Here is a 270,571-nt window from a genome sequence, read left to right as displayed (position 1 = left end):
TATGCCCAAAAACATCAGAGCGTAAAGGAGCTGCTTAACTTAAAACATCCTGCCTCAAAGCCCCAAATAAATGAAAAAAAGGCTCTGGGTTTCCACCTCCAGCTCCTCCTGACATGCTCACAATGACAATGAGGAAAGCTTTCAAAATGGAACTTAATTATTTTGAGTTAATCCAAAAATTTCTTCTCGGTTGTTGAGTCATTAGCTGGCTAATTGGAGTTCAGTGATACCCCAGGCATCACAGACGTGGCAAAACTGGAACTGAGATAACTGCCTATATCTGATTCAGCAGACTCTTGCCCAAAATTCAGGGATTATCAACTTATTTCCATTAGGGGGAAAAACAAATGGCAGAGTTGTTTATTTCTTTGATGATGTGCTTATTACAAGAGATTACAAAAGCCTACCTTTTTAGGACAAGACTATTCAAACAACAGGACAATGTATTGGTTTGTAGAACTAGATCTCCTTTAGCCAGTGCTTAGCTCAAAAGTATCTCTTAAGCTTTTGGCCAGGATTACATTATTCACAAGGAGAGCCATGAAAATCATCATAAGGCTGGAACACCTCTCTAATGAAGAAAGGCTGAGAGAGTTGAGGATTTTCAACGTGGAGAAGAGGTCTGTGAGACCTTATTTCAACCTTTCTAGGGGGCTTGTAGAAGGATGGAGAGTGACATTTTATCAAGGCTTGTAGTGTCAGGACAAGAAACAACAGTTTTAAACTGAAAGAGGGTTGATTTAGATTAGATATAAGGAAGAAAATTTTTTACTTTGAGAGTGGTGAGACAGAGGGACAGGTTGTCCAGAGAAGTTGTGGATACCCCATCATTGGAAGTGTTGAAGGTCAAGCTTTGTGCAACCTGATCTAGTGGAAGATGTCCCTACCTATGGCAGGGGAGTTGAACTAGATGATCTTTAAAGGTCCCTTCGAACTCGAATCATTCTTTAGTTCTCTGGTTCTGCAATGCTGTGACTGTCCAGAAGATCCCTACTGTTGCTTTTCTTTCATTCTGTCCTATTTCTTCAGCACATCTCACTCTGACAGGCACATCCCTCCCTGGAACACTACCTACTGTGTATCTGGTTTATATTTCTCAGTGTTTTCATGCATTTGTTTTTTTTTTATTGTGATATGTATCTGTGTTTTGGTTGGACATGCCATGGTTTCAGCCACTTGGTTTCTTAATGGAGCTTTATAGTTACTTACCGTCATCACAAACGAAAGATAACAGTTGTATGTTGCTAGTTCATGAGGTTTAATCAAATCCACAGTAAGAATGTGTTGTGGAAGAGCCAGGGAACACAATTTTTCATCTTTCTCCTTTTTCTACTAGGTTTCTGTTAAAGAAAGAGATGGAAGATGTCCCTACACAATAGGAACTATAGATTTTTAGCATTTTAGCCACTGGATGTCAGTAATGGTTCACAGAAACATAGAAATATGTGCACTTTTTCCAAAGGGTAAAAAATTACTTGAAGAGCACAAGGTTTGAATGTAAAGCATTTCTATCTGAAATGGGAGAAAATTTTATTAGTGTGAAGTAAGCATGGATCTGGTTGGGCTTGCCAAGTTGTGTTGAACTTGATGACTTTTCAGGTAGCAAACAGATCCTCTGTTATAAGATTCTGGCGAACAAAGACAGCAAAGTTTTCTTGCACAGGTCAGTTAAGAGGTATGAGCATGACTAAGCTGGAAGAGAAACTCTCCATGGGAAAACCTGAGTATGAGTTGCAGTGTATATATAATGGGTATTGTACATCAGTGTGCATTCACGCACATGGAGTCCACATAATAAGAGCACAAGAGATGAAATAATGAAAAAGGTTCAGATGTGCCATCATTGTATAAAGCAATTAAGAGGCAAATACACATCTGAGGATTTTAATAAATGTATTTAAAATGGCAAAGCATCTTCTGGACAAGATCTCCATATAGGTGCCACCACTGCAGTGCCTTTTGCACTGGAAGTCTCAAGATGAGAACATACCAAATTGACTTAATGTTGTCATGATTTTTGCATTAAATTAGCAACCACTAGAATACCTGCTGCAGATGTGTGTAGGACTTCTAGACTTCTGTTCACGAAATCCTAGAGAGCGATTTCTATTTATGAAGCACATATGCCAGATATCAGACATACCCCAGCTGCTTCAGATTTGCTGTGAATGTACAGATCAACTGTGCAGCCGTCGTGCGAGGGATTCTGTCTGCTGCAGTCCAGGCAGGTGTTTGGTCAGGTCCACTGGCCTCAGACACATTCCTGTTGCCTGGAATGCCATGAATTTCCTGACATACCCAGTAAATCTTCTCACACACCACCAGCCATATGCCAGGGGATGCCTGATTTTTAGAAACTGCAGAAAAATAACCAGACTCTGCTTTTTCTTCTAGGACTTAAACTGAAGGAAGGAAAAGAGGGCATGCCAACCAAAAAATGGATCTATAAGCAAGAATATAGAGAGAGCAGAAGTAAAGCACCACTGTAAATACAGCATAACCATTGCAGTCTGGGGACTGACCCACATATTGAGGCAAGTTTTCCTTATTTGTAAACACATATTTGATCAAATTGTCATTTTATTCTTTGATTTTTTTGTTATCTGTGCTTTGAAAACTATTATTTTTTGCTTTGTCCACTGTCAGTTCCTTCCATTTCCGTTTTTAAGTTTCATCCTGGTTTCTAAGTTGTAGTCATATCAGTGTTTGAGTGCTTACTAAAGCCCAGGCACAACTGCAAATAATAGTGGCAGTTGTATATGTCAATTTTATGGGTATGTGTTACAAAAAAACCTCAGGCAGACTTTACTGAGGTTCGGTGTACTAACCACCATGGTATAACTCTTATGATTTTGGATGGATTATATGAATAGAATAAAAATGTAGTTTTTTAACGTGTACAAAAAGACATACTGAGCCACGAGGCACCATGGGTCAATGGGAGCTGAATACAAGAGAGACGTCTGCTCTCTTTTATCTGTGCTAAGGCCAAGGATAGATGCTTACAAGATGTGCTATCAGTTCCTTTGCGAGTCTCCATCCTGGTCTAAGGCCTTGGAGAGCTGAAACTTTAATCTCAGCTCTGACATGAGGTTTCTTTTTGATTAGAGGCAATGTGCTTAACCTTCACTTTGCTTGATTCCATTCCTGCACATTTTTTAAAATGACTCTGCAAGGCTAGAAACTTTGAGTGATACTATTTTTTAAAAAATCCTAAACTTTGTTTAAGTTAAGCTTACCCAAAAGTTCAGAAAAACCTGTCTTTTAGGAGCAAAGCTGTATTTGATTGGAATTAAGTTTGCCTGTTCTTACCAGGATGCTGTCAAGATGCATCATTTTCTTCTGAGAAGAATTCTTAATCCTCATGCAGATGGGAAGTAACAATAAACACCATCTGCTGTAAATTGGGTTACTCTCTTAGCAACGAGTGAGTTCAGGCTTCATCTGAGCCTGCCATTTTCTGTGCTGAAGTACACACTGGCACTTCAGCCTGTAACAGAGCAAGTGATCAGAAACAAAGTGGAAATAAGAAATGAAAAATCTTTCTTACTCCCATCCTGGCGAGATCCATCCTGTTCCTGCCAACCCCACAGGTTTATCGCTGTATGCCAAAGAGGCCAAGATCTGCTCCTCACACCATCTTCCTCTGGCTCCTAGCTTCTCCTGGGGGAGTGGGAGTAGCATCATGAAACAGTGGCAATCTCTCATGACTGCTAGGTGCTGGGAGCCATCCCAAAAAGTAAATAGGATCAGCAGGGAAAAGCTATGTATCAGTTGAGAGGGGATTTAAAGCTGTTTGCTGCTGGCAGAACTCACAGGGAAGAGGACCAGTGAGGCACTGCATTGCTACCTGGCTTCCCTTGGCAGAACACATTCCCTGATGCACGGCTACCCTGTGGATGCCATTTGCTTCCCCAGCCAGCCATCAGCCTTCTTCTCCCCAGCTCCACCCCAGACTGCTCAGTGATTAAAGCATGTCAACTTGTTTAGGACAGCAGGTGTCTGAGCAGACGCTTGTCATTAACTTGGCATGGCATCTCTCCACAGAAAGCTCTCCTGTGCTGCAACAAGGTGATTTTAAAAGAGAATGTTCTGGGGTTTTTCCATTCTTTTATACCATGCCTGGTTGGCTTTCTCTGTTGGTAAAGTCCGCAATGTCTTGACCAGTTTCAGGCAGCTGATTATTCAAGTGCTGTGCAGATTGCAGATTCGTGTGCACTCTCAGAATATAGAAATCCATGGTCTTCAGAAGTTATTTAAAGCATATTTCTGATGCAACTGTATAAGGAAATGCTATATTTGCCCTCAAATCACCAAAAATACACTTGTAGGTAAAGGACTTGAATTTGACTCATTGCCGGGGGAAGTGCTCTGTCTTTCTATTCAAATATTTGTGAAAAAATCTGCACATCTTGACAGTTTCAAGAAATCATAGAAATAATGTATTTGTCATTCCTTTTTCATATTTTTTCATGCTATGGTTTCCAGTTAACATGCAGGTAGATGAGTGCTAGCATAATTACTCATTGGGAACTAAACTTTTTTATCTGCTCAGAAAATTTTACTATCTTTGCATTGGATTTGTTAAATTAACATTTCCGATGCTCCATAAGTTGTAAGATTTGGCTAATTACTACAAGCCATGTAGAGTATTCAATGCTTCTGTGATATGTTACACTCTCCTAAGCGTACACATGTGCTAATCAGCTGGTGCTTCTGAGAAGGGTAGGGACCATGAGCACATGTGCTAAACCATCCTCATGTTCATGTGTTTGTCCTTCAGGTCAAGCACCATAAATCTGGTCTACTGATGCTCTGAGGAAATACCCCAGCATTCCACGTATACAATAGCTTGGTTGGACCTAGTGAGAAATAACAACAGCTGCCTAGAAATCATAGGCAAATGTGAGAGATCCTCTCATTTTTCCCAAGCAAAATTTTGTCTAGTACTTGCTGCACAGTTAGAGCTGGGGAAAAAAACCAAATCCACAAGGCTATAATCTTCAATCCTCATTCCATCCATAGGCCAGCTTTGTCAGAGTCTCACTTAGGCTACCAAATAATTTACACATGGCAATAAATGATTGGACATGAGCTCATATTTTATGTTGATTCCACCATTTTCTGCTTGTCCTCTACCGTCTAAACTTAAGGAATGGCTGTTGTCAGGACACTTGTGCAGCCATGTGCCTCTGTTAAAAAAAAAGTTTCCACTGGCCTCAGCTACAGAAAGATATTGTAATTGCAGGTGAAATTTTTGATCTACTAGTTTTATGGTGCTTTTTGTTTAGACAGTTCATAACATTTCGAAGGGACCCTATATTCAAAAGCCACGCTTGAGGCTTCTTATGAATCAGATCCCTACAAGATGGATCACATTCAGCATCTGAAAAGCAAGGCAGGCGGGATGATGAGTCATTTATTAAAAAAGTAGAATCTATCTGTGCTTTACCAGTGGTTTAATTATATGCACTAGGTTAAGAAAGCTCTTTTTATTAAAAACAATTTTTAGCATGTGTCCTCTTGAGTTATAAGCAAAGAAATTAGCAATAGAAATTACCTGATTGGTCATTAAATCTATCCCTTCCCAGCAGGATAATTGCTGTGCAATAAAGAACACAAACAGCTCAAATAAGCATAAATTTGTGGTGAAGAAGACTGAAAGCAAGATATGACTTCTTTATACAGATTAAAAAGATTTGCCTTGAGGAAGTGGTCAGCATTTTTTATTAAAAAAAAAATAAATCATTGTGCCCAGCCTGATCCACTTCTTCAAAAGCAGAAACTGTGTTTTCATCTTTTCTGATGCCTTTCACTATATGGTTCTTGTAAGATATGGAAAAGATGTGCAATGGAAATTGATTAGAAGCAGGAGTGCTAAATATCTTTTGCTGTGAAGAACTATTCCTCCCTTACTGATCAAGGTTACTGGCCATTCTCCACTTCCTGAGCAAATGTGTGTGGTCCTATTATGTAAATCTCATGTGAGGGGCACTGGATATATGGAGCTTTCTGCTGAAGTGCACCAGAGTCACCCCAGATGGAGGGCAGGGTGCTGGGGTGCACACAATATTACATGTGGCCTTTCTGTAAACTGATAGAGACAACTACCCCTGAGTCACCCCATTGTGGGGCAACTGCCAGTGTGAAAGAAACATTTTTGTCAGCTGCTCTCAGTGCTCTCACACATGCTGCTTGCTGGTAATTTTTATTGTAAGTCTCATGATACAGCACTTGTTTCCTTGAGTTCCTATTTCACTTCTCTTTGCCATAGCCAAATGGCAGAATGGACAACAACCGATTTTCAGCAGTTGGATGAATCCTTGGGGGCATGTACGGGGGACCGGGTGTAGGTGTTTGATTGACAGTTAGAGAAATTAGGAGAACTTCTCAGGCTGAGATGAGAGTTTCACACTTCCTAGATACAGAGTGCAATCCAGAGGTGGGCTGACAGGTGTTTTTGAGAGTGTTTCCCGGATTACTTTCTTTAAAAGGTTGAGGCATTGAGGAAGCCCTAGACCATACTGAGCACTGTTTTGCATTTTAGTATATTTGCATCTCAGGGAAGGAGAGCAAGAGAGCAAAGAGAGAAAGAAAGGTAATGAAGGAGCCTGAGTAGTCTGATCTTATTCGGTAAACCTATAATACTGGTGCTTCTAAGATGCCCAAGAGTGCTGCGTGAAGCATTTGAAGTAATGGAACCGCAGGAAATGAACCTGAAAGAGTTACAGGGCATCTGGGAATGCCAAAGGAAGTGCATTGAACTCAAGGGAAGGAATAGTTCCTGTCTCAATTATGGGAGAGACTCATGAGGAAAACAATGAGGCTATAATATTTTTAAGCCTTTCTGAAACTCACCTCTAAAGTGTTACCTTTGAAATTCTTGGCAGTGCTGAGTCATCTGGTGTTCTGTTATGACTATTTCCCTTACTGTTCACAGCTTGATTCTGCTTGACCAGGTACCTCTAAATGTGTCTCCATTGCCTGATGGGTTTTGTATCCATCTGAAGTCTCATAAGCTGTATTTCACATGGCCATATTAAGTGATTCCCAACTGGGTATTTAACCATCCACAGCAATGACATTATTTGATAAAGAGGAAAAAGAGCCTGAGAGAATTTTCAAGGTTGAGGTACACTTTGAGTAGGTATAAATAGACTAAAGCTATCATCACACCTGCCTCTCTTCTCTAAGAGTCCCAAAATCACAGGCTCTAAGTGTCACACTCGGCAAGGACAGGAGAAGAAAGAAAGGAGTACCGCTGGCAGTATAAAAAATACAGGGTTTAGATTTATTTCTGACTCACAGGCCCTAAACCATGACTATTTTGTGCAAGTTGTGAGTTCAACCATGAAAGCACTGTGGGTCACCTTGCTACAAATAAAACTCACTGTTATTTTCTCCCACTGTCTCATAAAATATGGCAGGTGAAATTTCGGTTCTGTTCTGCTGTTCCAGCTCTCTCCCATTCTGCAACATCCCTATCCTAAATAGTTTTCTCTAGTCCCCTCTGTAAATCAAAAATGTTTCTAATTCAAGTTTTAAGATGATAGCAGTTGCTACAGAAAGTCTGATTGCCAGCTCAGCTGGACCTACATTCTGTCTTTCACAGTGTCTAAAAAAATTAGGAATATTTATTAAATCCCTGGGAGATACTCTACAGAAATCTCTCCCTAGACAATGCTCAAAAGGACTCAGATGCCTCAAAGCAAATTAACAACCTGATATGTCAAAAAAATCTCTTCTTATGCCAAACAGTGATTCCAATGTCTCCATTAATGAAACAAAAGACCAAGACTTCAACTTACAGTTAGATCCAGCTTCAGGCATAAATAGTACAATGACTGTCATAACCATGTGCTTAGAAGGACCTTGCCCAAACCCTGCCCAGTTCTGCATCCTATCAAGCCAACTGTCTGCAGCAACTACTGCTGTGGAGGATAATTCAAGATAATTGAAGGCCTCTTTCCCTTTTGAAGGAAAGACAGCTTGATGTGGACCTTAACACAAGTTAGCAGTGATGCTGGAGCAACAGACGTGTTCTTGCAGGAGGTGATGGGTTTGCAGCTCCCAGATCTCTTCTACAGCACCCTGTGCAAACACTGAGCCAGTGTTAGGATCAGCACTGCCCTGTAAAAGCCCTAGTGAGGCTTGGGAAGAAGGTTATACTGTGGGGTGAATCACTGGAGGTGAGTAAAGAGAACACAGAAGAGGTAGAAAGAATGAAAACAGCCACGGGATGGGCTCTCACCATGTGGGGGAAGGTAAATGTGTTTATTTTAGGACAACTTGGAGCCCTGAATCCAAGTTTGGCAGGTGGCCCAGTTTTATTTCAAGCTAGGCTTTATAGCATGCATTCACTTCTCACCAGAGAAGGAAGAGAATTTTCCTTACAACATCTGAGCTGACAGGGCCAGCTGGAAGCAGATAGAGTGGAAAAGGGAAAGCAGACTTTGAACTGGTCTTCAACTGGCCTGGTTGATGGCAATAATGTAATTTGTTCCTTCAGCTCAGAGGCTTTGCAGAGAGCAGTGTCTCATCAGCATCCCAATTTGTCTTTGTGATCCTAGGGCAGAAATATGTGCTTGTGTTTTTTGCATTGATCTCTTAGATTTTATTTTTTTTTATTTTATTTTTGTTTTATTTTGTTTTCTTTTTAAAACAGGACACAGGAAAATCCACGTGCTCTAATGACATTTGCTGTTTATTATCCTCCATGTCATTCAGATTATGGCTTGCAGCTTCTGCACACTGGGGAAGTTTGCATAATAGTTTCAGTTCACTTGTTAACAGTAATTATTTTTTCCAATCTCTCATTTGATGTAAGCCGAATAGCTTGGCCTCTAAGAGATATAATTAGTGATTCCTGCAGTTTGCTATGGAATGGGGCAATTGCATCATTAAATTCAAGATAAGTCTTAACTTGGTGTTTCAGACACTCACATAACGTGTTATGCAACAAGGGAATAAAAGCTGCACAATCCTGCCCTTTAGAACTTTGCCCCAGTTATCTCTGCCTCTCCACTGCTTCAATGCAAAGAAAGAAAACACAGACTTACCATTGCAGATAAAAGGACATCCACTGCTCAGATAGCCTCACCTGGCATGTAGTTGGCTTGTGTGACATGGGATGAGGTAGCTCAGCTCCCCCCACTCCCGTCCCCCTTTTGGCCATGCAGCTAATGAACTCTGGATATAATATGTGCAGCAGCAAAGACGAGAAGTGATACTAACTCAAGAGAAACCAAAAAACCAGTGCAACCTTATTTGGATGGAATTGTATTTAGAGAATTCAGGTCATTCATTCAAGAGGCTTACCATTTACTGTTTTCTCTCAGCTTGATTTTGTCTTCTGTGGAAAACCATTTACAGTAACAACAACGCTTGAAATTTTTTTTAGCATTTCCTCTCAGTAGATCTGAAAGTTCTTAGTGTTATTTAAGTCTCATTTCACTCCTTTAAAGAAATCATGGTGTTATTAATAGGAATACCTATTCCTTATCTCATAGGGAAACCAAGGCACAGAAATTATGTGTGAAGAACTGATTTCTAGTATCATGTTACTTTATCAATTCCCTACCTCCATTTTATTTCAGTAACAAAATAATTCAGTAAAAGATCCAATCACAAGGGAAAAAAATAGAATTTTTATTTAGTAATATTGAAATCTACTATTTAAAATATTATTTACTATCTTATTTTTATTCACATCCCTTCTTTGCAGATAACTAGGGTTGATTTTAAAGTAACTATTTCTGAAGTGTATATATAATCTCCTTAAAAATATCCCTGTTTTGGCACTGTCCTTTCCTCAAAGTCATTATGGCAAACCTGTGACATGGCAGCATTGTACCTGTGTGCAGAAATCCTAACACTGCTGTGTTGATTGATAGGACACTGTGACATAGAAGACAGGAGCACATTTTTAACAAATTGCAGTCCTCTCTAGGATCAGAACTGCATAACACTCAAAAGAAGTGGCAACTGCACCAAAACTCATCACTTTTTTTTTGCTGTCTCTCCTACCCTGAAGGCTAGTACATGGCTGGATGGCTATCTCCAGTATTTCTTATCAAACAATTAGTTGTTCAAACTGTGCAAAGCCCATACAGTCAGTCATTTTTTGACTATTCCCTGAAGTGGGAACACACATGCAACATACTTCCATTCTACAACCATAAGACAGTTTTAACAGGAGTAATGCCTTGTCCCTCTGACATTATCAGAAATTATAATCAGAGGGAGAGATGAATAGAAATGTTCTCTTCTTTCATTTTGTAGCCTTTTTTCACTTATTTTTCTGTGGTGTATCTCTTGCTTACATACCTATTCTGAGATGCGTTAATTGTCTCTTTCCCCTCCTCTCTTATGCATTTTCCAACAGTTTTTTCTCCCTTTTCTCTCCACTCTTCCATTCCAGTTCTCCACTTTAACATTCTTAGGGGAATATCCTAGATATTCAAATGGATCCTGTGAATCCTGAATCAGATTTAAAATCCATTTTAACCAAGGGAAATCTCTCCATTTCAGCTATAGGCAAAAATAGCATAACAAGAACTAGAGGTTGGCATATCTGGTACCTTCTTCCACAGCACAGATCACACATTGGAATTTGGCGACTCTGTCCCATATGCTGGTTTTTAACTTTGCAGAAATATAATCCATTGGTAGACCTTGTGCATGTTTCTTAATTTCTGAATTAGCTGGAGCTCTTTTATTGTAACACCCAAACTGTCTCATAAACATGTCTTATTACAGCAGTATCAGTATTCCCTTGAAGAAAATACCCATCACAATTTTTGCTTTCTTGTACAAGCTATGTCGTGCCTAAAATCTGAAATCAATTTTTGAAGATGTCCTTTTCCACTCAATTGATTCATCCATTGTATCTAATGTATTAGGCATTTAGTCCCTTTTTCTTACTGTGGCCAACAGATAAGAGAAATTCTTCTAAAAGTTGCTACCATGGGGATCAAGCCCAGTTTCTTAGGATGACTTGTGGAATATACATGGCTGTACTCAAGTGGATGATCCTCTGTTTCTCTTCGCTGCCACTGCCTGTCCCACTGCTGGGTGCACGTTCTTGGGCTCTGTGATGTGAGAAAGACTGTGTAGTATATACATTCCCAGCTTTGTTTTTGCAAAAAAACCCCAAATCAACAAGTGAAAATCTCTGATTAAGTGGGGAGCAAGACTCTCTTAGTGATGTAAGTGAAGAGAAGCTTCCCTTGCATTCCCAGGAAGATCAGCTACCAATAAATGATAATTAGTTAATTAGCATCCCCATTAGTGTCTGACAGAATGTGATTAAGCTGCAGAAAGCACAATGTAGAAGCCTGTCAACAAGCTAGGAAGAACTCAAGTCATTCTGACAAACTCAGCCAACAACAGAGCCATTGGAGAATGCCACTCTGAGGTGTCAACACAAGTCACAATGACATCTACAGGCATAAAAGGAAATGGAGCTCCCACCATATCTGAGGAAAAAAGAAAGGTTGATTGGGTTGTTCTCGTCTTTCTCAGTCTGTTCTTTCACCACATCCCTCAATATCTTAAACCTCTCATTGATTCCCGGCATGAGGCAGTTTCATGGAGAGCATTGCTCATCTCTGGATGATAAAGTTCATGGCTAACCTCTGTCCTTTCACTCTCTCCTCTCCTTAAACTAAGGCTTAATGACTTGCAGCTCTGAGCAGAATAGCAAAGCACAAATGCAGATAGATGTTCAGCAAAGTTGGCCCACAATCTGGCCCAAGGAGAGTATCAAGGACAACGTGAGTGTGACTGACCTGTCATTTTGATGGGTTTTTTGGTCCTGTGGCTATTGTAAGCTGTCACACTACCGTAGGATGAGTGCATCACCCAGGGTAGGTTTCTATATTCTTAGAGGCTTCTGAAAAGTAAAGGGATAGGGTGTTTTTGAAAGCATAGCTGTGGGGATTATTCATCCATTCATTGCTAATACAGCACTTTCTTAGACCTGTATCTTTTATTGCATTAGCATAATTTTGTTACTACAAGACATGACTACCCAGTACTATTTCTTCTATTTTTTGTTCTCTTTTATGTGATGGACTGTGTTGCTAATGGAAAATCCATGACTCCTTATCTGTCATGCAAATTCTGTGCATTAGCTATCAGTCCTTATATTTGATATTTTTGACTATCAGACTAGAAAATAGTCTGGACTTCATTCCATTTTACAGAGAGGGAGGGGTGTATGATTGTTTGCCCTACAGTTCCTCTATTTCCTAGGACCTGCAAAGCTCCTCTCCTTGCATTGGAGGTGGGTAGGAGCATCACTTTTGCATGTGGAGGTGTTTCTGCCTTGAATGGATACTCTGTACCCAAGACTAGACAGGTGAAGGTGTGCAGAGATTGCAGATGACACCAGCAACTGGCTAGGTAGAGCCTGCTTGCACAGGCACTTACAGTAACTATGCTCTGCCCTGTCTGGTCAATTAATCCCTCACAAAACCACCAGAAAAAAGAGCTTAAGAAATACCTGAGCCCTTGTTCTGGTTGTTACCATTTCCCACTCTTCTCAAAGGCAGGGGGCATCACCTTCCAAGTCAATGCACATATAGGCCCAAATCAAAGTGCAGCATGCCAAAAACCAGAGCTGCTGCTCTTTGGTGTCCCTGTAGGACAACACAGCTCAGTTGCTAAAAAAACCTCCTCCACAATTGCTACAGATTGTTTTGTAGAAGTTATTTTATAGTCATCTAGAGAAATAGCTTCTCCACTCATTGACTATTGCAATGACTTTGCAGTTTGTGAGAAGCCCAGGCTTTACTGATTTGAGATTTGTTACAGTATCCTCACCTCTTTATTTTTAAAGAAGCAGCTTAAGAAAGTTCTGGTAGATGTGTTACAGCCATTTTTTTTCCAAGTGTGGTTTAGGCACTTTCACTGTTTTTCCTGTAGTTTCATCACTTTGATAAGAAGCATAAATCGTCAGTTGCATACTACTGTACTGGGGATACAACCTTCAAAAATGTGAGAAAGAAGCCAATTACTGTAGAAATGTTTTTGGATAGCCAAAGAAAACTGCCTTCATATGCCAAGCTCAGCTGTCTTGACAAGTCATTAATATTCTGTTGGAAAAAATCTTTCTTTTCCCTTTCAATCTATATTTTTTTAATTCAGAGGCTCCATTGATTTTACAGAAGACTAATACTGAACCAGTACAATCCAGGTAAAATCAGGGCAAAAAGTTACACACAGGAAACAATAAAAAGGAGAATAAACATGAAAGATCATATTGTGGCAGGGACTGAGTTCCTGTCACTGCCTGTAAGTAAGCCTGCTTGACACTTTCCAGATAAGACTGCTTTCTGTTGACTGTAATTATATAACTCTTTAGCTGCTTAGGATGAAACATGCCTTACTGGGTGACTGCCACAAATAGATTCTTTTTTTTTCTTTTTTTAAAACCAGCCAAATACTCAATAACAGAAAAGAAACTCCAGGAAAGCTTTCTCTAATGTTTACCATCTGGAACAGTAAATTCCAGAATGGCATCTTACAAACCAGGTCTGTCCAGAAAAGCCTTTTTAATGGATTATGATACATGTTGCTACTGCCGTAAGCAAATAAAAAAACCCGTGCCTGCTTCTTTAACCTAAGTAGCAATGCTCTGTCCTTGGAAATCTCAACCTCGCTCAGTGATCTATCCATTTTAGGAGATCACTCTTTCTGTGATGGAATGTCACAACTTCTCAGTTTCGCAAGGCAGTGCAGTACATCAGATCTATTTTTCTGAAATTGAGAAAAGCAAAGTTGAACAGCTTTGCCAGTAATGAAGAAGAGAGACTAAACCTCTACAGGTATTCTGATCCTTGCAAGAGCCAGCCGTAGGTGATGTTAGGAGCTGCAAATGCAGTGGCATGTCTTTGGGTGAGGAGGTAGCCAGGCTTTGCATGCTAACTTTACAGGGTGAATTTTCCTTTGTGCTTTGAGACCAGTGCTCCAAAAGTGCTTTCTGACTTCACCTGTCAGTGGCTCAGATCCCATGTCTCCTGTATAGAAGGATGAATTGTGTAAAAACTGTCACTCTACCCTGAGCCTCTCCGTCCCTTTCCTCAGCCATCACCCCCTTGTATGCCTAAGTTCATTGAGGCTCATTCTCATCCTTCAGTTCAGTCATGTCCACTCATGGTTAGTTGTGAAGGATGGATCATTCCTGCTTCTGTAAATGCTGCTGACATCCCTTAGCTTCAGCACATTCTGCAGAAACCGAACAACATATGACAGACTCAGACCTCATTTCCAGCGAACAGAGAGTGCCCGATGGACCAGCCAAGGCACACAATTCAGAGATAAGCCACAAAGGTTTTAGGGGCTGGTCTTCATTTCTCTGAAGTGTTTATGGATGTCATGGTTTAATCCTAGCCCGCCACCAAGCCCTATGCAGCTGCTCAGTCCCTCCCCTACCAGCAGGATCAGGGACAGAAATGAAAGGGTAAAAACCAGAAAACTCCTGGGTTGAGATAACAATAGTTTGATAGGGAAAGCCAATGCTGTGCATGCAAGTAAAGCAAAACAAGGAATTAATTCACTGCTTCCCAAGGGCAGGCAGGTGTTCAGCCATTCCCAGGAAAGCAGGGCCCCATGATGTGTAACTGTTACTTGAGAATTCAAATACCATCATTCCAAACATCCCCACTTCTTCCTCCTTCCCTCCACTTTATATTCTGAGCATAATTTCTTATGGTATGGAACATCCCTTTGGTCAGTTTGGGTCACCTATCCTGGCTGTGTCTCCTCCCAGCCTCCCATGCACCCCCAACATTCTTGCCAGCATGGCAGTTCAAGGAGCAGAAAAGGCCTTGTCTCTGTGTGAGCACTGCTCAGCAATAATAAAAACATCACTATATTATCATCACTGTGTTCGGCACAAACCCAAACACAGTCCCACACTAGCCACTGTGAAGAAAATTAACTCTACCCCAGCCAAACCCAACACTATGTTTTATGTAAGTGTATAAAGGACACACTGCCTTTGGAAGAGATGGTCACATCTCTATTTTATTAAAAGCAGAGGAAATCAGTGGTGACACAAACAAACTCACTAAAGCTGTACTTTTTCTAAGCATGACTTCTGACGCTGCAGAGGTGCTGAGCTTTTCTCTCTTTCTTTTTGCATTCTCAAAGAATCCTTCTGCAACAATTTGAAGTAAAAAGCCATCATGTTTGTCCTTGTATAATGTAGAAAATATTTTCTTCTTGAGTTCTGATATCCTGGTCAGAGTCATATTTTTAATATGACTTGCAGTGGTAAAACACTGGTTGTTTATATACCATTGCCAGTTCTACCAAATCAGCTAAACAAAGCTGAAGAATCAATCAGTCATATCTGGATTCAGAACGCTGGTCTATAAATACACCCGGAGCTGAAATTTCTGTTAGTGATAGGAATGGTAAGAGTTGTCAGATTATGAATAATTTCTGTAGCTCTTGCCTTCAAATCTTGATTTGATACTGAACTTTGAGAAGTAAAATATTTGAAATAGATAGCTTAAAATTATGAATCTGTTACTTTGATTGTCTGCATTTACATGTCACCTGTTTTGGTTTTTTATTATTGTGTGCTTAGAAATCTCATTCATTTCCAAGCTTCTGGTAACATTGCTTTCAGGAAAAGTTGTGGCTTCTTAACACTTTGGGTGAATGGAATAGAATTGAATGCTGTTTTCATAGAGGGTAGAAATTTACAGGCTGCAGAACTTCAGAGAGATTGCTCATTGTGATTCAGTACCAAAGGCGAAGATTAACATTTCCATCTGACACGACATGCCCCACCACTCAAAGTCTCATTTCGTGAACTTTCACTGCATCCTTTTGAAACACACTGTACCAGACAGTTTTGGAAAGTAGAGCCAATGCCTTCACACAAACAGTTCCTCTTGTTGGATTAAAGACATGCATGCATAATGCTGTGACTAACACTTCCCACCTTATGTCCTGAAATGCAACATCCTGTTTGGATCATATTTTACTTCCTTTTTCTTCTCCATGTAGTTATGTAAACAGCTTTTGGCCTATCTCTTATGGCAGTTTTGGCTTGTTGCATTCAGAGTGTGCCTGTGGCAACAGCTACATGTAGCTCAGATTTCCTTCTGTTGCCATCTGCTCTCTACACCTGATACAAAGCCTGGTCTGTTGGCAAAATCATCATTGTGTGGGCTCTACTTTTCCTCCACAAGAACTTGTTATTGTTCCTCAGAATTGCTAATTTCAATCACATCCATGAAGGACTTGGAAGTGCTGGTGGGTGAGAGGCTGGACATCACACAGCAATTGTGGTTGCACTCCAGAAAGCATCCTGGGTTGCATCAAAAGGAGTGTGGCCAGGAGGTTGAAGGAGGTGATTCTGCTCCTCTGCTCCATTCTCATGAAGCCCCACCTGGAGTACTGCATCCAGATCTGGGATCCTCTGCGCAACAAGGACATGGACCTGTTGGAACAGGTCCAGGAGAGGGCCACAAAAACAGTTAGAGAGATGGAACACCTCTGCCACAGATAAGGGCTGAGAGAGTTGGGGTTGTTCAGCCTCGAGAAGAGAAGGCTCAGGGGAGACTTTATAGCAGCCTTCCAGTCCCTAAAGATGGCCTACAAGAAAGATGGAGAAGGACTTTTTAGCAGGGTCTGTTGTGAATAGGACAAGAGGTAATAGTTTTAAATTAAAAGAGGGTAGATTTAGGTTAGATATAAGGAAGACTTCTTACAGTAAGGATGGTGAAACACTGGAACAAGTTGCCCAGAGAGGTGGTAGATGCCCCATCCCTGGAAACATTCAAGGTCAGATTGTAAGTGGCTGTGGGCAACCTGATCTAGTTGAAGAGATGCCCCTGGTCATTGCAGGATGGTTGGACTAGATGACCTTTAAAGGTCCCTTCCAACTAAAACTATTCTGTGATTCTGTGTGACTTCCTGTTTAATGCCCTTCAGTTTATATATAGTTCATTTGAAATCATCATCAGCTCCTCCCTCATGCGCAGAGTATTTGACCATGGAGGCTGGTTTCACCAAAATTGCCCTGAGCAGGATGGCTCACACAAGGGCTTCTGTTAACCCTGCATCCAAATATCTGCACAATGCAAGATCTAAACAAGACTCTTCCTTTGCCCTAGATTTTTCCTTGGCTGGTTCTGCACTTGAAATTCACTTTCTGCACTTACAAATATCATTGCTATCTTTGTAATCTGTTTGGGGGCTGTTTTAATTGCATATTGGAAGTACCTGAGCTGGAGATTGTGTTTACTTCTCTCCATTCTCATATTAAAGATTATTTTGGTCAACAGTTTCTGTATAACCTTTTCTCCTTAATTACAGATGGATGCCTGTAGTGGGTCAGAACAAAGACAACTCTAACTCAGCGTTGTGTCTCTGATACTGGCCAATACCAGCTACTTAGAAGAAGAAAGTAAGAAAAAGGGCAAATATAAAACAATTTTTCTTCTATTTCCAATCTTTCTTCTATTTCTTGATGCCTTAGGGTCAAGAGCTGGAGGTTTTTGGACCAGGAGATTTTCTTCATCTCAAAGACTTAACTGGTGCTTATGTTAAGCAGTTCTTGGTCAACTTCTACATTAATGAATATATCTAACTGGTTTTTTTAACCCATTCTTGCTTTTGTCTCCTCAACACCTACAACGAAGGGTTACATGGTTTAACTGCCTGCTGTGCAAAAAAGCACTTCTTTTTATTTTATTTATATTTGCTGCTGGCTATTTTGTTTTGGTGCACTTTAATTCTTTCATTATGAGAAGTGGTGATCTGTTGTTCTTTTCCAAACCATTATGATTTCACAAGCCTTGATCATATTTTCCCTCATTCATATCTTTTCCAAGTTAAAAGGCACTAAGCTATTTCCATAGCTTCGAATAGACTTTCCTTTGTCCACATTTTACAGAAAAAAATCTCTGAAAAAGCATGGGCACACAGTGTACTTATCAAATTAATTACAGTTTCTATTTGTGATTCCCATTCTTTCCTTCCCCCTGTGTCAATAGCTAAATTAGAGCCCATTCACTTAGAAGTGTTTTTCCTGTATGTGATACAATGGTCTTAACCTTATGTTTCACCTACCATTTTGTCTTGCAGCTATTCAACATCGTGAAATCCTTCAGACACTTTTTGCAGTCAGCTTTAGAACTGATCTTACTAAATCATTTTTAATCATCACAAAAAGTTTGTCAGCTAGGCATGCACCTCCTTTGCCTGTCATCTGTAGCTGCTACACAAGTCCGAGTGCACAACTTTTGCGATTATTAGTGGTAATTTCCCTTCTTTATGAAAAGTGACCATTTGTTCATTTCCCTAGGTCACTAGCAGATTTTAATTGCAAGAGTGACTTCTTTTCTGTGCCATGATGATTGTATTCCTTTATGAGCTTTCTGTGAGAGCTTATTGCAAGCTTAGAAAGAAGCAGCGGAGCAGAGGCAGCCTCTGAGAACTGGGGATTCAGATCACAGAAGCAAAGCATCTGGGTCAGCCGGAGGGAGCTAGAGCTGCTGAAGGTCACAACAGAACAGCTGGAGAAATATTAAGGAGACCTAAAACTAGGTCTGTCTGAGAGAAAACCGATTGGAGAGGCTAAAGATCAGCCCATATCAGGTCTTGCTCAGAAAGCTAAAGCTTGCCACGCTATGCGAATGCAAAGAATTATATTAAAATCAAGTCACAGAAAAAGGATTAGATGACTCAAAGGAGATGCTATATGTTTCATTTCTCTTTGATTGTCAGTTTAAATCCAGATCAAGACTGTGTTGCTTAAGACGTATTAGCATCTCGTGGCCCATCTGAGTACAGTATGAATCTCTATTTACAAGCAGTCATTCAAATAGCAGAACATAGAATTTCCTCTGTGTGGCTGCTCCATGCCTGGGCCAGTTCTCATGACGAAGCCTGTTAGTGTGTACAGTTCCTCTTTGGGTGGCAATTCAGAGGTGGAATAGCTCTTCAGAGAGATAGTGGAGGTGGGCATCTTAGTTTGCCCTACAATAAATCTTGAGGAGACAGAGCACAAAGCCAGTCTTGTTTCAGTCTGTTAGTGATGAAAGGTGCCGGCAGAGAAGCTGAAGACTGTCTGGATAGGATGAAAAACCTCATTTGCAGCCCATCAGCAAATCCATTTCGAGTGGGCTTGTACTGATGACTGAGGACATACAATTTTGGTTGGTGAGATCTTTCACTCAGCCTACTCTATTTTCTCTTTATGCCACTGCTTACCTATGATCGAGCAGATTTATGTTACATCATTTTGAGAGAGAGGTTGAAAATTTGTTTTGAAAAATATATGAAGTTGCCTCTTCCTTCCTCAGCCTTGGCTTTTTGTATGTGTTGCCTGCCCAATCCATCTTCATAAGGGCACATGGAGCCTGCAGCCACCAAATTGTCCTTCTCAGTAATAAAAATGTGGTATTTAATCAAATGTATTTTTATGCCCCAGACTTCCATTTCAAACCACTCCTTATGCAGTGTTAATATATGTTTTAAAGTAGGCAAGGAAATAAAAATACCACATGATCTATTTGAAGCAAAGTGATCGCTGACTGTGAACCTGAGTTTATTATAAAAAAACCCCCAAATATGTTTTAGTCGACGGAGGCAGGGCTTTTAATCACATATCAGAAAATTCCTTCTTTGTATGTAGTTATGTCACCAACAGAATAATAGGGTAAAGAGCTAGCATTTCTTTGCAGTCGTCTCATGTTTCATCACAGCGATGTAACTGGTTTAGCACTGAAGGAATTGTTTTGCTGCATGAAAAGACAGAGTTCATTATGATGTGTTGCAGTGCTGTGCTAGTGGTGATTTTTGTTATGCCATGCACAGAGTCAAAAACTCTTTCAATTTGGATGACTTTAATTAAAATTTCAGATAACAAAGATAAAAGAAAAATTCCATGTCAGAGAGAGTACAGTGTGTGTGTGTGTGTGTGTATGTGTTCTTCTCAGGCTATGGTAAACTCCCAGAGAGTTATTTGCTTGAAAAGTTAGACACTTGAAAAGTTAGCTCTATTTCCATGCAAAACTTTTGTCTTGGACATCCTTGTCTCCAGCTTTCCAGATAGTAAAAAGACCTTCAAAAACCTCCTTGCCATCTTTTCTACCTTTATCCCAACACATTTGCTGATCAGTTTTCATCGGGAATTTGATGGTTGGAGTTGAAGACACTCATTCTGGGAAAACCCCTTCACACCCACCCGTTGCACATTCATTCACATTTTTCAAGTAGAAAAGAAAAAAAATAGTAACTTTGTATTTGGGTGAGTGTGAGTTAGTAGAGAAGACAGAAGGTGAGGGAGCCAAACTAGCAGAGGGAAAAAAGGTGCTTGAAACAGGGGATAACCAAGGGACTATTTAAAGGGGGGAAATAAGTGCTGAGTTTAAGTGTTTGTTTGAGGAACAGAGAAAAGCAAAAATGCTAGAAATGAGAGAGAAAAGGGGGAACAGAAGGTCAATGATCAGACAGAAGGAAAGAATGAAACTGCAGGGGAAAAACAATAAAAGGGATGAAAAAGAGTATTAAAAAATCTCAATATTTTCATGATGAGAAAGCAATTTGGTTTCATACCCATGTCTTAGTGAATGAAGCTGGCTTTGGTGCCAATTAGTTTCTGAGAGCTTAGAACTTGTCCTCATTTTTCACTGCACTTTTCCTCTCATCTCAACTGCAGTTTCATTTCCTGAGCACAGCTGTAAGTCTCTTTTCTCTTGATGGAGTTTTGGGAACCATGACCTGTCATGCCACCAGCATCTCAATGATCATGCATGAAAAGCCACAGGGGCTGTCGAAGGCAGGACAGACAGCAGCTGTCTTTAGACAGAGCTTCTTCAGCACCCATACACATTACTCAGCATAAAAATCAAACTGGTCAGGCACCAATTTCATCTTTGCAACTGCTAATAGGTTCTCAAAATGGCATTGCTACATATGGGGGCTTCAGAAATCATTAATTTGGGGGATTGATTGTTGTTGCTGTCTAGACCTTTAAAAGGTGAAAATGTACAATTTTTCAGATGCGTTGATATGCTATCTGTAGCATTTTAAAGTTCTGGGGAAGGCATCATTTTTCACTAAAAGTTATGGTCGTTTTAAGATAAATTTCAGTTGTACTCCATTTAGACACTTGAGTGTTGTTCCCGGAGTCCATTCAGAGCAGAGGTCTTCCTAAGTTCATAGGATGTTGTGCAGAAAGACAATAGGAGTTCTGAAATAATTTTTTGGCATAAGGAATAAAAATAAATTTTAACCAAAGAGAAACCTCTCACATTCCAGCTGCAGAAAGCCATAGGAGTCCATTTCTAGAGCTTCCTGAAAGAAGTGGTGAGCTTCACTTCTATTTTGCATGTGCCACAGTGCTGTCTCTCAGCATTCCCTTTAATACGAAAGCAAGGTACCCTATGACTAATTTGTTTACCGTCAAAAAACTCCTTAATTCCTCATATACTGTAAAAGATCAATATTTGCAGTGGAATAACAGCACAAAAAGTATAATTAAAAAAATGGATAAGAGTGTAATAGTTTCCTTGTGCATGAATACTCCAGTAAGAAGCACTCTGGAGAGCATTTTCATTAACAACAACAACAAGAAAAGTGATAATAATAATGATGGCAAAAATGAAGAAATACATTTTGCATTTTACGAAGGAATAATTTCTCTAGAAATTTACTTCCAAAAGTGATATTCTTCCAGTTCAGGGACATGCAGTAACCATGAAATATAACCAGGAAATAAAGGCAACCATGGTCCAGTTTGAGGTATCTGATATTTTTAATAAACGGTACAAGAACAAAATCCATCTGTCAATAGCATGAAGATCTTTTCAGGGTCAGACTTTATCAAGCTTTATTCCTGCCAATGAGCCCTTAGTCACATGAGGAATCCTACTTAAATGAATGAGAAAACAGCGTAAAACTTCTGGACTTCTATAGATAATCACACATAACTTTGGGAAGAAATCTTAGCAGTGCTGTCTTTGTTCCTTCTCTAATGAAGAAAGTGACTGACCAAAACAGTCACATATATAGATTTGTAAACAGTGTCTGAAATACAGATTTTAGGGTCACTTTCTATTTGTTTTGATGCAAGTTTGGGATATGCATAGTAAACATGCATGTTAATTTAGTCCTTGTCTTGACTCCAGCACTAACAGCTTATCAATAATGAAATACTTTCTCTTGCATTAGTGGGAAACTACCATGTAATATCAGATTTGCATGGTATAATCCTGAGTCTACATTTTTCCTGTGGCTTTGAGCCCCTCAGACTTCCCTTTATGGTTCAAACAGTTGTAGATTCTGTGTTCCTTAATTTAAAAATTTTAATATAATTGCTGTTATTATTATTACCAGATATACTTCCTTCTTCAATGTGTTCCCCCATTACCAAAAAGAATGATTAGGGCAGGTTTACAAGAAAATTTCTAAAGTCCATGCTTACAGAATTATTCACATCTCTCTTCACTCCCTGTTACCCTTAGTTTTTTCAGATTCAGGAAAGGTAAATCATTAATCACAAAGTCGATTGCTAAAAACAACAATAACATCAAAATCCTTTGATTGTCTTTATCACACAACAATTTTTACATTTTGATGGTTTTTCAGTGTAACTCAAATTCTGTTCAAAACTAACTCCTTATTTCTCTTTAGATTGTGCCTTTATCTGTGCAGGTATTACACTGGGGATTTATTTCAATTCTGGAGAAGTTTAGATACCTGCATTTTCCTTCATTGATTTGCCTATGGCATTTCAGGTACTTAGCAGAATTATTGACTTAAGCTAAGTCAACCACAACAAACATATGCAAAGCTACACACCCACATAGCAACTTCTGCCTGGTATTGTATACAAATGACAAATGCTCTTTTTGCCTGTTTATGACAGTCACCTACATTCTTCTCACCAATTTGAAGTCTATCATCATTTTCCCTTTCATCAGTTAACTTTAACAACATCTCCATTGCTGCAACAATTTAAACAAGCATGCTCACCCATCAGTGCACAGACTCACTTTGAGTGGGTGCTAGTGCTCAGGTGGAGATATGAGTGGATATAAGTGTCAAAGATGATTTTTCTGGTAGCAGTTCTCCTTCATGAGTCAGATTCTACACGGGCCTTGAGAGTATAGATTGAAAGCCCCTCCTCTACCTTGATTCTCTATATTTTCCCTACTTTTCCAGCCTACAGTTGTAGGCAGGCATCATTAGCATCTACAGAGCATGACATGGATCCAAATGATGCAAAATAAAGTAGTTAGGAAAAGCATTTGAAAAACAGTTTACTGTCTCTAAAGAGAGGGTTCAAATTTCGTGACATCGACCCCTCAGCACCTACAAAGGACCTGCAAATGAACATTAGATATTTGTCTTAAAAACTAGGTAAAAAATTGCCCCAAATACCAGTTCCTTAACCATGGCTGCATGTTTTTTCTTGAAACACCCCTGGTGAGCAAAAGGAAACCTGATGAAAACATGATTTTGCCTTCTTGTTTGACTAGGCCATTACCTGTATTCAAGCCTGGGGACTGTTTGCCATCTGACTTCTTTTGCTCAAAGCCATCTCGATTTTGAATTTGAAAAACATTCACAGATGGAGCAAAGAAGCACATTTCCTCCAGCAAACACTCTTCTCCCTGTGCTACTTTCTCATTTTCTTCATGGTGATTTTTCTGTTTTTCAGGGACAGACAGTATTTAGTGCTGAACATTACCATAATGTTTTCTAAAAGCACTTTCTGTGATTGAAGAGGCCACTGCCGGATTCCTCACAGGCCTGCTTGCTAGCCTTGCAACAAGCTGAAAAAGAAAATAAATGAAGGGTAATGAGAGAAATCTGCAAACTGACATAATCCCCCACGTTAATAAATATTTCAAATCATCCCACTAATGCTGTGATTTTCTAAGAATACCCAGAACCTTTCATTAATGACCTCTGCTAATGCCTTTTACTGGCTAGAGTCGTTTCTCTCAGTCACGCTAATAGCAACATGAGAGACAGGCCAGTAATGGCATCCCGGGGGCTGCAGCCACTGCAGCTAAGCCGGGGCCTTGCATGGGGGAAACAGGCTGGAGGAAGCTATGCCATTCCCTTTGTGATGGGCAGGGGGCTGCTGTCAGAGAAGGATCTCTCTGCCAGGGTCAGACACTGAAGGAGTAGTGTCCAAAGGAGAGGTGGGGTGATCCAAAGAAGTGAAAAGGTAAGGCAGCCCATAAACTGCTCCGAATTATGTGGGGGACTGAGCTCACCCATGGCCCCTTCAGCAGCAGGGAAACAGTGGATGAAGGTTATAAAAGCCCCTTTCTCTCCACCTTAGTTACTGCAGTCGGGAAAATTGCCCAACATTTTAAGCTAGTGTTTACCTTTGATAATAATGTTTCTACAGCAACACCTTCTAAGAGTAGAAGGGACTAGGATCAAATGTTATCTATGTAACAAACGTAAAAAAAATCAATATTGTGGTAATTGTGACTCATTCGTCATTTCTGTCTCTATGTAGAGACAAGTATTCTGAACTCTTTTCATGGAATATTTCTCATGCATGTTGAAAATGTAGGTATGCTCCTGCCCCTGTGGAGGCCACTGAGGGGTTAAAACTGTCATCATCTGACTCCAGGGAAGAAAACACTGCTGCTTGGTTTGATGCTCTGGGACACATTCTTGTGGAGCAGATGGGGAGGAAAAGGCTGAGAGCTACAACAGCACCCTGAATAGGTCCATGCCTGTCCTCAAGGCTAGCTGAGACCCCCTTGCCAAGAACTTTTGATGTTTTAGGAGCTCATGCTGTCTCTGGCACAGAACTCGCTGCATGACCCAGCCTTCTCTGTGCATCTGGGAACACAAATCACCAGCATCATGTTTGAAGGTGCCTTGCCCAATTTTCAGTAGCAGACTTGCCAGGGGACATGCTGGGACCACCACTGACATCAGGACTAACAGCTCCACCAACAAACACACATATTGTCAGACATTGCCCAAGCTACTGTTTCTCAAGAGGGGCTCTTGGTTATGTGCTGTATTGTGCATGCGTGGCCATTTACAGGAGGGTTCTTGGGATCAGTGCTTGAGCTGAACGCAAGCATAAATGATATTAGGTCAGCAGACCAGTGGAGAGCAACAGTAATCTCTGAATCCTTGCTGTGTCTAAGAAATGTCTAAGCTGCCTGTATGTGCAGGAGACAAACATGACAGTGATCCTAACATTTTCCAGCACTATCTCTGTCATGCAGGAAACTATTTGACAAACAGCTCCAAGTTATGCAATACAAATCTACCTGGTGTGCATCTCGTGCTGTAATGCCTTTCGTCCATTCATCATATCAGTGTCTTGTCAGACAAATGCCAAACAGTTGTTGCAGGGGTGGTTTTTTTTCAGAGGCTTCTGGTGTGAACACCTTTTCTTGGTTCTTCAAATGAAAAAACATTGATCTATAGGTTAGCATGATCAGTTTTCTTCACCAACTTACAGTCCTCAAAATAGCTTAGAAGCAAAGAATTTAAAAGACCTAGCGAACTGCGTTTTTCCTTCATGTTTTCGAATGTGCAGAGTTAAGGTTGAAGCTGAAGAAGCAAAGTAATGGAACAGGACAGGCACTTTTGACAGAGACATCAAATATGCCTAACATCAAACAGGTGAAATCAGCTTTGCCTCTGTATGCATCTTGAAGGGAGGAAGAGTTTTCTAATCTTAAAAATGACTGAAAGACATCCTTTTTGCTTGCTCTACGCCAAATAACTTTAGTGCTTTAACATGCTTTTTGGATATAGACAGGGAGGCGGCCAGCTAAGAAACAGTAAGGGTGTGCAGTCAGAGATGCAGAGCTCACTCTCCTTACCAGCATTCAAAACAGCAGGCCACATTTGCAGCTGATAAAACTAATTTCATTGTAACCCAAGGACAACACTGGTCTATTTGCTTACAGGATATGGAAAACACTCTTTCCCACACGTTCTTGAGTAAAGCACTAGAGAGTATCACAGACTATAACTTCCACTGTGGTTTTGACTTAACACTTTACAGTATGCCACATGTGTACCTTTCAAAGAGATGAACAAAAATGTCAATACAGGAAAAGTTCTTGTTAGTGAGTTTTAAATGTTCCACTTTCAGATATATTATCTAGAAAAATATTATCTGTAAAGCCCACTGAAGTGCTAAATAAAAGTAATTTTCTTCTTCATTTTGAGATCAAAAATATTAAATGAATTGTTTTTCTTAAAATAGTGTCCTTGTTGAAGATTATGTTACCTTGCAACAACCCTTATGTGTTGTTTTTATAAAACATTGAGCCGTAGCAGTTGTTCCACTGGGGAAGTCTAAGTGTTTAGTAAATGTACATAAACTAACCTCAGCAGTTACCCGAGGAACAGAAAAATTATGTTGTGTTTCTGGTTTTACAAACAAGGATGGAATCCTGAATGTGCCATAGTCAGTGGAAGGAGCAGCTCTGATTGTGATTACCGATTGCCTCCTTTCTCTCCAGAGGCCAGGTTTGTTATGATTTGTCTTCCTGCATGCTGGTGTGATCCCAGGGACATTTTGCATCAGAAGAGGGATCACCCTCAAGCCTAGCACTTCACAGAGCAGAGTACCTGATCAGTCCAAATTTGGATCAACCTAAAATCATTAAAAAACCAGTTTTTTTCAATTGGAATGTTTCCACTGAAAACTCCTAGTATTTTCTAAAAACTGATCTAATTCACCTCAAAGTAGAATTAATAGTATAGCACTTAGAAGAGAAATTGGGACTCAGCCAAGTACAAAAAGGAAAGTTCTTTTCTGGCCACTGCTGAGTAATTCATGCATCTAATTTCTAAATTAGCTTCTCTCAAATTACATACAGCTGAAGGAATCAGAGAGCCAAAGAATTTCTGTTAAACTTAAAATCAAAAAGGCAAATTGGGATGAGACTGTAAAGATCAGATTTCAACACATCCCCACCCCCAAATTAGTTGATCCAGACTATGCTTGCTGGAATTAAATAATAAAAATGTATTTCTAACATATAATGGAGTTCCTTAGAGAGTTTTTTATCGGTGAAAATGTATGCATTTAGGTAAGGGACTACAGGGAAGTAAACTCTCCTAAAGAGTTCTGAGACCAAATTTACCCTTGGTTGAAGATGATAACTTTTGCATCAAAGAATTACAGTGGATGTCAACTGTGATGAATAATCGTCAGCTTTGAATGGAGCTTTGGACCATCAAGGTATTTTTCATCAAGCTGGTTTCCTATGGAATAATGCTGATTCATTCAAGTTAAAACCTTTTGCAACAAAGTGTCAGTTCTTCTTTTTACCATCAAAAATTTTTGAAGTGATTAAAAAAATTTCAATACACCTATTTTTGTAATTACAGCATATTTCTCTTATGTTTAGAGAATTTCCCTATGTTGAAACACTATCCATGGTTTGAGTAAGATAATTGTGAAAATTGGGTGGAAATATTTTAAAGATTTTGAAACAAAAAAATTGACAAAAATTAAATTTCTTTCTTAAATTTCTTTCTTTAAACACCAAACAAACAAACAACCCCCCAAATCCACCAAATCTCAGGATTTCACCTTGGTCTATAGAAAAATGAAATTCTTTTACTTCATTTTTTTAATTGCTTTTCCTAATAAAAAAATCTGTGTGAATATATCTACATTTAGTACATAAGTTAGTTTGAAAACACTGGCTAATATTTGTACTGTTGGTTTTTTTTTTTCAAAGGACTCTGATTAAGTTATGAAAGAAACCAATGTCTTAAAGTTCAGCACCATAAGGAAATTACAGATGGTGAATCAAGCCCATGAGAGACGCACTAACAGAGGGGAATGAGCCTGTCGCTTATGAAAACACAATAAAGGTCTAAAAATTCCAGTGTGAATTCCGTAGGCTGTTCTTAACCCTCCAGCAAAAATTAACACCAGGGAAATTCTGCAGTTGAAAGCTTCGAGACCAGCCTCAAGTTCTACTGCTAAATATTAACATCTCTGGTTATAATGTATTGTACGTCCAAAAGACCTCTCACTGAAAAAATATGATCCATTAATAACAAGTTATTTTTTATGCTGATGCACAGCCTCATCTTGGCAATTAGAAGATCAGTTTGTGTCATTCAACCGTCTTCTGTTCCAAGGTAGCATCAGGTCACTTCTGCCCCTTCACGCACATTGGCACATTAAATTCTCCATGCACTAGTTATCATAATTTGTATCTGTCTTTTAGAAGCAGAAGGTGACCTGGGGTATGTTCTTCCATCATTGTTTATTGTTTAGCATCTCTTGGTCCTGAGAGTACTAACTTTTAAAATGCATAAATGACAGTGGCATGTATGTTCCTGCTATGGCCTACAAGGGAATATTCATTTCTATTGGCTTAAAAACTAATTTTACTCTCAACTGAGCAGCTCCACTAGCATTGCAGAAGTAAGAAAGTCATAACCAAGACTGAATTAATCTTCGTTTGTAATTGTTCTTCTCACCCTGGCATTTTATGGGACTATATTTTGTGTTATGAGTATATTTGTATTCTCATCATCTTTAACAAACAGTGCCTGCATTCAACTGTTTGCCTTGTTAGAAATGGCAAGATGGCAAACAGGCACAACACGAGACCATTCCTGCAGGTGAAAAGAACTTGCCCCTTCCCAAAGGACCTTGATCCAGCCACAGTATCCTGTTAAATGTATTGATTGATGAGCTGCCACCTGGGTTTCAACATGGTCAGATACGATCCTTCCACGCTGTCCTTGCGCCAAGGTTTGATTTGGTTTCCTGAGAATACAGGTATTTCCCCACCTCCTCGGACTGTCCTCAGCAAAATGGATGATCAATGCTTGCACACTGACAGTGCAGTGACAAAATGGCCTCAACTCCCTCACTTTCCTTTGTATAATTTGTTACTGTCCTTGTCTGTTTAGCGATGCATTTTATAGCAGCAGCTGATTCATTCAAGCTTAATAACGCAGCCAAGCTGCTTTCTGACATTATCCCAGCATAATCACTATGATTTCTTCTGTTTCCAATATAGGTCAAGTTCTGCCTGATTCAATAAAGTATCATTTTTAAGTAAGCATCATTCATCTTAGGGTGCATTAGTTTATTTCATTTTGGTAATTGACCTTTATCTTTTTTTTTGCTTTTTCAGATTTTCCTTGCTCTTTAATTCTCTAATCACACTATGGATTATTAAAAAGCTGAATCCCTGTTAAATAGGATGACCATATACGGAAATTTATCCACAGTTTAATTTCCATTTTTTCAGGCTTAAGCATTCTTGAAGTTGAGCAAAGAAATGAGTTCTGATTTTCGATTATAGGCATAGAAAAGAGTAGGAAAGAAAGGGTCTAGTTGCAGTCAAATCTGAAATCGAATCGAAGTCATTTTAAAAATAGCTGGACTAACAGAGATGGTAGAGGGGGTACAGGGAACTGGAAATCTGATATTTTATTCTGTGGCATAACTTTTGGAATGTGGAAAACATCATCAGTATTAGAGAGGGAAACAGACAGCTGTAGGTGTATGGGATTGTACTTCCCTGTTATTAGATGTGTCTGAGCCCAGTCTCTGAAATGACAGACATGCAAGTCAAAGGGATCTGTAATGAACAAATTATAAAAAAATACTAACAGTTTTTGTTACTCTAAGTGCCTTCAGCCTAAAAGGGGCCTCTCAGATGCAGGCAAAGGCTCCTCACCAGATGAGGTTCCTAAATGTAAAGAGTTAGTTCAGAAGAAGCAGTTTTTTAGCAAGCTCCCAATATCTGCAGAAAGGATGAATGATAAAAATTTGGCCAGATCTTCAGCAGCTTTTCGTGGGTAATAAAACGTTGCAAAAAGAGGTTGCATTTTGTACCCAAAAATGAGATTCACTTAAAATAATAAAAACTTAAATTCTGAATTTAAATTAATTTAAATGTTAAATACTTTATTCTGATTCTACTGAAACATTTAATAAAGTGTAAACACAAAATAAAAATATATTTAGTGCGTGTACTGATAAATATAACATTCTATGTAGCATAGTATTAATATTTTAACAAGTCAAAATTATGTGAATAAGAACAATGCAATCTAAATGAAATTATCAGAACAAAACCTAGCTATTTATGACTGTCCCCTATTGAACATGGGAAAGAAATTGGCATATTTCTGTGAAATATGGGGAGGGGGAATTCACATTTTATGGGAAATGGGTATATATATGATTTGGCACCAGCAGGCACTTTTAAATAACACTCTGCTTACTGTCTGATGACAACTGAAAGTTTAGCTTATACCATCCAAACAGATGAATACTGAAAGTAATCACAAGTAATTATTATATATTATTTATTCTTACTTGTATGCCTGGTGCTCTTAGAGCTCCACAGACCCAGCAGAAGAAGTGGTACGCTCCCAGGAGAGCAGCTGGAAGGCTTTGATCTATGACGAGCTTCCTACTTCTTCCAATAAAATAAATATAGACCAGAGGTCTACCTCCTTATGTTCTCCAGAGAACTGACAAATAAAATTAATGCAACCCTTCTCTGATTTGACATTTTTGTCCAGGGTTGATCTAGAAGACACTTTTGCCACACTGAATAGCAATTCAAGATGATGTGATTTCTTACACTGATTAAGTCTTTGACAGGACTACTTCACAGAGCTACTCTTTTGAATATAATAACTATTTTATATAAGTGTGCTGTGCTTTCCAAGTGCATCCATCTGGAAAAGAAAGGCAAACTCCTTACTTTCGGGGACAGCAATCAGGGTTGTTCCTGAAACAGCAGCCACTAGCTTTTAATTGCCTTAGAAGATGACTGAAATCAGAATATGAAACAAGGTTGCTGCGCAAGAGGTGATTTTAAAAGTAGTCAAGGCACGATTCAAATAACAAGCGAAGTGGAAACAGAAGTGTCTTAAGGGAAAGAAAGCCTTGAACTTCAGATTTTCCCTAGCATTTTATTTTATGCACTCCAATTCATGGAGGCCCAAGAGACTTCATAATTTCTCCAGGGCATCAGTTCATGTAGTGGGGCTTCTGTAAGTGGTAACAGCCCCTTGGTCTGGACACAGAGTCTGACCCCAGGTACTGGAGGAGATGGAGGCAGACTTCTGCTGTTTCACCGCCATTTGTAATAGTGTGCATGCAAATAGTGCTACAAGGTATCAGAAATATTTATCTACAACATCAGTTAAATAGGGAAGCTAGCCAGGTTTCTAGATCAGACTCAACCATCATAGACATATATATATATTGGCCATATATATCCATATATATATATATATATTTATATACATATATGTGTATATATACACATATATATGTCTTGGCCTGAAAATGTCCCCTGTGGTAGGGTGACAGGGTACTCTGAACAGGAAGCAAAAATACTCAGGCTTGCTGGATGCCTTTGCCTGTACCCAACATCTCTTTTGGATTGCCTGTGTGGCCTCAAGCCTGTCAGAGCTGAGCACACACCAGCCAGGTACACCTCTCTTGTGTGGAACTCTGCTGAAGCCTGAGGAGAAGCTCCCAGCCACGGCCAGCCATGTGGACTGCTACCCTGGTGCAGACTGATGTTTCTAAAATGCTTAGGGACAAGATCCACTGAGTTGTCTTTGCTGTTTCCACCAGAGGAAAAGGAGAAAATTGCCAGCAAGGCACAATAAGTTTTCCTCTTCTAAGGTTTTCTGTCTCTGATGCCCAGGGGATATCACCAGAGGACTGTAAGGGCCATTCATTATCTCTATGTGAGACCTCTAGTGAAGTAGTGGGACAAGTCAGATACTCTCCAAACGCTGGGGAAAGCTGCTGTAATTCTGCATATTTTTCTAGATAACAGAATCTTTTTGTTTGCTTTTGTTTGGAAGAAGCTACCTCTTTCCACTCCGACCTGTTCACAAAAGGGGACAGAACGAACCAGTTTCCAAAGCTGCTATTATTTTCTTCAGTGCTGGCTTCTCTACCCCATTTAGGTCTGCTTTTAATACGCTTTTTAAGTCTGATAATGAGTACATTTATCACATTTCTTGAATATTTCTTTTGTAATTCACTGACTTGACCATTCTGAAAATTGCTACATTATGCTAAACAATTATTTTAAAGCAAAGATAACTGGGAAAAAACCCCTGTTCCATAAAACTGTTCATTTTTCTTCAGGCTTTCAAGATTTTTTTTTTCCTTAGACTTCCAAGTAACCAAGAACAACTAACTGAAGCCAAATCAATTAGTCAATTAAAAATAATAAATGAGGAAAAATCAGATTTATAACTAAATAGAGAGAAACTGTCTAGCCTTCATCCTGTCTAGTAACAATTTTTCCTAAAGTAATAAGGATAAAACAAGTGAATTTAGACTTTCTTGGGGTGAACAGAGAAGTATAAATATCACTTTGACCAATGGTTATCTCCCTGTAAGGGACTGAAATGATTAAACTATTCAGATAGTATAAAGCAAACGTGTGTGCACCATAATCCCCTAAGTGCAATAAAGAGTAATAATGCTTTGGAGCATAGGAATTTTCACATGAAATATTCTAAGTAAGACAGAACTGCCAGAAGCCTCTTAAGGCAGTAATGGCTCTGAATTCATATGCAATTTATTAACAGAGATACTATATTACATATAAGAAACCTTACTGACAATAAACAGAGGGAAATTTTAATCATAATAATTATTTTCATCTTTTCACAATTTAAAAAACAACAGAAAGGAAACTTGGGACTTGTCTGCTCATTTTGCATTCATCATTAGTGGTATTGTGCCCTGCAGCGCTCAGGCATCAGGGATTAATCGAAATGAGTCTGTTTATCCCACCGGCTGCTGAAATTCACCCCTTGCTTCCCCCATCTTCCTAGCCTGCATCTGAACCCTCTGACAACTGGTCCCTGGTGCAGTTGCCTGCTGAATAGCCACATCATTTCTTCTCTCATCTTTTCATCTTCTCCTGTCACTACCGAAATGCCATCATTTTTCCAATTGCAGCATTTCGATTACTCTCTATCCTCATCAAGAATTACACTACATGCTATTATTCCTTGCTGATGTCTCCTTCATCCAATTCTGAAAAGAGAGGTTGTATGATCCACATCTTGGTCATCTCTTATCTCTCACTGCAACTTGGTTCTCTGTAGCTTCCTCTCATCCAGCAAACTCTCCTTTCTGAAGATGGGCTGAGGAAGTAAAAGTCTGTATTATTTCTCTTCCTATGAATGCTTGTATTCTTGTTTCCTTTTCCACACTTTTGTCTCTGTCTTTGCAATAGATTAAAACATCTTCATTCTAAAGTTCTGCACCGCATTATGTTCTAATCAGTAACTATTATCCATGAAAGAGAAACTGGATTTTTCTCTGACTAGCTCCAGAAAACATCAGTTCACTATTCAGCATTCATGAAATAGAAAAAGAGAAGGGTAAAAACTAGTAAGAAAGAAGCAGAAAATAGAAAACATCAATAACTCATTGCCAAAGTCTGCAATCCACACCTAGTAAAATTTCGTACAGTTGTGATTAATCAGTGTTTAAAAGGATATGGTAAAACTTAAAAAAAGGACAAAATAATATAAAATAATATTTTTTAAATAACATGTATCTATAAATTCATGAATGCCACAGAGACAATAAATGAGGAATAATTGTTGACTGTTTCTCATAGTACAAGTACTGGGGAATATCAAATTAAGTGATTATGTGGTAGGTTAAAACCAAAGGAAATACTTCACGAACTGTTCTTAAATTGTGAAATTCATTGTCACAGCACGCTGCAAAGGGTGTTGAGAAAGCTGAAAGTACAAGTTAGCTCAAAAAAGAATTAGAAAAAGGATTGGAAATAAAGCCTACCAAGACCATTAGACAGAAAGGTGTAGTTACATCTGTCTGTGAACATTCCTAAGCATTATCATTCTTATTTTCTCTCCTTCCCTCTTGCTGGGACTATTTCTCTTTTGCTCTTCCTCTCGTACAGGCCACAATTCCCACTGTAAACCTTCTCCATCTCTTTCGCAAGAATTTCTGGGTATTGATTTGTCCTGAAAACTCATCATGATAGGCCTTATACTTTTAGTGTACGTGTCATAACCTGAACTGAAACATCAACCGATTTTCCTAAGGTGTCATTCTTTTTTAGCATTTGCAGATTGCTGAGAATGCCCTCAGGGATGAAAAAATGTCACTGTAACTTCCAGCTTCATATCATACCTACATCTCACAGACTTTCTTGTGGTAGCAGAGATCAATATGAAAACAGAAATAGGAGAAAGAAATAAGAGATGGATGGGCGCACTCTGTATTCAGCATTGATCAAGGGAATAAGTTTTGTTTCTGAGTTAATGCAGAAAAAGTAAGGTAGTTATGGAGACATCTGAAATCCTGCCCAGAAAAGCCTTCACAGAAAGGAGGCTCCATGCTCATGCCAGAGAGGGATGCTTCTGATGGAGGATGCAACAACGTGGCCCAACATCTGTCTTGCGACAGGACATTCATGTGGCATCTGAGCATGGCATCTGGCACTCTCCATCAAGCAGCCTGACATACCCATCACCCAGAGACAGCACTGATCTCTTAATTAATGTGATGGGCATATATCCAGTCACTCTGAGCTGGCTGTCACTGCTAGAACAGCTCATCCAGCCAACAGTTGGCTCTCTGCTGTGTCTGAAGTGCCTTTCTTAAAGAACATGTCAGAGCCTTCGTAAAGGAAAAAGGGGCACCAATAAGGTGGATCTTGTCCGTGTCTCATGGGATCCAACCTATGAGTCTGGTGAGCCCGCATTTTTGTTCTGTTTCCCATTCTGTGTACAGGCAGAGGAGGGGAAAAACTGACAAATGGAGGTTTCCCTGATGTGATCAGGGAAGATCACAGCCAGGTAAGAGTAATAGGGTGCAATATTATTGAATCATAGTTCCCGCCTCAGATTATCTAGCCTAACTTATTTATTGATCTTGGTACCTGCTGCAAACACATATCCTCGTGAACAAGCAACCATTCATTGACATGGCAAATTATAAATATGTTTATGTGATGGAGGAGCAGACGAACTGTCCTTAAAACATGGGTACATTGGTGCCAGACTCTTTTTGGTGGTGTCCAGCAACAGGACAAGGAGCAATGGCCACAAACTAAAACACAGGAAGTTTCACCTCAACATGAGGAAGAACTTAACATTGATGGTGGCATAGCACTGGAACAGGCTGCCCAGGGAGGTCGTGGAGTCTACCTGACTGGAGACATTCAAATTCCACCTGGACATGTTTTTGTGTAACCTGATCTAGGTGACCCTGCCTTGGAAGGGGGTTTGGACTAGATGATCTCCAGAGGTCCCTTCCAACCCTAACTATTATGTGATTCTGTGATTTTCCACAATTACAGAAATTCAAATATATGCCCTTATTCCTAAAGAAGTGCAAATATACAGTCAGCTATTTTGTTAGTAGTCTTTACTTATTATTTTCTCTCAGTGGAATCAATGTCTCTTTACTTAAACCACCAGAAAAAAGGTGCCCAGTGCTGAACGCATCTGCTTAACAAGCTCTGTGAGATAAATCTTGCAGAATATATATTTGGAAGTACATTTCCAAGACAGTTAAATGCTCAGGTTTCTCTTTTAGCTTTCAGTGTGCTTTTGTGTATTTCAAGATCAAGGAGATTTATGGGATCTGAACTCACTGAACTAGAAGAAAGGGAACAGTGTTACAGCCAGCAGATGATGATTTGACTTCTGCTCATCTTTGTAGAGTCTCTGCTTGGAAAAAAGAAGTTGAAATTAAACAAAGATTACTTAAAAGTATAAATTCAGCTACTTTCATCATACAGTACATTTGAGGCCATGAAATGACTGAACATTCAAAAATAACCCTAATAAGTGTCCTTGGAAAATAACTGTATCAAATTATTAATCTACACTAAATAAATTGGTTTGAGTTGTAATGCATCTGCCTGAAGCAAATGCCTGCTTTACTAAGAAATTCAAGACTCCAGAGAAATGTAATTGACATACCAGTCTTTAAGTACTGCTAAGACTAATTGGTTTTGGGATGGGGGTATAACAGTGTCAGTGTGTTCCTGAGGTACCAGCTTGCCAATAGGTGTTAAAGTGGTTGAAGATATCCAGGATACAAGAGCAGTTGAGAAATTTTCCTGGGAAAGACAGAGCTCAGAGGAGACACCTAGGAGCGGTAACTGAGGATGGGAAGAAATAATGAACTAGATTTTGCCTTCTTTCTGGAAGGCAATGACATGGGTTATGTGGGAAAACATAGGAATACAGAGTCCTAGGAATGGTAGGTACAGATTTAGCCAGGGATGGAGGAAGGAGAGAAGCTTCAGGGACTATGGTGGCTCCGAGGCTATTCAGTCCATGCCTGTGAGAAGGGCAAGCTGTTCCAAAGTAGAGCTTGTGAAGGAAGGCTGAGTTTACAGAGCAGCTTGATTTTCCTTCTTTAATGGGTAAGGAATTGTACTCAGAAGAGAATGTTCCCTCTGCAATTGTAGCAATCCACTAACAACGATGACCAGGGGGAAATCAAGCCGTGAAACCTTTTTTTTAGAGTAATTACTATAAATTCAAAAAACCACAAGATATTTTTGTGTCAGTTAAGTCAGTCAGTTACTAATTCCTCATTACTTCCCAAACAGATACCAGGGAGTGATATTAATTTTTAATTTCTTTTCTATATTTTGAGAATGTAGGAGAAGAGAATTAAAAAAACCCAAAACAACCAAACCCCATAAAACCTAAAACCAAAGAGAAACAACAAGCCACTGCAGGAAAGGACTCCTAAAATAAAATATGCTAATTAAATCAGTGACAAAAACCCTACCGGTCCTGATGAGACAGGTGGGCCAAATGGGAGACAGGCTGTGTTTAAGGGAAATGCAGGGAATCAGTGTGTCCTCAGCGTACGGGCAGCAAAGGAAGCTCTCATCTGTGACAGCAGACTTCCCAAAGGAAAAAACAATAGTTGTATAAAATGGAGAAGACGAAGAAAGATGAAGATGTTGTGTAAATCAGGAGAATAACACCATATTTCCTTATGTTACTTTTGCAGTCTCCTCCAGGACCAATCTTACAGGTAAAGTGCTTTGAAAAGGCAGGTGGTCCAGGCGAGGAAAAGTTAAGTGGGTACTGCAGTGTACAAATGAATGGTTTGATAGCATGTAGCTAGATTATTTTGCAAACTATCTATTTTAAGCTTCAATAACTAAACTGGCCTTAAGAAGAATTTCTCTTCTTTAACTTTCTTTTATACTAGACTCCATGTTACAGCGCAACTTTGAGGGAGTAATAATTGTCATGTGTCATGGCTGGGCTTTGCGAATGAAGATTAAGGAAGGCTCTATCCACATTTTTTACAGGCACGCTGGTGGCTAATGAGGCCAATACGAGATAGACATAACCGATTGCAAAAGTATCTGACAAATATCAATATCCCTTCAGAATTTAGTGAAGACCCGATGCCTTTGCCCACTGTGGTTTTTCATTTACTTCATGAAATTAAGCAGACTAGGACATGACGCATGAGCCACTGACAGATTTACAGTGGTAGCTGAATTACCATGAACATTCTGCTGCTTTCAGCATACATAGCTTTGCCAGGAAAACAATCTCAGAAGAACAGTGCTCACCTTGCAGGATTTTTTTAGTATATATATTAAAAAGAACATGTAAAAGTTGTGTTTTCTTGTCCCTTTTTTGAGAAAACAGACAACAGGGAAGGCTAATACTCTGATGTAGGAACAGGTGCCTGTTCAAATCCAAGCCAATGTGCTCTGCACAATTTTTGTAGAGTTTTGTTAGCTGGATGATGCTCTGATTGAAAAAGAGTGGTAAGTCTTCAGACAAACTACAACTTGAGTGTCTGACCAGTGATAGAATAAGTACAAAGACAGAATTGATCTCTACAAGCAGTCTCTGACAATTTACAAAGAGTAATCCCCAAGCAAGGCCGCTAGAAAATGTTCCAAGGTCTAAGGAATAGGCTGCCATGAAGTCCAAGTGTAGAGCAAGTAGCTCTACACCATATGATCATGTTCTGCAATAAACTGAGATACAACAAGAAACAATGGCTTTATAGCTCATGTTGGACTTAATCTCTGGGCTAGTACTGTCAGGAAGAAGACAATGCAATAGCTGGGGCACTGCTGGCAGGCCTCTGCAGTGGTGATTCATTCAGTGATCCACCATGTAGCAATGACACGGCACACATGGAAGAGCAGTGCTCTGGCTTGAGTTGCTGCATCTGGTCACTAGCATTGCTTTAATGCCTCTCAGACCGCATCATCTCCCTGCAAAAAAAAGGCTCAGAGTAGGATTCCATCACATGAGAATGTTCTCATGTTTTCTCAAATTAATTGGAACAGGCTTTTTAAAGAAAATTTTAAGCTTCTCTTGAAAAGTAATCAACACAACACAAAACAAGGTCACCTGACAATGAAAAAACAAGGGAGTTTGACAGGGCGTGCCCACCTGAATGAAAGTAACAGCCGTTAACCAAACTGTCTAAGCTACACAAAAGAAAAAACACAGAAAGGAGAACATAAATCTGACATAGAAGCTGATTTATATTATTTTTTAATTTCTGTAAAATTATTTTCAGCATTACATAGAGGGAGCTTCAAAAATTCATTTCAGTTAATAGTTTTCTGCATCTCTCAGTACCAAGAACTCTGATTTTTATTTTGACAGTGTTCTTTGGAAATGTTCCTCTTTTGTATCACGACTGCATATTTGGAGAAAAAAATGGTATGCAACTAAGCTGTTTCTGACAGAGGTTCACAAACATTTTTTTCCAGATGTCTTTTAAATATCCTATTTCTAACAACATTACAAGCTATTTAGAGACTTCATCTTCTGGAATTGGTAGCTTTCAGTGGTGCATCTCAGAATAGAAATTAAGTGTGCTGAGCCAGCAGCCAGTGACGTGTCCTGAAGGGGCCACTTGATGGGCCAAATCCTGAGAGCTGGGAAGTGTTTGTACATTTCATTCACTGCTGCAGCAGTTCAATTACCCTCAAGAGCAAAGCCCACTTATTTTCTGATGGCTGAACTTTCAGCCTCTGCTTGGAAAAAGAAATTATCTCCTATGTGGTAGCAGATGTCAAACAGAAGGTACTTTTGAGATTAACAATTCTTTTTGTTAATGAAAATAGTCTGTCTCTCCTCTTCCCTGTCCCCTTACACATTTTCAGTATTGCCCCCTTTTACAATCAGATTTTGACTTCTGAAAGACTTCTTTTGCTGCAGCTATTTGGGAACTGATCTATCTCATGTTTGTATTGATTGAACAGAGTGGGTAAGCTCTCTTAATATAATGGTGACTAACAGACATCTGCCACACTCTACAACTAGCATTATTCTGTCTTGTGAGAAGATGTGATTCCATTTCAGATCCTTAAGCAATTCAAATCACCCTATGCAGAAGATAATTTTACCTTTTCAGCCTCTTTTTTTCCCCTCTGGAGAGTAGTTGAATCCCTTGTAGTTGAATCCCTTAAAAAATGTGATCAAGGGGGCTGCTTTTAGCCAAAACATAGATGAATCTGTCTAGTATCTGATGAAATGCAACAGAGTGCAAGTTTAAACTTGCTTTGCTAACCTGTACTGCTTTGCAAGGACTACTCATTTCAGTAGGATTAAAATTGTCCCTATAGGTTACTACCACAGAAAAAAAAAAAAGGAGAAAAGAGATAATATCTTATTATAAGGTTTAGAATAGGTTATTGACAGGTTGGAGACTATTCAGATAACACTAATCAATGCATCTTGGCAACTGCCAGATGGGTAACTGTATTTCCTAATGGCTTCATAGGGCATTTTAGGAAAAGATGCTAGAAACCAAAATGCATTTTCACACAGAAAAGAAAATTATGACAGATAACAAAGATAAACAACTTGAGGAACTGTTTTTGGGCATTGTGGCTCTTCTACCTACTCATGGGTTATGTTTTCTGTCTCCCAGAAGAGGTATTCATAATGTTAATGCATATTTGAGGCCTCTCAATAGTATCTGATATTATTATATTATTATTCTAATAATAAAATATTATTAATATGATAATATTAATGATTTAGTAATAATATATATGGTAATTTAAACTAGTAATTCATTATAGAATATTTATGATCAAAGATTAGTGTAATATTTAATGATTTTACCACTCTTCTGTTGGAAAGGTAAATTTACAAGCTGGTACACAGAAAGAATGAGCACATTCTGCAGCTGAAGAACCTTCCAGTTTGCACTGCAATGGGAAGATGCCAGTGTAGTCTGTGGAGCAAACAGACAGAATATGGCTGTACCCATGCACTCAGGAAGGCAGGCAGGCAGGCACCTGGCTTGGCAGCTGAAGCATCCTTTGAGAAAGATCTCAAGAAAGTGAACTTGGAAATCTGCAGGTTCTTACAGACCTAATTGTGAAGTTGTAGGTCCTGAGGAGCAAAGTTCCCATCACTAAGAGCCTCCAGATGGTACCACACTCCCAATCCCAGGGACCTTCTAGGTTCAACTCCCATGTTGATCAAAAGCTGAACATGACTTACACTCCAGGGGGGACACAGACTTATAGAGCATTGGCTTAAGGACTGCAGCCTTTAACAGTGCTCCCCTGAAGTTCTACCTCACTGGATTAGGTCTTATTGGGAAGTGTGTGCATGGGGTCAGCCCTTTAAAAAGTGCATTTCAAAACTGCATGGTTTTCAATCGAAAAATAAGTACAGGACACCATGGCAGTGTACTTTATGGACCCTCCATAAATTATTGATGAAACAGCTAGTTTTCCATGCATGCATGAGCAACATACCTTATCTTTCCCTTTGGAGCTTAGGTGAGACTTGTTCATAATACACCTTTTGCTAAAAATGTACTGGGCATGCACAAAACATGGTTTCCAAAGGTTTTTAAGCCAAAAATCAAGTGTTCATCACTGAAACACTGAAATTGTTCTGCTAAATTTTAAATTTCAGCTTTCTCCTGCTTCAGTATTAGAAGTGTCAAAAATCACCTCTCCTTTTTATACTATGAGAAAAAAAAACATATTAATTCCCTTTCTCTCATGTGAAAACAGCAGTTTGCTTTTTTCCTTGAGTTCTGAGTTAGTGTCGTATTTTGGGGAATGTTAAATACCAATCCAAGAAATATAGGCTTCAAACACTATAAAGCTGCTGGAAAACAGAAAGCAAAAAGGAAATACCTAGGCAAGCATTTTTATTGTATCCAACATTCCATATGCTGTAAATACTTGATGAGTTTCAAATAAAAAAAATTAAACTCATCTATTATCGATGTTATTTATCAAGTTGTAGGGAGGACGAGAAAGAGCTCCACAGCAACCTGCATGGAGCAGTATATTATGCAGGGCAGTGAAGTGGCCAAGCAATCCCTACAGAGCTGCTTTTCCCTGTGTCCTGCAGCAAGGCACATAACAGAAACCTTTATGAAAGAGTGTGGAGAGCAATGTAACAGGACTGGTTGTGGTCTTATAGGTTTCTTCCCTGCGAAGTAGGGACATCACATGAGGATGTGCTTGAGAATCAGCTTGAACCAGGATCTCTCCCAGGGATGGGACAGCCCTTCCTTGCCCTTCTCTCAAGGGCTTTGAAGGAAACAGTCTGCTGGTCGAAGTCATTATTGTTTTAAGTCTTGAAGCCTTTTTCCGAAGTTTTCCTGCTCACCCAAGGCAGTGCAGTAATGGAAGAAGGAACTGGAGCCTATTGGCCTCATGCTGGATGAACAACTCGACTCTGACACTACAAACTCTTTTTAGGGGGGCATTGAGATGGAAGACAGTTTGAAATTCAGATTCTGGGCTGCACTTTCAGAGCAGAGGACTAGAAAAGAATAATTATGAAACCTGATTAAATATTATTCCATCTCAATGTATTTGTGCTACGAAAGGACCAGGCACACACTAGAGCTTAGGTCTACAAACTCTGTGAAATCAATAGGAAGTGAGGAAGCTTAAGTAGGAAACAGAAATGTCAATATTCTGTTGGACCTAGGCCATGGTTTGATAAGGTAAAATATAGTGCAAGATGGCACAAGACCCTTCCTCAAAGAGCTAACTATGAAGAATAAATTACTGAGAAGTGACAGGACTTCCCACTATCACAGTATTAACCTTACAGATCAGCAGGGCCAGAAGGAGTGTACAGAAGGCACCTTTACTGTAGCAATAAAACAGAAAACTTCAAGGAAAAAGAATCCAAACATTTTCTCTGTAGGCAAATCAAAAGTGGATCCACAGGTTGCCATGGCTACAAAAGTCCATTTACTCTAGTAGTGTTTTCTAGCAGCTAAACACAAGTTTAAGTGACTAAGGAGAAAAGAGGGCTCTGGTTATACTGTTCCATTAGGTTTATATAATTAAATCTTTCAAGTGCAAACCACCACTGGTGACCGTCATCTGAATTGTTCATAAAAACCCAATGGACTGATGAAACCATTTTTAGAACCATCTGTCATATCTCTGTGTTTCTGCAATTGTTTGGGATCAAATGACTACTAGCACGTCACACATGGCAATTTCACAATCCAGAACCCTCATTTTGGGTTACGGTAATCTAATTAGCAGTTTCCATGGCTGGTCTAAGGGGAACATGTGAAAAGCTCTGTCTTAGACCATGAGGCAAGCAAAAACCTTAGGCACCCCGCCCTATGTGGGAGCCTCCATAGTCCTATCTCAGAAAAGTGATCTTGCCTTCCCATGCATGCAGAGAGTTTCTCTGCTTGTGGAACAGGCAGAAGAGTGATTTGTCTTTGTATAGACTAAGCTGAAAGAGCGGAAAGTTCCACCAACAAAAATTGAATGTGTGTGTACGGCAGGAGACTTCATCATTAAAATGTCATGTTGGATTGGTAGATGCAAGGGTCAGTCCTGCCCCTGTCTGTCAGCGCAGTAGTCTCCTCCCAGAGCTCTTGTCTCCAATATTCTCTTAAAAATAATGAACACTTCTAATTTTGGCATGCCATTAGGAGGGAAAATCCTGGCAGCGTGCATCAGACAGCTGTGAATGGAACCTGATTTTGGTGTAAAGTGTACAAGAGTTGGGAGAAATTGTCCTCGTTGCAACAAGCAGATAGAGGTGGTTATGTGGGTTTCTCTGGTCACTGGACTGTTCCCATGAATACTTTTGCTGGGAGTCCATCGTGATAAATCTTTTTCTGTCCTGGGCTTCAGAGCACTCCTTCCAGCTGTTGTTTTTTACAGAAAAAAAACCAGCAAATTTAAAAACATCTGAGAGTCTATGGGCACTTTCATAGAATCTGGATGCCAAGGTGAATTATACGTCACCTGGATGAACACCTCCATCCTTCCACAAGCTGGTCACTCATCATTACCAGCAAGAAAAGTTTTGCATATCCAGTCTTGACTTCCCATCAGGGTATTCTGAAGGCACGGGGTGGCAAGGATCAATTAAAGTGATAGCTTGGTCTATAGAGTTGTGATTTCTGGTGACTAGTGAGATGAAACAAACCCAGTGCAATGCCAAATTACCGGCTAAGTTGGCAGAGCTTGCAATAAAAAAAAATTAAACATCCATTTGTATATAAACTTAGTAATATTTTAACGTAATGAATAAGACACTTTTGAGATTTTTCAAAGTAGAAATACAGCTCAAATCTCACCCCTCAAATTACACTGGGCTTTTCTGTTTCCTTAAGGATGCACAGGAGACGGATTCTTTTCTCTGTATTTGGCTGTATGCACTATATAGAACTTCAGAGTTTTAATGAAGTCATTGCAATTTAAAAATACCTAAATAGAACACAAGATTGGTCTTTTAAATACCTACGGAGTCCAGCTTTTATAATTTTCCATGATTGCTAGAGTCCTTCAGGACCATGAGGACATTAACCTTCCTTTTTTAAAGACAGAAACATTCAGTGCTATAAAACTTGTTAAATCTGTGGCACTACCAGATCTTCAGATCAACCTATACTGAAAGTTTGCATCAAAAAATGCAAATAATATGCCAGCCCCTGCCCCCCTGTTTGAACAGAATCTGATTACTGTTTATTTTGAAAGTGCTGCTGTGAAAGGGTGGGCTCAATAGCTGCTATCACTGTTGGCAAGAAGGGAGGCAGGGACTGTCGCCTTAATGAGTATTTGTACAGTAACCAGCACAGCAGGATGCCCAATAGCAATAATAATAAACCTTGATCAGAGATTTCATACATTCTGGTAACATCAGACAGACTGTTCTGACTCCTGCACAACCGGGGGCCTCAGCAACTGTATGAAATCCTTAGATTACTCCAGAGATACTTCTGAATCATGTTTAACTAACCCAGCTAGGGCACGGGTGTTTTCACTTTCCTCATTTTACTTGTGCCACGATATTGCTTTTAGATCAGTGGTAATTTGGGAAGAATGGTTACTTCACACTGTACTCACTTCAGAAACCAAACTACATGCCACAGGTGCTCAGCCCCACAACCTGCAGAGAGCTGGATGGGCAGGAGTATGTGTGCCACTCCAGACCAGCGCAAAGCCTCCCCGGAGCCCAAGCCCGGTGGCAGGCCCAGCAGCCAGTGAGCATCTGGTGACAGGTGTCCCACAGTCCTGTGCTCCAGCACCTTCCCCACTTTCCTTCAGGGTCCGCCCCAGCGCGGGAGCTCTGTGCCCTATTTTGGGGCAGTGACATCAGGGCCCCGACTGCTCACGCTCTCGTGCTTGAGGGGCTGTGATGAGGGGCTCGGACCCATCGGGTCAACCCCTCAGCGCCTTTCTGCTCCCAGCCCTCCGCCCCCCCCAGGACAGCGGGAGCTACTGACGGGCCCGCAGGCACCGAGGCCAGCGCTCCTGTCTCTGCCCTGCGCGGCTGCAGCACCGCGGCGGCGGCGGACAGCTCCGACCGGGAGCGGGAGCGCACCCCCCTCCCGGCGGCGGGGCGCAGCGGCGGCCCAGCGGCAGCCGGCGCTGTGGTTTTAAATGGGCGGAGCGGCGACAGGCGGCGGGCTGGGCGGTGGGCGGCCCGCGTTGGCCCGCGGCGCCCATATAACCCCACCTCCCGAGCGCAGAGTGCCGCGGCAATTGGCTGGATGTGGTACTTGGAGATGTTGAGCTGGCTCCTTCCCCCCATGTCCCTGCACACACACAGGGGCGGGTGGTGCGGGCGGGAGCGGGAGGCAGGGCTCGGCGGCGGCGGCGGGGCTTCCCCGACTCGCTGCCTGCCCGCCGCCGTGCCCGAGCCGCTCCTGCTGCTGGGCTGCTGCCTGCGGCCGCAGGAGCCGACCGAGCCGGGCCGAGGGGAGCGCGGGCGGCTGCTGGCGGCGGGCGAGATGATGGCGGAGGGCGGCGGCGGGCCGGCGCGCAGGAAGGCGCTGTCTCTGCTGGAGGCGGCCCGATCCCGCTACGAGAGCCTGCAGATCTCCGACGACGTCTTCGGGGAGTCGGGCCAAGATAGCAGCGGGAACCCCTTCTACAGCACCTCGGCCGACTCCCGCTCCGCCGCCTCTTCCCAGGACGAGGAGGACGACGAGGAGGACGAGGGGCGCCCGGGGGCGCCAAGCCCGCGGGGCAGGGCGGCCCGGCGCCGCTCTCCCCGGGCGGCGGCCACCCCCGCGGAGCGGCGGCGGCAGCGGCAGGCCTGCGGCGGCAGCGCCGTCCCGGGCGGCCCCGGCCCTATGGAGGAGGAGGAGGAGGAAGCGGAGAAGGGGGGCTGGACCCGATCGCTACGAGACGTCCCACCCCCTCCCTTCAAGGATGGCAGCGGTACGAGGAGGGCAGGCTGCCGGGGCCGGGGGCGGCGAGCCTGGGCGGCCATTGGGGTGCCCGTGCGGGGTGCCCGGAGCGCGGCCCTCGCGTTCGGGTCGCGGCGCAGCCGTGGGACGGAAAGCGCCGTGGGCCCGGCTGCCGGCCTGGGCTGCTGCCCGGCCGCTGGGACGGGAGACGGCAGGTGCCTCCTGCCCGGTCCCTTCCCGGGAGCGGCCCCCCCGTCCGGCCGCTGATGCCCACGCGAGTGGGAGGGCGAGGAGAGGCCGCGTGTGCTTAGTCACAGCTGTCCCCTCCCCGGTGGGGCTGTGGTCGTGCCCCAAGCCCGGCAGCGCTGGGTCCGCCGCGAGAAGCAGACAGTATGGGGTGCCCAGGCCCCCGCCGTGGATGTGCTCCGGTGCACGGGTGGCTCCTCGTCCCCACTCTCGGGTGGGGAAAGCCGCTGGTCAAGGCGCTGCGGCTGACCTGCCCTGCGCCGTGCAGAAGGGGCTCTGGGAATGGGACTAGGATTCCCCCTGGCTGCAAGGTGTTCTCTGCAGCCGTCCCTGACCTCAACCCTTCTAGTGTGGCTTTTGGGCAGAGCGAATACCAAGAGAGTGGTGAAATGACACGGCGTGGCGTGCAGTAGCAGTTCACAGCACGGAGATCTCCGTGGACTGGCTGGTGTGGAGAGCTGCACCACTGGTTTGCCAGGAGAGCCATTATAACATATCTCTCTGCAGGCCTCGACAGCCAAGTTGACTGTGCAGTAGAGCAGCAAGGCATTGCAAAAAAACGGTTAATGGCTATGAAGAGCTGGGATGTGAAATTCAGCATTTGCATCTGAGAATAGGATGTGATGATTGCTGTCAATTGAATCGACAGTTTGCCTGGTCTAAGGTTGCTTGTCTTTGCTTTTTTTCAGTAGTTTAATTCCCTCATTTTGCTGTTGAAAATAAATGCTGAGGAGTAGTGTGCTGAAATTTGTGCAATGAGGCAGGCAGAAACCTATCTGAGGAAGCAGCTTGGGATGAGGGAGGAAGGTGGAACTAGCGCTGGAGCCCAGAGAAAGTTCAGTTGCGTTTCTGACGAATGTGCAAATAAAAGCTATCTACCTCTAGAAATAGGTAGATTTCTGTAAAATGTTTAAAAATCAACGTTAGGTACCTCTGTAAAGAACTCCTAGGTTTTATTGAAGGTTCTTATTCATAAGCTTATCTAAGATGACGTTTTGGACCATAAGCTTCATGGTGTGATGCTATTTCAGCATCAATTTTCATTTAATTTCTCTGCCTTTGATGGCTTATTTCTTCATATCATTACTTTATAGTAATATCCTTTTTAACAGAATTGGGATTACTGTTTTAATACTGGTTTGGAAAAGAATTGAGTTGGTGACCTGTTAATCTGGGAATTCATGTTTCCTTTGAAATAAAGGAGTCAGATTTATGGTTGACAGAAATAATATAGATGTTTCGTGAGGAAGGTGTATGTATATTGCTGTGAATATTTCCCCCCGGTAATAATAGATGGAGAAGAGTTTGCTGCTACCCTTTCATTCTGTTGATCGTGATGATAGGTGCTGCTTGTTCTTCATAACATGCTGATTTGGTTTGGTGGAAGTTCAGTTAGTGTCGTGATTTGATATATGTGAAACATGTACCCTTTGTGATATTTTTGTTTTTGACTACTCATATTTTAAGCTGTGGGAACTACTGCATTGCATATAACTGAGCTCTTATAATTCTAGTTTGTAGATTGACTGCTTTAAACCATGCAGATATCATCACTGGAGTCATGCTAAACATACTTGTACTGGCACCCTTGTTGCTTCATTGGACATTGTTCTGACCCAAAAGTTTGGATTCATACATCCTGAGGAAAAGATCTCCACTGAGGTGAAGACAGCTGTCCTTTGCAGTGACAGCATGTCTTTCAGTCCCTAATGGAGTACAAGCAAGAAATACGGGGTCAGACAGAACACTGACAAGTCTGTATTCTCAGTTCAAATATGCTGGATGTAAAATGCTTTCTTTCTAGGTTCTGAGATTAAAAGGAAGAGGTTTACGTGAGACTGAGATAAAAAATATTTTTGGTTAGCATCAAAACTTCAGAGTGTGGCCTTTTGGTCAAAATCTCAAGGTTTGCATAGTAGCAAGTACTTGGTATCATCTGATGCCAGAAGACAAATGCCTCCTGAGACTTCAGCCCCACTGATGCTGGAAATAAATCCTTGAATCAGAATAGGATCAAAGCTACTGTCAACCTCTGGTTTGGGAGACTGCCCCTTCATGGAAGGGACGGTGTGGGGGAAGAAAAGATTTAAGTTAGTTAATGAGAATGAGCTAAAACTCCCATGAGAAAAAATAAAGACCCACTTAGAAAACTCGTGGTCTTTTTAACTACAAGTAGAAAATACTATAACTTCTTTTTTACCTTTTGAATAAATTACTTAATACTGCCTTTCCCTTCCAAATCTCAGTGTTAAACTTATGTCTTTAAAAAGGAGGTATCTGTCCCTAGATTTAATCTTGAGCACAGACAGGCTAACTGATACTTCATCCCAAAAATATGCTAGAGACCCAGATGTGCTGGGGGCTGCTGGCAGTGTGTTAAATGGTTCAGTATGTCCTCAATCTGCAGTCAGTCACTGCGTGTATTCATGGTGACGCCTGCCTTCCTTGTGTGGCAGGTTCTGACAAACTGGGAAAGGTCTGACCTGACTTATGTGTGAGGAGATAAGTGACTGGCATTGCAATGGAACACAGTGCTGTTTGTGTCCCAGATTTTTGTTTTCTGCCCCTTCTTCAGGGATCTCCAGTTACTGTTGTTCCCGTTCCATTTAATAAAAATAGTGGGTGCTTAGACTCCATGGGGGGAAAAAAAACCAAAACAAATCAACATTAATAGCTGTAGCTGACTTCCTTTTGTTGAAATCCAAAATAGCTGTTAACTTTAACATAGAGGTTAGAACAGATGGCTTGCTGGCACTTTGTGTTATTTCAAGTTAAGCTAGTCTGCAAAATCATTCTTTTAGTTGCTGAGAAAAATCCCAACCATATTGTAGTGCCCTGATTTTTAAACTGGTAACTTGTGGCACTGTGTAGTTCTAATTAAAACAGATTGAGGAACAATTGCCTGTCACAAATATTAAAGCAGTAATGTGAGTTCTGAAGTACTGGGATATCAGTAATGGATAGGAGATCTTGGAGGCAGTTGCTGAAATGCCTTTCCTTCACAAAGAGCTCCTGGCTACAGCAAGTCACCGTGTGTGTTTGAAAGGCTGGTGGCATCCATGATCTAATGTTGGATCCAAGGTTATTGAGCTGGTTGTAGAGTGCAAAAGAATAAGAGAACAAACTGCTGCTAGGATAGGGAAAGCATAATTGAACTAGAGAGAGAGAGAGAGCAAACAACAACTATTACAAGCTAGTGTATGCCAGCAACTCAATGCAAACACTTCATTTGTGGTCGCTCCTGCCTCAGGTTTAATTGGTGTGCTCTTCCTTCAGGAGTAGGGTGGCTCTGGGTGATGCTTTCCCTTGTTAGTTCAGTAATCTGACCAGGAACTGTTTGGTAATAGATAGAGGCAGTATTGGTTCTGGTCTCTGGTTGTGGAGGGCTTAAAAGGTGCGAATATCCTGGTATTGCTGCTCCTTGATTTTCCTGATTTGTTAACTGGTGTTTTCTTCCTAGGATCCAGTGGTTCCCGAATCCATGTAGTTCAGCGACCAGAGAATTTGACCTCAGATGTAGGAGCACTTGTTTACTGTTAGGATGTTATGTTATTGTTATGCTTTAAGGTGGCAACGGTAGCAGGGAAGCCTAAGCTAAAGTTAATTTTGAAGTCCTCAAAGTTACGGACAATTAGTTCTACTGTTTCCTTCATTTTCTATGCCCTCCAAACCCTATTCTTATGCCTATACCCAAGGACAAAATGTTAAGAATGTTCCTTGTTCAAAGACCATAGCAGCTTCTCTTTGAGTTGCATTTAGAGAGTGAAAGTAGCTTTTATGGATTTCCAAAGAATTTCTCCAAAACATTAAATGTGCCATAAGTTACCACCTTTGAAGAACGTGCTCCAGTAGAACAGCATGCTCTCAGGAAGAGGTCACATAGACCATGTTTAGCAATCTTGCCATCTTGAAGAGGTTTAAGCAAATATTTAAAGTAGATTTTAGTTCAAGGGCATGGACAGGCAGATGGGAAGGCAGCATTGCAGCAGCAAGAAACCTGGAGGAAGAGGTCTTGGGTCAGGCTAGGCCATAAAAGAGGGACTACAACGTGCTACTACCTAATAGTTGTGGTGAATTGGTTCAAGTCCAGAATAGAATCTGAAGGTTTTAGTCTTACTATATTGATGTCAATATTTAAAGATTCTAGAGGAAAAAAAGTATGAAAGCTACTTAGTCACTTACGGCAGATTCTGCTTCAGAAATATCTGGGCCAAATTCTCTGTCTGTCAGTGGATAAAGTGACATAGATGTGACTTGTTCTTGCTTAATTATGTCACAAGAGAACTTAGCTACTTTTGACTTGCGTAACCATACTGGGAAAAAAGACGTATCTGTATAATCTGTTCTTACATTCTAATTACAAATTACTTATAATGACAGTATCACAATACTTCCAGGAGGATATGATAAATATGTCACAAGGATGTACATTACTACTTTGCAAAGCCTTTATAGGATGACTTAAAGGCTTGAAGTTTTGCTAAATAAGTGAATTATGCAAAGGCTTAATATTTTCTGTGTCTTACAAAACCTAGATGTGCCTTTCAGGAAGCTTTACTGACTTTAGAGCACATTTTCCTGCTCCTTCATGACTGAAGTGAACAAAGTACACGTGACAGCCTTATTGATTCTAAAATTTAGTGCAACTTAGCTGTGTTCCCTTCTTCCTTTTGCCCATACCTCTGCCATTAAACATGCATTTGGGGAATACCCAAGTGTGTAGATAAACTTCATAGAAAAAAAACCAAACCTGTTCTTCTCTGCTTTTATGAAGAGAATGTGTTTTGGTCAGTATTTGAAAGTCTGTAAGCACTGCAGATCAAGGTCTTCTCCATAGACACCATCTAGCCTTTCACAGAGAAAAAGCATATTTACTCCTAGATCTGTTACTGCATAAAATGAGTCTTTTCTTCTTGCAGCTATTGATGGGGTCATTTAAAAGAAGTAGATCAGTTCCTGCAGCCACTCATGTCCTTTTGTCGACATCCCAGAAACCGTACAGCAAACAATTTCCTTGTCTGCATACCTTTAAGTCAATCTAGAGAGCAAGTCAGCCTCTCTGCTGAGTCTAATGAGGATGCTAATAGTGGAGTTGATTTGATAACTCTATATAGACTGCTAGGTCACAGGAAGTTGTCCTGGATGCCACACACTTAAAAGAATCTGGAAACGTCTCTTAGGTGTTCTTGTTTATATAGGTGTTTTGTTTCTCTCCTGTGTTCAAGCTTCTAAAATTTTGGAGTAGATGATTTAGCAGTTTAGAAATACAAGGTACTTCCCAAAGGGAAGGTAATCATGGAAATAATTACACATCCTAACTAGAGGTCAGTGGAGTATAATCACTGAAATACCTCTTTCTTCTGAGTACTGTTAAAAATCGGGCATGTTATTAGAAAACAGAACAGGTGGACTCAAAAGGAATGCATGGCTAAGACAAGTGCATGAGAACACTACTGTTTGATGTCTCACTTCCTTGTGGCAAGGCATCCTTTTTAGGAGCTTATCCAATATCCCACTTCATATTCCTTAAAGAACAGCATGTTAATCAGTCACTGGCTCTGTTTGAAAATGAACAAACACATAGCTGAGTAGGACTTTAAAAAATTAAGCCAGAGTTCCTTGTCAAGAGATTGTGGGGAAATAGGCTTGGAAAGCTTCTGTGCTTATTTTGGCTCTCTATAAATTACTCCTGGATTACCATTGTATTTTCTGTGAAAACAACTAATATTAATGTCATGTGATAGAAAACATGCTCTTGATTCTGCTTTCTTGGATAACATGAGGGATTCACATGACCTGTATTGACAAACTATACTTGCTATTAGGAAGGACAGAGAATAAAACCAAACAACTTCTATTCAGCAAGCAATACAAAGCTGTAACTTTGTTTGCAGCTGCAAATTGGGCAAGTTGAAGAGTAGTTGATGGGGCACACTGTAAGGATGCAAAAATCATGTCAGAGGGGGATAAACAGGAGATACAGAAGCCAAGAATATCATGTACATCTGTATGGATGGGGGAATTAGCTGTGTATTGGATGGGAAGATTACTGGACTCACATAAAAGATACAGTGGGTACAAATGGAAGTGTTATTTCTAGTGAAGAAAAAGCAGAAAAAAAGACGTAAAACAGCTGCTGTTATAACTGTGATTCATTTCTGATTACATATGGCAGGGAGGTGGGTGTGTATGAAAGATTAAACTGAAGCAAAAAATGAGAATATCTTCTTCTTCTTAAGTTGCTTGCAAAATTCACTGTTGTGGAAAGTCTGATCATCTCTGCTTGTTTTGGAAAAGGTAGATGCTGGCTAACTTCCAAGTGGGTAGCACTTGTAGGTGTGCAGTCTGGGGTCAGCATGTAGCTGTGAGTGTGTAGCTATTTCCACTGATGTCGTGGTGCAGTCAGCTCCTGGATGCACCCTACTGATACAGGGCCTTGGGAAATGGTAATCATGTCAGTTCATGCCCAGAAAAACTACTTTGAAGAGGTGGTATGTATTGAAACTCATACATGTATGCATGTAGACATATAGGATCATGGAATTGTTATGGTTGGAAATGACCTTTAAAATCGTCAAGTCCAACTGTCAACCCAGTACCACCACTACATTCACCATTAAACCATGTCCTCAAGTGCCATATTCACAAGTTTTTTGAACACTTGCAGGGATGGTGACTTCACCACTTCCCTGGGCAGTCTGTTCCAATGCTTTACAACACTTTCCATGAAAAAAAATTTCCTAGTTTCTAATTTAAACCTCCCCTGGTGCAATTTGAGGTCACTTCCTCTTATCCTGTCAGTAATTACCTGGGAAAAGAGACCAATCCCCACCTGGCTACTCCCTCCTTTCAGGTAGTTGTAGAGACTGATAAGGTCCCCCTGAGCCTTCTTTTCTCTAGGCTAAACAACTCCAGCTCCCTCAGCTGCTCCTCATAAGACTTGTGCTCCAGACCCTTCACCAGCTCCATTGCCCTTTTCTGGACCCACTCCAGCACCTCAGTGTCCTTCTTGTAGTGAGGAGACTGAAACTGAACACAGGACTTGAGGTGAGGCCTCACCAGTGCTGAGTATAGAGGGACAATCACTGCTCTGGTCCTTGATGCCTGTGCTGAGGCTAAAAGAAAAAAAACTCAGGAGCAGTTAATTGAGGGTGAGATAAGGAAAGGGTTTAATTTGTGCCAAGGCATAGATGTTACAGGACGCATGCCGGCTGTGCCTGAGATGTTACATTTTATACTACTATCTGTCCAATCCCAAGCGTTTCCACCCGGTAGCCTTTGCTCTGGTCTGCCCCAGGCCTACCTCCTGGGAATTGAGTCTGGGGTGTATTTTGGGACCCCCTCTTCATCGTTCTCATCATCCTCAGAGCACTAAGGGTACACAGTCACCTAGTTCTTGACTGTGTCCTGTTGTTCAGGCCAAGATATGAACGTTCTCTAAGCAGCATAGGCCTTGCCTTGACAAAAGACTAAACGTTTCTACTGAATTCAGGGGTAGGATTGATGTGGGGAGCATGGAATGGGGTAAGAGGGTTGAGGAATGTGTAAACTACTTGTGCTGCAGGGTGAGGGAACAAGGGCTGCTGCTTCTACTTCTTATAAAACTTCTAAAGCTTACAAAATTAGAAAAATAAGAAACTAATAGGGGCTTAAGGCATCATCCTGCTGGCAACACTATTGCTTATACAAGCCAGGATGCCATTGGTCTTCTTAGCTACCTGGACACACTGCTGGATCATGTTCAGCTGCCTCAACCCACGACATTTACTCAGCGGGTCACCTTGTCACAGGAGGAGATCAGGTTGATCAAGCAGGACCTGCTTTTCATAAAGCCTTATAACTTAGAGCGTTTGGGACGGGGATCTGGTTTTAGTTGTTCTGCCCCAGTACAGGGTAAACAGATCAACTGGACTGCAGGGCAAGAGGAGGCCAGCCCTTCCCAGAGATAGGGTGGTGGTTCATAAACCTCTTGCTGTAGCAGATGAGTGAAAATGGACCACGTTTGGTTTGGAGTGAGATATTCCCAAGATGATCTTGAAAAATGCAAGATGCTCTTACATCTGTCTTGGTGGATATGTTACATTATGTATATAGATACATATGTGGATATAAATTCTTATTTAGCTTTTCAAAGGACTTGTAGCTTGCTGGACTGTATTCCTGAACAGGATCACTAAATGAGACCTTAAACTGAAGACTTTTTCTCATTTTTTGGCCATTATAGTTACTCCTTGCTTCTAAACTTGTCCTTTTACGTAGTTTTTGGTTGGTTTGAGATGAAGCAAAATAATGTTTGAAGGTTTACACTTGTGAGATCTGCATGAATTCCCTCTTGTCACTGGCTTTGAGATGAAAAGAAATTAAGCATTAAAATTTGGGATGTGTTTAAGTGATATGTAGCTATTTTCATGGGGCTAACATTGTTGCAAATAGTTTAAGTCCTTTCTTTTAAGGGTCTTTAAAGAAGGGAGGTGGCTTTAAGCATATCAAAAACCTTCCCCATTGGGAAAAGAGTGATGGGTTTTGGAGTAAATGACATCATGCTCTTTCCACTTGATGGGATTGTAGTTGATGAATAAGGAATGACCTCTCAAAAAAGGCCTTTCTGCATCTGCTTCTGTACTACTGGGTAATGACTCACACTTAAACTGACATTAGAGGTGGTCTAAAACAGCTTGTCAAACCTCTACAGCAGCCCCCTGTCATTGTGCCCTGTGGGGCGTGGGGGCTCCCTACAGGCAGGGTGCTATGGGGGCTCCCCTGGGGGGTCTGTCAGAGCAGGGCTTGGCAGCCAGGGCCCATCCTACCACCGCAGCAGGACAATTGCAGCCAAGGGCACTGAGGCATCCCCAAGCACTGGGCGCCTCCCTGGGGACAGGCCGAGGCTGGGTCAGGATGTGAGCGGGGGTAGGCCTGGCTTGGCAGGGCCCATGGCTGCGCAGGGCTGTGCCAAACTGCAGCCTGGCCCTCATGGGGTGGGGGCTGATGCCCTACAGGGCTGACATGGGGACCTGGGCCAGGAGGGCCAGGTAGGGCCAGTCAGGCATGGTGGTGACCCTGGGGCACTGGTAGCAGCTCCTTGAAACAAACTCCTTGGCAAAAGTCATTACTTTCTATAATGTCTTTTCCACAAAAAAGATGTTCAGAAGGAATTTGTCAGTGCTCAGTTGGGCTGTCCTTCTAACCCCCTTCCCAATGGCTCTGGGTTCTCTGTGCTCTGTCTGTACAGCTCAGGCTGTTGGTAGCCAGCCATTCCCTCAACTGTGGAGAGCCTGGCTGGTTCCACAGGGTGACTGGGAGATAGTACAGTCTTTCTGTTTCATAAGTGCCCTGCAAGCTCCTTTTGGTTGAAATTACCTTTGGTGTTTATTTCTCATGTAGGAAACAAAGTACCAGCTTGTGGTGGTTTTGGTGCGCGAAGCAGTTGTGCAAAATTAGGAGCTTGCTGAGCCTTGCGGAGGCCCACCCTGGTCACTGCATTCCATGACAGACTTACTGCCTTGTTTTCTGTGCTGAATTCTTGAGGCAGGAATCATCTCTGCAGTACCAGCTCCAAGTTTCACACTGTGCTTTGTGTTACACTACAAACATTGCAGAGATTAAAACATATAGTTGGGAGGAGCAGGCAGATGCAGAAACCTCTGATTGAATAAATACCCTGTCAGGTATTCTCACTAAAATTGTCATAATGGCAAATGCCTGTTTGTCTCCATTTGAATTGGGTATGTCTGGCCTAGCATCTCCAAAAATGTGTCTCATAAGAATCTGGCAAAAGCTTAAATGTTCTGATGGAAGAATTTTTATTTTTGTTTGAGAATTTGAAAGTTCCTTCCTGAATGAAGCTGGGGTTATTGAATTTGTTTATTAATTGTTTTGATAGCATGAAGTTGGAAGTGACTCCATGTACACAGGAGAACAAGCTGGGAATTTCCAAGGTTCTTCATAGCCTGGAATAACCTGGTGTGGGGGGCATGAGGGCATGGTACAAGAGGGAAATGCTTAGTGTGAAGGCAGCAGTGACTAACAGCAGAAATGGAAAATGAAGGAGAAGAACTGTCTAGGAGAAAAAAGGACTGGATGTTGAAGCTGAACACCAGACAAGTGTGACTCAGTGTCATGTTGTGAAAAGGTGAACATCCTCCCCAGCTATTTAAACAGAGTGTACAAGACTTGAAATGAGTCTGGTTTGCCATTTAGGAGAGAGAGTGTGGGTCACCAGCCCAGGTGAGAAGCACACAGTTAACTGTGAAGAGAAAGGACTGAGAAGCAGAAACTCTACTAACCTGGCCACCTTTTAGTATTCAGGTTTTAAGCTAAGGGACTGTATGGATAAGTAAGGGCTATTATAGGAAAGGGAATTATCTACCTTACCTGCTCTGAAAACTGAATATAAGGAATAATGGGTATAAATTGATAGATAATTAAATCAGACATGATAGAAACTGTAAGACAGTGCAGGGCTGCAGAAGATGAAATGTGTCACTGAAAACCTAAGAACAAATGTCATTAACCTTTTGTATCTGTTGTAATAGGCTGACTCCAGTATGTGTGCTGAATGGGGATAGAGGCCTTGGACTGAAGGACTTCCTGAGGTCCCCTCTAGCATTCTTTTCCTTTGTTTTAGATTGGTTAAGATAAATGCAAACACTAGGGAAGCTGCTTTAGTGACAAGTTGTATGTTGGAATGTTGTAGCTTATGAGAAAGAGCTGTGTGCTTGCAAAAGGCCACCTGATCTGTTAAGATGAACCTACCTCCTTCGCTTTGCCCAGGTAAGGTGGTCCAGGCACACATGATGGTTACTTAGGGTATTGTTCCCATCCTCACTTCTATGGTATTAAGTTGTGTGTTTATTAACCTTATATCTCTACTCAAAAGACCTATTCTGAGGCTCCTTCTTTATGTTAAAAGCAGTAATCTTCTTATGATAGGGGTGCCTGATATGACACTATCCATATTTAGGAGATCAGTAATGCTACACTCTGGAAGCAGTTACTGTATCATCCACTGGGGTCTAGGTTTGTACATGTCTTTCTTTATGACACTTTTTTGAGATATAAAGAGCTTCCTTGCAGCTGAATCCCAACACAAACCTCTGTAGACCATGAGAATGGATGCATGAAGGAAGACAAGCGCAGGTCTGGAAAAGGCCCAGCTAAATCCTAGTCCAGATGCCTGCAATAACTGATGACCATGTAAGTGATGTCTTACTGAGAAAGGACAACAGAATGTCTACTCCATATTCATGTGTCTTCAGTTCATGGGCTGGGTATCAGAAGGTTGTTTCTTCACTTCTTTGTGAGCATTACAAAATTATTTCATCTTCAAAGACTACTATTGGCACTTAGGTCTTCTTTTTTTCCCTGATATTTACCTCAAATAGATTTAAAGACATTTGATTTTTGGTTTTTATTGTGGATTTTTTTTAGCTTTCTCTTTGTTTTTGTCTCTTTTTTTTTTCTTCTCCCCCTCCTAGGCTAAAAATAAGAGAGTAACAGATTTCTTCACAATCTTTCCTTGCAAGAATACACCCCTACTTCTTCTAGTAGTAGTTCTCTGTCTTTTCCAGTGTAGGATCAACTCTGTGTTGACAAATTGCACAGGTTTCTAAGTAAGGTTTTATGGTTCCTTGTTCAAAGGTACTAATATGTCACTATCTCTACAAAAGATAACTACTAACCTACTTAATGCTACTTAGAAAAACACTGTTTTAGAAGTCAATTGTGTATCACTGCTGCAGAATAAGAGATTGTGTCTGATTTGAGCAGATAATTAGAGAAAAAACTTTCAATACTGGTTTGTAAGATTTATTTTGGCCAACAAATCCAAATACTACCTAGTAGGATGATCAGCCTAGTATTCTTTGTTTGTGTTTTGAGCATATACTTGGTTCTAGTTCCATGTCCTGGTAAAAAAGGAAATAAAATCTCTCCCAAAGTCACCTACCTTTAGCCAGATAACTCCTTTAGCAGTCAAGGACCTGGATAAACAGGAGACATTAATACTCTTACTCATCCCTGCTGCTGCCAATTAACAAGTATCTAGCTAGAACAGATAAATTCAGCTTTGCTGTAAGTCATATCTCAGAAGCTTTCCCACTAAAAATGATTTTAAGGTGACCTGTGTATGATACAAATACTGTGCATTTGTTTTGATGTCCTTGATTAGTCTTCCCTCCAAAATCTACTCAGTCTTTGAGAAATATTGGGATCAGAGTAGCAAGTTAAAGTTACCAAGCTCTTATTTCTCTTCAAAAGTTTTTGTTTTCACAGCTTAACATGTTACCTTGAACATGGATTCTTTTATGTTCTTAATATGGGGCTCCAAGTATTTGAAAAACAAAAATATATACTAAACTCCAAAGATTTGAATTTTTTTATGTCCTTGTCTGTGATACAGGTATTGCAGCTTCTGATGTCCTGTCTGCAGACTCATGAAACTTAGTCTCTTATGAACCTCAGTATTTGCTTTCAGAATGAAGCCAAAATCCTTGCCCTAACAGCTGAAACACACCTAGGTCATCATGAATCTCTCTGTCATGAAAATTACTCTGGCTTCACTTCCTCGTTATTCCCCTTCATCTCCCTTTTATTTGGTTAAAGAGCATTTTCGATCTTTGTGTACAAGGCATGGCTGTTTCTGGTTAAGAGGGGTGTGAGTGCAGCCAGAAGTACCTAAACCTACAATCCCACTTAGACCTGGGTAAATTCAAAACACATTGAACTATGTCAAGTGCAAATAGTAGTGCAAGCACCTACCTGCTTTCTGGGACAGATGGTGAATGTAAAATATTCAGCTATGGATATTTTTGAATTGGTACTGTCAAAGTGGGTACTGAATATGAAATGGTTCTAGAAATACAAAATGGACTTGACACTGTTAATGCTGTTGTTGAGATTGTACCCGTTTTTAAATTTCTTTCTTTTTTTTTTTGCTGAATGAAAATAAACTAAGTGACCATTAGTTTCTTTAAAAGGAGTCATTTCTATTGTATGCTGAAACAGAAATATTTGATAGCATTGTATGGGCAGATATTGTAGTAGAGTGAGAGAGATGTTAAAATAAAAACTATGCCTTTTCTTCAAGTCTTTTGCTGAAAGGTTGACTCGGAAGGGGTCTGAGTATTGACCTGGAGCAGCTTGACATCGAGCAGTGCACTGCCAATTGTTCTAATGCCAGCTTTCTTCCTAAAATAAAAGGGAGATGGGATTCTTTCTTTTTAAGCTGAAATGGGCAGCTAAAGGGAGAATCCCTAAGCACAATACTTTAATCAGAGAAGGAGCAAGAAATAAGTGTAACAAAAGCTGTTCAAAACTTTACTTCCAAGCTTTTGGTTTCTACTGAATCCTTTTAATCTGTACGATAACCTCTTTCTAACCTGTTCTTCTCTGCTACAGCATTTAGTTTCTCTAATTGTATTTTGCTTCCTAGAATTCTCTGCTGTCATAAAAATGAACATTTCTCTTATATCTTAATACAGATTCTACCAATACTTCACATTTTAACATCATGTTCTCAGTCATTATGAAACTTCCTTTCTTTTATTCTTCTGGAATTTTACTCCTGTTAAAATTGCAGCCAGTCAGGAGCAGGGATCCATCAAATTTTGCTGCTTAGTAAGCCAAGCTTTTTACAATTTTGATCTGCCCCACATGTCCAGGAGAAGATAAAGGTCTTCCAGATTTTAAGTTCTCACCTAGCTTATGCAAAACTAACTGTTAGGGGTGACAGCCTTTTGAACTACCCTTGCTGAAAGATGGCTTGCTTGAGTTCAGTCCTTATTAGATAGCACATTTGTAGTGAGAAGAGCCTGTAGGCTCCAATGGCATTTCCTGTGATGAAAAAGCTAGTTGGTGTTGAAAAGCAAGATCATGTGAAACTAGACTCTACCTGTTCTTTCCTTCATAGTGTCACATAAAGATGACATCTGGTACTTCTAATATACCAGAATTATGGCTGGATGCCCCTGACCACACTGTTCACACTCTCCTGCTACAGCTGATGTTCCAGATCTGCTTTTGTGGGAGATACAATATGTGAACAACTGTCACACCCACTACAACATCAAACTTATCTCTGAAAAGCTGGAAGGAATGCAACATGCAGCCCAACAAAATTTGAGTTCAGTTCTAAAAGTGGTGTTTATCTATGGGTTTGGTTATCCCATGATTATTCAATTTTCTTTTTGCATGAAGATTGCACTTCATGGGTGTCAGCTACCCCTGCATAGTTTTTTGAGTTAGCATTTTGTTGGGTCCAAGATGTAAATGCATCTATGCTCCTGCTGCCTAATAGAAGAGACCAGTGGAAGTTTAGAGGCCAATGCACTGAGTAATGGGCCCAATTCTTTATAGCAAGCATTTAAGGGATATTCTCCCTTCTCCCTCACTTTTATACATGGGAGTGGAGATTGGGTTTCCTGTGTCTGGTTCTTCCCTTGCTTTGCTCAGTGTACCCCGGAGTCCCTTATTCCCCATACATTGGTTCTAGAGTCAGGGGGAAGTGGACAAAACCAAGTGATAACATTTATAAAGAAAACAAAGATGTTATATTTGTTTAAGCAGTTTTGGTGTGGCTGTTGTTTTTCTTCTCTTTTGAGACTAGCTGAACTACCTGTTCTGCATACTAACGGAGCTTGAATGCTTCCTAAAGAAAGGAGACAACACACAGATACATTTTAAGTTTTGCTTAAAACATCCATTGTAAGTTGCCTTGTCTATTATTTAGAAGAGGGAGGAGAAAGCAAGCAAGCTTTTAAACTGAAGTAAAAAAAAAAAGTTTTTTTCTAAGCAGAGTCTTTAAGCACATCTTCTGCTATGTCTTCAAGGACTCTCTACTGTACTTGTCACTACCCATTCTTTTGCAGTCTGTTTTCTGGGTTTTTTTACAGGCTGCATCACTTGGCATTATAATACTTATGTCACTAAGTCATTTCTTTGGAGCAACCCTTGGCCAGAAGTATGCTTAATCTCACTTTAAAAATTTGCACTTCAGTGTAGGGTTGCACTGATACCTAAGAATAATTTGATCATTGTAGTTTAAGGTTAAATATCTACCTCAGATGCTTTCTGCTGGGCTGGAGCTGAAAAGACCCTAGAAGAGATTACTGTTGTCAATTAACTCCCAAACTGTAGCCTCAGAAATTTCTTAGAAGAGATCCTTTTTGATGTTTATTGAAAGTACAACTTGTTTGCTTTACATCCTTATAACAGTAGAAAGTTTGGTATCAGGTCTGAGTGGTAGAAACTAACATTAAGTCCCATGATCAAAAGGAGAAATCCATGTTTCCTGAAGAACACGAGTTTCAATTTGCTTGCCAAAGTTTGCGAAGAGTGGCCATGATCTATGGAGTGGTAGTTGGAAGGCCCAGAATAGGGACAAGAGGACTGCAGGATAAGCTACAGAGCATTTTTGTAGTGAAAAGACATTCCCCTCTTTTTCTACCGCTACGCATATTGCAGCCTCAGTTTTGCTTTTAAGATTAATAATTTGCATGGCTGACTGCAAAATGAGTTTGTGCTCTGGAAACCTGTTTCCACTAGAGAAAAACACAAGGCTGTTACACGTCCTTTTGATTTGTGAGTGATGCAAATTAAAAAGGTGAATATTGAGGGACGTGAATATAGAACATTATTCTTTGAACCCAGACAAGCGTATGAGCATGTGCTTAAATAAATGCATTTGTGGTACTATTTTAGGGATAGAGTATAGTGACATGAAAACTGTTATACTAACGCAGAAGTACTTCTGACTGATAACACCACTCCCCTGTTCTTACAAGAAGTCAGTTTTCTAGTGGGACAAAGGGAAATGACTCCTTTTTGTACTGGTATAAAACCTACACTACATCAGCTGAAGCTTATAGGATTTGAGTGCACACTCAGCTCTCTGCTAAAGAGAGGGTGAACTGTATCTGCTAAGATGCTTTAGTCCTGAGTGCATTTACTGAAGAACTCCAGAGCAGTGTTCTCCAAACATTTTTGATCATTCACCCCTATTAGCAGAAGTTTTTTCATCAGGTACCCCGAATCTATGTATATTTATTTATTTCTAGATTATATACATGCACTACTGTACTATTATACTATGTGCATTATAAAGCATACACAAAAATAGAAATTAAACTGAGATGAGATAAAGTTGAAGTAAACACAATGTAATTTATTTATTTTGTATTTGTTAACAATACAAAAAAATACTTTCTTTCAGCACCCCAGTAGATTGTCTTGTGCAGCACCCCATGTTGGAAACCACTGTGCTAGAGCCTATGAAAGGATCTTGATACAAAGCTCATGCCCAAGCAGACAGTACCTGGCAAGCAGGACTGTGGTCATTTGTGTCCTACTCTGGCAAACTGCTTCAGTCCAGATTCAGAAAGATAATTTCTGTAAAGTGGCTTGAATCTCTCTGCCAGGGGTACTACTAGACCCAGATGTAGCTGTGATGAAAAGCAGTATGTTCACCTGCTTTCTCTGTCTTCTCTCTCCTTCCCAGATAAATAAGATTCTAGCTTGCCTAGCAGGCTTGGGGTTTTGATCACACAAGGTTATAAAAACTCCAGGCCCAGCTTTGCTAATAATCTGAAGGCTTTTTTATTTCCTGCTAAAACATCAGTGGGGGTTATAACATTTCAGACTTAGTAGTCTGGCCCTTAAGGGAGGAATGTAATAAGTTCTTCATGTGGAAGGTAGAATTCACCTATTCAGAACCATTCACAATAAGCAGGAAAGGAGCTGCATCAGATGATAGAAGAAACTGATGCGGTTCAATGAGATGCAGCAGGTCTCTTTTCTTAATTTTAGTTTTTGAGGCATTCAACATAAATAAAGAGTGAATTTGATAATAAAATAAAATTAAAAGAATAAAATGTTTAAATGAGAGCTTTGTGAACATAGCAACAAGTGGCCAAGGAACTGGAAGGGCCATGTAAAGGAGCAAATCTGTCTAAAACCAACTTCAGCAGTTAGGTCCAGAAGGCTTAGGAAGCGGGAGGCTCCCTGTGGAGATGTATATTCTTCTTCTGTATTTGCCTTACTGTTTCTGCATTCAGAGCCAAGAGAGCAATGAGAGACTTAGCAATGAAAACTTGAGGTTCTTGGATACTCCTTTCCCTGGGGGATTCCATATTCAAAAAGTGCTTAAAAAACCTAGAAAATGAAAGAAGGTTTGGAAACAGGTGCAGTGCAGTTATATTGACTGGAGCAGCAGCATACGCTGATCTCTCCCAGAAAGCAGGTTGACACCAGGGCTTCTGATGGATGGACACTGGCTAAGGCCTTGTCTTAGTGAGGGCATGAAAGGAGTTCTCAACTTTCTATGAAACACAGTGGTAAAGAGACAGAGATGCTTGGATATCAGTAGCAATAAAAGGAAAAAAAATTTGCCGTGTGAGAACAGTGACTTGCTTAAATAACCTTCAATTGTTACATAAGTGGAGGCTGTGAGACATCTGGAGAATTGAGTTTTCCTTGTAGAAAATGTTGTGGTACTGGATAAACACTGATGTGCTCCACACAGATATTGGGCATTTCCTTGCCAGCAGAAACTGGCCAAAGCAAGGAGGAGACTTGCAAGAGCAGCTCTATGTGAATTGTTTCCCATCTTCTGTGTAATTAAATTGATTTTGGTGGCCTGGCCGTCTGAGCTATATAGAAGATTACATTTCTGCCTTTGATCACTTACAGAAGTATGTATGTCATCTTACTGGTGTTTTGGTTTTAAGCCTATAGATTTGAATCCGTGCTTTAAGGTTTTAAGTGTTTTCATTATGTTGAGGATGACTGAAGAGAGTGTAGATGTGGCATGCTCATACCTGTGGATTGTAGGAATTGAGGCAGGGAATACAAATTTCAACACTTTCACATAACGTTACACTGTCTTCAAAATGAGAGAAGAGCAGCAGACCTCCTTCCCCAGTAGTTATGACGTTTGATCTGTGCTTACCTACTAGTTAGGTATTCCTTGACAGAAAGAGTTTAATGGAAAAATGGTTTATGAAAGTATGACTGTAGATGCCAATACTTTGTTAATTCACACAGGTCAGTGCTTGGGAGCAAGGGGGAGAAGTGAAACAGGAACCAGAAGAGGGTTGGGACATCTAATCTTTCCTTTTGAACAGCCATAGGCTGGTCAGGCACAGGTGTGGATCTTTATTCTGTGACTTAAAACTGAATATCATACAGATGGACACACTGCTAACCAATGCTGGCCCACCTGTGCTATCTGACAGCTATTCCTTGTCTCAGAACATGTGACCTTAGAAACAGCAGTTGTAGACTTGAAAAATTCATACTAACATAAACCTCATCTCATTACTTCAGTGAAATGCCAATGGAATGGGAAACTTTGAGGTATGACAGTGTCTCAAAAATGCAGGAGGAAGGGGGGAGAAAGCAGCAGAGAAGTGGAGCTGGGTGAAGGTCAGAGTCAGATAACAGCAAGCAGCTGTGAAGGCTGAGAATGTGCAGAATGGTGCAAAGGAGAGCAGGGCATAGGTTCCAGTACCAGCCTGAGACATGATAAGCCAGAAAACCAGATGATATGATTAACCAGAGGGATTAGAGCATATCAGTCACAAACTGAAACATTTATGGAGGCTCACTTCCAGTTCCTGAACTCAGGAAATATTTTCTATATCTTGATGGGCAGGCAGTTTGGAAGGGAGGCACCACTTCTGTCTGAGTGACAGTCAAAATTCACAGCCCTTATTTAAATGAAAACTTTTCCGGTTACTTGTCACTGAGTAAATACACTCACACTCCATCATATCATGAATTCATAAGCCACCCTGATACGAAAACAGCAGCTTACATCTTTTCACTTTTTAGAAAATCAATCTTTAAGTAGATAAGAGCATGCAGGGCAGGACATGGGGCCAGGATTTACAGAGCAAAAAACATACTGTAAACTTCCTTATTGCTATGTTAGTAAAACTTTACCTTAAACATGCATTTGACTCTGCATGTCTGTGTCGCTGTCTATGGCCTCTGATTGTCATTGGCTTTTGTTCCAGGTAGATAATTTTCAAACTGTGGAGGATCTAGCTCTGGTATAGTCATCCAAAAATCTGTTCTGAACCCTACTGTGAAGACTGTGTGCTTTCTTCTGTAAGAGAAATACTATAGCTAGGAAATATGAAGCCCCAGTCACTGAGGTCTCAAGCTATAAATATCCTAATCTGTGGTTACAGAGTGGGAAGCTATTATTTCTGTTGTGATAATGCCCAGAAGCCTCTGTAGGAATCCTTAATGTGAGGTGCTTGGCACTTTGCAAACAGAAGGACACCCTTTGCAGTAGTTATTCCCATGTTACTAATTTAAATTTACCTTGCAGGTGCATGCTTTATAATTATATTTGCAGATTCAAAGAACTGATGTTTGTTTCTGTTTTATATATAGCAGAAATATTTATTGGCTTTGTCTTCCACTCCACTACTTAATATGACCCAGATTTCATCACCAACAACCATTTTTTAATTTTTTTTTTAATGTCAGCACACTGTGAAGTTCTTTGAAAATCTCTGCTGTATGAAATGTCTGTTGCTGCTAGGTCCAAGATGAGAAATAGAAGCTACTTTCTCCTTTTATAAACTGAAGTATGTTCTTACAGCAATTAATTCTTATGAAATGTTTCAGCTTTTATTGTTTCACATGTTGACAACCCCCAAGAAGCCTGGACAAGATGACCTCCAAGTATAGCTGTGATCTGGGTTTCTGGATGACTACCAGTAAGCAATACCAGTCTGGTGACCTCAAATCTTTTACCTACCTAATCTCAGCGTACAGCCTACTAACACTGTGTTTGAAGAGGTAGACTTTGGCTCCAGAGTAACAAAGTATCTTGCCTGTAAGGCCTTGGGGGAAGGCATACAATGCTTTTCTTTGCAAACCTAGTTCCATGGCCTGGTTCCAGTTCCACTTGCACCCCGGGCAGCTGTATGGCGTGGTGTGGGCCGTGGTGGGAGCTGGCTGCTGGTGTGAAGCAGTTCTGCAGGCTGCACATAGCAGCTGGGCAGAGGGTGCAGGAGCGGTGCTGTGTTGCTGAAGGACTGCTGAGGATGAGTGGTGCTGTGCCACTGAGGATCCTGCTCTGACTTCATGCACTGTTTAGCTCTGAGTTGTGCTTCTGGCTCGCTCTCTGCAGATACAACTCCCTGAAAGCCTTCCCTGGGGGTGCAGTGACTTGTAAACTTGTTGGTGTCACCCCGAAGTTAACACAGGCAGTACAAGTAATAAATCCATCTCTTTCACAGGTGACTGCCTTTTTTCTTCAGTCTTCGTTGTTGAAGAAACACACTGATTTCTTAAAACTGATGAAGTGTAGATTTATAAGACTTATTAGGCACCCTAAGTTGGAGTGCTGTGGAGTGTGCCATGTGTCTCGCATGTGGTAAGAGGATTAGGGATGTTGATGTACACAGTATATAGACGTCATTTATTGAACTTTCTGGCTGCTTGCCTATTTTGACCTGAGATGTTCAGACAGCCTGTAACACTGGTCACTTCTAAGGGCAGGCAGAAAAAGAATGGAAAAAGGCAGTCTAACAACAGGGGCGGGAGTAAAAGTACAAAAATAAAACAGAAAGTACACAAAGTGATACCATGCATGTGTAAAGGAGCCCTGACTCTAGCAAGGATTGCACATGTGACCTCCACTTGCACCTTGTGTGTCCTAAGAAAATATTTAAACGTTCATCTGCCCCTAAGCCTAATGCACCAGCAGAGAGATGTGGCTTGTAATTTCTTGTTCTAAGGTTTTTGAGGGTGTTGGGGAAGAACATGGAGGATATAAAGTGAGGAAATTACAAGTTTAAAAGCAGGTGTGTAAATGCAGATGCATTTTGGAGTGACAAGAGCTCCTTTACCTCCTAGTCTGGGGTGATAGCAGCAGAGAAACCTTGTCTTACTGGTCAGTTCATGAATCATAGAATCAATTAGGTTGGAAAAGACCTTTGAGGTCCTTGAGTCCAACCTATGAACACCACTAGGCCAACTGGACCATGGCACTAAGTGCCACATCCAGTCTATCTTTAAACACCTCTGGGGATGGTGACTTTTCCACCTCCCTGGGCAGTCCATTCCAATGTTTAATCCCTTCTGTGAAGAAATTCTTCCTAATGTCCACCTAAACCTCCTCTGGCACAGCTTAAGGCTATGTGCTCTTATCCTATTGCTGGTTTTCTGTGAGAAGATGCTGACCCCCACCTGGCTACAACCTCCTTCCAGGGAGTTGTAGCTGAGCCTCATTTGCTCCAGGCTAGCTCATCTAGATGAAGCTCACTTAGAAATGCGTGTGCACACTTTCCTACAGAGAGTAGTAAAATTTGTGGGAGGCTGGTACAACCCAAAAGAAGCAGGTTTGAAAAAGAGCCTGAATATTATTCCCATGCAGCTCCTGTTATCCATCTCCTTGGCAGATTCTAGGTTTTGAGCTCTTCTAGCAGGGCAGCAGCAAGAGCACCCTGCTCATCACCCTATCCTAGGTGGGTGCAGCAGTACATGCTTAGTTCTGTTCATGGGAAGTAGCATCAAACACTTTGGGAACTATGTGCTTACCCTGACAACTACTCTCTATCTTCTCCAGGAAGAGCCTGTTGCTACTGGGAAGTAATTGCAGAGATTAGTACTGTAGCTATCTTAGCTCAGTTGGGATGGAAATGAATTGTTAGGAGGTTCTGTACTGAAATCAATGTTCTTGCATGATAAGGTTGTCTCTAATGCTTTTCTAAACTATCTGGATTTGTTGGTTGATTTTTTTTTAAATAATCAATTTTTGAGCAAAGCAGAAAAACATTTCCTCATGAGATTTGCTCAAAGCCAGGAAGTTTCAGTGGCATGTGTGTGTGTTGCATGTAAATGCAGGCGCTGATGTGAAGGCTTTCAGCATCTCATTAGTTGGGTCATTTGCTTATTGACTTTTATTTACAAAAGATAAATGAAATGTTCTGATTATTTGCTTGGAATACATACTAGGCTATTTTCCCTCCTTCAAACACAAAAGCCCTACCTTTTAAGACAGGGTCCTGACATCAAATATTGCTGATGCTTATACAGGTGGATTTTTATTTTAAATTTCTGGAAAGGAGCAAGTTGCATGCGTGAACAATGTGCACTAGAACAGACCAGGAGCCTGGGACAGAAAGATGTGATGGTGGATTGCATCTGCAAGAGTTGCCAGCGCAGCGGGGGGCTCCCCCATGGAACCATCCCAAAGCAGCCTTCTGGGATTTAGTTATGAAGGTCATCCTGCTGGTAGTGGAAGTTTTGCTGACATAAAACAATCCATTCTGCTTTGTAGAGTTATTTCATAAATGTGCACAGCTCTGTTTCCAACCAGATGTGTAGCTGCTATGTGATCTGCTAAAAGCTGTATTACAGATGATGTATGAAGTCAGCATGTTGATGGTTGTCTCTAATCTGCTAGATATGCTCAGTGTCATCTGGTCTGCCAGGAGCAGCAAGTCTGCTCTGATGGCTGAGTGCAGTAAACTGTTAATTAAAAACTACAGTGGCAAAAGAAAGTGCAGTGGACTAGTGCCAAGGGAGCTGCTGCAGCAGGAATCCCCCTGATGAGGGACAAGCATATTTAGTCTCACAGCCAAATGAATAATATGAAAAGGATTATGTAAACTAACACAATATGATACTGGTGTAGCATTGACTCTGCTGCTTAAAGGTGTTTGGCTTTTTGAAATTATTTTAACCATAAGACTTGTACCAGTGTTTTGGGAGGTTCTGTTGATAATGGTGGTTGGTAGGTTGCAAGATCTCACCAGAGAAATTAAGTATATAATTAAAGATGTCAATATTAGCTGCAGTGGGCTTTTTATTCTTTGTACTTGTTGCAACTTGAAAGCTTTGTAGCTTTAAAACGTGATGGTAAACACAAAGAAATACTTTCTTAATTAAATGGTTTTTTACCATGGCTTTAATCTACAACAAGCCACACTTCCATGGAAGACTGCCACAACATGCCTCACCTGTTCTCATTCTCAGACCAATGCTGTTGGTGGTACAACATACATGTGGTCAATGGGAAAGGTGTAAGACCTGGCTGCCTGGTCCACTGAAAATGTCCAGAAATTCAATTGTTTTCTACAGTGTCTTATCACACATGGTAATCTACTAATACCTAAAATTCTTTACCTCTGGCATCCCAGTCTTGTTCTTGGGTGCCCCATGGAAGCTCTTCACCTTTTCTGGGTTGAACTGCCAGCTAGCACACAGCACTACGAGGAAGGAGGAATGGGCAGGGTGCCTTGGTTATCACCACGGGTCTTGGGTCACCATCACATTGAGTGGGATGATTGTCTGGTGTTGGGTAAATTATTTGTCCCTGACCTATGCCAGATTGACCTGCTTAGTCTTGACTCTCAAGGGGTTTTGCTGTAGTGCTGAAGAAAGCTGGATGACAGTCTGGATTCAGTATACAGCAGGAAAACAAGCTGAATTGCAGGAAGTTCCGTGGTTTGCTAAATACTTTGTTAAATTTTACCATTTAATTTAAATGTTGCTGTTTGATTTACTAAATAAGTTCTCTATTTAATTTGTCATTAACTCAGCGGTGTCTGCTGTGGAGGCCAGGGACTCTTTTGACCAGAGTCAGCACATAGCAGCTGTGTGCTGGTTTTCAGTCCTCTTTCATTTGTCCTTGGGTTGCTTTGAGACACAGCTCTTAATGCTCTCTATGGATAGAAGTCAGACTGCAGTGTGTGGATCGCTTTATTGCTGACGCTGTGAGGAAAACAATCCTTTTTAATGCCGGGGAGGGAAGAGAAAGTGGCCTTTCACAGAAGCTGTTTGGAACAATTTTTTTGACTACGGTTATTAGGTGCAGACGTGGAGGCATTGTCAAAGGCTTACTTATAAGGTTGGAAGGGTGCAGTTAAATCACACTTTGCTAAATAGCTTGGAATAAACTTAACTGAACCCAAATGTAGAGCAGAAATGCCTCTACTGAGTGCCCACGCAAAAGTGCAAAATAAGTTTCCAGGGGAAGGTGACCTTGTAAAAACTTAACCAGAAGCATGGGCTGCTGAGAGAGTGCTCTTATGGTCTAAGAAGAGAACCATCTTCATAAGGACTATGTCCAGTTTCTTCTTTCCAAGCCAATATAGTGCCTGTTTGGGAGTTGTCGGCTTTTTTATTTCATCTTCATAGTTTGGCTCTGAGCTCTAAGCAATGCCACTGTATGGATCATGTTTTCATCATTTATACTGAATTTTTGTGCTAGGCAGTCCTAAAGGAAACTAAGATTCATCTACCAAAATAACAGATGCAGACATCTACTTGCCCTAAAATACTGATCAGAACCACAGCTGGTATAAACTAGGATGACTCCTTTGACTTAGCAAAGCAGGCTTGTCACTGAAGCTTTTGTAGCTTTTTCTAATGAAGATGAACAAAATACATGCAGCATAATATCCTGAATATCCTAAATACTGCTCTCCTGTAGGAACTGGGCAGCAAGTAGCAAGTATGAGAAATAAACTGGAATAAAACTCAGAAGAGAACTGTTACATGCACTTACTTTAAGCTGTCTTGACAGGCTTGTCATAAGGCTGTCAAACTGGCTATGGTTTGAGGATGGTCTGATACACATTTCTTCCAGGCCATTAAGAATAGAGCTTATAAGAACTGATATTCTGGAAAGTCAGATAAGCTCCAGTGCTTCCAAAGCTTACGTGAGGAAACTTAGTGTGAACAGAAATTCTGAAAAATCTCACTTGGCAAATATTAGAACGTAGTTTTTGATTTTGTTGCTATTTTTTTAGCTCTTTGTATTCCTCTCTACACACTGAAAAAGATGATAAGTTGTTTTAACTCTGTCATATTTCATCAATCAACACTTTCCATGAAGACATCATGATTTTTTTGATGAACGTGTATTTTCTGACAGAAGTCTTCTGTCAGCACTTTTTAATGTTCTCTAAATAAGACCCAAAAATCCTATTGTACTTTTGCAAAGGTAACCTCTCGGGAATATGAAACAGTCTCTAATTATCTGGACTTAGGAAGGAGAAATGAATTGTCTTTTCAAGCCTTGGTCTTTGAAAGCTGTGCCATATGTTGGAGGAGAAAGTACTTCGCTATGGCCAAAAAATAACAGTTTCTGCATCAATTTTTCTTAGGTAGGTATCTGTGTTTAATATACTTAAATGTGCTATCCTCATGAGTGACTATAAATTTTTAGATTTTTTCCTCAAAGAAGGCAATAAAATTACTTTTAGATTCTCAAACTGATGCTTCTACCCACTCCCGTGCCTGATTTGGGAGTATTGGGGTCTGCCAAGTTGCAAATGAAGTTACATTAATTTCAAAGTCAACCCTGATTAGCTCTGCACAAGGTTTGTTTCCAAGCCATGCAATTTGGATTATCATTTGTAAGGTAATACCTGGGCCTATCAACATAATGGGATATTTTATCATGAACTTCCATTACATTTTGAGTAAGAACAGAGTTTTTTGCACAACAGAGCAAAAGGAGAATTTTCTTTCACTGTGTTATCTTCTTACAAATCTGATTTATCTTGCCCAAAATGACAATGCTGTTGACCTCCTTAAGAATTATATACTATGTTGTAAGCACTGATAGGTTTCCATCTTTTATCCGTCCTTTATTCTGAGTCTGTGAACTCTGAGCTACTAAATTACAGGTTGGTAATCAGAACAGAAAAAGTGAAAAAGGATACATGAACTTCTTAAAAATGCACTCAAATTACTTAGTTCTGCAAACCAGCTAAGTAAGAAAAAACCAGTTAATTCACTTGGAGTTCTTATTTTTTTTGTAACATGTTGCTCCATGAGGAAGACTAGAAACACTGGTGGGATTGAAGTGGGGGGAAGAATGTGGCTGGTGGGGACCCACTGAAGAGAGAAAGCAGAGATTGTAGGAGGACATGGAGGGGCTGCGTGAAGGATCGTCATATGGAAGTTTCATCTGAACTTTTTCTTAAATCTTTCTGGTTTTCCTCAATGTCTTTGTTTGCTGAGAAGTTAAGCATGCAGCCTGCTCTCTTGCTGGGCATCAGACCCAGCAAGGATGCTGCAGTTTGCCCTGAGCTGAGTTGAACCAAAATGGGCTCTGCAATGCACACAGCCGAAGGGTGAGGTGCCAGCCTCTGCTTCACAGCCATATCTCCAGTATGGAAACAAAAATAGCTTTTCCTGTTTAGTTTTTTTCATTTATTTTGAGTCTATTCTTACAATTTGAAATAGCTGTGGCCCTGTGGGAGACATTCCGAGTGCAAAACAGAAGATGGAACCAACTAGTCACAGTAGCAGTAATGACTTGCAAGCTGGTTGCTGCGGATTGCACATGCAACTTTTTGCTGGCAGACAGGATGAGAAGGAAGAAGAGCTTGAGTTTGTATGTTGTATCATAGCAGAAGTTGTTTGTTATTTTCCATGTTCTACAAGGTCACATAAAGCAAGCCCAAAGTGGTAGTGCTACCGTGTGTGCTGCCCTGTCAGAGGTTACTCAGTGGAGCTCTGACCCTGAGTGTGCACAGAATACTGGGTCTAGCTGCATGTTTGGACACTCCAAGAGTGCTTTTTCACTCTTGACTCTATAACTTGTATTGAAAACCCTGATTGGCTTTTAGAGCAAAAAACCCTATGTAAGTAAATATATTCTCCATGCACACCCTTTATGGTAGAGGAGAGAGAAAAATCTGAATTTTATGTACGGTCGTAATTGTATAATTATTCTGAGAATAGACAACTAGGCAAAGCCACTCTTTCATTTGACTGAGTAAAGCTTTGAAAAGTAAACAGTGCATGTATGGAACACTGAACTCTTTTCATGTCAGTATTTTCTGGGTAAGTGTCATTTAAGTTGATGTAAAAATCCTTAAAAAGTGCAAATTTACTATTTAAGTTTCTTGTGCAGACAGTTGGCTCTCTATATGGGATATATTTGTGTACTTAGATAGAAAGTCATATTTAAATAATTTATTTTAGGCTGGTCATTAACTATGCATAACCCAATTCATGTTAAAATTCAGTTCTTTTCCTACTGAAATTCGGTGTCATTCTTGTTATATTGCTTATCAGTAGATTATGAATCAGTTGCCAATAAAGGCTGTTTTTTAAGACAATGAGATTATGCAGGGACTTTCATAATTTTATTTAATCAACAATTAGATTGACGTTTGAGTCAGAAAGTGATTCAGCTTGCTTTTTTAGAGCTGTGTGGGTTCTGCATGACCAGTGAGACACCAAGCCTGCATATTTATTTCAGGAAGGAGAGAAGGTAGCAGGTTCTGTGTGGCTGGAGCAGGACTGCTGGGTAAGAAAGGATAGTCCTATCCAGTATACTTGGCAGTTTTCCATACTCACTTATCAAGATAAACTTGTGCAGCTACTGAAAATTTAACTACACCAAACTACTTTTTTGTGCTTCTGGCTGCTCTTGTCTCCCTAAAGATGGAGTCCAGCATGTACCTATTGTCCATATCCACGTGTCTCAAGACCAGCATATTTCACTTCATAAGACTTAATGCTTTATGAATTCCTGTTTGCTGTAGACAAGATTTAAAATGTTACCCCCACTCCCAGCTTCTGTTTCTGAAGGCAGGAATTTAAAAACTATCTCTGCACTCTACCTGGAAAGTTGCCTGAGCACTGGAGTTGAATTCAATAGCTACTCAAGATTCCATAAGTAGGAATACACTCTGTGCTTCGTGTTGTTATCAGAAAGCCTTTACTACTGTAGAATATAAAAACCTGATTAAGTTGTGGGGAAGAAGGAAGTGAGGTGCTATAAGTTGTTCATACAGAATCATTTGTAGAGCATTTTATGTCAGCTATAATACTCAAGTGGGTGCTAGCGGAATATAAATCTCCTTATCAGAATAAGAGAACTTTTTGTTAAGAGGCCTTATTATTGCACTAGCAGTTGAGGTTAAGTTAGTATATCTACTCTAGCCTCATAGTTTTCACTTGTTAACGAAAACCTTTCATCATTTAAACTGAAATTTTCTTCTCTGTCCTTACTGAAACATTTTTGTGTGGGGCTCTTTACTCTGGTCTTACTGTGTAGAGGAATGTGCTTTCAGCTGAAGTGTTTCACTTCCATTTTCTCAGTCTCACTAATTAAAATTGGAAAGTAATCTTTAAATAGATATTTCTTTCACAATTTTTTACAGCTTGTAAAAAAAAAAATCCAGTTTTGTTTGCTTTTTTGGGCATTCTTTGCAATCTGAAGGTTTACTGTTTCAATGTCTTGATGCTATCTTTCCATCCTTCTAATAGCTTGAGTTCACCAGAGTGCCCCCAAACATTAAGGCTTAAGACAAGTCCAACCACAGTATTTGTGTAGTTTCATGGAAAATTTCTGCAAGCTATAGTTGTTGCTGTAACTAAGAATGTGAGCTGAGACACAGGGGTACTGGAGAATGAGACCTGACTGACATGGTAGTGGGTCTTTGGAGAGCCAGACTGTAGAATGGCAAATCCCATACTCTGATCCAGGGGGAGAGCTGATGCTGAGATCCAAGCAACCATGCAGTGCAAGGAAGACTCGCTCTTATTAGGCAGAACTTCAAGTGAGAAGCTGTGTGCCTCCTGCTTTTGATCAGGAAGGTGTTTTTCAGACAGTCCCAAGGCTGAAGGCTGCTGAACTAAGGTGCAGCATTTATTTGTCCAACTCTTGGTTTGGGATTATACACTTGTCACTGTCTTTTTCACAGGGAGGTGAAACTACTCTTAAGTACTCCCCTGTCCATTGGGTTTGTCCATGCTGCTCTTCTCAGGTGTGTTGGTTTTCACTGCTTCTCTAGGAGAATAGAGAGTGTCCCCTGCCCTTACCTGGTGACTAAGACACTGCCACGAGGTGGAAGCATAAACTACCACTTTTAAAATGGAGCTTAATTAACTTATGGAAGGGATTAGAGGAGAGAGGGTTGTAAGGACTGGTGTCTGTGTCCCTGGTATTGCAGGCTCAATGTTCCTAATTTGGCTTGATGTAATCTGGTGTCTGACTGGCTAATCTTGTTACACTGATACAGTGCTGCCAATCCTTAGAGCCTTCCACTTTTTTTTTTTTTTTTACCCCTCCTCTTATGGAATAGTTGAAACTGGCAGAGAATGTGCAAGATCAGTGAAAAGCTAGAGTAATGATAGCGTGGGACTGCAAGGCTTATTACATTATGGGAGGAAGAGGACCACGGTATATATGCATTGTACTGCTAAAAATATTCCCTGTGACGTGGGACAGAAACACTAGCCACATGGTAGCTGTGACTTGTTCTGGTAATGTGCTCTCTTGGGAGTATCAGAGTGCAGGATAAGGTTCCAGGGTAGTGGCAGAGACATAGAACTCAGAAACACATAGACATGACCCGTGTTACTCTGTGTGGAGCAGAGGCAGATTTGAGAGTTACAGAATTAATGAAAATGAACTGGGCAGGGATTAGAGCTGCAAGAGAAAAGGTAGGATCAGGTTCTAGTGCCTAGGAATCATATCATATGGGATGAGGGCAGCACTCTCTCTGGAGGACTCAGGCACTGTCCTTCTGGGACATTTTGAGGAAGGCACTGCTTCGACAACAGTATGGACAAATAAAAGACTATCCGAAAAAAGCTGCTGAGGATAAAAGGTGCAGGTAGTGTATAAGTGGAGAAATTAAATGCATGCTGCCCAAAAGGCCTGCTTGCTACAAACTAATAAGTGTGCAGAGCAGAGGAAGAAACTTTTCAGACTGTGTTGTATCATATCAGAGGAAGACACAGAATATGGGGGGAAGTTTCCTGGTGAAGTCTGTCAGACAGTGAGTACATGCCATCACTTTGGCCTTGTTTTTTCGCTCTAGGGAAGTTAATCATGCTTTAAATTTCTGGTGTTAGACATGCCTTGTGATGATCAGGAGTGTGCCTATCTTCCCTTCTTGCTTTTATCCTAGGTCCAACACGAAAAATGCCCCTGACTGCCAGTGCCATGGACTTCTTTCAGCTCTTTGTCCCTGACAATGTACTAAAGAATATGGTGGTCCAAACCAACATGTATGCCAAGAAGTACCAGGAGAGGTTTGGTAGTGATGATGCCTGGATTGACGTCACCTTGACAGAAATGAAGGCCTTCTTAGGCTACATGATATCAACCAGCATCCACCACTGTGAATCTGTTCTCAGTATCTGGAGCAGCGGCTTCTACAGCAACAAGAGCATTGCACTTATCATGACGCAATCACGGTTTGAGAAGATCCTGAAATACTTCCACATTGTGGCCTTCCGCTCGAGTCAGACAACACATGGCCTCTACAAAATCCAGCCTTTTCTGGACTCTCTGCAGAATGGCTTTGACTCTGCTTTTAGACCTTCACAAGCCCAGGTAAGAGTTAACCCGTTGGCAGGGAACATCCAGTCTGTGCACTCTTGGTTGTCTCACTATGATGGATAGTGCAGAGCACCACTGCCTGAAGAAGAGCTGGGGCTTCACAATGTGAAGCCATGCTGTGGTGCTGCCATGAAGCAAGAGAGAAAGCAGCAGTGTCCTGCGTGAGTGCTCATCAGTGTCTGACTGCAGCGCTGCAGTGCATGCACTAAGCATGTTTCAGTGGGAATAGTGCTCTATGAGCTGGAGCTGTTTGCTTTAGTGGCCTAAACATGCCTGGAAACTTCTCAATGAGGCTGACACTGCTACGTTTTTCTATCCTGAGGATGGGAGGGTGCAGGCTTTGCCTGTGAGGGAGAGTGGAAAGGGCAGAGCTGATGCAGCTGGGCTGGAAGGAAAGCTGGTAGCTGCTCCTGCTACAGGCTGAGGATTGGATGGAGGAGCTGAGTTTGCAAGGAATGACTGTCCCTGACCTTAGCAGAAAGTCCAGTAGCAGTGAGTGGTGAAAATCTTTTCTTAATATTCTTTAAACTTTGTTCCAGTATAAGTGATCTGCTTTTGGAGCTGTTGCTACTGGTCATGTTCAGAAGTCTCAAAAGAAAATGAAATAAGCATGAAATATATTACTGCTTGAAATAACTTCTCAATCAACTTTCTGTTTTCAGAATATAAATATTTCACTTAGACCTTTGGGAAGGGTATTGTGCCCATGGTCCTCTTTTTCTTCCTGTTTCCCTTCTGAAGCATCGCATTTTTGCCCACTGCACAAAATTAATGAAGCCATAGATGCATCACATCCATTAAAGTGTGCCTAAAATAAATGGGGAGTGATTACAGCTTATTTTATAGACAATAAAAATCAAACCTGTGTAACTCATGAGAACACAGCTGCCTAAAAAGCTGTTAAGGTAGAGAGGGGAGGAGCGGGTGTTCTCACTAAGCCATGCCAGCAAGGTACGTTTCCATTAAGACAAAACAGACAGTGAGAGACACGGTATTGTTGGGACTGAGCTCTCATTAAGGTATGAAATCTAATCTTTATGGCCGCTGACTTCAGTGGGCAGAAGATAAAGGCTTCAGAAATGTGATCACTGTGTCTAATGTAAATGCTTATAATGATGTGCTGTGGGACATGCTGTGAGTGAAAATCCATTAAAGGATAAATTTGATTTGCATGTATATCCTTTCTCCCATTCCCCGTCCTGAGCAAGGTTTGAGAACTGAATTGACAAAATCACAGCATCCTGTTTTCAGCGGCAAAGTATCTAAATCTCCACAAGCAAAATGTATGTTTATCCTGAGCTTGGTAAAGAGATGCTGCTTAAAAAATATGGGGGAAGAAGTAGAGACAGCCAGTTCTCTTACTTCCCCTTCCACTTCTCTGCTCCCTTGTCAGTGTTTACGTCAGTGAATTCTGTGCAGCATGTTTCAGTGGTATTGAGTGGAACAAAAAGCACTAAAATACAGCTTCAAAAATAACCCTGTGAGAAAGAATAAGGTTTTGAATTTGTTGTTAATAATACCCTAGTGTACCTCCAGTAGCCTACGGGGGGATGTTCCAGGCCTGCTCCTGAAAGGAGCCTTCTGTGTAACATCCTCCTGGGTGCCATCAATCAGGGCTGCACACTACCTATCTCAAGAGATGAGGACCCCATCTGCTTAGAACAGCAGGAAAGACCTCTCCCTGCAAATTGTCTTGAGTGCAGATTAGCAGACTGCGGTAAACATAAAACCCAGAATGTCAGGTCCAGTGAGAAATAATAGAAATAATTAAAAATAATAACCCAGTTGCACAGAAACAAATGGAAAAGATGAGGGGAAAGAGCCATTTAGATGGGCTTTTGGATGTGCTGCCTCTGAAAGCAGTTTGGAAAGAGGAGCCCAGCCTTCTGTAATCAGAGATACCCGAAATACCAAGTTCAAAATGGAATTGTTACTTAAAGTACACCTGTATCTTAAACATGAAACTTTTGGTACCTGGGTGGCTTGTGTTCAAGCTTTATGCTACCATCTTGTAAGCAGCATCAAGCAGTGGAATGACTTGTGTTCCTTGCTGTTGAATGCAGCAGGGCTGTTTGGGCTTGTAGGTAGACTTATTACTGACCTTCCTCTGGCAGTGTGGACTCACAGAAGTTAGGAAGATACCATGTTTAACTCACCCCTATGGACAGAGCAGAGACAATCTACATTCAGAGGCAGTGCGACATCTGCCTTCACAGTTGTTTCTTCTATAGATTTGATCTTTTCTTTTTGTAGAGCTAGAAAAGATTCTTCAAGTGGAATTTCTGTCAGAAAATGCTTACGGAGTTTTTTTCGCATCTGTGACCCCTCCCCCCCTCCCCAAAATGTGCCTGTAAAAATAACACCACTGTTGCTATGAAAAGAAACAGGGAGAGAGAGAACTATGCCAATATACCAAAACAAAGAAAACAATCTAGTGAATTGTAATTATTTTGCTAAATATACTGAGCAAACAAAAGAAAATAATTACACTCCAGCTTATGAAAGAATTGAAAGCCCAGAACATTATAATTGTGTATCAGCAGTGCTAGCTTCAGTTTCTGAAGTTAAAAAATGGTGTTCTGACCTAGATTGGATAAAAAAATGACAGGAATATTCTCTGCATCTTATCCTTCCTCAACATCTGTATAAATAAGTGCTACCTCTACCTGAGCAACAAGAGGTGGAGTTTTGAGTCTGTTTGTGTAATCAGTGTTGTTTCTTTGCTGCTTAGCTTGGTAGCTGTGCTGCTGCTGTCTGCAAGCCTGAAGGCAGGGAAGATGCCCTGCCTGAGCTCAGGAGGTATACTGCACCAAATTCAAGGGTACTGCCTGCCAAGGCTATACACTGAATTCCAGAAACCAGAGGAGTTCAGGGAAAATAACATTGCTGCTCAAATATCCTTCTGTGCCTGCTGAGTATTTATATGCTTGACACCAGGATGTGACTAGACAGGATTTCTGTCTTTGTCTACCCCTGACTGGTGTGGGAGGGGTCAGGAGCACAGCTCCAGGTACTCTCTCCTTCCCTATCCCTCCAAAGTACCTTCTCTTTGGCGTCTTGGAACCAAAGAGTTTTGCATCTGCCCAGTGAAATGTCAGCTGGAAACATTGGCTTAAGTTCCTGTCTCTAGATGGAGTGAAAGAGAGGTGAACTGAACCTCTTGCTCCAAGGGCATGGTGCTAAACTTTGGCTTATTACTAGGCAGCTTGTTTGTGTTTCACTCTTGGTGGTATCATAGGGTACAGCAATTTCAACATATTTCTTCCAAACAAGCTCACAGATTGGATGACAGCTTCTTTGAAAACATAGAGGGGGAAAAAACAGGCTGATCAACTTGCTTTTGTGTCCTCATGAATAAAAGTTCATTTGGCATTGAGCATTTCCAAATTATAAGATCCTGCTCATGTCCTACCTCTGTATTTCAGATTTTCTGTTTTCAAAATGATTCTGTAGGAGTTGAGGGTGCTGGTTCCAAACCAGGACCGTTCTGACTTAGGGCTTTTGTGAGTATGACACAGATACATAAATATTCAGAGAACGCTGGCCAGGCACAAGATGTGGAGCAACGGAAAGACAGACTGAGGAGCAATAAGAATATTGAACAGGAAGGTAAATTTCTGATGTTCTGTAGCTCCTGGCCAGTTGATCCTTTGGTGAAGCCAGATTTTAGGCACAGTTTGGCAAAAGAAAATGATGAAAATTTATTGCTAATTTTAAATTACCTAATGGTAATGGAGTGCTGTAAAAACTGAGTTTTTGTTTCTTAAAAGCGTTGATTGAAGACTGAACAAATGGGCAGAGGAGCATGTAATCATGGCTCCATTGGAGGTGGGAGTTAACCTTTGAATGAGGGCAAAGAGGATCCATAAAATGTGGATAGGTCAATCAAGACTTTGAAAGTGAGAAGAGAAAGAATCTTTGTGATATACTGGAGGAGAACTATCAGAGAGAATTAAAGAAAAATGATGTGGTCAGTGTGATGGCCTAGGAAAATGGCTTTCCAGCAGCAGTCTCTAGGGCAGCACTAAAACTGTTGCAGGGTGGTTGTGGGCTTGGAAGTAAAGTTGGCTGGGTGAGTGAGTTGTTACTCTAAAATGAGTAACATTTTAGAGCTCTTACTCAGAAAGAATGGAAAATATAGGCATCGCCTGGCTGAGAAGAGTTTGCAAGGAGTAGGAGGTAAAGAGTGACATTCAGATTCACTGACCAGTGAGATCTGCAGCAGGAAGAGAGGGACGTCAGCAATGACCAAAAAAGGAGATAGCAAGGGGCTTCTTAAGGGAGGGAGATGCTCTCAAATGTAGCATAATGAAATCAGAACTGATAGCTAGATGTACAAGCAGAGATGTCAGATACCAGCAAGAGAATTTAGTTTAGACAGGAGGAGCTTTGGAGCAAAGTAGAAGCGCAAGCTACTACTGCAGAAGCAGTGACTGACTCTGTGCATACAGGTGCAGTTACCCAGAGGACTGTTTGCAGCTGGATGGTACCCACCAAAAGCCAGAGATAAGGCAAGCTGAGGGAGTTTCTCCAGGAGACAGACTGAAGAGACAGCCTGTGCTGTGGATGGCCGTGGAGCTAAGGAGAAGATGAGCTACCTCAAGGATGTGTTGGTTCATTATCTAAGTAAAAGGAGTGCAGGAATTCCAAGTATAAGGCTTAGTGGTCCTGGGGCTTTGTCTACAAGCCTGTTTGGGCTGTGGTGAGAGCAAGATGGGTGGAACTTTGGCATAGCAAGAGAGTTGGAAATTATCTAAAATGGAGAAGAAAGGCACTCCTGACAGTGGCTATCTGTTTTGTTCTGTGAATGAAAGATGTTGCGAGGTGGAGCAATTGCTGGAGTCCCATCTTGGAGTCTTGCCTCTCTGTCCCTTGGAGTGTATGTACATATTAAAGGGAAAACAAAGAGTGAAAGTTTAGCAAGTAAATCTAGCAGGGATGAGGATGACCATAAAGCAGAGGGAAAAAATGAGAAACCCAGTGTGATAGCTGTGGGGAAGCAAAGCAACTGAATGAGGAGCTTCTTAGACCTAAACAGAACTGGGAATTTGAGAGAAGAAAATGGGGATGATTTGTATGAAGAAATCCACAAGATTTTCTGGCATCAAAGGAAGTCAGGAAGAGGGGAGGGCTTGGGGAGTGAGTCAAAGATGGTGAAGAGGCGGCCAGGAATATGTGTAGGAGTCAATTAAGCCTGAATGTAGATTTTTATCAAGATGAGAAGCAGGAAAGAATATGCCATGGAGGCAGTAAGCTCACTCCTGTAAAAGTGTATATTTCAGCAAGAAAGGGGAATAGGGAAGGAGCAAATATCACTTTGCATGGGGATTTGGCAAATACATGAATTTGAGATTACAGGAGGAGCAAGGAGACTGAGAATGCAGGAGAGTGAACAAACTAATAGTACTGGCCAGTGGCAACAGGGCTAACTTTTGCCATAATAAAACTATGTCAGTGCCAGAAGGAACAAATTGCTCCCTTTGAAAACAAGATGGGGATCAGCTGTTCCACCAGCAGGCACAGCCCATAGAGCACTCTGCTTGCAAAGCTCTTTACAGCTGTCGAAGCAGTGGCTGCGTATGGAGGGGTGACAAACGCTTGTCTCCCCACCCTCTCTAATGGAAGGAGGAAGAGCAAGCTTCAGGGTTTTCATTTCATTTTCCTTGCCTGTCCATATTCCTTCTTTGCAGCAACAGCAAATCTTGCCCTACTCTGTTTATATTTTTGTTCCCTCTTCACAGCCATTCAGTAGGGACTTCGGTGGAGCATTAGTCTTCTTATGGAGAAACGACTTAAATGTTCAGTACAGGGAAACAAAGGAGGGGAAGCTCTGGGTCCTAAAGGAAGGCAGGGCTGAGCATGGGCAGGGAGAAGAAGAAGATGGGGAGAGGTTTTAAAAATTCAGATTTGCTTTCTAAATTTAAGGCTGTCAGGCCTTACTGTGTCATAGAAGGCAGAAAGAGTGTGAAGGGTAAGGAGGATGCAGTAGAGCTGCTGTGAAGAGAGCTGATGCTGTGGTGCAGTTGAGGGAGAGAAGCTAGACAGAGGGTAAAAGATGTCCTAATGTGATGCTTATACAGCCTTTTCCTTAGGCTACTCTCCATCCTACAGCAGGGGAGATTAGTGGAACACCACTCAGTGGGATCTGGCAGGTAGAAGGCATTTCCAGAAGTGAGAAATTCTTAACTGTGTATCCGACTCCATCCTAAGGGATGTGCTCTCTCTCTCTGCACCAGAGAGGCAGAAAGGCAAAAATGTTGATGAGAGCATGTTTAATATTTGCAAAATGCCATCAGAATCCTCTGAGGTGGAAGTGGGAAATGCCCCAGGTGGCCTTTAGAAGGGAAGGGCCGTGTTATGTGTGAACCTTGAGAGAAGAAGATTTGGCTCCAGTGGGGAAGCGGGGCAGCTGCAGCTATGAAAACAAATAGCTTTGTGTGCAGCTCTCCTTTTTCACATCTGCGTTTTGGTGTATATATAATTTGAACATTTCACAAGAGTGCTTTCAGATGGTCCTGTGAATGTTTTATGAGTCGTTAAGAAGTGCAGTGCGTATAAATGACAGTGTGCAGCCATCAATTCGTGGGGAGGGCACGGGTGCCTATTTTGGGTTGACAATGATGTTCAACAAACATCTTGTATTCAGGAGGCCAGCAGCTGCTCATCACTGATGCTTAACTACTTACCCTTCACATCTCTCCTGAAAGCATTTCACAGGTTTAATGCAGCTCTGTTCTCATTTCTGTCACTGTGCACAGATGAGCACAAAAGCAGCGCACATGCAGGCATGGAAAGGCTTGGTCTGGGGGTGAGAGCCTCTGAGCCTGTCTCCTGGAGGGATGGTCACTGGAAAAGAATGAGCTCCTTTATATATACCCATATATACATATATATATATGTGTGTGTGTGTGTATGTATGTGGGTATATATAATCCATCTGACTTAATTTACACCCCTTTACAAGGGTATGAACTATGGCCTGCTGGGACTGCTTTCCCCTCATGTATTAGGAGGGGAGCCTGAAGTTACTTGCTCTGATTTAGATGTAGATGTCTGAATTTGGTCAGCATTCATCAGCTGAGATCTTTCAACAGTTTGCAAGCCTTTGCCTTTTCAAAAGTGACTTGCTAGACAACTTGCATGCTGTGCAGTGAGGGATGTGTATGTTATGAACAGCTGCAAGGAGGTACTAGTAATTTTCTATAGGTGAGTTCCGCAGTGTAAAACCTAACAGTTTTGCTACTGAATTAATGAAGTGTAACAAAACAGTTAGAAGGATCAGGGAACCACTTATATTATCTGGATGCAGAATGCAGATTGCTACTTGCTCCAGTTTGCCTTGTCTTTTTCTATTCCTGCCTCTGGTGCTTTATCTTTGTCTCCTTTTGTCAAATTTTTCAGCTCCTGAGGGAAGAGAGACTTTCCTGAAGCTACCACCACCAGGAGAGCACCACCTCCTTAAGTGGCAGCAGAAAATATCTTTTTCTCCCTTAACTTTTCCCTCTCTTTGATGTGTATTTTCCTTTACTGTAACCAAGGAATGTACTTTACAATATATTTTAGGGGATGTTTGGGTGGAAGACATTCTGCCAAACAAGATGAAGCTTATGATGAAACTTGGAGAAGGATGCTGTTAACAATCCATTCTCCTTGCATTGTTTTGGAGGGATGTTGAACTGTAGCTGATAGTAAGAAGTGAGAGCCATGCCTTGCAGTGTTTGCAAACCACATGTAGAGCAGCTATCCACAATGGAGTGTGCTTGGCTAGGCTTTGGTTTTCGTTGGGTGGTAGCATGGAACAAAAGTGGGTTTGCTTCTTTGTATAGGGTGATGTGCACAAGCACAGTGCAAGGGTTGTATTTCCTTGAAAGAAGTTAAAGCACCTTTTTTTTTCTGCAGTTGTGTATTCTTCTGTTTTTTCCCCATCTCTTTTCTTGTCAATGGCAGGTACTACATGAGCCCCTCATTGATGAGGATCCTGTTTTCATTGCTACCTGCACAGAGAGGGAGCTGCGCAAGAGGAAAAAGAGGAAATTCAGTCTCTGGGTTCGGCAGTGCTCATCCACTGGTTTCATCTGCCAGGTGGGTTTTACCTCTTCAAATGTCTTGATTCAGTTCCAGCAGGCCCTTAAATGTACTGCAGGACCAAAGGTAACAGTCACTTCTCTTCATTATGTTGCCGGGGGCTACAGTCTGAATGCAACCAGTCTCTGACTCCTGCAGATAGTAGATCCAATGGACAGTGATGACATGTTCCTGATGCTCTGTTTGCTGTATGATTTAACTGAGAGTGTCTGTCTCTAGTACTGTCCATCTGGCTGCCAGCCCTAGGCTAATTAAATTGAAATGCAGTTAAAAGGTCTGTGTGTTTGTACATCCTAAATTTATCTAAATGACTAGGTACTGTGACTTCTGTAATTTTTAATGAGTCAGCTTCCCTCTCTCTAACGCTGCATCTGCAATAGCCAGTGGTGTCCAGTAAACTAAATCAATATGGTATCAAGATGTCAATTTTTCTTTGAGAAACATATTAATGGGGGTTCCTATTACGTATCTTTTCACACATCTACTTCTCGATCAAAGAAATAAAATTTGATGTGACTTCGAGGTGAAATGTGAGCTGGACAGGGAGACATGCTAAAAGGCTTGTTTTTAGTGTTGTGAAGCAATGGGAACATCTTTCAAATTCTCAGATTGCCCAATTGCTTATTTATTTTCAGACCTCTTGAAAAATCTGGTCATTTATTTTGAAACCTAGAGGTCAGGGGGCAGATGTTTTCTGATACTTCTTTTTCCCAGGAGCTTTTGTGAAAAAAGTATATTTCAGAGTGGTGGTTCAGAGATGCAGGTAGCCCGTGCACATCGCTTGTTCAGGCTAAACGCATGTCAGAACTGCAGAGCCTGTGGATTTGCTACAGTTGGACATTTGTTCAGAGTAAAGCTTGGCCAGTGAGTCATTACAACTGTTTGAGTAGCTGTGCAAGAAAAGAGGCTCACTGGGAACAGGGGATTGCATTTTCAGCAGTGCTGTTCACTCTGAGAAGAAACGTAGGATCATATATCTTCCATTCATGTTTTAAAGCAGCTGTTTTGTCTGATACAAAATGGACTCACCTTGTGAAGCATCCTTTAAAGTTTCTGCTCTCAAGGCTCTTGGAAAGTCATTTTCTATACAGAGGCAGTGTTTTTGATCCCCAAGGAGAACTCCACTAGTCCCACACACAGTTTATTACTGAAGCATATTGGGTATAGCGAGCACAAAGTTTGCCCATCTCTCTTGCCGTGCACCCCCCAGCCAACTGCCACCAAACTAATGAGTCTTCAGATATGCCAGACGTTTCGGATTCTGAGCTATAATTATGTTGCACCTCCCATCCTGTCTATTGAGAGAGTAAATTATTGGAATGCAAAATTAGACAGAATAGATGCTCAGCACCACCCTAATTCTCCTGTTCCCTTAATGAATTAGATACGCACGCTTCACTTGCATCCGGATGATGTCCAGGATTATCTTACCAGCTGCCTTCTATTTCCATTCCATGACTTGGCTGTCATTATCAATATGCTAAAATGATTGGGTGAAAGGGACCTTAGAGAAGGGTGAAAAAGAATAGATGGGAACAGGAACATTCATGCTAAATGGAAAAACCTAGTCTGGGAAGGATGAGCATCTTCAACTTTATATGCTGGAAATACTATGTTCATTTTTGTGTCACACCGACGAGGGATCTTGCAGAATCCAAACCACTTATTTGATGGTTGTTTGGTTTATTTACAGTATTGAAACAGAGGGGGTTTTTCACTGTGTTTAACATATGGAGAGAATTGCTCTAAACTGGTAGAAAATCCAATGTTTTCCCCTTTGTGTGCACAGCCTCCCCTTCATCTCTTGTGAAGCTGTCATCATGAAGGAAAGACTATTTGCCTGTTAGTTAAGGACTGACTGGTCGAGCACCTGTCTGCTGTTACAAAAACCTTACAGGACCCACTTGGAAATATGCAGAAATTCTGTTATACTGCCTGGAGGAATTCCCTCCCTCATTGTTTCCACATGGTGACACTGGGGTCCTTTCATTCAAGATAAAATAGGACTATCAATACTTCAGAAATCAGGCCAATGCAGTTTCAAAAGTCTGAATAATATATATCTATAATAAAGTGAGACACCCAAGCAGACGAGAGAATTGAACTACTTATGAGTGGTTCTCAGGAATGGAAGGAACCTCAAGAGGTCTATGATGCTCCTGGCCAAAAACAAGGTCCTCTGAACCTGATTGATAAGCCTGATGTTAAAGAAATCTCCATTTGAGGAGACATCCTAGTTTTCCCAGTGTTCTGCTTTTCCTACGATGAAAAGGGTTTGTTGGTCTGTTTTGCTAATGTAAAATGGTTATCAGTGTTTTGAAGCCATATGCTGAGCTACTCTGTGAACTCTGGTTGGCAGCTCACAAGTCAGTTGTTGATGTCAGGAATTTCAGCTGTTTGATTCCCCAAATTCCTCTTTCTGCTAATTCTCATGAACAAAACTGAATCATGTTTTTGAGTGTGAGTAAATACTTCTGTTTAATGACTCATCCTTTACTTTTTTAAGCAAATGGTGTTTGGTTAAAAATCCAGCCCAATAAACCATACATGGAACAGAAGTGGCATAAAACCCAAGTGCTGCTTGTGGATATAGCAAGGTGTGTAAACTTATATATGCATAATGCAAATAATGTATATATATTAGACTACTTTTCTGTAGTACAGGTAACCTGACTCCACTCTGACAGTTAAGTCTCTGTTTTAAGATGGGTGCACAATTTCAGACCATATCTCTGCTTTGGAATTTCTCAAGCAAAGCATCTTGTTGCAGTGAATAGCTTTGTTGCTGAGTATCTTTTCACGGTCAGCTGGCCAAGTGGGAACATGCAGGAAGGACACATCATTCAGACAATGTAAATGTACGTCTACTGCAGTTGGGAACATGAACAAAACCTTTCAGAGGGTTCGAAAGGGTTCCAGGAGAGCTGACTTTGGAAAAGTAGATGGCAAAACTGCCCTGATACTGTTGCCTTTTTCACCTGCCCTTGATACTGGACATCAAGTTGTCAGCAGCTGCTGCTGCGGGAGAGGGCTTGGGCCTTTTTATTTCTTTCCTTCTACTTCAATGAGAACAACAAACTCAGCTTGCAAGACCTCAGGTGTCCCTCTCTGCTCCATCTTCTCTTTGCTTTCCTTGTTTCCCTCCAATCTATTTCCCTATATACTGGTTAGCACTTATATTTCTTTACTTACCACTAAGACACTTTTCAAACCAATATTTTTATGTCTTGATTGCAGTTTAAATGGTTGCAGTACCTAAGAAGTCTTTCTTTCTTAGAGCATTTGCTGAGTAAGTCATCCTATTTAAATCAAAACTCCAGTTGTGTCAGGTTTTTGTCAGTTTTTATTTCTCTCTTTCTCTCAAAATCTGGAACTCTTGCTTGTAAAAGATGTTCATAAATATGATTTGTAAGAATCTTTTTCATTTTATATCTAGTAATATTGCTCATCAAAAAATGATGAAGTGAGCGGCCAAATATCTAGTCAGGGCTAGTTACCTTGTCCTTTTTAGGGCACACTGTGCTCTCTCTTTGCATTTTTTGTGTGACTCAAAAGGAATGAGTGTGGTTAAGAGTAACTGTTACTAAGGGATGCCTAGTCCTTGCATAGCTCCTCTTGCACAAGAAGGTTTTCTGATTATTTTGCAGGAGAAGGAAGCACAGGATGCTGGTGAACCTCAGCACTGAACCCCATGGAGAGTCAGGCAGAACAAGCCTATTCCCATACTGCCTCATCCTGAACCACAGACACTTAGCACAAATGTAACCCTAAGACAGTTCCTGACCCAAAGAGCCATCAATCAACAAAATGGAAGGCAGTGTGTAGATGGTAGAGAGCACTGCAAAGCGACAGTCAGGCAATATTAATTACTGTGATAGGCGGTAATGGAATTAGCTCATCAACGTAATTATTAGCTTAAAAAAACTGATATCGTGGTGAGAAAGAAATTACTTTATGGATGTGTATATCCTTCTCTATTCATTGAGATGAATTTTATTCTCTGAGGCTGTACTGTACACTTTTCCCTTTCCACACCCCCTTCCCTGCCCCCATGTATATGGGCTCTGAACTTGCTTTTATTCCCTGGCAGAAAATTCTTGCAATAATGCATTTAATTTTCACTAATATCCTTGTGAAATATGTTGCTCAGATTTATGAAGTCCTTCAGGTCCTTGTGCTGGGACTGAATTTCCATATTCCACTGCTTACCCTGAAGAAGTGATGAGTCAGAACAGATTAAGGAAAAGTACTGTGTATCTGCAGCTTGAGTCTTTCCATGTTCCTGAAGGATCAGTGACTTGCATGATAGCTATGTTTAAAGAGTGAAACTTGGATCAGGGTGGCCCTTGCCTGACAGGGTAAGAAAGGGTTCTCTCACCAAAGAACAGCAGTCTCAGTAAAGGGAGATGTTTAAGGTAACTCCACAGATCAGTGGCAGAGTTCTCAGTTGCAGCAAAAAAACCCCAAACAATGAAAACACCATGCTTTTATAATAAATGCTATAGTTCATTTCAGACAGGGTAAGTACAATCAGTTTGAATACTTTGTAACCTTGTTGATTTTACAGAGTAAGAATTTACTTCCAGAATTTAGAGAAACTGAGATTGTGCCCCAAAGAATTTATAATTTCCCAATACACCACGTAAGTGTATTTAGTCAATGGGAAAGGGAGAGGTAAATAAACCTGGAGTGAGTTTTGTTTTCAAGGTCAGAGTTGCAGGAGAGTTAACCATCTGTGTATTTTTTTAATAAAGCTGCTCAGAAATGGCAGTGTTTCAGCCTATTTAAGTTCTGTTTAGAGATTAGTCTGAGCCCTTGCATTTCTTTAAACAGTGTACTGATAGTTTCTCTATTGCTGGAACAGTTGCACCTGGAACACACAGATGTAGCAGCTACTTTGAGGAGGTTCTCAAGGTCAGGCTTTGGCTGGAAGGGGATCCCAGAAAATCTGATTGCCTTCATTTGTCAGTCACTGTTAGCTGGAAAATCCTATCTGCTTTCTTCCTCTGGCACCCACCAGGCTCTGGCTTTTTATTGCATGTCGTTCTGTATCATCAGCATCTGAGAATCCTGATCTCAGTGAAAAGTCAATTATCCTCTTGATAACCAGTTTTAAGTGGGAAGGTAGTTTTGCAGATGTATGATGGGCCAGTTCTATTCGTTTTTTGGAGTTTACAATCTTACCATGTTTCTAGATGAATGGGGAAACCAAACATCTAAATGTGACCTAATGCAAAGGTCTCTCACAGAGTTTACATGCAGTCCTAGTGTCTATTTTCAGCTGGGAATGAAGGTTATTTTTCAGTTCCTGTTTGAGGTGCTTGGAGTTTATGGCAATAAAACTGCCTGTGTAGTTGTGTCCTTTCTGCAGCTCTTCTCACTCAGTGCAACTCTGCCTGGGGAAGGAGGCTAAAAGCACCAGAGCCTCCTACTCTTCTGTACGCCATAGGAATGCCCCTCATGGATCCTATCCCTTTGTGCTGGGTGCTGTAAGCAGAACAAAAAGATGATCCCTGCCCTAGCAAGTTTAGTATCTAAGTGCAAGATGGAAGCTTAAGCTTCCCACAGCAAATCACTTTAGTTCAGATACATTTTGGCTGCCCAGAGAACTCTGGAAGCAGGCTGAGTGCATCAGTATTTCTTGGCTAATGCATACAGCAGAGTTGGGACTAACGCACTGCTAGGCACCAGTATATATCCTACTCCCAATGAGCCTGCATGGGCCAGGTAGTCATCAGCCTTGTTGCTCCTCCTTGGAAATGAGCTGGGTCCTTGATGTTACTGATTTGTCATCTACTGGTTGTATCTTAAGACTTTACGCCCTTTTTATGTAAGTATATTCCTCCTTGAGCTACTATGTGTTATCCTCTCAACAGTAACAGCACTTCTGATAGTTTATACTTTACTTTACTTGCTTCACTTCTCACATCTCCTCACACACCTTCTCACAGCTCAGCAGTAATTTTCTTAGAAAAACTGAGTCAGTGTTGTGTAATTCTGTGGCACCAGAGTGAAGCCTCAACCATGGACCTGAGCTGGGCTGCCAGTTACATGGAAGGAGCCCGGAAAAGCAGCATTAAGAAGCAGCAGGACCAATGCATTGATTAGCAGTTGCCTGGTGGGGATTGCATGCTTTATAGGAAAGATTTTGAAGATCAAGAGGAAAGAGCTCTGCCAAGGTTAGTGGTGATTTCCAACCAGGCAGGAGAAGGGCAGCATGGAAAGAGGCAAATATGGGCTTCTTTGACATTACTGGTTGGATGCCTGGCTTCATGGGGCAGATGTGGGCAGGAATCAGTATACTGACAAGGTATAGGAGGAGCTCAATAGGGAACCCTAAACCGTAAAGGCTTGTCTCTATTTTTCAGCCCCATTTTCATTTAATGCTGCAAAGAAGAGGGAACTGGTGGAAGGCTGATGTGGTTGAAGCAAAGGGTTAGGCAAGTGATTTGAGGGGCAGAGCACTGTCTGGATGTCAAGATACATTTCAGCAGGGCCAACGAAAAGAAGGATGATTGCAGTAATTGAGAGGAGAGCCAGTCAGTTCTTAGGTATTTGGAAGAACAGGAAATTATTATATTCGTAATAATGAATCTGCCTGACCTAGATGTGGCTGCCTGGGAGAAGGTACAGAGAGAAATCTGTGTTTGGTGATCTATGGGTTGTTGGTCTGCCATACAGGTAAGATGTTGTAGTGCCCTCAGTGGTAAGGAAATAACATGGAAGAGGGATGTCATGGCCTTAAGCCATACTGGACTTGCATTGTTAACTCTACCAGCATCTTTTTGCCAGTCTCACTAAGATCTTTTTAAAAACTTTGAAGAACATGTGCGGGCAAAACAGACATTTGTCAGTCCTCAGCACAAAGATATTAGCTGGATTTTTACATTCATGCAGATTGAAATAATTCAAAATAGGATGCAGAGGGAGAAAAGAAGGGGACCAAGGAAAGAGCTTTTAAGGAACACCAAGAGCTAGCTGGGAACAGATTGGGAAAACTATGTCTCTCTTGCATACTATTTTGAAAGTAGTCTTTAGAATAGTAGGAACAGAATGAAGAGAGACTCAAAAAAATGAAAATATATGGTCTTGGTAGAGCACCATTACTGGTACCAACAACTGCTAGACCTAAGAGCTGTCTGGGTAGAGATGATTAAAGAAGGGGGAAATATGAACTGCAGCAGGTTTAGGGTGAGACTGGAGGGGAGAATCTCCCAGCAGTGTTGGTAATGGCAGCCGTTAGAGATGAGGTTTAGAATGAGAGGGGAAAACGGAGTGAGGCAGGATCTAGAAAGTAGTGCTAGTAATTAACAGTTGTGTATTTGGCTGTGAAGTCTATAGAAAAAAATAAAGGTTTTTTTTGATAGCTATTTAGGATCCAAAAAGTGTGACTGCTTTTCTTTGTTCTCTTGCTTTTATAATTGTGTCATCTTTCTGTTTTGTGGTTGTTTAGGATCTGCCCTTTGTGAGATATTTTTGCACAATGTAGCTTTCAAAGTCTTCCTTCTGTTTATTACTACCTCTGCCCTTTTTTTTCTTCCAAATGCCATCTATTTCATTTGAGAATTGTACCCTGGGGTGCTTCAATTATGTATGAAGGTGGAATATTTGGAATGTGCTATTCACAAGTGCTTTCAGTATGCCATCTGAACTTTGAATATGAGCAGAATCACTAATATTTTAGTTTCTAGGGCACATTCTCTTAAATGAGCAGTCAAGATGCAGCTTTTGTTCCTAAGTGCTCAGTATTTTACTCTGTCTCCGTGAGACCTTACGAACCTTCCACATGAGGATGATGAAAACATATTGGATTGAATGTGTCTGGTGCCGTAGGGCTGCCATAGATAGAGACGTGATAGAATTGACCATGTTGTTGTTCTGATAAGAAACAAATAGTTGAGGGATGACTAGATAAAGCTCCATTTCTGTCCCAGTACTGCAGGTTAAAGATCTTCAACCTGTAGCTGCCTCCTAAGATGTATGATGTCGCATTTATAGAAGTTATCCCATTTGGTGCTGTAGATAAAATGGATTGGTAGCCCCTAGAAGAAGATACACAGTGAAAGAGATCTCTGCAGATATTCAAGAAGAATTGCTTTGACTGTCACCTGCAGAAGCAGAAGATATTGGCTGCCAGAATCTCCATCTGTTATCCAGCAAGAGTTGTTCAGCCTGTACTTCCGATGATATATTGCTATTGGTGCACATGGAAAGGGCATAAAGCTCTAACGCTGTCCCAGGGCAAACCAGAAAGTCTAGTTAATGGTTTAACAAACATTTTTGAGGAGCAGCTTCTGCCTGTGACTGTGAAGGTCTTGTAGTCAATTTCTGGCAATTTGTGCTTTTTCTGCAGACTGCTGATTCTTAAATACTACTAATGTATTACAGAAAAGGAGGGAAAGCTGTGGGAGGTAGAATGAAATAATCTGGATGAGAGGACAGGGAGAGGTGAAAGTAAAGGCCATATGGGATCTTAGGCATTTGCAAAGATAATTGAAGCTATGCCTTTGTCAGTTGTCTGTACCCAGTCACTGTTTCACAGCAGCTTTTATGCCTTCCAACATTGTGCTGCTGTCATCCGTCTTCCCAATAGAGCTGGACATGATAAAGCTTTGAATGATGCTTCTCCAAAACAAGAAATACTGTGCCAAGAACAAAGGTTGTTGTTGGATAGGCAAGTAAGTGCCCAAGGAGAAAGAAAGAAGTATATTTAACATCGAAGAAAGAGGGAAGGTTTTAGCAGTGTGTATGGATGTTTGAGTAAAGGGCACTGGGGAGGTGAACAGAGTGAAGGGAGATGAGAATCACAGCCAGGTGCACAGAGAATTCTGCTAACAAAACCTTGTAGCATCCTACTATGAAAATAGGGGCACCTCAGTGGACAGTTGCATGGTGGGCATGCTCTTTAAAGTAGCTGCTTGCAGACACATACAGTGAGGGACCAGTTGGCACACCAGCAGTGCCAGAAGACTGTCTCATCCCTTAGAGGGACAACACTCTATAAGGAACATGGAGTGAGCATGGTGCAGCAGAAATTCCTGGTTGGCTAAGACTTACTGGATTAGGGGAGGTAAGGTGTAGGACACTTTTATAGACTTAGAGAGATTCCTGCTTTGTTTTCAGTTCAATTGCTAATCCAAGGTCAAAACTAATTGTCCACATCTTCTGTCTTCACTGCCTTGTCTGTAGATTTTAAGAGTTTGATGTGTGGTCTCTGTGCTGACGTACTAGTACCTTAATCTTAATTTTGTTGCCAGTAATCATGTAACACTTTCGCTGTAAATTTGGAACAATCTGCCCTTTGAATGCATTCCACTGTTAAGCTGCTCTCTGAATCCCTGATTAATAACCTAAATGACTTATCATAATTAGCTAGTCCTCAGCCTTAGAATTGGGGAACACACAAATTTGACAGCTTTCAAAAGTAAGTGGAGCAGGATCAGGGAGTCTACAAACATTTCTGCCTTTGTCCTCATCCGGAAGCTGTTTCTATCAAAAAGGGGATTTAATTTTTTTTTTTTTAAGCACTGTGTATTTAAGACTTCCTTTTAATACATACTCTGTTTGTTTTTGGAATTAGTGCACATTTGTCCTTGCACCAACTTTGTTCTTTAGCATGTCAGTACCTTCAAAATACAAATTATGTCTCATTTCTCAGAGATTTCATACGTAACAGACTCTGATGAATTCTATTCCACAATGCATGAATTGCTAGGGAATATTACATAAAATATATATAGAATGTCAGTGCTGGGAGATGCACCATCTAAAATAGGGAGAAGCTGTTTAATTGAATTTTATTCTTCTCTAAGATCATTGAGTTGCAAATTCCTGGGACCACTACTGCAAACATGAACATTTTTGTTCTCTGAGCATTGCAATGAACTTTCATTTATAACAGGGTGTGTGTAAGAGAAATAGACTATACAGGAAAGCAATGCTTCATGCTTTGCATGGTTGAAGTTTCAAACAAATTTAGCAATTTTGGATACATCACTCCAAAAAACAAGGCAAAATTCCTTTTTCCTGCCCCTGAATACTGAACAAGTTTCAGCTTTTTCTCTGACAGGTAAAATTTTCTGGAATTCATAAAACTTTTGAGTACTTCAGAGCCAAAGTCACGAAGGCAGGCCTGTGCAGTTTTTTCAGAAAATTTGCATTCGTGTTTTTTAAATCTTTCCAAGTTCCATGGTGTTAGAGTACTGTTTGAGTGACTGAGCAGTGTCTGCTTCTTCTCATTTTTCTTTCCAGCAGGTTATTTTTGCTGACTCTCAGAATAAGATGAAGGTTAGATGCCTAGTTGGCTTTTTTGGGTGTTGAACTTTGGTAAAAGTTATACTTGTAAAATACTGTCATTGAAATAGAATGGGAGTACAAATGTGTACAAATTTGTATACAAAGGAAGGGTTACACATTTTCTCCCTCTGCATGGCAACGCAGGAGACTCCTCTCCTGGAGGGGTCTCTGGTACTAATAAAGCAATAGCTTGACTTCAGTGCTCTTTCAGTTGTTGGGACTTTGTTTGGTTAATTATAGTTGCATTACTAAGGGGTCAGTGTTCCTGCACTCCAACACAAACATGTGTGTCCACCTACAGCTGATGGTGACAGCTCTTGAAATGCATAGCCCTGTGGACTGACTGTAGCAGGGTATGCACTAAAGCTCCTGCAGCCTGCTGCGAGACAGGCATTTCCCTACTAACCACAGTGTATTGTGCTGTACCCAGCCTCTGGTTCAGTCTGTTTTGGTGGGTTGTCTCCAAATCATGATCTAAGTAAAGGATCTAAGAACTAGCACTGTGCCTGGAGAGTTTGATGATGATGTTCTGGCTGGTTGGGTATGTGTTTAGCTGGCTCCTCTCATTTATGGGGGTGCAGACACACTTTCATCACAGCCTGACAGTTGCTGCCAATGGGAAATAAATCTGAATATTAATGCGGTGAAGGTAATGGGCCATTTCCTTCTGGTCATCTTGTACTGGCCTTTCGTGAAATTGAAGTTCCTATGCTCTCCTTTTGCTGACAGCATTGAAGTCTACACAGATTCAGTACAACACATAATCTCAATTATGACTGGAGTCTTTTCCTGCCAAGTAAACAATTTTCAAACTGCGCAACAGTGAGAGGAGCCTCAGGAAGTCCTTAAGATGAGGTGAAGGATGCTGTATTTATTGGTAACTGTGCCAGCTAACCCGAGGTGGTTTTAAAGCAACAGCCCCTTGAAAGGGACTTTAATCAGCATTTTATAAAAAGTGTCTGCTGCCTTGATGTTCAGCTTGTCTCACATAGAGCTGTATAAGTTGCATCTGCTCTCTCTGGATTCCTTATAACCTTCTGACTTTTCTTACCATTTCTTATTTAAGATTTATGTCCATCTCAAAGAAGGGAGTGGTGCCGATGGGCTGGATGCTTTAAAGAACAAACCGCAGCTTCACAGTATGGTGGCTAAAAGCCTTTGTCAGAACGCCTCTGGGAAGAACTACATCATCTTCACAGGCCCAAGCATTACCAGCCTGAATCTCTTTGAAGAATTTGAGAAGCAAGGTGTGTATTGGGTGACTGACTGGGTTTTAATGGTGACAGACCTAGATACCTCCTGCCAAAAAAAACTTCCTAAAACTTTCTAAAGTCTTCACTGATATTTTGATTCCTTGTATAGGTAAGTTGTTCATCACTAAGAAATGTTCTCATTCATCAGAAGGTACTATACAGAGGACTTTCTAAGTTGTTCTTTAAGTCTTATGCCTTAAGTCTTCAAAATGAGGATATAAAACACATTTTAAATAAGATTATTTAAAGCCCTTGCTCTTGTCCTTTGCCTTAGAAATGGGAGGTCAAATCTATATGACCTGGGGGACTTTTCAGGAGATCTCCTATCTGCTTGTGATTTTTCTGTTCCCGTTGTGAAAGACTATGGGTGGGATGAATCCTTAGGGATGTACCTTAGAAGTCTTTGTTGGTTTAATATCTGTTGGAGATATAACTTCTCTAGATGATATTCTGTGCCACTGCAAAAGCCCTAGAAAACTGGGGGTTTGTTTGTTTGGGGTTTTGTTTGTTTGTTTGGAGTTTTGTGTTTGTTTTTTTTTTTGGTTTTGGGGTTTTTTTGATGGTATCAACATACCTCGGTAGGACAGCTTTTAGTTTTGGAAGCATAATAAACTCTACATTAGCAAAAGCACACCTGCCAGTGGAATGATGTCTCTCCCAGCAAGTTTCATGATAGTGCAGAGTAATCCCAGGTCATCCTTTATGTCAAATCCCCCCTCACCTTGGACGTGGAAAAGCCACATGTTACTTTACTTTCAGCAATGCTGAGGACTTGTGACTCCCCTTAAATTACAGAACTACACTCTTGCCAGTCACTTATAAGTCATTCCATGTAACTCTTGGCTTGTTCTTTGGTCATCATGACCTTACAGAGTTGGTGTGATGTGTAGAATAGGCCCTTCATAGCAGTAAGGCTGGAGGCTGCCAATATGCATCACAGCAAGGCCGTTTGCTGTTTCAACACACCACTGATGTCCAAGTTTTGCTTTTGGCATTGCAGAAAATGAAACTCACGCAAACCATTATATTAATGAAACATGGCCCAAAGCAGGGGGAAGGTCTGGGAATTGAGACAATATGTTGATTCTTATTTAAAATGAGAACATCAGTGAGCTGCACCAGTGCTGTAGTTGAGCACTTCAGACTGTGCTGGCACTGAGGGCTGTCTCTGTTGAGTTCCACGCAGGGCTTAGCTCCTACATTGTTTTAGGTAAGCTGAAAGCTCACTGAGTACAGTGGAATACCTGCATATTCTTGTAAAAGAGCCATGGTTTCCCAAAGGCTGCAAACAGCCAAATGGGAAAGAAGTCAAGCATATTTGTAGCGCACTGGAGTTTTTCCTCTGAGCAGAGACTGATCTTTAGTAAATAGTTTTTTACAGCTGATTATAAGCATTACATTTTTAAAACTACTAAATCAATGATGCAAAATGTGGGTTTAAAAAAATGGAGAGAATAACACACATGCTTCTAGTACCTGAGATTAAATTTTAAGGTTTAAATACAAAGACTGACAGACAAAAACTTGATTGTTGAGTTGCATCCTTTATGCTCAGCTAGGGAAGGATAAAGACAATCTGGTGTGATCCAGTTGATCTGTAGCCCTGGTGAAAAAGATGCATGGCTACTAAACCAGCTGAGTGTTTATTACTTGCAGATAATTCAAATTGTTCACAGGCTTGAATTATTCATGGGCTTTACACTGCCCGGATCATTCAAATTAATGATTTCTAGCGGGTAACAAATTCAGTAGTCTCTTTTTAAAGCATGTAATTTTTACTTACTATCTGATCAAATATGCTAATGCAATACTGAGATTTTAGTTTGGTTCATGATTTGTTATATAGCTTCATAAGACTTTATGATCTTTGACAGCTACCTCCAAAATTAAATTTCAGATCTAGTACTATCACCTTCCTAGGGGTGAAGTTATGAGGTGGGTGGGGGGTTAACAGTAAGACAGCAGGTTTATTGACTTTGCAAAATAGCATGGCACTCCTATATCAAGAAGATCATGGGGAACAAAGCATTTCTATGTAATAAGGTGATGGGATTGTCTGCATTTACCAGGAGTTACAAGGGGCTAGCTCAGAGGCTTTGCAGGGGGATGTTGAACTGGAAAGACTGTGAGACACTGGGAGAGGTGAGATGCTTGACATGCCAAGCTGTGATGAAGTCAGTAAGAGCCTTGGAGGAGAGGGTGTTTATTGACTCTCTACAAAGCAGATAGTGTATTGCCAGCAGTTGCTGGGATTCTACTGCATTGGCAGGACACTTGGGAAGAGGCAAGCAAAGAAGCCTGGACTGTACAGAGAGATCTCTCCTGATCTATCAGAGTAAGTGAATGTTGGGGTTTTCTGGTAGGTGGCTTAGCCATCTAAATCTGAAAAGGGCCACACCGTGACCAAGATGTGTCATGAGAGCCTGTTGAAAAGCAGCTATGCTCAGGTGCTCATGACAGTTCAAGACCCATTCTTAAACTGATGAATTTACTTTTTTTGTTAAAGAAAATTTAGTTTCTGGGCTAAAGCAGGATCAGCAGTAGAAAGATCTCATGGAGAACTGAAAAAAAAAAAGATATTATCTTAAGTGCTTTATTGTTTGGGGTTTCTGTGGCTTTTTCTCGTGACTGTCAACAGAGAAATAGGGGAAGATTTAAATAAGCTCATGCTTGGAAGCTATAAACTTTCTGGGAACATAAAAGTTTAAGGGAACTAAAGGGAATTCTGGAAAATCTAGAAAGAATCACCCACTAAAACTATATTAGTTTCTCTCAAAATTCTTGATGAAAAAGAATCTGGGGTCTTGGTAGCTAGTGAACTGAACATGAGTCATCAGCATGCCCTGGCAGCAAAGTTGTCCAACACTGTCCCGGGCTCTGTTAACAGGAGTGTAGCCTATAGATCGAGGGAGCTGATTATTGTCTCCTATGATTTTGGACAACATGCCCCCCAGCAGAAGAAAGGCATTGATAAACCGGAGTAAGTTCAGCACAGGGCCACCAACCTGACCACGGGCTGTACTACAGGCTCTGCTGTGGGGAGGGAACTGTTCTTGTTCAGGTTTGGAAGGGGCTTTGTGGGAATGCAACAGCAGCCTTATGCTACTCTATTGAGAGAACAGAGCTGGCTCTTTACAGTGGTGCATTGTGGAAGGACAAAAACCAACAGACACAGGCTGAAACGAAAGATGTTCAGGCTAGATGCAAGGTTTTAACTGAGGGCAGTGAAGCAGGATGTCCAGACAGGTTGTGCAGTCTCTGTCCTTGGAGGTTTTCAAGCCCAGAAAACATAAAGCCCTGAACAGTGCTGTCTGGCCTCAGAGCTGACCCTGCTCTGACAGGGGATGGGACTAGAGACCTCCCAAGTTGCTTTTCAACCTGAATTGTGCTTTACTCGATTGGATTCTGTGATCCTATAAAAACTTTTGTGGAATCTTAACTATCATTCACTTTCCCTAACCCTAGCCCCCACATGATAAAAACACTGTTCTTTACTGAGAGCCTGCTGTGTAGCATCTTCACTGTACCACACTAGACAATAATGTGCCTAGTAATATAAAGAGATGTCACTGAACATTATTGTAAGATCTGTGAAGATACCAAGAACTGAGAAAACATCAGAAAATAAGGCAGAACACTTTGATCTTTTTCCAAATCAAAAACCTGAATAGACCTCTTTTTTGTTTTTCAAGGGATGTACAAAGAATTTCTTTCTCTGGCTGCTAAATAGAACTGGAAACCTGCACTGAAATGCCCCAGATTCTCTGTTCTGCAAGCAGACAGCTGTCACTGCTATTCACTGTGACATTCATTCATAGTGCATGTCCCTTTTTCCCTCTCTAATCATTGGTGGTGTTCTTTATAGAGGACAGAACCTCCTAAAGCCCTGTGTCCCATGTTTCCCTTAAACAAATGATTCCTGGAAGTCCCTTTTGCACATTCTGAACCATGAGAAACAGCTGGCTTTGTCCTGCAGAGGGGCCAGTGTTGGCAAAGCTGCAAGTGCTATCGTTCTGGGTGACCATGGCATTCCCACAAGCTTTGCAGGATCCTGCAACTCCAGCACATGGACTAAAGCAAGGTCATTTCTCCACCCCACAACAGCCCCCCCAGCTTCTGACTTGACCCAGTGTTTCATGCAGAATAAATGATTGCAGAATGTGTATTTTTGCCAGAATTAGCTCTAGCCTGATGTCCTTTGTGAATGGTACTAGTGAAGAAGGGGTGAAACAGGCTTCAGCACAAGCTCTCTGGGGACTGATGACTCTGGGAATGAGTTTTGGTGACTACGTCTACATTTCCTCTTCTTTGCTAAACTGTCTTAGGTTTATTCATTTATATTGCACTTCCAGTTTAAGAAGTCCAGAGAAGGACAACCTGTCTCCACTGACTCCCATGTGTGTGGCAAATACCTGTTGTGATTCTGATTTAATTACACACAAAAACTTCATTGAGCCAGATGGACATAATTTTTATTGCTTCTATTGCCATAGTAACTGGGTGGTTTTAAAAAATTCTACAGATTAAGGGTGTCATCCACGATGAGAGTTGCTAGTAAATCTGCAGAAGTGCTGCACTTTTCTAGGCTATACAGCAGGAAGGTTACACAATGTGTTCCTGAGAGAGAAAGTGGTTCCCATTATTCTGTATGAGGAGTGAAACGTCTGCTGGAGGCTTTCTGCAGGCTTATTCCTACAATAAAAGGAAAGGCTACAATTAATTATTATGGGCTCTCAGAGGTGGCTGTTGCTGTTTTGAAACTACCACAATAATGTAGTTATAGCTTGGTTTTATACCATTGCAGTCTGCTGGAGAAAGTATCACGTTTCAGTGAATCGTAAACTTTAGGCAGCTAAAGAAATGCTTCTCAGGCTCGCTTATCAGAGCAGGGAGATCTTAATATTGGCTAGAAGAAAGCTTTCTAAAAGTTAGCTATGTTAATGGCAAAGTTTGCAGGTATGTGACCTGCTTGTTCGCACACCTCAGCAACAGAAGACATTAAAAAAAACCCCCACCTTTATATTGATTGTTGTCATCAGGCTTCTCTCACTGTCTTTTGTGGAAGGAACTTACTGGTTTCCAAGGACTGATTCATTCATTAGAAATAACCAATGGAGTGCAGGTTTCCTCCTTGAGGATGAAGTTTCCCCATTGCTGTGTTAGTTACTGCCTTCTGACATAAGTGGCTTAAATTTCTGATGGAAGAGCCATAGCTCCTTGTAGATCGGCCCACAGCAACTGGACTAATTAATGAGTATTTTCAATTATTTTATTAGTATTCCTGTAGTATCTGTGAGCTCTTGAGGGAATGCTCAGCATGCCAGTCATTGTATGAACCAAGGACAAAAGCTTCACCTGCACTCAAGAGCTTAGGTGATTCCAGAAAGACAGAGGCAGAAGAGCCACATAAAAGGAAACCCAAGAACAGAGGTAATGTGGTTAGGGGAAGCCAGACACTGTATTCTGACTTTGCGTTTCCTCTGTAAGGATACCATGCAAAATTTGGCATGATGGAAAATTTGATCAAGCAGACTTAGCTGAGAGATGAGTTTTAAACCACCACAAGATGTGCACAGATGTCACCTGCTTCCATGCCCATTGTTTTTTTCCACTCAAGTGGGTTAACATAAAACTGAGGGAGATGGTGGAAATTTCCATCCAAGATTTCCTTGGAAAAATTTGATCAAGATCTGCTTCTCTTGGACAAACAGAAAGAGGCTGTTATTATTTCACAGCCTAATGACAAATTCAAGCATTGTTATTAATATTGTTTCCAAATCTTGTTTGTGCCCACCTGGCTGCACTGAGGTGTGTTTTGTGGTGTTAGATTTTATTCATTGCCTCTTTCACAGGCCAAGAAGCTGTGAGCAGCAGACTGTGTTGCCTGCAGAGCCTATGATGTCTGTGCAGGACAAGATCAGTGTTCGCTCAGCTAGGGCACTGTGTGATTTATCTCCTTTCCCTAAAATCAGTTTTCACAGAACTTGTATTTCCATCTTCTCCATCCTTCTCGCATACTCATTTTTTAAATCAGCCAGTGGTTTCAGTGTTTTTTAACTGCTTAAGCAGCATTTCCTTAGTAAACCAGATGATGCAGGCGCAAGGGGTAGTGAACTGAAAATGAGGAACTTGGCAGCACAATGAAAGCAGTAGATTAAACCAGAGTTTGTCACCTATGTATATTGTGATTAAAAGCATCATGGGAGTCATGTAGGAGAATTTATTCTAGTTATCATCTAAGATGCTATAGCTTCCCCTACCTCTCTGCTCCCTCCACAATTTATTCTCTTAGCTAAACATCAAAGACTCTCTGGGTTAATAAATTCTGATTTGTCCCATAATGCGTATCACCGTTGGAGTTTTTTTTCAGACCAATTTTAAACATGTTGTGAAGACTATTACACAGATTGTAGATGTTATTGCTAGAAAGAATTATTTTTCTTGTCATTTCATCATGACTATGCAGGAGGTGTGAATACATTTAATCAAGAGAGCAGACTTTCTCCACTTGTCTCTGTTTCCAGAGACATTAATATAGGACACAAATCTTTCGTATTACAGAAGAAAACCAGTTGGCTGACATATCTGTTCAACTAGAATGTTGTAGGGCAAGTTCTTTCTCTATTTAGGTCACTCAGACTTGCTCTTCTGTTTTTGCTCTTTGGGTCCATGCAATGAGTGAATATGTTTGTTCATATGCAGAGATTTACTGCTGTGGGTTGCTGAGCACCAGGAAGAGTGACTGCACAGGCCTACCTCCATCCATGCTGAACAATTCTGAAACTCCACAGTCCAGAGGGCAGTACAGAATACGAATGAAGGGAAACATGTCCTTGATCTGCTGGTACAATAAAGGGCACTTTCGTTTTCTGACCAATGCCTATTCACCGGTTCAACAAGGTAAGCAATATTCCTACTTCTCATCTCAAAAGTGCACATGCTTTATGTCACAAGGCAAAATGAGTCACTGAGTTTGATAATAAGCCTGAACAAAGAGCTTGATCATAATTGGTCATAACATTCTAGATAAACAGTAGCAGTAGTGATTCCCTTTTGTGTCTTCCTACAGCTGTTCTTTTTTCCTATACAAAGGTTAAAAGCCTACTGCAGCCTCCTTTGCCTGAGCTGGTGGAGGCAGTATCCTTTCAGGTAGAAAGATTATGTCTTTGGTGATGGTCAGACAAGGGAAGATGATTATATAAGACTATATAAGACTTATATAAGACTATATAAGACTATACTAGCCCCATTTGCAAAGCATCTTCTAGGATTGCTGCTAAAGAAAAATGAATACACATCATGATATACTTAGAACTCTGAGCAGATCCTACAATTAATTTATCTTACCCAGTAAAAACTTAGTCACAAACAAACATCTTTTTGCCAGAAGTAAATATGATTAAGATTTCCTGTTGTATGTTAAATTGATTTTAGCAGTTGATGAAAAGAAACCAAAACAGATAATTTGGATGGTTCAAATAATGGCAAGAGAGCTTCTTGCAACTGAAATCTTTTCCTTTTTGAAAGTATACAGATGGTATTAAGAATGTTTGGAAACTTCTGTTAAATGCAATATGACTAGCTAACTCCTTAAAACTAGTTTTTCAGTGAAAATATTGTTTCAGTTTCTTATAATTTTTATTATTCAGATTTATGTATAACTGCTAGAAACAAATAAGAATAACCTAAACCTTTAAATGTAAACCCACCAATTCAAAGGCACCTTCTACACTCATTTTCTGAATCCCAAGCAACTCTCACATGCGTGTACAGACTATGGAAGCAAAGTTAATGCCAAAAATGACTGTATGGTAAGCTGAGAAGCTGACTTAGTGTGTTGTTCAATGCCTTCCCAGGAGGCTTATTACCTTAACAAAGTGTGGCTCACCCAGAGGAATTCTGCTGGGCACCCCAGTGGAGTGACAACTTGGTGACTCAGATGGGCTGGTGTCTGAGCACAATACTGAAAATACGTGAAGGAAATACGACACTTTGGAGACCCTGCTAAAGTCAGTTCCTGGAATAGTGTTGCTTCCCATGAGGGGCATTCGCCATTAGAATTTGTGCTGTTTTCCTTGTGCATTTTGCTGATTTAGATTATTCAGCTGCACTAACTGGACAAGAGTTATCACTACATGTCACCTGTTTTTTATAGACAGTCATGGAGCATTTGGCTATAATTCATAAATATTATTAGAAAAATACTCTGTAAACATCAATGTTAAGTGGCTCATTAAAAGGGGGAGCAAAAGCAAACTGTCCTTACAAGGAGCACATGGAGGTGTGAGCTGTTGTGCTTGTGATTGACCTTGGGTCTGTTGTGGCATAGATGGGATTGTAGGCTCTATGTGTGAGGTAGTTTAACATCCACCAATTAGGACCTCTGTGTGTTGTGGACAAGGCCTGCCCAATACATTGCTCACCAAATGCTGGCTGGGACAGTTGACATAGCTCACAGTGAATCAGAGCAGAAAACAGAGACTGGCTTTTTAAAGAGTGATGCTGGGGAAAGAGAGTCTCTAGTGAAGACCTAGGAACAGATGGAGACTCAGTGGGAAGGCAAGAGACCAGATTGCCTGCCTCTGATTTGGCATCTCTAAAGTCAGTGCAGCAGAGCTAGTTTAAGCCAACTTGAAGCTGGACCACCAAAGTCTCCTCTAAAGTGTGTAAATATAGAGGAGGAAGGGGAGGAATGTATGCTCCTTGAGGCAAGCCTCTAATGTGAGCACATGTGAGCACCTGCTGAGCACATGTGTTATATGGGAGAGGAGGTGGGGACAAAGGGGATTAAAACCCATGCAGGGTAGTTGAGCTGAGAGTGGCACCAGTGGGATTGCCTCGTGATGCATGGTGTGTGTTTGCACTTGGTTGAGCATAAATGTTTGCAGGCTGCAGGAGTCTGTAAGGAGAAACCTTAAAAATAGAAGGCAAAAGATGGTCAAAAGAACACTTAGGATAAGAAAAGGGGTGGACATAGCTAATAATTAGCTATTTATTGCAATTTAGAAGAAAGTCAAGAAGGTACTTGCCTGTATTAGGAGTGCAAATCCCACCCTAGCCAGAGCCATCAGGAGGGCAGTACACTTGTCAGAGCTGATCTAGGAATACTATTCTTAGATGCAGCAGGTTATTTATTATGGATGTTTTAAACCCACATGTCATAAGGCATCATCTCAGATACTAAAGGATAAGTCTCATTCCTTTAGTCCTGCAAAAATGTCCTCCTTTCTCTGCTATCAAGTATGTAGTTTCTGCCTAGAACAAAATCTGATTGGGTTTTTAATTTCCCTTAAGCTTTAACTTGAGTTTAATTTTGAGTTGTGCCTGTATTGTAGAAAAACTGAGAAGTCAAAAGAGATTGGGACCCCTAGAGAGTAAAAAGTTACCCTTATTCTAAAGCAGGTGATCTATGTGCTGGCCCAAACCTCCCCATCTGTGGGACAAAGCTGCATTTTTGTTTTTTCACTCTAGATCTGCTGCTCACTTTCCTAGCATCTCCATTACTACCTTCTAGAAATGTCTACAATATTTTCTATTTTTCATATGTAGCAGGATGGGGCAGGTAGCAGCCTCACTTGCTGCACAGCAGGATGACCAGAATAATGTCTCTATCAAAAAACTGTTGAATCCAAGATCTTTTTAAGAAGTATCTTCTTTCTGAGAACTGTCACAGGTGCTCTTCACCAACTAGCTCTACTTAAAAGCTGAACAGACAATAATTGAGGGTAGAAAACAAAGCTTGGGCCACATATGCAAGGACTAAAGAGCTGTAAATGGAGTGTTGGCATCTTGCAAGTGACTTGTGAGAAGATGGGAGATACTGTGGAGCCATCACAGTTGTATGAAGCAGTTGTTTAAGTCCCTGTGTGGTTCTTAGCCCAGGAGAAGCTGGAGTGAGGGTTGTCTGGTGACAGTCTAGTTTCCTGAAAAAATCAGCTTTTAAGATTGACCCAGAATTGGGAAGTCTGGGGCAAGAAGTATAATGTTAAAAAGTATGTTTCAGGATGGATGAGCTTAGGGTTTCAACTTTACATTTCCATGTGCCCTTTGTAAGCCTACAGTCAGGAGGTTGTGTCCAAGTATGCTGACAGCGGGGAGGGGGCCAGAGGACCCTGATGGGAAGACCTTGAACAATCAGACATTGTGCAATGCTGACTGTCTGCAATTCTGATCAAGAACTGTAACAAATCAAAGTCCTGATAAAAAGCCACATAGCACTTGGATCACGCAGTGTTATATTGTTATGAAATCTCAGTGTTTGCCAAGTTGGATGCAAGTGCTGATATTAATGAGGCTCACATTTTAAAAAAAACAACTCATGGTTCTTGTAAAATCACAGATAGGCTTAGAAGTGTTTTGAGGAAACAAACATGTCTCAACAAACCTTTGTCTTTCTCCTTGTTTCATTTGGAGTGGTATTTCCCAAGCTTTGCTTGATGAGCATACAGTCTAAAATTTTAAATAAAAAAGGGTTTAAAAAAACCCCGAAAGGTGATGCCTTTCTAAGGTGACAGCATGGAAGCCAGAAGCCGGCAGCCCTTCCAGCATGGAGGCAAAGGCAGGCTGTAGCTGCAGCGCAGGCGGTGCATTCACTGGAGTGCTTCCAAGAATGGGAACACAGTGATGCTGGGGGAGGACCAGGAGGGGAAACAACTCATCAGATGTGCCGGTGAGTCAGCTGGCTTGGGGCTGGCTTTGGACCGCTTGCCACAGAGACCTGCAGCCAGGAAGGACCCAGCTCCAGCTGTTGTCTTCCATGGGGAGGTGGCATATGGCTAAGAAGCAAGGCTAGGAAAGGCCAAAAAATAGTGTGCCTATAAAGCTATTTATATTCTCAAAACAAAGGAATGTTATGTGGAATATAATAGAAAGTGAGAGGGAGTATACAGTACCCATATAGCTGCCACTGCAATGCATTGTTTTAAGGATTATGAATACTAAGCAAATTGCAAAGGAAATACGAATCTCCAAAGGAAGAGAAAGGAAGGAAAGAGAGGAGAGCAGGAGAAGAAAGAAGGGGATTTTATTTTTTTTTTTAAACACTGGTACCAGAACATACTTGTCCTTTCCTGAACTGCCCTGGTGGGATGGCAAGTGATTTTGTGGCACTGATGCAGCAGGCTGATGATGTATCAGTCCTCTTTACCTCATGCTGGTCAGATTTTGTAGTACTCATTAAAAGGATCAAAAACACACTATAATAATTATGTGAATGTAATGAAGGATTTATTTATTTGGTTGTTCCTCTCCCCACTCCCCTCCACTTAAGCTACATTTACACCCAGCTTGGGTGAGGCAGAGGTGAAAGGAGAGTGCATTGAACAATTTAGAGGTGATATCATTTTGGACTCTTGAAAAATCAGACTTTAAAGACCCCAAATAAGTTGCTGCATGGCTCAGCTGTAACATGACATTTAGTAAGTGTCACAAGTCTTGCTTCAAAATAGCACAGGGGGCTTGGCAGAGATAACAGATGGAATGAGACTTCCAGTTGAAGGAATGAAATGGTGAAGTCTATAATCAAAACGTGAGTAGCATTTTAGGGATGATTGTAAAAGAGTTGGCAGAAAGAAGGCAATGAAAGGTTTTTTTGAAGGCCTGAGAAATGAGAAAGCCCAGAATTGTACCTGTACTGAAACAATGCTGGAGAAAGGATGCAACGAAGCCTATGCTTCTCTAGACCAGGAAAAATTTTGCTGGTATATATAGGGAGACAGTACGGATCCTCACTAGACAGTGCCATAGAGATGGAACAAGGGTGGTCCACACCTTGGAGAGTTGACAATTGAACCCTTTGGGGACATAAGTCAAAAGTTAGGGAACAGACTCCCATACTGTAAGTTTGTTTTAATCACCCTTCCCTCCTACAAGGAGCATCCCCCAGGAGTGGGGAAGGAGGACAGGAACGGTAAATCAAAAAATACCTAGGAGAGTTTCTTAGGAGAGCTTCTGCTGTAGTGTTGAATAAGGCCAGGTCAAAGATAGACCATGTGAGGGAATGGGGCCCATTTTTGGAGTAACCTGCTCTAGGCATCACATCTTTGTCAATGCAGAGAGTGGTTCGTAGGTGGCTGAAGGTGACCTGTTGCCTTACCACGGACTTCTGCAGTAGGCAGCATAATCGTCCCCCATGATGAGCTGAATTACCAAGCCAGCTGATCAGGCAGGGAGCATCACTCGCAGGCAGAGAAATGTGTGCTTAGCTCCACTGAGCAACCTAAGTGTACATCTGAGCTCTGGCTCCCCACAGCAGGAATCAGGCTGCTTTCCATTTCAAAGATACTGCGTGGCTCCTTCAACTCACACACTAGCATCACCTCTGTCTTGACTGAGTTTATCCAGTTGACTCCTTCTTATTGTATTTTCTCTTCTGTGTCAATTAGCATCTGGAAAAGTGGAGGTCATGTTGCTCTTGGCCCCTGTGGGTGGAGACAAGCAAAGGATTTAATTTCAAGAGACTCATTTGGGACTTCAGAATTCAAAGAATATAACAGCAGGTCACCACTCTAGAGGTGACCACAACTTATAGTGAACCAAAAAAGGAGAGACTAATACTGTCTGTAAGGGGCTACTGTGGGACTACAGCTATGTATGCTTTTTTCTGAATGTATGGCAAAGATGTTTGTGGCTAACCTCTCTTCATTTCCAGCTGAAAAATGATCCCTCTTCTTCTCCTTCCACTTGCTCAAGTGAGCATCTCTGTTACAGATAACTTCCCAGTATTAGGGCAAAACCTGTCAATAAGGTTTATTTTATAAAAAACTGTATATAGAAACCATATCTTTTAATTGCTAGACTTATGCTGTTAATTTGAGACTGTTATGTTTCTAATTGATGCAGGAGTTATAATTAAGAGAAAAAGTGGAGAAATTCCATGTCCATTGGCAGTTGAAGCCTTTGCTGCTCACCTTAGCTATATCTGCAAATATGATGACAAATACAGCAAGTAAGTAAGAATATGTGCATGCATGTGTGTATTCCTTTCACACCTTCTCTCGCTGCAATATCTGAGTCCTCCATGTTGAGCTGCAGCTGAGGGCCCAATCCTGCTTTCACCGAGTCTCAGACAAAACTTCAGTTTAAGTCAAAGATCAGAAGCTGGCTCTGCACAAGGCTGTTGTTTTGGCTCTATCTCCACATCCACCAGTCAAAAAGAGATGTTGAGACATAGGTCCTTAGCATCTTGTAAATGACTTTTGAGAAGTGTTGGGAGGATAAGCCAGCAAGCCGATGCTCTTGGCCACGTCAAATTGAAGGCTAAATAAAGAATTCAGCAAGGGTCTACTAGCCCCACAAGTGTCTCAGGCTAGCTCAGCTCTCCACCTCTAGCAATAGATGGTGTTTACTTGATTATCTGTCCTGGTGATATTTGTGTCACCTGGAGCCAGAAGAAAAAAGACATTCAGTTGTGCCTCTAAACCTGATCTACATGATCTGAGAGGGCAGAATGTAGAACTTCTGTCTTCTGCATTCCAGTTGGGGTCTTCAGTGTTAGCTCTTAATGTAGTAGGGAGAAACAGAAATGAGTAAGAATAGCAGTGGTGAGGCTTGGTTTTGGGAATAGTGATGAGGTGCAGAAGATTTCAAGAACTAAAAACTGAAGAGAGAGAAAGAGCAGCATGGATTTTTAATGCCAGTTCTGGGCAAGACAGCAAGAATTCAGTAGAATATACGAAAGAGGAGGAGGTGGTTGCTGGAGAACGGTACTGGGATCTGATCTGAGGAAATCAATACGGAAAAGAGCTGAGGTAGTAGATTTAAATGATTACTAAAAAAATGAAAGTAGGAAAGTGGGAAATCTTATGACTGAAGAGTGAATATTCTGGCAGTCTTAGAATGAGTCAGAACCTAAATATAAGGATGTCAGTCCTTTCTAGTTCTGCCTTATGGAGCAGTGCTCCACATATCACCACTGTATGCTCTGGCTCTACCCCCACATCCTCCCACCTACTGTTGACAGCAGCAGAAATCATTCTTTGCTCACAATAAACATGAGGAGAAGAATCAGCAAGCTTCCCAAAACTGTAATATAATGTGCCTGAGGCTTTTTTTAGTTGCAAATTGAAGGGATTCAGACCCACAGCTCCATTCATGTGGATGTTTGTCATGGGTAAGCTCTAGGAATCTTTATCAGTACTCTTATTTAAATGGAGTGGTACAGAGGTGAGAGTGTTGCTGAAGCAAGCAACTTGCAACTTCTTCAAGCTCAGAAGAGCTTCTGAGAGCAAGGAAGTCTGTTCTTTTAAACACTACTAGAAATTTCCAAAATTGTGCGAATTAGCTGTAAATGACTGTCGAATACATTGTACAAAATTTCTTAAAAAGATACTTGAACCAGGTATGAAGTCCCAGGTCTGCTTCTCCTTTATGACTGCAGGATCTTTGTCTGAGATTATTTCTTGCATCCCAGCTGCAATTGTTTGGCTTAACAGTGCTTTTCCCTCCTCTCTTGGCTTTTTAGGTATTTCATTTCTCACAAACCAAACAAGACCTGGCAACAAGTATTCTGGTTTGCCATCAGCATCGCCATAAATAATGCCTACATCCTCTACAAAATGTCAGAGGCCTACCATGTGACAAGGTACAGCCGTGCACAGTTTGGTGAGAGACTTGTAAAGGAGCTTCTGGGCTTAGAAGACACCTCACCCTCCCATTGATGCATTGTTCCTGGTGGCGTAGGCAGAGGCTGAAGGGTAAGCAGAAGATACCACACCTGGAGCAGCAAAGCAAGGAACTTGTGACACCACCAGTGCTGTCATCCAAAAATGCCAAGTGATGCCACTAGAGAGGTGGAAACTTTGTTCCTAATAGCAGCTGGATGTAGACATGTTGTGCAGAAAGTGCCACTGGAAAAGCTGACACACAATTGCATATGTGAATGCCCTGTGGGAATCTGTACACCCAAAAAAGACTTAAACTAGTTGTCATCTCAATACTATTTGTTGAACAGGGTCATCTTGTAAAGTTACTCCTGGGCCAAGAGCTTGTCATAAGTTGGCATAGCTCAGCAGCCCTAGACAGGTATTATGGAAAACTCTATAGTGTACTTGGAGTTACTAAATTCTGGGACAAGCAATGTAAGTCTGCACCATGGGCTGTGGCTGGGAGTGCCTGCCATCCTGTAGGGCGTTGCTGCTGTCCTCCCAGTGTGATAAACAGAGCAGTTCAGATACATGAACACTGAAGCAAGCATATTGACAAACAAAACCTTCACAGGCAGGCAGCCAGGAACTGAGGACCAGTCAAGATTTTTTTCTTTCTGTGGTTTTTTTTTTCTTTTTCCTGTTTTTATTAATGTCACCTAAGGCAATTTGATCCCAGTTAGTACACAGAAAAATTAGGAGAAACCAAATACATTAGTGAATTTAAAATGAAAATACATTATATTGATTTTCTTTTTTAACCAGGACAAAACCTTTTATACACAAACACACAGTGATTAATACTGTAAGTATTAACAATGAGTAAACCATTAAGTAATACTGCCTCACATCTTAACTGCCACGGTCAGTGTACAGGTGAGAAATCAGAGTATAACATCTGTATTTTTTCTTGATTTCAACTGTATCTTAAATGTTGCTTAAAAAGCTAATCTAATGGACTGTTAAGGTTTTAGGAACAGCAGTTTCTCGCTTTTTCCTTTGTAACTGTCAAGACTTTTTTGGTCCAGTTTAGAACTCTATTTGACACACAGTTGGCAGGAAAAAAATAAGTCACTAATAGCCGTGTGTTTCCCATTATCACTGTGGTGTGTTCTGTAGGAATTCTTTTAGTTAGAATTCAGGGCTTGTTACAGTAGTTGTAATTGAGCAGATTACATGTTTAGCAAAATAACATAGCATTGCGTTTTACAAAAAGAAGTCCAGTTGCAACCAGACCGTAAACCTCACTGAAACAGAGCAAGCCCAAAGAGTTCTTCTTCTGTTCTTGGTAACACTGTAGAGGACAATCATCGTCATGAGCTGGTGGCCAAGGCTGAAATGCCACATTTTGGTGCTGGTGGAATCTGAAGGCTGCTGGAGCTTCAGAAAACAATACTGAGAGAGAGAGGTATGACTGAAACAAGGGAGAATCGATACTGAAGTGAAATGCTACCCTGCCCTCTACACTTTATTGATTTCAGTCCACAACTCAATCAGCAAAAAACTCCATGTTCTAAAGGTTAGCAGTGACAAACACAAACAGAATTGCATTATGGGGCAGAAACCATGTTGCTTAGAGGACCACCTGGTTTTAGGTCCCCAAGCCTGAAAAGTTTTACTGAAGAATGACTTGAGTTGATTCAAGAGGAATGGAGTGATCAACTAATTTATTGATTTATGATTGTAAATCTCACCAGGTTATATGTATCTAACTGGCAAGAGGCAATAGAGGGTAACCAACATGAATTTGAAAATTCCTTAGATTTCATCATTATGCGATGTGCAAATGCACAGCATGAAAATAATAACAGAGAAAGAATCGAACAGGGGTTAGTAAATTAATAGAGTATCCTTGCACTGATACCTTTCTGTTTCCACCAAAGTCTTATTTTTTGGAGCAGACTTAGAGGCAGATCTCACCTGGTTGCAGGGAGAGTAAGGGAATGGCCAACTCCACAGTGATTCTGCTTGTCATACAGCCTGGAGCCTATCTCGCATGTCCTGCTCTGCCTGCCGGCTGCACAATGTACAAGAGCGGGATTCCTAAGCATCCCTGTTCACTTCTCAGTCCACAAAGTCTCCTCCCAGGAAACATGGGAGAAAGGACAAAACCTTGTGCACTGAGGCCTCCTAGCCTCAAAAGGAGGGAGAAGGTTTGCACCACTCTAGTCCTTGGCAATGCCAAGCTGCATAGGAACCCAAGGATGAGTTCAGAACTTCTTAGCCCCACAGAGAACTGAGACCACCCCTCTTCAGACTGTGTGTGATAGCTGGTTATTGTCAGTCTTCTAAGTATTCAGAGAGAGGAGCTAGCCTGAAGCATTAAAAACAAATGTTCAGCAATATAAGCCCACAGTTTCCTTTTTTCAGGAAATTTCACAGAGGTACCAAAAGGCAAATGGTGTTCTTATTGCTCCCTGCTTCAGACAATGCCAGCTGATATTGGATTAGGAAGAGTACCTAATAGTTCATTATATCCCATAAATTTATATGGTAGTTAAAATTGGGGCAGTAAGGAAAGGTCTGGCTGGAACTTTGCTGATGGGATGGCTTGAATGAACAGTATCTGCTTCCTTGCATTCCCTTGCCATGCTGGAGCATCTGCAGGGTACCTATACCCCAGCAGAGATGGGATGGTTTGCAAGACCACCTCAGAGCCACTTGGCATTTCTTAGGAGTAGGAAGAGCACTCTCCAGCTGTATTGTGGGCCCCTGGGATAAACCTGGAGGCCTTGGCCAATTGTTAAATTACTATGTATGCTTAAAGGCCTGGATCTAGGCCACCCCATACAGAAAATGCCTTTTCTTTTTCAGGTGAAAGTAGGTCTGAGGCCTTGGAATATTTAATTTTTCACTAATGTATGCTGTTAATTATGTGGATTACTTGAGCTCAAATCATGAGGTCCTAGCTTTTTGCCTCAGGGACTGGGTCCTGAGTAGTTTTCCCTAGAATTGGTGTTGACGGGGGATTACACAGTGGCTGACTATTGCAGGGAAGATGCTTTAGAGAAAAATGAAAACAAAATTATAGCTTTGCAATGAATTTCATTTTCTTAGCCTTAACCATCCCTCATCATTTTGAACTGGTGTTCTAAACATGCACAAACATTCCATAAGTAAGCAAAAATATTTATATATATTTATATGTACAAAATGCTTGAATTTTGGCTCTTGAAGCCAACAAGCAAAAGTCACCAAAGCATAGCCTAGATCTACAGATGACTCTTCCCCCTCATCTTTTCTTTTTATTGACTGGATAGGGTTGGGGAAAGTTAGGATTTCTGCTTGTATAAAAGCATCTTGCACTTTCTCTGTTACTACAAGCAAGGCAAAGTAATTAAGGAAGAAATTGAATAATTTTTAAAAGGCTAAAGTTTGTTAACTGCAGCTCAGCCTCTGTAACATTTCGTTTACTGCAAACTGGCTTTCTCAGAGCAGGTTGGTTGCCCACCTGCTCATAATATTAAAGCTTCTCCCTAGTTAAAGGGTGGGGGAGGGAGGGGAAGTTAGTCTCAAAGTAGTGCAAGGATGCTAGCTATGATGTGTGTGTCTAATTGTGCAATGACTTGTGAAATGATAGTTTGGTTTGTGGGGGGGGTTTTTTTGTAGCCTTAAGACAATCTAGGTAAGATCGTAAAACTCAGCAGTAGATGAAATGCAGTGGAAATGCCAGCCGGGTCACAGAGAAATGTCTCTAAACTTTCTCAAAAAAAAAACCCCAAAACCCAACCAACAACAACAACAACCAAAAAAACCCAAACCAAACCAAAACAAAAAAACCCCACCACAACAACAAACTTTGATGCTGAAGAAGCCAAGGGAGCACAGCATGGCTCATTTCTCTCCTGTTGAATTGAATTTTCATTCACATGTACTTCTGAAAACTGATAAGGACTTATTTATGGTATGCAAACTTTGTTTCAAAGAACTGAGAGCATCGGTAAGACATACTGGTCACCTATGCACAGTACTTTCAAGAAATGTCTGTCATGCCACGATCCATTCTTGGAAAACATTTCTTTTCCCAGTGTGTGATATAACGCTCACTAGAGCTTGGAAGCCAGTGTGAAGTGGTTTCCACTGTTGTCTCAGTTGAAAAATGCTTCAAGGGCTTGCAGAAACTCTGCCACTTTTTACTTCAGCCCATCTGTGCACTTGACAGTAGGGCACAATATAAAGAAATCGCATCTCCATTTTCCATTTCTGTTCTCTATCCTCAGCCCTCATATATTTACAAGTAGTCCAAGAATCCAAATTTATAGAAGTACAACTTTGTTTTCTTCAGGTAATTCCTGGAGAAAAATGAATTTACCTGTTTCCAGACTGACATTAAGGACAGCAACTCAAACACAGCACTCCCATTCTTTACCTCCAGCTATGTTACTGTGGCCTTTTTTTTTTTTTTTTTGGTCTAGAGAGGGTACTTTTTACTTTTCTTCTAACATTTATTTAGGAGTCTGTCTTGAGCTGGTGAGTAGTGAAAGAAGCCTCCAATATCTTATTCTTACATGCCTTAGTCCCCTAGTCCTAGAGCTGATTTTAGGGATTATGCTGCACTGATAATTCTGCTCATCTGTGGTAGTTTCCAAGCAAGGTTTGCAAAGTGCTGTAACAACCTCAGCACTCATGAGGCATCATTAGCTTCTCAAACAGGAGCTTCCCCTTTCTTAATCAGACACCAAGGCACAGCACAGATAAAGGGGTAATGAAACTGTAAAGTGGAGTTTGCACTTCTGTGATTAAGGTCATGTTCTATGTTTTCAGCTACTTGGTTCTTGTTCAAATGTACTTTTCCAAACTAGAAATGAAAGCATGCTAAATATCATTCTCGTGCTGAAGTAAGGGCTGTGGGACTTAGCACAGGTTCCTTCATACAGGCCAGCATGAGTCAAAACCAAGTTGCACCGAAGGTAAGAAAAAATGCAATAAACATAGGAGTGCAACCAGTTCAGAGGAACTTAAAGGAGATAAATGGAAAATCTGAAGCTCTACGATAGTCCAGTAATGAGTGTGAAATTCAGGCAAAGAATTACTGAGTTGAGAAAAGTTGGTGAGACTTAGATGGAATATGAAGTCTTCCATCCATCTCTGTTGTGGAGTTTGCCATGCCACTTTCTTCTTGGTAGGACTGGTGTAAGATTGGTTGTAAAACGAACTCATCTCAGTCTGGTTGAGAAAAACATTCAAGTGTTGAAGGGCTGTTGTTTCACAGAGGCAAGGAACTCTTAAGCTCAAAACAGGTATATATTTGGCCTGCTATTAACTAGGATATCTGCATCGACAGATCACATCATCTGCTCATATGCAAGCCTGTCACCAGTGCTACTTGATATATATTCATTCTTGTAACAATTCTTCCCTAAGCTACCTTTGTTTCCAGAAGCATTATGAACTGGAAGCACCCCTGTATCATCATCATATCACTGTTGAAAACAGTTAGGAAGAGCTGTGCTTTGTTCAGAAAGGGTATCTTCCTCTTCTTTTGAGCAAAAGCTCTGTCTCTTCAGAAATGTAGCCTTGGAGAAGTTTCCTGCCCTATGCTTTCCTTTGCTTCCCTCATTCCATGCATTTAAAGCACATCCAAGTCATCCTGCAGGTTCTTGGTCAGTCTGGAAGAGTTGACAACACAGAGTTGGCCCTTCAGTTTACATTTATAGCATTGCTTTGCTGGTCCTTTTTGCTATTTTGCAAATCTCAAATGAAACAGGGTATTGTTTCTGAAGCCTGTACTGATTACAATCACTGTGAGGGTGTTGCCTGCTTTGCCCCATTAGTGCTGTGCTGTCAGGTTCCTGTGGACACAAAACAGGCATCAGCACCACCACACCCACTGCTCCAACTGGAATGGCTGTAACATTCCTCAGCTCTGGATCACTGTCAGAGAGGGGCTTTGACAGGGTCTGGGGAGTCTTTTGGGGTTTTGTTTTGTTTTTAAACCCTTCCACTTTGATGAGTCTGGTGAGCAGGTATCACAAAAAAGCCTTAAGTGGTAAACCCCTTTTGTATCACTTTGCTGAAGTAATAATTGCTTGTATGAGATGTCAAGGTGGTCCACATAATCAGTGGTGCAAAAATCTTTCCCATGAAAGCATCATTTGCTGTAACTGAACAACTCTTGAATGCCTGGGTGACCTGGATGAAGAACCCAGTGGGAGTGGACCATCATGCCATGCTGTAGGACCACAGTGTGTACAACCTGACCAGATACACAAATGGGGGAAGGGATAAGTGTAATTTAGGATCCAAGCTCCTTGGACAAACAGACTTCATAGTCAAGGTAATCTCAGATGTTTTTCTAAGGCAGGGAAGATGCCAGGCCTATGCAGTTTGCTCCCAGCCCTGGCAACTCCGTTTCAAAAATAAAGAATCTGGCAAATACTTTCACACTTCAAGTATTTACAGTGTGCTCTGGACTTCAGAGTATTTTGACCTGTTTCCAGTAGTTCCCCATAAAAGCCTAGAAAGTGAAAAGCAAAGCACCATCCAGAACCTAAACCCGCTGGTGTCAAAGTAACTTTATGGTCTTGTTCTCAATCTGTGTCAAGGTATATGCAAAACATGACTGCTGAACAGTTTGCATGTCTCTATGGAGTTACTCATTTGATGGAAAACGGTTTGCAGGTGTTTTGGACTTTCTTTTCCAACCTGGATTTTTCTTCTAGTTATAAGCCTGGCATTTCAGTACCAAAATAAAAAAAAATAGCTTGACCCCATGGTCTGGGGGTGAGATTAAAAATAACAAAACTCAGGTTTAATCCAGAGATTAATCTGATCCTGTGAGGCTAATCAGCATGGTCTGACACAAGGAGGCATTCAAGAGGAACAGTGGGTTTGAGGAGGCAGAGGAAACTTTAGAGGCTGGGTATGTGGAGGGAGAGGACCCACATGATCCCTTCAACTCTCATCATTCCAGCATGTGTGCCCCCCTCCCCTGCTACCTTTGAATTAAAAAGAAAAGGCTGATGTTTAACACATACAGTCCTGCACAGCTGCTTTAGCAACGTAAACCCTGCTTTAGCTACATCCCTGGCCTCACTCTTATGCCTTTCCTTATACTATACATGATCAGTAGTCATGAACCTTGGAGTCACAGCACTGCTGCATGTCAGCACAGCATGGAAGTAACAGACTGTGGAAGCACCACAGTAGAAACAGGAACAATGGGGATTCTGGAAAAGGAATCTCTCCCTCAACGTTTTTTTTTTCATTTATTTTCAATGTGTGCAACTTACATTCCATCAAATGCAGTGACAGTACCAAACATCAGGATGGGCCTTAGCTGGCCAAGGGCTTTCAAGACTACTGGGCTGTGCTCACACCATCAGCAACTGCAGTTCTGTTGCAAAGTTCCATATTCTTTATAATTCTAAAGATTCCTGTTGAAAGCATAAATTCCAGAGGTAAACCATACACTGCAAATTGCTTTTTTTTTTTTTTTTCTTTTTTAAAACCTTCTCAGAGCAATTTTATAACAGCCAAGTCTTTCAGGAAATGCAGGTGTGTGACCTCTTTCCAGTAAGAGATACACAACTGTATTTCTGCACAGGACAGGGAACTACTTTTGTGACACCGGTTTTGTTCTACACAAAGGCACGCTTGCAATAAATTTTTACAAGTTTTGTACACCATGAGCTAAATTCTGAGTTCCAAAAATGTGAAGTGTGGCAACAATAACAAAATGGATTTATAGTATCACTCTGATATCTTGTCATGTGATTTTATTTCTTCGACAAAGTTTGTTTACAATCAACAACTTTGAAATACAGTCAGATATATTACCGGTTGTTTTCCTGTCTTGATCTTTTCTGAAATACGTGGGGAAGATGTTTGGTTGTGCTCTGGGTGTGTAGGTGAAGGGATGTAGAGAATATACTGCAACATAAGTTATAGGTTTACACTCTAAGACCATTAGAGGCAAAAGCCAGCATCTTGATCCAGCCACTGAGTTTAGAGCCATTTTCTTTAGAAAGACCTGAATTTAAAAAGCCTTTCAATGTAGTCTGCACACAGGCGTAGGAAAGGGGACCACTGTCCCCAGCATGCCCCCCAACACTCACAAGCAATGCTCTCCAGCCACCTCAGGGCAGGGTGGGCTGGACACAAGGATATGGGTGGCTATCCCAGCTCTCAGATAACTCTGCTGAACAGTACCAGCCCTTTGTCCTTAACTGCTCTGGCTCTTCCTGGCAAGGTTTGTCTGTACCACTAGTGGTATTCACCGAAACCATGACCTGCACGCCAAATAGGTGGCATTTGCAGGCAAAACCAGGTATGTGTGATCTGTGGATGGCCACTGTTTCACAGCTCCAAGTCAGCAAGTTACTAGGACCTGGTTTAAACCTTAATCACTTAGGGAGCAGAAGTCTCACAGCAGAACATGTAAGTGGGGGTACAGTGGGTCTCTGTCAACAACCACAGTAAAGATGCCCCCCACACCTTGGGCCTGTGTCCCTCATTTCCCCGTGGCTGCAAAGCCTCTGCTGGGGACCAGGCTGCCTGGCACCTCCAGGTGTGCACAAGTGTGGCTCAACACTGACCCCTTGCCACGATCTGTTGGGCAGCTGCCATGTCTGATTTGTTCAGAGTGTTTCTTTGTATCATTTTGTGTTTTCCACAGGAAGAAATTTAGTTTGCACCTAAGTTGTCCTAAGAAAAAGCCAGGTTTTCAGGGAAAACAAAACATCAAAAGAAGCAACCAGTAGCAAACCGCTTGACCTATTTGATATCTCTATGGATCCAGTACCCAGGAGGGGACTATTTTTCTGAAGTTGCTCAGTATCAAAAAGGTGAGGTCAAGCTGTTCAACACAGCCAAGATCTCAGAAATTGTATCAGTTTGGCCTGGCTCTCCCAAGTCCAGGCTGTCTCCTTCCCCCTCCTGCTCTCCCCAAGCGAGGGAAAAAAACCCGAACAACAGAAAAAAACCTGAAAGAAGTCTGAACAAAATGGGATTGTATCAAATATATATATATTACATACATTTACAATTATGTATACAATTTGAATATATTATACACAACAGGGAGCTCCCGAGGGGGAAAAAGGGAAAAGGGAGGGGGAAACAGGGATAAAAAGAAACCTAAAAACAAATATCTTCTAAATATACACCTTCAATAGTGAGCCAGTGAATAAGTACAAAAAAAAAGTGGATTAAATATTTCTCTGAACGGGACAGCAGAACTAACTCCCCATGCCTCCCGAATGGAATGGAGATAACGGCAGGTCGGAGCAGGCAGGTTTTGGCCTGTACAAGCAAAACCGCCTGCAAGAGGGACCTGTCGTCTTCAGCCACTGGAAGAGCTAAGAGAACGAAGGCATCTTAGCTGTGCCTTTTTATATGTTGTGTTATGGAAAGAGATGATACGGAATACTTCCTTAGATCTCTGCCCTCGTTGCTAAGGAAGGCCTAAAAAATCCAAAAAACCAACCCACAACAGAAGTCTTTTCGACATGTAAGTAGCTGCATTGATAACCCTTAATATGCTGGTCTGAAAGACAGTCTGGACTTTTCATACAATCAGCTTCTTCAACAAACAGGCTCCTTTTCTCCAGATTTTTTGCACCACAACCGTGCCTGATGAGAAACCCACGGGTTTCTGCTGTGAGATATCACATCCAAGATCAAGAAGTGATCAAACCACAGTGCTTGCCTTCAGCACAGAGTGAAGGCTTGCTCATCCCAAATGAGTGCAGGGGCTGGAAACATAGATGTGCATAATCAGGGTGATGGATTGGCGTGAACGTGCCCTGGGGGGGCTGTCAGGGTTCCCTAGGAAGTGAACAGCCACACACAGCACAGCACCTGCACGGCAGGTGTCTCCACACATCACTCCATAGACACACACAGCAGGAGGGACCTGAGGACATGATTACAAGCCCTTGCAGTGAGACCAGCCACACATCAGTCGGGATGTTCAGCTGTGCCATAAACCAAATGAGAATTTCTGTGAGTTCCCTGTCATGGTTGGAGTTGCCCCCAGCAGCACAGCGCTTTGCTCCCTGGATGTGCCCATGACCAGAGCTAATGCTGTGTGTAATCAAGCCAGAGGATCAGAGTTGCAATAAGCAATGTGAATCATCTTTAACACACTAACTGAATAAAAGAAGGAATTTAATTTGTGAAATTATGAAATCCAGGATCTGATTGACACAGACACACACACACACACAGACGCATAACCTCAACGCTGTCATTGAAAACATTGCCATCCATTCAGATCAGGCCATGGCCTGCAGTAACTCAATCTCTCATGAAATTATTCTCAAGAGAATTTACAATTAATAATTCCAACAACGTGGTCTTTCTTAATTAAGCCAACCTTAACATTCCCTTTTGCAATGTTTTCTAATATCCTGTTCCACTTATCCCTCCATCCCTAGAGAGAACCAAAGAGAAAAAAAATGCCGAGTTGCAGACACTGCAGAGAAGGACATCCCCAGCTGTTACTAAGTCAAAGCAGAGGCTCTCTTAAGGCACCTTCACTCGAGCCTTGAAAAAGCACTTTACATGCAGTAATGAATGGCATCTCATCAGACCCCTGCAAAGCAAAGCCATCTCCACTCTCTTCAGAGACTGTCTCCATTCTTCAGTTTCCTTAGATTACAGCAAAGCCACAGTTTTGTTTTTAGTAATAAGAGTTTAAGAAATCAAAATGCAAAAGGTGATGAGAATTGAGGGGCCAGAAACCTCTCTCTGATGTTTGCACTTCCCCACATGAGGGATTGGGCAGGATCCTTCAGGAACACTTGCACCAGAGATACTGGCATGGGATTCATGAATTTTACCAGGGATTTTTTGTAGAATATGTTCACTGTTACAGGTTTTACCTGGGAACCTGCAGTCCTTCCTTCATACAAGAAGCAAGAGCAGCAGCAAAGCAGGTTTTCGGACTCATGGGAATTAGCAATCCACAAACTTGCATGGGAGTCACCTCCCCTGAGCAGAGAGGCTCACCTCCTGCAGTGCACTCCTTGTCCCACACTGGCCTGGAGGCAGCTGGTACCAACTGTGATGTGAACACACTGAGGTGCAACAAGCCAAAATATGCCCTTTTTTTTTTTAACTTCCATGAATCAGGGCTGGATTGCAACCTCACCCTGAGATTAGCTCAGTTGCTTAAAACTTGGTGCTAATAGTGCCAACGTCAAAGGTTCAATCCCTGTATGGGCCATTCACTTAAGAGTTAGACTTAATGATCCTTGTGGGTCCCTTCCAACTCAGAGTATTCTGTGACTCTGTAAAAGAAGGGTTAGATGCTCCTTCTGCCAGATTCAGACTCCCCAAGAACAATAAAGCAGGATTTAAGATGGCAGCATTGTATCACCCACTGTAGGGAAATGGCAAAGCAAACCTCTTCAATCTCTCCTGAACAGACACAAAATTTAAAAACAGCCAAAGACAACGATGCCAAACAGTAATCCCCAAAAATGGAAAGTTATGAAGGAAAGTAGAGGAGAGAAAAGATTTATTTGCTGTGAATAAGATAAGTATCTGCAGGCAGACACACCAGAATAAATTGCAAATCACCCTCAGGAACTGGAAAAGTTCATTGCCTACTAATCTATCTGTATCTCAAAGCCTTTTAACATTGAAACACAGGAATTACTGTACATAGTCATCTCAAACATTTGGGCTGAAAAAGCTGGTCTCTAGATATAAGCAACTGTATCTCCACACAGCCACAGAAGAGAGTCCCCATCCAACACTCACAAATTAAAATGTAGTTCTATATCTGTCAGTGTCCCTTCAGTGTGTGTGTGCTGTTCTTCTTCACATTGACTCTCCAATTCATCTTTTTTTTAGTCTTCTCCATTATTGTGCCCAACAACCCTGTGCCCAACTATCACCTGGCACAGAGCTACTTCTGAGATTGGATGGAAGAGAGACATCTCACCAAGTAGCTTAGCATAACATCAGCATAGTATTTTTGTATTCAAATAATCACCTGTTTTTTTGCTCCTATTCCATGACTAATATCAAGCATGTAGAGCACTGCTGTGTTCAGAAAAGCAATTTCAAAAGTGCCACGGCAGAGTTCCACAGTTTGTCTTTTCAGACACCAGATAATGTCAGGTATTTACTAAACTGAACACGGATGATCACCCACAGTTTGCAGCCAGACTGAGCAATCAGTGGTATTAAATACTGCATGTCAGGTTTAATAAACTTACTAATACAGGAGAAATACTTGCACTTTTAATGAAGAAAACCTGCTACTGCAGCCAGGGGGCTTGGTCTATGCGATCCTGGACTAGAGAACCGTACTCTTCTCCCCATGTGCTTTCCCTACCTGTTGTCTGCTTGGTTTTATGTCCACTGGGCCCAACCAGCTCTGCTTTTGTGCTGCAAATAACCAAATAGCTTTCATGCTACTCAAGAGGGAGAAAACTGGAGCAGAAAAGACAAAAAGAAAGAACTTCCTCTTACTGTTTCTTTTTGAACAACGAGGAGCTATTTATAACATGGTTAGGTTCATTGTTGCGTGACAGCAGTGCCCTTTCCCAGCTGACAGAGCCTCTCTAGCAATGACAGCCTCACAGTAGCCTGCAGGATTTTATTGCCTGAGGTAGCTTAACCCAGTTTCTCATGTGGATAATGAAAATCAGCAGTGGATGAGATTTAATGTGGCTGCTGTTCTTCAGGATCCTATGCAAAGGTTGAAGCAGCCAGGAACACATGAGCATCTCTATCTCCTTAGGACAGATTTACTTTAAAATGGGTGGTTGCAAAGCTCTCTTCCCTCATTGAAAACAAAGCATAACACCTTATCCGGAGTCTGGGGGATTTACAATTAAGTTCAAAAGTTGCCCTTCCCTCCTGTCAGCACCTCAGGACTGTGCGATAGAGGCAGTCAGCAGAGAGCAAACTGCTCCCTAGGCAGGTGACCTAAATCCTGCTTTGCCCAATGATGCTGCAGGGCACTGAGGGGGTGTGTGTGCTGCCTCCCCTCCCCATCAGTTAGGTGCTCTGGGATGCTTTCACCCCCAGGCAGACCATCCTCTCAATTTGGAGTAATGCAACTGTTCCACAGTCCCCAGGGCTGAGGAGAAGCCTCCCCCAGAGAGGGACAGCCTGCAGAGGCACTGGTAACATGCCCAGTGTCACACATGCCAGGCCCATATCCACATGGGTCATGTCCACACAGTATGGCTGAAGGGCCCAACTCTGCCCTTCTCGTTGACATCCACCAGAACCTCCAGGTGCTTTTCCTGGCACTGTAGAGGGCAAGTTGAATACGAGTCAGCAGTGCCCTGGCAGCCAGGAGGGCCAACCATGTCCTGGGAGGCATCAAGCAAAGCATCGCCAGCCAGTCGAGGGAGGGGATTGTCCTGCTCTGCTCTGCACTGGTGTGGCCTCACCTTGAATATTGTGTGCAGTTTTGGGTGCCACAATATAAGAAAGATATTAAGCTCTTAGAGAGTGTCCAAAGGAGGGCAACAGAGATGGTGAAGGGCCTTGAGGGGAAGTCGTACGAGGAATGGTTGAGGTCACTTGGTCTGTTCAGCCTGAAGAAGAAGAGACTGAGGGGAGATCTCATCACAGTTTACAACTTCCTTGTGAGGGGAAGAGGAGGGGCAGATACTGATCTCTTCTCTGTGGTGACCAGTGACAGGACCTGAGGGAATGACCTGAAGTTGTATCAGGGGAGGTTTAGATTGGATATTAAAGAAACATTCTTCACCCAGAGGGTGGTTGGGCACTGGAACAGGCTCTCCAGGGAAGTGGTCACAGCACCAAGACTGACAGAGTTCAAGAAGCATTTGGATGATACCTTCAGGCACATGGTGTGACTCTTGGGGATGGTCCTGGGCAGGGCTAAGGGTTGGACTCAGTGATTCTTAGGGGTTCCTTCCAAGTCAGCATATTCTGTTATTGAGTGTCCCAAAGACAGCAAATCTGTAGATCTCTGAGCTGCTCAAAGCAGTGAGGAGAAGATGGAGCAGGAGTGTTTAGGAAAAGGTGATAAAGCATCACTATTGTGAGATGTTTTAGACCTTTGGCACCTTCACACAGGCCTTGAGTTTCACAGGATGCTCCTTGGATGGACCTGAGCCTCCCAAGTCAAGCTATGGCCGAAGAATTTTGCTGTAACATTGCAGCAGTGGTTGGAAAAAGATGCAGGAGTTGTGTTTGGCATGGCTGCCAAAAGTTAATTAAAACAACAAAAACAAACTGAGGAGAGGGCTGTGTATATGACAGAGTTCATCAGTCAAATCAGGTAGAGCTTGTGCTTATTACATGCGTCAGACCAAACTCCCTGCAGTGAGCTTCCTCTACCTTACCACCTCCTCAGGGCTAATTTAAGAGCTGTTCTTTGCAGCCCATAATAACAGTGAGAAAGAAAATCAAATTCTGTTCTGCCACAAAGAAGAAACTGGAACAAGGGAACTGGCAGGAAACTTGTCTTGCTGCCATCTCTGGCTTTCCTAAAGAAACTTGTGCTCCAGGGCACCCAGTCACAGAAAACAGAGCTGCCAACATGACACACAACTCCAATTCTCCTCACGAGGGAAGCCAAGCTCATGTGCTGGGAAAGGAAATGACATTTCCCACAGATAAAAAAGCAAAGGGGTGGTATTTATAGGTGAACACAGAAATAACCATACCGTCCAGACAAGCATTTTCTCTGGGATTACCTTATGCTCAGACAGCCTCTTCTGTATGTACAACCCCACCCAAATCATTCCTGGCAAGGGGCAGGTAAACCTCCCCTGCCCTAAAAGGCCACCCATGACAACCAGAAAACATCATCATACTGACAGAGCTCTTGAGACATTACACCCCCAGCTCAACAACACACGCAATACACATTTGAGGCTACTCTTGCTCCAGCCTGTGTGGGCACAGGGAGCAAGGCTGATGTGAGTGCCATCTCCAAAGCAAATATTCAGGCAAAGCCAGAATGGAGCAGGCAGGTTAAAAGGGATTTGGGCCCACCCTTTGTGTCCCCCATGAAATGATCTTTTATTTGGCCAGATCTAAATAAGCGAGTGCTTTTCTTTAATTTTTCTGGAAAGCCATTTGATAGTGCTCGCTACAAGGGTATCACTCACTTCTGCCAGGCTCAGCTCTGCTCCATGTATGCTGGTCATGTCTTCAGCTTCATGCCAGAAAATGTTTTAATCCATACAAAATGGATCACAGAAATACAGTAGTACTGGCACTGCCAAAACAATGGGGCTGGTTCCCACTAATCCCACAGTGCAGGGGTTCTCAGGGCAAAAGCCATTTGCCCTTTTTGTCATAACATGTCTAGAAATGGAGCCCAGGGTACCCCATCTCAAACCAAGACCCCCCTTGTGCCAGGTGAAGATATTCAGAAGTTCATACAAGCCATTCTCCAGGCACTGCTAACAAAGGTCGAAATTTAGATGCAGCATGAAGATCTTTGCATCCAGGCTAATTGCAAATCCCACGGCATGCTTTCAGAACTCTACAGAACTTGTTTTCTTCAGAAGCTCTCAAAGACCATCCTTAGGGACTTGTACAATGAAGAGACACCAGAATGTCAGATGCCATCTTCTACCTAAGAGGCTACTGAGAATGTGAATACTTATGGATTTATATCTGTGGCAGTTTTGAATAGGAATAAAATTCTTAAAATGGTGTATGGAATTTGATCCCCTATTCACAACAAAATACAAAATTATTTTCCTAATCTTTTCTAGACTCATTTTTTTTTCCATATTTACTCTTTCTATGTGAAAGCCTGAAATCTAAAAACTTTCTGCAGCCATTTTCCATTATAACATAAAAAATCAACCAGAAACCTTTTCACATGTTATGCAAGAGGTTAAAGGACACCACTTTCTAAGTAAGCTGTAGCAAGAAAGGCAATTTGAAATGAGAGTTGGAGATGGGATTCTCCACCTAGCATATTAAATACCAGCTGCTTGGTTATTACCTACTGTTGTTTATGTAGCCTGTTGTCCTCCAAGGTGTTCCGTGCATCCATGTGTTTGTTCAGCCTCCAGTATGAGCTACTCAGCACACTTCAGCTGGAAACAGTTAGCCAGCATAGGCCAAAGGATGAGATAACCCCTTAACCAATTGCCTAAGGAAAAACCACAGGAATGGGATTAAGACCAAATAGTATTTCCCCCACCTGCCCTTCAAGCTCCTATCAATCTCTGACTTAGAGACTTCCTCTGGTGCATGTTTACATATTTGCATGTCTTACAGTCCTGTTTTCCACTGAAAGGGCTGTTACATCCATGGCATAATTCTCAACAATATGAAGTTCTTTTGTCCTTCAATCTCATACCTGAAAACATCTTTTTTCACCTTCTCATTCGCTATTTGCTAAGAACAGCCGTGTGTTAACTCCCTATCCATATACTCCTTTCTGTTCATGATCTAACCTCTTCTTGTCAGTCAGTATGCCTTTCCAGCTCAAATCAGATGTAGCAAGACATTTCCTGCTACTTACTGATAAAGAATTTCAAATTAACAGGGAAAGGAAGCCTGGCATCCACTCTGAGCCACTTGGCTTGTAGCTGAACTATGTCTGCCTCCCTTATTCCATTTTCCCTGTCTCTCAAGATTTACCAGCATGCTGTGCAAATACTTTGATATATTCCAGGACATAATCCTGCTCTGAAAAACAGGAATCACAACAGAGATTCTCACGTGGACAACAAATTTTTGGGATGCTCCCTGAGCAAACTGACAGAACCTCAAGAGCATTAGTTCAGAACAGCAGCCTGCAAGCACTGCTTGTGGACACCTAGCAGTGTTTTCTTTATTGATTTAATCCAGAAAAAAACCACCTATAGGCCCAGCATTGATTTAACTTGCCTTGCTGGAAGCCAAGGAAGATGTACCCCTCCTCAGGATCATTGACTCAGAGCACTGCCTGGCTGTTGTCAGAAAGCCCCAAGTACAGAGTGAGGGACAAGCATCAGCAGGAATCTTGCACAATTAACAACCACAGGGGCCTCAACCTATTTTTACTGGGTTTGAGAGGAGGACCTTCATACCTCACCATCCCTCCATCTGCCTTGAGGACAGAGCTCAGGGAACAGCTGTAGCAATGCATGGTCTGAAAAGCCTGCTTCTCACCTAGTTTAAAAGGCTCAGTCTGTAAGGGGAAAAGTAAAGAAATAACAATCATATTCCAGAAGCTCTGATTCTATGAAGAATATTTTAAGGAATCAAACATAATTAGCAGACAAAATGGCTGGGAGCTGAAGCTAGACATTCACCCTGGAACCAACTATTCATGAAAGCAAAGATATATTGGAAGAGCTAACAAAAGAATTAGATTAGCTGAAGAGTAAGATTTCCTAATTCTCAAATTCATCTGTTTCTCAAGATTTTAAATTCCTAAATTTTATTTTTGAAAACTGAATGCCCTAAAAACTTCTTAAAATTGTATCCAGGATATAAAAGCTGAGGACTTGTCACAGATATCACTATTGAAGATGTTACAGCTTATGCTGTAGAGCACAGGAGAGCCAGATCTCATTTTACCTTAAATGACGAATTTACTGACTTTGAAATACATTCTAAGCTGCACTTCTGCAGCTGCTTCTCCAGATCCTCTCAACTTTGCATCTCTTTCTCTTCCACTTCACTTTTCCCCCCCATCTTTTCTACCTAGACATAAAGCTGAGAGTATGTGTGTCATTTTCTTTTGTATCTCCTGCCATGACAGAAGCCCTGACCCTCACCAGTGACCCAAAGATGCCACCCTCTCTCAATTCATTCAACAGCGAAAAGCAAAAGAAACATCTTCATACAATTCTGAAACCAGCTGGCAGAGAACGTAACACTAGTATGGTGTGCTCCATACCACACAAACTACATGTAAGGTAGAGCATTTTCTTTCTCCAGATTGTCTAAACAAAAGCATTAAATCCCTTTCTAGTAGGAAACTCTCTATTCAACATCAGCTTGATGTTGAAACAAAGACCTTCGTGCAACTTAAAACCTTTTTGTCTCTCTTGCCCCATTTCTCCTCTCTTGACAGTATAGGTGCTGCTGGCTTTAGACTCAGATATCAGCAGAGAGGCTGTTTTGGTATAAGTAATAATAATAACTATTATTAAAGGTATCTCAACAGGAAAGCAAACTAGAACATCCCTCAGCTCAGGTTCTGGTCATGAAAACATAAGGCTTGATTTTATGGTTGAGTTAAGCCAAGCTCAAAGGGCTTTCAGCTACTGAAAGTAACACTTTCCATGTTGTTTTTTGTTGGGCTTTTTTTGCCAACCTTCCTTACAACCCCCACTGCCTCACTGCAAGGCATTCCTAGTGCTCCTTTACATGCTGCTAGCTCACAGATGAGCACATGACAGTGACAAAACTGTACCCAAAATCTCACAGTGACAAGCAGGGAGTAGCAATACCTGAAGAGATGTTATATCCCATTGCTCCACAGGATGGACAAATGGCCTTTATGTTCCACTGGTGCTACAGGGAAGGGACATTGAACATCTTCCCCCCTCAGCTACTTCTGGTTATGACACCCTGCCACTTTGTGCCAACTCCAGCTCTCTTCAAAAAGGTCACCTCAACTCTCCAAGACTGACATTTTTTTTCTGTCTACCTTAGCCTGCTGCTTTATTCACTTAATTGTCTCGTGGATTTGGCACAAACACTAGACCACGGGAGGAGGCAGGATCAGCATTCCTTTCCCTCTCAGAAGCAACAGATAGTCTGGCTCAGCTGAGCACAGAGCTGCCACCTAGGAATCTACCTCACGTTCTCTTCAAAAATAACCTGCTGGACAGGAAGAAAGGTGGCATAAAAGAAAACTCTTTTGCACAAGTGGTGCTCACCACACTACCAGAGCACAATAGACTCTTGGTAGTGGTTCTCTAACCCTCTTTTTACCAGATTACCAAAGGTGATGTTCAATTAATAGAGGTTTGGCAGAAAGCATAGCTATTTGCTACTTCCAGATCCTTTTTAATTAAATAAATAAAAAACCCCTCAAAAAATCCTTGGATTAAAAACATCTGCTGGGTAGAAACAGGAACTTGAAATCCAGCAGGTCCATCTTCCTGCATACAGAGCAACAACATGCTGCTCTGCTGCAAGAAATCAAATCAAATTAAGAGAGTATTTTGCACCCATTCAGACAACCTCTTGGAGAGCTCTACAGAGAGACCATCTGTGGACTGACTTTATTCACAATTTTTAAGCTTGATTACTAGCAGATCTTAAAATAGTTACTGGATGCTAAGCTGTAAATAAAATGTGCACTCTAACAGAAGATGCAACCCTGACATTTGTGCTCATTCTGTAATCATGGCTTATTATCCCAGACTTTTTTTCAGTGGCTTCTATTCATTTGAAATCATTCTGTACAGGAACAAGCCTCTTGCTAGAGCGTTCTGTAATGAGCTATTGCTATGAAATTATTCATTGTGTTTCAGGCATGAATGAGGACACAGGTGATGCACACATGCTTCTCAGGGCCATGTAAATTTTAGAGAGAATCTACATTTAAAATAAATATAAGTAAGGCAAAGTAGATGGTGGTATTTATATACAAAAATTAAACAAAATAACTGAGGTTATGGCTGTAACACCCCAGAAAAGAACTGAACAATGCTCTACAGAATCCACTTTAAACAAGACAACAGTCCTTACCTCAAGCAGATCACAGCCTTTTAATATCTCCCAATATTCACTTTCCTTTTCAAACACACAGAGGCATCTTCTTGAAAATTCAGGATTTAAAATATGGGGGTTTTAATCCACAAAGAGCAAAGATTAAACATGCCTTTATAAAGGGGATATAAACACATCTGCTTTTATGCACAGTGACAAGCAAGCAGAGTAAACCTATGCAGAAAACCGGCTAAGAAAAGCATGACCTGAAATTCCAGAAAACAAATGGGGAAAATTTTTTTCAGGTAAATTTACTTGGGTAAAAAGGAAACAATGGAGTTTTGGTCAGCAGTAATGCAAAATTTGCTGGATGGTTCATTCAGTCCTGCTACTATACTAAAGTTAACCGAGAACAGTAGGCACAGGAAATATGTAAAACTCTAGGCAGAGACATAAGAGATAGACTTCTACATTTAACATTGGATTAGATTAAAACCTTCTATTGCCAGAAGCCTGTTGTAATTATCTCTTAGTATCACCTGTCAGCTCCTGGGTGTCAAAGGGCATTTAAGATGGAGAATCCTCATTTGAATTCTCAGATACAATCTGCAGATGCAAAGGTGTTTCTTTTGTTTACCGCAGCTTGACAAGGCCTTTTTATTTTTGCCAACCATAAATATTAAAGACCTATTTCCTTCATTAAATTTAGATTGTGAAAGTCACTAACTTCTGCTACACAGAGAGGGTAAGTTTGTACCCAAGACCTCTCCTTTCCCACAGCTTGATAAGTAAAAATCTTCCTGTCAGTACAACTAGAAGAGTGGAAGTGTTTAAATCTCTCCTACAGATGCTTCTGCAGGTTATGCTAGCTGACCATGTCCTTGGGGCCAACTGTAAAGCTAAGTTTGTTAGACCAGAAGCAAGGATCCTAGTCCTGTATGCCACAGAGTGGGAAAGAATGATGTACCCTAAAAACTGACCTGAGGCATTTCTGAGGCTGGACAGATCACACATTTTTTTGAGCATCGTACGATTCCCATCCCCTTCAGCCTGCAGCCCACCTCTGCCAAGGTGATGCTGAGACTGAGCATCAAGCCCTGGCTGCAGCCTCACTCACTCTTACGGCAGCAGGAGAATCTCAGACTTCACAGCTGCCCATCATCTCCCGTGGAGGATTTGCTCCCTCCCCAGCTGTGCTGGTGCAGGATCATTTGCGAGGTCTAAACTAGATCTGCGGAATCACTGGCACAGTGATTTCTGGTAGCAGAGAGAGGGACAGTGGAAGTCTCAAGGAGATTAGGCCTAAAGGAGCAGGAGGGAGGAGTGCCTTGACAGTATAATTTCAGGTGACTATACAGTTGGCATTAACCCACTCTTCAATGTAACAGCTTCTAGAATAAGACAATTACCTCAAAGTTATAATATTACATACAAACGAAATCTCTTTTCATAAATAGATATATACACCCATATATACACACTTCTGGAACAGGAACTTTATGAAGCTACCAAGTGAACTGAAGCGTTTGAAAACTACTTGAATGTACAAGTTCCAGCCAGTCTTTTACTGGTTTTACTCAGTTGTATCAACTAGCACACATTTATCTATAAAGCGTTGTTCTTTATTTAAGTTAAACAAATTTTCAAGGATGGTTTCCATCTATAAAATGAACAAGTACAAGCTCTGTACAGCAGACTTTTCAAACCAACTGAAAAAAACAGTTTTCAAACTATGTTTTGAAAATCTGCAAAATAAACAATATCACCATTCTTGTTCTGAAGACGGTAAGAAAAGTTCTCAGGAGACTCCATCGCAATTTCCTTCAAGGGCTCTTAATTTATCTTGCAAATGGGTGAATTTCTTCAACATTGAAAACCCCTAAAATCACAGTAAGTAACTTTGGCACACTGTCATGTAAACATAACAAAAGGATACCTCTTCTTGTCCGTTCTCTCAAAGAAAAGCGACACACAGCTCCTATATTAAAACCCCTATGAGCAGCACCCATGGGGACTTGAAAAAAATACTGAAAAAAATATTCCTACTTTATGATTGTTGCTGTCATTAAAGATTAAAGAGATGAAATATGGATTTCTTTTTTTTTTTAAAACTAGTAATTCTGATTAAAAGATAAGAGGCAGGTCAATATTCAGAGTTGCAACTGCTCATGTCAGTTAGTGCTACCCTTACTTTGATCAAAGTTGCAAATGGAAATACCTCCATGGTTGAAGCTGAGTGGCTGGGCTGGTGTTTTTTCCTTTTAAATTCTAGTTTTAAAAGCCTGAAACAATTGACTTCTGCTGAGCCCATATTTCAGCATTTGTATTTCCAAATTATGAAGGAATCTATTGCTATGTTTATGAAACATCTTCAAGTTCTCAGCTAGGTTAAAAGGCTACAGGGAGAGACTAAACACTGAAAATAGTTTAACCACTGCCTGGCCTCTAAACAGGCAAGTTTTTGACAAAGTGGACTGTGAATGATAAGAAAAAAAAGTATTAATAATTCATAAAAAGAGTCAGATGACGGATGGGTAAAACTGGATTTAACGCCCCCATCCAAATCCAACCCCCATGCAGGTACTTGTAAGTCTTAACTTCAGACACACAAGGTGTCTGTGGGCTCACTGACTGGCACCGTTAAAGCCACGTTGCCCAGAAGAGTACCATCCCTACACCTAATGCACAGATACAGCCAAAGGAAAATGAAAAATCAGGAACTACTCTACTCCCAGGACAAAGAAAGAGGGGGACTGTACCAGCATTCTACAGTACAGCACATATTCTTCATCTCCTTACAATCAACCATTACATTTTTCCAAGATCATCGTCTTTCCAAAACCACTTCCGGGCACTTCATATCTGCACTAATTTTTGTCAATACTGTCTCACTTATTAGTACTTATTTACTTTGCCTTCTCATTTTGAAAGCTCATTGAAGCATTTGCTTTTAATAGAAAAGTATATAGTCTATGCAAACATAAGAAAGGACATGTCAAAGCTGGGGTTAACTTTGACAGTATTATTTTATAAAAATGACATCAGCTGGACTGAAGCTGCAAAATGCACAAGTTCTATGGTTAAAAACACAAAGGCTATGCAGGTATCCAGGCTGACTCCCAGAGCCAACCCTGAATCCACTCAAAAGCTCCATTTAAAGAAACAAAATGGAATAAAATTTCCCAGTAGTAGGTCTATAGATTAAGCAAGTGCAATTCAGAGATATTACATAGCTGCTCATCCTTGCAAACTAAAATTCAGATCTTGTGCTGTCATCAGTCATGTAACTTATTTCTACAGCTCAAAAGGGGAGTTTGAGACAAATTTTTCTCATTAGGGCCCAAAATAAAACTGTGCTGAACGAACACCGCTGCATAAAAGATCTGTGCGGTTTATATAATTTTATAACAAAGGAAGAAGTATTTTAAAGACTAAGTACTACAGAAATGATCAACACAAATATCAAGTACAAGTTTAACATTATCCAGAGCACATGTAATGAATTTCCAAGCTGGAATAAACAATCCAAGTGATCATCTGGGCAGAGGCATTGACTTTTTCTGCTATTTTCTTTTTCCTCCTGAGTTTCATGATCTCTCCAGTAAGGGTGAAGTGTTAAGAAGTAGATCCACTTTGCAAAGCAAAAGCATCCAGTGTTAGCACGGACATCACACCCAGTAGCACAAAATCCGCACCTTCATAAAGTTTCTCTCTCTTAGCACTCCAATCCAATTTCTGGTTATATGTATGGCAATCACTGTTGATAATTGCAGGATGATGAAAACTGATATAAATCATTGGGAGCTGACAATATATATACTTTCATATATTTATATTTAGAGTCCATCATAGAAAAGTTCATATTCAAATTACCAAGTACACACAGGAGAAAAAAAACAACTTCAAAATGACACTTCTGTTTCTGGAAATAACAAACCATGACTTCTATGCAAATGGAGTTTTCAAATGACCTTCTCCTAGTAATTTTTCCCACCCTCCCTCCCACACCCTGTTGTTCCCCACAGGTGTTTCTTCAGATCCTTTTGTTTATCATACGTCAGTTGTTCCTAGAGTTAATTATCTGCTGTGCAAGTAGTAACTGAAGACAGAAAGGAACCTTAAAGTTTGTAGCACAATTCCTTCTTGGTGCGAAGTAATGCTCAGTGCCATCTTTGCAGTGCTCTGAGTTCCCTGGATCCCTGGTGTCTGCTTCAGCGCTCTACTTTCAGATAAAGGTGGAATACTGAGGTATATAAGTTCCATGGAAAGTTTTAAGAAATACATGAGTAATTCAATCAAAACTTTGCCCAATGTTTTTCAGCTGAAACAGCATTTTGCTTGTAAGTCCTTCTACTGCTGCAGATTAAGTGTGAATTTCCACTGTTGTGACAAAGAAGGATTGCAGATCTCAACGGTGAGACCACCATTTTTGGCATTTCGGCTGTCTAGACAGAGGTTGCTGCCAACGTGTCTCAGTTTAGAATTGCTTTCAATTTGTTCCCATTTCTGGAAGAGAAAACACAGTTATTGACCTGGAAAGGCAGGAAAAGGAAGAATTCTACATCCTGTCCTTTCAAGTCTTCATAAGCTTCCCTCGCTTGTGCCTGGGAAAGCTGTGAAAACTGCAGCAATAGTAGCAGTTTAGATGATTCTTGAATAAGAGTATGTAAGTTATGGCAAGCCTTGCCAAAACAGCTGTTCATTAAGCTAACACTCTGCAAGACATGCAGAATACACCAAGCCATTCTCCTCTAATTCAGAACTTCTCAAATACCCTGTTACCTGCATGAAACCTTTGGTCTGAAGAAAAAAATAAAAATCCTAAAATCCATACACATACGACTACAATACTGAGCATAGAGAAGCAAGAAGCAGAATCAATAGACAACTTTACAGAAATCCAGAAATTTGTCAGACATCTTTCAGTTATGCAGAAGACAACCAATCAGTCAATTTGTGCTGTCAAAAGCTCTTTGCCTAACGTGATGTCAAAGGACAGAGTAAATCCCAGAAACAGGATGTTAAAAAACAAGGTTTTTCTCTTATATTTCTAACATACTGGGCCCTGTAAACCTTATCAAGAAAATCTTGCTTAGTTTCCTGTTCTGAAAAGTGGCAAGAATACTCTTCCCTCATCAAGGACAGAGTTTCAGTTATCTGTGTGCAAACAGAGATGCAGAAGCAAGGAAGCTGGCAGATGATCAGAACTGATGACTTAGCAGAAACAGATGAATTGTTACATGACTAGATCAAAAAGATGGAATGACTCTGCAAATGTGATTTTCCTCAGACATGGGAAATAGATGAAGTTACAATACTGCATAAATGAAAAAAAATTTAAGGAGTCTAATGCTGTTATAAACAGGTCACTATTGAATAGAAGGAAAGTCAAAGAACACTCCTCTGAGACACAGACTACACAATCTTCAAACTTCATTTAGTAAGACCTTTCAAAAACACACTGTGGAATATAAAATCTCATTCAGAAAACAGACATGGCAGTTGAAGACTGTTACACATCAGTGCTGTTGGGTGAAACCTTTACATAAGGCCCCTGTTGGGATAGAACCTCTATGTGACAAAAGTGACAAAAGATTATCACTGGCTATGAAAAGCTCAACACACAAGCTTATTCCTGCTGCTCTGTCTAGATATCACGCATCCTAACTTTACACACATAAACAACAGCATGAAGAGTAGAAGCTATAGATGATCACCAGTGCATGTTCTCGCATTCTCATTCACAGCCCTTGTGTTCCCCACTGTTTGCAGAGCGCAGTCACGACATACTGACCTGTCTGCTGTCATTTTCCCTACAGCCCTGAAGTTTTATTAGTGAACCAGGTGCTCTGTCCACAACAGTAAGGCACAAATCCATGTGTTTCACTGACTTGTCCTTTGTTAAGGCCCATTCCTACAAAAAGGAAGAAAAAAAAAGTGTACAAAATTGTGTACATTAACAGATGCACATGCTATCTCTGCATATACAGCAAAGGTTAAAATCCGATAAATAGGTATGTGTGAGCATTAGAATTGTTCATTGCTTCCCACAGAACAGGAGAGGAAAAATGTCCTTTCCAAACACAGTAATTCCAATTGCTTCCATGTCCCCACTTCAGCTCAGGGCTGAGCTGGCTCTCTGCTCCCTCTGCTGGCTTCACACAGCTGCAGCAGGCAGTCACACCGGGCTTCAGATGTAAAAACATTTGTCCAAATATATATTTAGCTATAAGTTTATTTATGTGTATATATACATGTGTGTGCGTGCTACACCTTCCCCATATCTTCTTTATATATGTCTATATATATTTTAAAAAAGGATGTAATTACATACATAAAACCCCTAAAAGCTTGGTCTGCAGCATCACTGGCCACCTACTCACACAGTGAACAAAGCATATGGACCACAGTGAGGAAACAGTAGTTCTTAATACAATAGAGACCACCAGAAAGCAATACACAAGAGGGCTAAACTTAAAGGTAGAAGGAAAATGTTCCTTCCTATCCAAGGTGTGAGGTACAAAAGAATTTCCGTTAAATGCATTTAAATAGGCAACTCTTAAATGAGCAAAGAAAAGCTGTTCTATATGTAACTGTTGCCCAGCTTGTTTGATCTCGGCATCCTCTTACACAGAGCCTGATCTTGCACTGATGTTTAGACTCTCTCCACATGCCTTTCTCCTTCAAATTTGATCTCCAGCATCCCCATTGGTCGTCATTTGTCTAACTATGCTTTGAGGAAAGAAGCCACTTCATGAAAGCCACACTAATTATCCAAGTCATGCTTGCAACTACTTAAAATGGCACAATTAGCTTCTCTCAAACAACTAAAGAGGATTTAGTTGTATAATACAAAATCCTAGATATATGGGGCCAAGCCTGGTTACATTTAAATGTTATTTTGCAAGCAATCAGTGTTTCAGAAATAAATTACATTACTAATCCCATCCCTTTTTTTTTAAACTTAGCCCTTCATGATATGAAACAGATACTTTCCCCTTCAGTGATCAGAAACTAAGACTAGCTATAATGGAGATAAAATGAAGCAAGTTCCACTATACCAGAGGAGAAGAAAAGTTGCAAACAGGGCACAGCCATAGGATAGCTCTAGCAACACTTTGAAAATCAGGACATCTGAGAAAGCCTTCTATACAAGTACAAAATTCCCTGGAATTTTTTTGGCCTCTAGTGTAAAAGCAAATATTAATAGTGACAAAGGAAGGGGATAATGTAATGCACACCGAATGTATCTTTGGGAGAAGCTATTTAGTCAATCTGTTATAACAACTGATCTGCTAATTTGGGATCATCCTCCTATCACCAGTACATAGTAACTGCTTGAGTTAAAAAGCTTAGGTTCACTTTCACTTCTTTTAAGACTTTTATTGTGAAAAACAAAAATTAATGGCATACAGACCTGGTTTCCCCCGGCATTATGACACTCATAAACTCCAACAACACCATCTGCAAAATGGCCCAAAGTGTCAAGGCAATTGGTACCCTGCTGCAAAGCCCCAAAAGCTATATCTTGATGATCAGGTACCCTAAAACAAAACCACAAATATCTGCTTAATTCAGTTGGGGTTTTTTTGTTGGTTTTTAAGGTTTTTTTTTAAACTCCTTGGTTTTACTCAGAGTACTTTTAAGATGAGATGTTAAGGATCAGTGATGACTATCACCTGGAAATCTCAATCATCTTTTGAGGGGAGGCAATTAAACTCACAAGTAAACTTGCAAGCTTAGGACACACTACAAAAAGACTTGTGCCAGAGAATGAGGATAAACATATGAACTCAGCATAAAAATCAAATTAAAGATGACTTATTATTTAAGGTGACTCAAAGCTTAATGCTATCATTAAGGTCATCAAAACCTTTTGTCTTTTCAGGTAAGGTAGCTTGTGGTAGAAATAGGACATTCTACATTTTTCGCAGACTATTTTTTACTGAAATATTAAAAAAGGGGTTAGGAATTTAAAAAAAAAAAAGAATCAAAGTTTTTCTGATATCTATTTTCTAACAGTTACATATAAAATACACTCATAGTATGGAAATACCTAGGTAAGCCCATTCAGCAAAGCACAGTTGTGGGGTAGAGCCCATGAGTTCACGGGCATATCAGAGCCTTTAAAAACTTCAGACTAATATGACTATAATAATTCAATCCAGCAGAATGAGCACATGAGGAATGACACAGAGTAAGATGACATTACACTTCAGCAGTACTTATGGTAGCACATTTTCCAGGAGAGCTTGCAAGACACATTTTTTCTGACAAATTAAACAAAACCAAATATCCTCTGGCACTTTTAAGAGAAAATAAAGGAAAACTTAGTTTCTCAGCATCACCCTAGTTTATGAGACTCCTTAGTATGTGTGGTACTATATATACTTCGCTGAAGCTATAATAGCTGGTGCTTTTGCATCATAGCCTATACATCTATCACTAGCAGTTACCTGAATTCACTGACGTGAAGTGCCATCAGGAAAAAACCACCACGTATTCTTACAAGTTAAGTATCTCACACACAGTATCTTGCACCATTACACTACTAACTGGTTTATGGACTCAGATCTGACCAACATACTTATTAATGGGCTATTTAACCACAACCTTTGTATCTTTTCAAAAAACGTTTCTCTTCAAGGATTTTTCACTAGTTAGGATGCATTCATGTTAGAGAAACTGTTAGCAATATTATCCCTCACTTCCCTCTTCTCACCCCTACCCAAAAGTCAGTGATTATCCACTGACAAGAGACTCAGTTTCTTAGAGTCTTGGGCATCTGCCTTTGTCTGCCAACCATACAAGGCCCTCTTGTCTGCTGACTCCTGTTACTTGTACTATACTGAGATTCAGTCTCCTTACTCAACTAGGCATGTGCTTAGGCAAAGGCACAAGCTTTAAAGAGATGACAACAGGATACAGAACAGTGTGCTTTTGAGCAAATGGCTTGTGTAGGAGACTAACTTCTAGGTAAGTTGAGTCCTTTGGACACTGTTCTCTAATATATCTGCTATTGCACCTGTAGTTGCAGTAATTAGAAAAAGAAAAAGCAGTTTACTAGGGAGAAGTTACTCTTAAGGGACAGAACTAACAAAAACAAAAAGCAAACAAGCATGCATGAGGGATTGCATTCACAGATAAATTAAAAAGCATCCTTCACATCCAAGGAAGGAGAAAGAGAAACTGATCATTTCTGGGGAGGCCAAAAAGAGAACTGCATACTAGTGTCAGCCAAAACTCACCGTAACTCAGGATAAACATTTTCAAGATACCACTTGAAGGGTTTGCAGCTAAGTCTCTTTCTGAGTTCCATTCGGCTTTGAATACTAGAGAATAAAAAAAAAAGTAGTTTTCAAAGTCAGGCTGTTGTCTTCGTATATGTTATGGAATACACAGAAAACTCAAGAACAGCTGAATTGTTGAAATAAACTGTAAAGCAACAACATGAGAGCCAGCACTGCTTTCACCTCAGAAGGTGCTGTCTCATGAAGAATAAACAAACAGGGCAAAGAAGCTCTTGTGACTTACTTGCCATAAGGTACATTCCTGGCTGAAGGCACTGCTGCATAATAGAAATTTTTATACTCATCCATCCAGACTTCTGCTGCCCTGCGTGTATTTCTAGGAGCAATCATATGAAACACATGGGTTATACTTTCTCAAAGTGCAATTAAATCATGTAATTTACCCTTGGTTTGATTTTAATCCTTCCTAGTGCTACATAGTTAGCTGCCTCAAGCCAGGCAGAATAGACCCTATAAAGGACCCAAGTAATAGAAAACCATTAGAGATTAACGTAACTGAAATAAATGCGTTTAGAACAAATTTTATGTCTTTTCCACACTCATCACCGCTTTGCGTTTTCATCCAGAATTTAATACACATCTTGGAGTTCTTTCTGCAAACTTCATGGAATTTTTTACACTGGTGTTTGGTTGGGGTTTTTTTAGTAAGAGTAACTTAATAGAAGCCAAATTTAGTGAGTGTTCACCTGGATAAAGCAAGTTAATTGGAAACATAAAAATCTCAATAATTTTTGGCAATATTTAATAATGTCTTTTACTTTTTTGAAAGCAGATATGCTAACATAGGCAAGACATTTTCAGTCTTCATCCTATTCCTACTAGCACAGCATTCAAAGTTCCAAAAAGACATAAGCTACCATGAAGTTTAAAGCTATGAACCAAACAAGTTCAAGTCTACAAGTCTGCTGTAGCTGAAGTAAGAGAAGAGAAGAAGGAATCAAAAAATATTTTTAATTCTTTAAAAGTCAAGAGAGATTATTGCAATTAATGTGAAAAAAACACTACCCCAAACACTTTACTTCTAATCATACACATCTCTAACCTAAGTTCCTTTATTTATGTAACTGGTGTCTTTAAATCTCCTTTTGGACTGCAAAAGTGCAATGGCTTTTTCCATTCCCTTGACTCCATGTAAAACTCATTTACTTTTATTGTTCATAATTTTTGCTTAGAAAATTAAGTCTCATTTCACTTGAAACTGCCATGTTCTGAAGCTTGTTTTACATTTGGCAGCAAGTTCATCTAAAGTAACGGGAGTAAACTCAGTGAGTCAACAGCTTCTTTAATATAATTTTCCAATTCAAAAGACAAAAGTAGTCAGGATAAAGTGAGGAATCTTGCAGGTTGCCGACAAAGAATAAAAATGATAGGAATAAAAATGTCACAAGACAGATCTGAATAATTTTTTTGTTTGAGGACTGATTTTTTTCTTGCAAAGATTCCTTTAAATTTCCATAAGCAAAATTCCACTCAATTTAGATAAGAAAGTAGGTCAGTTTATCTTCACCTGCAGTCTCTCAGACCTGTATCAGTGTCAACCACTCAGCACCTGCCCCTCTTGCTTGCTCAGCAAGCAGCTTGCCTGCCTACAAGCCAAACAGATTTTGGTGGTTAGAGAGGAACTATTTGGTTTGCCAGGATTTAATGACTCCAAAGGCACTTTCAAGGCCAGAATACATGCCTGTATTATGCTTCCCTACACTCAGGGATGAACAGTTCAGGCTTAGTGTGACATTAATACAGGCACTGTGTGGATGCTGAGAACTGCATGAAGTAGTAAGGCCCCAAAGAAGGCAGGGTGCTGAGGAGCACAGCATAGAGTACACTTAATGCTGAGCCACAGTTAATGAAACCGAGCACCAAGCAATGAGGTAGCTTTGCACGGAGCAGACTGGGGGGGTCAGCAAGACTTATTGGCTTGTTGAAGTGGTGTACTGAAGCAGTGCACACTGGTCTAGCAAATCCTGCCAGACACAAGCTGTATCTGCCCACACCACACAGCCAGGATGTGGTCTCCCCTTTCATGAAACAGGACTCCCAGTCTCTCATCCAGAATTACCAATTTGTTTTGGCTGCCAAAAGGGAGTGCATACTGACTAGCCAGCTAAAAATAGGATGTTACCCAGAGCAGTCCAGAATAAATTGCATACAGTCAAGGGAGAGATGATAGCATAAGCCAACAAGTCCCAACTGCAAGACCAGAACAGATTCCACGCACTAAGTTTCTTGGCAGCATGGTCCTACATATATCTGATAATACCTGTATTACAAAGATATCCCATTACCTTAGGTTTATCATTCTCTTATTGGTATAATTGATTTTAAGGCATTCTGCTTTATAGGTTTGACATCCAAAAAAGCTAAGTGAGGAGGAAACCTTCAAATATACAACCTGTAAACCTTGCTTTTAAGTGATATACAACTCTTCTAGGTCAATTCAAAAATAATTCCATTGAAACAAAGAATTTTAATGGTATTTCGGAATTTGAGATAGCTGGACAGATAAGGACAAAGGTAATAAACCACTTTCAGAGAAACACAGAACTGGAAAGGGATCTGGAAAGGGTAAGTATCCAAGACACTAGTTTGCAGGTTTCAGCTGTCCTCACCATTCAAGTACATGTGGGATCTCTTTGCAAAGTAATTTTGAACACCAATGACTTAAACTTGTCACAGTAATTGTGAAGACATTTGAGAAATCAAATTAAAATGATGATTTGACTTCACAACAAAATCAAAAAGCTGTAATCCCAATGAATGCAGAATCTTCAACCCATGCCAATATGATGCATTGCTCTACCCTGCGTGCATACAGCCTCACCTTTTTCCTATTTTTCCACAGAGCTATGTTTAAGTATCTATTTACATCACAAGAAAAGCAGCATCTTGGCAACACCTCAAAGATGGAAAAGCTGCAGGAGTGGGAAAGCTGCACATTATATATTTATTCACTTTTATTAATCGTGCTCCTTGTTATAACGTCCATTTCAAAACCTCATGAAACTAAACCAGTTTCATCCTAAGCCTATCTGATGCAGGTTAATTGGTAGATCTTTCTACCTTCTCGATGCACACGATAAATGCTGGAACGGAGATGTGATGTATTGAGGATATTTCATTGCTAGCTTTTGTTTTCCCATAAGTACTATTATTAATTTTTCACTGCAGCATAAAATACAGATCTCAAAGAATAGGGGAGCAGAAAAAACCCTACTATAACTAGTTGAAGAAAGAGGACAGTGACTTTATTTTAGCAGACTATCGAATTCACTAAAGTCACCTTGGTGGTATAATCAGCATGGAAGGGAAGAATGACACCCTAAGGAGATTCCTCAGTCTAAAGTGAATCACAAGTCCAAAAATATCAGGAACATTCTTATAAATTTAAGAACATCTGCACTCTCTGTGTTGCTTCACGTTTTATTTCCAGCTCTTAATCTACAGAATCTTTAGCAGAAACTTGTACTTCTTCACCCTCTGAGCACTGAGCATTCTCTAAACAAAAACCTACAGTGATTCTTCAGCTATAGCTGATACAGCTTTGATCAAAACGTCCACCACAGTCACATAATACTTTTATCCACATTAATTAAAAAACACTATGAACATAAATCAGCACTGCTATTCTCACTTTAAAGAAGAGAAACTGAGGAGATAGCTCAGTATTTCAGCTACTGTTGCACATTGTACCAACAGCAAAATTAACCAGTATAATAATCTAATCCCTTAAAACTGCAGTTTCTTTGGTCTATAGAAAAAGCATCTTCAAACACAGCAGCGGAAAGGCAAAAATGAGAGAGAATGAAGTTGCTAACAGACTGGCACAAATATCAGAATCAGTCTACATAATCATTTGCATCTCACATACTGACCATGCATTAACAAAAAACAAGCACATTCATAACTTATTGTATTCTGGCTATTAATGAACAATGAAACTGTTTCTATAAAATGAAGTTTTATGATACAGTTCCGAAAGTAAAGCCTTCTTTAAAACCAAATAAACAAAGTGCTCAATAGTGATGGAACACCAAGCTAAGCATTTCCTTCTTTTACAGATTCTCAGTCTGGGTCCACTAAAAGTTTCCCTCTTTCAACTCAGATTCTTCTCCCAATCTATAATAACTGCCTCAAAGTCATTAATTTATTTTTAATTAATATTTTTCTATGATAGATAATATTGCATATATTTCTAAAGACGAGATCCCTAAAATGAAATTACTGCCACCTGCTGATCATCTGAAGAAATCCAAAACATTGCTATTTAGCTGAAGCGTTAACAGTTACCTTGCAAACACGGTACCACTCCCACCAGGAAACGTGTAAGGATGCTGTTTGCGGAATACATGACCCACTCTGCTGCAAGGGATGATTTCTAGGCTCCCACCACATTGCCAAACTCTGAATGAGATCTCTGAAATAAAAACAGGAATGAAAGACCAACATCATAAAACACTGTAATTTTGTAGCATACTATTTACAGAGAAGGCTTTTAGTGACTATTGCTGAGAAGATCAGTAAGGCAGTTTTCTGATAAATTCTAGGATAAACAAAGGCATACCTGAGCATTTCTTATTCTGCAAGGTCATGAGAAATAATCATATTAACTTGGAAGCAAAACTGTATGTTTTGTCCTATCTGAAGTTACCAGAACTCCCCAAATCCATAAACCATGATGTGATTTGCCAGTGAGTTAAGTGTATGTATACTATTGCTATGCTCTGCCTGAAGGGTAAACAACAGTAGGTACACTTAACAGATAAATTAGTGATCTACCTTATAATAAAATTTTTCAGCTGAAGACAGAATAATACAGTAGACAAAAATCAAGGCATAATAAAACAATCAATAGATTCAAGCTCCTAACTTATTATAGTACATAAGCAAACACTCCCAAACATTGGCTGTAGAAGGAGTTATATCAAGTCAATCTTGACTTGAAGATAGACCAAATAAAGACAAAACAATTGTAAATTGAAGGTTATGGACAGTACGCTTCTAAGTCAATCCAGTGATCTGAACCAATTAGTGATGACAAGAAGGTCTAGAAATATTTATACACTTTTCTCAACTTTGGCCTTTGATAGCAGAAGTCACCTACTACTGGCAGAACGTTTCCTCATTCATTCCAACTAAGTGCAGTAAGAAGGGTGCTTCCAGTAGCACTGTTTCAATTTTGATGATTCCCCCTTTAGTCCAGCAGCTGTTGCTAGATAGCCTTAGTTTCAAGCCTCTTCATAATCACTGTCTTACCACAGATTTAAAAAAAAATGGTCTGCCCAAGAGAAAAATAAATAAATAAATAAATAAGGTGCTGTGATTTCAGCAGTGCAAGTTAACTGCCATTATTCTTGATGGTCTCTGCTTTCACAAGGATCATTCCTATTTGTTTTACTTCAGTGACAAATTCTGACGCATAGGGGCCAATTAGGCATATTCATGTACCTTAGACAGTCAACATAGTCCAATCTATAGATAGATTATCTTCCAAAATATGAATGACTGTACTGTCCTTGACAGTAACTTACAGTCTTGATTTTCCAGTTGAATTTATGTGGGACAACAGGCAAAACTAATTTTTAAAGCAAAGATGACATTCTCTCTGTACATTTTTCAGAGCACCTCTTGAGAATGAAAAAGAATCCCAGTAAATGACTGGTTGCTGCTAAAGAAGTTAGAAACATAAAAGTGCTTTTGCTACTACAAGATTAAATTACACATGTACAGACTTTAGGCTTTTCCATATCTAGCTCAAATTTGGTCCCATGTTGCTCAAACAGTAAAAGCAAAGGAGTAATAGCTTTCTTGTACCATTTTGAAGCATTATTTATGGAGTTCTGCTATAAAGTTCATACAGTTATTAGCCCAATATGAGGGGATACTGCACTCAGTAAGAACAGCCTAGTGAAAGAAGACACAAAGATCTGCTCAAAGACAAAGGGTTTTGCATTAGACAAGCAAGTGCAGACTAAATGCTTGAAATATAGTATCAAACTTATTTAAGTATTAGTAAATACATGCCTCTGAAAGAGATGGACTGAAATCCTAGTTAAAAATAAAGGTCAATGCAGTATGCCTCAAGCTCACATTGAAATAGTATTTTTGTTTTACAAGTAAGTTAGAAATGTTTTATGTCAATTTTTTTCATTATTCATAGCTTCCTTTACTGTGTACAATAATTTCATTAATTCTCCCTCTATAAATTCCCAGAAACGTTAGCCTACACATGTATATTTTCCAGCACCTTAAACTGGGAGGAATCTCAAAAAAGGTGAAAATTATTACAAATAGCTCTATGGGAAAGGCAGCAAAAGGACTAGCATATAGGGAGAAGCAAACTAATTCTTATTTGCACCAACATGGCTTCTAAAGCCTGCATGGATTTTTAAAGAAAAAAAGAATATACAGCATCTAAAATCCAAAACAACCCCACAATCCCAAGGCCAGACTGAATCGGGCTCTGAGCAACCTGGTCTAGTGGAAGGTGGCCCTGCCCATGGCAGGGGGGTTGAAACTAGATGATTTTCAAGGTCCCTTCCAAACCAAACCATTCCATTATTCTATGAAACTCCCTGTTATAGGTTAGAAATCCAAAGGGGGGGGAATTTTTCTTCCGAAGTTTGAATGGAAAGGGGGGCGATTAGCTTTACAAAGGACCTAGTTGGCCGAGCTGCATTCCTACCCAATGGCCCATCGGAGACTGGGGAGAGGGGGGAGGAGTTTTGGGGAGGAGCTGGTCCTCCTCACAAGGGAGGGGACAGATTGCTGGGGGTTTTTTCTCTCTGGAACGGAGATGGCGTTTGCGTGTGTGTATTTGGAGAGAAAAGCCTAGAGGTCGGTCTTTCTGGCTTCTCGTCCTGGTCAGCCCTGACCTCTGGCCTCGGCTTGCTTGCAAGCTGCCTTTGCCTCCAGCCTGAACGTGCTGTGTTTTCATCGGAAAGTTTTGTGCTCACTGGGAGAAAAGAAGGAGCCTTGAAACACCATCATCTGAGAACAACAGTAAGTTCTGTGGGGGTGGACTGTTTTCCCTTCTATCCTTCTTCCACTGGGGGAAGGGTCTCCATTTTCTTCTCGGCTTCTCCCGCGACCCGAGACCAACCCCCAGACCCCCCTCCCGCACAGTGACCGCCAGAGCCCAACAGCCCCCCCTGCAGGTCAACACAGAGAACGGCAGGCTCTGCACCTCCGGCGATCCAACAGCGCCCCCACCAACCATGATTAGAATCGCGCTAAAGGACAGAGAAGTATTCAGACTTTTTGTTTGAAGGGGACCTTTGGGTACAGGACTATTGTCTAGGGGTTTGTTTTGTGTTCTGTTACTGTTCTTGCCAACATATATATATCTTTTAATAAAGGGTTGTTATTTCTTCTTTTTCTCCACACTTCCTCGATTAGAGCCACCTTTATGTTGGATTTACAATTGCTGAGAGAGAGGAGTTTGGTCTGTCTCATAACTCATCCTCTTTAGCAAACATTCCAGTCTCATCAAACTGAGACACTCCCTTAAAGCATCTTCGTCACACTCCAATAGTGGGAGGAGAAATGCTACTATTGTAACAATTTCAATGGATGTAGTTTTTAATTGAAAAGGCAGAAAGAGCATGTAAAAAATTCTTTGATATTATATTACACCTCTCTAACAGATTTGTTCTATGTATTATAGTGTGTAATCAGTAGAGAAGGCAGGGAATGTCTTACTAAGAAAAATTAATAGGAAAATTAATAAGAAAAGTATAGATTTTCAAATTAGACCCAAACCTTCTAATGGTCCACCCAGTTCTCCAGCGTACTCTTATTCTCTAGGCTTAACGAAAAGCATCATGAAGAGGGTAAGAATTAGAGTTTATGATTTGAGACAAGCTGAACTAACCTTGATCCACATTTCATACAGAAAGCATGTGTTATCAGTCACATTTAGCAACAGTCTGAAAATGCACCTATCTTCATGGTAATGTACCCAATTTAGGCAATATACTGCAGGCCTGTGGGAGCCCAAACCCAGCTTTCAGCAAAGGAAAACAAGGGCTGACAAAAACCTCGTGATCTGAAGGAGCTGGACCCTTCTCACAAGACCTGTTAAAGTTCTACCTCATGGATCAAACCTGGCTCCAGCAGAAATCAGAAAAGACTTTTGAGATGATTGTATCAAACCATGTCTAAACCCCTGTAATTCCTCTATCCCCCATGTAATCCTACTAGAAGAAAAATTAACTATTTAGAAATTGCAGTAAAAACTTGTGTAATTCCATAATTAACATAACTCGTCCCCTTCATTAACATGTCCAGCCTCAGATGCCTTTAAAATAGTGTTCTCGTGTTCAATAAACTATTCCAGTTTCCCCATACTGGGATCGTGTCTAGCTTTTATTTTTCAGACCGCCGCTCAGGCCCATCTTGAAATTTGTCAAATTTCGACTATACTAGCATGTGAACAAAACCTCATATAAAAGCTGCTCTGTACATTCTTGGAAAAAAAGGTAACTTTTGTAAAATGAATAAAATGTGCAGAATTATTTTGCAAGTCCATTTAGCAGTTTATTTGCATGTAATACTGATCCACCGATTCAGAGAGCCTGGAAGCCTGACAAGTGTGCACGTTAAATTTTAAACTGCACATCACAGATTTCCAGTATCTGGTGTATGTGCCATTTATATCATATGCCATGTGGTTTTCACTTGTCTTCAGTTAGTCTGACAGCTAGGAAAAAAATCATTAGCTGCCTTCTGCCTGCTTTTCAGGAATCCCTAAGTCTCCATCTCCTCCTTCCTGTGGAGGAAGGGGATCAGAATGCAGCAGGAACAACATAAACAGTTTTTTGAACCCTTGAGTGAGGAACCATTGCTTGTGCCCTTTCCTGTTATCAAGGCCTCAATTATCAAAGCACAAAAGTAGTTAATAAATGTTCAGAAAAAATTCAGTTGCTCAAGCACATGTTTGTAGCTAATCAAATATTTAAGCGCTCTAGTGGCAAGAGTGGTTTACAGAGTTAATAGGAGCATTGCTGTTGGAAATTTATCCAATGACTTGGCAGGACGTTTAAAAATGACAAATTATTATACTTATATTAATACGATTTAGCAATTTACAGCCAGAATAGTGAGGAAACAGAAACATGGAATGTAATTGTTCAGAATATCTAAAAGGATTCTTCAAGTACTGCATAGGATGGTCAGAGACAGGACTGTAAGGATGCCTCTTCCAACCTTAGTGCGTTACAGTAGTGTTAAACATTTGGTTACCGTGTCTCCATACTTAGTGTGCTGCATACAGCAGAAATTTCCTTGTAGACCAAGCATATGCTTAATGCATATGCAGATTTCAGTAACTCAAAATACTCACAGGTTTTTACAAGTTAGGATTTTGTAGCTGGCACGTGCAGTAGAGCAGCTCCTATCATTAGAACTTTTCCTAAAACACACTATTTGGAACATTTGAGATGCATCTCTACCCAGAAAAACTACACTAATCACAGACTGGAAGTCTTGAGAAGTTTTAGAATTCTGCTGCTTCCAAATCTTTTTTTGTTTTCACACAATTATACCAGTCTTAACTAGAGAAAAACTTTGTTCAATACTGTAATGCAAATAGCCAAAAAAACCCCCTACTAATGCCAGATTTAACCACCAGGTCAAAGCAGAAGTGGCTAAAGCACAAGTTCTTTCAGGCCCTCCTTCCTCTTGCTTAAATCTCGCTCACTTAAACATCTGAAAATAAGGAATTACAGAAAAAGTGCCTTCTCAACCATCATTATCTCCTAGGGCTAAAGCAGCTGCATAAAACTACAAAACTCACTAAGTTTAGATGTCAGGCAATATTCTATTGCAAAAGTTAAGAAACAGAATCAGGAAAACCATGACTCCATGACAGTATAGGCAATGATGAAACCTGCTCTCTTTCAAGACTGATCAGAAGATAAACAATATACATACCTAAGTTTTCTCCACCCCAAACATCCATCATCATGTCATACTTTCCTAATTCTTCAAAATAGGATTTGTCCATCACAAATAACCCACCAGCTATCATAGGTGTCCTAAACAAATAAGAAAAATTAAATTAAATACTTACAGAACCATGAACTGGGCGTCACTATTATTTGTGCATCAAGGTTAATATCTCCTTGAAAAAACTGGCAATGCTTTTGAATGCAACTAATTTTGCATCTATCACATCAAATGTTGTCTGCACTCATTTCTATGGCATATACAGTGCTATGGCCACTTTCTGAGGCAGCTTCAAAATTCCCATTTGGTTCACAAGTTCCTTATGTAAAGGGTGGCAATTTGTGCCAACAATAAAACATTAAAACCAATGCCATATTTTTAGTCCTCAAAATATATAAACTTTAAACAAAGTGACACCTACTTTTTCTTAAGGGTAAATAATTTACCAGTGTGTTTTAAACTATTTTTTAAAATACAGTTTATTTCTGAGAGTCTCACAAGGCTCCATAAATATGAATGAAATTTCAATATTGATGAAAGCTATAATAAAGATCCTCTTTCAGATTCAGAGATGATGATTTCTAACTATCTTTAGTTGCAAAACTAGTCTAGTCGAGAAGTGGTGGTACAGACATACTTTATGGGAGCAACGGGATTTCCTTGTCGTGCTCTTCTTTGCTCTGGTGTCATGTAATCCCACTTGAATACAAGGTTCCAGTCAAAGCCTTCAAGAAGAAAAATAGGATGTTAAAAAGACTGCGGTCATCGTTCAACTTTTAGTAACAATGTTGACTGAAAACATGGGGAATTAAAAATTTAAACTTGTACAAATTTCTGGGTAGAAAACAAACAAGTAGGAAACCAGGTAAATAAGTTTACTGGACAATAAAAAAAGAATAATCTCAATTACCAAATAACTTTGTTTTCTCTTGTCATCATCTATCACACAAAACAAGAAACCCAGTTAACAAGTGACAAATAGAACATCATACGAAGATCCTCCAATCTTTACGAATGCTCCCAACAGTTTTTGGGATGCACAACTGCATTTCCACTCTTAGTAAGTGATCACATATTTATGTTTCCACAGGCTTTATGCAGTACTCTTGGTACTCTATCAGCAAGAGCACTCTATCATGAAGGTCACAACAAGTCACGTAGGTCCCACTTACCTTCTTAATATTCATTCAACTTCTTACTTTCCCACTGTCTTTTTAAGTGCATCATTTTTTAAACCTCAGGTAAGCGCTAGAGCACCAAAATCTTACTTAGCTTATAGATGTACATAAAAGTGTGTACACAGACAGCAACAGCTGGTCTGGTCCTGTCATGAGTTAAAAGCACAGAAGCCCATAAAGGTCACTAGAACAGACATGATCAGTAGGTCACCTATAGTAGCTTCCTGCCTAACAACCATTAAATTAACTCCTTTAGGCAATGATACAGAGCTGGTATAAGACAAACTTCTTACAGGAAACACTTTCATAACAGTTTTTGTGCTGGGTTATGCCCATAAGCATGAACATTTATTAAAAAAACTGCACAAGGTCCATAGCCCTCTCCCAATACACCTAGAAAAGCAGCCTTGCAGAGTCTGCCTGCTGCCAAACACATTTAGATCCTGTGAGGTCATATAATGAATGATTTCCAGATTTCTGGTGCACAGATGTCAATACTTTTCTTTCTCCAGCATAAAGATAAAGAAAGTATTTTGTGGGGAAGTGGAGAAAAAAGCTGAAGTAAACAGACAACAACTACAGTCATACAAACTATCTGTCTGCATCTGTAAAGGTGCACACTAATGACTGATGTAGAAAGTTGAAAATAAAGCAGTTTTCATTGTAACTCACAAGATACTAAAAACACACAATACAGAAATTATTCTGAACAGTCTTTACAGAATGTATGCCAGCTCTTTCTCCACATGTTTGAGTATTTCATGAAGTGTTGCACTGTAAAAATGAAAGACTGTCTAACTACTTCAAAACGCCAAGTAGCAAAACAGTAAAATGGCTACAACCTTCAGTACTGCAAAGCCTCCAGCAAGAAGAGTAAAATGAGTTCCAGTATTTCCATGTGGTTAAAAAGTCACATTTCATCACACATACCCAGCAAAATTACTTGCATCTGGGAGAACTTGAAAATCCTACTGTTCTCCAGCAAAAGCAGAGGGATAGAGTTACCATATATTCCAGTGAACACAAGGGGTCTCTTTTGGAACACAGCACTTTCACAAACTGAACAAGTGTATTAATTCTCTGCCCATTAAAAACTGTTTTTGCGTCTCCATTTTCACAGACTCTGGGAAAAATCTGCTCTCAATGAGATAGTATCAGTAACTCTGTAAAAGGAATATTTTTAAACACAAGTGCATACCCAATATGAAATTCTATCCACTGTAAACTGCATCACAGGCATACTCTAAATTATTAGATCTTGGTTAACTACAGTTTATTCCACTAATTACAGTATTTCTCAGTGTGGCATAAACGCCTTGCAAACCACCCCCCCACACCCCTCCCCCAAAAAAAAAGTGTAACATGAAATGCATGGATTTAGTATTGGCCAGACTTGGGAATTATTTCAGACATGTCCACTTAAAAAAAAAGTGTGTACCATTTGCTAGGTTGCTTGTCTTGGGTGATTAAGTCCTTTCAAAGCAGACCAGGCACAAATGCTGTCCCAGCTGTTTCAGCTCTCCATGCTTCAGCCATACAGACACTGTATCTAAGGCTGAAAGCATAGACTGGTTTCCATGTTTAGACTTGGCCTCAGTGAAAGTGTTCTATGATGCCAAATGCTGTAGTGCCTCTAACATGGCAATCTGTCCTCTGGGAACTGACAAGAAATATATTATTCATATTTCAAATGACCCTCAAATAGCTTGAAAGGTTGGTATGTGCAAAATTTCTATTAATGTTAAAAAAAAAAAAAACAACCGAGTTTCTCACTCCTCAATCCCGAAGTACATAGACTTCATTCACTTTAAAAAAAAATTCAAAACCCAATCTATTTCTATTGTGTACAAGGAGAGAAAATGAGTACTGAAAAGAAAGAGATGAATGAATTGGGAGACATCGTTTCAAAGATAAAGCGTGAAGAGCAGTAACGAGAGAAACAATCTCTCAATCTTTTCGCACTTCACTTGAGAAGAACTTAAAGAGCATGAACCCAGCAGCAATCTATCTAAGGTTTCAAGGAAAGAATTCCTCCTCCTACTGCAGACAACAGTAAAAGCCACATAATGGTATAGAGATTTCTGTACTCAAAGTTTAATGAACAGACTGGGTAAAGGCCTTAAGGTTTAGTAATGCTGGCACACAGATAATAGCACAGAACTATACATTAGCATACTGTGAATATATGCACCATATAGGTGCCATTTCAAAACATTAATAAGAAGGATATAGAACCTCCCACCTCCAGATCACTGATGAACTTGTAGCATATGCAACATTATGCAAATATTGCTTTTATTTTAGTTAACTGGAACAACACTTCATGGCCAGTTAGAGACCAGAACCTAAAAGAACAGGCTTGAAAATGGTTTTTGGCTTCCTCACTCAAGAAAGTTCATTCAGAAAAAGCTGAAACACTGTGAGAAGAGCACTCTAATCTTTATATCATGGCTCATCTCATATCTTTATGCAGACAGTTCAGTTTCCAGGGTTGTGGGAACAATTATTTACAAATAATAGAAAAAAAGGGATAAGTGGGTAGAGAACAGCTGTTTTAAATACTAGATTCTTATTAGCAGTGAAAGAAGTTTTAAAAGCCTGTAATAAGTAAGGATTTTAGCATGTAGTTGCCTTCTCCCTCTTTGGAAAAGAAGAGTGGAGGAATTTTTGGTATTTATTTTTATTTAGGGCTTTACAAGTCAACAGTTTATACTAGCTACACATATCAAAACTAGTTTTTCTAAACTCAATTTAACAGGGAATTTTTTAATGGCAAAGATATAAACACTAAAAATTTTAATGGTATGTTAGTCTCTTCACAATTACAGATCATGGCTAACAAACACTTATTTCTTTTAAACACATTCCAAAGCTTTCTGCTTATTCAGAAGAGTTGAACTTTTTAAGCAAACCAGCATCTTGAAACAAACCTCACAGACACTGCGTTGTTGATGGGCTTCTAAACTAGTGAGCAATTAAAGCCTATCTTATCTAAAATGAGAATGACAAGTTCTGACTATAAGCTTCTTCTGACATTTACACAACCCTACAAGCATTGGAGCGAGTCTTACATAGTCTTACATACTGGTAAAAGGCAGCATAAACTTACAAGAAATAGTGTAACAAAGATGAACTGTTTTAAAGCAGAGAACAATAAGGCCAATTAAAATCCAAGGCAAGAAACAAATGACCTACAGAACGTAGAACTAGATCTACCACAGCAAAGAGCGGTATGTTAATTGCCCATTCCACAACTGCAGTGATTATGAGCTTTGATTCTTGATGCTTCTTTTTAAAATCTGTATTCCAGTACAGGTACATACCGCCTTTTAAATCAGCTGACGCCCCCACGTACTGGAAGTTGTCCATATTAATTACATCAATAATAGGAGACACAACTCTGGTCTTGTCCTAAAATAAATATTAGAAAGTAATATTGAAATAATGAAATCAATATATAAAGACTCAGACAGGATGTGATGTTGAACAGTTCAGCAGGATTTAATTAGCATGTCTCCCCCAGCTCTCCCTCTACTTCAGCTTACGGCTCTGAACAGTCACTGCTGTGAACAGCATTGCTCAGCATTGCTTCAGAAATCAGAAACCATACAATATGACTGGAAATCCTCCTTCTATTCTAGGCTACTTATATTCAAGTAAGCCCCCTCTTCTGACTTGCTCTTCAAGAAGGCAGCAAACTTGTAGTTCTAAAAGGAGTCGAACAAACAGCACTTCTATTCTTACTTTTAAAACCAGCTCAAAGAAAAGAAGCATCCAGGGAATTCATATTTTCCACAGCAAGTCTCCAGCCATGCAGTGTGCTATGGTCCTATTATTTCAACCTTTAAGGGAGACTTAGGCCTTTCTGCAATCAGAAAAGTCTTAGGTTAATGCCAACCCATTTCACACTAGAAGAATTACACTTCAATACTAGAAACTCAGACAGGAAAGAGAACCTAAAAAGCACCTCAAACTAACAAATGCTGCTAATTTCCAGTAGCCAAGATTCCAGTGGTACAGATAACCGCACTCCTCTGTCCAACCGTGGTCTCGTATACTATTCTGAGCCATGTTAATTTCTTTAGCTGATGTTTTTGCCAAAATAGTTTAAGAACAAAAATCTTTCCAACAACTCCACATGCATCATCAAGTAGGATCACAAGACCTCAGTACTCTAAAAAAAGACTCATCTAATGTTAGAAATGCAGTATCATGGTTAAGCCATTTTGTCTCCATGGCTTATTGCTTGAATTCAAAACAGAAGTTTTGAGCTGCACAATTTAACATCATTCAGAGAGTAGATAACTTCAGAACAGTGTATCACCAAATCTGTGAATATAAAAAAAATTTTTTGAACAAACTGAAGATATTTTGGTAACCCCTGTTATAGAGAAAGTGTTCTCAAGTTAAAAAAACCCCAAAAAAATCACCTAAATGTCACAATTTTAAGAATTTATAAGAACTTATTTTATAAGTACATATTCAAATGACAACATATATATTCTAAACAGTGGTTCAGCAATGTATTTCCCTTGCTAATCAGTATTATACAGATCAGATTGAGTCAAACTAGCATGAGAATAATTTGAGCTCATAAGAAAAGACTTAAAAGCAAATCTTAGTCAAATGCTTTGCTTGGTCCAATAAGGATATTTAACACCCATTTTCTTTTATTGAACCTTAACTATTCAATCTGTGCTGATTTTAATAAACCTTAATTTCATAAATGGCATTTACTAGTTCATTCTGCGTGAGTAAGCAAAAGGTCATGAATTTCTTTATCAGCCAAAAGAAAAATCCAAGCAAAGTTAAGAGAATCCAAGCTGAGGAGTATACTAAAAGCTGAAGATACAGTATTCATACCTACATTCCCTTTTAGTATCACTGCAGGTATACTACCCAGGCCCAGTATCTGTTTTTACGAAGATGGAATATAACACCTAATCTGGTCTGCTACTAAGTATTAACTAGTTGGGTCTAAAGCAAAGTAGAAACACAAACAAAAAAGGCCAACCTGTCCTATTCTCCCATCGATCACATCTTTAGCTCCTGTTCCTGTTAGCAGTAGCCCAAGTCCAAGTTTGCAATGGCAAGAACACAGTATTGGTAACTGTGTTGTACTTGGGAGTCAATTACAATTTACTGCACCCTCACTGCAAAGCACTGCATATATGTACCTTCCTATATCACTGAAGTGCTTCGGGTGTACCCATGTCCTTATTTTAGGCATTCTGTATAGAGTGACAGAATTAATCAACTCCTTTAAATAAAGACTGATGAGGCAGAAGATATCCAGCCTATTCAGTTATTCACAGTATCCAAGAGCACAAAATACAAAAATGAAAGCACCCTTCCTTTTCCTTTCTTTCTCTCTTTCCTTAGCTGAAACTGAGACAGCTTATAAATCTATGCCCACCTCTAAAAACATTTTTTGACAAAAGTTTACGTTTTTCAAATGGTTCTACTTGGTGGGGTTGAACCTGATGGTAAAAGTTGCCCAAGTCATCAGGTGTCACATTAGGCAGAGATTCATTTAGGCTTCAACTTATCTCTGCTGTGCCAAGTAAGCAGGGAGCATATTGTGTCTATACATTTGGGATTTCCTCAGACTTTTACTTCTGGTCTGATTAGTTCTATCAATATCAGTGCGACAACACACTAACATTTGCTACATCTAACATTATTTAAACAACTCCCAGTTGTTTCTCTGACAGTCAAATACCCAGGTTGTGTGCATTCAGTTCCATATATAATCCTCACATTGTTGGTTTGGAACCATGCTGTTCCTTCTATGACTTGAAATTACAGATTTACTCAGTAGCGAAGCAGAGAAAAGATTTGCACATTTTTAAGTTGATGCTTTGCAGAGCATTATGAAGTTGTTAATGCAGAGATTGGTAAAAAAGAGCTTGCGGGTCTTCAAATTACAGAGTTCACTCATTTAAAACACTAAAAAGCAGCTGCTCCTTTTAATCACACCATGGATAAATAAGCACCTTGCTTTAGGATAATTTAACATAGAAATCTTTTGTCTCCTAATGGAAGACACAATTGGAAACCCACATACTTCTTGATGAGGATAATGAAAAGAAATAGCCTGCAAATACTGCAGGTCTCTAGTGCCTGAAAATTTGTAGCAAGCTATTTCATCTTAATATTTCATAAGGAAGTTATGAATGCTCTAGAGACTTAGATTTTATATATTGTTCTCAGAAACCATCAGAAATTATCCTCAAGATTCTGCATACATTGCTTCCTCCCCTCTAAAAATTTCAGGACACTTCAAAGAATAAGCTTCACAACACTCTTAACAGAAAATATAAATATTTTCCTTTTAGCATTGTGCCAGTTAAAAGTTGACTCATTCAAAGTCACAAAAATTTGAGATGGATATGAAAAAGGAAACCACAGCTCATTCCTTAATCTCAGTTATTCCTTCCTTTTAAGATCTTCTTTGTTTAAAAATATCTTCCTGGAAGTGATAAAGGATTTATAGCTGTTCTATGAAAACAGATGAGTTCAGTTCTCTACCAGAATCTTTCCATTTATTTTGTTTATATAACTGTTGTATTATTAGAAAAAAACAAAGTGTTTAGAAATCTGAAATGGAAAAAGCCAACTAGACAAGTGTCCATGAAATCACTAGCAGTTACAGATGTTTTCAGGATTGTATATATTTATTACTCAGGTTGACATTTTTGAGGAATTAAAGGGTTAACCTCCACAGTCTCATCATTTAATTGTACACACACACACACACACAAAATCTAGAGGGCATAAAAGGTAGCCTTAGGAAATCAGGCAGAAAACCATTCTCCACAAAGGAGAAAAGATGATATACCAGCTCCAGGTTACAGAAATATGTGTACACACATTGAACTCTAAAATATTCACCTTGCGTGTATGTTGTTTCTGCTTTAAGCATTTGCTCAAATTGCTGAAGGAAAATCCCTAGCAGAGTCAGACCCCTCTAGGAATGCTAAGCAAGCATGGCCCACGAAAAAAAGAAAAAAATACTCTAACCAGAAAACTATCTTATGGAAGAAAACTGTGGGATAGATCATCCTCCAACTGAAGAGGAAAGCTTGATGTCTCAGATGTATGTCAGATGCACAGCTTTCTAAAGTGGTTACAGCACATCAGATAAGAGTACTGCAGAACTGACTCAATTCAGACTGTTTCTTGGTAGTTATAAATTTTTATATTGTAACACGCACAACTAATCTCCCACAGAAAAACTCCAACAGAACTAAATGCCAAGCAGGCGATTCTGGAACAAAAGAAAAAACACACTTTCCACCAGACATATAACAGATGCAGCAGTGTATCAGAAAACATTCTATTAATGAACAGTAGCCCTGACCCGAAAAAAGTTACCTGTGAGCCCAGATCAGAAAGCAGTTCACATCTACTCAGCTTCTTGTCACTGAGACTATCAAGAAAATGCTGCCAATTAACATAAAGTAACATACTGTCTGCACTGTGAGCAAATAACAAAGAACTATCAAATGCTATATGTAAACATTATCCATGCCTTAAGTATTTGAACAAGCAGAAAGCTTAGAAGCTACTTTATCAATCCCCATACCTCTTGGTTGGCAATCTTTGCAGATGACAGTTAAGTGGAATTCTATATCAATTATTTATTTAACAGTATATCAACTTTTAAGAATGGAAAAATATATACATATAGCTGAAAACTATTCAATGACACACATGATTACTGTGTATCATGATAATTGAGAAGAGCAAGTTTTGAAAGATCTAGTAATTCATGTACTACTAAAAAATAGCTGCTGCACAAAGCAAAATACATTCCAACTTCTCCAGCTAAATATACCATATGCAATGCTGGATCTTGACAAAATTGCTGGCAATTTAATAAGAGGTTCTACATTTTGTTATGATGAAAAGATAACACTTTTTCGAATACCTTCTCAGTTTCAGAAAGACAAATGAGTATGTCCTGGAAAAAGTTAGACAAGAGAAACAGGAAAATGACAAAATAGCTGTCTTAGCAAAAGCAGGGTTTTGCTGACCAAAACTACCATTTCTCTTCTGATTTCTTGAACAGATAGATGCTTCAAACCATTTACACAAAAAGGTCTGAAAACTGTTTTCATATTCTAGAATTCATTAGTGCTTTAGCTGCAAGCATTCTCCACTTCATTTTGAGATATTTAATGCCTTCAAGTTTATTTTCCTGGTTAATAATTAAACAGAAATTCCTCTAACCCTTCTGAGGCAACACTTTAGATGTGTACAAAAACAGAAGGAATTGCTATGTTACTCACACTGAAGGGTTTTGTCGATTTTAGGTACTTTAATAGTGTCCAGGTTTGACCTGATGAAAATTATTTTTACTCCTAAACAGGATTTCAACTGCTGATGTGTCTTGGGCAACTTGCACTATTTCTGGAATACCCAGGAAATATAATGGGCTGAAGCCAATTTTATGAGGTTCAACAAGGCAAGGTGCAGGGTTCTGCAACTGGGTCACAACAACCCTGTGCAATGCTACAGGTTTGGGAATGCTGGAAAGCTGCCTGGCAGAAAAGGAGCTGGGGTTGCTGGTCAACAGTGTCTGAACATGATCCAGTAGTGTGTCCAGATGGCCAAGAACAGCACCCTGGCCTGTATCAGCAATAGTGTGGCCAGCAGGACCAGGGCAGTGATTGTCCCTCTGTACTCAGCACTGGTGAGGCCACACCTCGAGTCCTGTGTCCAGTTTTGGGACCCTCACTACAAGAAAGACCTTGAGGTGCTGGAAAGTGTCCAGAGAAGGGCAATAGAGCTGGTAAAAGGTATGGAGCACAAGTCTTCTGAGGAGCAGCTGAGGGAGCTGGGGTTGTTAGGCTGGAGAAAAGGAGGCTCAGGGGAGACCTTATTGGTCTCTACAACTATCTGAAAAGAAGGGTGCAGCCAGGTGGGGGTCGGTGTCTTCTTAAAAGTAACAAGAAATAGGACAAGAGGAAATGGCCTCAAGTTGCATCATGGAGGTTTAGACTGGTTTACTGAAAGGGCTATCAAGCACTGGAACAGGCTGCCCAGGGAAGTGGTAGAGTCACCATCTCTGGAGGTATTTGAAAGGAGGTGTAGATGTGGTACTTTGGGACATGATTTAGTGGTGGGCTTGCCAGTGCTAGGATAATGGTTGGAAACAATGATCTTAAACATCTTTTCCAACCTAAATGATTCTATGATTCTAACAAGCATCACAGAAAAAGCAGAACAAAGAATATCAGTCAATTGATATCTTCTTCATTGTCATACTGAGTATATGGGGTTTACTTTCTTCCCCCTCCCACTTCCTGTTTTTGCAGGAGAAATACAAAGGGAAGAATAGGGAGGATAAGAGAAGATCTTGGCATTAACAAAACAGAGTAGCTTAGCAAAACCATTTTGATTAGGAGCATTTTGGAACCAAGCCTCTCCTGGAAGACTAGCTTTCCAGAAAGGGAATGCAATTAAGAAAGAATAAAATCCCTGTTGTCTTGAGTGTTCCTCAGTGCTTTTTGGGATCACGGTCCATTCACTTTCCATTTCAACTGAGTGCCTCCAGAGGAAGTTAACAAGTATAACCAACCCCTAGAGAAAACAGTAGTATACTTTCATTCTCAGTCCCGTCAATTGCTTTTCCAGGGCACAGACTCAGCACTATTTTCACAGAAGCTGAGACCCTGCAGTTCCTACTAGTTTCCATGAGAATTTTGGTTTCACAGCTCATCCTCTCTCCTACTATCATACTGAATCTTAATGAGGCATAAAGACTCAGGTAAACTGAATTACACCAAGATGATATCGGTTGAAGAGAACTATACTTCACTCTAAAGATTTTCAACTTACTGAAGCATTCCCCAAAGAACCAAGGAAGCATATATATGAATGTTTGCAAAGATAATAGTAAATATTCAGATTTTCTGTTCCTGTGTTCACAGAATTAATGAACAAAAAATATATTTCAACCACAGAACATTCCAGTCACCTCCATCATCTCCAGTCAGAAAAAGCTTCCTTAGAAAAATGCATAAAATTAATCTAGTATAAACCAGATGGCTTTAAAATTTAAAACCTACTTCAGGAAATTACTTTAAAACTCTTTACTAACCTCAGCTACTCTTTCCAAAAGTGGTTCCAGCCAGTGTTCATTGCATTCACAGTGACTATCCAGGAAGGTCAGTACTTTTGCTTGTGCTGCATCTGCCCCTCTGACACGGGAGCGCATCAGGCCTGAGAAGCAAAGATAAAAAGTTTTAAGTACTTCCTGAGGAAAACAATCAACAGTATTGAGGAACTATAGCATTCTGAGTTAGTCATTAGCTAAGTTACTCCAACTCAAACAGGACAAACACAAAAGAGCCATTATCAAAAACAGATGTTAGTTAAGAACTCAGCGAAAGGACTTCACACCAAACAACCTGCAAGTGTCCAACCTTCTGCACCCTACAAGTTTTGATCTAATTTAAGCAGAAGAATCGAAGTGCCTTTTCAAAACAAGTGATACACAAGTACAAATGGGTCTGCATTACTGTAAATGGTATTGATACTGGCAAATGTTACTCAAGATCGGATCTGAAACAAACATGTCAGACAGTTCTACTACAGAACTGAGGAAAGCACCATCCTCTTCACTTTTTTGCCACCCCTCATCTTAGTTCTTACTACACTCTGTCCATTCTTCTATGAACTTCTTCCAGAAATAACCATGATTCATTAGCTTACGTCTGAGAGCCTTACTCCCACCCCTTTCAACTGTCTTTTCTCTGTGCTTATGGCAATTCTCTTCTTTTGTGGTTTGTTTGGGGTTTTTTTGAAAAGATTTCTTTAGGAAGAAACTTTTGGTAAAACCAAAGGGTTCTTCTCTTCTCTTTATCTTAATTACACACATACCCTTACTGATTTACCCTGCTCCTTTCCTTCCTTTGTTCCTTTCTTTCCTTTTAATATTCGTCCATTGGATGACCTCACCGTTCCTTAAAGTTCCTTGCTATATATACACACATAGCAAGCTTCCTATAATTTCTTTGCAAATTTTGTCCCTACTTTTTTCTACTATTAATAAATGTACTGATTCCATTGTCACTCAAGATCAAAACCAAGTAATTACTTTTTTTTCTCCCCCTTCTTTTTCTTTCTACATTGTTTCTCACCAAATTTCTTCTGGTTTGTTTGGGCATTTTTTGCCCCCTGAAACACTGCAAAAGAGTCAAGCCCATTTCTTACCACTCCCTTTACAAAATAAATACTCAAAATATGACTATGCCAAACAGAATACAAGATGCTTAAGAGGAAAAGCTTGTATGCTCTGCTCAACATTCAGTAACAGCCTCATCAAGATCCTTTTACTATTTCTTACTTCAAATGTGAGCATTTCACTGTTGTAGATATGTGCTGTGCTAAGGCTCTCTGACAGCACTATTTACACCTTCTCTGTGACACATTGGTAGCTAACTGTATCTCACTGATTTTATGCTGTTTCCCCAATTCCAGCCTTTGAATCTGTTCTGTTTAGTCTTTCCACACCAAACCTTCCTCAGGCACTCTTGCTATATGGGGTTTTTTTTAATTTTTACATTTCAATTCCTCCTTCCACAGCTTATTATTTATAATTTACATTGTTGTAGAATCTACTGTCTTGCTCTAATTCCATAGAAAAAATGCAACAGTGTTTTTAATTTTAGATTTAGTGGCAGAAAAATAGAGGTTACCATTTGGGTCATTGAGTCCTCCACGATCACATTCAGACTTACAATAAATAGAGCCGAAAAAGTTGCACTGAACATTTATTTTGTAGACTACCACACCCTTCAGAACACATCTGTTCCCATAACAAACTCTGGTCCTACAGATGAGACTAAAAACTACTAACATTTATTTCTGAATGAAAGGTAGTTAATGTCATCCCCTTCACCAACACCATCCCTTTAACTTTCATTTTAAAACACCCTGCTTTCCTCTATTGTTCATACTGCTGTGCCACTCTTAGCAGCCTACGCAGTGGTTGATTTTACCAATTTTCTTAAATTTTAATTTGTATGTGCAATATTTAATCTTAGTCTCACAAAAATACAAAGTAAACTAGTACTCTGCCTTCCATCTGCAAACACTTGTTCTTTACTGACAAAGTAATAGATTTGTCAAACTGTATTTCACTTTTAGATATACTAATGCATATTTTTAAGTACGAATCTGTATACGCACTACAAAGTTAATATTTAAAATTACTAAAAAAACAAATATCAAAAAGGTGTTCCTTCCTTCTGTTTTTTTTTCATTACTACTATCTTCATCTTTAAGTGCTGTACTGAAAAATGACATTAACTTACTCAGAACGTGACAACCACAGGAAGTCATAAAAGACCTGCATTGCTAACAAGTCTTTGTTCACAAGTATATTCCAAAGAACCCATCAGTTGTTGCAATAACGTGAATTATGGGACAACACAGGTTTTATGCACGTCATTTCCAACACCTGACAATCTAATGATTCCAGCTCCTTCCCAGGCCAGGCTGGCAGTCTAAAAGATACAGTCCTTATAAAAATTAACAAGTATATATCTGCTAAATCAGTCAGCTATTTCAGCTGTCAAATCTCAGTTATTATTTCAAACAGCTGTAGAATAACAGTTGCCTGTATCTAATACAGTAAGCTCCAGAGTCAGGAAACTGCTGACTGAAGAGTTCAGTAACATGAGACCATAATTCACAGAGCAACATAGAAGAAAACAAAAATGTAAGACAAATTTGTTACAGGGCACACTGGTTTCAGCAAAACTGGCATACTTGGTCCCAGCCCTCCTGGCTGCTCCAAACCTCTAAAGGCTGTCAAAACAAACTGTTTGTCAGGCTATCCACCAACTAAATCCTTAAAACGATATCTAAAAAGGGAACCAGAGAGCTATTTTTAAGCCGGATCATTTCAAACATAGATACATAGATACAGTGAGACCTTGCATACAATGGTAACAGCTTAACTGAGGAGTCAGTGCAGGAAGAGAAAGGAAAGGTTGAAGATTAAATGCAAATCCTAAAGGAAGTTTTCACTGTAAAAGCCAACCAATGGGCAATTGTACACACAACAATAGGACAACAATCAGAATTAATGTTTTTACCTGTATAAATACATTTTTTTTATTCCTTCCACCGGTAGATTTATAAAGTAGAATGTTCCTTTAAAAGACCTGATGAACACTAAAAGCTAAGGAAGTACAGTGGAATTTGTATCTTCCTTCCCCAGATTAAACTTACCTTCTCGGCGGTCATTTCGAAGAACTCGCACTTTTTCAATTTTTCCCAAGAGAGCACCATCCTCAGCTTTAAAAAATAAAATAATAAAAAAACATAAAAATCAAGTGATAAGAACCCATTTGATATCCAACACTGCATACCAAAAGAGGGGCTGTCTTCAAAGAAAAGTAAAAGCTTTGTAGGTGAAAATGTTTGTGGTCATAAATAGTTAAATACAAGATACACGCTTAAAAAAACCCACATATCTCAGTAGAAATAAAGAAAAGTTATCAGGTTAAGAAATTATTACTTTCATTATGTTATTTAAAGCTAACTTAATTTTACAGTCTTGAAACATTTTTATTTAACTATATTCTCTTTGTTTATTTTAGGTCATTCCTACATTGCATAGAGAAAAACACTTTTATAGGATTAAATAAACTGTTTTCTTTTCATAGAGAAGAGTTCTCTTTAATCCACATTAAGGAACAAAGCTGTATTAAACTAGCTAAAAACTAGTAATGCAAATATAGACATTAGTTTCCTTTAAGAAATGTTACTCAGAGGTCCATTTCTATCGCTCAAGTTTCTATCGTGATACTGTAGTACTTATAAAACACTGAATTATTTTAGATTCAATAAGAACTTTTCCAAGAGACCAATGGAGACCAGCATTCATTTAAAACAGTGCCACAAAAATATTTGTTGCAGGAACCATGGGTTTTTACTTAAGATAACATACTACACAAAGGCCCTTTTTAATGATACACTCTGGTCCTTCAACTAACACGAAGTAATAAAATATACCTGAAGTATTTACAGGAACTCTTCACATTTCCAAAATTACAGATATGGAAGAATTAAGACCTGGTTTTGGATCAGTCCCTGTCAACTCCTTTTCAAGTACCCTATTCTCAATCAAGTCACCTACTGACATCTACAGAAAGTCTTACCAGAATAAGCACTGTAAGTTCGGATTGTAGAAGTACTTACGATCATTACTATAGTCATCCACCAGTATGATTTCCTTAATAAGATGTGATGGACTTTTTTTAAGGACACTGCAACAGAAAAGAAAAAAAAGCATTCAGTACTAAGCATATGATGTCATAAAAGGAGTTATTTTGTTAAGCCACAGTAGAACCTAGCCCAGGATGTTATCTTCAACAGCAGCTATTGACTTACTCTTACAGAAAGAGCGAAGAGGTGCACATGTAGAATTTGGGTGTTCCTTCCTCCCCACCACCCCTACCTCCCCTGCCCCCACTACTCCAGCCCCCAGAAATCAGAACATTAGATAGACAATGTGTAACATAGAAGTTTTGCAGGTATCTTTGGCTCAAATATCCCCTAAGAATCCATCTATCTTGACTTTGGCTTGAAACAGTCAGCTTCCAAACATCATCTGGTAATTGGTTCCACACTTCATCTGTAGTTAAGGCAAGCAATTTTGTATAACATCACTATTTCAGAATGTAAGAACTGAAGACTCATCTTTTCCTCTGCACAGTTCAGAAGAGCATAACAGGTTCTTACTTTCCTTCCTTATCATAAGCCATTTTCTGACACAAATAAACGGCCTTTAGGGAAAAATTAAGCTCTCTTATATATACCTGACAACAGTTCGAAGCAAAGCAGATCTTGCCTCATTATGAAAGGTGATCACCACACTAGTAGCTGGCAAATCTATCCGCCATTGTTTCCGCTGACACCTGAAAGAGATAACACTTTGTCATTTGAACATAATTTTTACATCCTGGGCTTAGCAGACAGCCTTCATTGTGAAGTATTTATCTATTAAATTCATGTACACACTGCCTAGAAAGAATAAAATGCCTTGTTTTCAAGTGAGATTATAATCAACTTGTCTTCTCGCACTTTTGGTAGTTGTCTTAGTCTACAAAAGACTAAGAAGTCAGTGTCAAATATGGGGACGTTCAGAAAAGCCACAAGACCATCATCACTGCAGTATGTCATAAATATCTTTTTTGCAACTGAGTATGAAATCAGAGTGCTTTTTTACATTAAAAGCATTCAATACATCTAAGGAAATAGGCATATTTTCAAGGAAAATCCACATGTTCACAGGCTACCATATACTTCTTCTTTAGAATGGCATGTGTCCACTTCTCCCTTTTTTACATTTTTAAAGCTTCTGTAGCATCTCACTCATAGATAAAACCAGTTATCTATTCTAATGAGAACTGGTAAGGATCATAACATTTGGAATTTGAAAAACAAAGCTAGCTGTGACAATGCTCAGCCAACTAAACACAGAACCACATCCTTCCAAACATAAAGATAAAATATTCCATCTAATGTCAACTCATTTTTCATCACCTCTAGAAGCCTGAAATTAATATAATAAGAAAAAATAAGCAAATCCTAAAAGAATTCATGCAGGACTACACTCACTTAAGATATTCAATCCAATAAAATAAACCTAAAAAAGACACTACTCTCATTGTATTAGAAAGTAACAGTACCAGAAAACTATGCATACTGAGTTTATGCTGAAAGCATTATAGTCTGACAGGTCATGATACTGATTGCCATTCGTGCAGTGACATACACAAGTGATATCTTTCTTCCACATTCTTTAGTTATTATTAAGGGTAGAGTTTTAACCAATCTAGTTGTCTTCAGAGGGAATAAACCCAGATAGCGTACACCTGTAGCAAATTCAGCAAGTATTTTTGTACTCTGTGCAGTATTAATCAAACTAGGTTTTCAGGGAAGTTTGCCACCTACACTTCTAAAACGAGACCTCTGCCTGTATAAAAGCCCACTCCACACCTGATTAAACATCTGCAATGCACACCATAAACCACACAAACCTTCAGCTTCTTGGAATCCATGAGTGAGCAGCAATGCACTTCTTGCTCTTGCCCACTCTACAAAATCCCAGGAACCTGGAGTGTTTTCGATACAACACACCCATAATGTCACACACATTAGTTCTTGCTGTCAAACAAAATATTATTCTGCTCCAATGACCTCACTTGCTCTGAATGAAAACAAAGCCCACGCCAACCCTACAATTGCTGTCTCAGATCAGCAAGGCCATGTCTAGCTTTGTGGTGGGTGTACAAAACGGCTTTGTCGCTAGCACCCAGCACTGGAGCAATAAATCACAAATGCCTATATGTTCCTGAAAAATAAAGAATTAAGAGCTTCTCTAGTGTGAGCTTTAGGCAATTCATCTAGACAGCTAAAAGACATGCAAATGTTATACTCCAAAGCCTATGGTGCCAAAAAAGATATTCTTTTTTCTGCTTACTCTCAAATTGCCCACAGAGGACAAGGCTACTGTGCATGCAGTTATCACATGAAGCACTTGCATTAGAATAATTAAAAAGTCACATTAAACTTACACTGATATCTTTGCAGAAGAGAGCACTTGAGCCAGAGTGCATATCAGAGGGAATTACTCAAGGCAATGGAGCCTCTAAATTTTAAGAAAACTCAAGACAAGAGCACTACTGCATATTTCTGAAGGAGAAATTAAGACTTTTAGACTTTCAAATAAAACAGGAGGAACATTTCAGTGAGTATTTTTGTTCTCAGCTCTTCAAAAATCCCTTCTTTAACTGACAGACTGCAATGAAAGGAAACCCAGTGGTTTCTCAGTGTTGTTGAAAGTAGTTGTGAGCATCAGCTGGAGTGAGAATCTGCATTCCTGCTCAGAGTTCTCTCCGCTTCCTTTCTTATGTTGTATCTGCCTGTTTCTCACTTCTTCCTTTTGCTCAAAATGAAAGCAAGCAGCTTAAGTAAACGAATCAAGTGTTTTCCAGTTTTTTCAGTATTGCTGCCAGGCATTCACAAAAAGCAAGTGGAAATCTTTGGTCTTGATGCTAGTAAAAGTTTGTATGATGTAAAAAAGACTATACAATATAGTATTAAGAGGTGCATAATTATACACAATTGTTTATTAAATAAATTATATTTAGTGCAGAATCCTGATAAACTGCTTCTCAACAGACAATTTCAGCAATTAAATAATATTACCATGTAGTTATTTCAAAGTCAAACAGTCTCTTAGACACATCAGTACAATTAACAGCAAGTTGCTTAAGGAGAAAAAGTATTTCCTCATCTCAGTCACTTTTCTTAAAGAAAAAGATTGCAGCAGCTCCACAAAAGATTTTAATCTCAACCCAGTTGTCTCCAATTTTGTTGAAAATAACATGCTTCCAAGTGTCATGTGATCAGATATTCTTCTTCCTATGGCTATTGCTCTTGTTCTTGCCATCACGCAGTTCCCAAGTATTTCATTTGGCTTTTTCAGCTTCTGCAGTGAAACTTCTTGCCAAAAGAGAAGAAAACTTAATTGCAACATGGCAGGGAACTTATCATGGACAGTTTGCATGAATGATTGTTGCAGTTTGGTTTTTTGTTTGGTTGTTTTTTTCTTTTAAAAGATGATTATTTATAGTCTGATGGGCACTTAAATCTGCTCCATGGCAAAGTCAAAGTAATAATCCCAGCTCAGATACAGCCTTTCCCCAGAAATATCTCTCTCTCTCTCTCTCTCTTCTCCATTGCAGGGTTCTTTTCCAGTTTCATGTTGTGAAAAAACTTAGGCAGGTCAGCATATAATCACAAGACTGACAGTTAAAACAAGCATGTCCATTGTAATATAATTTGTCTCCTGTCATCTCTTACATTCTTCTCAAATGACAGCCTTTGTCTGTCAGACACTTCCCAACACAGAGATTATGAAATATCTAAAAACTTCCAAATTCACCATATCTGAATCATAGAAGCTTCTAGAAGCTTGTAGCTGAGTTTTGATGTCATGGAAAAGAATACCTGGTCTAAAAAGTTAGAATACATTTCTTGTGAAAAAAAAAATATACCTATGAAGAAAACTCAAAAGTCACTTCAGACTCCTCAGTACACCACGGGTAACATTCTTTTCACTGCTTTCACTCCACCAATGGAGGCTGAAATGAGGCACCAGTTTGGATATATAATAGACACTGACTGAAGTCATGGAAACAGAAGAACTCAAATAAGATTCCTTGTTCTTTAACCCAAGGATGATGGAGTTTACTGTTCCTGTCCTTTCTAAGGCTGGAAAGCTCCTGTTTCAGAAAAACCACCTGCAGCTCAAAAGCAATAAATACAGAAAGGTTAATCCAAGTCAAACAAGGCTCAGTTTGGCACTTACTGATCATGCCTAGTGTCAGGAACACTTCGGTCCATTCGCAGTTTGTCACTTTCTACCTGATTGAACTTATTGCGGGCATATGGATCCTGACCAGATCGCACCACAGTGGCACCAACATATGCGTCTTGATCAAAGTCCTGCCACCGAACTTTTCCTACAACAGAAAAACAGGAAAATATCCAGATTAATCTTCATAGTTTAAGGAACAGCATTCAGCAACCCAAACGTAATTGAGGAAATGTTTAACTTTGCAACAAAGTAATTAAACTTCAATGCTATTGTTAACTGTAACATCAAAAGTCATTTTTGCACATTAAATTCTTCTAGAATATCCTGCAAATTAATATATAATTGAACAATTTTACAGATCACAGTTTGTACAAGTAATCACTAGACAATGCTTCATCTTATCCACTTTGTGTTGGTTTTTTTTTAACCCCACAATTCCCATTTTAAAAAACAAACAAACAAACATCCACATATCAACAGGCAGTAAGATGGCAGATGATCTGGCTACAATGTTATCTTAGAAACATTTGTTTTTAAAGACCCGGTTCGAAGACATAATTTAATTTACTGTCTCATTACAGAAGCAAAAACATAGTCAGCTATAATCAAGCCATTTGAGAAACAGGCCTTCTAGAAATACAAGACAGCTTTATTCTCAAAGAACAGCATTTCCTGTAGGCAGAGCACTAGATCACTCTCCAGTATGACATAACTGCAATCTCCTTGACATTCAGAATTTATTCAGATTAATCCCTCTTTAACACGGACTGTGTTATTATGTGACGTGTTGTGACACTAACACAGAAAGGTAGATTAACATCCGGCTACCAGGAACAAAATTTCAGGACTCCCACCATTTTCAGGTGTACAACAACAGTATGGTATTTACCAGGCATCTTAAAACTACCAGTTCTCACCTCTACTTGAACATTTACTCTTTTTACTATTGACAGACAGACTTATGCCACCTATTAGCAAATTTATACCACACTTAACTCAAAATCAGAGCTCAAGTTCTAATGCAATACAGACATTCTTGATTTAAACATGGATGTGTATGAGAATCTCCTGCAAGTAAGTTGTGGTGAACCAGCATGCTATTGGTACAAAAAAAGATACAAAGCAAAAGCTGTCTTTTGTGGTCACTGTTTATTACAGATGGGAGGATTTAATATTCATTCTTTTCATAATTACCATAAAAAGTTTTTGAGGTATTTTTAGTTAAGTGCAGAAAGTAGCAGGTTGCAAAGATGTCACTCCATTCCAGTGCAGCTTTTAGAAAAATATCATAGCTCAGGCATATCCTAAATTAAGTTGATATGCATACAGGGAATACTACTCTACCAGCTATTAACAAGAGTTAGAGGTTGCTCAGATTTTCCAGGGTTTGCCTTTGCTTGTCCTCTCAACCAGCACAGCATGAAAACTAAGGCAGACAGGCCTCATTTACATTTTTCTATCCATAAGCTATGCCCCAACTACGGCGCATTATCTCCTGCCAGATTCTGCTAATGAGAGAACACTTTCCATCATTAAACAAAATAACTGTCCCTTGTTCAACCAGACAATACAACAACTTGATTAAACACTCTCTATAGTCTCAGGATCATCTAAGGAGATCATCTACAAAAACAACTTTCGCCCAAGGTGGGATCTGGTTATCACAAGGTAGTGGAGGTTGAAAGGCAAAAGTAGCAAGGTTGAGGAGGAGGTGGTTTGGGGTTGCTTGGTTTGTTTTTAAGTAAATTCCAGCAGATTAGGAGAAAAGTGCCCATACTTTTGGATTACTGGTTTAAGAGCTAGCTAGTCAACACTAAGCAACTATTTTTCATATCTGCATTACCAACCTAAGAAAGTTAAAACATGCATGCGCACACACGCACACACACACAAGCCAGAACTAGAAAGTTAAAGAAAAACAGGATGCAGAACATTTAATAGACACTTGGTGAAGCAACCCAGAAGGCAAACTATAAGAAAATAACTGGAGGCAGAAACATAGTTTTTCAAATTCCTATTACTGAAAGAACTCTAAAAAGGAGACTTTCCCTCTGCTGTTGTTAGACCACAGACTGACAAGAGCTTTTCTAAGCCATTCAAGTTCTTTCTTCAAAATATTTCCAAGAACTTACTTTGAAAACAATTTTACACCTCAGCCAGCTAACACACTACAAACAAGCCAATATAGTTATTTACAGAAATTACACCAAACCTCATTTGCAAAAAAACTATAAAAAAGGCTAGAGCAGCTTGATTCAAGAAACTGGAAGAAACATCAGAGATCACAAGATCATTTTCCCATAAAATTCTCTCCCTCAGCATTTCCCAAAGCTTTTGCAACCTCCTTGGTAACTAAACTGTATTATCACCTTTGCTTCTAATTTATAATAGAGCTTCAATCTGAATCATTTGTTGAGTATTTTCTGAAATACAGGACATGTCATGTTGACACTTTGCTGGCCTAAAAATAAAGATTTTTAGTGCATTTTACAAAGTATCATGAACACTTGAATTGCATTTATATAAGATTTTCAACTTCCAAACACTCCAGCTTTAAATTGGTTTTGAAGCTATGCGCATTTCAGGACTTCCACCCCCAGCTACTCTTCAGTTGCCTTCCATCCACTGGAAAGAGCAGCTAAAACACCAGAGGCCACAAGGGCATTCCATGAGCGATTAGGGTGATGCTGTTGCAAGTGTTCTTCTTAAACAGGTTGTGTCCTTTATGAGATACAACATGTAACATGGGCTGCCCACATGTTTATAAGTGACCATGGTTTAAGTTAACTGCTGGAAACTGAAAGGCTGATTCAAAGCTAACTATACTGTCCAGCCTTACTTTTGCTGAAAGGCTTGCCTTTCTGAATCTATCAACTAAATTTTGAAGTTAGAAGAGGTTTAGCAAACCTTTTCCAATAATAGGTACTATTTCTTTATATGCTTCCCTAGGTACACAAATCAGAGCACGTTTGATTTAATTTTTTCTGGAGAGTTAGATAGCTCTGTAGTTTCCTGCATTTCAATGACTTTGTCAGGTGGAAAGAATATCAGAAAATGCAGCTATATTATTTCAAACTTCAATAAAGTATGTAACTTCAAATTCAAGCAAATATTGAGACCTAACATGACAATAAATTAGTCTTTTAAACAACAGTAAGTGAACTGCAAAGTTTGTTACCAGAGTCAAATAGAGCCAAAAAAAAAAAAAAAACCAACCAAAAAAAAAACCCAATCACTGAACCAGCTAAGATCCTGGAGCAGGGTATGTTGTAGTGTTTATTTTACAAACAGTCCTAAGCCTGAGAAGTTGAGTAGAAGCCAGAAAAAGGTGAAATCTAGTGAAGCTGCTTCTTTTTGTCCCAGTTCCCATCAGAGCTTGATATAAACAATTTAAAATGTATCATTTACCATTTTCGAACACTTTAAAACTCGCAAATATAAAATTAGTCCAGAAAGAATAAAGTAAACTTAAGAAGAAAGGAGACCACTTTGTAGGGTTAAATTTACTGAAAAGCAGTGACAGTCCACAGAAGTAGTGAATTTGGCTTCAGAAGACACAAAGGAGGTAATGCTTGGCTCTGACTCAAGCAGAAGGCCCTGTCAGCTATGTGCAATAGGAGTCAGATCGATTAAAGATAAGTCAGATAACAGTAAAAGCAGCTAGAAGTGAGAAAAGAGAAAAAAAGCATATCAGATAAATCTGTAAGCACTCAAGCAGCAGGCAACAAAGAGTAGGCATAGATGGATACAAAATCCCCTAAATAGCTTGCATTCCCTCTTATGGACTCAATACAGCTTAAAAGCAGTTGAACATAATATAAATATGATTATTTTGATTTACATGCATTAAGGGGTCCCAGATCTTCAAAAACTAACAAAAAAAGAGTGTTTGAGTAACTGCTGAAACTCCTGTCAATACAGGCAACTACTTATGCAGTTTTGCCTTAGTTATCCATGAAGACAATTCAGGGTTGGTCTTTCTAAATACAAGAGCTAAGATCACTGTTTCTCTCCAGACAGCAGGTAAGACAAGGCAGGCCAAAGGATACAGGAAAAAAAGCCATCAATAGCAAACAGCTTGTACTGTACCTGGAGAGTCTATGACTGTAAAACAAAAATCATACCTCACACGTTACTGGGGATGGAAGTTCCAGCTGCTTAAAGCAAAGTTTACCTTGGTTAGTTCTTTCTGCAAGATCTCATAGTGTTTCAAATGTTGAGCCAAGACAAATTTGTAAGCAAAACATTAGGATTAATAGAAGAGGAGCAAAATGTCCTGTGAAGCTACCTGATCAGTAGTTGTCCTTCTTGTACAGTAAACTTTTTCAATACTGTAAAGTGTTCAAATCCGATTTTCATTTTTCTGTGTTCCTTAGTATGTCAATTGCAGCTAATATATTAAATCTCATTGACGTGAAACAGTTAAGCAGCAAAGAAATATTATGGAAGCAGTCATATGAATGCAGATTCCTTAACACTTAACTTTCTAGCTCATCCTCAAGGTATAAGGATTTCACTCAAATAGAACAAAAATCATGTTGTTCTCTTATTTGCCAGCATATGACAAGTATGAGAAAAATAAGGTACACCATCAGCAGAGTCAGGAAAATCTGCCACAACAAAAACTAGAAAAAAACTGAAGTATGAACCTTGGCTGAATCTTCAGTCAAAACAACAGTCCCACAGTGACTTGCCTGTTGCCTGTCAGCATTACCCATTGAGAGACATGGACTACTTTCATACCAGGGGCTTTTACAGTACCTCAAACCTATTGAAGGACAGTACAAATGTACTAGCAAAGAACCACACTCTCTAAAGCTTTAAACCCAAAGGAGCAATGAAGCAGGTAAGATTTAAGGAAGCTGAAGCTGTAAGAAGTCCATGTTCCTAAAACAATCCCAGTACTTCCAAACTACAAAGAATTATTAGAATCAGAACAACTGCTGTGTTTCATGGCTTTCAATGATAAACGTTTTATGGCTATGGGTCTTTTGTAATAAATGTTACTGCAATACCTGGAGGTAGCGTCTCCACACTTTGTGCTTTGTCCTCCCCATCGCTGCCACGCACTTCTTTCCTTTTGGGATCGATATCATTTGGGTCCTCCTGAAAAAAAAGTACAAAATCTTTAAAATAACATTCTTATTTAATTTTGTGTTTTCAAAGCAAACAGTAATAACTAAGTTTTGTGGATTTTAAACTCAGAGTGGTTCAAGAGAGGTAGAATTTTAAGAGAAAGTAATCAATAACATACAAATGAGCTACACAGGCAAAGAGATTAAACAAAACCTGAAGAAAGCCCTATTCTAACAAGAAACAGCCTAAACAGGAAAGTTATCTGAAAAGAGCAGTCAGGTTATCTAGCAGCTATATCCAGAATGGCAGTCTTGCTATTGGAAAGAGACTTCTGAAATATTTTTATGTGTTCATTTCAGAGGAATTTATTCCAGGCTTCACAGGCAACTCCGCTGTCTCTGTGATTCCAAGAATATTGATGATAACCATTTAGAATGGGGGAAAAAAAACCCAATTTCATCTACCTCCAAAAAAAACAACCACGCTTTTATATGGTGGTTACTACAAAAATACAAAATTCCAAGTTGGAATTATCCCATTATGCATTTGGAAGAAGTCAAGAAGAGGATAATTGGGTTTTTTTAATTTTTTTTTAGCAACTGTATGTCGATTTTGCACACTACACTTAGCCAACTGATTTAAGTTCCATCAGCTTCCGTTGTTCTTGCACACTTGCCGAAGGAAATTCAGTTTCCTTTTCTACATCTGAAGGAGTCCCATTTACAATATCAGTTATATTTGCACAAGCCTGATGAAGACAAGATCATTACTACATCATGGAAGAAGATACAATACTATGCTTATACTAATCAATAAGTGCACCTAAAAACATTACCAGGCCCTGAAGCCAAGCAGTGCAGAACAGTTCGTATCTCTTATAGGAATCTGCCAGAATCTCCAGAACAGGGTGGTGGTGTACAAACTTCATACTGTAAACTGCCTCTGCCATCCCAGCTCCTAAGCCACATCTGGGAATTCTTTGGTAGAGTAGTAAGTAGTCAGAACAGGCCAAGCTTACGTTGGAGAAGTTTCAACCACAAATTATACCATTTCAGCACACCCCCAGGCACCTCTGAATTTTCCCAATGTAAATTCAGCTTAAGCGTCTACACTAAGTAGGCACTAGGTATTTGGAAATACGTTGAAAAAAGGTAACAGATCTCCAAAACACTGAAATGAAAAACTAAATACTGATGCTTTTTTTCCCAGAGAAATACAGCCATCTAAACACTAAATGAGTTAAAAATTAAGTGCTACCAATGCATGCTTTTCATAGCATCATGTATAGGTGATACCAGAGAGAAGGAATTTTGTCCAGGTTCTTACACTACATTTCACCATGTTGGTACATGCTTTGGGCTACTGGTCCTTGAGGAGGTCAATACCTTTGCTTAAAGAAAGAATTAAAACAAAAATAACAAGAAAAACCCCACCAACACAAAAACACATTCTCAAAACAGTTCTTTAATCATGAGAGCACAAGAGGGAGATTTCATGAACAAAAAAAGAAAAGGCTAATGTATTTTTCTATATTACAATACTATTACTTTAAAATATTATTTTCTTGACATACTAAAAAAGCTGGCAATATCAGGTTATAACTTAGTACATAAATGCACCTGGACAACTAATTTGAGCCTATTAAAAAATAAAAAGGAAGCTGACCAACTAGCAGAGACACTGACCAAACATTAGATGAACATATAACACAACTAGAATAATACATTTGTGGTCACTGTTCATGCAGTTATTTTCTTAGGCCAGGACACACATATATCAACAAGAAAAAAAGTACACACCAGCTATAATGCACATGTTGCAGTGATTGGGCATACATTACTTTTATACATCACGTCACTGCTTCCTGCTAATTCCTGATTCAGTACTAGATGACATGAAAAGAAACAAAATTGCAACCTTTTGACTCCATTCAGTGGGAAATATTAGAACAGTATTTTACTAATATTTTAGACATAACAAATAAATGTACATTAAATATAATGTTTAAATTCAATTATCTAAATACCTTTGCTACTCCAAAAGCTCAGAAGTTAAGGTAATGTACATTTACTTAAAAATTTGTTAAAACATTCCTTGCAGCAATAACCACAATTCATTAATGGTAAATTGAACAAACTGAGGGTGGAGTGGATGATTTTTCAGGCTGATTAATCATTGAAGTGCAACAACTTTTTCTTTCAGGATACAGTAAATTCTCAATGCCTCAGAAAGCCTACATCTGCTTACAAACCTTGCTATTACCACTCACTTTTCCTGCTCAACTCACCCACTCCATTAAGACGACTCTGTAGACTGAATTTGAGATATATCAAAGATGTAACATTAATTTCCAGTTTTGAGAACTAGACTTAAAAAAATTGTTTCAGGAAGTGACTAGTTACACATTTGCAGCTGCTCTGAGTGATGCAGGGAAAGAATGAGGTGATTCAAATTCAAAGCAGGACTCAAACATTTTTATAGCATTTCTACACATCTACAACAAGACACAATCATATTCCACAAGAAATTTAAGAGTAGTCAATTCGAGTTTAGAAAGCTGTAATTATACACAGATGTACATTACTGGATAATTTCATTACCATTACTTAGATCTTCCAGACATTCTAGTTTGGGTATATTTTTTTGCATTGAATACTATATTCCTTACAAGCATTGCTAAGCAATTAGCATTTTGTCAATTGTTATTTCATTTGGCACCAAAACCAATTTTAAACCATTCCAAGTCCCTAGGTATTCCTTCTATATAAAAAACCACTTAAAACCAGTGCTGTTTTTCCTATCTCTGTCTCACAGTACTTTTTTTTATCTTTTAATTATAGTTTCAAGTATCACGGATTTGACATTTAACTGCTACGTAGTAGATCTCATTATAGCACAGATTTCAATCCTACACTGGCTTCCTATCAACAAGAGAACAATTTATCAACATGAAACATCTTCAGATATATTAAGATATCACACAGACCTTATAAGCGGCAAATCAACACAGATCTCTGCAAAGCTCTTGTGGTTGGAAACATCTTAAGTGTGTCTTCAATAGCAGACATTCCTCTCACAGACAACCCAGATGCTGAACAGCATCAAACATTTGGGCACAGGAGATGGCTGGGAGGTATGTGCTACCTGGACAGGTGGACACTCAGAATAATTGATAAATGTGCCTTCATGGGACAAAACACAAACTAAGGCTTAATATCTGTTTCAGGACTTGTTTTTAACATATTGGCCAGGGGCAACTGCAGACAGATTTACTTCTACTGGTGATTTTCTAAGAGCAAAGTGAATAGTGGCAGCATTTTCAAAGAGCATCATTTGAGCCAGCTGGCCTAATACTAGGCTGCATTCAGCAGTAGAGATCAGTCAAATCAGTACATGATTTTGAAATAGCGCTCTTGCTGCAAGATGACATTCCTCCTAGTACTTCATATACTTCTGTTCTGATCATATACTTGGGACCAGACACACAGAAGTACTCTGATGTTGTGTAGAGCAGTACTTGGCACTGCAACAGTTTAATGCCTGCTACAATTCAGACCTCTAAACCAAGCATGAAGGCTCCTACAAAACTTAGCTATCTAAGAAAAGGACTCAAAGCTGAGCAGAGTCAGACAGCTGACCAAGCCACTGACATAGAAAAGTCCAGACTTTTTTACTACTGCTTAGTATCTCCCTCTGTACTTAATATATCCCCTTTTCCCCCACCCCAATTCAGTTTACAATCTTTTAATTAGCTATCACATTAACTAAGCAAGCTCTGAAGCACCAGTTCCTTCTAACTCGAGAGAAGCTTCAGCACAGTCCAGCATGCTGTCGCTTGCTTTCTGATTCAACACTCACTGCCGCCTTCCAAGAGATCTTCAGAAACACAACTCCAAGTCTCTCTTGCTGCAGTAAATGAATTCAGCTTTCCTATGTGCCAGGTAAGCACTGTAGCAATTTAATATAGTTACATTAGGGGGCAGCTGTTTCTTCCCTTGTCAGCAAAAACGTTTTGTACAAAACTGAGATAAAGTATCCTCTGAAAATGCCTGGAATGCCACATCTTACAGAAAAGACAAGCAGGAAATGTCCCATAAACAAATGCTGACTTCCTTTAACTGTCAACTTGCTTGGCGTGACTAAAGCAGACATTTCTAAGCACACCAAGAAGTGAAGCATAAATAAATAAAAAGAAAAATCTGAAAATTCATATACTTTGCAATATTTGATTACCACTGTTAAGCATAATGTCTGAAATGATTACAGCAAAGATGATTTCATTTTCATTCTTACTTCTTTATCCAGTGTACGTAAATTGCTGTCAGGTATATTCCTTTCATCTGTGAGTATTCAAAACAAAAACAGAAGCTTCCAGCAGGGGGAAACAGATACACACCCCTCCCACACATACAAGAAGGCAATTTTAAATTCTCAAAAAAACTGGGGAAAAGAAATCAAGATTATACTTTGATGGCTTCATACATAGGAAATGTGTTTAGATATACTCTCAGTGAATACACTTGAAACATTTTGAAAATGCCAACTACTATAAGCTGTAGTCTCCAGAAAAACTTAAATTACTTAGTACCCAACCTTCTCTGTAATTTTTACCTTTACTTAGGGCAAAGTACATATTTTGGAGTTTTCACGCACTACTTGAAAGTACTAAAACAACTATAAAATGTGACATTTTCTAAACCTAGAATGGATTAAACAAAAATAATGCTTTATCTGAAGTTTCTGAAAAACAAGTATACATATTCTCTGAGGAAGATCTGATCCAGCTTTGCAGCAGCAGACTTATTTGTACAGCAATTGGGATCAACTGGAAGTTCTGGTTCAACTTACTTTCTGGGCACAACAAACATATTCAACTGAGAAGAGCCAAGGAGCAACAGAAGCCCCGGTGTAGGGCTGGTAGGGCTACTCAAGCAGTAAGCTTTCAAGCATAGGTAAGCTGTCAAATATGAAGATTTGCATATAAATATATGAAAATTAAATAAATGAAAATTTGAAGATAACCTAAAAGTACCAACATGACTTACCATCCAAAGACCCACATTGGTACAATATATACTGCATTAATTGATTAGCCTGCAAATGCTATACAGTTTTAGACTGTATTTCAGTATTTCACAAAAAATAGTATTTTTTCTGTAAGGACCTGTGATGTGATCCTCATGGCTGGGCTTCACAAACGAAGATTTGGGGAGGGCTCTACCCACATTTGTTACAAGCCTGTTGGTGGCTAAAAAGGCCAACACAAGATAGGCACGTCCGGCTGCAAAAGGCACAGCAGAAAGACTCCTTAGGTGGTATATGCTGCAAGACACGATTCTTTCTGCGTTGTCTTTTCTCCTCAAGAGTGATCCTGCGTGCGTTCTCAAAGGCATCAGCAGCGCTATAGATGCTGTGCCTCCAGACCTCCCGATTGGGGCCAGAGTAGACCAGTTATGTTGATCAATATGGCCAAGGCTGAGATGTTGTTTCAGGGAGTCCTTGTATCTCCTCTTCGGGGCTCCTCTCATGCGGTAACCAGTGGCAAGTTCACCATAAAGTGATCCTAAAGGCATTAAAAACCCCAAAACCATAATACTCTTACAGCTTCGTGAGAATTCGAGTATCCATCTACAGGTGACCTCTAATAAAACATGTTCCTTTTGCCTAGAAATCTCATCCATTCTAGTAATAAGGGTCAAAACTAAGTGGACAACCTTATGATCTACCAAAAAAGCTTGCCTTACAAAATTGGCAATGTAGTGTACCACTAGAAAGAGGAAACAAAAAACCCACAAAATCCACAAACCCCCAAAACTGCAACACTCCCTTCTTTTTCTTCATCTATACAATGAAAACACACTGTTAGAGTTGAAGTGATTGTCAGATCAACAGTCAGGATGACACAATAAGACGCACTCAGCTCAGATGAAGTAAGAAAACATCTTCCTGCCATGGGCTACTTCTACCTGTCTTCCATGCCGAAAGAAGCCCTCCCAACCAAAGATCTCCACAGAGGCTACCACAGACAGGATGACTGGCATCTGCTATGAAGTGTCTAAGCACCAGAAAGCAAAAAAAAAAAATCTCACTCTGACTTGACTGTCACCTCTCCACTGAAAGAGTAGAAGTGAAGGGAAGGTCTCATACACCAGAAAGAATATGAATACAAGGGAAACACTGCAGAGGAGACATTAAAAGGTTTTACTGTTTTTTCTAAGATCACTCAGTCCTCATGATTCATGAAGTTGTGTACAAGGGTGGACGACAAGAGAGGGTTTAAAAAAAAAAAAAAGGAGTAGGAGAAACACTTAAGGGTACTGGGACTGACAGAAGGGTAAAATCTCAAGCACACCAGTAGCTTTGAAAGCAAGGAATCAGCATCACTAAGTATGGCAGCAGGGAGTCACAAACAGTATCTGATATTTCCTGTTAAATTTATCACGTCTCGAAAAAATCTCACTTGTCTGTACTACCTGCCACAGACTATGAAAATAAAACATCACAAAACATTTGCAATGGTTATTTAAACTCAAGATAGCATCTAAGTCTATTATCACTCAATTTTAATTCCCAAAAGGAAAGGTTGATGGTGACAAAATAAGACATTTCTTTCAATAGTTAACTCACAGGTTTCTTTAAATAGGGTTGAAAACAGCCTTCTGTTCCAAAATTATTGTCATTGCAGACACATAGTTCCACCATTTATACAGGAAGTGCACACTCAGCAGCTATGTTGTTTACGTTGCTCTTTTAGTAGTGCTAGATTGGGAAAAAATCCAAGAATACGATAATCATAAATCATCATCAATCAAAAGGAGCTGAGTGATCTGATCTGTTATACGTATGCTCACAAAAAAAAAAAAATTCAACGACAAAATCGAAGAGTCAGTTAACAAGTTGCAAATGGTAAAGTTTTGTTAAAAGCATCTTATTGGCATATTCACCTCCAAGGATTATTTTGTCATCATGTCTCATGTAGGTTAAAATGTGTTTTGAGGTACATACTTAGGCAGCAGCAATAATTTTAGCATGGTTATCCCATACCTACTGTTTTTCTCATACTTAAAAAATTGAAATATTATTTGCAAGCATTATATTCTTTTAGTTGATCCATTTCTGGAATGGGAAAAGGTAGAAAAAGTGGTAGCAGCTCCCAAAAACATAGGGCATGGCTTGATACACAAACAGTATCTGCCCACTGTGCTTCTTTCAAAGTCCACAGCTCTTGTTTGAGAATTACTATGCATATTATTAATTTGCTCGCCTGAGTGCTTTCCAAGATGTGAAATCTGAACATTTAAGTAGCTTAATACAAGTACAGAGGCCCCAGTTCAGATCCAAGAGGTACAGTGGCCATGTTAGTCATTCAAAAACTTAATGAGATTAGATTAAATCCATTTAACAATCCCAGTTGATTCTACTTAAAGCAGATGAAAGATCCCATAGAACAACCAGTCCAGCAAGGGGAAGAAACCAGAAGGACAATATAATCTCTAACTGCAGCCAAGCTTTGCAAAGTAAGCGGGTAGCTGGTGTTGCTTACCCTGACAAGTCGGTTGCAAGGGGTTGTTCTCACTTCACCATGTCTCCATCCTGAGCTGCTGGATTGTCCCTACTTCTCCCCTAGTAGACACTGGTGTGGCAGATGATGTGACCCAATTCATTCAGCTGACTTGACAGTGAGCTGGGGAGGGGTATGGATACCTCACTTCACTGGACTTTTTTTAAACCGTAAGACCAACCACTAAATTATATGAGGTACTTGATGCAAGAGAAGCAGTATCCAGGGTAGCAGGGAAAAAAGTGCTGAAAGGGATGTTCCCATTACAAGCAGAGGACTACAAGTTTAGTTACAACATTAAACAACCCATCACTCAAAACCACTACAAATTTTTCTGCTTGAAAGGCGGCAATTACTCCAACAAACGCTCAGGCATGATTTAATGCCACCTCTTGTTAATTCTACAATATTAGTAGTGTCTGATGAATTAGCCTGCATTTCAAAGTTCTATCCCTAATCCTCTTTGAGTTTAACTCATCACTGCTTGCTCTTAGCTCTCTAAAGAATGACTCTCTAAAGAAAAAAAGGAAAAAAAAAGCTTTTGCTCAGGAAGAAAGGGGAAAGCACAGAAAGCAAAGCTTCGTTTTAATATTTACGTACATGAGAAAAATCTCATTTTCTGGAAGTCCAGGAAACTGAAGTTAGAGAATTGAAAGAAAAGTGAAGGACTGAATAAATAAGCAGAACTCAACATGTATCCAAAAACCTAAGTACACTGAAGTATTCCACTAACCCAGGTATTTGCAAGTCTCCATCCATATATTTCTGAAGGAAGCAGTAGTCAAATCCCTCACCTGTAATACGAGAACCAGATGCAGCAGAAAGGAAGAATGGAAGCAAAAAAATTCCCATGACTTTTACACACATCTTGAAATACAGAGAGCAGGGAAAACAATTGGAACTAAGCCCTTTTCAGCTTAAATTTGTTTTACAAATATTTAAACCTGCAAACGTAACTGAGATCAAAAGGATATCAGAAATGCAATTATATCTAAAGGCAAAAGTGCTGTGCCAGTCACACCCACAGTTTGCTAGTAAAGGGAAAAGGTGACTTTTATACTAAAACAATATAGAAATAGGATCCAAGAAGACTACCTTGGATTAAGGAATGAGAAAGAAAAACAAAAGATAAAAACAAGACGCAGTTAACAGGTCGAATGTTTTGCTGGATGAGATCTACAGGGTTACAATGCAACACATTACACCGCATCCTCAGCCACAACAGACAGTTACTGCAGGCATATAAGGAAACTGAAGTTAGGTTGAGGCAAGGGAATTAAAGTTGCTGTGTCTTGGATCTTTTCTGTAGAATGAAAAAGCATTGCTTTGGTCTCTAAGAAAGCAATAGGAAAACAAAAAGCAAGTCAAGAAAAAAAAAGTTAATATTTTTAAATCAAAGGAAAAAAGGTTAATCTTCAGATTCAGAAACCAAGGCACTGAAAAGCAAAGAAATAATTTCCTTCTAACTCTTTAAAGGTGGACATCTTTGAATTCAAAGAGATGGAGTAAGTCCCAGGAGCCTGAAAAATTACTTAGTAACTCCTCTAATTAAATAACCCTAAGAGATGGCTCACACTTGACAGATGACTTCTGCCTTCAATAATTCTCTGCATATTTTCCCTTCCATTCAAAGATTAGGATTTATGATCAGCTCTCTGCAGCTCTGGGCACATGACATAGTACACAGAGTATCACTTTTCAGTATCAGTGTTTAACTGCAGATTCTTACTGGAAAAAAAAAAAAAAAATATTGTTCACAGCTGATGTAAAGTTTTAGTCCAGTCCAGAAATTCTGACAGTAAGTGATATCTATTAATCCATTCAAACACTAAAGGCTCCATACTAGAAAATTCACAGTTGATTGCCAATAACATCTTCCATTTTTGCCAGAGCTAGACAGCATCATTCATCTGCAGTACTCTGGACTACTAAATCAAAATTCAATCCCATAATGAAATGAATGCCTATCACAAACCAGGCAAGACGTGTGGAAGGCATCAGCAGGAAGAAATACTAATCACGACAGAGATAACGGACATCTACACTTCCTTCAAATTTTTTCTGCCAAACGTAAGTGCTAAGGTTTGTACCTGAAGTAGGAAATGCAGATCTTCATATCTTTGCTCAACACAGAACAAAACTGTATAACATTATGCCTTTGAAAGACACTATTCTGCAACAAGACACCAACTGGAAAAGAAAAAGTTGCGCTTTTTTGTGTACTAAGGTTAACACCCAAACTGATGCTATTACAGGAAATCAATGTCAGAGCACTCTATTAGTAAAATTTCAACCATGCACAAACCTGGAGCTTCAAGGCAGGCAATTAGGCATTTTGCCTTGCTGCTATACATTCTGCTCCTAGCATACAGCACTGCTTTTCCTCTTATCTGGGCTGCATTAGTTTGTCTGTACTCTCTGAAAAAGTACAGAGTCCTTCTTGCTGGGAACCTGTTCGTTCAGTCCTGAGCAAAGGTAGATATCTAAGGTGCAGAGGAGAGCAGCAATTTTAGGCAGGTAAATTTTATATCAAGTGTAGAAATGGAGCCCTTTAGATATGATTTAGGTCTGTGTGCAAAACATTGAATATTCTCACTGTGTATCAGATATATCTATCAGACCTGGGAGTACTTAAAGCTAACACACAAACTTAATTCATGAGTTTTTCAGGATTGAGGGAGTTTAAAAAAGACTGGGCAATTTACTAAAGCATCCCAGGAATCCCGCACGCTTGCAAGCAGCAAGCTGGAAGTCGATTTCACACTATATAAGCAGGCACACTGGAGCTTGTCTCCTTCTAAAGAGAGATGGAAGGCCTGCTCCTGGATGTTAAGGTCTAACAAGAAGACGATGGGGGTTAAAGTCTGCTCAAGTTATGGCCTGCTCATCTGCAGTCTCTCAGAGGAGAGGTCACCAACTGTGCACCCTTTGTGGAGATTGCACACAACCTCCACAGAGCTCTTACAGAAACTCACATAAGCCAGAATGAGAGGCTGATCCAAGCATGGCGGCTGAACTAGCGCAGCGCAGAAAGCTTTTGTGCTGCTCCCGAACCGACCGAAATAAGGAAAAGTCTTGGAATTAAAAAATTCGAAAGACTACAACAGGGAAAAGTGACTCCAACTCAGATTCCACTTTAAGGCTAACTCATAAAACTATTAGAAAATTCTCAAAGTCAAAATCTAAACCTTTCTGCAGAATTTGATGAGCTACCATATTCTAGAATCCATTAGCTCAAATAAGGTTTTTTACTACTAACTTGGAAGTGGAATGCTAGCCTTAATGTCAAAAAATGCCAAAAGATGAGGTAAAAGCCATTATCTGGTTTGAAAGTCATGAATGGCATATAAAAGACAAGGACAAAACATCACTCCTACCATCTCCTGTTCCCACAATACATACTACCCCCACTATTTTTAACAGTGAGCTCTCCACCTCCTCTCACTAGACACACCCACACATTTATCAACATTTAAATCATAAGTCATCCCAAAATAAGTGAGGAAAAAAAGGATTTGAGGAGAAAGACTTCTTACATTCATGTGTGTGCATGCATATATACATATAAATGCACAAACAAAAATATATACACATATGCATACACACAGAGGGAAGTACCCTTTTGCATTAGCAGCCAGAAGTGAATTCAAATCATAGACTTACTTTGCAGTAGAAAAATGGGGGGAGGCACAGGATGGGAGACCAAGTACTTTCAAAAGTACAATGAAATCCCAACAAGTAATTTAAACTACCACTAGATGACAGACAGAAATAACTGGTCTCTGGTAAGTGAGAGAAGAGTTGAAATAATAATAACAAAATTAAGCGGTATATTACAAAGACAAAAACAAACCATACAAACAAACAAACCCCCCAAAAACAAAAACCCCTACCACACACAAAAAACTAAGGAGAAGCAACAAGATTTCACAAAAACTAAGGGAAAAAATAATAACTGTCTTGAAGCCAAGCCACAGCAGCATTCTCAAATTTATCTGGTAGAATAAATACATTGTCACATGGATTAGAGAAGTCCTTAAAGATGAGAGAGTAGGGAGTATATGATGCTCTGAAAGGACAATCAACGTCTATTCAACAGAAGGCAGCTCCAAATCACAAATTAGCTCCAGTAAGAATATTGTTATCAGTTCTGCTTGTAGTGACCAGCAGTCTTCATATTGAAAAAGTTGACTGCACTGTCGCAAACATTTTAACCACTCTACATGAGCATACTAAATAACACATTCATATATTGGTGGTCAATCAAGCAAGATATAGTAGGATAATGCAGTAATTACCTAACACCACAAATAATTTAAAAAAGTAAAATAGCACCACTCTCATGACCATGTTATATTACATTAATAGAATATTACTTCTTATTTTTCATCATTTTTAGTTTCATTTCCTTTAACAGTCAAAATAGTAAGCAGAACTGACAGAACAAAATAGCTGATGTGGTGGGAAAAGAGTGAGGATTATTTTAGTATTGAATATTGTACAAAATACAATCTCAGACAGTGATATTTTCTTGCCTTGCATCAGTCTGAAAACATAGTTTTTATTTATGCCCTCACACATACTGCAGATGTGGTCCTCCAATTTTCACAGCAGTAACACCACTTCACACCTGAAATCCGACTCACCCACTCTTTTCCAATTGCTATCCAACTAGAACGTCACCTCTACGGGATACCAACCTTCCTTCTAGCTGAAAAAGTGATCGCTGACTTCAAAAATCAGTCTCACACTTCATTATGAAGTGCCCTGGGTTGACTAAATTTATCAAGGATATCATCACACACAAAAAATAATTTTCAACACTAGACTGTGCAATTGGACTGATGTGGCTGTATTTTCCACTTTTACTGATTGTAGAGACTGTTAAACCTCTCCTTTATACAGAACCTCATGTTATGTGTAACTTTAAGCAGGTTCATCCTTCACAAACACATAAAACAGTTGTCCAGTCACAACAGTTCAGACAACAGGGAATGAAGGAAAGCAGTAGACGGATGCATCAGTGGCTTTTTAAACTAGTTCCTTTATTGTTGTTCTTTCAAATCACCTGTAATTCTTTATCACAGTCATACATTAGAAATGTCAAGTTTCATCAGTCAGTCCTTTCACTTCAAGGCCGACTGATAATATTTGAGAGCAACAGCCTGTAGCCAAGGACATGCAGTATCTCAAGCCTGAAAGATCCTCTAAAGCAAAACAAACAAAATCACAACCCACCCCCAAACCAAAACAACTTTTATGTCTTACAACAGTTTTATGTCTTAGAACGGTTTGTTTCACCTAAAAGATTCAGAGAATAAGAAACAAGTTGTTCATCAGCCTTGGAGAAATTCAAATTACATGAGTCAGAAGTTCTCAGATACTGTCCTATCTTCCTAATGACTTGTTTTGAATAGCATGGATAAATAAAGTGAGTACAGTCAACTGGCTTCAATTTTTAGACCAGTCACACTATCCAAAAATTACAGCCACCAGGTTTTAAAAACCCCACACACTGCTCTAATGCATTACTGCATTTTGTTTGCATTTTGGAAAGCACCAAAATATTGAGTTCCAGTGCACAAGTGCAACTTGGCTTCAGAGAGACAGTACTTAGCACAGCCATACTTCTCACTTGCATTTCTAATTAATAATTCAAAAACTATTTCTAGACTAATGATTAAATATGATCTGTCAAAATTCCTTAAATTCTGACTCACTTAGTCAGATTAACAGTTGAACTGTAGCCTAAATGCACCTTTACCATAATTTTTAAGACTTCAGTAAGACTATCATAGACTACAGAACTACGCAAGCAGCAGCATTTTTAAGTTAAGGTCATGAGAAATTAAGCTTTGTAATCTTAACCCCCAAGGAGCTACAAATATTTCAATTCACAATACAGCCTTTCCTTCAAGGAAGTCATAATCTGATCTGCCCTTATCTACTACATTGTCAAGTTTCAAACAACTTGCTGAAGATGAAATATTGAAGTCTATTCTGAATTCAACAACAGGTTCAAAAGCTGGATGAGGAAGAAGAATAAGGAAGGAAAGAATGGGATAGTACATCAAAAGAGTTTTCTGGGTCACGAAGAAGCCTTAGGAAAAAAAAAAAGACAACAGTGTCACATATGCAAAAAACCCACCAAAAACCTAGAGAAAATGAAGAAAAACCGCAGAACCACCAAGCGTTTCTTTGACATTTGATACATATGTTTCAGATAACAGCAACTTTAAAAGGTTTATTATTAAAAACATAGACCTCTTGAAAACTCATTTATTTTTCCCTTGCAGGAAAACACAGATAAAGACAGAGACATAGGTTAGGTCACCTGCTCTTAAAGTGTGTGCTGTTCTGTTGATAGATATTATTCACATGTTGAGATTAAAGTTGAAAAAAGAAGTGCTTAAGGAAAGTCCTGAAAGATAAAACCCCCTAAATTCACACAAGCACTAAAAGGAACATTCACAAATGATTCAAAAAGGGAAAGGATGAGGAGACACGTGTTAACTTCTCTAGCCATGCACTCACACTCCTTTCCTCTCAAAGGATTCATCATTCCTTAAAACCAGAGTTGAATTCTCTGATGCTCAAACTGATCAGGTGCCACTGAATCAAGCTGCAATACAAACAGGAGCAAGTTACAGCAGTTTGTTTCTTACATGGCTTCTGAAAGCCACCAACTCTATTTCCTCAACCTAACATCAAAACCTATTCTGATCCAAAAAGCTGTCCCTTTCACTGAACATTTTTAACTGTTGGTATTTAAAAAAAGGAGTTGCTGAAAAATCCATATATTACAATGTCAGATGGTCATACTTGGTTCTAAAACAGTGTTAAACACTGCTTACATGTTTTCTGCTACTGCTTCAAAGCCACACACAGCAACCACCAATTTTACAGTCTCTTATGCTTGTGACCCCTTTATCATCAGCAGTTCAGACGAAACACTTAAAACCCCACTATCAGCTACCTATATCCAGTGCCAATCATTTGTTGCAATGTGACATATTTATAAATAATGCTGAGATTATACAGAGGTAGTACCTAAACTTTCTTATACACAGAGAAATGCCCCTGATTAAAGAAAGAGTTTCCCTTCATAGGCACATGAACATAATAAATTCGTTTGGAACACTTGCCACACAAAACTGTGTTCATTCTTGTATCAGCTGCTTTTACTACCAGAGGAATTTTCTTTTCTGGCTGGAGTGGATGAAAACAACTGGCCCATTGCTAAAAATGAGATAGTTGAAGTGTAATAAGTAGTAATAATAATTGCAATAATATAGTAAGCAGTAATAATTGTAAGATGTAGTCATAAGCAGGAACTCATAACTTTAAATTCACACTTAAGTAGGTAAAAAACAATAGTATATTGAATATTTTTTAAAATCCATGACCTACAATGGGGATATAGGTTCTCTTAAGAAACACCTTTATAAGTAAATGGTTTTTTAATCAGGTTTTTAGTCTAAATGTGCTTCAGATACAGTAATAGGATCATCTTATTAAATGCATGACTACAAGCAACAACTTGGAGAATAATCTTGCTTCATTGCTTGGTTAAAGTAAGTGCACACAGACAAATTTATTGATTATTTTTGGACACAGGAAGATCTTGCATTTATGAAATCAACATACTTGAGGCAAAGATAAACTTAGAGAAACTCCTACACTGAAGTTTACATTTCACTTTAATGGAAGATATTGATTCTGTCTGAAGCATCAGTCTATTCCACTGACTACAAACCACTGCTGCCAGCATCACTGAAGAGAAATAAGGCAATTCAATTTTTAGAATTTCAAATATTCTTTTGCACTGCTTTTCAGAAGTATTTTAACTAATAGTAAAATTGTATTTATCGAATAATGAGATACTCTTGACACCACTGCAAGTAAAAAGCAGAGCAGGCTTTCTAAGCCTAGGATACACAGTCTTATAACAATTATTCAAGACTTGTCTACTGAATTTAGTATTTGGAAGTAGTTCACCGGCAACCACACTAAGCCTTGTGTATAGCAAGCAACACTTTGTATTTCTTACTGTCCCTTTATACACGGACGAACCTATGTCTCTATCTTCTCATATTCAACTTGAAAATGTTTAAGTACCACATTTTTCATATCCTGTTTAATTTATATTTTTTAGCCCGGTTTTCCTACATGTTAATAGGTTTTTACTATGATCTTGCATTCTGCTAGGTGTCTGGATTAGAATAGTTTATTGATTTTTTTTTTTTAATCCACTTTTCTATACGGAATGATTTAAAATAAAAGAGGGAGACTGTCCCCATAATAGTTTTTATTTCACGTGCTTTTTCTTCCTTGCCCATCTTCCCAACAAAAAATATACATCTCTCAAACAGTTTACATATTTGATTGAATTCTCAGGGATAATTTTGGGGAGCATCTACCTTCACCACCAATAGGATCTCGACCACATCAAGAAGGGTGAATATGTGGGGCAGGGGAATAGATACAAACAGTGATTTGGAGAACATAACCTATCAGTCCTCAGACATGATATTAAGAGGGCTCTCTTCAGAACAAAATATAATGCTTCTCATTTTTTAATCACTAAGTCATTTTTATCTACTTAGATCCATCCAGGTTAAATTACAGGAAAACTCTCTAGTGAGAACAAAGATAAAGGAATTTGAGGGGAAAAAATGCAGAACTAAGAGAAGTAGAGTCAAGAAATTTTTCAGAATAAAAGGACTCCTCTGGAACTCTCAAGAGGAGGGAAAAAGAGAAAATAATATACTGTTTACTCATAAAACTCAAACGTTTCTAAAGACAAAAAAAAAAAAGCTGCCTATTCAGGTTTAATAATGGAAAAGAAAAGAATCTTGGGATTATTTCTCCCATAAACTCTTGGAAGGCAGCAGAGATCATAAGGAATGGTTGTCCAAATGAAAAGAAACCTAGAGCTCTGCATCAGTAGGATCAAGAAAAAACAAATCTGCTCAGAAGTCCAAAATGAATCTTAATCATGAATATCTACAAGCTATATAACGGCATGAATAATACATAGTCCAGATGAGAGAAAGTAAATATTAGTTCTCTTAACAAAACCATTCCTTTGGAGATGAAATAAAATACTGGCTATTTTTACTTAGTTTAGTTCTCACATTTTCATTGCCTTAAAAGTGTAACTGCACTCCTGATGACAATGGATTTTCTCGGAAAAGTTCAGTATGACCTTATGGGTTCCCAACTTTTTTAAAACTATACTGAAATCTTACAACCTTTTGAAGGTAAGGTGTCTTTACTGCCAGTTAAACATTAAAAGCATGAATTTCTGCAGCTAGGGTAAAAAAATACAGTGTACAAAACAGGAAATACATCATGGTTCAGGAATTCAAATGAGAGATCTACTGGAAGAAAACACTATCTTACTCCTCCATGTCATTGATGAACTGGACATGTCTGCTTTTCAATGAAGGACTAGATTAAAATTAGTTTTCCTTGCTCTCATACCAGACTTTCTGCAGTTTGCATTCTTAATCCACTTTATACGTTGGTTCAGCACACGGAAGGAAGGATGTGTTACACATGCACATTGACAATATGTTTAGTTACAGCAGAAAAACTGTCCAAAAACCCCTAATGCTTAGTTCTAATGAGTTTCAGATATTTAGTTATGAATACACAGAAAAGTAAACCTGGTTTTGTCAGATGCACAATAACACCAAAAGATTAGCCCATTCCAATAGCAATTGACTCAGCTAGTGAGAACTAAGGACACATGAGAGAAAGGCAAAGGAGCAGAGCTGGTGGACACAGAAGATCATGTCTGTCCAGGTGTTCTTCATCAGGGCTCTGCAGAACAGAGAGTGAAGTAGAGCTCTGCTTTGGCAGACAGAGGTCTTCTAGTAGTAACTCAAAACTATCAAAGAATACTTTCAAGCTGTGTTTCTTATGCCTTCCATTTAGATATCTATTACTCTCTTACTGGGTGCCAACAGAGCACCACTTTTCAGCTTTTGGTTTCATTTTCCACTGAAAGCAGGCTCAGGGATGTCCAAAGGATCATCACAACACAGTCTGGAGCCCAAGCTGTGCAGCTATGCTAGCTATGACCTGGGTGAAAGTTGAGAAGCTCAAGAGCATGCATGTACTGACATGGGAACCCAGACATTCAACAAAAGGTGTTCTGCTAGATCAACTATACCACTCCTCCTCATGTGGCAGAGCCAGAAAAGCTGAGTGCACACCACAGCAGAAATGTTATAGCATATCTAGATAATGTGTTGGGAGGACAGGGCCCAGCTACGGTAGCAGGTTTGAGCCATCAAAAGGAGAATCTGGTCATGAGGACAGCTGTCTTGACTGCTCAGAGAACTTAGAACTAAAAGAGTTTGTGCCCTGCAAGGTTTTGGTTTTTTTTTGTCTCCAGTCACCAGAAGAAACACTAAATTTCATCTAGTAGGCTGACTCAGAAAAAGGATGTGCAAGACATTTTAAAAAGTACAGAAGTAAATTCAATTTTATGGTAGTAAATTCGCTTGCATTTTTGTGACTCCAAAGAAAGGATATATTTTCTCAACAGTGTTATTTTCTACGCCAAAATTGCTCTGAATGTAATTTAACAAAAAAAAAAAAAGAAGCTTTCACTCACACAAGAACAATGGAAACTGAAGGGATGAGCAAAACCAAAACACAGTACATATTTAACACTTCTAAAAGGTACAAAACTTCAAAACTTTTAAATATGCCATTTTTTATATTCATTTTCCGGGTGCCTACTGCTTAAGGCCATGTAGTGATAGAATGAGGGAGAATGGCTTTAAACTGGAAGGGGTAGGTTTAGATGAGATATTAGGAAGAAATTCATTACTGTGAGGGTGATGAAGCACTCAGCTTGCCCAGAGAAGCTGTGGATGCCCCATCCCTGGAAGTGTTCTAGGCCAACTTAGATGAGGCTTTGAGCAACCTGGTCTAGTGGGAGGTGTCCTTGTCCAGGACAGAGAGGTTAGAACTAGATTATCTTTAAGGTCGCTTCCAACCCAAACTACTCTATGACTCTACAATTCTTACAGGTAAAGTTTCAAACAGGTCTCTTTCCTTGTAAGAGCAGTAAGTAGTGAACTTCTGTAACAAAGCAAGAATTTGTTAGCAACAAACTAGATTTTCGTCACTCAATTTCTATTTAAAAGTAAAAACAGATTTCACCTCAGAAGCCTACCCTTCTGGAAGCCAACACAGACTATGAGAAATCATTCTTAATTGTTCCACAGCACCTTACACAGCAACACTGACTAATATGAAAAAAAAAAAAATCTCCTTTTCCATTCGTCTCTCATTATACCTTGATAAAGGCAAAGATCACAGCAGAAGCAGAAGAAGTCCCTGGCCAACAAAACAGATTTTTTGTTTCACAACCAGCAAACTATACAGAAACATATTCCTTCCATAGGAAGAAAATCTAAGAAGGAGAGAAGAGAAAATGAAATAACTGTTCTGGCAGTCAACACTTCTCTTACCCTAGAAAAACATACCGCATGTCATCCATCTTGAGAAATGTATTAATAAAGAAATTAAATTCTTGAATCCTCAGGCTGCCAAGTTTCACTGCAGTGCAAGAAAGCCAAACTTGGTTTTCTCTTCCTCCTACTCATGATCTTATCAAGCTCTTGTATTAGTTTTCCAATGACTCACAACCAAGCAAACAAATTTTCATCTTTTAAATGATCTTTAAGAAATTACTAGTGATAAGATTTATACAGAGGTAAACGAGAAGAAAAAGCGCTTTATCAAAATCAGATAGGGAAAGTGCAAGAAACATGCTAACCCTAAAGTTTCTGTGTGAATGCTTATCTGTGGGTTGACAGCAGTCCTATTCTGAATAAGACTCTGTTTACAAACTAAGATTTATTAGAAGTACACTAGATATATGTCTTGGTCTACCAATTAAGGTATTGTTTGCTAAGACAATTATGCTTTACAGATGATTGAAGAATAACTTGGCAAATTTGTCAGAATTTTCTAATTTAATACATTAAAATATTACCTAGTAACATTGCCTGCCATCTTAAGAGGGTGATTATAAAGAAAATGATTTTCAACTTTTGGTTTTAAACCCTTGGAGGAATGCATACTGTAGACATATTCCAACTATCTAGAAAATAAAATTAATAGAATACTACAGAACAGTCAAATACGCAGCAGTAGCTCACTTTTCCATGCAGTTTTCCATTCTGGACCATCCACTTTCTCATACTGCATTAGGGATTTAAGCACTTCTTCATAAAATGTTTCCAACGTTGAAGTCTCTACACACACACTTTATTATATTCAGTTTTCCCAGATTTTTTTAATGAAGAACAGCTATTCCGGACATCATTTTTTTGTAAGAGAAAGTTAAGACTTCAGAATGAAGGCATTACAGCCATGTCCTGCAACATAGTTCTATGCATTAACTGAAGAACAAGAGCTGAATTAAATTGTTAGACCAATCTGCCAGCACAAAAACTTGAGTGAATGGTAGTTTTCCTCTTAATTCAAAAGGTTGTGTTTTGGGCAGAATTCACTTCAGTGCCTCCACAATGACCCGCAGAACAACTATCCCCAGAGTTCATGGCTCACTGCTTGGCCACGGGCCATGCTCTGCACCATGCAGGAGTTGGCAACATCTGCCTGCTCAGAGCTGCCAGCTCAACCGTCTGCTCTGCCAGGAAGCCATTATTCTGTGCATTCATATGAGTCTAGGGGAGAGAGTAACTGATAACCAATTATTCCTTAAAATCATCTTTAAAAGCAGCAAGCACAGGGGAGTACTTGCTCTTCTTTAGCCATATTTTCTACCATTAATTTACTGTAGTCACAAGGAGTATCAGCTTTTGCTCCACTGCTACACTTAGCCTGCCCAAGTCAATTATGTGCAGTTTTGATGACATTTGACTGTTTGAAAAACCAAAGTGCCTGGACATGCTTGTCTCACCTGTGTTGGCTGTGCATCTAGTCCCACTTTTGTGAGGCCATTCATGACTAAGACAATTTCAGTCTCATCTCTGATCAGCTCCTCAGCCATATCAGCAATAGATGACTTGTTAGAAAAAATCCTTAATTGCAGTCAGTGCAACTGGATAAACATGCCTCAAAAACAAGCAACCCTTCACTTCCCCGCACTACACGACCTACAGAATCACTTTTTGGCACACAAGTGAGTATCTAATTAAATGGCATAAAAAAGCAGAAGAAAGACTAACATCCAGTTTTGCCATCCATCTTGCACTGTACAGCATGGGCTCTTGCACAGGGCTATGGCCTTACCTCAAACAAGCAGTAAAGTGTCACAGTAATGGAAGAAATATTTAATTTTTCTTAACTTGTGCAACTACAGAGTCTAAGGCACCCAGGGACATAACCAGCCCCTAGCTTCTTCAAATACTTAAATACAAAGCTACTTCACTAACCTTCTTGTTAGATTCATAGGCAGCCTTATTTTCACTTTTTAATGGGGAAACTATCCCAGAATGAGTGTGTGATAACAAAGGCAAGTCCATTTGTCAAACACCCAAAACTATTATTTTGGAAACAAAGAGATGTGAAATCTAATCTGATTTCACTTAGCAATCACTAAAAGCCAAACAATGTGATACTAATTAGTTCATGCTGACAACAAAAGGAATTTCCCAATTACTCTAAGGATGACTTTTCTGAAGCCAACCTTGATCAAAACTCTACAGAACTGAGAATTGAGTTTCTGTAAATTTAAAGGAAGATAAAATTTGCATTACAATACTTTATTTAGTACTCTAACAGCTGTACAGTACTTTTAGAAGAGGAAAGTCACCATTTCACACGACTATTAGTCCTCTGCAATAACTAACGATTTGACAAGGCAGAAAGGGTTACTGTCATTTTCATGTAGGTTGATTTAAAGCTATAGCATTTTTTGTAAGGATAGTGATTTCAAGAACAGAGAGAACTTGGACACAGTAAAGATAGCTGGCAGGTTCCCAGAAAAGAGAAAGACAAAATTAAAGTCAGTTAAGAATCTCTTCAACGTTACACAAGTGTAGACAAAATAGTTAACCAGAAGTCAATTGAGACATTTTCTTCTCACCTTAAACAAGCAATCCTCCCCAATCCTCTACCTTCCTTCCCTCCCCCACCAACAGTTTATCCATACAAAACTGAGAGTCCTAATCAAACTTTTTTTGACTGAGATTCAGTGAGAAGTTTGAAAAGACTAACCATTTGGCTAACTGTACCACAGAACAAAACAGATGAAGTAATAAAAATGCCTAAGGAATAAAGCTTTAGAAATATGCCACAGCTGGGCTCTTGATGAAGAGAAATCACTCAGGCAGAAGGTAGAAGTAAAACTAGAGCTAAACAATTCTTCCACTTTAAAATAATTAAGTTAATACTGGTAATAATTTGGGGGGTAGAGGGGAAGGGGAGGGGGAAATCAAAGCAACTTGCGTTTATAGTTACACAAACACGCACACAAACAAAATCAGTGAATTATCTTCATCAATGCCAAAAAAACTAAGATACCTTGACAGTTAGAGGAAGAAAAGAAAAATATATACACATCTCTCTCAAGTACCCCGTATATTAGGCCTATTTGTATAAGTTTAAGACAAAACTTTTACATATAGGCATTTCAAACCCTATTCTGCAAGCAGAATGGAAGTAATTCATCATGTAAAAGCAGATCTTTCGCATCAAACTCCTATCAGAGATGTATATAGCTAAAAGTCTGTCATCATTAATTGGTAAAGGGATTTTGAGTACTTAAGAGCCACCTAATTGCTAAAGCAATATTGGAGATTAGTACTATGACATTTTTAATAACTTTCAGTTCAGCAGAGTTGCTTGGGGAAAAACTGATCTCTCTCTGGTGCCTTCAGAGTAATTCAAAATTATCATGACTATGAGGAACAGAAGAAAAAAAAAATGAGACAATACCATCGATTCTTGGAAGTCACAATCTCAGTAAAAATACTGTGCAAATTAACCATGGATATTTATAAGCATGCATACTGAAGTTAGACAGAGATGTCCAGTCCAAAAATGCTATGCAGTTTTAGCTCCAGAAAGGCATTTAAGGCATCCAGTATCTAAAAAGGTACAAAATACCTTAAATATATAATTGTCATGCTTCTACAAAGAAGCTTCCAAGAGCCATTGGAATATTACAATCCTTGTCAAAGGTTTCAATACAGATCAAAAATAAGCTCCTGGTATACAATTTTTTTTCTCCTGCAGTCATGAGAGAAGAAAGTTGCAATTGAAAGGGTATTTCCTTCTCCAGATGCATTTCAAGAAACATCTTTGCAAGATGCTAACTAGAATTCCCAGACAGACATTTTACACCAGCTAAGCTGGCCCTCCCAAGTCTTCAAAAGCAACCATGCTCCTTTCCTGTTTAAACTAAGGAAGGAAGCTTTGTCTTAATTTATCACTCACACTCTGAACAAATGTTTTCATAACTAGGAATCCAAACCACTGCAGACTTCACAGCCTCAGAAGATACAAACTTCAAAAGATATCGTTAACCTAACAACTTGCAATAAAAGAACAGCAAGAAATGAGATATAACAGTTTTTCCTAGTAAACTCCTGCTCAACTGAAAATTTAAAAGTCAATCTGAAAAAGGGCTGGTCGCAACAGTGCTCTGTGCCCTCGAAGTTTTCCCTATATTTTGGTTGTAAGTGAGGGAACAAAGGGTAAAACATCAAATTCTTTTAGTCTCAGATTTGTCAAAGGACATCAACCACGAATTGCCACACCTTAGCAGAAGACATAGGTGAAGTAAAGAACAAACTCTTAAAAATAGTGCAACTTCATACAAAGGAGCAGAAAACATTTTTCTTCACTGAATAGTAAAGGAAGAAGTAATTTCTCCCCTCACTGAACTGATAGTCTGTGTGCATCTTTTTCTCTGATAACCTGAACTGTCAAACTGTGTGTTAAATATCCAGGGCCTGCTTAGAAACTGCTGAACGCTATTTATACAGTAGGAATACGCTCATGTTTCTCACACATTTGATTTTTGAAAGTTTTTTAATCCATCCAGATAATTTGAGGGTCATTAAAACTCACATCTTTTATTATTCATCTTATCCAAATTCACTTTCAAAACCATAATTATGCAGGTAACAACCTTAAAAAAACCCCTTAACTTCTTTAGAGCACCGTGGAACTGGCATCCATGCTAGTGCAAAAACAAGTATGTTCACACAAAGTTGTGATCAGGAAGACCTGCATATAATTTGTGGGAAATAAAGTATGAAAGGTTAACAACATAGGGAACCAAGACAAGAAACACCAAGTATTACCAGCATTTGCATTTTGGTATTTAATTATCTGCAGCAGGTATGTAATTTCTGTGGAAATTTCAAGTACTCAGACAAACTAAGCAGGACAGACAAGAGATTATGTAATTACTGAATTTTAGCCAAAGCAAAGATCACGTGGAAAGAAAAAAAAAAAATTTAAATTTCTGCTGATTTTTCATATTGATTTACACTGCTGACCATTTTCCTCCCTCTATTATTATCAAAGAACTTCAAATAACTCTAGAAATTTTTTTCCTACAGACCTTACTCTTCAAAGAAATTTAGAAGGTACAGAACAAGCCTTTAGCAACATCAATATAAATGGGTAAGCATGTCTATTTTAGAGTAATTTTCAGTTAGGGCTACTGTCTAGATCAGATGGTATCTTCTCTAAACTTCCTTCTAAAATAGCAACAAACCACTAGTAACAGGAGCATCACCTCAAATGAAGGTAGAGAGTCTCAGGACATCTCTCAACTTCCTTCATGATTGTCAGACATTAGATTTGTCCTTCCCTAAAGACAATCTTTCAGGAGTTAATAGAAAGCAAATTGACAGTGAAGCATCCCTGTTGAAATCCTGATATTCTTGCTCAAAACTTTCCCAAACACTACAGAAATATGAACTTAACTAATAATGGCATCTTTCCAATAATTATCTGAGAAACTATGCAACCTACAAAAATCTGGCAACTAACTCTATTTGCAAAACAGTTATAAAAACAAAGTGACAGCTTTAAATTAGAAACATTTTTGCAGCACCTCTGAAGAAAACATTAACTTCCACTGTTCAGATGGAGCAGAAGCTCAGTTGGATGCTACACTTGCTACTAGAGGTTAGAGAAACTGGGGTGACCGGGCAGCTCTTCGGAGCCTCAGCAGGTAGAACATAACAATAAAACCCATTTCTTCACAGAACAGCAGTCCAGGATCAGAACTGCTAAACCTCTGTTTAGTACTATGATTACTAACAGACTCTTCAGAAACATTAAGAACTGTGAAAGCTTCACTGGAGTTCGGGAGGCAGTGACCAGGAAACTGACTGAACACAGATGCTTGTATACCCAATGTGCTGTGCAACATAACCTATCAATCAAGGGAAGAGTGGTCTATATATATCTACCAAGCGTTTTCCTGCAGTAAAAGAGCAGAGAGGAATGGATGAAGTGGCTAAGGAGATGAGTTAAGATACCATGGAAGACAAGAAAGTAGAACAGAAATGGTTGGAATATTAATGGAAAGACAAATTACAGTACACTGCATCAATTGTAAACTTCCAGTTAAAAATCACCAAGTTCTGGGGTCTCATCCAAAACGCCTCAGCTGCATGTTCCACCCAGACTATCAGGCCCCAACTCTTGTTTTAACTGACAGTCAAGTTTCAAAAGCTCATTACTCAAGGGAGATTAGTGTGGAGAGGAAAACACAGTTTTACTTCAGTGACAGATATCAAGTTTTAATCATCAAAACCACTTTGAGAAAGCAGCAGATCTGTATGCGACTGGCTCTACTGATTGTTAACTGCAGACAGAGTGCAGTTCTGAAGCTGCAGAAACAAGATACAACCTCTCATGAAAAACTAATCTAATAGAACATTAGAGGAAGAAAATGTTATTGATATGATTATAAAAGCAAGTCGTTAAGGAACATTAGAAGCATTCATCCTTCCAGCAAGATGCTTTCTATGTCTAATAAAGGGCCATTAAAAGTTGCATTTAAATGACCGCTCACAAGTTGCAAGGTGTGGGGGGGTTGTAGTAAAGCTTCAGAGGCCATACTAGCAGGGCCCATTTCCTGGGCAGTACAGAAGGCAGGGCCGATAGCCCAGTCAGAAGGCTGTTTATAATACAAACACTAGAAAACCCCCACACCCAGAACAGGCCCAAAGATTTTATATAGTCATCACAGAAGCATGCAGCAAGCTGCACCTCTAAATCAATTTCAAGAACAATCAATACTCTTCTAACACACCAGGAAGGCTAGATAAGTAAAGTTTTATTTTCACAATTGGTTGCGAGTGTGCCTTATAGCAAAACTAAAAAGCCAGAACCAAGATCTGCTTCAGTACTAAAAATTATTTTTCTGTGGTCACTCTGCCATGAAATCACTATAATCTCTATTTTCTGAGTCAACTAAAGAAGTATGATTGCAAGAAGTGCCAAGAATATTTTGCCTTATCTAAAATTATAACCCTATATATTCACAGTAAGTAAAGAAGTATTTAAAATCTGCAAGACTGTACGTGATACTTTTTAAAAAATTGTTATAGTAATACTATGAGATACTGACTGAATTTCCATAAAACTTTGAGTTTACGAGAAATAGAGGTGCATCTTCAACAATTTATATCTTAACTCTTGAAAATGTGTGCCAAGTTGACAAATAGAACATTAGAAAAGTGTACTGACAAAAGTGGTGTCAACTTTTACCCTCTACTCCTCTATAGACTCATTTCAGATATACAACTAGTTATGCCAGCTGGTATACCAAAAAGCAAGTCTTACAATCTAAAATGCTGAAGAGCATCATCAGAACTTCAACCTCTTCTAGATTAGTGTTTGAGGACATCTTTCAGATTCCTATAATTTCCATAGGTAGCTGTTTGCTACAATAAACTGCAATGTCGCCTTGCTAACTCACAACTAGGGAGCTCATTTGTGGCTGCTCCATATTTCAGCTTTGTGCAGCACAGATTTGTATGCTGCTTTGTGAAACAAAACTGAATTTTCTATCACTGGAATTCAATTACTCAGTAAGTACCCTGTGGAAAACACAACCCTTTGATATCCTGGACTTCAGCAAAAGAAGCATGGAAGTGACTGGCAGGTATAAGAACCACTATTCTTTTAGAAAGATGTACGCAATAAGTACCACTATTTCAAGCCAGCTAATTCTACAGCTTACTGTAGTTCAAGGAGGCCAATTACACTGTGATTCAGATTGTTTTCATTTTTGCTTAGACAGTCTCCAAGGGATATTTTTGTGTGTTAAATATAGTCTTGAAGAAGAGAACCATAACTAGAACAAGAATTTGCACTTTCTAAAGTAGTTTTTTGTCAGCAAAAATCTAAAGCACTACAATTAGTCAACATTTAATTACCTCTGGCATGCAAGAAATGAAGATGTAATCAAGAATGATTAGAAAAACTGCCACTTCAAGCTGTGCAGCCTAATACTAGCAGTACCTTATAGAAATCTCAGGGTTCTAATTTCATAGAATCTAGCATTACAATTTAGTGCTAGGAATTTCTGAAGACACAAACAAACATCAAATAAAACAGGCCATACTTGTTTCTTCATGTAAATTTGCAAGGCTTATACTCATGTATGCCCTGATGGTTGATGAAAAAACATCCATATGAAGAAAAAACCATCATTGACAACATGCAAGGGCTACATTCAGGGAATTTGTTAGTCATTGAGGTATTTTAAAGACGTGTAGTTGTGATGGTGATGCTCAAGACATAGTTTTGTGGGAGATTTGGCAATGCTGGGTTAAAGGTTTGACTCAATGATCTTAAAGGTCTTTTCCAACCTAAACAATTCTACAATTCTATGAAATTAAGCATTCAGTAAACAGATTACAGCTGGTTGAAAACATTAACAATGAAGTAATAGATGTGGCTCACACCAGCTGCATCTACAACAGTAATTCAGCATGCTGAAGGGAACAAACACACAAGCAAATATTTTACAAGTAAGCTGAGGTGAAGTTTTAGATTAACATTCAGGCTTATTTACATTTCCTAAAAAGTGATGATAAAGAACAGGTGTTTAGTCTACTCACTGTCACTTTAAAGGCACAAGATCAAAAATAATATGCTTAAATTCAGTCTATGATCTACCCTCTTTTTGCTAAGACCCATCTGCTCCTTCAGCTCTACAGTGCCCACTCCCTCTGCTCTGCCAATTATTTTCTCCTAAAGCAGAGCAACTGTTCCTACTGTGCTGTGTTGATACCCTTTGGTATATATCCTTTCATATTTTTTTATTCTGCCCTTCTTCAACCCTAATGGGTTTTTTTGAACTTCTATCCTGCTCCCTTCCTCAGTTCTGCTTTCCTTCCTCTTTCCTTTATGGGTTGTATAACAGCTGAGTCTATCAGACTCTCTAGTAAAGTACTCAGTAGTATTGCCCAGTAAATTATCTGTTCCTGCTAAGTAAGTATTGATACACAGTAATTGAGATCACATACACCTATTAATGTTAATAAGCTGATTAAAAGAGGGCTCCTGCAAAAGCCAAGTCTCACACCTGAGCTAGACTGCTTTTAGTTAGACTGACATTCACAAGGTAAACAGAAAATTGTTTCCTCATCGCTACTGCTTTGCTTCTAAACAATGTACGGTCTTACCAGAATTTATAGACAAAAATAAAGGGCACTGGCTCAAAATTCTTTGAAAACACCATAGGTGTTAGTGACACATACTGTAAGGCAAGCAAACTTTAGCAGTGTGGCAAGGTAGATACAGCCAATCACCACATTCCCTTGCATGTTGTCTAACAATCCAGTTATTACATGACAGGCCTCACACACGTTTACAGGACCTCTACCAAGACTAGTAACTGGTTTATATCAATGGTTTATACCCTGTGAACTTCTATTTCCTCAAAATGTGGCAGTGAACACACCTGTTTAGATTCTACACACACACACACACACTTACTGATAATTACTGCTGTTTTATTCAGCAATCTACATGTTTTAACACATGATGATAGCATCTGCAACAAAAATGTATAAAATTGTTAGAGGTCCATGGTCATGCTATTAATGATACAAAAGCCCTTTATCCTCACTCAAAATTACTGTGTTTAAGACAAGCTGGCACATTTTACTACACTGTGAATATGCCTACAAACTATGGACTGGAATTGTTCACTCCCTTGCCTTACTACCTTTCCACATTAAGTTATGCCATGAGTTTCTACTCACTTAAAGAGTTGAACAAGCAGAAAATTAAAAAAACAATTGAGATTTACAGTATTTTTATATGACAAAAGGAAGGGAGGAGGCAGAAGAGTCAGGAATGAAGTTGAGCCTGAAAAGAAGGGAGGGGCGGAGAAAAGTGGTTTTTGTTTTTGTTCTCATTTCTCACTATCCTAATCTGTTAACCAGCAATAAATTAATTTCCTTAAGTTGAATTTGTTTTGCCAATGACAGTAATTGTTCAGTGATCTTTCTCAAGTGTCCTTATCTCAACCCACAAACTATTCATTATATTTTCTCCCCATCCTAATGAAGACAGGGAGTGGAGAGATAGAGCAGCTTGGTAGGCACCCTGTGGCCAGTTAAGGTTAACCCACCACACTGAGCACAGATGAATGAAGTGCTATAGTCATAGGCTTGACTTGAAAACAAATAGCCAAACATTCTTGTTGCTTCCAGAGTCTCCCTTCTATCCAGTGCTGCTACGTATTTTGTCTTCAACACTGTTATACTCCCACCTCTCAAAGAAGACATCTTCATAGCTGCCTGTAAAAACATACTGTCATGCACAGCTGTCTGAGCAAGACACACTAGGAAAATTAGCTAAAGTCCAACACCAGGCTTCCTTTTTAATTCAGTGACACTGCTCTTCAGACTCTTCTCCTTAAGTTCTTCCTTCTCTACAGGAAAAGCCACAAAGATTTATAGCTAAAAATCTGCTAAAAAGAAACAAATTCAATCTACCTCAAATAGGAGAGGAAGGAGATTTAGGGGAATAACAATACTGGGGGCTGGATAAGGGCACCCAAATGAAAAACTTCATTCAGACATATCACACACGGACAAATAACAGTTCTTACTGCTTAAAGGAGAACACTGAGTAAAGACAAATTTAAATAAAGTCAAAACTCTCAGTCTCTTAAAAGTTGTCAAAAATTAAAAAGCTCTTCTAAAAAAAGTAACAACAGTTAAAACTATGATAACCATTAATTTATTAAACATAGGAGCACCAATTCTGTGTTCAACACAAGAATTCCACTCCCCTCAATACATGCAGTTCCTGAGAAATTAAATTCCAAAATACAAAAAGGAAAACTTGCTTTTTCTCCTTTATAAAAAGCTTCCATGAAAGTTTGTGCAGAATTAGAAAGCTTTGGGGTTTGAAACATTTTCTCCAGAATGACTGCCTTTGGAGTTTGTGACAGCTTGAAAATTAAGAGTCCCATTTCCCAAAACTTCAAGACAAGGACCATTCCACCCATGGTTGGAGGCTAGCAGATGAGCATTCTACAGAAGTGGCCAATACTGAATTAGTCTCTCGGTTATTACAGTGAATTGGGCATATTTAAAATCTGGCCCTTAACAAAATAATTATGTCAGTTTATTTGCTTTCTGCAGAAATCGAGACCACTTATTCACTGATTTAACAGATAAGTGGTCATGCAGTACTTCATAAGACTTGCTTCCTAACAGGAAAACAAGCTACTCAACAGTATGATGATCCTACTACTACTATGGTAATGTGAAAGGAAGACTGCTTGAAAAACTTGACCTTTCCATTGGAAAACCACACTAGACTGACAAAAAACCCTTAAGAGCAGTCATATGGTTAAAGGGAGCAATGGCAGGCAAGAATTCCTGTATATTGCTGTTAAAAAAGCCAACAAATGGATTTCTTTTTTCTTACATCAGACAAATACTGGCTTCACCAAAGTACAACAGTATTGCTTACAACCAAAAATGTTAAAATTTTAAAATCCAGAAACCACTCTCATCTACTTATTATAATGTTTCAACTTCTGAATCTAGCTGTTGATATACAGCTTCAAAGGCTGAATTTGAGGGGGTTTCTGTATTGTGGTAATTTCTACCCATGTATATGTGTTGATCATCAGCACCAATAGAGCATATTTCTCTGCAGCTCACATACTGTACTCTTGTCATCAGTACCTGCTATGGACAAATGCCAGATGTGAAAAGTAGAAATGTTAATTTTTATATCCCTCTCAGTAAATACAAACTCATGGGTTTGAAAACCAGTCCTTCAAGCCAAGCAATTGACAATGTTACAAAGGCAAGGCAAGTTTCAAGGAAAAATACTGAGGGCTGTATCTATTTCATGGAATGAATATGTTAGAATGCGCAGAACAAAGATGGTTGATTTTGTATGCAACAAGAATAAAGAAACAGCTACATCACCACTCTTCAAAAACAAATTTCCAAGCCTTTGGAGATATGCCATGCCACACAAACACAGACTCCAAGACTGCTACTAGAGCAGATTTCTTTGGAAAAAGAAAGCCCACAATGAAAACAAATCCAGATCTGGCAGAAACTGTTTTTCAAAATGTCCTTGAGAAGACATCTTTAAGTTAACCTTCATTCAAAAATTTGATATAAATTCATACCCAAGATCAGTTTGAAACATAAAATTGCATGATGCAGCAAACTGAAGTACTGCCATCCACCCTTCTACCACCCAACACACACAGTCTCACCCAGGAGAACTGGGATTTTTTTTAAGATTGTTATATTCCTTGAGTTCTGGTTACCATCAGCATAGCATTGTGTCACACTTTCCCTCCAGCAGCAAAACAATTGTGTTATTTTAATTTATTTCTGAACTTCCCCCTTTCACACTGATTTGAGGATTCAAATTTCCCCCCCCAAGAGGGGGAAAAAATTATCCTTGTTTTATGGCAACGCTTTACGTAATTCCCTCCTCAGAGTGTACTAGTCTGTGCTGAGGGTCAAAAACATCAACAGTCAAAAACTCTGTTTTCTCTAAATCAGTGCCTACATGTATGGCTTTGCATCAGAAAAAGCACTACTGTGAAACAGGTAACTCCTACTGGCAGCTAAATCCTTTAAAACCTGGAACAACAAAATAGCATAACTTTGTAGGAAGATACTCAGAAAAAAACTCTGTGAGAACAGGAACTACACAGTTACTTATTTGCAGCAGTCTAGTATCAGCTGGAAGGGAGAAAGCAGAAAAGTCAGAGGGACAACACAGTTACCTGATGCAAAGAAAGCCAGTCAGCATAGGAAGAGAACCTACTCAGTGATCTTTATAAACTCAGTCAAAGCTCCCTTTCTGGATCAGAGCCGACAATGCTTCCTGGTAGAGAAATGAACTAATCATCTGAACACAGAACTGAATGTTTTTCAGTAACATGTTGAAAATAAGCATTCATTTTAACTTTTACATTTGGTAGCCCCTGTACACTTCTGTAAAATGATTCAGAGAAAGCTTACTAAACCTTTGTTGAATTTCAAGCATTGGCTACGCACCGAGATTTTTTTTTATAATGACAACTGTATGTGGAAGATGCTGTTCAGGCTCTGCAGAAGACTTTTTATACAGAACAACATGCTTCTACAAGGACTCTTGGGAGCTACTTGGTCTCCCAAAGGTTAGCACTTTCTGTAACTGTCAAGGAAAATAATAGTGTAGATTAAGATTTCATTCCTCTTAGTTAACAGTATACAATGAGGAGAACAAAAAGAGGAAAGAAAAAAAAAAAGGACTGTCAAATTTTTAATTAAGCACACTTATGCATTAATCATGACCATATGGTCATAGTATTATGCCATAAAATAGTTCAGTAACGGTGCATTTCCTCCCACAGACAAAAATAAAGTACAAATGACCTGACCACATGGATTTTACTCTATAATAATTTACTCTACAAAGGACTGAAGAAGTAAAGTCCTATCCTTGTGACATTTCAGGTCAACATTTCTCTGGTTTGGAACTCATGTTCAACTACAGCTGTTTAACAACCCAAGATGTAGAAAATAAGGTGTTGGTCTGCAGCCCCACGTAGAAAACCAAAGGCTCCGACACGACTGCTGCTTCAAACTGCAACCCAGAATAAATGGTGATATGAAAGAAGGAATCACGTATTTTGCTATTCTCAAATAGAAACAACTCCAGCATATTTAAGAAGTCTTAAACTGTAAACAGTACAACGGTAAAAATATCAGAAGCAGATTAAATTAGCCTTTATTTATAAGACATAATACTTTCCACTTGCATTCAATGCAAACAGTTTATAAAGTAAAATAGCATGCTTACATCAAATGGTAAAAATATTTTGGAAAAATGGTGCTCATTATTTCTTGTTGGAACAGTAGAAAACTCCATTCCAATTTCTTTTACAGCAACATGACAAGATGGGTTTTGTTTTAAGAAACAAAGGTGGACAGAGAGGGATGCTGAACATGCAACACATTTAGAACTAGTGCATCTCTAAAAAGGCAGATGCAAAATAGAGCCTTGGCAAACCAACACTGCTGTGAAATAAAAAGCTTCTCCCAATGAACAGCTCAAGCCTACCACTGAAGTAGAGTTTGAAAACCATATTGCAAAAATAGCAAACGAGATAAAATTTGTAGATACCCAATCCCTTTAAAAAACTAAGTTGTCACTTTCACCTCTCTTTTATAATTACAGATTGCCTCTCAAAACACCTTCTGATCTCTTTTGAAATATGCTGAAGTTGTACAACATTAAGATAGGCATTGACACCTTTATAGCTAGTGCCACTTACTAGCAGGAGCCATGGCCCAAGAAGAAAGGAAGACTAAAAAAACAAGTTCAACGCCAACTGTTCCATACCACAGAGAGGCACTGAATGCAGTGGGGGCCACAGGCATCCCATGTTCACCAGGATCTAATTCACTACCTGTCAAAACTTACTGTGAGTTCTCAAACAGCCATCCATGCAAAAAAAGGACATGTATTCTAGCTTTATAGATAACCTAAACCCAGTATTTCAATAGCTGTAATCACAGTGATGGTTACAGAGTAAACTGTGCCTTCTCTAAAGAGATTTTCAATACCTTAGTTTTGCCACAGTTCAAGCTGTAACTTCACTTGTGGGTCCTCTCAGCCAGCTAAGTATTTCCAACAGTTTTTGAAGTACAATTTGTGGCTGCAGAAAACCCAGATTTTTACAGATTACTGCAATTTGAAACCTTTTTTAAAATGTATCCATCAGAAGTGGGTACAATCAAAATCAGCTGGCATCCTAGGATGACACACCATGACTACTATATTTTTTCTTAGTTTTGAACACCCATACACAACATAATTAATTTGTCTCTATATATGACATACTTTATAGCTGCCAAAAAAGCCATCTTAGTACCACGACAGATGTGGATTCCATTTCTAGAAGCCTCTTTCTTTGCTAATGCAAATCTGAAGGGAGCTGACAGTCCATGAAAAAACCCAATTGTTATCATTAAAATCCAAATGTGACTGAAAAAGAAATAAATCAGTAAAGTCGTCAAGAAGTGACCGAAAGGTCAACTAGAGGGATACAACAGGTCAAACAACAAAACAAACATGAAGAGAACAGCTTTCCATTCATATTTGCTCTTAATGGGAAATAATTGCTTTCATCTGCAAATAAACTTAGTAAACAGGTATACTGAACAGCTCAGTCTAAAACTACTTTGTTATTCTTAGCACAGAGACTATTTATTGTTTTGTAAAACTCAAAGCTAAGAGAATGTAATAGGTTAATTAAAATTATATATTGTTACTACTAGTACAAATAAACATCAACCAAAAAAACCCCAACTCTGCAGCATGGTATTCTCCCCAGATTTTCTTCACTTCAACTGGATTTGACTTTCATGCAGAGAGTAGATAATACAGGCAGCGTTTTATACTAACGGTAAGATTAGTGAAAAACACATTTGTTCTCTTAGGGCTTGTGATGATTTTCTGAGATAGAAGACAGGGAAGTAAAAGGCTACACTTCTTTAAAATACCTTTTTTTGCTTTATGACCTGCAGCTTATCTTCAACCTGTTTCTTCCTTTTCTTACACAGAACGCTTTGTTGGCAACTGATGAAAATCATGTACAACCGATACTAAGCCTTTTAAAACAAAGTAGCAGCCTGCATAATTACCTTTCCCTTTTCCTGTTGCAGAACATAAGTAAAATGTCGGTGTGTGCCAGACACTATTAAAATTACTCGATTCCTGCAGCCCTTCTTCCTCCACAGAAACACTGGGCATGGGCATGAGAAACAGAAGCAGCCTAGTTTAAATTACTTATTGAAACAGAAACATTGAGCTTTTTCTCATATTTTACCAGTATGCAATCACTTAATGCTTAAATCTAACATCATAAAATTTCTAGTTAGTGGAAAATAACCAAGTGTACATCTAACTTTCTCTTTTTAAGCTCCTGGTTAGACAGCAGATTTCCCAGGATGTATTCACCACATATTCTTTATTGCATGGCAGGAATACTGCTGTGTCAGTATCAGTAGCTTTCTATTCTTGCAGGGAAAAGAGAATATGCAATTTATGTACACAATTTAGTACTTTTTTTCAACTATGATATAAAGAGCAAAGCACCTAGAGATTCAAATACAAAATTAAAGAGCACAGCACAGAAGCTGGGGAAATAGAACTAATATAACTTCTGCTGTACATATTCAGTCCCCAAAGGAGTAAGAGGGCAGAGTATGTTACAAGTCACCTCTATTATTTGAAGGACTATAAGAGCCTCATTAGCCACCAGCGTGCTTGTAATAAATGTGGATAGAGCCTTCCTAAATCTTCCTTCCCGAAGCCTAGCCATGAGTATGAGATGATAAGAGCTAGAACTGCTCTTCCAGAAAAACAGGCACAATCAAGTTAACAGCTGAAAAACTACCTGGTGCTACATGTGAGATAGATTAGGCTAGGCTAAAGTATTTAGGGAATTAAAGTTAATGTGGACAAATTAAGACCACACATTTATGCATGCTAGCACTCAAAGGAATAGTAGAAATACAGCCCATACCATATTATGCTCCTATTCAAAGAGTATAATTGGGTCAATTCCCATCTCAACAGTAGTTCTATCCATGCTAATATCATTGCAGTAACTGTCAAGCACTGCTGTTCACTGGCAGAGCTTGGAAAAGCTTTGTTTTCTCCCTTCCAACTCAGAATATTCTGTGATTCTGTGGAAGAAAAGAATGAAGTGTCTGGTCATTGAACTAGAGGCAAATAATAGCATTTAGGCATGCAATAACCACTGTAACTTCCAAAACTAGAAGGGAAGAGAGTACTTGCACTTCCTATCATTCCATTGCCATTTTCTTCACTATTTGTATAACAGTAAAAAGCCATTCAAATTCAAGGGAAAAAAATTACTATACAATTATTGTCTTAAACTGATAAGCCTGAAAAAGAAGCTTAAACCATGTCCCAAGAAAGCAAACATGCTGGCATCCCAGCTGCTACAGCCTACTGCCAGTAAGAGCATGAGAACAGTCTAAATGAAAACATCCCACAGTTGCCAGAACAGCAACTGACATACTTCCAAAAACTCTCCCATTGGTGACTTTTCTTCCATCAGTTGACAAAACAATTCAGCGCTAGAAAGCGGGTATCTGCAAGTCCTAGCTGATCACAGAGCTTTTTAATCATACTGATAAGATGCTTATGTAAAAGTACGTTTTCCAGACTGATCATTTAACTCCCCCTCCATCACCTTCCTCCAGGAAAGGGAGTGCATTGCTTTAGTCTACAGAAGACAAAAGGAGACAAATGCCTTCAACTCATTTGAAACTGCAGATATCAAGCTGTGTTACTGCAAAGTTCATATATCTAAGCAAAAAGATTTTCTCAAATATTATAGGAGAAATAGCAGCAAACTATCAGTGTCAACGAGAAGGCCACTGTCTTTCATTTTAAACAAAAAAAAAACAACCAAAACACCAAGAACAAAAATCACACACCCATTTTGCCAAAACAAGTTCTACATCTATCCTCACCTGTATAATAAAATAGAATCTCTACCTAAAAACCTGCCATACCTAATTATGTTTAAAAAAAAAATCCACCATTTGCCAGGATGTTCTCACAAAGCATTATGACAGTACAAGAGCAAAACAACACAGTCATATAGCTAAGGGGAATTAGGGATAAACTCAAAATAAGATGGTATATAAGACTCAAACAAAAAGTAGTAATAATCGAAACAAACTACAGACACTTGTTTTGCATACGGAAACAAGTGCTTCAAGTCTAAAACTCCAGTAACTTCAGCACTTCTATGGACTATTTTAATAGAAATTGGCATTTTACGCACAGCAGTTTTCCATAAGCTCTACCAGTCACATCTTTTTTAAAAGATGGCATGGATGACTATCAAGGACATGCATCCGCTAACATCCATCACCTTGCTTATTCAATATTATGAACTGCCTTCATCACAAACTGGGTGTACTAAACCCAATGTTTTTCATGTAGGTTTTAAAGTCTTCACAAGACTCTACCAAATCACTCCAGTAAAATTCCCCTAAAAAAAAAAAAATCTTCAAAGCAATTTACAATTGAAAAAGGAATCAGTTCAGGCATAGTAATCCATTTCAAGGAATTAACATCTAAAGTACTTCTAAACTCCAAGATTCATTGAACAACTTCCCTAACCTGCCTTTTTTTTTTTTGTTTAAATACACCAAGAACATTTCTCTAAGTTTTAAAAAAATCATTGCAGGATACATTCAGGAACTAGAAGAAAGTTTTTACATCAATTTTCTTCCATATTTTCCAGATCTGTCACTGGAAATTGGGATAACAACATCATGACGTGACAGGCACAATCACAATTAATTTGAATAAATGCCATGACATTTCCAAACCGTTGCCTGCCATCTGAGCTGTAGCTGCTCTTGGAAATAAACATTAGAATATCACAATTCTAAACCAGACTGAACATATGTGAACTGGAGGTTTCAGAAGTGGTCAACACCAACCACACTAAGATTAGACACTAGATGTGGTTCACTGCTAAGCCTGGCTATTGTGGCAGATCCAGCACACATTCTAGTAAGCTTAGCAAGCAGCATAAGGTCCCATCACACTTAAGTGCTGAAGACTGAAAAGCTTGAGCTATCCCATCCATACAATGTATAATTTGGGATAATTTCTTTAAATCCATTCAATTACTGAGATTTAATCCATAAAACCCAATAATCTAATATAATTCGCTGAGATACAGAAAAAGTTTGGTTTTGAGCAAAATGCCACACCAAGAGATAACCACATGAGAACTTCCACTATATGACCACAGGTAACATTCACACAGAGATATCTAAATCCTACTAGGAATAAACCCCTTTTCTAATTTCATAGTGTAGAAATAACCTGTTATGACCATTCAATCTTTGGCACTTTAGAACTGTGACTCTAAACAGTGCTATAATGCAAACTACATTCAAAAGTGTCCTGAACAAGTGGTCTTTTCACCTGGCTTTCCAATACTGTTGAACAGTGTTTATAGAAGCCAAGTTTATCAAGAAAAAGATTTCTTATACAGAGACAACCTAGCAAACATACTATCTGAAATCATCAAAAGTATTTTCTACATGCTTAGCTAAAAAAAAGAAAAATCATGACCAAACTTGAAACATTTGCAAACTTTAGGGAATAATAATGATAAACTGAAAAAAAAAAATTTGGAAAGTCACACTCCAGGACAATCCAAGTGTGTAAAATCAGGTTTTGCCTAAGTTTCTGGCTCCTGGAATTGCAAGCACATGAGAAAGCATTAGATGATTGCAGGCTGATTTTAACATCTTGGTTTTCTCACTATTGTTCCCAGGATGCGAGAAGTATTTTTCCTAGAACGCCACTATGATCTGCATTAGTTATCTCAGTAGGTAAGTGAAACGGATTTTTAAGCAAATAGCTTTTGCTTTGTATAAAGACAGGTATTTTAGGTCTAGGCTAACATGAACATAAAAATCAATCTCTTGCTTATTTTTGCTAGAAAATATTCAGATATTACTGGGAATAACAGAAAAATTGTACCTTAACAAGGCATAGTGCGTTTTCACCAAGTCTGTCACAAACCTGGCAGTCACTGTGGAGAAGTCCTTCAAAATTTTTTCACCTCTGATCAGTGTAAGTTAACATATCTCTAACTCTTGTGATACCAGTTCAACCTCACAACTAAGAATCTACCAGGCTAAACAACACTTGCAGTTATGCTGCTATAAAGAAAAAAAAGCTTCCTCGAAAAAGTGCCTTCAGACACACTTTTTGCTGTACAGAGAAGTCAAGTTTCTCCAGTTTTTGCACTTTAAGTATGAAACCTAAGGATGCAAAGAAATGCTGATACTTGCTAGTCTACTGCCCACTACCTTTTGTTGAAATACTTCTTTCAGACTCCAAATGCCTTTTTATTTAACTATCAAGACCTGCAAGTCCTTAAGATGTAGTAATTAACAGAAAGCATACAGCTTAGCATATGGGGTGGGGACATGGTCTTTGATCAGTATCTATCAATTTAAGAGGTAATAAGAATGGTTCTTTGAAGAGCACCAAGTGAGAGTCAAGCCCCAACTTTCTCACTGGGCCCTCAGGGCACCTGCTACAATTACTGTTCACCCACAGTACTTACAGAGAACACTGAAAGAGTTACACGCTGTGCCAGTGGAACAAAAAAAGAACATTTCCTTAATTAAACCTTTAAAAAGTATTCACTAACATAGTGTTTATGGGTTATAACTATTCCACATGGTGGAACAGTGGGTTCAACATCTGTGGAGGCTAAATGACAGCACATCTTCATTTCAGTGGCTATTGGCAAAGGAACACCTTGTGTTGTGAGAGCACTAAAGAACAGCCCCTGTTTGCTCCACACAGATAGTGCAGGAGAAAGTGAGAAGGCTGCTGTTGATGGATGGTCTGCTACAGTAACCAGAAGGACTTTCACATTCCACTGTAGCAGGAGACAAGCAACCAGCCCTAACAAGAATTTATTACACTGTCTGGACAACATACACAATTTTGCAACACACTCCAGCAGATAGATACTGCAATTCCATCGTCCCTATACTCTTGGTAGGCACACCTACCACAGCACTGGTTTTGTGATAGGGATGTTTCCCAACAGTTAACAATGCAACCTATAAGTAGAGAGGCTGCTCACCATTACTCAGGAGCAGTTCACTACCAAATGAAGTAATTTATGAGAAGAAAACTTTCCTTTTCCTTACCAAGGTCTTAAGAGAGCCAAAGTGAACAGACTTTTCCATTTCACTTAAGAGAAGCAAGAAAAAGGAAAGCCAAGCTATTTAAAAACCTTAACATTTCATGTCACTGAAGCATATATCCATATATACACACAATCATACTTATTGACCATTCGTAAACTAACAGGCCAGCTAGAGAAAATTTATTTTAGTAACCAAAACAAATTTCAGCTATGCTCATTATCTCCAGGGTGGCTAAACATTTGGAACTTAATACAAGGAGAAAACATTTTCTTCTCATCAAGTCATAGCGCTTTGAGAATTTGTACACAATAGCATTAGTTTGGTGCCAGTTCTTTGCGTAGTCTTTCCTTGGCTGAAGTTCTTTTGTTCAAGCAGACCTGTTACTCAGTACAGGCAGTCTACTGCATTTTGATAATGCTTGAACTCAGCAGAACCCCTAGTTATGCTCTGCTTCCCTTAATAAAGTGCCCAGATTCTCTGACAATTTTACAACTTCAGAAAAGTTATTAACAACTGAACTTGCAACTTTTGCAATAGGCTCTTTTTTCCATGCAAGACCATAGTTATAAAGAAGACAAATCCAAGTTATTGCCTTTGATGTTCACTACACAGCAATTTCAGGGATATATGGAATGCTCTAAAATTCAAACTTGCTGTTCTTTTACTATCTTGTTCCTTTCCCATTTGAATTTCAGAAGCAAAGCTCAAAACTAACATCTGTCCACATAGTCCCTTTACACTAATGTGCTCCTGTCAGTGGATGGAGCTATTTGAACAAGCATATTTTAACTTGTTTAAATGACAATAAAGGTACTCTGAACAATTAACAACACTAGTGTATAAAAAAGGAATAGTAGAAAAAATAAAACAGTTTAGACAGATGAAAAGTCAACTAGGGGAAAAAAAAGCATTGATAGTACTTTGCACAGGCAACACTGGAAGGTTGTCATATAAACAAGTTATTTTGTTTCTGCAAAAGAACAACAACTCTTAACACAAGGCGATATGCACCAAGAAAAACACACAAACAAACAAAAAAATAATAAAATGCCTACCTTAAAGCCAAATAGAAGTTTAAAATACACTGCATTTCAACAGGGGATACAGCAGTCACAGTTTATAGAAAGAAAACAGATGCTGATTTTTTTCACTTTCTTGATCATTAACGACTGCCAGATGACAACAAATGTTCCAGGATTGATTAATTCATGATAAGACTACATGGCAAATGAACACTTAAGAGAATTATAAGTAAACATTTACTTAGTATATATCAGTAACTTATTGGTTTCATAAAATAATTCATTCAAGGGGAGATCTCATCACAGTCTACAACTTCCTCATGAGGGGAAGAGGAGAGGCAGGCACTGATCTCTTCTCTGTGGTGGCCAGTGACAGGACCTGAGGGAATGGCCTGAAGTTGTATCAGGGGAGGTTTAGGTTGGATATTAGAAAAAGGTTCTTCATCCAGAGGGTGGTTGGGCACTGGAACAGGCTCTCCAGGGAAGTGGTCACAGCACCAAGCCTGACAGAGTTCAAGAAGTGTTTGGATGATACTGTCAGGCACATGGTGTGACTCTTGGGGATGGTCCTGGGCAGAGCCAGGAGTTGGACTCGATGATCCTTGTGGGTCCCTTCCAACTTGGCATATTCTATGGTTCTCCAGATAATGGAGGGAAAGTAAAAAAACACCACCCATTTAAGTATCTTCACTTCCACTTAGCAGGAAAGGTTCACCATACGAAGCTTTCTGTGAAAGAACCTTATGGACTTAGAGGGAATATTAAGTGGTTCCGGTTCTGGTTATATAGACTCTCTTATGCCATGACGTCAAAGTCCCAAACACATAAACCAAATATTTTTATGTGAACATTTAACTTTTTTTTATCTTCTTCCCTCCTCAATGCAGCCCTTATTCCTTTGAAAGCTTACATGAAAGGGAAAAGCAGAAGAGAAGACTCTACATATTTAAAAACAAACAGCATGAAAGACTACATCAAGGTTTTAAAATTTATACAGCTTAAGATACCATCACTTTGTATTACATGATGGCAATAAAACAACCTGCTAAGCATTTCCTTCTGTAACACCCACACTGATATTCCATTTCCACACTACCCTGATATATTTGGGCAATGACATTTAGACCCATATTCCTGAAAACATTGCAAATGCCTCACTGCTTCCTGCAGATTCATTTTTAGAATTCAAATGTATTGCCAAAACATGGCATTGCCAACACATTAGCAATACACATCTTCTCCTAAGTCCTAATAAAAATCACATTTAGTAACAATTTTATCCATGGCCAGGGAGTTGAAAAACTGTTTGTACACCAGCTGGCTTGACTGGTATTGACTTGTACCACTCCAGCTTAACTACTATAAAGCAGAGGTTATTTAAGAAAACAAAGTGGATCAAATCAACTCAAATCATTTGCACTGACTTCATTTTAGCAGCTTACATTTTTCACCTGAGCTTCACGGGATCAACTGTGTCCCAATGTTTTCTTTTCAAACAGATTTAACTTAACCAAAAGTACTGTATATTTATAAATTATAGGTAGCCCACCAAAAGCCAAGCAAAACCATTTTCTAGGCTGTCTGATGGAATTATTTTTAAACAGCTTCTATGCATGCAACAAGGGTACCCAGTACCAGTACAAAAGTCTCTCTTCTATTTTGGAGCAGAGTATCATTGTGAGCAGCTTTCCAGCAGACAATATCACATCTCTCATCTGACATACCATCATTTTAACCAAACAGTATCAGATATACACAAGCACTTGGACACCTAGAACACTGAGAAACGGAAAAGGACAGGCAAGACAAAAGAGGATAAAAAAATCAGATTTCTAAGGAAAAAATGTGGAATGATCATGTAATCTTGAAGAACAAGAATGAAGCTAAGATATGCATAAATGATTTATATTTTTTCTAGGTTGGTCTAAAGACCAAGTGAGAACAATCTCATTTCAGTAATTACCACTAAGATGGATCTTTAATATTTTTTTACTTCACATGAAGTCCTATTATGCCCTTTTCTAAATTAGAAAACAGTGCTATTGTATTACTTTTCATGCTGTATTTTGGGAAGTATCTATAACACATGGAAAGAATGACTGGCATTTATTTGCAATACACCTCAAATCAGAAGATGGACAAGACAGAACAGGTAAAGCACACACACAATTCATTAGCGAACTACCTAATTTTTAAACTGTATCTGTTAAAGGACATCACTGCAACTTACAACCTTTGTACACGGAGATCATAGCAGCAAACCACAGCAGCAATGGAATAACACTGAGAAACACAGCAAACTACTACAAAATCCACACAAAAGGGAAAAATTATGGGAAAAGCTGGTTAACTACCCCACTCTGAATGAAACTACTGAAGAAGTCATTCTTTTTCCCCAGCCCCTTTTGTCTATAGCCCTGCTCTACTCCTCCATTTAGGAAACAAACACCTAACAGTAATCCAAGAGCAATAGCATCTGTATCAAAGTTAGAGTCATCAGTTTCTAACCTGGCAGGTTGCAGGAGACAACACAAGTCTTCTAGCCAAGAACTAATTTGTCAATGTCCCGACATACCAACGTGCAAAAAAAATCCCTCAGTGAAGCATTTCAAAAAGGAAGGTAAGAAACGAGAATAGCCATATAGAACTACAGACATAAACAGACTGCACATAATTTGCATACAACTGTCTTTTCATTGCACTCAAAGTTCTATGAAGTAATCCATAAAAATAAGTGACTGAATTGCCAAGACAGTAAATTTGTTAAGTGACATGTTAGATTAAGAAAATATACATGTATGACATTTTTACATTGTGGTGAGAGAATGACAGATTTGATATTGAAGTGCCTGGGCATTTAATCTCTTTCCCATTTATTACAGAATCGTATAAAATAAAGATCTATTAAGCAAAACTGTTACCTGTTATAGGGAGGAACATCCTTTCTTGTCTCCTTGCACCTTCTAGGAAGTAAATGCCAAAGGACACATGATATTTTGACTTTTTTAACCTCTGATATCTTCACTTGTCTAAAGGTCAATGTATTATAAAATAACATCTACTGTCACATCACATAAGGGACTTAAGTTACATTTAAAAATGATGCAGCAAAGTAAACTTAATATTTAGAAATTAAAACAGGCAATGCCTTCCTCAGATGAAAGAAGCCACCAGAATTGGAGAGGTTACTTATAACCCCCTTGAAAAAAGCTCTACTTCCCATACTGAGAGAGACACTCAAGTTGCACTCCACAATTTCATTCTCTGACAGAAACAGATTAATGAAGCTAAAGTTAAGATGTATTTCCTCTCCTCCTTACTTAAACCTTCAAAAATAAACTTAGGTACACTAACACCCTAGTTTAAGTAGAAAGAGAGTAAGAGCTCTATACATGACATTATGTATAATGGCAATAAGAGCCTCATTTAATAGCAACTGAAATAGTACAGGGGTTCAAAAAAAGAGGGTGGGGGAAGAAAGATTTGTGTATGCTGAAAGGAGTTTTTCTAAAGTTTTATCCTTATAGAACAAGAACTTACAAGACTTGCTTCTTTTTTCCCTACTTTACTTAAAGTGATTGAGTCACATACTTGAGATGAAGCATCATCTTTTACCTTTGGCTTTATTTCACCTCAGCTAGCTCCATAGTACAGTCACCTATCAAAAGTCTGCTTCAAGATAAAGAAAAAAGTCTAAACAAACAAAACCAGAATATGGAAAGAAAAACCAGCACTATGTACAGGGTACTAACCAGTTCCACAGGAAAAGCCTGCCTCCTTGTGGCTCAACTAGCCGTAAATTAGATTTCTCCAATTCGCTCCATTATACCCAGTAAATCCGGTGAGCCAAGAAAGTAACAGGCTTCTAGTTGATGAAACAAGAAAGATGTTTCTAGTTTTAGGAAGTATTGGTGAAAGCTATCCAGCACTTATTAGCGAAATACTGGTTTTAGCCTCCTCCTCTAGATAGGGTGGGAGGTGACAGAGGTTCAACTTAAAAACAACTGATATTCTTTACATGGCAACAAACACAAAAGCTTGTCAGCACTCTGGTACTTAAATCCAGAAGGCTCCTAACCTTGGTTCAGATGTGGCTTAACCTAGCAGGCCTCTCTTGATGCCTCAGCTTTCAATGGTAAATCCCCATTCTGCCTACCGGTCTCCTTCTGGGAATGCCTCAGAGGATTTCACTCTTGGCAGCAGCAAAGCATTTGGCATTTTGAACAAGATGCAGACATTCCTCTGTCCAGCCTGAAGGGCTCAATTACATGGGGCTACTTTCTTGATGCCCAGAAGAGTGAGTTCTTTAGAAACCAGCTGGGGGGTTTGGCTGGGTTTGGTGCGGGGTTTGGTTTTTCTTTTTTACGTTTCTTTTTTATTTTAACTCAGTCACTCTACTGTGCAAGAGCTTAGTAGTTCAAGAACTCAAAATCTGTGTGACAATACACAAATTCAAATTCACACCAGTCTTAGGAGGGGATCACACCATCTTTCTAACCATCTTGCAGAAGTTGTTCCATTTTCATGCAAGTCTGAGGCAGAGAGCATGAACCATTTCTGCTATAGGTTAGGAAATTTAACCATGAAAAGGGAGCTTCCAGTCTCCACTCCAAAGGCTTTTTAATATAAAACACATTAAGTGAACACAAAAGTAGCCCACATTTTTTTCAGTCTCATAACTGTTGGGCTTGCTCTCTTCTATGTCGCACCATCTGTATAAGAACTATTTCTCTAACCTTTAGACATGTGAATCAGACTCACTCTTTCCAATCTACAACCCAGTGACCCAGTTGGAAAAGGAGTGAACTGAACATGGCTCTCTCATGTTTACAATAATTTTACTGGAGATTCACTGGAGAAGGGGAAAAAAAAAGACATTTCTGTGCCCTTCAAGCACATTTGGAATGACAGGCTTTGATTCTACCCTTTTCTTCTTCTCAAGAAGAAATGGAAAGAGTGAAAAAAAAAAAAAAAGCTTGTCACACCCTAAATTCCTGGCGTAGAAGATATCACCTCTTTCTACTACAGTTTTTACACCTGGGTACAGAATGAAGCATTAGCACCTTCCTCCTTTTTTTTGTTATTATTATTTAAACATTTACCAATGACACAGATTCTTCCTTGTGTGTTTTAGACCCTTTCATGCCTGCTCAGCTCCTACCAGGCCAAAGCATGGCACACAGAGCTGAGGACTTCACCACTGTTGACAGGGGCTAAAAACTTTATCAAGGCTGTACCACACAATGCAACATCCAAATAGCTTCACAGATCTCATTAGAAAGGTTGTAAATGGAGAACCAAAATAAGTAGAAGCTTAGATTAACTCTGACACTACTCTAATAAGAAGAGCAAAGGGGAAAAAAAAAAAAGAAAAAAAAAATCGCTCCTTTCTCTTCCTCAGGTACAATCCTGGCAAAGGGCAAACACCTTCAACTCTACTGAAGAAAAAGGGAATTGGTGGTGTTCAACACAGCACAGGACTCGGTGCCATATCAAACAAGTCCAGTATGTCTGGATAACACACTAGGTCTGTGTATCAGAAAAAAAAAAGATCATCCTTATGAAAAAACACATTCTATTTGTATAACTAGATCTGTAATTAACATGTAAATTACTTACTCGCACAAATGAAGAACTATCCCCTCCTGGCTTTTGTAATTTTATAGACTGAACACGGGAGAGACTTCAATTTATTAAAAGTTATGTTCTTCTGTAAGCAATTTCTGTTTCCATTATACTGAAATACTGGGCAAGTAATAAGGACTACATGAAGTCATACACATCAAGAAATTTACAACAGCAGGGTTTCTGCTCATAAGTTTAAGACAGTTTGTGTTTTTTGCTTTACACCAGTGTCTGACACCAAGTTAATAAGCCTTTTATTCCAATTCAAAAGCTATTACATTACACACATCATCTTCTACATACACTTGCTAACCTGTGCTGAAGCCCAGGATTAAATTTTATGCTTCACTGACAGAAAATAGAATCCTAAATCACCAATCCACATATAATAGTTAATTTCCCCACTTGTTACTTGTGGTCACAGGACCTATTTTCTTCGTTACCACAGCCTTAAACTTTCTCATTTTTGAACTGAACACTGAGCTTCAGCTCAGGTCTACAAAATGTCTCATTTTCTTTAAATTACCTTCACTAAACTTTACCAGTTACCCAGACCAGTAAGGTTTACTAAATTTTGTGCAGAATGATACCAAATTACACTACCAAAGCAAGTATCAGGATCATTAATCTCTTAAAACTATAATAAAAACTGCTACTAATATCAATAATAAACAGCAACAGGTTCTAGTAGATTAGGTACCAGACTCTTAGATAGAAAAACCGGCTTCTTTCCTATTTAATTCTCATCAAGTCTTCTAGGTGACCTTGGGCAAATCACTACCCCCACACTGCAGTTTCCCCAGCAGTAAAAATGAATTGAACAGAATTGCAAATTTGTCTGGAAACTCCAAATGAAACAGACCATAAGAGTTAAAAATATATTTCCCTCTCTACAGATACATTTGCCTTGATAGCTTTTCTTTATCCCATTATATATCAGCAGCAGCCTAAGATTGCTTTTACTTTCTAAATACACTCTAGTCGTTCTTCAAGAAAAGCTTTAGGCTACTGCCTTACTTTTTATCACATGCTTGATCTATTTCTGCTACTGTATCTACTTCGAAGGACCAAGAGCTTGTAGCTTGCAATACATACTTAACACTTACTTTAATATATTACATCAAAAGTTGCTGTTGAACTCATTCCTAAGCTACAGAGAGAATAAAAAACAGGACACATCAGAACAGAGAGCCAATTATCAGCAAGCAGTGACTCATTATCTAGACCCTTCCTCACGCAAGTAACCATCCAAGTATTTGCTTCCATGATCTGCCACAGGAACATCAGCTGGCTTTTAGAGGGAATACACACATTGATGAACCGAACTGCATCAAAGCAACAGGAAAATATTTCTCTTTTTATGCAGAACCAGACTTAAGAAACACTACTTTTCATTTAACAGAAGACAGCCATTATATTAGTGAATAACACCATTTAACTGTGACACACTGTTCACTTGCCCTCTTCCCATTTCCTTTTTTTTTTTTGCGAAAAATGACAGAATTATGAGATGCTTTTTCACCTTTTCTACTCCAAAACAGAAGGTTTAAACAACAGTTTCTAAAAGCTCTTCGATTTGCTAATCTTGGGGGGGGAAGCCCACTAAAGAAAAAAGCACTTATTTTTCTAAGCAGAGACAGTGGATAAAGTCGCCACTTACCACATCACACTACAACAACTTGTTTTGATTGACACAAACGTGAACTATGACGTGCCCAACTTCCAGCTGTGCTCCTGATCAATGAATTACTACAACACATTCAAAAGTCTACTTAACAACTTGGTGGCCAGAACAACGAAAAATTAATCCTCCGCTGTCCACAGGCAACTTCTTGAATATTAGAAACTGAGCTGTTACAAGACGAAGAAAGAGACAGACCTTCCACTCCACAGCCATTAAACGTGACAAATCCAGCTATTTCCCAGAATATTGCAAAACCGGTCAGAAAACGGTATCTTTAAGGCACAGCGCTAAGAAGAAACGAAACAGCTGTGCATCTAAAGGGAAAATGCGCTTGCAGCTCGGATCGTCGGCGTGTTCTCCAGGTGGGAACACGAGCTCGAACGACTCCGGCGGGGGAAAGAAGGAAGGAAGGGGCAGACGGGGAGCGCAGACAGGCGGGGCCCCCCCGCCCTTCCCTCCCACACCAACTTCCCCCCCGTTCCCGGGACGTGGCCGGCCGCAGTTGGATAGGGAGCGACGTGACGGGGCTGAAACCGGTCTGAAGTCCACAAAGAAGCCATCTCCCTCCGGGAAGAGGGCTGGGGAAGGGCGGGCGGGAAGGGGGAAGGAGCAGCCCGGGGGAGTTTCACGCCGCCTGAAAGCGAGCGGCGGTGAGGAGACCCCCCCACCCGCCGCCCCTGCTCCACTGCCCCTCGAGCACCGGGCAGCGCTGCCCCCGCCCGGCCCGAGCAGCCCCGCCGCCGGGGCACGGAGCGGGCGCACCTTCCCTGGGATGAGCTCTCACCTTCCTCCCGCCGCCGCCGGCCAGCGCGGCGCTGCCGCCCGAGTACATGTAGTAGGCGATACCCAGCACCCAGAGGAAGGCGAAGCAGAGCAGCAGCCGAGACCTGCGCCGCATCCTCCCTCCCGCGCCGCCGCCAGGCCACCAGGAAACGGCCGCCAGCAGCCGCCGCCTCCGCTCCTGCCGCTGCTGCCGCCGCCGCGCAGGGTCAGGGGGCAGAGGGCGAACGCCCGCCCCCCGACCAATCCCGCGCCGCCCGGCCCCGCGGGGGGCGGGCCGGCCCCGCCGCCGTCGCCATGGTTGCAGCACGCCGCGCCGCCGCCTCCGCCCCGCCCGGAACGGGGGCCGCGCGCCCCCCGCGGCGGCTGCGGGGCGGGCACCGGCGGGGCGGGCACCGGCACGGCCCGCACCGGTCCCGCGCCGCCCGCCCCTCCCGCCGCCGGCCACCCCCGGGCACCCCGTGCCTGAACCGGCCCGTGGCGTGGGAGCCGCGCCTCGCGGGCAGCGGGCGGGCGATGGGGGGGCGACCGCTCCCCACCCTGAGGCGGCGGGACACCGTGGTACAGCACTGCTGTGTGGGTCCCTCCTTTTCGGAGTTGTCGCACTCCCTGCCCGCTCGTGTTGAATGGTTATTAAAAAGAGACTCCCAGTACCACGGAATATCCAGACTGGCCCCGTCCCGCTGCCTCCCACCCCATACCCGCCCCAGCTCGCAGTGCCCGCGGAGCTGGGCACGGGCAGTGCCGCAGCCGCGGCTCTGACAGGACGGGTGGGCCGGGCCCGCAGCGTTTGGCAGTGGCTGTGCCCTCGCTCAATTCAGCCTCCGAGCACCGTAGTACAGCGCTGGTGTGTGGATCTCGCCCCTTTGGAGTTGTCTCACTCCCTCCCCGCTAATACTGGCTGAGTACATAGAGGCTCCCAGGTCCACAAAAACTCCAGACTGGCCACATGTCGTATCTCAGTCTCTCAAACGGTAAACATGCTTTATGAAGATGTTGTCCCTGAAGTCACTTTGGGGCAGCTAGTGAGGCAGGTGTTCATTACACCTCAAGGGGCAGAACGCAGAGTCATGTCAGTGGATGTCCACTGCCCTCTGCATGACAGGAATCTGCATCTCATTCGAAAAGTCCCTACCTTACTTACGTTATTCAAGAGATTCTTCCATGGCCTCATGGGACACATCAAGGTGCTGACAACCCCACTATCCCACAGAGGTCATGTACCTGCTCCACTTCTGAGGTCACCACTACAGTAGTGCACAGTCTGGAAGCATGGCCACTCCCTATGCAGGCCTAAAGGGAGCTCTGTGGGACCCTGCCTAGATCTTCCCAGGAGGTTGACACAGGTAGTGCTCCACGCCAGTCTGTTGATATGGGGTCATCATCTGCTAAAATTACCTTAATTTCTACATACCCAGCTCCACCCTTGAACACCCCAGGACAGACACTACAGCGCTGCTAGTTCTCACTGTGGTTCACTGACTTGTGTGTGCACAGCTCATGCTGATGTTTTTCCACACCAGTGAGTATCCTGTTGTTCAGCATTTGCTGCTATCTCATCCCACTGTGAGATATCAAGAAATGAGAACACAAAAATGAGGCAGGTTCCCTAACAATCAAAAAGCCCTTCTATTCCAGAAACATTATATCCACTCAAAGGAGAATATTCCTGATTTTGAAATGTTTTGAGGGTTCTTCTGTAGTATTACCTTGCTTTATCAGTAGGCTGTTTTGCTGCCTCATATTCTGACTGTACCCTACATTTCTGTCCTCCTTCTGTCTGTATTGATGTCAGACCTCTGCCAGTCCAGCCACACCACTGGCTACAGAGCCTCCATAGCATACTGCTCACCAAGCTGTATCAGGATGTGGCCAGGGGGTCTGGCATAAATTCTGTTGCATAAGCAGGAAAAGATCCAACAGCCAAAAGAAATGACATCAAAAGTTCACCTGCTCAACAAGCACAGTCAGTCTGCTGACAGTCTCATCAAGAAGGTGATTTGTGTCAATATTGGCACTGCCTGGGCAAAAGTTGTCTGGCATGCAAAGATTTCAGTGAATAACTGCATACCTTTCCACCTGCCAGAACACTGATGGAGAGATAGCATGGGTGAAAAGAGAAAGGAAGAAATCCCAAATAAGTTTCCATTCAAGGACTGTAAAATAAAGAGATCTCTTTCTTCAGAGCAAATGACTCTTTCAATAAACTCAGCATTATGACTTTGGTTTTGGAGGGATTTGGAGACAGACGCCCAATTTGGGCAAAATAGAAGTTTTGGAATCAAATAACTAGCATCCATTTGAAGTGAGGTATGCTGGAGAGTATGGGCTGCCAGGAGACACACAGATGTTCTGAATGAGAGTTTTTGGGTTATAGAAAGTGTGTTTGATGCAAGTGAGAGCAGTTCCTGCAAAAGCACCGACTGTGCCTGCATCTAGAAAGACACACACGCACATACACATACACACACCCCACTCCAAAGCTCAATTTTAATTAGCAGGATTTCTATATAATTCAGAGCACTCTCAGCAGCCCAAGCTTGTGAACATCCTGATAAACTCCTGCCATTTAAGCTCCACAACCAGCTAGACATGAGATGGAGAAGCAGCTTCTCTGCTGTTGGAGGATTCCTTCACTGGGCATATCTGCTGAGGGAAAGGGTGCTTTGCATGACATACTTCCCCACAGAAAACATCATATACTTTCATCTGCTAAGTGCTGAATTCTGAAACCATAATCCCATTTAACTTCACAAAATCTGCAGTCCACTTACCCTTTAAATACCCTGCAAAGCCTACAGGAACTTTTCTTGCCCTTTTCATAATCTTAAAGACCTTGGGATGGTCTTCAAAGGTCTCCATGCAGCTGCAGGTATTTTCACTGATTTTAGCAATATGCTTGGATAGATTTTTCCCTTTCCAGCAAAATTAACCAGCCATGCATGTACAGAAAATCCTTCTGTAGCTGCACACTTCACAAGCTTATTGAAATAATCCATTGCACATGCTGAACCACAGTTTTCCAAGGTTTATAACTCAGGCAAATCAAAACTAATTTCTTCTCAAACAAGCAAATACATGCCTACTTCAAGGAACGCTACTTCCATGTCAGAGTTCGTTTTTCAGCCTTCTGCTGATAAAGTTACAGAAATGCTCAAAAAAGGCTGTAAGAGTCCATTTAGCTCAAGAAATGCTGCCTTTTTTTTTTTTTCTCACTCTCCTGATATTATGAACTGGCTGAACCAGTTTTGTTCAAGTCTTTCCAAAATGTTCACATTTGGACAAAGTCCCAATCTGGCAGATTTCATCCTGAATCATTTATATTTCAGAAACCACAGAAAACAGAGGGATTTAGAATGGAAAATGTTACATCGATTTAACTCTAGGAAAAACTGCCTGTTCTATTGCAATGTATTTGCATACACATACCTCTTTATATCAAAAGTCCTAATGTGTTTAGTCAGCAAAGACAAACTGGGAAAAAACCCACTTTATTAAAGGAAAGAATTCAAGAAAATTGTAAGATATTTTTTAATTATTTTTCCAATGCATTTCAAAAGAAAATATTAACATACTTTTAAGAGCAGCATTGCTAGAATGATTCACAGAATATAAATGCTTCTGTATCAACCACATCCCTTTAAACAAAAGAGAGATCAAGCATGTGAGAGTACAAATAGGAGTGAAATTTGTAGAAGGAATCATCAAAACTTTGCCTTTGATCTGTAATGCAGACACCTAGATTTGAGGGACCAAATTCTGATCTAGTTAACTAGGGTGTAAACCAGAGGGAATTTCACTGAACTTACATGAGAGAGGTTATAAAACCAGCTGCAACCATGACCAGAGTCTAACTCAGAGACCGCAAAAATTGCTTATCCTTTTCTGGAGTTATATGATTTAGTCAGAGGTGAACAAACCCTTCAGCAGTCTGAGTGGAAAGCAGTCCTCACCTTTAGGAACAAGTGAGTCAATCTCTTACTCAATCTTGTCCTTGCAAGCAATCTTGTCCTTGAAAGACAGGAAGGGAGATTTTCAGATCAGGTCTAAAACACAGAAAATAGGTTTTGAAAACTTTAAAAGGCCAAAAAAGCGATTAAGATACCTGAACCTCTTTGATACATGGAAGCTGATATGTTGCTGACCCAGTTCAGATTGCATTCTTTCAAACCTATGCAGTTATAAGTAAATCATTTCTCCTCTCTCATGAGAAAGGTTACTTATTAGCCTAATGTAAGGTGTTTTATAACAGAAATCACACATTAACATGAAGTTTAAAATACATCTGTAGAGGATATAGGTCTACTAATGTCTTGAGAGCTTGAGTTGAGTACTCAGACCAAGCTGAGTTTGTATTTGTAGTGCTAGAATTGTGTTAGTAGTGAAGGAACCTGATCCTAAAAACACTTATGCAAATGTTTAACTTCATTCAGTGTGTATTCCCATTGGAGTCAGTTGGACTACTCAGACATTTAAAATTATATGCTCATGGCTGAGTACTTGCAGGATTAAAGGTTAAGTGCAGCTAGCAGGTCTGAAATCTATGTGGGTGTTTTGCAATTCCTCAGTGCACAGTGGTAACAATGAGAAACAGATTACCTCCTCAACTAAAGACTTGGGAGTCAACATGTCCTTTCCCATCTGTTTAGATGCCAAGAACTGTGTTTGTTTAATTTTTCAGCAGAGTTTCTGATGCTACCCAGAGTAGGCAGACGTGCTGGCAATAGCATTCAAAAGTGGCTCACTTCCAGAAAATCTTGTTACCCTCCAAGAATGTTTTCTGAGCTGTTAAAACCCCAAGTAGCAAATATTGTGTCATCGACATTTTACCTTGAGAACAGTATGCCACCATGCCTGACCACAGGATTTGTCATGCAAAGTCCAAATACATTCAGGCATTTTAGAACTAAAGCTCTCTCATCCCAGACTTTGATATTGAGAAGGTAGCATCTTCTTTTTTAAAGCATAAAATAATGGTTACTTCCTCTAATAGCAATGTTTTTATGCTGTTTCCCCATTAGAAATCGATCATTAGTTTACATCACATGATGCAGATATTGTAAACACTGCATTTTCTCACACAGGTTCAAAGTATCAGCTTAAGCCCTTATGCTTCCAAGGCAAATTATCCAAATCTGGAAACCTTTCCTCTCTGTTAAATAAAGTTTAAGGTTCAACATTCCTTGGAGTTGTTCAGTTGTACAAAGAGAGGAAACAGATTCTTTTCCTATGGGTAGTGAAGACAAAGAAAGAACAACTCAGCCTTTGGTAGGCCTCCCGCTAAAGATGGCAGAAGCCAGTACAAACTTCAATTCCATTGCCAACTATTCTTCCTGAGCCGAGTCACTTAGCATGTTGAATCGAACTTCAGCAGCACAAAACAAACCTCTTGTGGCATTCTGTAGGCTGATGATCGGATATCAAAATGTGATATGGCTCAGAAGCATGTCTCATAGGAGAGTGATGATAGATGAAAGAGAGAATCAGCCATGGAGGGAGACTTGCTGAAACGACAATCTCACCTTTGATTAAAGTAATTTGATCCTCCTTCATTGCAATTATCTGAATTCTGAAGGTCATACTCGATTCCTCATAGCTGCCAGAAGTGGTAAAGTGATGATCTATGGTCTGAGACAAGACAGGAAATTCCATCCTTTCCTCTCAAGCAACACTACGTTGCAGTGATGTGCAGCTGTAGTGCTGTAAGTCATTTGAGGCTGGGGTAAACACTATGTGCTAACGCATAATACAAAAGTCTATTTTTTAACAACAAAGACAAATGTTAACCCATCATACAATGGTGCTGTAATCTCAACTGGTACTTTGTCCGTTCAAATTTATAATCCAGATCAATAAGGCTACAGCCAACTGATTTGAGACTATCTATCCATGACACAGCTTTGCTACAGCAAAGCATAGACAATGCAGCTAAATTACCCTACAATAAGATTCCTGGAGATCAAGAAAAAGTTTATCCCTAGTCAAACTGTTCAGTTTTTTTTTATCTCTTCACATAAAGATTTTCCTAGTTAGTTGCACCATCATCAGCTCACCAGGGAACGTGAGAGAAAAAGGGGAAAAGAAAGAAAAAACCGCAAAGACTGAAGGAGGCATAGCAGGAGGGGAGATGAGAGTACAAGGAAGCATTATAGGCCTTTTCTTTCCAAAGTTACTACACCATCTGCGGTGTCTGAACTGAAAAGACTGATAAGTGGTTCAGATCGCCGGCTCCCCAGGATGTCAGACCCAGATGGCAGCGAGAACCTGATGCTTAGCAAGCGCTCAATCTAGGTATTGCAAATGCTTCTCTTTAGTGACTACGTATCATTCAGAACGGCAGAGAGAGAAAACCTTTCCTTGCTTATACAACAGATTAGTTTCAGCTGGATAGCAGAAAGCACCTCCTTACTTCTCTTCTAGCTGGAGGTAAAGTGTTTTCGGTCTGAGACATGGAAAGCAGGTCTCCAGTTTTCTGGAGAAGCAACCTAATCACTGACAATGACAAGTTACATCTAGAAGTGCCCTAGTGGACAGGCTGAATTCAGTTGTCTCTGATTTTTTTTTTTTTTTGAATATCATTCTCCATGGTCATACTATTGGCTCCCACTCAGATGCACTCAGTGGAGCCTCAAATGTTATATGCTGCCCAGAGCAACCTATTTGCACAATTCCTCCTGAACACGGAGCAGTCTACTAGTCAGCAATGCTGTACATCCCCAGAGACTCCTTTGCACCAGGTGAAGGACACGGCTCGCCACACACCTGCCCTAGCACTACATCTGCTTTTTGCATTACAACTGTGGCTAAACAAATAAACCCCAGTGATACATTTTTATCAATACTATATACTGTACTCACGGATATTGTGCAATTAAAAAGCACATATCATCAGTAAATACATTACTTGATCATGTTCTTTTGCACATTCACGACTTTGTAAAGTTTGGTGTTTGGATCCCACAATCATTGTAACAAATTACACAGATTTTCTCTATCACACTAAAGAGCACATTTCATGTAAGAGGGAAAAGAGATGTTCGCAGTTATTTCAGTTCACATACTCTCTAGAAGTCATATATTGATTTCTCCCAAGTTTAATCTTTCAGTACTTTGTAACAGACAATAAATAGGCTCACTTACCACAAGGGATGGAAATTGACCCCGTTTGTAACCTTCATGACTATTTTGGCTTCAAACCTTTATCATCATCTGTTGAAATGTTGAAAGACACCATTTCTGATAACAGGACCAAACCCAGCAAACCTGGAGAAATTAGTTTTGCACTGTTCCTCTTCCAACAGAAGTAGCCAGATCCACTCTCTGTGTAACACAATGGAACTACAATGAACTTGGCCCCAGTGCCTATCACATAAAATAATTTGAAAGAGAAACTGAGATTGCCCTGTGGAGACCATGTATTTTCCATCTCCTTTGTTCTTTCAAGAGTTTCAAGTAGAGGAGCAAGTGCTTTCTTCCAAGGAGTCAAACGTCAAATGAAAGAACTTTCTGTTCTGGCCCTGTAAGCTGAAGGTCTGTGGGTTTGTGAACTGAGGTTAAGACTCCTTTACCTTTCACATGCTACCAGAACAAGGCTTGCTGTTTTCTCTAACTTTCAAAACTATATCTGAACTGAGAGACACGCACCTTGTGGAGAGATGGTGAAATAGTGACTTTACTTTTACTTGTAAATTAGATTCTTCCAGCACATAGTGGTTTAAATGAGGCCTTCCCTCTACAAATAACATTTTTTGGCCTCAGGAATTCACCAGCAAGCTCATTCCCTCCATAAGTCCAAGAGGGAGATTCTTTGTTTAATTGTCATCTCACATGCACTGGTGTAAATTGAGAGTAACTCTGTAGAAGGCCAAGTCATTACAACAAGCTAAAACTGATGTCAGTTGGAAAAAAGAATCAGGTTCCCCATAGAACTCCTTCTCTCACTCAAAAGTGGTAATATATAGCGAAGAAAAAGAAGATGCTTGCCCGAAGTACTGCACTTCTGCATGTACTTCCCACCAAACACTCCTAAAAACTATCACCACAGGAGATGTAGTATGTGGAAATACTCGTGGGGCCACTGTCAGTCCCAAAGGCTTGTGTGCAAGGAGGAGGGATGGCAGGGGAAGCAAGGGCAAGGAAGGTGTGGGAAAACGGAAAGGGAGAGAGAGAGAGAGGGAGAGGGAGGGGGAAAAGAGGGGAGAATTATAAAAGAGAAGACATTCCTCTGCTTAGTTGTGTACAGTGATATACTAGTTGTATCAGGAAGCAAGAAGGACCTGTAGCTTTTGCACTGTAGCCTCTCACACATCACTTGTTAAGGAGGGAAACCTCCTACATTTTAGGAAATGCTTCCTGCTGTGATGCTGGGAATAGAAAACTCTGTGAAACTAAGCAAGTGAAACACTGTTTCTGGTATCATATCTTTGCAAGCAGCACTTCTACTGTATGCTTATTTTTCTTTTGTACTGTCTGAGTCATCCCCTCCAGATGGATGTCCCAGGACAATCTTACAGGAACAAATATCCTTGGCTGTACTACACAATATAAAACATTTACCAGATATTTTCTGTGTGTCCTTGTTACAGAGGAGCTCACTAAATACTTGCCTAGGGACAAAGAGGTACCTGCAGAGGTACAGAGTGACAGTGGTGAGACAAATGTGCATACAGTGTACTGACCTTGGTGGTCATACACCATGTGGAGCGCCAGCAGAAATCCTGTCTTTAACCTGTACAGCCCCTCCCAAGCCTAGCAATGCCTCACTTAAACCATTATTTGTCTGAGTTTTCTGCCCTTTCAGGATCCTGTATGTTACATACCCTGAAGCAGCAGAGACCCAGAGTCCTGCTAAGAAGAGTGCAAGGCAAATGGTGGCTCGACACTGCAGACATCGTCACACCTGAAGGCAAGGATCCTGTAAGGAACAGGGCCATGTCACTACACATTAGCCAGGCACACACCTATGCACTGCAGAGAAACCTTATATTTAAGAAATATCTCCCTGTGCTCCTACACTTCCCCTGGACTCTGTTCATCCACTGGTACAGAATTTCATCCAGAACAAAATCAACATCCTCTGTGCTTGACTGTCATAGTTTTCCCTGCATTCTAGTGGGACTCTGCTAGAAGCTGGATGCAATGGGAAGCCTTACCTGCTGCAGGACCACAGTTAGCTTTTATTTCAGTTTATCAGCTTCACAGATTTTGTCTTTTTTCCTGGTTGGTAGACTTCATTTGAATTTGATGAAGGGCAGTGCATTTTCTTGCTTCAGTTGTGAGTAAGACAACATGTGAGTAAATAACAAATGTTAACCCGGCAGCTGGAGTTACCCTGAGTTAGATCATGATGCTCTATGCTGGTTCTCCATAGCGTTTCCTTGCTGTCAATGCTGCTTTCTTGGCTAGGCTACCTCCAGGCATACCATGTGCTTGAGTAACAATAATAAACAGGAAAAATGAGGCAGTTCATAAGAGTATTATTTTAGTTTGATTTTCTGTTCTAAAAGCAAAAAAACCATCAGCAGGCCCAATACACTCAGGAGAGTTGTTTGGGTGGATTTTTTTCTCTCTGGCCACTAAAACCTTGATATAGCTGTTATATAGCTATATCAAAGAATTTGATAGGACACCAGGTTGGTTCAGGATCCCACTGGCACCTCAACTGCTGAATTTGATCAGCCGTGAGCTCATATCATCATTCATGACAAAAGAGAGAGAAAGAGAGAAAGAGAAAAGATGTGGAGTTTGTCTTTGAAGGACCTGAACAGATTCAAGATCTCAAGTGCTTGTCAGGGTCAATCTGCACATGTCATTCTATTAATTCTTGAAGAATTGTATTGTGTCACTGCATAGGAAAAAAGACTTGAAATAAAGGGCCTCCAAGAGCCAGAATAGGTCCTGACAGGATTTCCACACCCCACCCCCACAGCCAAGGGAGCAGGGTCCTAATGGGAACTTGAGGCAGTAGCTAATACATACTGAGAGGAGACAGCATGCTTCTGACGTCCCAAGAAATGTAGAATCAAAGGGCTTGTACCTGCAAACGCAGTGGAAGTCCAAATTACCAGGTGGAGAGATTTCACCTTTCAAGAAGAATAAAATCTTCAGAGAGGAACCTCTTCAATGTAGGAAACCCTGCCATAGTTGTGTTTTTATTCTGCACACCCCATGGCAAGTGACATTACTTAGAGCTGAGAAAAGTTTGAATAAATAAATCAACTGAGCCAAGGTCTCTTTTCTGTGTGTAATCAGTAACTCCCTTCTCATGTAAGTCTCTCTGCCAAGATTTCCTCTGCTTCCTTGAGAAAAGCCAAGAAGCATTCAAACTGGTCCTACCACAAGTAGGGTCTTCATGTGTCTGCTGAGAGAGCCAGCAGCCTCAGGCAGCCGGTAACAGCACAGAATTCCCAGTCTCTGCCAGAGAGAAATGGTCAGGCTGACCAGTCCTCCCCGATGCTGTTCAATAACTGTCTGGGAGATGGTCTGGTCTCAAGCCACTGATAGTGGATCAGAGTCCACAGCACATGTTATGATCAACGTTTGTACTTGTAATAGGTACCTGCGTTGTGGGTTGTTTCAGGGACCACAACCAAGCAAGTACACTGTTCTTAGTCCTTCTGGTCTGAGATACAATCCAGTAAAGAAGCTTACTAAAGCCAACACTGACCCTGTACCTGCTTTACGGAAAAGAAAGGGAACATTGGTACAGAAGCTGTTGACCCAGCATCATTCAGAACCATTAAATTTGCTAGAACCAGCCAAACAAAAAGAACAGATATTTACTGGAAGTTAGAATTTACTATACTTTTGGTTCATTGTTCCAATTAGATCTCCAGGCATGAAAACAACCCTGCATAGGAAAAACTCTCTTCAAGTGAAGGCAGGATGAATACCTTCTGGAAGCAAAGAGATATATTTTGTCAATTGATTACACAGATGGGAAAATCATAGAAACAGTGGCAAGGTTGACAGCAATTTGGGAGAACTGGCAGCATCCCAAAGGCTAAGAAAAGTATCCTCTTCATCCGATGCTTCTTGACAATTCCTCAGAGAGCAAGTTCACAAATTGTGCATTTCTGAGTTCAGACAAAACCTCCCAGGCTTGTCAAGAGTATAGATGCTGCAATTGCCAACCCAGGGCTGTAAGGTGTTGCCATTTCCTCTTTTTCTTTTTTTTTCTTTTTCTTTTTTTTTTTTTTTTTTTTTATATAGAGTTGGCTCTTGTAGCATCTTGACTCCTGAGCAAGATGAATTCTGTCACGGTGCCAATTCTTAGCACTAGGCAATGGAAGGCAAAGATAAGGCTTCAGACATGTCCCACTTATATGTCAAAATACTGCAACACTGACAAGTATTTTAGTGCTGTACAGCCCCTGAATACTAAACTTCTTCCTGGTACTATCTTGTGCTATACAATATGGCTCTTTTTATACCTTAGTTTACCAGCATTCTTTTTCATTTGCAGTTAGGCTGGTAGAGGAAAAAACCCCTCACAAAAATTTGGATTGTGTTTTTCCACAATCCAAGTATGTAGTACATGCAAACTAGTCACACAAACTGGATTTAGAAGTCCTAGAGCTGAGATATATTTACACCTTTTTCATCCTGAAGTGTTCTTTATAAGAATTTAACTCACTATTTATCTTTGCAAGGTTTTAAAATAATGTTTTATTACCTAGCTCAGTATCTTCTTGCCATCCTCAGAGATGATGGAGTGGAGAGCGCACTTATAAAATTTGCTGATGACACCAAAGCCAGAGTGGATGGAAGCACTTCAGAGGATGGGATCAGAATTCAAAATTATCTCAATATGTTGCAGTAACAGTCTAAAACTATCAAGACAGAATTTAGTAACAATGCATACAAAGCACTACATGGAGAAACAAAAGATCAAATGCACAAATACAAAATGAGAAATCATAGAAGAGGTGGAAGGACTGGAAAAAAAAGAATGTGAAAGCTAGAGTATGACTCAAAGCAAACATGAGCAAAGCAGTTAAACCTCCTGAAAGACAAATGTCATATGAAATGTATTATTACAGGAGTGTCACATGCAACAGGGAATTACTCAGCTCTGCAAGGCACTGGTGAAGACCCAGCTGGTGTATTGGATCTAGCTCTGGGTGACTTTTTAAAAGAACAATAAGAATATAAGACATTTAGAGAATGTACTCTATCAGAAACAGCTTAGATTGTTACTTTGATCACTCTCAAAGCTCCATAGGCAAGTTTGATAATAGTTTTCCAGTATATGAAAGACAGTCCAATAAAAGACAACAATCACTCCCTTTGCTCAGTTTTCAGGAAAGAGTCCACTGGAACTGCAGAAAAGTAGTTAGATATTGGAGGAAAATCCAAAGCTGGCTAATAATTCTTAGGAAGACTTGGGACTCTGTTAGAGGAAGAGATTAGGAATAGATTTGACAGCATTACAGGTATATTTGATCCCACTTGGAGCAGGGAAATTCTCTCAGTGGTTTCACATAGCTTCTCAGCATTCCCAATCCTATTTTATCTACAGCTCCATCCAGTTCCTTTTTGTTTGCAACAGCACAAAGTTGAAGTTGAGCTGCAGGTGCTTTTCAGTCACTTAAACACTTTGGCAGTTACAAATTCAGGATCAGACACCTTTCCTTTCTCATGATTTTCGTGGACAAGCAGAGGTCATTCTCTTCGTCTAACTCTGCTCCCTGCTTGCACACGTGAATTTTCCAGTAGCGAGAGTTCTGAGGGCTTTCCATTCCCTCTTCTCTCCCTGACAACCTGCATATATTCCCAGTTACATGGCATGGGTATGCTCCAGTGGTCACACATACCCACTTTCCAGTCACTTCTGGAACTTGTTCTGATGTGGGACTCTATCCATAATATTTTCTAGGTCACCCTGAATCTTTGTCCTCACTGTAGCTGAAGGTAGAGAAGGTTTATTCAGGCTTCAGCTACTCATGGTGTCCCTCAGAATTCCATCTCTACCCCACGATCAACCCTGCTAAGGGTAAAGCCTGAGCTGTAGGTCGCTGCAGCCCCTCCAGCCTACCTGTAGACTGCTGTGCAGGTGCTGTGTGATTCCCTTTAAGTCCTGCATTCTGCTCACTATGGCCCAGAAAATGAGGAATCCACAGCATTGTTCCAGTTTATCTGCTGCAGGTTAAAGAAGTGCCTGTGCAGCAAGGAAATGAAGATACTACCATCACCTCACTTCCTGTCTTAGTGGTGAGCAGTAGTATGGGCAATGCTTGTCTTGGTCTCTGCTCTGTTGTGTGCTGCAGACTGTGGTCCAGTATCAACATACGTGAGACAGCTTCAAATTACAAGGCACAGTTTAGCTGCAGGAGGATGGAGAACCATGCAGGCTGATTCACTGTGGATCTTTTTTGTTCACAGACCAAAACTCCCAGCAATGCAATAAGCTGAATGGTAACCTCAGGACTGAGACATATGCATGTCATTGACTGGAGATCTTCCTTGAATCAGCATGCAGTGTTTTCATTTTACTTGCAGAATATCCTCTCTTTGCTCCAACAGACAACCAAATATATATGAAGAGGTAGTGAAGAAAAACATGGAAGCTTTTATGCAAATAATTATTTTCTTGGAAAGTATAAAAAAGTGCAATTGCCTGTATTTTCAGAAGACTTTTTTTCCAAAAAAGATTTAAAGTCAGAATAAAGAATGGCTCCTGGTGGAGCTCTAATTTGCCCTTAACAAACTGTTGAGCTTCTGATACATCAGCATGCACCAAGAAAAGTCTCTGCATGGATACACTTAGATGACTCCTGACCACCACAGAAAAGCTCAAGAAAACTTCTGAAGCAGTAGAACACTTGCACCCAAAATTCAGAGACTTGTGTGCACATGATTCATCCACCACCAAACCTACCCAGTTCTCTTACCTCTCAGCAGTCATGCATTCCAGAAACCAAAAAATTAAAACTTGTTGCCACAACATTCTGGCATCAGCCTTTCTGCAGTCACATTGGTTTTTTTCTTTTTTTTATCTTGCCCATTCTCAGCCATCTAATTCTCCATCTACCTCATCCTCCTGCAAGATTCTTAGACCTTCTCTCACAGACAGGCCCTTTGCTCTGCAGAGCAACCCTCTGGGTTCACTGGTTTACTTATGCTGAACAGCAGGATGTTGTGTTTAAGGATAGTGAAGTCTGGTTCTGTTTGCTTTTTACTTCCTTTCACAGCCAATGTCTTCCTATCCCATAACTTCAATGTTATTGTTAACAGTCTTTATATCTCTCAGCATCTTCCCTTTTCTCCTTCCTTTCATACATCTTAGTTTTCCTATTTTCTTTCTTCCCATGCCTCAATTCCGTCTCCCAACTCCCCCTAAGAAAAATGAGCACCTGATAAAATAGTTTGTTTCATTGCTTCTCTTTTCCTTCTCTCCCAGTCCTTTTCTCTAATTCTATCCTATATTTAACTTACTTTTCTTACTACACCTGGAGACATGTTTCCTTCATCATTTATGGATTTATTTACTTATATATTTATTACTTTTGGCTATTATCCTTACAGAAGCCCTCATATTTTTCACATTTCCCATCAGTTCCCAGTTTTGACTCATGTTCCCTCAAGCTGGGATAAGTTTCTGCACTCTACCCCTCCAGCTGCGGGTACACTGCAAGCCAGAGTACAATCTCAGCTGATAGAACACCTAGTTTTACATTAGCTGAGGATGAAAAATAGTAAGAGTATAGCTATGCAGGGTTTAGTATGGACTCCAAAGTCTGTCCAGGATTTTAATAAATACATGGGAGCTTAGCTGTGGCTCCACTGTGTGCTGTAACAAATATACAAGGCTCCAGTGAGTTGTAAGCACATGCTTGCATAGTAATTTAGCTGTAACAGGAGCAGCAGGGAGCTCACAACCTCCATGAGCAGGGCATGATAGCCTTTAGCCACCTGTACTTTCCTCCATCCTGTGTTGCTTCAGAATGCTTTGAGCAATGTAGAAACCCCACTGGAGTTCAAAGGAGACTGTTCCCAAGGCTTTTTCAGGGGACATGGTCCTGTCTAGAAATGGTGGTGGAGAGAATCATCCCTTTTCCTTATGTACCCCTTCCTCACAATTCATGATACCCCAGCACATCTCTACATAGAGTTTGTCAAACGCCCAGGAATATAGTCTTTCATCTGTTCCCTGCAGAACTCACAAGGAAATAACCTTCCCAAGGAAATTACCTTCCCCCAGACAAATGGGACTTTTTGTAGACCAAGTCTAGGAGTCCAAGCTGGGAGGAAGGTAATGGAGGTCAACTTTTTGGCCGTGCAATACCTCACGTCACCAAGTGCCCTGTGTGCTATTCACATCCAGGAGAATGTTGCTTTTATGTTCAAGGGAATAGGAGAAGCCTTGTGGCATTTTCCTCTGATAAGATGCAGTACTTTTTCAGCATGCAAGAAGAGGTGTAAAAGAAATAAGAGAAACACAATGAAAGGAAAAGTAGGCTGCTGTGGTTTAGGAATGAGGCAGTGGAATTCCCACTGCAGCTGATTTAAGTCCCGGTTTCTCAGCAAGGACAGTTCCCCAGTGGTGTTTGAATGTACAGTTAGCAAATGTAACAAGCTCGGTACCTAATGCACCTGCGTGAAACCCTTCGATGGGAAGCCCTGAGGATAAGGGAGTGAGAGTCAGACTCACCAGAGCACAACATGCCAGTTTAACTTGGCTGAGAGTCAGGCTCTGCATGCTTTTCTTACATAGTGTACAAAAGTGAGCTCATTGGCAATGCTCAATAAATAAATAATGATAACAAAATCTGCAGCATAACCAAAAGGATACACGGAAATTACATGTGTGGGGAACTCCCTTGGATATGGCACATTGCCTTCAGCACAGGAAAATACACTTCCCTCCTATTGCAAGCTCATAGTACAGTGACTGTTACTTTTCACCAGTTATTCCAAGGTGATAAAAACAATAATCTGTGGCTGTGGTAGGTCAAATAGTATATAAATTATCAGTTAGACTATATTTAGGCCCATAAACCAGAAGGATGGTGTTCTGGGAACAATGACTGAAGTCTTAACTATATTTGAATTTTTTTCTTAACGTACAGTCCAACCTTTGCATCTTGATGACCTGCCAGACTTGCCTATCATCACTTATGAGAGAGGTCTGGGGGAAAATAAAAAGACTGGATGAGTGCAGAAGGCACGAAAGTGTGTGTTGATGGAGCAACATCTATCTCAGAGATTGTCCTTTCTTCTCATGTTGTTCAAAAGTGAACAACTGAAGTGAAACAAGAGATTTCTAGTCGCTGGATACTGACATGCAAAATTTTTCTGTGGGTCTGTACTATTCTTTTGAGAATGGATACAAGGCCCAAAAGAGTAAACTGCAGCAACAAAATGCTGTGCAATGGATAACAGGTAAATAATTCAGGGCTCTGGACAAGCAGATGATCACTAGCTAGTTCAAGCTGGTATTAAATGCACATAAAATTGCAATTCAGTGTTTTGGGTTGGAAGCTACTTGCTGTCAATAGGCTATTCCCATTCAGGCACTTTAGACAAACATTTAAGAGCCACTGCCTGGTGTAGTGCAACTAGAAACATTGCTGCACTGGAGCAAGTAACCAGCCATCCCTCCAGATCATCTTTGGATCTCCAGTTGTGACCAGAGCAGCACAAATCACAAGGCATCCCCATGGATCCATGCAGGCAGCTGAGCTCTCCCCTGAGCTAGCAGGTCCTCTGAGCCCCTTGGTATACACCTTGAAGGGTAATAGTGATGACTTGCAATTATAATGGACTTAAGCTTGCCCCTGCCATAGATAAGGGTGGTTATCCTTTCAGTTGAAAGGATAAAACCATAAGATCATGTCAGCCCAGCTCTAATGATGAGAAAATATTATGTGATTGTTATTAATACTAAAGCTAGACAAGAATCATGCTGTCACACAAGCTCATAGGGAAAAATACATTTAAATCATATTTTAGACGTATCATTCAGTGCCAGAAGAAGACCCATAAGGAAGAAATGGAGAAATGAATAGAAGGATTACAAATGATAAGACACTTGTGTTCTGGGCACAAGTAGCATAATTATATTCTTTAGAAGGTTCAATTAGGAAATACTGAACCATGTTATCAGTATCTAATAAATATTTATTCAAAACAGTTGTACAGTGCTTCACAAACCACATGAGATTTGCAGAAGACAATGCGGTATTTTATTAATGAGTTACAGAAGTTTGCTCTGTATAGCAGAGAGCAAAAGAAAGTGCAAAATCCATCTGCTGTCACTCGTTATCTAGTCTTGTCTTCCATCACTCTATAGAGAGGAATGTTTACCCCCTGCTGATCTCCTTTAGGTGATTTCTGACCTGTTCATTCTGCTCACATAAAAGACACAGGCTACAACACATTGATGGGTCTGGACCAGATGATGTGTATCTCAAAAATCGAGCTTCCACATCAGCAGATGACAACAGCCTCCTGGCCAACATCTGGCAGAGGAAACAAATCTTAGATCTCCTGTATGAAAACCACCAGCTCTTTCCAAAAATCCAGACACCAGCAGAGAGAGTGTCCTTTATAACCCACTCACCAGAGATGAGTCCTTCTGGTTGAGGGGTTTGCCATGACAGGAAAGCAGGGCATACCTGATATGTGTCATGGAGACATCTTTCCAGTTCAGGAGGACTGTGCAGGAGTAATACAGAGCTGAAAGTAAGTTGGATCTAGGGCTTGTGATACTTGGATTTTCAGTGTGGTGTGCAATTTCGGGAGGGAGAAAATGAAAAACAGCTCCAGGTTTAGATAAAAGTGGACCAGAATAAATCAGAGGTTTTGCGAAACCCAAAATTAATTTCCCTGAAATATTTTATTTCGAATAGTTTGTTTCCATCTCAAATGATGTTATATAATTAATAATAATGATAATAATAATAATACCAGGATTTCCATAAACAAAACAAAATCATGAATATTGTTCCTTGAAGAACTGCACCTTTTCACATATGCAACCACTCTTACATCTCATACCGACTTGCAACACATTCTTACTGCAAAGATGGTTGTCAAATGCTTCCCTGTTCTGTCCTGTGATGAGCAGTTACCGACTTCTCAGGGGATGGTATTCAAATGGCACTCTCAAACTTTAATTTAAAAGTACTTAAAATATTAGACAGGTCCCCTGCTGTGACATTCTAGATGTACAGTTTCCAACAGCAAAACTGTCATTGTTTTACCACCCTTCTAACAGTCTGCAATGAAGATTCTTCTGTCTGAATTGGCTAGGTCTGAACCTCATTAACAACAGCACAGCTGTAACAAACACTATATTCTCAATGTCATTCTATCTAAAAAAAAACCCAAATAATACAAGATTGCCAGTTTTACGATAGTACTGATATATGTTTACATTTTAGGTAAATTTGCACAGTACTTTCAGAAAGGAGTTTCAAATCTCTTTATGCTTCCAGGTCATTATGTCTCTACTGGGATTCATCCAAGTCCTACGCTATCTGATGGTCTGCCATGTCATAGTGGTAAAACACTCTAATGCAGAGGTTTAAGCACTGTTTGCAGATTGAAACCTGCAAAACAAAGCAAAAAAAGTAAACTTTCCTCATTAAACCATATCTGATTTTTGCTTAAAATTTACTACAGCTGGAAACAATGTGGGCAGAAGAATGTGGGTTTGTTCATGGTGCTGCCTTCAGCTGGAGGAATGTGCTCCAGGCGTGTGAAATGATGGAGCTGAGCGCAAGCCAACACTAGCACCCGCAGGCTTCTGGCTCTCACTCCCCTGCTGAAGCCACCAAATGCCTCAGCTGACATGGACACAGAGGTTTTCATAGGAAAGTCTTCACAGGGTTTTCAGGAAGTAGGTTACTGCCATGCCTCGTGTCTGTCTCTAGTCATGAGATGCTCCAGATGTCTTTAAACTTGGTTATCTCTCCAGCCACCTTGGACATGGAAGATAAATTTCCTCTTAGTCATGTTCAGGGCTTGTTGATACAGGGACATCCAGAATAATTAAATTGATTTATCTTTGGAAGTGGATTAGATGCTGACACATAATCAGCGGTGGATTAAACACTCTTATTCAGAAATAGAGAGTCCCTGATTCAGTTTATCTTAATTCACTATGGAAGTGAGTTAGGGCTGTGACTGAAGTGTGGGGAAGGCACAGCAGCTGCTGTACTCCCACAGCTCTCCCCCAGCCACTGAGCAGGGACTGCCATCCCACCCGAAGTGTTGGAGGACAGCTGGGATAAATCAAGCTCAATTCTTTCCTGACCACCATAGGTCACTGCCTGCATCTCAGAGCAGGTTCTAAGCAGGGTGGCTTGGAGTCTCAGCACTCTCCACACCACTGCATACTGTGTCCTGGCCTGGTTGATGAGTTCCCAGATGTATTTTTGGAAATCCTTTTCTCCATCCTTTTTAGATATTTCAAGAACTGAGGTTCTGGCAAGGCTCTTCTCCTCACCTTTATCTGTGCCCATCTCCCAGATGATGAGCATTTTTTATTAAAACTCAGGCTGTTACATGTTATGTACTCCATATTACATATAGAAAAACAAGAAAAGCGTGAGGGAGTCAGTCCTCTTCATCAGGTCTGGCTATAGCACACACATGGCTTTCTCCTAAGTGGAGGCAGCTGAGAATACAGGAGGGGAAGATATCTCTCGGGGCCTACCCTGCCAGCCATAAGAGCATGCCCTACAGTCTGAGACAACACCCTTTGCTAAAGCAGTTTCTCTTTCCCATTTCAAATCCCATGATCTGCCAGAAGTAAACTCTTTATCCCAGCTGATGCCGATGAAGTGTTCTGTTGAAAGTGGCTCGCAGTCTGGCACACACTCTCCCATGAACTGCAGTTTGTTTTCATTTCAGGTCCCCAGTTTGGGCCCGCTTTGTCACAACCAAAAATCAGCTGCTTCACTTTCAGGTGCTTGCTCATGCTCCCAGCACAAGACCAGCTCCCTTCCCTGCCTTGCCTTTTCCAGATGCTCACAGCAGTGCATTACGCTGAATAATGGCAACTTAAAAAAAATTGAAGCCTTTTCAGACTTCAATTGACCTTAAATATAGGTTCAGTTTCTAAAATCCCTTCCTCAGCAGAAGTGAATGTCTGGGAGAATGGATAATGGAATATGGAGCATTGCTACCTCTTGCTGTGCTTGGTAATTACCAAAAATTGTTACTCTTTGACAGCAACTTCTGTGTGACTGTACACCCACAGCAGTGATGATGTTGAGTCCATAACTGCTACTGTCATGCCATTAGTTAAGTAGTAATGCTCCACTCTCTGTCATGGCAGCTCATCTAAACAAGACAGCAGTTGAGTGCAGGTCCAGTTATAAGTATTTTACAATCTGGGAACTCATCGTTTGCTACAAGCAAGTTTTTATTCGTACAGATCCCAGCTACAGTCACACATGGAAGTACCACCCATAACCATTGGCAGATTATTCCTGTGACATGAATTCTCATGTTTGCTAACAGTAAAATTCCTTGCAGAAGGTTGGAGCGTGAACAGGTGACTGAGGACCATCCGCTAGCATAGAGATGCTCAGGCTGTAGTGGCAATAGGTGCTTATTTGGGGTGCCCTTACTGCTTTTGTAATATGTAAGTGTCTCTCACCTAAGTGACTGCAACTTTTCTGTGGCTGCATATCACCTATTGTACGTGAACACTCACATACATGAACAAACACCCTCACACTCTTTTCTGTAGCTGAATTCAGGAGCCCTAATATGCAACATGTTTGTTTGTTTGGTAAATCTGAAAAGAATAAATATATATCTGAAGGACAGTGAGACAAATAATCATATATCAGCCTATTTGGCAATGCTGTATAGTCTTTTTAAATCCATGTAGAATACTTAGACAGAAAAATGCACACATATATATGTGTAGAGACAGACAGGAGGATATAATTTATGCATGTGTGTATATACACATAAGTACATATATAGAGAGCATTTAAAAAGTAAAAAGAATATTTAGTCACACAGGTCCTTGATGCTAACTCATACTCTATGTCTATCTGCATACATACATGAGCACACACTGCTGGTACTGTAAAAACCATCTGCGTTTGCACTGTATAGCAATTTTAGTCATGCTTCCCAAAGAAAAACATGATTTAAGAGATCATTTTCCTTCTGCCCACTTGCTCTCCTTGCAATCTCAAACCTTTTTAGCAGCTCCAAGTTTACCTGGAAATAGCTACTTTCTCACAGAATCAACAAAAATGTGCATCCAGACATAGGAGAAAGCCTCAATCTGTATTGTGACTGAGGTAAAGGCTGTAGTGTGAACTTACCCTCACTTTAACCCACAGAATCTGCAAGAGACAAAAAATTTGAAAGTGTAGCAACCCTAGGAAAATTAAATGGGCGCTTTCATTCAAGCACCAGACCTGAGCCAATGGGAAGTCTGGTTTCATTAGTTCCAGTGCTTATGGCACTACTTTGTTTCTGTTGATCTGAAGGAGGGTGTACCTCTGTCCATTTCTAGATTGGATCTTTGGCAAATACATTCATTCTTTACAATTTTGCTGCAACCCAGCATATTCTTGTTTGTTAATGGGCTGAATGACTCACTTGCAAAAATATGATTTCCAGATTTTGAGTGAGTGACATATACTTATGTCAGAAGAAATTAGACCAGGACTTAGCTGATGGGGTTAAAAAGGGTCCAAGTATAATGATGAACTCTGGCTCTGGCAGCTGGGGAGGAATTAAACCTTAAAAGAATTTCCAATATCTGTTTTTGTTTTTCTAGATCTTCAAACTTATTCCCTTCCAAAAACATAGGGAAGGGTGAAAATGATGCACACCTTAGCAAAATTTGCCCACTAAGAATGGAAAGGGTGGTTTAGAGCCCACATAAAATAGTGGGAGTGTCTCAACTGAATGAGAGATTTATGCATCCTGGAGGTTGTTCCAGATGACAATGGGAAGAAGGTGGTATCATGTTTCCCAGACCTTTTCAGTCTCGGGACCAAAATCCAGGCCAAGCTGGGGCAGTATAGTGTGAGTTGGCTTCTGCACAACACTTTCCACCTCCCACACTCCTGGAGAGGCAGGGGCAGGAGCCCAGAGACCTGAATACAGCAAGTGGCTCTAATTGTGGATATCTAAATTTGTTAAGAGTTGGAAACCCAGATCTCCTAAGACTCCTCCTAGTGAAAGAAATCATGCACTTCCACACTGTGTAAACATACCCATATTGAGGGTTTTGTGCATGATGGCAAGATAGACCTCATTGGGATTCAAGTCACCTCATTCCCATTAATCATGTTAATAATTGAAAACATATGTTCAGCTTGAAAGCACAGCAAGAAAGCCAGGCAACCCTACGTGGAAGTGTGTTGTTACCCAATTCTAATGATACTAATTAACATACCTTTGCCAACCTCGAACAGAAAATCTTCCCAACTAAAATCAGTATCTGCTGTAAACTTCTTGTGTTCCAACCTGACAAAGCCCTTCCACAGCCACTTGTTTCATCTCCGAAAGTGTTCAGTTAGGTCTGTCCCTTCTCCCACAGCGTGAACACAGTGCTAGTGGTGAGATCTTCTACACTGTTTCCTGAACTGCTTGCACAGAAAAGCTTTGGGGTAAGGCTCCTGACTGCAGGGTTCATTTGGCCGTGGTCTGCGCCTCCCTCTCCAGCAGTCTATCCCAGGGACAGGTGCTACCCACAGCCCTGCCACCACATTTTCAGCCTGGTGCTGGGTTGTGACCCTTCAGAAAGACCTTCAGATTTCCAAAATAACCAAAATAGTCCAAACAAGCTTAAATAATCACTGGCATTGATAGTGCTCTCTCGTTGCTCCCACTAAAGTGAAGATAGTGTTCCCATTATAAACTGGTTTTGCCAGAGTTTGCATGATGGAATCACTAAAATGAATTCCAGGCGAAAACCTGCAATGCAAATTCTAACTGGAGCAGTCTGCTGAATTTCAGAGCAAAACTCACTGCCTGTAGGCAATATTCTTGATTCAATATCTCAACCTCTCCCAGCTCTCAAAGGGGGATCCTTTGCTTTGAACAATGCAAAGCTGGGCTCTTCTTGGGCATGGACACACTATCAAGTTACCATGGCAGCTCCAAAAACCACAGTAAGTCTATCGTGTGTCTGAGCCCTGAGGGAAGAAGGAAGAAAACAGAGTAAGTTTGGATACAGGTGGAAGAAAGGACAATGTTTTTTCTTTTCAGATACATTTCTTCTCCCAGTGTGCATGTAAATCAGTTCTTCTGCTATTAGTAACAGGAAAGAAATAAGCCTGTTTGGAAATGAGTTTTGCAATCCTGGAACAGGAAGGTAGGAGGAAGGGAAAAAAGGAAGGAAAAAAAAAAACCAGACCTTGTTTAAATATTAATAATATGGTTTACACAGACTTTGAAATCCTGACAAAAATTCTGGTTTAGATTACTTTGTTCTCATCATCCCTTCTCTCCTCCTACACCCTTTCTCCATTGATCCATAAACTCAGCACAAGTAAATTCCTCCTACCTCTGTAGCAATCCTCGGATGCCACCTACATTTGTGTTGTTCCTTACTCAAAGGAACACATGCCTTGCAGGGAGGTTCTGGAGGGTGATGAGGGTCAAAAGTGTGACAAGTTGGATCCCATGGCTGACCTGCTGGGGCTGTTCATATGTAAAGATGGGATTGAGGCTTCAGCAGTGCAAAAGAACATCTCCTGACCCCTCTGATCATGTCTGTTTTGCCTGTTCTCCTTTTTCCTGTCTCCTGCTAAATGGATCCCCACAGCAGGTCTGGCAAAAGCAGTGCCTGTTTCTGAGCTGCAGGAGGAGCATGCAGAATAAGTGTAGAACCAACTGTCTAGAACCATGCAGAATAAGTTTAGAACCATCTGACTTGGGGCATGGGATCTTGCAGGCTCTAATGCACTAATGCACTAATTTGTGCCACTCTCAGAGTGGCAATGGGAGGAGGATATCTCTGTGATGCTCTTGGGGGCTGAAAGAGTTAATCAGCATTGAGACTTTTAGACTTTATGACTGTTGAGGGGTGCCACACAGCTTTTGAAAGTGGGAGCTGAATGCATTACAGACGGCCTTTCAGAGGGTGTGGGAGCTAGCAGATAAACTCCCAATGCCTACAGCCCTCACCCAGCATCTCTCAGCAGACTGGAAGAGACAGTACCCAGGGCTTCCCTGGGGGAGAATGGGGAGACAGGCTCCTTGCATTCCCCAGCCTGCTCACTGATGTAACCTAACCCTGCACTGGTCAGACCACTCTGGTATTTTTCATTAGCAAATTTTGGAAAATTCTTTGGAAAATATAGGCCAAGGCCTCAGGCAGTGTAAATCAGTGTAAACCCTCCTAAAATGTATCACCAGGGATCTATCACGTGAAGTGCTCAGGATTACTATTGTATAAACAAAGTATAAAGCCTTGGGCCAGGCCCAAGAAGCTGGAATCCCAGACAACTCCATCATCCTTTCCCCAGCATTCCTATGTTCCTGTGTGCTCAGATATTTCTCCGTTTGGTTTGATCAGCTCCCACCAAATCTTTAGTGGCATGCCTGGCACAGAGGTTTCATTCTGCTTTGAAAGTAGCATGGAGATTGTGCATTGACAGTGAGATAGAATATATTCCAGCTGTCAAAACGAGTTGACAAAACACACCCTGTGTACGTATCCACCTTATCCCCTTACTGGGATAACATTTGTTTGCCAACACACCAGTAGCTACTGCTTGCAATGGGTCTCCCTTCCCTCAACGCACCCACTAGCTGGATTTTAGGGGGCATGGGGTGGGAAGGGACCATCTTCATTCAGACTGCTAATCCCAGACTCCAGCATCACGGGCAACGTGGAGTGGCAATGTGCGGCAGAGGGATGGTCCACTCCACCCTAAAACTTCTCAATGGCCCGTTATAAGTTCAAGTCTTGTTGTATAAGACCAAAAGCTATTCCCACTTAAGACCATGGGAGGAGGTCTGACATACCATCCCAAGTGGTCTAGGGGAGCAAACTGTGACAATTCTTGCAGAGGAGTGGGAAACCAAGTCAGCACAGCTGACCTGAGGGAGAAATCCCTTCTAGCCCCAAAACTGGCAACGGGTTTATCGGAGCATGTGAGCAAGGCGTACAAGCCAGGCGCTTCTGTTATCGGCTTGGAGAAAAGCCACACTAATGATCTCATGCGGGGGGGGTGAGGGGGTGGGGAGGTGGTATTTTGCCAGAAGAAGCAGAATTAAACCCAAATTGTTGTTTCCTCTCTGCTTTCCGAAACTCCTCTCCCTGATTAAAACCAAATTTTTATAGTATCCTTTTCTTCAATACTCTAAACTTTTTGGCTACATCTTTTCTTTTCCATGTCTGGCGAAGGACAGAACTGCAGAGGCCAAAATGTTTTTTCCTGAGAAACTCTCTCGCCACTGCAGCTTATCCCAAATCTATAAGCAGTTCAACAGAGTAAAATCATTGAGAGAGGTGGTGACTGAGCCACAGACACAGATCTTGGATATTATTTCCTCTAACCCTGGCCGTTCCACAATGCCGTCCACCTCCTGAAGACTCAGCCCTGAGCCAGCCAAGCATGTGAGTTTCCTCATGAAAGTCACAGGACTACACACGCCAAAAGTGAAGCGCGTATGTAGCTGCATTGCTGAGACAGAGGCCAAAGACCCCTCTTCAGCAGAATTCTTGAGTATAAATCAATGTTACCACTCACATACTTACAGTAAAGGCATATGTTTAAACACCTTGCTGGATCAAGAACTTAACCCCTCTTTCTCACGGTGAAGCAAGGTTTTAAAAGGCTTTGCATATGGTTATCATAATTTTTCCCCCTGGCATTATATGGAGCATCAAGACTAACTTAAACCAGCGTATATAAAGGACAACTGTAATGTGAATGCCACAAACCTAGGGGGATAAGTGGGATGAAAGGATAATAACTGCATTTACTAGACTTATGGCCTTCTCCATTCCTTTTCTCTTGACAGGGAGAGCTTATAATCTTCTTTTTCAATCTGATTTCTCCAACATCCTTGCGTGGCTAACACAGGAAAACAAACTCGTATCAAATCACAGAGTGATCATATGTACAAGCATTTGTCCCCAGTTTTGATCTGCCCTTCGTAAAAGTGAGCCGGATCCTGTTTCCCCTGAAGATCATAGTAAGATCCCCCACTGACATCAATGCAAGCAGGAAGACTTGTACACATTACTTCAACTATTCCAGCTCTCAGGATCCTTTCGTGCCTGACTGGCTTTCTACCTATCTACTCTCTCAACCTTGTCCAAAATGACTGCTTCTAGTCCTGAAGCTGATGGCACTTCATAGGACATGGAGGAGAGCCGATTCTAGGCAACCAAGGCCAGAGATGAGAGATTACAGGTTGCAAAGCCACAAAGCTCTCTCTCTCGATTCCTTCCAGTTGAAGGCATTTTCAAGAAATCCCATATTAATGTGACATTCAGGTTGGCATGTGTATCACTGTGAGATATCCTGCATGTTCAGAAGCTTGATGAGTTTTGTGGCAGATATGGGTCTCAGGGGCCTGAAGACACTAACACCACTCCCACCATATCCCCTCACACTTCGCTTTCTGCTCTCTCAGCTTATCCATGACTGCTACAATATTTCACGGGGACTGGGACAGAGCCATCAGGCTCAGTCAGTGCCAGCTCTTGGTGTCACCTGGAGCAAACCACAGATGGGAGTCTACCACGGGATGGAGAATGCCTTGACAGAGCCAGGCCTGGATACTTACTGCAGTCCTGTTTGTGAAGGTATAGGTGGTAGAGAAAGTTGTTTTCTAGTGTCTTTTTCTGCCCTGTCTCCATGTTATTCTATCCAATAAGTCACTCTACAGCATGTCTCGATGTAAGACCAGTTCTGTGTTTCTCTAATACATGGCACAAATCAGATTTCCTATATGAGAGCTGAGGAGCCTTTTGGATTAAATTATTTCTCTTTGCAGATACCCTTGGGATTTGCTACATTTCCTTTTGTCCCTTTTTCATTTGCTTGATTTCTTTTCTTTGTGCTGTGTCTGACATTTTATTCAGGATTGCAGTGAGGAGCAACAATTTAGGATGATGAATTATGGATTAAAAGAAAAGGCTGGGTTATTTTGGAATCACTTTTCAAAGCCTTCTGCAGGGCCAAAGGAATTCCAGAATGACAGTTTTTAAATTATCTGTGTTGAAGAAGGGGAAGAAAGAAGAGAAGGAAGAGAAAGCAAGACAGGGAGGGTGGTAAGGCAGGAGGGAAGGAAGGAAATGGAGAAATTACAGAACAAAATAAATACAATTTCTTCTGTTTGGAGTGCTGAGAAACCACTCCACTCTGTGATGAGTTTTCTCTACCAGACTTTCCAGGGTAAATTCTGAAACCCATGTGAAATTTTAGTACTGCTTACAAAAGCAGTCTCTTGAATCTACTGAGAGCTTCTCTTAGGAACATAAGCTACCCAGCAATTGATGGGTTGCAGAAGGCTGTCCCCCTCTGCTGTGGCTGATTTTCCATAAGCACTGAACTGTGAAATAACCCATGGGGAAATTTCTGCTGGAAATTTACTTAAAGCCATAAACAAACATTTTCTCAAGTACTCTGAGCAATATCTACATAAATATTCCTTCCCTTGGCTGGAAGATTAGGAGAAGAACAATTGCAATTTTGCTCACTTAACTTTGGCATTTAAAAACTATTAATAACAAGGCATGGGATAGCTTCTTCCATGGAATAGAAATTGCTGCCTATTTACACTGAAATTTATTGAGCTACAGGCATTTTTGAGGAATGCTGTACAGAAATGCCAAACTTAAGGTAAATGAAAGGACATAGTTGAATAAGGGGTGCTTCCAAGTAGATGATTTGTTGCCCATTTGGCAAGTAAGGTAGCATGGCCACTGCCCTCGCACACAAAAATCCTGTTGAAGGCCCAGCTTTGCTCTCAGGCTGTGGACACAGGCAATGGACAATTGAACTTTGCCGTCCTTGAGCTCCTGACTCCCATCTGCAAACAGAGAATGCTTAGACAAAGACATGCTTCGAGATCTTGGGAGGAAAAGTGCTTTATAGGAATATGAAGGTGACATTGCAACAGCTGGCTTTTGAAGGAAAATTGCACTCTACCTGTTAGATGGCTTAATATCAATTTGGCTTGTTAATAAACTCTCAGGAATGTACTTGTTTCATGCTTCACTCCACCTGTTTCTGTGACCCTGGCAATACAAGTGTCAGGAAGACACAGTTGTGACTAACGAATTCTTCTCTGCCTGCCCCTACAGATTTCCTCTAATCTCAGCTGAATAGTTTCATTACATGACATGTTAATGCACCAACAGAGCTGGAAAGGCTGAGTGCTTCTCTAGGTGTACACAATGTAAAATCATTAGGCTGCTTAAGAAGCTTCCCAAAAGCTTTCTGTTAGCAGTTAGATGGCAATTACAGAATTAACAGGAACAGACCACATCTTGCTGACCTGCAGCCTGCCAAGAGGGGATATCATTTCAATGGAAAAAAGGTATCACCTGTCAGAAGAACAACACAAACATCAATAGCACATGGAAACCACTTACCAGCTACCACAGTATGCACTCACTAAGCACTCTGAAAAGTCGAGTACTGCTTGGACCAAGCTGGAGTCAACAGACCTACTGATGACACTTGTGTTACCCTTTTTCTGCAAACCATGTGGTTGAATAAAACTGTGGAGAGACCAAGACTTTCAGTCCCTTGTGCTGATGGGGCAAGGGCATCAATGACTAAGGCAGGTGGGATGGTAAAGGGTGGTGTGAGGCACCCCACCAGCCTACACTCCCTGCTGCCTGGGGCTGTGTTCCTGGCAAAGCATATTGTGATGCTGGAGGGAGGAGGCAAGTCTCCCTAGTCTGCTCCTGCGCTCCATGCAGAGGAGAGAGGTCATCCAAAGAACTGCTTGGAGGTTTTGAGGGAGGACTCCACTTCAGGTTACTTGTTTCAGTCTCTATCCCTGACTCTCCCTGCATTTCATCCTCTGCCTGCCCACTGTCTTGCCCACCCTGACGGCCCAACTAATGGGGCAGCTCTGGTCATGAACATATTAATCCTAGCCAGATGTTTCTCAGAGTGATTAAAAGCCAGACACAGCTTACAGTTTCATACTAGGCCACACGCTTGCTGGGCTATTACTCTCACTTCACCCACATTTCACACAATAACCGTAATCCTTCCCCGAGCCATCAAACATATAAACCAATACAATGGATAACTTCCTTTCCTGGCTTTTCAATCTTTTCCTGTCCTCTCTGGGCCTGGTCCCTTTGCACCACCTTTCTTTCTTTCTTTCCCATATTACATCCCAAAGCTTCCTGTGGCTTCTGTTGGATCTGCCTTTCCCTGTACTTCTGCCCCATTCCTCTGTTGCTGCTTTTCCAGAAGTACATTGGCATGCTGCTTCCCACTCTGAATTGGTGACATCTGTCTAGTCTCCTCCTGCCTCTAGAACAGCTGCCTATTGAGGTCCTTAAGGTAATGGCATGAAAACCTTAAGGTCCACTAGCAAAGGCTTTCTTCCTCCACACGTCTCACCAGTGCGGGTCTTTTCCTCTCATACTATTCTTCATTACTTTTATTTGCACCTTAGTGTGTCATCTGGAGATGTGACATCCTTGAGGCATCTGCATCTGGAATACCAAACTCACAGCTCGTATATAGACTGAATACAGACCACCAGGACTATTTACCTGGTCTACAGCCTGCTCCTGGTACCTTTTCTCTTGGGAATGACCAAGGAGGAGTTGTCCCAGCAGCTGTCAAGGCAGCTACGGCAGACAGCGCACTTCTGTCTGCCTGCTCTGAAGGCATTTCTCAGAAAGAGGGTGGTAGAGATCAGGCAGCAGCAATTGTCCTGGTGATAGCCACCTCCTGGGAGCTCCCTAGGAAGGCAAGAACGTCATGAATAGGATGCACAACCATATGGTTGAAGGGACGCTGTGAGCCACCAAGCCTCATCTTATGCTAAACCTACAGCCCTCCTGACAGATGTTTGCATAATCTGCTCTTGCATACTGCTGGGGTTGGAGAATGTTCACTACCCCCAAGCAGCAGGCATAGCAAATGATCTGTGGTGTCCAATACATTGATGAGGGGTTGGGATTTACAGCAATAGACTGTATGGTGCATGGGCAGGAAACCCAGTCAAATAGAAGAGAAATGGGTCTGGCATCCAGCCCATCCTGACACCAGAATGATATCATGACCCACCACGCTGGAAAGTATCATCTACTACTCTGTATTTTTCTAGGCAAGAGCTTGTTAAGTGTTTTTACACTCTTTACTGATTGCAAAGAGGTATGTGAGTTAGGGGAATTGGTTAAAATATTCAGCTTTGGTTTGTCTGACGAGAGAAAAATACATCATTTTGCATTTTTACATCTTTCCTTTCACATTTTCTTCCTCCAAAGGAAGAAAGAAAAAGAAAAGACTACCAGTGGAGGGGCATTCAAATAAAGCAGAATTTTTTTAAAATCAAAAGCCAAAACAAAAAAAAACAAAAACAAACCCAAAAACTACTAAAGCATCTCTTTTTGGGTTTTGTTTCCCAAAGTGCACTTAGTAGTCACTGCGTGACATTCCCAATAACTATAGATTCTGCTTTGTGCTATCCGCAGACTCATTCATCAGCCAGATCATCTGGGTAGACGCACCAAACCTCACAAGAGACATTTTTTCAACAGGTGAAAGACATGACAGAGCAGAGACCACGAGCTGGGCTTAGAAAGAGGGGTAAAAAGTGCTCAAGGGGGACTGGCTAATATGTGTAGCTACTCCTTCTGCCAGCACGCATTAGTCTTGTAAATATGAAAATGAACTCTTCCATACTACAATTTTTATTCTTGCGTAGGATAAGAAGTAAAGGAAAATAAATTGTCAATCCATGAAGCTGCTGAAAGGGCAGCTGTGAAGGAGGACGGGGTTTGAACAATTCAGGGCACCTAAAATAATGAGCATCTTAGAAAAATATAACCAGCAAGAATGCAGACAGAACAGCTGTCTGGGCTGCAGCTGAGTCCTGTCTGAAGGAAAACAATGAGCATTAAGTTCACTTTTCAGTCCTCTCCATCATTGTTCCCTGTGTTAACAAAGCATCCTGGAAGGGAAAGCAGTGACGGGGAAAGTCTGACCCTACTGTCTGGCCCAGTATCCCCTGACTGCCCCAGCTGTCACCTGGCCCAGGCACTTCAAATACACGTGGGTATCTCAAACCTCTGACCTCACCAGGAGCTCAATGCCACCCAGTCAGACTCTGAAAGCCACCTATCTGGTGCTGCCCAAGGTGCCCTCTGTTTCCCAAGACATGGCTAGGTGGACCAGTGCCTTCGGGCCCTGCACCACTCCAGCTGCAGCCATGGCATGTTATCCAAGGACAGCTCAATTGTCTCTAAATGTCCATGTGGGGCTTACTGGATCAAGCCCAGTGGTTTCCCAGTCCTCTTCAACAGCATGGGCAGGTTAAGTTGGGTACCCACGTAAATCAAGGCAAAGCTGGAGATTAAGATATTTAGTTTTCACCGCGAGTTAAATTTTATTATTTCATATATAAAGTGCCCTACACACTTTTGGTGATACACAGATAATAATTTTAAGGCCAATTGATCTCCTCACTCCATGTCAGGTAACACCTTCTTGTCACCACACAAAATTTCATCCTCTGTGTATAAAAAATGTACAACAACAGACTTGCCTGCCGCATGGCTGCAGAGATAATTAAATGTTGATGCCAGAAAATATGAAGCTGGAGGTTGGCAAAATTTCTATATGCCTTTTCATCCCTGACTTTTGAGTTCATGGAGAAGGAAAATGGGAGTTTGGCAATGACAAGAGATTTAAGGGAGTCTGCAAGAACTGTTTTTTCTGTGAGCATAAAGGGAAGATTTCATTAATCTTTTTATCTGCCAAGGCACTGAACTAACTTATGCATAGCCACGAATTTTGCTCAGTGTGTGATATTATACTACACGACTGCTGATGCTTTTTTTTTGTAAAATATGTTTTAGCTTATTGAGTTGCTGTACCAAATCATTCACTTCTCCGTTTTCTTCCTTTTTTTAATAAACATCCCCTGCCATATATTATGTAAAGGCTCTCCCCATCTCACACATCACAAAGCAGTGGTGTAAATCCAAATGTGAAGAAACAGAGAAAAGAACCAAACTGGATATAAACATCAGCAGGCCTGTGTCACTAGCCATCAGCAGAAAATGTAGGATGAGGTTTAAAAAGCACAATGGTTAGAAAATGGTCTGTTTCAGGTGTGCACTTTGGGGCAGAGGTGGGTGATAAGCAGAGGCAGAAGGCCATAGCAGAACCAAGCCTTTCGCTGAACACCAGCCCCATGGCTTCTGGCCCCGGGCAACATCTTTGTTCACCATCTGCTCTGCCCAGCCTCCTTAGAAAAGACAGTGAAGCAATATTGTTGGACACAACACAGGAACCAGGGCCTGCTGTCCACACATACACACAGGGAGGTGTCAGCATGATCCTGCTCTTTATCTTTTGTTTTGCCATTTTTTCTCCCTCTTTGTGCTGATGCTCTTGATCTCTTGATGAATTTCATCAGCTCCCTTGTCAATGATATTATTGGCATCCCAATTGTTTTCTTCATGTTTCTTTTTCCATGTGCTTTTGTGACCTCAGCATCGTGCCTGGACTCCCCACACTTCCTCTTCTAATTACTGCCACTGCCCTTGGCTTCTACAAGGCTCTCCCAGCTCCCTTCTTCCTGCACTGGGCAACTGGGAAAGTGCTGAGCTCTTCAGCGGCGGTCTGAAAAATAAAAGCTAAACACGATCCCAGTATGGGGGAACTGGAATAGTTTATTGAACACGAGAACACTATTTTAAAGGCATCTGGGGCTGGACATGTTAATGAAGGGGACGAGCTATGTTAATTAGGGAATTACACAAGTTTTTACTACCGTTGCCCAATGGGTTAAACATTTCCTTCAACCAAGATTACATAGGGGGAAAGGATTAAGGGGTTTAGACATGGTTTGATACAATCATCTCAAAAGTCTTTTCTGATATCTGCTGGAGCCAGGCTTGATCCATGAGGTAGAACTTTAACAGGTCTTGTGAGAAGGGTCCAGCTCCTTCAGATCACGAGGTTTTTGTCAGCCCTTGTTTTCCTTTGCTGAAAGCTGGGTTTGGGCTCCCACATCTGCCCCTTCTTTTTTTATTTTTCTAAAAAACAAAAAACTCAGAAGAAACTTTGATCAAACATTTGCCAATGCAAGACAAAATACAAGGGAATATAAATATTACCTTAAATGTTTTCTTTTAACTTATCATGCTAACTAAACATGAAATCTAAGCTTTGATTACTATTTTTTTCTGCAACTTATCAATGCTTTGAAGTATCGGTTCAGAGTGAGCTAATAACAAATTCTATAGCTGCATTTTAGAAGCAAAGGTATACTTAAATGGATCTAACAAGAAACATTGCAGTCTTACTTTTAATACCACAAGTGAAATTAATTTTAGCAAGGAGGCTCCTTTTTCAAGGCAATGTACAGTCTTTTACATACCTGAGATGGAAAATATGATTATGCAAAGGCCTTGTGTGTCAGAATAGTTTGGGCCACAAGGTTTGGCACTATAAAGGCATGTGAAGGAATCATAGCTGTTTTAAGGCATTCTGCATATTGCTACATAAATTATTTTTTTTTTAAACTTAGCATTAACATTAAAAACATTTAACCAATCAAAAAGACTATCAGACATTTTTGGATATAGAAAAGTAAACAAGGAACAAAATGCAAAAAGGAAAAATTCCAAGCAATGTTAAACTAAATAACCCTGGATTAATATAAAACTTGTTTAAACAACTTAACTTATTCCCATTATTTCTTATTAGAAATTACTCTTATAAAATCTTGTTTAAGCTATCCTCTAAAGATCCTATTGACTTATAGGCAATTGATTTTGAACCGAACTTAATAACTTGATGACTTCAGGGTTTGTGTGCTCCTGATTTTTACTGAAAGTGTTTTTTAGTGTTTGTTTTTGAAAACTTTTATTTAACCTAAGATGTCTCTGCAAATGAAATTTTATTCAACTCAGGGTGATATGTTTTCTGTTTTTTATCTAAGAGTGTTTGTGCATATGTGAGGTAATGCGCATTTGTGTATAAATCAGAACATATTATGCATTCACACGCATGCATACATTCACACATTCACACTCGATGGCCATCGAACACACATCATACAAACATACCTTTGGGTTTCATTTTACAGTGTCTTTTGGTTATGCATTGGCATTTTTTGTTTCTCACCCTTAGATTACTAATATAACTATGTTTTCTGTTTTGATGATAGTATAACCTGTAAAAACATAATCATATTTTACTTCATGTTCAATTTAAATTTCAAATACATATAAACATTCTTATAGTTCAAAGATAAATTATATACTTCTTCTATTTTTAAGGCAAATATATGTCTTTCTGTGTTAATTTGGCTTTTGGACTTAGGGAAAACTGTTATTGCAAAGACTGAAAAATTTTCAAAAATACAGCTATGCATACATTTAAAAACTATTCTGGCTATTACTTATGGAAGGGTATCTTCATTCAGCAAGGGTTCTTTGCTTTCCCTCACTCCCCCCCCCCTTTTTTTTTTTTTTTGTTTGTTTGTTTGCGGGGTGTGGGGGGACAATCTCTCCATTGGTAGCGTTTTGTTCGCCTTATACTGTGAAACTGAAACAGGTTAATAAACAAAAAGGGTTTGCAAAAAAGATCAGTTCATAGTTCAGGCTGTAAAGAAAAAGGAAAAAATATCAAGGAAGGGGGTTTTTGCTGCTCTGATTACTGCTGAAGTCGGCAGCTTTGTGTCTGCCCCACTCCCTTTGTCTCCGGGGTCACTGTTCCTGGGTTTCTCTCGTGCTGTTACTCCCGGGCTTCCGCTCGCTCCCTCCTTCGCTGACGGTCCCGCTCGGGCTGTTTCCTCCCTCGGACCTTTCCCGGAGCCCCCCAGGGATTCTGTGGGATCCTCTCCGCCGCCCACGCTCCATAGCCCCGGTTTTTGCGTACCTCGTGCGCTGTTTGTGTTTGTCTTTCCCGGTGCCTCTTTCGTTTCCGGGTTCCTCCGGCCTTCTGAGTGGTTCCCGCTCGGGTCCCGCTGCTGCTTCCTCCGGCGCGGGTCTCTCGGTCTCGTTGTTTGCTGGGGCGCCGGAGGTGGTGGCCCTTCTTCAGGGACCTGCTCGGGGGTGTTGACCTCGCGCCTCTGGCCGCTGCTTGGCTGCTGCTGCTGAGAGCGGTAGCGGGCGGCCGAGGAACTTGCCGAGACAGCGCGGCAGTTTGCTGGCGCTGGCTCGCACCCCGACCCTGCACAGGGTGGCTGCAGCGGCGGTGGCCATGGTTCTGTCTCACACGGCTCTCTCCGGGCAGCGTGTGTCGGGCTGCAATGTGCTTGTGCGCTCAGCTCGGCGGCGGGGGTCCGTCCCGGGCAGCAGCTGCTGAGGTTTTTTCGGGCGGTTGCCGAGTCCCTCAAGCGCGTACCAAGAAGGTTGGTAATGTTCAGTTCTGACATGTGACGCTGGGCCCACAGCAACAGGTTCTGCAAGGGCCGTTCGTCGATTTTCGCGCTGTGCTGCTTAAGCTCGCGTTTTAAGATTAAATAAATGTGGTTTTGTTCAGAAGATATTTGAGTCCCCATTGTACCCTACTTATAATGTTACAAAGTCTTTAAAATAATTACCCAATCCGGAGTTCGTAGTCAGCTCGCTCAGCAGTTCCCGCCTGCTGAGGACAAGTTTCCGTGCACGTCTTCCGCTTTCTCTCAGTTCTGACTACGCACACACCACCGAAACACAAGGAGTGCTGCTTCCCTTGGTCCAGCCAGCCGATGGCCGAGGAATCTTCTAAATGTTAGAAGGTTCTCAGCCTCACGGTTGTGGCGACATTAGCGGCGGTCTGAAAAATAAAAGCTAAACACGATCCCAGTATGGGGGAACTGGAATAGTTTATTGAACACGAGAACACTATTTTAAAGGCATCTGGGGCTGGACATGTTAATGAAGGGGACGAGCTATGTTAATTAGGGAATTACACAAGTTTTTACTACCGTTGCCCAATGGGTTAAACATTTCCTTCAACCAAGATTACATAGGGGGAAAGGATTAAGGGGTTTAGACATGGTTTGATACAATCATCTCAAAAGTCTTTTCTGATATCTGCTGGAGCCAGGCTTGATCCATGAGGTAGAACTTTAACAGGTCTTGTGAGAAGGGTCCAGCTCCTTCAGATCACGAGGTTTTTGTCAGCCCTTGTTTTCCTTTGCTGAAAGCTGGGTTTGGGCTCCCACACTCTTCTAACCCCTCCTTTTCCTCTTTCCTGAACAGTCACAGCTCTCAGTCAGGAATACTGCTTTCTCTGCAGATTTCTGCTTATTCTACCTGTCTTCGAACAGCCTTTTCTGCTTTACACATGGGAACTGAGGACATGGAAATTATGTATTTTTGCTGTTCAGATATCACTAGGGACACGAGTTGGCAAGGGATTTACAGGCAAGTTGTTAATGATCTGTTCTAAATCAGGCTGCAAGACTCCACCTTCCTCCTTATCCCTTATCTTGGCCTCTCCATCACTCTCAATGCTGGCAACTGCTGCATTTCTTTCCTATCCCTCCAACTAAGAGATCTTCTCTGTACTTCCTTCATCTTTTGGGGTTTCAAGCTCTGCCCTTAGTTGCACAGTCTTTTCTTTCTGAATCATTTATTTTACAGAATATGAAGTAATTTCCCAGCAAGAATCTTACTGTGTTCTTCATCATCTCTCATCTCTGTTGGTGCAACATCCATTTCCCTGGCTTTGACTTGACTAAAACAATCCTACCATTATCCTTCCATAGGGCTAATGATGCAGAGACCCACATCTCTTGCCCATAATGCTGAAGGTTCACTATTGCTCTGATGACTATTGTCCCTTTATCTCATTCTGCTGTCTGGATGGGTTTTCATCTTGAAAAAGTAAAGCATTCAGGACAAGGACTGTCTTTTTGGTTTGTCCTTGCACAGCACGTAGCACAGTAGGGCTCCAGTCCACAGTAAGAGTCTCAAAGTGCTATTGCTAGTCAAAGAGATAAAATGATGAATACACCAAAACTGGCAGTAGGTGTAACTAGCCTGGTCTAGTTTGTTTTTCCTGCTCTCACACAGTGGTCAAAACTGACTGCCAGTGCTGTTGCCAGTGAGAAGACTTACAAGCCATAGCAACTGGCAGCAAGGACATTAAAACACCGGACACTAGTGCACCCAGACACCAAGTCTGGTATCTCTACACTTACCTGCATAATAAATTTACATAGATTTAAAAAATCCCAGGTGCCTCTCCAATAGTTATATTCAACAAGCTGCAGGCAGCTGGGTTCATAGGATCTCAAACGTCTTCTTCCTAAGGTTGTAGTCAGCGAGAAAGCCTACCTTTACTTTGGCCCCAGACCATACTTTGCCATGATAAACCTCCTCTCCTGTCAGCACTCTTACTGCACTTTTGCTAGAAATGATGAGAAACTAGAGAAATTGTTTTACAAAACAGAGTAAGGTCATGTTCATTTGACTGAGTTTGAAGTGGAGCTCTTCTGTGTTTTCCTCAAATATTTTACATTTTCCTGGATTTTACCTCAACCATTTTTCTTAACCAACCCCTTTTTCCCATTAAATCATACATTTGTAAGATTTTCATAGAGATGCCAGATGACGTAGGAAAAAAAAGTTGTAGTCTAAACATCTTCCAGAAGCAGGAAATGTGTTGCATGGCTTTTGCAGAGCCAAACACCTCTGTGCCCTGTCTTTCCTCTTTTTCCTGCTCTTGCCCAGTGGCTCAAGGGGAAGACAACAGTTCTTCATGCTCATCTAGCAGCCTTCAACATGAGTGTCAGAGGTGTTTGGTATTAAGAGCAAGAGGGTGACTGGAATCAGATGTCAGTGACGCTGCTCCGTGACACTGTCCAGGGTGCAATATGTGGCAATGTACAGTAGAAAAAAATGTATGGGGAAAAGGAGCAGAAAAAGGCAGGAGGAAGAGGAAATATGTCTTTTGACATCAGTAAATATTTGAAGCAAATACAAGATTGATTTTACAATCTATCTGCGTATGAATCGACTGCCGGATGCGGCTTGTTTGGTTTTTTTCTGCCAAATCCAACAAATGCTATCAGGGTGGAATTCGGCCATATCTCCAGTATTCCAGTAAAGAAATAATGGTCTAACTGTGGGTACAGAAAAAAATAACACCACAGAAATCTTATGAGTTTATAGGAAGAAATATGAGTAACTTTATGACATGATGAGCAAAAGGGGGAAAATGAAACCAAGAAAAAAGTGTATAAATATTTATAGAAAGGAAATGTTATCATTAAAGAAAGGAAATGTCATCAATGTAGTGGAGGAATAAAAACTGCAGAATAATAATGGGTCAATAAATAGAGCTCTTGAGGAAAAAGAAACAAAGAAACTAAATGTTTTCCTTGCTTCTCAATTAATTTAGAAAATATATTAACAATAAACCTGTGGAGGACACATGTGGGTACTGAGTCTGAACCAGAGATTACTGAGATTAATGAGAGAATGCAAAAGAGCCTCATGTGTAGGATACAGATACAAAATGCCAGGCAAGTATGAGTTAATCCACAGTTAATATTGGAGATTAGGGATCAAACAGTTGGACCATAAACTGTACATTCTGAGAGAATTATTTATTAATCATGAGTCAGGAGAGGTTTTTGAAAGGCAAATCATGTCAGACAGATGTAGGTTTTCTTTACAAAATAACTTCCTTTTGGAAAGATGTGGTAAAAAATCAAAGTGTATTTTCAATAAACTTCAGATCACATGGATGTAAGAACCAGGGGTGACCTTGAAAAGTCTGACCTGAAGGAAAGCCTCAGCTCATGTGGAAGTCAGAGTTCAATGTTATCAGTCCTGATTTTCTCGTGGGTAATGCAGAATAAATGAGGAAGCGCCAGAAGTGTAAGGTGGTTGAATTAAAAAATACAAACGTGATAAAATTTTTGGTGGGCTACAGAATTAAATTTCAGAGCAAGTTCCAGACTGTTTCTCAGAAAAAAAAAAAAAATCTTTGTAGGTAAATGGATGCTGGGATGAAACACAATTTTCTTTGCAAGAATTGGTACGGCTAAAGTCCTTTCTCTGTCAGAAAACAACTACTTTTGGAGCCACATTATTGCTGATTTTGACATAAGAATAATATGCAAAACATATTTGGAAGTGATACTAAAACAGTGTGGTTAAGAGACATTCAGTGCTGTGCATCTTAATTAGTACAGTAACATGAGCAACAATAAAAGGCTCTGAGTTACAAATTAACAGCTATAATACCAATCTTACTTTTGCTGCCATAAATTGGAACTATTTCTAATAAAATAATTAAAAAACCCCTGTTGATATAAAACATCCACATATGTGTGTATGAGGCCTGGTTTTGTATGATTATGTAATTAGGGAACATAGTATCCCCTCAAGGATGTAAAAAAGAAAATTGTAACCTTAATTATGGCATTTTTTAATTCCTTTTTGCAAACTGGATAATTATCTTCTAGTTAGTTTTGTTTTAAGGAAAAGTAATGACAGGAGCTAATGAGTTGCAGACAAGAAAAAACATACAAAATGGGGCTTGGAGAAAAGCAAGAAGGGACAAGACAAACTGCAACCCTCTCAGTGATATTGTATGTTTAAGCAAGAATTTCTAATTGAGGTCATTTCACTCACCAGAATTAGAACAGCAGCCAAGGGAAAGGTGGAATATATATCTAAATAATTTAAGGAGGATTATTTTACGGAGAGAGCAATCAGGAGGTGACACACATATACAGCAGAAATGGAGAGGTCAGACAATGCCGATGTGAGCAAAATCCTGCCATCCACATAGAGCTTTAACTGACACATATTTGAGGTTAGCCAAGAACCCAGACTACTGAGGGGAGCAAGGAATTTGTCAACCATCACATTTTTCTTGCAGGCTGGCTGTGCAGGGCTGTTTGTATTATAGCAATTTTTGGGAGTGCTTTTGCCCTTTGGCTCACGTTTTCCATGTTTACAGGCCATAAAAACCAGATAGAGTCATAAGCCATGTAAATGTGATTATATAAATTGTATTGTTTATAAAAGAGAAAAAGAGAATTCAAATTCACATTTTTCAACCAGTTTTATGCTAGAGAAATGCCGGTTCTGTCATCAAGCTCCCCTCATCAGGAAGAGAACATGGTAGAAACATTTCAAATGGCAGAAAACAGTAATTATGAAGACTTCACCTTCCACATCTAGTCCAAACACTCTGCCCAGTAGGGTTGGTGAAGTTGTATTTCTCCTTACCTGTGTGAAGTCACTGTCGAGCAATTATTGCAGAATCTTGTAAGGTTTACCTGAAAAAATTAAAAATCAAATCAGTTTGGATTAAGTTGTCTCATAGTTGGTGAAAGAAGGTCTCAGTTCGTGACTTACAAAGTCATGAAGTGATATGAAAAGCTAATATCCACCAAAATTGAGGAAAAGGATTTATGAAATTTCATAATGAAGCTTACTACTTGCTTACTTTTCAGCTTTCATTTAGACCCCTCCAACCACCCTCAACATGTTATGCATCCTGTTGCCCACATTTCACAGTGCTTAAATTTAAGCTAGGGAAGAGTTCACATGGACTGCCTTCCAACCCATCAAGAGAGTTTGGAACCTTGAACTAGCTGGGAGTGTCCTTCCCTTCGTTTCCTTACTGTGGTCTCTGGACAATGCTACCTCCTGTTAGCTCCGTACGCACACACACACAACACACACAGGTGCAAAAGCTGAAAAGAAGGATCCGCTCTCTCAAAGAATGGCCCGTTGAGCCTGACTGACTTTGCATTTAGACTTCAGCCTTCTTGGCTTCCACCCAGTGCCTGCTTCCAAAGAGCTGGGAGCCCAAATCAATATTGTCTATAACTTCTCATCTTGGCAATTGCACACACAACAGACAGGCACTCTGTGTGCTTCTGCGGAAAGAAACAATCCTGCACCACTGAAGAACGTTTCTTCTGCCTTTCATTCTTCAACTTAATTGAATCCTGGCCTTATTCCTTATTGCCGTTATGGAAATAACTGAGATAGAAGTGTTGTCTAGAAATCCAAGCAGAAAAAACAAGATAAATGCAAAACTGCAATCCTAACCCTAATATAACTTAACTTCCCTGGTCAAATCTTAATCCAGCTCCCATGAAAGTCAAAGAGTCTTTATAGGTGGTCAGGAATTAAGCTGGGCAATAAAGATCTTTGCTTATTATCAGTTTGCAAGCTAGCTGCATTTAATAGTGCATTATCTGAATTAAATTATTAAAATTATCAATGACAATATTTTAGCTGAGCCTAAAAATAAGGGAGTATGAAGTGGTGAGGGAGGTGACTCATTTATACATACCAGTCTGGGTGGTTGATAATGTAGGAGCCAGAGCGTGCCTGTAGGAACAAAGAAATGGTAACATATAAAAGCTGGACTGTAGGATACTGAAAAAGGTTGAGGATTATCAACTGATCATTCAGCTGAGCATCCCGTGCGACAGTATAGCTATGGAGGGGACATGAGGAAATACCAAGGAGGTGGAGGAACCATTTATATAAATCCAGTGAAACTATTACAGTAATACTATGCCCATTTCAGAAACTGACTTGGAAATGTGTTGGTTAGTTATGCAGAAGGGATCAATGGGCCAGTGTTGTCTCCTGAGGTGTCCATGGCTACTTCTAGGAGGTCTGTAGAAGAGCACAAAAAGAGCAGTAGGCATACGGAAATTTTTAGAAGTCCGTTTACTGAAAAAGGTGAAAATGGCTTTTCTAGTATGATCTCCCATATAAAAGAGCTTTATATGCTTTTATGGTGACAAAAAATCTGCTAGAAACCTTAGGAAGCAGTTAGATGGCTAGGAACTCCCGATGTTAAAAAGGGGGAATCTTAACTCAAAATGGAACTCTATAGCTTCAGCTCCAAGCTGTTGGGTCTTGTTATGCCTGTAGGGTGAGGAGCCCTCCTGTCCTGGTTAGAACAGCTGGGACCGATTCATCACTGAATGGGTATAGCCCAAACTGTGTATTCTATAGCCCTCCATGCCATTTCCCAGAAACTGTTGTCAGTAGAGGCCTGCGAGGTGGGGGGGGGGAATGTTCCTGAGCACCCTCATACCCTTTTATGGAATGAGCACCCTCATACCCTTTCATGGAACTCCCCGCTCTGAGGGAAGGACTAAACACCCTTTTATGGAATTCCCCGCTCTGAGGGGAGGACTGAACATTCCTACCTGAACTGGAGAGTATATAAACCTGGAGTTTCGGAACCTTTTTACCACTCGTGGGATCCAGAGGAGGACTGCAGCTCATCGCTCTCAACCAGACTGCAGCTCACCACCACCCTCGGCCGGACTACAATTACCACTTTTGGTTGGACTGCAGCAGCTCTCCCACCAGCAGGTTTTTCCCCTCTCCCTTTGCTTTGGACTCAAGGGGGGGCCCAGGTAGCACCACTTTGTTTGTGCCCCGGGGTGCTGTGTTGTACATTTGGGCTTTGTGGGTTAGTGCCTGTTGCTTGTCTGTGTGGTCGTACTTATTGTATTATTTTATTAAATTGTTATTCTGACTTGTAATCTCTCTTTGAGTTGGCTTGGTTTCCTCTGCTGGTTAACTTTCAAACCAGCACACCTCCAGAATCAGATTTCTGTTCTTAGCCAAGTCCTTTCTGGGCTTGCTGTTACCCAAAGCAGCATGCCCCTTTTTGTAAGTGCAATCTTCTCCCTACAAGAGTCACTTCACTTTTGGCTGTACTGAAGCACACAGTATTTGCAGGCTTCCATTTTAAAAAGTAAATCAGCTCAATGATGTGTCTTCTTCATTATCCTCACTCCCCAGCCTTTGACAATACTTACAGAATTGCTTTTAGGTCATTCATACTGCCAGGGGTTAAACAGCACAGGTTAAGAAAGCCAACAGTTTCCTACTGAAGATGGGCCTTGACAGCAGATTTTGGACCCAGTATGTTACCATATTTTTAATCCCATTTAATATGTCCTGTTATTTTGAAGAATTCTTAATAAAAAAATTCAGTACTATAACAAATACTTAGAGAATTATGAGTACATTACCCCCAACACTTCTGCCACAAAACAAATTGATCTGGTAACATGCTCATTATTGAATAATTTGTTTCCCTTAAGCTTAAAGTTATTCCTGTTAAGTGTAGTTTTCTTTTTGCCTTATTGTTAATGAAATCACTCTACTTTGCTCATGCTCACTATGTCAAGCTGATATGCCTAGAATTACCAATATCTGTATCAGCTTTTTCTCCAGACAAGTCTTTCTAGCATTCCTATGATTTACCAACTTTAACAGCCCACACATCTCCTCAACCAGCTCTTTAAAGCTCTTGCTGCAGACAGACCTACTGGTTAAAAACAGCCGGTTTATTAGCTCTTGCTCCGCATATTGCCAAGTTACTGTTGGAAGGGAACAGATTTCGCCTTCACCCTCTGTGAATTCTTCATGCAGACTTTTCAAAAACCCGCTTGGAAGAACAGGATATGTTGAAACTATTTGACATTTCTACATTAAAAACGTTTTTACAGACTAGAATCATTGTTAGGATTTTTTTGTACTATGAGACATATCAAAACCTTTTTTTTCCCTTCATTCACCCTCTTGCCTTAGGTTTTTTCCTTGTATCCTATCACTTCATTAAGATTTTTTCTAGTTTTCCACCAGTTTAGAATAATTTATAATTTATTATTCTAATAATAGAATTTATTATTCTATTATTTAGAATAATATTTAGAATAATAATACATATAATTATAATTTTTATATATTAATAAATTATATATTATAATTTATAACATCTTTTTCCTCTGAGTGTGTGTGCATTTGTATTCAGCTACATTTGCCTATTTCAAGCCAGCCTGGTTCTTTTTGCCAGTGCAACTTTTTTGCTCTTACTTGAGCAGCTGTATGGCTTTGGGGCATGCAATAAGCAACTGTTTAAAATTCCCGATTACACTTCCCATTTTAAGACCATGAGAACAGCAGGAAAGAGTGCAATCAAAGGCCTTCCAAAGTGACCCTCCAGCAGTGGCCAGCTTGCCTGAAGTACAAACAACCAAGCAGCTCAAACACAGCCAGTGCCTCCCAGTACCTCTCTTTCAACCACTCTGGGCCCTACATGTCCCTCAAGAGCAGTCTGAGCAGGCACTGGGGACTTTTACTGGATCTTTCATGCCTTCCTTTACCCGGTTACTTCTGGAATATACATAGACTTTTAGCAGCCACACAGCCCACATGACAGGAAACATTCAAGTTTATTAGAGGACGGATAAAGAAGCACCTCTTTTTGTTCACTCTGTCTTTTCATTCGATGCCTCCTCATCTTTGCACTCAGTCATTGCCATTCACCTTTTCTGCATGATTTTCAGTTGCACTCTGTCACCTTCCCTTCTCAATCAACTCTTTTCCAAGCTGACAAAGTCTAGTATGTTTAATCACTCCTTGAATGAAAGTATTTTTACTATATCTGTGATCAAGCCTCTTGTCCTTCTCTGAACTTTTCTACCTCTTCTTTACCGACTTTGAGCTGCAGGGAAACAAAACTACTGACATGTCTTGCATTTTAAACTCTTTCTCCAGGATGATTTGGCTTTTAAAAGTTTTCAATGTCATGAAACTGGGTTTTTAAATTACAAAGTTTTCCTGTGTTACTGGCTTGGATTTTATCTTCTTTGAATGCAATAGAGGCACTCAAGCCACCATTGCTGCACTCCAGAACGAGACAAATTTCAGCTCTGTGCTCAGTGCACCCTTCTTTCTGAGTTAATGACTAATTCACAGCTCTGTGAGGCTGGATGTAGTCCCCAGGCAGGGAACTGCCAGCTATGGGTTTTGGCAATTCTAAGGAAATTTTGTGTCTGCCTCATAAAAGCTAAAACAAGAAAAGGTTCAGGTGAAAGCAGGAAGAATAATCCAAGATGGGACAACCTGGCTGTATAGTAAAAGACTAACAAAGCTTAGTGTTTCTAGCTCATTCAAGAGAAGACAAAAGGTTACTTGATTCTCACTTACAAACCATTATGAAAGGGATTTCTGCTGGCAGATGGATCTGTAATCTTGTGGTGTAAAGGAGTAATAAGATTCCATGGCTGAAAGCTGAAAGATTAGAAACAAGACAAAAATGTTAGCAACCAGGTTAATTATCCAAACAGCTTAAAGGGATGTACCAGATTCTGTAACACATGATATTTTCAAATCATAATTAGCTGTGTTTTTAAAAGACGTGCTGTTGCCCAAGCAAAAATTGTGGTCTCCATGCAGAAATAATCAGAAGAGAGTTTTTAGCCTATATTAAGCTGCAGGTCAACCGAGCTGATCTTAATTACACCCTTGGCCTTAAGATCTATGAATCTAGGAAAATGGGGATAATGGCATGTATTTAATTATCTTGTGTTTTGAATGGAAAAATGGGAGAATTTTTCACAGTAACAATTGATTCATACATTTAGGCTATTTTTTTGCTCATAACATGTCTGGGGACAGACCATTAACTCCTAAATCTATTTTGCAAATGTGATGGACAGCTATCTTGCCCAATATTTGACTTAGACCTTGTGAGCTGTGCTGCCTAGTTGGTTAGCTAATGAGTGATGTGCCAGTTCCCCTCTGTGATTGATTAGCATGAAGGCAAAGCAGACAGGCATATTTGAACATTTCAAATTCAGTCTGGTGACAATGTATAGGAACATGATTTCGAAATCCTTTTCCTTTAATCAAGCCCCACCATGTCATGTTGACTGAGGAGTAGACAGAAAAACTTTGTTAGCATCACTTAAAGCAGATTCATTTATTTTAAATGTTAAGGTCTAGTCAAGCCATAGTTACAACATTATGTTGCTCATCAGTCATCCAGGTCTAGGTCTAAGGATGCATTTTGTTTTGAAAATTAACAAATTTCCTAGCCCCTTGCTTATACAGTAGATAGTACAGTGAGCTCGGGGCTAATGTAACTGAAATAGCAAAAACTGAAGATATCAGATATTTAAAAAAAGGACTGCATTCACTTCATGCTGGTCAATATTCATGGGAGGAAGTATAGAATCCTGCGAAAGAAAACAAGAGCAGGGAAACTCACTTGGGTTTCAGTTAAATACTACAAAACCAAGACTGGAGTAATAAGATATGATAACTACAAAGAGGAACATCTGTTAAAGAAAAAAACCTCTTTCAAAGCAGATCCTCTTCTGCTAATGAAACCCCTTTAAATGATTTTAAGACCATGGAAAGACATCTGTGGTGGTGACGAGGCACATCTGAGCATGGTCTGCTCTAGAAAGAGGAGGGCTTCTCCGGGTCCGGAGAGCCATCAAGTCATGCCTGTGATGCTGGACCACAAAGGGAAGGCACAGTAAAAGCAAAGAAGTGGCTGTTCTTTAGGAACCTGTAACACACAATGCACTTTTCAAATAAGGTTTTTACTACCAAATTCTGGCAACCTGTCCTTGTTACTCATCTGCCTCCCCATCCAGCATACATTCATCCCATTCCCATGCTGCCCACACCTCCACCTGCAGGGCTCATGCTGTAGCCAGGACCCACTTCATCAGCAGTGAGGCCAGGTTGTGGCAGGGTTGGGCATGTTCCCTCCTCACCAAACTCCAAGGGGCCTGTTAGCAGCCTGGACCATCACCATGAATCAAAAAATGACCCCACTCCAAGCCCTTGCTGTCTCAGGAGCATGCGCCCGACTGCCAGGAGGTGAAGCTGTCACATGTACAGACACAACTGAGCTGGTCATGGTCAGTTGTGAAAGCACAGGGAGGTACCCAGACTACCAGCAAGCTCCGACAGCCCACAACAAAGCCTGTTTCTGCAGCATCAGATTTTGCATCCCACCCTGGACTACAAGCAGTCTGGGTATCGCAACAGGTACTTCAATGCTGTCTTCCAGCAGCAGTGTGGAGATACCCTGCGTAGGAGCCGAACGCCTGCAGATGGTTACAGAAGCACAGTCAAGTGCTATTAACAGCTGTTTGGCCTGAAGTGAGCTTGCAAAATGAGCACAGTTTATATTACACAGAGACTTCAGGGAGCAGTGGGTAAGGTTGTGACAGGCAGGAGGGAGTAACTGCCCATGTCAGGGGCCACTTCATTTTTCACTTGTTAGATGGCTTTCCTATTACATTTCCAATCTAGCATGGAAATTATGCTTGTTCTGTGCCTCTGGTTCAATGTGAAATTGGAGAAAATATGATGTGAACATCAGTTACCAAACCACTTGTTTCTGCCAGCCCCTGAGGGGAGGGGTACCCCCTGATGCTTGGTAAAAATGTGATGGTTTGGACCAAACTAATCTTTGCTTTGTCAGTATCAAGAGCTATAAGAACATCTGTGTTTCTGGAGGCACACTGTGGTACATAAACAAGAAATAATGCAACAATTTCCTTTTTCCCCACCCATGAAAATAAACTTCTGAGTCATAAAACCTTTGAGATAACTGAGAAATACACATGTAGGGCAATGTTCAGCCAGTCAAGCACACCTCCTGCTGTCCTGCCTTCTCCACTCTCCAGTCACAGTGGCATACAGGCCACACATCTCAGATGCTCCCTGGTGTTCGGGAGATGCAACATTC

At 40.2% G+C, this 270,571-nt stretch overlaps 2 protein-coding genes and 2 long non-coding RNA genes across 5 annotated transcripts; 1 reads left to right on the top strand and 3 right to left on the bottom strand.

The window, feature by feature from the left end:
* Positions 1 to 45,110: 45,110 nt before the first annotated feature.
* Positions 45,111 to 118,298, top strand: PGBD5 (piggyBac transposable element derived 5). Its single transcript, XM_032681665.1, has 7 exons — positions 45,111 to 45,689; positions 75,805 to 76,232; positions 84,186 to 84,320; positions 95,686 to 95,866; positions 102,575 to 102,772; positions 108,713 to 108,818; positions 110,334 to 118,298. Exons 1-7 carry the CDS (start codon positions 45,257 to 45,259, stop codon positions 110,527 to 110,529), a joined length of 1,677 nt encoding a protein of 558 aa, XP_032537556.1. The 5' UTR covers positions 45,111 to 45,256; the 3' UTR covers positions 110,530 to 118,298.
* On the bottom strand, positions 76,771 to 79,731 carry LOC116783806. The gene is made up of 3 exons (XR_004355852.1): positions 79,651 to 79,731; positions 78,213 to 78,396; positions 76,771 to 76,826 (listed from the first exon to the last, which is right to left on the bottom strand). It is a non-coding gene; the product is annotated as an uncharacterized LOC116783806 (long non-coding RNA).
* Positions 100,361 to 223,098, bottom strand: GALNT2 (polypeptide N-acetylgalactosaminyltransferase 2). Of its 2 annotated transcripts, XR_004355851.1 has the most exons (17): positions 222,922 to 223,098; positions 173,933 to 174,023; positions 168,909 to 169,062; positions 165,349 to 165,447; positions 164,729 to 164,796; positions 163,757 to 163,822; positions 160,617 to 160,738; positions 153,832 to 153,919; positions 149,968 to 150,055; positions 149,316 to 149,419; positions 143,673 to 143,799; positions 139,609 to 139,701; positions 139,323 to 139,406; positions 137,492 to 137,618; positions 135,869 to 135,988; positions 126,423 to 126,568; positions 100,361 to 100,564 (listed from the first exon to the last, which is right to left on the bottom strand). XR_004355851.1 is itself a non-coding variant. In XM_032681666.1 (16 exons), exons 1-16 carry the CDS (start codon positions 223,033 to 223,035, stop codon positions 134,425 to 134,427), a joined length of 1,701 nt encoding a protein of 566 aa, XP_032537557.1. In that variant the 5' UTR covers positions 223,036 to 223,096; the 3' UTR covers positions 132,183 to 134,424. The 2 variants fall into 2 exon arrangements, 1 of the variants encoding a protein (XP_032537557.1); XM_032681666.1 differs by lacking the exons at positions 100,361 to 100,564; positions 126,423 to 126,568 and adding an exon at positions 132,183 to 134,580 and having other exon boundaries at positions 222,922 to 223,096.
* Positions 223,099 to 245,988: 22,890 nt separating this feature from the next.
* LOC116784839 lies at positions 245,989 to 268,042 on the bottom strand. The gene is made up of 3 exons (XR_004356265.1): positions 268,009 to 268,042; positions 263,257 to 263,306; positions 245,989 to 246,040 (listed from the first exon to the last, which is right to left on the bottom strand). It is a non-coding gene; the product is annotated as an uncharacterized LOC116784839 (long non-coding RNA).
* Positions 268,043 to 270,571: the final 2,529 nt, after the last annotated feature.

This window comes from Chiroxiphia lanceolata, chromosome 3 (assembly GCF_009829145.1).
Source record: "Chiroxiphia lanceolata isolate bChiLan1 chromosome 3, bChiLan1.pri, whole genome shotgun sequence".
NCBI classification, from domain to species: Eukaryota; Metazoa; Chordata; class Aves; order Passeriformes; family Pipridae; genus Chiroxiphia; species Chiroxiphia lanceolata.
This window is presented reverse-complemented; position numbering and strand designations above follow the sequence as displayed.

What these genes read in the sequence shown, in the direction of transcription:
- PGBD5 (XM_032681665.1), top strand. Translation starts at nt 45,257, where the DNA reads ATGATGGCGGAGGGCGGCGGCGGGCCGGCGCGCAGGAAGGCGCTGTCT. An exon ending in TTAGACCTTCACAAGCCCAG is followed by an intron (nt 76,233 to 84,185) that starts GTAAGAGTTAAC and finishes TGTCAATGGCAG; the next exon opens with GTACTACATGAGCCCCTCAT. An exon ending in CCACTGGTTTCATCTGCCAG is followed by an intron (nt 84,321 to 95,685) that starts GTGGGTTTTACC and finishes TTCTTATTTAAG; the next exon opens with ATTTATGTCCATCTCAAAGA.
- GALNT2 (XM_032681666.1), bottom strand. Translation starts at nt 223,035, where the DNA reads ATGCGGCGCAGGTCTCGGCTGCTGCTCTGCTTCGCCTTCCTCTGGGTG. An exon ending in TGTGGAGACGCTACCTCCAG is followed by an intron (nt 169,063 to 173,932) that starts GTATTGCAGTAA and finishes TTTCTGTTGTAG; the next exon opens with GAAAAGTTCGGTGGCAGGAC. An exon ending in AGTGGTACCGTGTTTGCAAG is followed by an intron (nt 139,702 to 143,672) that starts GTAACTGTTAAC and finishes GATTGCTCCTAG; the next exon opens with AAATACACGCAGGGCAGCAG.